Genomic DNA, 288,358 nt, shown 5'->3' on the forward strand with positions numbered 1-288,358 from the left:
CAGTTTAAACATGGTAACATAATATTTAAATCTACTTATTATAGCTCTTTCCGGGCAAGAATTCTGCATGCTTGCTTTAGAGAACACTTTATCTTATGATGGTAGTAATTAAAGGAAAGCTGGAACCACAGTTAAAAAAAAACCAACAAACCAAACAACCAAACCCCGAACAAACTTATATTGTGTGTTCTAACAACTAGTAAGAAATAACTCATGTTTGGTTCTGCTAGTTCAAGTACAGGATGTGTTTCCCTTATGCTAATGTCTATCCTTGCTCCTACTCTGATGTGGGAAGTGCAGTATAATAAAGCTTTCCAAGTTTGAGCCTTTATTAGTTCTAGATCTTAAAGGCAAATAACTTAATTTTCTGTTATTACTACTTCTCTTGCAAAGATTTATAGTTTGAGTGCTTGTATTCAAATTATTCAAAACACATAAATGCAGAAATATCTGGGAGAATATAATAACCTTAGGAGTCATACAGAACTTGAGAAATTACTGAATAGATGAGATTATTTTAAGTATCCATTACTTTTTTGTTTACTGTACATTTGATTACTTGATTTGTTTACTGTACATAGATATTTGTGCTGGTCTTGTATATTCCAGAATTCCCTTCACTGTTAAGGACAAAATTTAACAATGAAAGAAGATAAAATGGCCTGTGCAGAATCTTTTGCCTCTGGTAAGTGCAAAGCAAACATCTTTACTCTACTAGATCTCTTTGGTTTTCGTTACTACAGAAAAATTAAAATTATTTGTCTTTGCCTCAGGCCTTCAATTGCTCTGTTGGGTTATTAAACATACAGTGGAGAGCCAGTAATGAGTGGTATTGCTTATGTACCTTGTCTGTTTGTTCTTTACAAATAGAAGATTCATTACAATGTTTAAGAGACTTGGGATTTATTGACTTGTCTTTCTCAGAATCTCTTGTTCTCGTAATTGCTTTCAAGAGTATTTTCCTGCTTTTTTTCATGCTCTTTAATCACTGAATCATCTTTTTATCTACACTAATCAGTAGTAATTGAGAATGCTATCCTGTAAACTCGGTATTAGCAGTTGGTTTCTTCCAAATCATTAGGAGTATTGAGGGTGTTTACTGAAGTGAGAGAACCTAATGTATTGGTTAAGCAGAATTGTGTGCTTTGTCACCTTGAGGGTAATTTGAGTGTGGTGAAGGGTGAGCTAAACATTGTATCAGAAATATCTAGTGGTTAATATTTTATTATCTCCCATTTGTATTTAAAACTTTTTTTATTTTCAACTCCCCTCCTGTTTCTGCAAATAGCTTTTTAAATTTTTGCGTTGTTTGTGCTTTGCCAGTGGAACTGAAAAGAAGCTTAAGATCTGGTTTCTTGGGTTATTCACAAGCAAATGTAGCTATTAGAGACAAGTGTTATGAGCAAACTGAGTGTGATATTCGGGGGCAAACTAAACCTTCTCTTATAAAAGTTCCAGTTTATCCACATTCATTTGAGGTTAAGGAGATAATCCTGTGAGCTTTGAGTTTTCCTTGTAGTCTCTTACTTTCCAGGTGAAAAATAAGCAGCAATATAAACTCAGAAATTAACGTTATGCCGAAACTCTGAAATGCTGTGGTTTAATGATAAATACTTCTCCAATACAATTCTTGCTCCTAAATATACCTGGAAGGAAGACAGATGCAACTTTTCTGTAGGTGTTAATGTACTTTGAGGCTAATTATAAGATGTAAATAATAGGCTTATTTCTATATATAAATTAATAAAATAATGAAAGAAGATTTCAAACTTTCAAGATGTCTAGGAAATCTGTGTTTGGGAGAAGTTGTTGTTCAGAGAAGATGGTGTGATGTACATCCCTTAAGTACACTGGAAGCATTGGCAGCTCTTACCCTTCAGAAGGCGTGATTCGGATTCCAAAACAGCAAATTATTTTGAATTTTGAGGTGTGTGGGTCTTAAGTACCTATTAATCTGGTTTATTATAAGAACTCTTTTTTTTTTTTTTTTTTTAACAGAATTTGGCATAAATTTTATGAGTTTCTCCAGTATAAAACTATTACCATAAATTATGTGATGGCAATGGAGAGGCATACAAATATATCAAGTTCTTACTTTGTTTTTCCCTGAGCCTGGCTCTGTAAAACAGCTTAGTTTTTATAAGTCTGTTTTTATCTGGTATATGGTAGATTATCTTCAATAGCTACATAAGAGGGAACAAATTTACAATTCACAAATGATTGTTGTTGGTGTTGATCTATGAAACAGATGGAAAACAGATTTTTGTTAAGCTCATTCTGTAAAATGCAGTGTAGCAAAGGACTTTCAATGCCAAAATATACTTGGAGTTCCATGGTGACACAGAACCACATATTAGAGCATGTTGACATGTGACTTATTTGTGTATTTATAGTGGGGATTTACAGAGATGGTTACTGGAAACCACGGGAACAGAAGTCTTAAAGATAGTATCCTTTATATTGTTAGATTGAGATAGGTGCTATAAATACTCATTTTCAAAGCATGAATCTACTCAAAGCAAGGGATTTGATTTTCAAAGCTTTTCTCCCATTATAATTAATATTCAGTTTGTAACAGTGTGATCTCAAATAATGTAAAATCAGCTTATCTTTCAGGCTAATGCAGATCTGGAATCTTGTTTTGGTAAACAGTCTACAGACCTGAGCAATCACAGGGCTCATACATAAACTTTGAAATAAGGACATGTAAAAGTGAATGGATTTGACTGAGTTTTACTGTCAACAGATACATAGAGACTGACCATACAGGAAGATCAAACTAGATATGTTTCAGTATATCCATATGAATTAAGTTGTTCCATTTTCTCTTGGCTTCTCAGGTATAGGTGCTAAGATCTTTTTTTCATTACTTTTGCTGTTGGTAGCCTTTTAGATAAAGGATTATACTTAAATAGTTTGGAAACTTAAATGTTAATTCTTATCGATATAAGAATCTTCTTAGTTAAGGACTAAATTGATTTGAAAACAAGGCAAGCCTTTTTTCCTAATTTAGCAGATTTGCTGCTAATGCACAGAATTCTCTGTACCAAGTAAAAATCCAACAAAGTGTATTTTAAGGGCTTAAATTCTGTGAAGTGTTCACATGACAAGCACATTTTCTTGTAAGTCAATGGCAGCTCTTTTTGTAACCTGTCTTTGTATTGGTTTAGTAAAAGTAGACTGTAATTGTTATAATATGCCATTATGATTTGTACGCACACAGAGGGTCATCTCGTCTATAGCAGACGAGAATCTCGTGCATTTTAAGTACAGAGCAGTATTTCTGTGACCACTGAAACACTTCAGAGTCAGTAACAGTGTTAAGCCTGAGTTTCCTGTACCGCTGTTGTCATGATCTGTAAATGCAGATGTCTCCTTACAGAACTCTCCAGAATCATGGTTCTCTGTCACTTTTATTTTTGTGTTGGCTGTAGGTTTACCACTACAGCTTTTATCCACAGCAAATCCTTCATGTTAGACAGTTTGATGCCTAAGCTACTATAATAAAAGGTAAAAATGAGTTTTAAATACCAAGAAGTAGTTAATGCTGTTGGCCTCTTCCTGGTCAATGTGTGTCTAGGGAATGTATCTTTGCTTATGTGCATTCAGTGTTAACAGAGGTTATCAGAGATATAGGTACAATCGAGTACAAAATCAGGTTGCTCTTAGAAATGTATGGATTTTTGATGGAGACAATGGAAGCACACTAACAGTACTTAGATATTGCAACAATATGAAAAGTGGTGTTTTTCACTAATGCAAAAAAAAAAAAATGTTTAAAGAGACTACAAAACCAATACTAGATTCTGTTGCTGAAAATGTCGGCTTTCTGCACTGAGTGATACCAACCAGCCCATCCAGTTAGTTTTTCACTGTAGGGAAGGGAATTTGATTACAGTGGAAGTGGAATTATGGCTCTAATAGCTACCACTCATTTGTTAAAGCCCAGAGAAGTAACTAAACCCAACATTACAATGAGATGTATAGACCTATGTTTTTTTTTAAACACACCTCACCCAAGTTTTCCTTTCAGATTTCTAGGTTCAATGTTAATTTCACCTTGCTTGTAATTAAAAAAAAAAAAAACAACCCCAAACAAACAAAAAAAAAAACAAACCCCCCAAACCCACCACCAACAAAAAAAAGCACTGATATTTCATTTTCCTGCCATTGCTAGTTATTGCAGCCTAAAGAAATTATTATTCCTTTGGGTTTCTCTCTCAGATCTGTTCAAGTGTACAGCTATTGTCACAGTAAGGGTTGGGTCTGCTATTACAGAAATACTGAAAAACTCCCTCCAGGACAGTTTTTGCTTTGTATTGGGAATCAGGAGCAGGTGCTAACTAGGCAGGAGTATTTTGCCTTTATTTAGGGAAAGACAAAAAAACAGATTGGAAAACGAAGCTTGTAGAGCTGGGCTTGGGGATATTGGATCAAGTTACGCACATTAGACATGACTGGTTATGGGAGCCCACCTACATGCTCTGGGGTTGCCAAAAAGCAGCTGTGTTCTGACCGTGTAATCAAAAAGTTACAATTGAGACTCAAATATTATTCAGGCCATTTGGGAACTTCTTCAGTAGAGCTTTTTCTCCTTTCTCCACAGACTTGGGATTTGCAGGCTTGGCATTTGGTTTATTATTACAGGTTTACTATTCAAAGACAACATAACTTAGGAACGAATTGGGATCACATTATTTTTATCACATAGACAAATATACCTGGAAAAGAAAATTTAATTGTGCAAGCCTAGTACTTACAAGAGTTATTTGGACAAAAATAACCTGTGTAAAACTACATATTACTAGTTGAAAGAATCTGGAACTAATAGACTATCACAAATAACATTCTGTATCATATAGGTCACAGTGAGATATATATTACTGAAATCAATAAGGAGTAAATGAAATCTGTCAAGAAATGTTTTAATTAAATATTCAAACACTTTCAAGTCAAAATTAACTAGATCTTTTTATCACTTATCTGCTGCATGAAGTGCATCTAAAAATAATGCTCATTTTCATTCTTTCAAATTGAAATACATTCTGGGACCAGCACAAAAACTGGCACCAGGATACAGCCTTAGAGGTCTGATTTATGAGCTTCTGATTAAGTTCTTTCTAGACATCAGGGTTAATTTTGAAGTTGGGAAGTGTTGAAGATACACAATTCTTTTTGTTTTTTTTTTTTTTCTTCTTCTTACATTCTAGGCATTTGTAAAAAAAAAAAAAAAATTTCTTTTTCTTCATCATTCTAATGAAAATCTGTAATAACGTCTGTTCATCTTTTATTTAAAACAAAAGATTTTTCAGTTGGTAAGGTTGTAAATTTTTTTTTTTGTACTACAGTCAACACAAAACCCACTATGGTTTTACATACTTTTGTAAATAAAAAAGATGCCCAGTGCAAGCTGGTGGGTCATCTTTAGTGAAAGGTTTCCTGTAACCAAACCAGAATAAACCAAACAAACCAGGGAATAAAATGTAGGTTAATGTGGAAGTCATACTAATTATTCTTGGCAAACTGCAATGTATGCAGCAGCCACTGAGTGTTATTCAGAGCTGCTAATATGGACACTGAAACAAGCCTGCTGTACAGGTGTAGATTTTGATTTAATAAATACTCTGTACAGTATCAAACTATATAAAAAGTTTAAAAACCACAATGAGAATTATTTTATTTTAAAAAATTTTCTAAATTGTAAAAATTTTAAAATTAGGTCCAAACCACCATTAAAAAAGGTATGAAATGTGCAATTTTGCAAGTGGAAACAAGGGGCACAAGAAGGGTTCCATAAAGATTAGTAAGAGTTGCTTTGTGATTTCTGTTTCCAGTATCTTTGTATATCTGGTAATCACACAGACCTCAGAGCAGTTCTCTTCAGGCAAGTAGGACATGAGCTAAAAGTATCATCACTGATTTCAGCAGGGAAGATTGGTGGCAATAAGGAGTAAAAAGCTATTTTAAGAGACAAATGTACAGTACAGTCTATTTATGTAAATACTTGGAAAATGCAGGAACAAAGCTGTTTTCTACCTACAGAGTTGTGAAATCAGTGTGCCATATGGATCTATGATACATGGCAGAATAGTTTAAAATCCTAAACCTTCTTGAAAGAAAACTGTTGTAAAAGTCTACATCTAGAATAACATGAGTACTTACTTGTGTTTTAACCAAAAGCAGCAAAGATTATATATTTCCAAATGTACTAAAATTAATCTAACTCAATATTTTTAAAAGGCAGTAATCCTTTACACTTATTTCTCACAAAGCATAGAGTAAGGAACTGATAATTAAAGGCAATATAAATGATAGGCAAGATGAAACAGATGGCTGTAACGTAACTCTTGAGTCTTAACTGGCACTTAACACTAACTCTACTTTCAGTTTGACAAATACAGTAAGACACCTATGTTGACATACACGTGGTGCACTTAACTACTTTTATTTATGTAACTGAGGTATTAAAATTGTCTTGAAAAGCAGACGTCTAAAGAGAAAATTATATGAGGAAGAGAGTAATAGTCATTGTTTTCAGAGTTCAGTGATTAGTAGTTGTTGGGGTTTTTTTCTTCCAATATCTTATAATATAACTTATAATTTCCATGCAAAGTCTCTGTCTTATTCCTCCACTAAATAGGTAGCTTGGGAAGATGGGAGGAAATTCACCATTTTTCAGCAAGAATTAGTTATGAAGACTTTCACTTTTTTTAAAATTAAGTATAATAAGCTAAAAGTGTGTGTGCATCTCACACGCTGCATATAGTACACTGTTAATATATACACTGTCATTATACACAAGCATCTTATATATACACTGATACCACCTCCACTAGGAAACTAGAAGTCAATAGATAATGAACCTTGTGCTGTATCTTCTCTTCCTCTAACATAGATTTCACACGGAATCTCTTCCATCACTCTGTCTTCTATGACTTGCTCAGGGCAGTCATGCGCTTGTTTGAAAGTGTAACTACTTTTCTTGAATGTGCTATTAAATGTCTTCATTGGCTGAGGCTGCGCAAAATCATTGCGAAAGGGAAGTTCCATGGAGCTGAGGTTTGTCCTGCTTTGTTTTATATTAGAGGCCTGGGAGCCACAGTGGTGGTCATGAATGCATCTGGAAGCTGTTGAAGGGCGTCTCATTTTCTGATAGTTTTCAAGTTCTTCTGATAAATCTGCCAAATCTGCAGAAATTTCTTTGTCCCTTAGTGAAAATAGTTCATAATGTGGAGGATCAAATACTTCCTGGAAACCAGTTTTATTGAAAGCAGTCTTGCAAGCCATAACCTTTTTGCGAGGTTGCTTTACTTGTACTAGGATTGAAATGATGAGAAGAACTAAAACTATTCCAGATGTGATGCCAATGATTGTTCCATGAGTTTTGGTGATTTGTTCAAACAGTCCAGCTTTCTTCTTTTCTGCAACGTAAAGATGAGGATTATAAGGCTTTTATTTTCCACACTCTTGATCATGTATTAAAACACAGCAAGCTGTACTGTGATTGTCATATAAGTGCTGTATTAATTAAATGACTTAATGGCACTGGAGATGAGACCTGTTTGTCAATGGGATTTACCATACTAGGTCTGTGCATTTATTCAGCAAGTTTAATTCCCTGTCTGCATTAGTGGCTACCACCTGATAATTGAGTTGGCAGGTGGCTTGTGCATGTTGACTCAGCCGGGATGTGGCTTCAATCCTGAACCTATACTGACTGGTTCATATTCCAAAATCCACTGGTTAAACAGGAGTTTATACAGCTACAGATGATGCTTCTCTTACCATGGTTTGCTCCTGCTGGTAGTAATCACATTGATGCCAGTAGAAGGAAACCTAGATTTAAATTATCTTGTTCTTTAAAAGTGAAATATCATAGTCATGATGTAAGATTGACTGTACTATTTATTTTCACATCTCTTGGGAATTTAATGACTGTGTCTATTGTGTGAGTCTGTTCTATCTATTTCAACACAGGGAGCTTTAGCATAGATATATTCCACTTTTAACAGTCCAGTAATCAAGTCAGTTGGGGTAAAAAAAAAAGGGGGGGGGAGGGAGGAGGCAGCAAGGGGTAACCAACCAACCTAAATCGTATGGCACTTTTGGCTAGTACTTCATATGAAAACACACAAGATGGCAGCATCAGAACAAGATGGTTTTCCATACTTAAAATTCTTCTTTGAAGATTAAAATTTTCCAGTTGGATTTCTGTTCTGTAAATGTTCTTGTCCTAAGGGAACTTAGCTGGCAATATGGATCTAGTCTTTAGCTGTCTCTTAATTTCTGCTGTGCAAGTATTAAAGCAGAATTTAGATTGTATTCAACATAAAACCTGATAGGTTATTCAGCACCAGACACAACAATATTGAGAAAGACACTTTCTTCATGTTGCAATATGGTTTTAATGGAATTCATTTTAAAATACTGCAGTATGTGAGTGAAGTGTGGATTCTAGGCCAGATTCCAGAAGGCAGTTGGTAAAGATGGGAAAGAGATCTAGCAATTACACTTAAGAGGGAATATTGAATATTATCAAAGCTAAGGACTGTTTAGAGGAGCCTACTTTTACATTGAAAACTTGGGAATTATGGATCAGTTTTGTTAACTGGAAAGCTCCCATAATATATCTTGCATTAGAGTATTTATTAGTGGTGTGAATTTTTGTTTGCCCAAAATGCAATTTCAAAGAAGTTCTTTTAATATTTATTTACTAAAAAAATTAAGCTGGATTTCTGTGTTTTTAAAAAAAAAAAAAATTCTAGATTTTCTTTAGAGAAGGTTTTAACCCTTCCTGCAGGGTCAATTTCTCTTTGAAATGGAGCACCTATTTAAATTTTTCTGGAGTTCTGTGTTCAGACCTACTTGTGCCATTCCATTTGCCAAAAAAACCCCAAGTTCAAGTGTTTGGGGTTTTTTATTGTTTTCTTTTAGCAAGAAAAATTGTTGACCTTAAACTGGTTTTGGTCTAACTCTGAAAATTCAGTTATTGTTGAAGCACAGGTGAATATATTTGTGCTTCAGCAGAATAACAATTTTCCTAAGTCACTAGAATTTTTCCTACAAAACCTGATATTGAAACAAGTTTTTACTGTAGCTGTGATGGTTTAAACAATACTCCCCTGCCCCATGTTCTAGAAGCAGTGATTTACATGTGTCTGTTATCCATAAGCAATGGCTTCTTGCTTCCTAACCATTCCTCCTTCTTCCCACCGTTTCTCATACCATACGCAGCAGAGGCTTAGTCTGAAATAGCCTGTGATTAACAACTTAAAACAAATGTTTTAAAATTGTATTTGTCTTTGAAGATCGTTGCTTCTATTTCAGCCCTGAGAAAGGTTTTTCGTGCTTGAAGGCTTGTCTTTTTCCAGCTCTGTATTTTTTTCTCTAATAAAAGAGAACACCTGTCCCTACAATCCTTGCTTTGTTTAAAGTTTAGAAATGGATAGGATGCAACCTGGCAAATACTACATTCTATTTCTTATCAAGCTGTTTTAAAGTATATGCTGAAGAAGAATAAATTTAATTCTAAAGCAGTAAGATCAATATTCAGGATGCTTACGTGTCTCCTGAGTTTAAATAAAAAAATTGGAACACCTTCCTGAGATTAGCAGAATAGCTGTCTTCAGCATATTTCCAGGAAACAGGCATTTCATGACTTCCTTGAAAGGCAGACTGACCATCCTAGCTCAAAAAGGCTCTACTTTGCACTGTACTCACCTCTGCAGTGATTTTCATCCCAAGGGTATGCACAGTTTTGAATGCCATTGCAGACTAAAGAATTATTGATGCACATGTTGCTATGGCAGAAGTAAGTGTTGCCTGAGCAGGGAGCTGCAGGAGAGAAGAGAAAGAAAACAGTAGGAATTTTCAGTAATTGATGCATTGCAATAAAACTAGTAAATTCCTGTTATTTTTTTACCACGCATACTCATTCTTTAGCTCTGTTTCAAACACAATCACTTTTCCTGCATATCACTAATTATTGGATGATTTACTCTCTCTTCGTGTGGTTGCTTTCAGCTGTATTATCAATGCTAAAAAAAAAAATATTCTTGCTTAAAATGGGTAGCAGATACAGACAGTCACACAACACAGATAATGGAAGAAGGCTTTAATACTTGTCCTTAAAAGCTTAATACTTAAATCTCATGCTCACCATCAATTATATATTTATTCTATCTGCTGTGCATCTGCTATGTAGATGGTATAGCTGGTTGTGAAGCAGTTCCTGAACATCCGCCTTTTAGACCCCATTAATATCTTAAGGCAAATCAGATTTGAGTTTGTGGAGGACTGTTTCAGTAATTGCAAGAGACTTCAGTAACTGGAGGCATCTAAGTCATTCCTGCTTGTGAATCAAAGCTCTTAGATCCTCCTATTAGAGCTAATGCAGGGATTAAGACAGAGTACAGTTTAGCTTTTTATCTATCTGTCTATATATAGTTAGAAATTTTGAAGTAAATTAACTAGAAAGTTGCCCTAAAGATTTTGTTTCCATGAATATTATAGCTCCTTGACATTAGAAAAATATATTAAAAAATAGTAATAATTCTTTTCAGGATGTATAATATGCATAGAATACGAATTAAGGGCACTGGACAAGAAATTCATATTCCCTTTCTCTGTCTCAGTAATGTAGTATTTTTATGATAGAAATGTCTATTAGTGGAGTCAGTTATATATTAAACAGCAAAGATGTGCGATAGACATTCTCCTATTTGGTTTCATAGAAAGAATTTATTCCTGAGCAGTCTGGATTCTCTGAAAAATAATGTGAAACCCAAAGGGTACAGCAGAGGAGAATGACTAGTCCTGAATAGAGCCTGTTTCCTCACTTATTCCTTCTGCTAAGCTTCAGAGTCTCAGTGACAAAAAGGAGTTATACCCAAGAGAAAAGAAAACTCAAACCTTTAATTTTGAATTTGCATTCTCTAAGTCTAATATGCATTGTCTTCCTATTTCTTACTCCACTGAATTTTGGTAACCTATGCTCGTTGGTTTTAAGCTTTTGCATTAGCTTCCTGTTATTGCTTAACCCCTGCCAACCTGGCAAGAAATTCCATATAGGAAGATTGTATTTTAATTGTAGCGCAAGTGCTATAATACTTTAATGTAATACAGAATGTATTTAAAGTGTATTTTGGAAGTGTTTTATCTATGTAATTTCAGTGTTTAAAAATGTCACAGTAACTATCACATGAATCTTCCTCACTCAGCTGAGCTGAGAATATAATTGTTTGGAATTGTTTGAAGAATACTTCTTTAAAGTATGACCAATGCTTAGGGAGTCATAGATAATACCCGTTATATCAGCTACAAATGAAATGTCATGTTAGATGCAAGCGTGGTCAGGTGCCCTGGTAGGAATACAGACACGGTGAGCAGGCAGGGATGGAGCTGGGAAAAGTGACGCCTACCTGGATATGGTGAGGAACATGAAAAGCAACAAGGGCTTCTTCAAGTGTACCAGCAACAAAAGGAAGGCCAAGGAAAACATGGGCCTGCTACTGAAAGGGACAGATGGGAGCTTCCCTCCATGCCTGGGAAGGTGATAGAACAAATAATCCTGGAAGCCATTTCCAAACGCATTAGAGAGAAGAAGGTAATTGGGAGTAGTCAGCACGAATTTATGACGAGGAAATCATGCTTGACAAAACTGATTGCCTTCTATGATGAAATTACAGCTTGGATGGGGACAGAGAGGTGGATGTTGTATATCCTGACTTTAGCAAGGCTTTCAAAGCTGTATCCCATAATATCCTTGTAGAGAAACTGATGAAGTACAGGCTACATAGGAGGACACTGAAGTGAGCTGAAAACTGACTGAACTGCCAGGCTTAAAGGGTTATGGTCAGAGGCACAAAGTCCAGCTGGAGGCCATCACTAGTGGTGTACCCCAGGGGTCAATAATAAAGCCAACACCATTTAACCTGGATGTTGGTGTGGACTGCACCCTCAGCAAATTTGTAGATACTACAAAACTGTGAGGAGTGGCTGATAGACCAGGCAGTTGTGCTGCCATTTGAGACGGGCTGGAGAAGTGCGTTGACAGGAACCTCATAAAGTTCAATCAAGGGAAACACAAAGTCCTGCAGTTGCAGAGGAATAACTCCATATATATGTATAGGCTGAGAGCCAGCCAGCTGGAAAGCAGCTCTGTAGATGAACACCTGGAAGTCCTGGTGGAGAAAAAGTGGCACGTGAGGCAGTGATGCACCCTTGTAGCAAAAAAAAAGCCAATAGCATCCTGAGTTGCATTAGGAAGAGCATCGCCATCAGGTCAAGGGATGTGATTCTTCCCCTCTGCTCGGCACTCATGAGACCACATCTGGAATGCTATGTTCAGTGTTGGGGTCACCAGTACAAGAGAAATATGGGGGATCCAGGGAAATGGTATGAAGATAAGGACTTAGAGCATCTGACGTGACTGGTATGCATTGCCCTGAGTGGTTGCTGAGTCTCCATCCTTGGAGATTTTCAGCCACTGACTGCGTATGTTCCTGGGAAACCTGCTCTCCTTGATCCTCTCTGACCAGAGAGACTTCCTAGTTAGGCTCTTAAATCAACAGCCTTTTTTCAAGAATGGTTTATGCACACTTTGTTTCAAGGGCCAAACCGTTTTTCAGTGGGACATGATTCAGTGGGACTTTAAGTTCAACCATGCATTTTCCTGGTAAATGGAAGAATAAAATCAAACTTTCCTACATTTGGACTTAACTATGTCTTTAACTGTTTCACCAACTGCTACCATTTAGGGAAGAAAATATAAAAGAACCTGGTTGTTGCATTGTTGGTGTGCTGAATTATCACCTACAATGTATCAAGAGTAGATGGCTGAGACAATTCACATCATTGATAGTTTAAGGCACAATGTAAGCATTATTCGGTAAGCATCATGTGAAATCATGATGTAAGCATCATCCAAAATTATGCTGCAATTAAATTCCAAAGGGATTCATACCTTCTCCCTGAAGGACTAAATGATGATAAGCTAAACTTATGGAAGAGTGTCAATCTAAATATGAAAACAGGTATCCCAGACAACCTGAAGCAATTCATAGAAACAGGAAGATGTAGTCAACGTTTCTAACCATTTTATATATCTAAAACCAGGACAAAGACTAGTAGTTAAACCAGACATGTTTATGATGCAGACTACCAAATAAAAGGCTACTGGCCTTATTAGCACGTGGGGAGAAAAGACTTGGGTAGTTTTTCCTTCTGAATTTGGAAAGAAAGATTACACAAGCTTTTCTTTATAAATAAGATCAGCATTTAAACAGAATAGCTTAAAAAGGCTCCAATATCTACTAAAACATTTCTGACTGTGAAATAAAGGAGGCTCTATGAAATTTGTGTCCAGAGTGGTTGTCATGGATCCACGTGTATCTGCTGGTGTTTCAATATTCATCTGTATGGAGCTCTAGTTCTTTTGGAGGCACAGAGGAAGAATTATGATGTAAGGCACATTCTCTTTCTCATTTCCCTGAACAGGGGTCTTTTTTCACGTTTCTGTAGTTTTGGATTGTGCATTCTGCTGCTGCTTCTCTGTCCACCAGCACAGGCTCCATTTTACATTCCTGTGTAGTCTCTTTGACATTTTTGGGGGATAGCTTTTGTTCACAAGCTCATAAAGATGGGACAAATGGGCTTCCTTTTCCTTTTGTTTGTTATTTGGGGAGTCCAAAGTCTAAAAGTCACACTGATTGATCGGTTCCAGTCCAGGACTTCAAGGACATAGCTGGCTTCTTCTTATAACAGCTGCCTAAGACTGCTGCAATGTTCACAGTGTTCTTTATCTAGCATTATTCATGTATTGAATCAAGCCAGAAATCAAATACATTGATTTTTAACATAGCTGTTAGCTCAATTACTTAGTCAAATCTGCAAGCAGCACTAGGTGTGTGTTAGGTGATTGTCATGCACAATTAGTTCATTTATGTAAATCTTTTCAGAAATATTGATTGTTTTCATGGTTGGCTTCATATAATTACAAATCATTAGTAAGCTAGAAGAGAAAAATAGCTTAACGATCTGAAAATAAGATAAGCATGGATTCACTTTTTTCAGTTAGAAAAATTACTTATCATTAGGTTATTTAAAAATACATGAAACATTTTTCAGACAATACTTTTGAATTACTTTATCTAACACAGACAGTATCTCAGGTTAGAAGATAAATAAGAATAACTACGTACCTTTGCAGATTTTCTTCTGCCAATGACTTTTGAGTTGCTTTAAAATTGTAAGTTTGGAAAGTTATCTAGCTTTAGGAGTAGTTACTGTTTCAACCTCTTGCACTCAAAAACCCCCCCACATCCCCACCCCTGACCTCAACAAAAAAAACCCCAAACACTTCGATATTTATAATATAAATGGATAATCTCCCTGGCAAAGTTCATAGCATTTTCTAGATTGAAAGCTGGAATAATTTGTACTATCACTAATTGTATTGAAATAAAATCTAGTAGAAGGCAGTAACAAATTTTGCAAGCAAGTCATACTTAAAACTGGTACTTACTAAAATTCACAATATCTAAAGTTTATTAAATGCCTATTGTAGGTTAAACAATAGGCTAGTTTGAAACATGCAAGTGCTTCTTACTATCATGTACACAAAGTAAGCAATAAGCTATTTCTCTTGTAAGTCTCTGTTACTTTAGAAAGATCGTTTTACAGAAAGTAACTTTTCTCCTGTGTTAAATTTCACCGTTTTATGGAAGAGAATATAAAATCTGCTTGTTACTTGTAACCTGAACTTTTTTGCAAGGTGGTAACCAGGATCCCTTTCAGGACTGGCTATGGTGAGTTATGTCAAAAAAAGTTATTTTTTTGAAAGCACACCTGTACTACTTATTCTTCGAGCAGAACTTTTTGAAAACCTCTAGCACAAGCACAGGTCTCATTTCCTGAAGTGGCAGATATGTTTTATTCAGCTCTCCCCATGTATCTCAGATCTGCTCTGCAGTTCTAAACTTGGTCTGCTTTTGTGCTGAAGATGCCGCTTATTTTCAGGTTCTGCAATGCGGACAATGTCATCCCTTGTAAATGTGTGAGTCAACAAAATTCCATTAAGTTCAAAGAGAAAACACTTAGAAGAAAACTTCACGAAAAGTATGCTTTCAAGAAAGCACCTTAATTTACAATGAGAGTAAAGACTACCTCTAACCCGGGCTATGGAATCCAAACACAGAAATCCAGACTGTGTTTACAGCCCTGCTTTCAGTATAGCCTTCTTAAATAAATTTTAATTTAACTGCTTATCCACGGTTGTGCAACACAACTGGGCTTTTTTAAGGGAGTGTATGTGGGATCGTTTAGAGCCATATGCAGTTGAGAAGGAGTTAGCATCTTAGGTGCAGCTGGAGTGGGTGCATTTCCAGATCCAAAATTGAAGGTAGGGCTGTGGATAGGAAGAAGAGCCAGACTCTGCAGGGTCACACGTGTTTTCTAGTCTTCTGAACATCCCACGTGGGCTTGAGAAGTGCCTTGTTGTGGGGTCTGGCAGGGAACTGGAAGATGGAGGCTAGTGGGAGAGCACACTTCAGTTCCATTGCTGTCTTTTTAAGTAAGTCTGTGCTCATTTGTAGAACTCTTTGTGAGAAGGACAGAGCCTAGGACTGTATTATTACTGAATTCAAATGAAAACTAAAACTTTTAAGAATGGAGGAAAGCCTTTCTTCAGGAAGCATGCTTATAACTGTAATGAAGCAAGTATTTAATTTACCGACTAGTATGTGAAGGAAACAAATGACCTTTTTTCTGTGTTCCTGCTGCATAATATATAGCTGACGCTTTTCCTAAAATACCTGAAAGTACCCTTATTAGGAGAATAGGCTCTTTAAAATCTACTTACGATCCACAAATGAAGTGAACAGCATTCTGAATCTGCTTAGTCTACTGCCTTCATCTGCCCACATTCGTACCACACCTGTCCCAGTCTGCAGCATGACATCGTTTGCTACGGTGCTGCAAAACTTTGCCTTCAGGTTTTCAATAGAACTACTTCCATCATATACAGCAACAAAGTTTCTTTTGCATTCATTTGAATGCTCCATTTGATAGTCGAGAAATCGCAAATAAATCTGTTAGAAAAGAAAAATTAATGTCTCTAGGAAAAGTAATACAGAGAAGACAGTTTTCTTTCTTAGCAAATCTTGAACAAGATGTTTTGTCCCCTTACACATATGTGCAACTCCCAATTCACAACACTTAAACTTACATTTTCTCATTAAACATCAGTGTGAAATATTACTTCAAATCTGTCTGAAGTATCTGTTTCACTTCTCCCCCTCCCCAAAACAATCTTTATTTAACCATTTACTCTGATATATTTCCACTCCCCATGGAGAAAAAAAAGGAAAAAGGAACACACTTGCTGAAGAAACCTCTAAGCAGCTTTGCTAAATGTGCAGTCTATTACTCTAGAATAAAGATACAAGAAACACATAAACGTGCTGAAAGAATTTTAATGTTATTTTGACTGTTCACTTTTCTTTCTTTTTAATTCATGAAAACAGTGTTAAAATATAAGGGAAGGAGTCTAGTCGGAAGAGCTCTGAAGTAAAATAAGGAAATTAAAGTTTGCTGCTTCAGAATGAAAGCTAATTACTGAACCAGCACAGTGTTATGGAAGACATAAAGTCAGGAGTAATTTGAATAAAAATGGAAGCAGGAGAAAAGTAAGATGGCTATCCAGGAAGAATTAATAAATTTAAACCAATCTTAATTCCTCCAAAAGCAGAAGTCTAATCCAAGAGAAGGCATGTGGTAGAACATATGCAGCAAGGAAATTAGAAGACCAAGATAGCACTTGAAGAGTGAGCAAATAATTTATTTTACTGGAGCAGGAAACTTGTGCAAGTTTGTAATTCAGTTAGAATTACATTAAAAAAAAATGATCTTTTCATCTCTTGAATGGTTCTATTGGAATTCTCAAAATTCTAGTGAAAGTGGATGAGATACGCAACTAAGTCATCGAATGCTGCAAAGTCCATCTCTAAACTTTAAAAATTCCTCAGATGACCATTATTTTGACAAAGAACTAATCTATTCATATAGAGGCTGAGTTCTCCTGCTGTATGGGAGAAGAGGTGCTTCTCCTCTATCCATGAGGTCTTCAGTGTGTTCCTCAGATAAGCTTGGGTCTAGACTGTATTTTGAGTACAGTTTGCAATTACCTCTCTGGCTGATCCTATGGACACTAAAGACCTTTTTCTTGCACCTGCCTAATGACAAGAACCTCAAACTCCTGTTTAAATTCTTGTTTAGTTTGTGAACCAGAGAAGACAGAGTAGATGAGCACCACGCTTACTATTGCTTATTACCTATTTTCCTGCCCTTTTGCCGTATCTTGCTTTTAACCTCAGCTAGTGCAAAGCCTTTTAACACTGAATTTTAAAGAATTCACTAAACCAAACCATCTTGGCAGGGGAGATACCCCCCACATACACTAAACAGGCTCTATTGAAAACATGTTACAAGAACACAGTAAAAGATAGGTGACACTTGTACACCCTGGCTCTTTCTTTCCAGTGTTTTCCAGAGGCAGGTTGCCAGCACTGCCTCCCCCTGCACATTCTGTGCAAGGTGCAGCCTGTGCCATGTTATCTCATGCTGCATCTCACTGGTTTTTGTGATTTTCAGTATATATATCTTTTCTTTTCCTTTTTTTTTTTTTCTGCTGTCTTTGTTAGATTTACTGCTGGAAATTCTCAGCTACATTGAGAACCTGTCTTCCATTGATGTCTTATGTCACAAACATGGCTGTGAGCTCTAAGTGATAGTATTTGGGCTGAGAGATGGTATTTTCATTTAACGATTGACTTTATATGTCTGCTGTGAAATTACAATGGAAGCTAAAAATAAATTAGCACACTACTAGTAGAGCTATTTTGTGTATGAAAACAAAGGAATATTTCCATCAAAAGAGCCCAGCTCTGCAAATGCTCCTTCTGGTTAATGTGTTAGGCAAGTAAATATAAAGGGTTCTCACTCTTAGATTATATTGATTATTCTAGTAATTTTCTGAAATCTGGAGGTAATTTATTAAATATCTGTTATGCAGATTTTAAAAAATCCTTTAATTGCTGCAGTTGTGTCAGTTTTAAAAATTTATTTTTATTACAAGATCAAATTGAGGAAATGAAAAATGCCTATGTTTATTTTTCTCAAGAGACTGCACCATATCAGATCTATTGGATTTTATCATTCTTCCAGAATTGAAGCTTGAGAAACCAATGTCAGAATACTAAGAATTATTTTTCTATAATGTTTTAACTCAATAATTTAGGATGATGATCTAATCTCAGGACTGACCCAACTATAACTCTGCCTTCTAGAAACATTCAATCATTTATTAAAATACTTAAACATAAGACCTGGTGCATTCAAGTGGCAATGTAGAGTGAAAATGCTTTTATTATTGTTTCTGGAAGAACTGCTACTATTACTTAGACTAGTATAGAGCTCTTGGGAGTTGAGTCACTTCCTCAAAGGCTCAAATATATTAAGGGAGTTTTAGTTTCTTTCTTGTCTTATCATCTTATTACCATCTTTTAAGCTGCTGTTTTAGAACTAATTTGGAAGTTGGTGGACTGGTTAGTTAACTATTAGGAGTGTGTAAGAAGGCATAGAGTAGGCTTGTCATCTTGGTAGCTACTGCTTGAAAATACTTTTAACTTTTAGGTATATGCGAGCAGTGATATGTGCTTTAATACACATATAGAAGCAAAATTACAGATGCGTATGCTGTATGGAGGAAAAAGTATGTACTTTTCAGTGCAACTCACAAGCAATTAACAGGTATATGATTCTGAAACATATAACTGTTTGGTTTTGTTTTTTTTAAACAGGCTATAGCTATTGTATTTTGGAATTATGAATAGGATTTTATCCTTGATTTTATCCTTCTCTCTGTCCAACAATAAAGCTCAAGTTGTTTTTAATGAGCATAAGATCGTGATGTTTTCATAAGCAGTCTCTAGTTCTGCAGGCACAATCTGGTATGTAGGTAACTCATACTGATTTTTGGCTTGAGCAGCTAATATAGCCCTTTAGAGCTTGGGCTGAAAAGCTCTAGCAAATTTTATTGTGGCACTTTAAGAGGGTGTGATCCTGTAGCTAAGTCAGAAGACAGAGTGACAGTTCCTCAGCTGTTTCCAAGAAAAGCCTTTCATTTTAGCTCAGACTACTGATGAAAGTGGGTTTTAAGGTGCTGGATTGTGAATTAGACTGGGGAGGAGCAGGTATGTGTTCTGTTGACTTTGAACAGAACCAAATTCTCCAACAGAACCAGTGGGGGCAAAATTTAAAACCATGGCAACAAGATTTACTGGAATTTATCAAAGCTGTTAGCCAGCATTTTTGCCTACAGTCTTCCAGTAAAACCAGAATCCAAGTCAAATGCCCTTGAAAGTTGTTGCTTAAACAGTTTTCACAGTTATTTTGTATTTTAAGTTTCGAATAATAGGAAGACAACATTGTGGACTTGCTGTATAAGTTTAATTTCAGAAACAATCCTCTATCTGGATTTCCTAAGCCACTGATACACAATTCATTTCAGTGAAAGAGAGACGTTATGCAAATCACAGCTAGTGACTATTACCTGTTACTAATGACTTGGAAACCCATTATAAGCTGAACGATATGAATGAAACCCACCTTAGCATTTGGAGTAGCTTTAATTGTCCATATGCAGTCAACTGCTTGTCCTGGTTTTGTTTTTCCTTCTTGTTCTACTTGACTGGAACGTACTATTCCATCAGCTCCCGAGAGCTCAAACTGGCAGTCTAGGGAGAACATATACCTTGCTGTCAAATGCAATATGATATTAATTTAAAATTTAATGTATAAAGAAATTGTTACTGTAATACTAGACCTGGGATGGGATTTAAAATACCTCCTAGGTAAGTGAAGTCAGGATCTGTAATAGAAAGAAGTCATGAATCACAGGGGTTATCAATGCTTGAGAATCGCTTCAAGGTTTAGTATAATCTGAAGATTATGTCCATTTTTTCTTATGTCACAATAAAAATTGCCAGAAAGTTTACTGAATTGATTGGAGGGAATAGAGAATTTTTTTCAGATGATAACATTTTTCCGCAAAGATTGACCTTATCTGAATAAGGTAATTCTATACTAACAGCTCATATTTCCAGCATAACACCAAAAATTACTATTCACTGTTTTGTTCCTATATTACGTTAATTATGCCAGTTTTCACTGAAATCACTGGAGCTCCACAAGAGTACAGGGGATCTTTCTGTGAGCATCATTTTTATCAGATTGTTGTCTGTCTAGTTCTGAACAATTTGAAGTTTAGTAGAATATATATCAACGCTTTGAAATTGCTATTAGTGAAGAATATAAAGAAGGACAGTTCAATACTTAAGGTACTTTTTCCTTGGGTACCCATGTCTCTTCTATTAGGCCAGGTAGCACAGTACCAGATATCATTTATGAAGGCAGAAGTTCACCTCGATTGCTCCTCTATCTTCTCTCTTCTAAATGCGATGTATAGGTAGTGTATGTATCTGTATATATACTGTAGTAGTATGCTGTATGCATGCTACTAGCAAGTTAAGAATACACTTTTTGAATATGGTTAACTGATGGTACTTGACTTTACTGGGACTAGGGCTTGGCTAAAAATGAGGCTGTAATGGGCTGGGATATCCAAGGCTTACATTTCAGTGATCAAGCTAGTGTTTCCTCACAAATCCATACAGAAACTCACACGATGCACACATCTGCAGCTGTGGCATAGAAAATCACCACAGAAATCACCCACATCATAGTGGGTGTATGTGTGTGAAATGTGAGTTTCTGCAAAGAAAGCACTAGTTCATGCAAAAGTGCATGCATGTTTTATACAAAATTCTCCAAGTGAAGTTCCAGAATTTGGCTCTTTCTGGGTCCTATAAATGGTTTTCTGTGTAGGGAGTTTATCACTTCCCCTAAAATCCTCAGTCCTGAGCTTAAGACTCAGTACAGTTGAGAAAATGCCTTCTTTGCCTTCATCTGTTTTAGTTACCTATAGTGAAATCTATGATCACTATATGCAAAATTCTGCAAGAGATTTTTAACCTTCTTTATGAGCTGATTTTTTTTATGAAGTAGGGGCATGTGTGTGTGTCCCCTTCCATTTTCACAATTCCAAAGTATTTTACCACACACTATGTAAATGTAGAGGAAAGAAAAGGAAAGAAAAATACCAGTCCTTCAGTTGCTGTAATCTATTGTGAAAATAATATAAGCTTAAATGTATATTTAAAGTTCCAGCCTGGAACTAGGCTAAGTTAGTTTTGAAAGTGATGTTAATGAAATGGTTTTGGAAATGGACTTAGCAAAATGTGTAAGTACTTTCACTGTGAAAAGATTCTAGCACATTATTAGACTGGGCACTATGTTAATTTGAAGAGTTTCCAAGTCTAAATCCCTATCAAGGTACACAGTTCTCTAAGCAGTAATATGTAATCATGTATAGTGTTTTCATGTGCCGTAGGGGTAAAGACCAGTGGAGTAAAGATGACATTAAAAAGGTATGCCTGTGTATACATTTGTAGTAGTAACAGAGCTGACATTCATATACTGTTTTTTGTCCCAAACGACAATAAAATGCTGATAACTACACATTATTTTCTTGTAAAAAGAATGCCCTGCCAGTTTTAAGTGTCCCCACAGAGCAGATGTACTTTTTGTTTGTCTAAAGGCACTGTCAGCATGTTATCCTCTCCCTCATGCCCTGTAAACTACACCGTACTTTGAGCAAAGAACACTTCTGTTGTCTGAGCCTGTAGTTTGAGGCAACCTAGTTATACTGAGAGCTGATGTTTGGTCTGTATAGATATTTCCTCTGGCTTTTCAGAATGGAGATTTAAAATGTTTTGCATCTGGCTGGAAGTGCTATTGTAGATTTGCTTCAGGTGTTTTTGTCAGTGTCTTATATTCCTACAAGATAGGCTGTTGAAAATGCCAGCTATTTGTCTACATAAATGCTCTTTCCATTACTACTACCAGTGAAACCGGTACAAGTTAGAGTGACAAAGAGGGAAGTTACTAAAACCTTCAGCATGAACAAGATCAACTGACTTCTTCACTAGCAAACTATAGACCTGTAAGTCCCTTCAGTCAATTTTCCAAAGTGGTTTTAGTCGAGTATGCTGTAGGATTAGCAGGACTGAGACTGTAACTATCACACTGTCACTTTGCCTTCATAAGCACTTATGAAATACAGCTCTAGACTGCCAGCATAAACACATCCACAGAGTTCAATGGGAGCAGATGGTCATTAACTGGGTTAGAATTTTAGGCATCTTTACCTGGTATAAATGAGTACTTTGCTTGAAATCCCTTTCCTTCCAGCTCCTCATCAGAAGTAAACTTGATCCACATAAATCTCCCCGTTGATCTAATTAGTGCAGGACTTTTCAGACCACAGTAACGATTAATGAGAGGGGAGAAACCAAAAGGTCCATCTCGAACCTCCAGATGGTCAAACCGACATTCAAATGAGGGTTCTATGTAATAAGGTTCATCAAAGGTCAACTCAATTCTTTGTCGTGGAGCAGCTAGACATAAAAAATCGAGAAAAAGATTAAATGAAGACCTATATAAAAAACACACAAAGACATGAAATGATGAAGAGACAGGCCTCCAAACAGCAAGATACAGAAAAGACAGGAGACTTCTCAAAATACATCTGGCAGTCTGCTACAAAAACTCAGATACGCTGTAATAAAAATTTCAAAAATGATTATGTAGAAGATACTTTTTCACAGAATTCTGTTGCTTGCTGATCTTTATTGTTGAACATTCAGAAATGACATAAATTTAACACAGCACATGTAACAGATATTACCATATCTGCAAAGGTATTAAAACAAGGTTTAATATTAAGATATAAATTAAAACCAGTGTTTTGTGAAAGCAAAATATATAAAAAAGGACAAAACTTTGAGGGATGCAGAAGAAAATGGAAAAGAATAAGATATGAAGAACTACTCACTTGTATATTTCCTAAACATTAAGCCCAAATTTGCAGATCCTTTGGCAGGAGACATGTTTTATTAGAATATTCAGAGAAGTGCAAATGCTTCATATATATTATTAATATGCCGGTAACTACAGATGTTGGTAAGTCTGAACTAGTGACATCCTAACATCAGGATTTGGATCAGACCCCTAAATCCTGATGAGATGCAGCTATGGCTACTTTGTGACTGGACTTTCGCAGCTGTAGTTTGGAACTGCAACTTTATACTGTATGAATAGCTTTAGTGTTTCTTGTTCTTGTCATCTAATGAGCTACATGAACTTGCAGACACTAATTGGTATCTGGAGTGACAGCATTAACGAATTGCATGCTGTCTGCTTCTTCTGAATGCAAAAACCATTTACTTATGTCTTACACTCTGCTTAGACCTTACACCTTAACTTATACATAAGTTAAAAACATTCACAGCTGTTTGCACACATTGGCAGTGGTCTGCAGGAAGAAGCATATCTTAGCTAGAAATTGTGGAGGGCCTTTGTCTCACTCAGGTACACATAATGTTTCTGTGTAAGGATGGTGAGGACAGAGGCATGGAAACCAATTCCGTGCCCTGTGGAAACTGCCTCGTGCAAGGGAGATCCAGCAATGGATCTGGTATGTCTGAACTTTGAAGCTGGACAGGATATCTGCTTTCCAGTGCCTTCACTGGTAGGGAAAATGCACAACTTCAGATGTGCACGCATACAAGCAAAACCAAGGGTGTCTATGAACCAGTCCTATACTGTACAAATATAAACTCACTGAAACATATTACTTGAAATATTTCAATTAATTGATATGAATCTGATGATTAAGCTGAATAATGTTTTTAGCTAACTTCAGTGGGTTGAGGAAAAAATAATTAGTGTGTCCCAGGTCTTGCAGCCTTTATCCAAGATATTCTCATTGGAATGTGGTTTTATTCCAGTTAACAAAATTTTTTTTGTCCTTATCACATGATTTTAAATAGTGACCTCAGCAGTGCTAAGAAATCTCCATAGTTTTAGTACAGCGCTATGGCAGTCAGATGTGTCCTTTTTATTAATAAAGGACAGCATAAAGATTTTCTGCTCGTGAGATTGACAGAATATAGCCTTCAACCATCTTTTGCAGTTTATCAGCAATAGTGGAAGTGATATTAAGATAACAAGCTACAATTTTTATCCTAATAGCTCTGTGCCTTCATAGATTACAGTAGATCTGACGCTGCTTTTTCTGTCTGTAAGGTTATCTCTTATTCTGTATAGCTAATTCCTAAATGTTTGCATTTTCTATTTATTTGCTATTATTACTTCAGAGAGCAAAGTTAGCTTCTTGGTCAATCAAATGACTGCAGAATTGGTTATATTACTAGTATGGCTATACAATACTTGACAGTATAGCAAAATGACAGTTTTAAGAGTTCAAGATGATCCATTTAACAGTAAGATTACAACACAACAAAACAGAAATACTGCATGTACCTTCTAAGATATAGATGCACTCTTGGTTTGGTGGGTACATGTTAGGGTAGTTTGGTGAAGCAAAATGTCCTCCATTACTTGTCCGTACCCAATTGTCACACTGAGTAGGAGGAATGCGATTCACTCCAATGTTTTGCCCACCTTAAGTGGAAAAAAAAAAAAGTGATCAAATAAATTTCTCCTGCAAGCATGCAAATTTGATTTTGCAAAAGTAAAACACTGACATAATGCATATCCTATAAAAGAAGAGAATAATTTATTTTGGTTGAAAATCAAATATGCCACTTGTTAATAATTAGCTAGGAAAATCTTATGTTTAATTTAGTGATGTGGTATATCCTAAAGAGATCACAGTTTTTGAATATCAGATATGTCCAGTATTCCTTGGGAAAGGAAGAGAGGGAGTAACCTTTTTTACCCAAGTCAATTTAGATTTTTTGATGCTCTTTCTACGTCAAATAGTCACAGTGGCTGCCAATATAGCAGCATTATTTTATGGCTTACATCTTCTCCATTCCCATGCAAATATAATCCGAAATACTTGTTAGCTTTTACTATTTTGGCCCTGATTCCAGAGTATACTGAAGTACTTAGACTGAATATCTATTTACAATAATTTGTTGGAATACAGAATGAATTATAATACATAAATACACTAAAAACAGCAATGGTAATTAAAAAAATTACTAGCATAGATAGGTTGCACTGGTAGCTAAGGGTCTCATTTAAGATCAAAGGTCTTCTTCAGGGTGTACAGGAAAACATGATCCTTGATTGAGCTTATGCAGTTTACTAAGCTAGTGCACCACACTAGACCGTTCACAGGAGCTTTGTTAGTTCAGATTTCCTTATCCAAGAAGAAAGGAGTTGGGAATAGCATGATGTCTCTGACATTCTTCTTAAGTACCTTTGACCCTGCTCCTTGATATCAGCAGAACTGGAGAGAATAAGACACAGGGTATTGTAGTTTTTGCTAGGTTCTTCCTAAATCTTACAGGGTGCTGTCATAATCTTAGTTATATTTATGCAGGTTTTCTTTGCAGACCTTTGAGAGGGAGTCCGTGCTGATACAGGTCTTAGCTGCCTCCAGTAAATTACATCACCTTCAACTGGTATCTTGGCAGCTTTTTGATTTATGGGGGTGAAAACTTAGTCTCTCCTGCAGAAATTGTTCAAGGAAATTCTGTAGGTGTCAGTTCAAGGAATTCTTCTCTCCTATGTGTAGGTTAATCCCACATATGAGAAAATAAGGTTTGTGAAACTGATGCCTTCCCCACTCAGCAGGCTTCAAAAATGTTTGTGGGTGGACTATTTGAACAGCTTGTTGTCAGATACAGAAAAAAGGAATTTCCGTAGTGGTTTTTTTTCCACCTCTAAGGTCTAAAACCATAGAATTTTAACTGGGTAAGTGAACGTCCATGTTCTTTGTGATTGGATGGCTTTGTTCAGTTGAAAAAAATGCAGTAAATAGAGGGAAAATGGAAAATAATAGAATTCATATTGGTAATTCAAGAACTATTAATACCTGAACACAAATACCCTCTTTCACTTATATTGCTTAATTATAAAACTCTTACATTTTTTGAAAGAAAATAATCAAAACAAAATTGTACCTTGTGTCTTCTGTGCAATGGCAATCCCTTCCACTACAAGGATTGTTACTAGCAACACTGATGAGAGAAATTGGACAGGAAAAACATCAGTAATTCACCAAAATTATAGACCTTTTTCTGCAGTCTTGATTCATGCAAATCCTAGAATTACTAGCCAAAACAACTCAGAACATACAAAACCATGTAATTAATTTATGTGCTTTCTTAAAATTTCAACTTCAGAAAACGAGTGCAGTCTAAGTGCACTGTCAGTTCTTCTTCCAGGTTCCTTAAGAAACTGTATATGAGAATAGCAATTTATTGTTTGAGGGGACTTTCAGAATATTTTTCAGAATATTAGTAGAGTATCTACTAATTTGCAAGCATTTTATAAAATTAAATAGTATCTATCTTCTATATAACTTTTATATCCTGAAACAAGATGTTTCACTGCCATATAGAACCATATTTATCCTAAAACTCCATATGCATAATATGTACAAAAGACTTCTCCAGCTTCCAAAAAATTAATCAGGGCCACAAGAGACACTGCATGGTCTTATCCCCACACGGATTTCAGGAGCACTATAGAGCTGTGCTTGCAAGAGTGGTAGTTGTGATGTTGCCACAACACCATTGATTTCTGCAAATGGTGTGGCAGCAGAAAACGAGCAGATACAGGTTCTAGCAATGGAGAGACTTACTCTGAGCAGCGACAACCACTAGGATGTGGACACTGCTAGGATGTGCACTGCTGCAAGCACTCTGCTTTGCTGAAGTTTTGTGTTAGTCTCAGGTGTTGGTACATACTGGCATTTTCTAGATTTGAATTGACCAAATATTGGACCTGACAAAGATTTTGTTATGCTGTTTCCCCCAATCCTCTTTTTTCTTCCTGCCTTCCTTCCTTCCAGAAGCTGTCTAGATGGTTTTGCTTTTTGCCTTTCGCTTATGTTTGCACGTTCACTGCACCCAAGAAATGTCAGTCTGAACAGCATGTTAAAGATTCCATATTCCGCTATTCATCAGCAGTTTTAAAACAGGCTTAATGTCCAGATTTTCCTAAAATGCTTGGTCTCTTCAAATTGAAAGGGATTACCAGGAAGGGACAAGAGAATAAAATACAGTGTATCATTATGCCACTCTTGAAACCTTTCATTTGCTTCCATCTTGAGTATCTCTACAATTCTGGACACATATATTGGAGAACTAGCTAAATAGGCTAGGACTCTGCCCTGAACAGAAGCTGGCTGAGGGAAGATAGAATACAAGTTATAAAATCACGAGTGTTATTGAGACGGTGAATAGAGAGCGACTACTTGTATCTTCCAGTACAAGAACCAGGGGTTATCACACAAAGCTAGCACGTGGCAAGTTCAAAGTAAATCAAGTTTTTATTTTTTTTTTTAATGCAGATACTTCACAACAGATCCTTAAGGTAGAAAATTCTGTTTCAGAAATCCCTTAAGACATAAGTTGTTGGAAGTCTGGGATAATATTTGGGGCAAATATAATTTGCTCTACTTTTATACTCTTTCTGACACCCCTGCTTTTATATCTCTGTGAAAGAAGATAGCAGGCTAGATGGACCTTTGATTTGACCTGGTATCACCTTAATCTACTTGTTAATACTAAGTCAGACAGGCATAGATATATCATCTTGGGGAAAGACAAAAGGAATCAGTCTGCCCCTGAAAGTGTCCATCTAGCATTTGTGTTTTATTATGTATGTTTCTGCTGCCCTTTCTTCTCTCTACCCATGTTAAAACAGTTTGTATATCATTGAGACTTGCTTTACCAACAACCGCTTTCTCCCTTGTAAGTGAAGTTCTCAACTTGTGGGTGTTCTAAAACACCATATGGGTCTTGCAAACAAGTGTTATGTTCCTAGAAGGTTAGTTGATTTTTAGGGATGGATTATGAGATAGTAGGTTAAGACTTAGGTATTTTTGCAATTTCTATCTTTGCAATAATTCCTTATTTTCATCAGTATTAATATACTGAAAATATACCTCCCAACTGTCATTATTGCAATACAAAGTATCATTGCTGACTCACCCTAGTTAGAAAATTCATCCTTCAGAAGAAAGTATCTAGTACCTGTTACGGGTCTTCAAATTATGGATGTTCACTAGTCTTTCAAGTGATGCTCCCCAGGGCTCAGTATCGGGGTCAGTTCTGTTTAGTATCTTTATCAACGACCCAGACAAGGGGATCGAGTGCACCCTCAGTAAGTTTGCAAACAACACCAAGGTGGGCTGGAGTGTTGATCCACTTGAGGGTAGGATAGCTCTACAGAGGGACCTGGACAGGCTGGATTGATGGGCCAAGGCCAATGGTATGAGGTTCAACAAGGCAAAGTGCCGGGTCCTGCACTTGGGTCTCAACAACCCCATTAAATGCTACAGGCTTGGGGAAGTGTGGCTGGAAAGCTGCCTGGTGGAAAAAGACCTGGGGGTGCTGGTCAACAGCTGGCTGAATATGAGCCAGCAGTGGGCCCAGGTGGCCAAGAAGGCCCATAGCATCCTGGATTGTATGAGAAATAGTGTGGCCAGCAGGACTAGGGAAGTGATCATCCCCCTGTGCTCGGCACTGGTGAGGCTGCACCTTGAGTACTGTGTTCAGTTTTGGGCTCCTCACTACAAGAAAGACATTGAGGTGCTGAAGAGGGTCTAGAGAAGGACAACGAAGCTGGTGAGGGGTCTGGAGCACAAGTCCTCTGAGGAACAGCTGAGGGAACTGGGGTTGTTTAGACTGGCAAAAAGGAGGCTGAGGGGAGACTTTATCGCTCTCTACAACTACCTGAAAGGAGGTTGTAGCCAGGTGGGGGTCGCTCTCTTCTCCCAAGTAACAAGCAATAAGACAAGAGGAAATGGCCTGAAGTTGCACCAGGGGAGGTTTAGCTTGGATTATTAGGAAAAAAGTCTTCACTGAAAGGGTTATCAAGCACTGGAACAGACTGCCCAGGGAAGTAGTTGAGTCACCATGCCTGGAGGTATTTAAAGGACAGATGTGGCACTTAGGGACATGGTTCCGTGGCAGACCTGGCAGTGCTAGGTTGGACTCAATGATCTTAAAGGTCTTTTCCGACCTAAATGATTCTATGAGTCTATTCTATAAAGCAAATAAAATGAAGAAATATCCCATCTTTAACACATGATTCACATCAGTTTTCAGATTTTTTTAGTTTTTAATATTTCTTATATAGATGCTACTATTTCAAAATTATTTGCAGTTTATTTTTGCGGCTTCTGTGTTTACACTGTGCACTCAAAGATCTGAGTTTAAGTGCATGAACTTACAATGTATTTGTACTCCTGAGATAGCTTGTCCCTAACAGAGAACCTTGATAGTGGTTACAAAATTGTCTATGTATTTTCTTTGGGTTTTTTCTACGCTGGTTTTGGAGCAACACTTCAAAGTTGGCTTTTGTCATTAAAGTGAATGCAGTTTCCACAGTCATATACAAATCATGTGTTGGTATGTTCTTCTACCTAATTAACCTTTCTTAAAGATGGGCGATGCCCACCCTCTATTTAGCAAGAACATAGCAATCTCTTTATAACTTGTTGTGCTGCTTCTTAAAATGCGAAATAGGCTTTGTCTTTTTTTCTTAAAGCAAATAAACACAGAAATATGAGTAAGGTAAGTCCTCTCATGACTAACAAAATTAATGCAGGCAGTCACTTTCAAGTAACAGTGGGAAATCTGGGGTTTTATTTGTTTGATTTGGTGGGTTTTTTTTTAGTATAGCTATCTACTATGGGTAACACTGTTGCAGTATATCTTTTTTTTTTCCTTTTCACCTTGAAAATATCAATAAGCATCTCTGTTTATTTCAGTGATTGTGTTCTCTTGTACAGATAGAGACAACATGAGAATAGATGTTCAGTTACATTAACCAGTGATTTCCCTTCTTGAAATGATGTGGATACAGAAAGAAGCCTCCTAAAAGGAATTCAGAAAATCTGACTGGCTTTCACTAAAACCTGTGCCTTTTCTATAAATAGTCCAGAGTTTTGTATGTGTGTGCAAGTGCAAACGAACAGTGCATGTTTCCTGCAGAACAGCATGGATACGCAGGCAATTACAGAAGATAAATGGGATGAGTATTTGTCTTACTTTCTTCCTTCTGTCCTGTTATATGGATGAGTGGATATAGTAAATATGGGCCACCTTCTCTTTGTTCCCTGCCCTTTTCATCCTCTTCATTTTTAATCTCTTCCATCTCTTCCCTTTCCCTGGAAATGTCTATCCTTCTAATGGCCTCAACAACCCTTATGATGTATTCAAAGCAGCCTAGGTAGCAAATGTTTAAGGGCCTTCCTTTCATCCTGGGTGATAGTACGATAAAGAAAAGAGGTGTCTCTAGCTAATACTCTGTATGTGTGCTGTCCTTATCTCTGCAACATTGCAAAAAGGTGGAGAGAATATTCTTCCTGAGAATAGCGGACAGAGACTCTGGAGGTAGTATTGCCTTAAACTGTGTGCATTTACATGACCCAGTGTAATGTGAGATAGCAAACAGGAGGATTTTGACTGAAAACAAGGCCTATCCATGTTCAGGATGAAAGGGAAAGAAAGAAGGGGAAAAAAAATCAGTCACAATATTTTTAGACCTTGTAGACTGCTTCCATTAACCCATTTTTGCATGCATTTTAAAACAACAAAGCAATCACTTGGTGTCCTAAATCCATACTGCTGCCTGGAAAAAATATTTTTGAATCTGAAAGACTAATTTGGACCATACAAGTCAGTAAGAAGGAAGGAAGATGTCTAGAGAAGAGCCAGATCCTGTAGGATGGTGCAGTGGATAGCTAGTGCTGAACCAGTGTTCTGGTACTGCCCGTGGGGACACAGACACAACAATTAGAACAGACATGAGATACCAAACTACTTTTACTAAAAGTCTTGTAGCTCTTTCAGAAGGATAAAGAATGATCCTGTTATTTCTGTAAACTGAAATTTGAATAGTTATAATGCACCTGGACTTGCAATGGGACACAGTATTCCTCTGCTCCTTTTTTCCTCTTTTAAAGTCTATTACATATCACTGTGACATGACTGTTCTTCAGCGAGGATGAAAGATAACTCTAGACTTGGCTCTGTATTCTATCATGGTACAGGAAGCAGAAGTAGTAAGTATCTAAAAATGCCACTTGAACATGGTTTGCCAATGTAAGCAACAGCACAAACAGTGCAGGATTGCATGACTGCGTTGAGTATCAAAGGGATAGACAGGTGGGTTTGATCATTTTGTTTTTAATGGAGGAATGCGGTGAGAATTCTACTAGATGACACTAAAATATGGGAGACTGACCTTATAAACTTGGAGATATTTAGTTTGTAAATACAATAGAGGTTAGTGCTTCTGCACCTTATATTGTGCTTCTACTTCATGATATGTACATTATAGAAGAGGCTATCATGAAGCCAACATCAGCATAGCCACTGAGGCAGACAGATTAAGAGGGGCTTCTTTTATTCGTGAATCTGGTATTTGCTACAGACTTTTATTCCACGAATTATGGTGCATACTTTTGTACTACCATTTAATGATCTGATAGTTTTTACCTGTGTGAACATTAAGTAGAAATAAAGAAAAAGCAGCAAGCTTCTGTCCCTGTTTTTAAAAGAATCAATTTTTCATTTTTTTCACTTCTTTGCATGAAATATTTTAGATTGCATAGCCTGCAGACAGCTGTATAATTTTTTAAGAGTGAAGACACTAACCACATTTTGCAAATTCTTATTACTATTCTGATGTTGAAATAGGCTTATGGAATGATATAAAAGAATCCCCTCAACTGGTGTAATAAACTATGCATTGTTTGCAAGAGTCAAGATTTTCTTTGCTGGCATTTATTAAAATTCTCTAAAATGAATCTAAGCTGCAAAAAAAAGGTGTTAATTTGTGTATTGAGCTATATATAGAGAGATTCACAAATGAGTGGCTCCTATTTCTCTTTAAAAATAAGAACGATATAGTTAGTTTTATAGTAAATGGGTGCTCAACCCAATATTGAGAAATCAGTGTGTTGCTTAGAAAAACAAGTGCTTTAGGCTGCAAATCTGACATATGCTTGTACTTTCTGGCAAGATGCATTCTTCAGATTTCATGGGATACAGTACTGCTCTGAGCTCCCTATGGTATGTCCTTTCTCTGCTTTTTCTGCATGCTCTAGGGATCTTCGCATATAGAGAAAACAGACTAGATTTGCTGTGTGGCTCTGAGAGCAGTGTCTGTCTTCAGTGATGGCAGTAGGGGATCTATGCACGCAGGGCAAGCTAAATATCAAACTGGGGAGCAGTCATGCACAACTGAGAAATAGAGTGAAAAATTCCCCCAATTTTTTAAATAAAGACTTAATTATTTAGAGTATTACACTTTCTTAGTATAGTAGTAGTCAGAATCCTAGGGATAAAGATGACAGACATTGCTTAAAGCAGGATTCGCTGTTTTATCTCTGCGCTGTACTCCGTGGATTAGGCAGCACCTTGTATACATATAGTCCAAATAGACAGTAATTGGCAACACACAGGTCATGCATGTTAGAAAATCTTGCCAGGATGCCTGCTTCTTTCTGGCAGATACAGCCTAGAGTAACACATGCTTGATCTTAATTATATAGCGTGCTTTGCCTTATGGGAATGAATCCTTCTCTGTGTACTATTCTTAAACCTAGCTCCCAATTTGCCCCATGTGCTAAAATTAATGTTACTTTCAGTAACTGCTAATCACAGTATCCCAGCTTTTACATCCAATTTTTTCCCCACATAATTCTAAACATTAATGTTAGCTGTTAATGTGGTGGGGACACTTGTGATGTCATATCCTATCTTATTCTCTGGCCAAGATTATATATACAACAGAAATTACTTCCATGTGTTTTGGTTGCTTTTAAGGACTCTGATCAAATGTAGGGTTCCATGGTGTTAGATGCTGCACAAATTCAAAGTGATTGACCGGTCTTCTTGTAACGAACTTCTGCAATTTAGAAAGACAAGGTAAAGTGGGGGAAGGAAAAGACACGCTTGATTTTATGTAATTTTGTCCGGATGGTCACCTCTTTTTCTTTCAGAAACCTCATTAAGTGCATTTCTGATTCAAGCCATTTTTAGCTCAGAAACACAAACTTTAAATTCCAGGGAACGGGATTTTTCTCTCTCTTCCTAGCATTTGGTGACATTTGCTAATTGATAAAAGGAATACTGGGTTGCATCTGTCGCTGCTTTTTTAGACAAACAATTCTACTGCTAAGGATGAAAACACAGCGGTTTTCGAATCCCACATGCTATTGTTGTTCATAGTCTGTATATATTCCCTAATCTCTTGTGGTCTCAAGAGGACATTTGCAGATTGGTTAAAGGAGTATCAAAGAGCAGTTAGGGTGGGTGCCTATAACTTAGCCTATTAACAGCACTGATCATTTCCTCATATTGGAATATACTGCAGGATTGCCACAGAATAAAGTAACAGAGATGAAGGTGTGCATCAGGCAAGACAGATTTTAGCTGTTTGTAAGTCTTCCCAAGAGCATGCTAATGGTGCTGCCAACCCATTTTTAATCCTCCTCACAAAAGCTTGATAGCAGAAGTGGGCTTCACCAGCTATTAACAGTGACTCCAGCACCTTTCTAAGATCCAAATTTTGTTAGCCATTAGCGTGCCAGCAGGGTATCTGCACGCACTCAGGTCTATTCTCAGATATAACAGTTCCATCTCACTCCAGCTGTTTCCAGTAGGAATTCCTCTCTTTAAGACTGTCAAAGAAACAAATTGGGACCCCATATCTCTGCAGAGAAACCAGGTTAACTGATTCAGGAAGTAAATGCAGTTCTCCCACGTCCCTTTGATCAAAGTCATCTGCAGAACAATCCATGCTTGGATGGACTGACAGAGTCCCCTACAGGTTTGCTCAAAACATTTAACATTTCTGATCCCTTCCTCCATTAGAAACGTATAAGCAGCCGTGGGCTACTTCATTTTACCAGTTGCTCCTGTTACTTATAATCCATTCCCGGGTGTGTCTGCCAGCAAAACTTCTGCCGGAAGAACGGTATCTTTCATTTTTAAAATAGAAGCTTTCCTTTTAATATGGAAGATCCTTTTTCACCTCCAAGCTGTGTGTAGCAAGAGACTGATGAGAAGGCAGCATGTGCAAACCATGTTGATGAGGGGTTCCAAAAACCTTATTAAAATATATACACTCACTTACAGTTCAGATGATTTCCCTGTAGCTGACAGAACTGATCTTGGCGTACATAACGATTCTGAATACATCTTTCACAGAGATTACTTATTCCTACAATGCTTGGATAGTGATACTTTTTGACTTAAAAATAGATCAGATTGTACCACACTTCTTCATCTCTTTCTCTTTATTACCAATATAGTGTATTTTTCAGTGGAAATCTTTTCAGGAATGTCTATTATGAAATTAATATTGAAAGTTCTGAAAATTCTGCTGTCGTCTGTCATGTCTGACAACAATTTGTGTACAGAGTATAAATTAGTATTTTTTTTTGCAGCTCCTCACTGTCAGTCCCTTAAAAAGACACTTCTCTGTGTTTTATTGTATGCTAAAGAAGGAGTTTTTGTGAAATGTATTGTTCCCATATTGATAGTTCTTTCCTCCTGGATAGTGGGTCGGCTTTGTAATAACAGAAAATGGAGTTAAGCACAAAGATAAGCTAAAAGAAATGTGTGATCTTTTTCATGAAAAGTTACCTGCTGATTTTTTGTTGAAAAATTTACGCTCCCCTGCCCCAATCACTTGCAGTATTTGAGGTGGCAGTTGTCAGTCATATATCAATAGATGTAGCAAGCTATTTAAGTTGTCCAAGACTGTAAGAGCTTCATTAATTAAAAAACAAATTTGAGTATATAAGGCAGAAAAGCAGCAAGCTTGTTTGCAGGGCTAGAACCCCAACTGTATCCAAGACACTAATTCAGATTTTGCCTCAGTCCAGATAAGCATGTCCATCGCTATGCGTGTAACCTGTTTTGTATGTAAACAACATGTACAAGAGTATGCGCAATTGCTGGTATAATTGCAGTCGTTTATCAGCTGTCTTCACCATTCCTGCAATGAATTACATTGTGAACTTCTGACAGGTTCATAAATGATGAGTAATGTAAAGTTTCATTTTGGGGGTAATTTTTCTGTCTAATCTCTCTCCATGAATTAAACCTTAGGGAAGGTGCTGAAAATCTTAGCTTTTTCATTAGATAAGGATACATAATTTAATAGCTCCTTTAGCTTCAATACAGTGTTATTCTGTACTCTGGCTACACCTGATTTATATACTGAACTTTTCTATTAATATCAGTGTAATTATAACCAACTTGTTCTGTAAAAATTTTAGCGGTCATCATCAACTATGTCTTAGGAAAACTAGGGAGTTAATGGTTTTGAAGTTATGCTACTCTGGGAGTGGTGCGTTTTGGATATTAAGTTTGTATATGTACTAATAGCAAGGCGTAATGCATACCACCAAATACTTCCCTTGTTTATAACACAGCAGCTTTCTGAATCCTTACTTGAATTACTTCTGCTTAACTGCTTAGCGGTGCAAGCTGTTTGGTGCCTAGCTTTTTTTGAGTGCAGCAGAAAAGGTTGCAAGTAGATCCTGTTTTTCAGTAAAAAATTAAATTCTGACTTACACTTGATACTGCCTTCATTAGGGCCACTGTAGCCTCTACAGTCAGTACTTTGCTTTTGGTTTCAATGGACAAATAATGAAATCATTAACTGATTTTTAATTTATCTTTTTTTCTCTTATTGTTTTCAGCTTTTTGGGCCATTGTTACACCTCTTGATTTTGGAAACAGGAGGCCATAATTCCTAGCTTTTGTGGGGAAGGAAGCATTACTTCCTAACACTACTTGTTTGTGAGAAATTAGCTGTTAAAATCATGCCAAAATGCAAATGAGGGGGCTGAGCAGAATGGCAGGAAGTTAATCATAGTACTCCACATTCTTGCAACCTGCCAGAGTTGGAAATAGTTCTGTAGCTCATTGGAAGGCTGGGAATGTCGACTTTCCAGAAGTAGCAGTAATTTGTTCTAGCGTTGGCTGCTTGTTGAATTATCAGGACAGAAACTACAGTATTCCATTTTTGGCTTTTTAAGTTAATCCAATGTAAGAACTTAAATAGTCCAAAACTAATGTACATCAGGATTTAACTTAGGGTTCATGTTTGGTTGTTGGGTTTTTTTTTAACTAAATAATAGCATATAGAATTGAAAGAGGGAGCATATTTGAAGAATGGGAACATGCTCTTAGCAAACGCATTTTGAGGGAATAGCAAATACGAGGAAATTCTAGATATATTTACTTCCAAAGCATAACAGGAACATGGCTTTATGCAGAAAGCAGCTGCTTTTCTCTCTTGTGAAGCAGAGGGTTATAATGCTTTATTGTTGCAGAGCAGTTGCATTTTGCAAGCTGTGCTAGGATTAAAGAATGATTCTGGTGTGTTTAAAATCTCATTGAGAACTGAAGACGGGAGGAAAAAGCTTTGTCTTTCAACAACCAAAACGCAGCAACCACCTTGGCTTCCAATAGGTGACATACACCACTGAGAAAGCAGGTGGGCATTGGCTGGGCTCCACTTCAGCAAAACCTGCAGCTATTGCAACCTCAGTGCTGTCGTGGTCCACCATCGTTTCCACTCAGCACTACTGGCTGGTACATCTGGATGAGAGCAAGTTATCTAAGACAGATGATGGGGTTCAGGATGAGATTTTAAAAGTTCTGCTGAACACTATGGAAAGAGGCAGTAAGAATTATATTAAGATGTTTATTTAAATGGCCCTTATTATTGATAGCTAAGGAAGAACTATAGAGTACTTCTGAACAAGCATAACAGAAGAAATTTGAATTGCCACAAAGTGAGTGTGATGGGCTTTTGCTTCTGCCCTGAGGTATACAGCCAAAAAATATAACCTTTGTCTATGACAGAAATGTATATATGCATTCCATGTTAAGAGCAGAAAATTAAACTGTTTAAGTATTATTAAAAGCTATACGATTTTCCCAATATACTGAGCTTCATTGTACTTCATATATGTTTTAGCAGAACTCTCCCAGTTCTGCACACAAAGCTATTTGTATGGAGAGAAAAAAAATTACTGCCACTGTAGGTAGAGCTTCCACGCAGAATTTAAGATGCAACTTGTAAAATATGGAGGTTTACTTTGAATGTTATTCCCAATGGCTTCCTTTTGGGATTAAATCTATGTGCCTATTTATAGGAATGCTTTTTTTCTTTGTGATTAGATGTAATAATTGGACTATATGAAGACTTCCAGTGCAGAAGAGATAAAAGGGAGTGTATGATGCTCAGTAATGATAGGTTGTTTCTGTAGTCATGGCAAGTGATGCATTTAGAATACTAACAGCTTATTGACTAATGGCTTTGTGCAATTTATAGAATATGAATAATACAAAAAAATTCCCATAGAAGGACTTTTTACCTGTACGCTAGGGTGATTATAAAAGATTGGCCTGAGGTCTGTTCAGGAGGAAACCTGGATAGTCAAATCTGCAGCAATCACGTATTTCTGAAATGTAATTAGATCTGTGTATACAGAAAGTAATTAAGAAGTAGAAGTGTCAGTTGTATTTTATGGTTGCTTTATAGTGCTTTATGGTATTTAACTATGTTACTGAAAGAGGAAGTAAAAAAAAAAAAATCTAAATGCCTTTTCTCCCCCATGTAAGCCTTATGTTCCTATGTTATCTAAACTCAGTGGATGGTTAACACCTATATAGGCAGACAGGTAGTTATTGAGAGCAAGTATCTCAATTATTATGCTAACAAATGAAAAATATTTATTTAAACGCCTAAAACATCTGTCCTTCAGGCCAAGAACAAGGGATTTTATGAGTCGTGGAAACATTCTGGATTTAAAACAGACTTCTTTGTAACTTTCATACCGTAGGAGGACATCAGTGCATATCAGAAACAGAATGCCTTGTTGGCTTCAGTAACGCAAGCAGACGCTCCCGAATCTCCTAATGGAGTAATTTAATTGAAAAAAATATAATCCCTGATGGTTCAAGTCTGCTATTGCTAAAGAAGATACAGAATACTAGAAACAGTCTCTCTCGAGGTACAATGTTAACTGCCATATCTAGCTTTATTTTCGAACAGAAAATCCTTGCTCATTGTCGGGCTGTATAAATAATACCACAGACAAAGAAATGCTGGGATGAGGAGCCTTCCTCAGTTCTTTACCTCTGAACCTAAAGAAGTTAGAAACAAGATTTAAAAGCCTCAAGCGGAAGCAAAGTACAGGTGACCTGTCAGGCAGTAGCGTGTGACTCGGGTGACGGATTTGGTGAAAACCTTGCTGAAAACAGGTCTTTCTCCCGATAACAAGTAAAGATAACCTGATCACTGTTCGGCAGCTCGTTAGGAGAGTTCAGAAAGCAGGAATAGACTGGAGCGTGGGAAGCTCTCGGTGTGTCTGGGGAACACACGGGGCATTGGGGTAGGGTCGCTGCCACCGTGACCCACGTTTCTCCAGGCTGGGGACACCCCCCCACCCCCACCCCCCACCCGAGGTGCTCCCGCCGCCCGCCCGCGCCCAGCGGGGACGGGCACAGCCCGGGATGGCTGCGGGCTCACGGCCCGCCACGGCCCCGCGCTGGGCTCCCGGCAGCGCCCGACCCGCAGCCCCGACCCGCCGCCGGCACCGCCACCGCAGCGCTGGTTTTCGCGCGGAACGCAGCAGAGCGGGGCCGGGGACCCGCCGGCCGCCCCGCAGGGAAGCGGTGCGGTGGGGCGGCGTTGGGGGCCGGCAGCTGCCCGAGAGGGGCAGCGGCGGGGCTGCCACCCCCGCGCAGCTCCCGTGCCCCTTGTACCAAAGTTTCCGCTGGCGGTGGGAGGGCGGCCGCAGCAGAGCGGGGGCCGCACAGGGCAGCCGAGGGGGCGGGCGACCCCGGGGGTACGGCGATCTCCCCCCCGGCGGGGCGCGGACAGCTTCTCCCGCGGAGTGCGCCGTGCCCCCCGCGGCTCCTACCTTCCAGCACCGAGCAGAGTTTGCGCAAGGCCATTGTCTCCCGGCGGGCCGCGGCGGCGACTCCGCGGCGGCGACGGCGGCGATCACCGGCGCTCCATGGCCACGGCCGGGAGCGGCGACGGCCCCCCCGCGAGGGCGCTGTGGCCCGCGGCTACGGCTCGGCCGGCCCCCGCCCGCCCGCGGCCATGCCCGGCGCCCCCGCGCGGGGCGCGCTCAGCCGCCTCCGCCGCCCGAGCCCGGAGCCTCCGCCGCCGCCGTGCTCAGTCCCATCTAGTGCGAGGCGCGGCAGTCTCCGTCGGGGCTCGCCTGCCCCGGAGTGGGGGGCGGGGGGGGCTCCACGTCAGGCGGCCTGAGCGCAGCCCGGCAGCTCCCAGCTCGACTGAAGCGGCTGCCGGCAAATGAAGCTCATTTAAGATGTGAGGGGTGTTTGCCTGGATGAGCCGCTTGTACGCATGTGCCCGCCCCCCACGGAGCCCCGCAAGCAGCCACAGCCGCAGCCGGCGGGGCCGCTGCGCTCCTCTCGCACGGCCGGGCACCGAGCGGGGGCGGCGGCGGCTGTAGCGGCGAGGTGGCGGCCGTCCTCGCCCCGTCCCTACAGGGAGCCGGTAGTGGCCCTGTTGAGGCTACCCCGCCCCGGTCCCCTCCTTCCCGCCCGTCTGCCGGGATTTTCCCGTCAGCGGAGAGGGACCCGGCGGTTCTGGCTGCCAGGAGCGCGACTGGGGCGGAGCGGGCGAGCGCTGCAGCCCATCTCCGGGACGCGGTGGCTCGGTTGAGCCTGAATCCCGGCTGTCCGCCTTTGTTTGGGATATGAGTGGGGTCCCGGTGGGGTAAAAGGGAGCCGGTCCTCCCCTTCGTCGTCTTGTTCCTCCCCTTCTCCCCCTCACTAGTGGCAGAGAGCCCGTGCGGCCCCAGCCGTGCGGCGTGCCCAGCTGCCTGCCTGGCTGCAGCGTGCTGCCTGCAGCTCAGGCGCCGGGAAGAGCCCATCACACGCTATTGTGCGGCTGTTGTCTGACAAGAGTGACAGCTAAAATGGAGCTATTACTTTACAAGAAGTTAATAAAAAGGCGCACTTAGCCTGCTGCCTGCCCTGGCTCTCATCCCTCCGGTTATCCATCACATCGGGTTAGCTTGTGAGGGGAGATGTTACTTAGGGAAAGGGCCCGAGGTGGGGGCAGGTGGCGATGACGGGGGGAGGCATGACCATAACGCCCCGGGAGAAGGGCTTTCCGCCGGGCGAGGCGGGAAGGGAGAGCCCCCGGCCGGCAGATCCCGCCGCGGGGGCACCCCGTGGGGACCGGGGTTCCGCGTCCTCCCGGACACCTCGGCGCTTGCGGGGGAGGTGTGTGAGGGCGAGAGCCGCTGCCGTTCCGCAGAGCCGGGAGCATGGCCGCGAAATGTTGCCGTACGTGTAAAATTACAGCAACGCATGTAAGCCCATTAGAGATTTTTTCAAACCTCCCATAGGCAACGGGGCTTGAAGTATCTCAGGGTATTTCATATAGAATGTCTTTTCACTAGAACTGCCGATTAGGCGACGCTGACAGCTTTTGCTCAGCATCCCGAAGTATTGAAACAAGGAAAGGTTTAGATGCGTACGCGGAGCGTGTTGCAAAGCTTCGCGGAGCCTTCCCGGCCCGTCCACCGCGGGGGCTGCAGGGCCGGGCGCGGCGGCCGCGGGATTCCCGTGCCCGAGAGCGGGCTCCAGCCCCGCTCGCAGGATGCAGGAGGTCACGTTCTCCCCTTAACTCGCGTCTTCTCTTGTCCCCATCGCGGTCATGCACAACGATGCGAGTCTGAACCTCCAGGTACCCCATGCGGAACTCTGCTCTCCGAGCTCAGGCACTTTATAGAACCTATTTGGAACCCACTCGATAGACCCACTAGATTTTGCAAACTAAATTAGATTCATATTTGCAACTTGCGATTCTGTCTGCTTAAGGAGCAGGGCTGCTCACTACAGTCTCGAGCATGACTGTGAGAGGTAAAGCTCTGATTTCCTTGTGGTTTGGTGCTATGCGTTTGAATGTTACATTTTTTCTATTATGATCAAAGATCGGCGGATCCAGTCAGAAAAGGTCATTCTCTTGCTTCAGATTATCAGTGAAATATTTCAGGCTCTTCAGGTCAATATGATTGTCAGTTATGGCACACTGAGCAAGGAGGGAGGAGGGCAGCGCAGCGTGGGGCCCCACAGGGCCGTGGTGCGGGAGGCGGCACTCCTCCCGCGGGGCGCTGGGGACACCCGGCAAGGCCTTATAGTAAAGGTCCTGAGCTTTTCTGGGTATTAAAGATCAATTTCAGTGTTCTAAGAAGCTTGATGAAGTATTAAGCTTGATGCTCTGGCAAAATCCCAAGTTACATAATTATATTATTCCGCTTACTCGAATTGTCTGTTCAATTTTAAATAGAGATGATACAGTCCTTCTCAAAAGGTAGTTTTCTCATGAATTGTTAAAATGCTGATGCATTCCAGCAGCGGATAAAGCAATTTTTCTCTGTTCACCTCTTAACCATGTTTTTATAGTGGTGTGATGCGATGTAAAATTCTATGGTGAAAATGCCTATAGGTGGATCTACTTTGCATTTTTTTCTTTACGAACAAAAACGTTTACTGTAGTAACTCAAGAAAAATATGTAACAGACTAATAATTTCTACTGTATCTGTGCATCATCCAGGCTTTTTTATCCTCTCTGCATGTACGTAAGCACAAAATTAAAATCTGACTATGCTGTTGTGCATATTGTTAGGAGATAGGGCATTGCTTTTTTTTTGGAACGCACAGTGTGGCTGATGGGAAAAATTAGCTCAGATATTTTTATTACTAATGATGATATAAGAAATGAGAGAGCTACCCTGATTCTCAGATCTCAAGCTGAATTTGCATTCAAGAAAACTATTTGTGGTCAATTGTCTTACACCAAAGAAATAAGAGAAAACCCTAGTAATATCTTGTGCTCAATACAAGTTGATAGTAACTGCAAAGACCCAATCTGCTACAGTCAGTTTAACTGAAAAGTTGAACTTTAGCTTGTCCATTAGAACTGTGAGCTATTACACACTTGGAGAAGTGTAGTAGCCTTTCCATCCTGGTTTGTTTGTTTTTTTTTTTTTTGTTTTCCTTCCCCAGGGCTGCACCAAGCTGTCAGTGTGGGAGATGCAGGTAGTAGCATCAGCTCATAGATTTGGGGCATATTCTGCCATCATTTACTGCTGCTTTCAGAGAAATTTCTCACGTGGACATCCCTGTCGGTTTGTCTCACTAGAGTTCTTGTTATAGGTGGTGCTTTAAAATATTTTATAGTAAACTAGTGGCAGGTCTGAAGAAACTTTCACTTCCCATTTTCTGAGCCTGCAGAGTGCTACTTTCCAAGGAAGAAAATGGTGTGCCACTGGGTCAAGCTGGCAGTAAGCCTGAGTTAATTCAACTTAAGTTTGGGAGTTAAGAAAGGTTGAAGACAGCTTTTGGACAGCCAGCTGTGTATTATTCTGCTGTTCTATTGAGTCATCATTTTTATTTTTGAATGGAAGCAGTTCACAAAAGGCAATGGGACTGCTCATTTTGATGTAGGTAAATACCTGCCTGAATAGTTAACTGAGTGAGTTATGACAGGTGCTCTGCTGCAATAAAAGGCTTGCATTTCCATTATTAGAAAATGGTTTTGCCTCCTCCCAACAGTTCTTCCTTAAAGCTTCCTTTGGTTTGTTGTTCTGTTAGAAGTTTTAATTTTAATATTACCTAAAGTATTTGCTACTCTTGAGTAGCAGATTGTACATCACAAATACCCTTAGATCAGCAATTTTTTACTATGTTTGAGGCTATTTGGATATTGTTTTTAAAAGAGGTTGCAAAAATGCAGATGTCAACAGTGAATAATTATTAAAGGAAATTAGGAGTTACTTTTTAACTGTTCTGGTACCTGGGTTTGTCAATACGATTTAGGTGCATTTGCTAAATCTTATTACATACATTTTCTAATTAGAAAACGATGGACGGTGCAAGTACCTCTTAGTGTAGTAACATAATATATTCTCATACATAAATACGTATAATTGGCTTTGTTATCTACTGCAGAGTTAAGAACACTGCAAACTTTTGAATAGGCATGAAGAATACTGATAGTCTTTAGAAAGCTTACTGTGCACTTCTCTATCTGCTAGCCAGTATAATTAGATCTGAGTATTGGAATAGACCTACAAACTTTTCTAGCTTAAATTGGGAAATTCAGGAATTTCAAAATAAGGTTAGCATATATTTTATAACTTTTAAGGATTGTATCATAGATGGAATCACATTTTTCATTGAAGACAGAAACGAATTCTAAAAATAGTGCTGTGTGGCTGATTATTTTCAAAGTGACAGCTGAGGCTGATATTACTAGTGCCTCAATAAAAAGATCCTGTCACCAAAATGGGAAAAAAAAAACCAGAATGGATAATAGGGCTACTGAAACAGCATAGCAGTGTTTCAGATTTAACATCTCTATTGCTCTTGATTTCTTGACATACGTCTCAGTCTTCGATAAAAAAATTTGCTCATCCCTTCACAATTAGTACTATTTATTTGCAAAATTTGAGATTTTTAAAGCCTAATTTTATTTTCTGGATTTTAAAAAATAATTATTTTGGTTATCAAAACCTTCAGAACTAGCGCGGTTAATGCTTTTACATTGTTTTAACAAAACTAAACTGTGACGATTATAATAGGCTGGATGTGGCCTTGGGCAACCTGGTCTAGTGGGAGGTGTCCCTGCCTATGGCAGGGGGGGTTGGAACTCCATGATCTTCAAGGTCTTTTCCAACCTAAACCATTCTATGATTCTATGACTTCTCCTGCACTATTTAGGTGTCACTTATTTGAAAGGACTTATGAAAGTCCTGAATTGACTTGGTGCATTTATAGTGATTACTCTTCAATTAAGTGTCGCAAATGTTTTTAATACAGCTCTGTTAAGAAAGATATCCTCATCATAGGAGGAATATCACAGTATATAGAATATGCCTCTTAATCTGCAGCAGCAAAGTTGGTTCTTTTGTTGGGGGATTATAATGCATTAATGATAAATCTGGTAGGAAGATTCAATCTTAAAGCTTCTCATGGAAAATGAGAACAAAGAAAGATGGTATTTAAACAGCCATCTGTCAGTTGGCGTGTCAACGGTATTTTTATATAGGTGAGATTTCACACTGAAGAAGCCTTCCAATAGCTTTTCTCACCAGGGCTGTGTTATGGTGGATGCACTTTGAAAATTTATGTAGTTAGAACTATTTCTCACTTCTCAGTTACTGTGACAATCACCTGGAACTACACTTTCTAATTGATGTTGCTTTCTTAAACTTACTGGTAGAACGGTAATAACCTTAGCCAAACATATTTTTGATGCTTACAGAATAGAAAACCAAAGTACGACATGAAACCTTTGACAAGAGGTTTAACAGTATTTAATGCCTTAATTCAAAATAGTACGCATATACTGTTGTGAACCAAGCTATGAATAGTTAGAACCTGTGGTAAACTTCATTGGCATTTTAATAGCTTTCTTATAATAATGTATTGTATATAAAGTGATGCAATGATGCACTACTGAGCATGCAAAATACCTTAAAGCAAAAGATTCTGTGTTCATTGTTTTGTTAACTTGACAACAGCTTAAATGTCAGCATGAGGTTACTTCTTTCCTAATCATTTTCCCAAAAGACATAAGGAGGCTAATCTATGTATATTATATTGTGATAGAGGGCTACAGACAACTTTGCTGCCACAGTGGTGTTGTGTTTAGCCTTATTCTCCAACCAACTGAAAACACAGGAAAATAAATTGAGTTGTGTTTCCTCTTAATTATGAAATCCGTTATTACTTTTGCTGCTAGGAGCAAATTCTATCAAAGGGGGTTAAGAAGTCCAACAGCTTTAAATATTTATCTAAAAAGTCTTACCTTTTCATGCCACTCTAAGAGAAATGTTAAAGGTGTGCATTAAGGAAATATGCTATCCTGAATAACAACAGTAATGTAATATGAAAGTCTCCTCTGTTGGCAACTGATCAGTTCGTATTGGAAATATCTAGTAAAACTTCATAGCTTAGTAGACTGCTTATCAGTACTTTTCTGATTTTTGGCTTGATGCTGCTGTATGAACGGGTCGCTGTTCAGCACTGCCATGGTAACAAACTGTTTGACTGTGATTCAGGGTGGACGCAATCAGTTCAGCTTTGTACCTGCTCTGTCTTCTCTGTTCCTGTATTGACAAGCAATGGTAGTGTTGCAGGACAGCTGGTTACAGGGCAAGTGCCAGGCCAGAGGAGATACTTACTGCAGAGGTGATTGTCTGTAAGACCAACACGTTGGAGTTTGTTGAGAAAGTGTATTCTAGTTTATCAAACAGTATTTATTAGGAATGCAAATTGACAGATTTAAACGCACAGTTGATCATGTAAACTCATATCACTAAGGAATAATTAATCATTAAATAAAAGCATGAATATTTTTAGAGACTTTCAGGATCCACAGTGCACTGAGCAATTGTAACTTTATCACCTTTTTAAATATATAAAGTTGAGCTACTCATCTTATGCAATTATTACAGCTTTATGAAATTTGGGCATAGTAATGTATATAGATAACATACATGGCTTGTTCCGAGTGTCCTATTCTATTCTTAATTAATCTTTGTATATCTCATCCCTTAGCAATAAATGTTAGGCAGGCTATCCTCATTGTCCTTCCACTCTAAAATGGTTCTTTTAACTTCTTTAAAAAGAAAACCAAACATAAAAAGTCCCATACCTTTCTTATAAGTAAAAAAAAAAAGTTCATTTCATGACGACTTTAGGCCTTTCTAAAATAAATGTTGTTACAGTTTAATTATAAAAGTAGTTTATGTAATACTAATAAATTTTTATGATTCTAATTTTTGAATGCATTGACTTCTCTCTAGAACTAACACACATAAATACTGCATTTATCCCATGATGAGCTACTGAACTAGCAATAACATTGCAGGTTTCTTTTAGTTCCCCAGTTCTTAAATTCTTTAACTATTGCACATACGGATTTAAACAAAGAAAAATACAGAATACTTTAGGTTGAGTGCTATTTAGTACAACCAAAATAATTAATGATCACATAATCTGAGAAATTGCTCAAGCTTAATTTTCAGAAATGCAGGTTATTTTGTAGGAATGTATAAGTGACAAGACCAATTCACATGGTACAAAGTATTCTGCTCACTGAAATGATAGATTTTATTTACACAACTTGCTTTCTACCAAATATTACTAAAGAATTGGCGGTATGTAAACAATGGTACATGCAATATGATCCCTTTATGAAGAAAAATAAATTTACAGTTCTGTTAAATAAAGACCAAATGCTATTATATACAGTCTGTTAACTGAAAGGCCTTGTGAGACATTAAGATCTAATTTTAATACTTTCCAAATAAATACCAAATAATGCAACATTTACAAATAGCACACCAGCAGTATTTTCATGGTAATAATTTTACAAATCAGAATTTAGTATTTCAATTAAGCAAATGAGTGGTAGCTCCTTCATAAATATTAAGGCATGTCACATAGCATCAAAATGGAACCGATGAGCCTCCTGTCGCTTTTCTCTGTCATCTGCTTTCTGAAAAATAATAATAAAAAAACACTTTGTGGGATCTAGAGCAATACTATTACAGAAATGAGCTGTCAAATGTCAGAGAATGGTTGATTTTTTCCAAGTCACTCATTTGACAAAAGGCAAAAAGCTTAGTAAAAGCCCCAATAATTAGCTTTTAAATGATGTCAGTTTGAAATGGCAATAATCTACTCAGAATTGGCTTCTGCTGTTAATGCTCAGCTGTTTTAGTATTTATGACCCATTATTTTCTATTTTTCTAATAATGCTTTTTAAAAAGGAACATTTAAAAAAACAAAGAATGTTTCTTAGTATGCATTTATTTAGTCTGCATTATAAATACGAGATGAAATTACTCTGGATTAACTGTAAATGTCATCTACGTTACATTTAAAATGAGATTCTTTTTTAAAAGTGTCTGTTAAATACAAATTTAGACAAAGATAGCAGTTCAACCAACAATTAACAGCACCAAGTAGGCTACAAATGTTCCATGGTTTTGTTTGTATTATGAAAGTGTGAGGTGGGATCCATTTCCCTACTTATTTATGCAGAACACATTGATGTACTGAAAAAATAGTTTGGATGGTGCCTGTGAAAAAGAAGCCTATTTAAACTGTACCTACAAACCATGTAATATGTAAAAACATATCCTCTCCCCTAAGCTTCCTCTTGTGTTCTAAAGCAGAGTATGAAAGCACTTTAAAGGATTTCTGAACACATAGCGTGAACTTTTCTAGAAAAGTGTTTTTGTCATGACAGACAGATGTGTAAATCCTAGCTTAAGAGAATTTAGCAAAACAGATTGAAATGCTTTTTCGCTTGTTTATACCTAACTTTTGGGGTTTTTTTTAATGAGTAAAATGAAGAAAAGTCTTTACAGTATGCTGTTGTGTGGGCATTCAGATTTGTATGTCGGTTGACAAATATACACAACAATTTTGGGTAGAAATGTGTGCATATGTTCTGCCATGGAAGTTTGTCATCTGCTCTGGCTCCAGGCCAAAAACTTCCTCATCACACAGTATCTACGTACGATAGCAACGCCATTGGATTAACTATGGATTTTACTGCATTTTGTAGCAGCAGCAGAGCTGTCAGTGACATTTAAGATATATCAGTCTGGCTTTTTGGCAGGGACCTTATCAATGTCAGTAGTATTCTGAGTGTCAAAAACGGGGTGGGAACAAGGGAGTGGCATACTCTTTCCTACATTGAAATGCTTGTCACATTGCACAAAATTTTATACTTTCAATTATAAAGCAATTTTCACTCCATTTCTTGTGTGCTTCCTGAAAAAATTACTACTTCAAATTTGACAGTAACTGATACTCTGATGAATCTATCAAAACTTCTCTAGCAGTATTATCATCAGTGTAGTGTTCATATGACTAGCCTCAAGACCACAAAACAAGTTATAAAGAATCACAATACAAGAATATCAAGGTCCTTAGCTAATGGAGCAGACTGTATTGTTGTAAGATGAATAACGGTGTAAGTTCTTCCTCAATTTCTCTTTCATTTGAGGTTTTAAAACAAAAAACTAGTAACTGAGATTTAAAAGCTTTTCTTTTTTTTTTTTCCCCAACGGAGCCAAAATTTCTATGACATGACAGAGCAACATACTATCCCTAAATCCTGGAGTTATTTAAACAATGCAATACTTGGCTGGAAGATGTGGGTATAAGAACTATTGTTGACTGCAACTACTACTTATCTGCAGAGGTCAAAGTACACTGCTGAATAAAACACTGCAGCTAACAGACAGTTATGTCCTCTGGGGGAAAAGAAGAGATTGTAACTGCCAGTACAGTTCCTCTTCCTTTCTTTGCTATAGGTCTTCTATAGATCTGTAAGGGAAAATACCACTTAGGCAGAACAGTATTTTTATGAGAGGATTACTGGAAGAGCCAGTAAACCAAGAACAAGCTTAGAAACAAGAAACTTTGGAGTTTAACCCCCAGTCACGTCAGTGATGCATAATACAGCTTTGGTCAAGATTCTTACTTGTTCTGTACCTCAACTGTTTCTTCTAAACTTTGGGAAGGTAAAAATCAATAGGAGGGCCTCGGAAAATTATAGGAATTAACAAATGTTTATGCAGTAGTCTGAAAATACACACAATTTATCCAAATATTTGTGCCTATTTTGAGCAAGATGCAGCTGTTAGAAATGAGTTTATAATATAACCAATACACTACTTCTTTCACATATACCTAATGGGGTTTAAAAAGGCTCAGAAAGCACTCACTCTGGGCTGAGTGCTTCCCTACATTACAATACATGGATTATTATACAAAGAATTGTTTTAAACATTGACATTAAGTCTTAATTTCTCCAGATGGAATTGCACATATTTAATCCTTCTCCAACTCAAAGTCCCAGTATTTTCTCTACTTTCTTATTGCTTAAGATGTGTTGGAGACAGAATTAAACCCAGCCAGTGCATGGTCCTAGCTACCAGGTAGCAATGCTTTCTTGGTACAGTAGGACATGCTAAGGACAGTCATCATAAACTTTGTATTTCTTTGCTTTTGTGTTTTATTTAAATATGAAGCATGCGCAAAGCTTATCTGAATGTTTAACAAGGTCATTTTATTTCCACAAGCACAAAATAACAAACAGTTCTACCATGTCAAAATGTGCAGTAATTTTATTTGACAGTTAAGATTATGGTTTGGCTATGTAGTAGCATTTATTGGCAATCCTGCCAGTTGGATACGATTGTGAACTGAGCATAGTTAAGAAAAATGGGAACGCATTTCTTTTGTGACATGAAAGGCCCCTTTCAAAATGCTTCTTCAAATCAATGGATTTCTATACACTGCATGTATAATTCAGACACACAGAGCAAAGCAGCCAATATGCACACGATTGAGTCCATATACAGTCTTGAATGCTAATGTCAGTGCAATCAGCAAAGATAGATACAGAAAGAGACTTTTCCTTATTTTTAGATTACCAGCAGAACTCGAGATAAGTAAACTGAGTTTATGTTCCATTTTCCAAAATAGTACTCCTTAAAACTCTGCAAAATAGAAAGCTTAGATATGAAATAGAACTGTCTCATTTAGTTGGGAATAACAGCTTAATAGCAAAAGCTTATCCATGTCGCTCTTCATTTCATTTCCCTTTTGAAGTGTCTTAGAGCTTAAATAAAAACAATGCCAATTTTTAAGCTTGCAGTAAATACTGAATTAATAATAAACACCTTTTAGGAATTAATGCAGTCTGTGTCAGAAATTATACTGTAGAAAACTGCTCAAAGACCCCAATGTACAAGACTGTAAAATATTAGGAAGTGTTAAATAGTATAGAAAATATAGAAAAGAAACTAGTTAATTAAGCTTACCTTTTCTTGCCAGTGTAATATGCCAATTATCGCCAGGATGAAAACGCAGACCCCAATTAAGGCTATAGCTGTTAGCAGCACAATGTTACTCGGGGTCAGATACAGCTTGGCACTCCAGCTATACAAAAGAAGAAAATCCAAGGAAACATTAATACCCTTCATTAGGAAGCAGAAAACAGATTTAACTTATAAAGATGAAAAGAACCTGCTAGTGTATGACAGGTAACAACTTGGTCTACAGAAGCTAGTGGCTATACTTAGAGACTGAAGCTTAACGGTGTTTACTTGGAAATGTATGGCTTAATATAATTATTTTCAGGTAATGCCATGTCTAAATTCAGCTTCTGTTTAACTTTCCAGGATCCTCAGGGATATCCATCTTTCTCATAAGGAGATTTATCTCCTGCCTCTGCCCAGGGCAGAGTAAAGTGCATAGGAAAACCATCCACAAAACTGCCTGGGGTTTGGGGAGCTGGAGAAGCAGGATGAAATAAGCCTGTAAGATACAATTATTTCGTCCCCATGAGAAGCTCCTCTTGGACAGGCTCATGGGGTCCAGTTGGTTAAGCATCTCTCAGTCTGAAGCTTACCCAGGGACAACTACAATTGTAGGCAACAGAACCAGTTGATTATGGCAGGAGAATGCTGGAGCAACAAAATTAAGTACTTTAAGGGCTTCTGGAAGACATTCCTTGAATGTTGTGGGGTCCTGAGGCTCGGTTAACACCCTTTTTGTACTCCAAGCTTCCTATCACGGGAAAGCTATCAGCAGGAGGCTCTAGGCTGAGGCAGCACTGAGGCCTCTCAGGAAACAATATATCTATGCTAGAAAAAAAAAAATAGATTTAAGAAGTATTTATTATGAAATCTGATCTCTTCTGGGGATTCTATCCTCTGCTATTCTACAGTCTCCATAAACTTACTTTATAGGAAAGCAAAAATAGTTTAAGGATAAGATGACAGAAAAATTTTTGCATAACATGTGCCTTCAAATACCTCAAGACTATAACTAAATTTTCTTCATCTGGCAGGTGTTATTCCTGTGGTTGTTAATTAGCAACTCAAGTGGCACATCACTTCTCAACTGTTATTTGTCCTATAGTAAAATTAACTGCTGAAACTGATGTCAGAATCATTTCTGCATGATAAATGCAACTGACCTCACTAGTAGATCAAGCGGCAAAAAGCAGCTGGAATACGTGACTAATGTTTTCTCTAATAGCAATGAGAGAAACATGCTGTCTTTCTGGGATAAACATTTTAATTGCGAAGTGAATTCTGTGTTCAAGCTCTCGTGTAACCAACCCGTTCACCTTTACTTAAAGAAAAACATTCATACCTGTGGCAACAGATACTGCGTTCAGAAAGGCTAACCTAAAGCTTTTACAGGCAACTAGACAGAAATTGCATGTTTGCTGAAACAAAAATGCTTGCTTCAATCATTACCATGCTTGCAATTTGCCAAAAAGAACGTTGGTAAATCTAGCAAATATGTTATTTACAGGAGTTGAGCTGTTGATACTTTTTGATTGTTTGTATGAGCTGGTATTAGATTTTGATTGTTTATAGGCACTAAGAGCCTGTGTAAATACTTGAGAAGTATTCTGCCTAGTCACTGAGGCAACTACATCTACAGAACTGCCCCCCCCATTGTTCTTACACTTACTTTATATACAAGTGACTAATTTTAAACCTACACATAATGCCTAATTTAAACTCTGAATTAACATAATTTTGTGAAGGGCAAATCAAAGTGATGAAGTTACCTTCGAGGAACATTATGAGGATAGGGGATGACTATAAGCTGGGAGTTTGGTATGATAGCTGTCCATTCTTGTTTCCTTATGGACTGAAAGAAAAACAAAGGCTATGTCAATTACTAACAAACAAAAGTAAAGAAATTCTCTGTTGAAACATACAAAAGGGGAAAACAACATTTTTTTTTATTTTAAATATAAGTGATTATTCCCTTACATTCGTGTAAACCTTTTATTCTGAAAGCTCCAGAGTGCTTAAAAAAATAATCAAAAAAGTAAAATGCAAAATAACTACTGCTGACATGAAACATAGAATCTGCTTAAAAAGTACAAAGCAAAAACATAATAGGGAAAGAAGAAAAGAACCAATTCTACAAAGGAGGCAGGCAAAGTAATTATCCAAATGAGAATTTGGCCAGTACGCTACTTGGAAGGCCTCACATTTTAAAGTAGCACCATCAGACCTTTAAAGACTGCAAATGGTCAGGACCCCACTTTTTAATGTTTCACCTGAAAATTTAGATAATCATGGTGATCTCCACCTCCCATCGTCCTGACCATGGTTTCATCACTGAGGCAGAAAGGATTATGTGAGTTTACAGGCTGGGCAGACCAATGCCAGGAATCTTACAGCTGAGACCATAGTAATTGGACCATCAGATCTAATACACATTTACCATCTAAACAAGCACTATATAACTCTGCTAATATTTACAGACAACTTCAGTCATCTTTTGGTCTTAGTGTTAGCTACAGAGCTTATACACCCCCCAAAAAACAGGCATACAAGGTTCTTTTTGAGAAACTTTTCTGTATTCAAACATACTTCTTTGATATCTTTGCTTCTGAAAAAAAAAGAAAAAAAAAAACACACACACGTGTCCCTAGCAGTATTTCCATCCAAACTCTATTAGGAAAGGTAACACCATAAACATTAGCTTGACAATCTTAAAACTCAACTAACCTTTTCTCCCAAAGGGCGAGGAATGCCAACATACAAATGGTCGAGGAAATTAGCACTACGTCCCAAGCCAAGCACATTGTATGGCAACTGGAGAGCAAAATGTGCTGACTGGCTGAGCTGTCCAGCTGAAATAAAATTAGAAGAGAAGCCCAAGTAAGTATTTTGGAAAAAAACCCCAACCCCAAACCCACCAACTTGCTACACATTTCAGAGTCGGTAATAAAAATGTTTAAAAAGTTTTAACCAACTGCATCATTGTTTAATTCCTGAAGGCTCAATCCCATGTTTCCAAACTACTTGTGGGTACTCACTTGGAGAACAGCTTAAATGCTTTAGATTTCTAGGTAAGATGATTCTTTTGAGCACTATTTCTATGTTAAACCGAATCTCTACTATTTGTTACAAGTTGAGAAGAAATCAGCTATCCGTATTTATTTTGATATGAATAGTGCCAAGTCTTTTGCCCCATTGATTTACGAGCTCAGACTCAACACATGAAGGTTCACTTAATTCTTGTTACTGTTAATCAGTAACTTCCGATTTTTCTTATGTCACAAAATTTGCTAAGCAAGTTCTCATGAACAAATTCTCAAATGATAAATTGATTTAATGAAAACAGGATTACAGTGGTTGTAAGTCAGGCCCTAGTGAGAGCATGTAATTATAAATAATTCAAGGAGAGACTGTAGGGGAAAAATAACATTCTTTGTTTCCTGAAAAGACAGTAGGGAAACAGCAAGTGTTTCAGCTATCAACAGGTTCACTAACATCCCATTTCCAAAGTATTCAATTATTCCATTTAAATAAAAATCTTGTAATATTTTAATTTCTGCCAAACTGATTCAGATCCTATGTAGATTCTTTGTTCATTCTCTAGAAAGCCCCTTAGTAAGTGATCTGGTTACACAGCAGGAATGATATTGGCACCTCATAAGCACTGCAGTGAATTCAGCCCTCCACCAGATTAATAGAAATGAGTTCAAGGGATACTTGACAACCAAAAGTAGGTTCATATTATCAATAGAAAGAGTTTTTCACAGAGATATGATGTACAGTCAGTATTTTTTAAGTGTCAGGTTTTTCTCTGCTTTGACATCTGACAGATTATGCCTGAAATTTTATAAGTCAAGCGACAAAACGTAACAGAATGGGAATTAAAGAACATGAATTCACATTTGGTAATGAATTTACAGCCAACTCCTTTCTACCTCTCCACACTTTCTTCCAAGGCTCGATTCTGAAAGTTAGCATTTTGCTTCAGACAGCTGGCTGTTGCCCATACTAGTAGCACAGCATCTTGCACAGTTGCAGTGATCAGAGTGGGGAGAAAAATCCCGAGCAACAACCACAACTTCTTTGGCAAAGCCAGAAGTGGAAGGTGTCCCTGCCTATGGAAGGGGGTTGGAACTAGAAGATCTTTAAGGTCTCTTCCAACCTAAACCATCCTATGATTCTATGATCCTTTCAAGAAAAAAAAAAAAAACAGAAACAAACTCCCATTCTTGGCTCCTGGCGATAGCCCAGTAAGTGCAAGCATGCATTTGCTATCATACAACCGCAGTGATCCCAGCGGGAAGTCTCTGGAAATCCAGTCACTGTACAAGAGTATTACAAAAGCTCTTACACCAAGGGACTACCAAGTTATGACACTTACTTTCAGAAGCAGCTCTTCAGCTTTTGTATCCTCTTATGGAGGACAAACTACTCTGTGTATTGGATGATGATAATTTTGAACCCCATTCAGTACAATGATTACTTCATGGTTCTATTTTTCTGCATCTCCCCACTCTCCACCAGCTTTTTAGGAAGAAGCTTACCATATGCTGTCAGGCATGTTTTGAAACAGGCCTGTTTAATCATGAGTTAAATATTCTGTATTATTGTAGTTTTAGAGCTATGATAATTTTATTTAAAAGAGCAAGATAAATATCAACTAAATACACTTAGATGAGGTCTGAAAAATCAGCTTGATGCAGTTATCTTTTTATTAAGCTAAAATGCTATTAGCAAAAAGAAACAATAACAGTTTTCCTAAAGATTAGGCATATTTTAGATTTACTTTTTCCTCATGCAGAACCACATAATGAGCAAGTAGATGTGGAAATATTTCTAAATAGGATTTGTAGTTTCAGTCCCCTGTTGTGAGCATAACATGTACTGTGTACATTGTCAGGTGAATTCCTAGATTATGGAATGGTGGCAGACAGCATTAGCTGGGAAGCTTTTCTCTAAGAATGGGGATTTTTCCTAATAAGTTGAGATAACTGTATAGGACCTGAGTCTGTCCCTACTTTGTCACTGACCTCACTCACACGATCTCGGCTAAATTGCTCAAGCTCTAGGTCTCAATTTCCAAATCTCAAATTTGAGTAATTCTCAAATTAGAGTAAGCACATAATACCTGAATGCACTGGTTATCAATATGAAAGTACCAAGGTAGAAAGGTAGATTTATTAAATTTGACTTAGTTATAAAACCAAACAAGGTATGCATTACTTGATCATGCTATAACATAATAAAGCATTTTCTTTAAGGATTTGCTTTGCTAATGCCGAATTCTGAAGGACTTTTCCCAAAAGAACAAGGTGCTGCTCTAATATTTAACATTGAAAAGCTTTTAGAATGACTTTTAAGTGAAATATTTAGGATTATGAGGAGACTGCAACTGAGATCTTCCTTTCTTCTTTCATCATACTAATGAAATGAATGTCAACTAAATTAAAGGAAATAAAAGAAAATGTCATACACTGTGTGCAGTCAGCCTTGAAGAGGTTAGAGAGTCAGATACTGCAGCTAGAATTCTTAAAAGCGTTGACTAATTTCATGGCTACTAACACTGGTTCTTATGCCTACTAAGATATGGATAATGAAATCTTATGCTTCAAGATGTAAATAGATCATTTGCAAAGGTCAGAAAGGAATGTTTTCTTCTACATAGCAAGCAGAAAACGTGCACGTACCTTTTTTTTAATTTGTCTTTAAAATTGGGAGATATTAGCTAAGCAGGACTTGGGATGAGAACATATAGAAGGTTCTAGTTTACTTTAAAGCTGATGACAAATATGAGATCTTTGAGACTATTTCTTGCTTTACTCCAGCTCTAACTATCATAAATTCTGTAAGAATTTGATGGCTACTCAAATGTTCCACTTAGAATTGCAAACAAGTAATTAAGAATGACAAGTGTTCATCTGAGAAACATAAAAACCCTGAACAAAGATTAAAAATAAAAGAGAGAAATTACAGAGACTACTGTTAATAGTTTATTGTAATTTCTGAAGTTCTCAGTCACCAGCAATTAATTTACCTTATGGGCGTATTTGAAATTTAATTTAAATACCGACTCTAGCTATTTGCTCTCTTGTAATACTATTGCAAACAGCTTTCTGTTTGTTGCAAGAAGATTTGAAAATATTCCATCTTCAAGCAAGAAGGTGGGATTTATTTTTTATACTAAAATTGTTCTTAAATTTTTTGGATGTCTACGCAAACAAGATGGAGAAAGCAGCTGTTGCTTCATAGCTTGTTTTGCTTCATCAGTAGAACTGTTACTATAAACAAGAATTTATAAGCCTTCTTCTCTCCATGCTGTATGTTATTACTTTTTAATACTACTTTAAAGACTATTCAACATTATGTCTTTTGCCTTGTGCTTCTTGTTTCAAAAAAGTTATTTGGAAGCACCTGGATATCATGGGCTATGGTATTGGTATAGGTGTTGGTGTTTATATTTTAGTTTTAAATCATAAGTCACTAAGTTTATTGCTTAAAAAAATCTTGAGCAGGGTAAAATACGCCAAAATTTCAAGACATGGGTTTTGGTGGTTTCAGCCTGTCAGAGACCAAATTTTTACAAAGTAGCTAATGATGTTGGGCAGCCAAACTTTACAAAATTTTGCAGAGTTTGATATTCAGAAACCATTCTGAAGACCTCTGAATCAATCTCCTTATTTCTGAAGACTGGCATATAAAATTTGAAGCAATACATATCGTTAACCTTTTGAAAGTCTTGTCTGAAAAACAGAATGATGTGTCATCTATGACACATACAGTACTTGTTCTTTTATATCTGAATTAAGGCATTTCTCTTCTGTTTCCATTATACTGATGTAAACTTGCTGAAAGCTTAAGAGTGGCACAATATGCCCTGGGTTAAACTGCAATGTCCTTAACAGCTTATTTCAGGGTGACTAGACCTTAGCAGCGTAAGTGCTTAAATGAAGCCAATTTAACTTTATGAAGGGAAGGCGATTGCATTTATGTGTAGAAGCTATGCTTTCTATTGTTTCTTTAAACAGAACTGATAATGCGTGATACTGGATTTATGAACAGACTAGTTGAACCTACATAAATAGATTCACAAAACTGATATTGTTCAGTCAGTTTAAATTAACTTATTTTGTGGAATAATAGAGCAGAATGTACAAGATCACTACACAGAGTTGACAGACTAACGGAAACTGTGATTTCAAAACTGTGGGTCTCCTGAAGTGCCATTCTTTAAATTTTTTTTTATTATGCTTTTCTTGACAAAATATCATTTGCTTTTAAGTAGGCCATTAAAGCCATCCAGATTAATTCAAAACACAGTAATAGTATTTGGGCTTTCAGAAGTCCCCCAAATTCAATATATTAGAGGACTGAATAGCTAAATGTATTTTCATGAATAAAAATGTTTTGTCATTATTTCTTCCAGTTGCTCTATTTTCCTCTAATTTTTGAAGTGATGCATTTATCAGAAGCTTTAATACATTCACCAAAATAATAACTGAAGATATTTGTGAAATGTGAATCAACTTGTCAGAAAACCCCCAAAATCTAACACAGTTGGAAAATATAACAGAGTCACTTTGTTTCAGCCACACATTCTCTGTACCTGTTGACAATACAGGCAGCTTTTCTGCTAAAAAACCCCAGCTCATTGTGTAAAACATAGTATCCGATTTGCAGCCTGTAGTTTCAGACTTGCATTTAAATTCTTCCGTACCATCATCTACCTTAACATTGAGGTCAACACATGAATGACTGTTTTCTTCTAGATTAGACACACATATGCATCCTAGAAAAACAGAAAGTTATTCCAAGAAACTACATGCAGAAGTTGCACAAATTGCTACATAGCTGTGAACAACATGCATGGAACAGCTGGAATAAGACAAGCCCAGTTCAAGAGTTAGGTAAAATTTCACAGTGAACATGGATCGCTTAAAGCTGCATAGTTGAAACACCACAGCGATATCAACATTACAGCAATTATAAGTATTGTACTTCTTTGCACACCAAAGCGTTTCCCCATCTTTTGAAGCTGACAGCTGCTTATTTTATCTGAAAATATGCCAGAACCACTTATTGCAAAAGAAAGGGAAAATATAACTGATAATAATAAAATACCTGTGTAATATGCATAAGAATTTACAAAGCTTTCGGAAAAAAAAAAAAACAGAAAACAAACCAAAACCAACTACTCCAAACTTGAAAGCTTTTTAGAAAGTTGGAGAATTTGATTTCCCTGGCTTTAATTGAAAGCTTTAATTCAGTTCTCTTATTACTGTCTTTGCAGTTGTTGGAAAAAAACCCAACACAACGCAGTGGAGAAAGAGCTCTTTTTCTGCTTAAAATTATGCAATGGCAACTTCAGCTTTCTAAGGGCTAAGGATGTCTCCCTCTTCTGACTTAGCTGTTTGCCTCTTTTCATTGATCCACACAATAAGAAATTCTAGATTAATGCTGTACACAATTTCACCTCTCAACTTTTTCAGCAGTATCTTTTCCTGGAGTTCCAGAAATAGCTGGGGAAAGTGGATTGAAAATACACACTTGGCCCTTTGATACCTATTACTTGCAGTGCTGCTAACGCTTGTGATACTTCTGAAAGCCCAAACTCCAAATCTGATGCATTTATTTGAATAACTTTACACCATAAAATTACAGAAGTAAAACTAAAAACTCTTCAAAAACTCTTAAAAAACCCTAAAAAAACAATAAAATGATCATATTGCTGATATCCCAACCCTTTGTGCAGGGGTAAAGTTGTCTACTTTGTAATGCCTAAGTATTTGAAGCTTGCTAATATTGCATGCAGCATCACAAGTTCAACTAAGTTTTCTGAACAAAAGTTATATAGAAAAACATACTAGTAGAGTATCCCCACCTACAGCAACCAGAAAATCCCTCTTAGCAGAATCCAGCTTGCTCCATGAATACACTCTTCTAAAGAGTAGAATTCCACATAATAAATCCTGCAATGTCAAATGGCTATTGAAGTTAAGCTTATTTTGCAATTGTCTGGTACATATTGCAATGTGTATGTTTAAATTCATTACTATAATAGCTGCTAGACATTTGTGTTCACCTCACAATCCAATTTAGTTAAACAGCATGAGAACTCAATACAACAACAAGGAAGAGTAAGCAGATTTCAAAAAAAACAGAAGGACACAACTTAACAGCATGTGAAAGGTCATTCTGCCACGGAAGGTTTAAAAGAAAACCAAGCAAAACCCAAGAGCTGTGAAATGAGAACTGCAAAGGCTAGCAGTCCGTACAGCTTCAGTCATACAGATGCTTAAACAAATGACGACTTGATCCATAAGAGCAATTCAATTAATCTGATCATGTGATAATATTATGCCTATGTATGGATATTGATCTTTGAGTAAGCCTTATACATTGTTCTCTTGTTCCTGGCCCACAGCATTTGGTAGACACAATTTTTGGCAGACACAAACTGCAACTATGGGCCTATTTATTTCAAACTCCAAAATCCATTGGCATACTTAAGAGAGCAAATTAAGATGACCACAGCACAGGCTGAAACACAGAAGATATTCTCCCATTTTAAGTGGAAGTGAAAACATGAAAGAGTACATCAACCTGAAGCTCCAGCCAGGTTGGGCCTGGCTTGCAGGGTTCATCTGTTTTGAGGTACCACAAGACATATGAGGTACCTCAAAAAAAAATCTATTAAAAAAATATTTTGGGTATGCCACACACTGCACTCCCCACCATAGGTGTCCTTGTCACAGAAGTGGCAAGGGGGAGCTCTGAGCATTTTTGCCTCAGCTGTCTGGCCAGTCAACACACTAAGGAGTCAGCGAGTACTGCTGTGGTTATGGCAATGCACAGCTACCGGTCTTATCCGTGTTATCTGCCTGTCTGCAGACTGGCAGACTTCAAGGCCAGCAATTCCTACAAAGGAGAGAAAGAGAAGGTATCTGAGGATTCAGATGTTACGCAGAAGAGGGCAAAAGCAAGCAGGAAGACAGAAAAATTGGGTTGTGGTGAAAGGGGAAGGGGTATCACAAAGAAAAACAGTGTAAAAATTCTGATGGCCAAAGGCAGCCTGATGTTCAAAGTATGAAGGCTCTACAGGACTACCCAGTCATTTGACTTGCTCAGCCCTTGACCAGGCAACATTGCAATAACAAATTTAAAATGCCTGTCTTCTGATGGTGCTATAATAGGAAACCATCCCTGTGCAGTTTCTTAAGCATTTCAGTAAATTAACAGCTGCTCCATATTAAATTTAAAGTATCTGATCTTATTTATGTTGTTCTGGGTCCACAAGGACATTGGTTGTAAGAAAATCAGTTTGTGTTATTGGTAATAAAATAAACGAACTTAAATATATCAAGTAGGTAGCCTTCTCAAGAAAACACGAAGGATCATTATTGGGACCCACTTCAGCTTGCCAAATTGACATGCCTGCAGTTTTAGCCAAGGTCAGAACCGTTAACAAATAAAACCACATAGATGTAATCTGCAATAATCTAACTGGCAGTCGTTAAGCAAAATTCTATTCAAACCGTAAGAGATTTAGTAGGGCTACTATTTCATTAACAACAATGATTTTTTTTTTTTTTAGAATGCTGAAGTTTAAAAAAAAAAAAAAAACACAACAAAACAAACCACAACCACACAACAAAAAACCGACAAAGCCCAACATCTTGCATATGGTTAGCTTTACTGAATTCATGTTGTGTATCCTACCCCTCCCCACCCTAAGAACAGTTTTGATTTACTCTATGCTTAACTTTATATACTATAAACTACTTTATGCTATGCATTGTTGCTTACAGGATTCAGCTGAAAAACACTATGGCAGAATAATGTTAGAAATTTCCTAGAGGCCAATAAAAGCGTGGAAATGCAGAGGTAGAGCTGAAAATCCAGGATGACGTTCATACTTAACTGGGGGGGTCTCCTTAAAAATGACAACTCCAAAAGAAATTGGGAGTGGAGAAGGCAGATTGCAGGAAACTGAGCAGAAAGCATGACTTAAATTTGAGTTTGTGTACTTCTCCCAGATTTACACATGGACCTGATCTGATCTCAAGCATAAAATTCCTTCAATATTTGAAGAAGCTGTTGCAATTGAATTTCCTCTCAGAGAGAGAAGGTCTGTGGAGATATTAACCATAGATGCAAGACCCTGTACTTCTCAATTCCAATGCTCATTTTGGCAATTGCTATTCCTTGTAGCCAATTTAACAGTATTTCTTGTTGTAAGATTACAAGTGAATTGAGCAGTGTGAAAGTAAAAGCACAGAATGTGCGCTAATTATTATTCCACTATCTTTTAACAACATACTGGAATGTTAATAGGAGAGAGAATAATTCTAACAATGTTTTAAAAAAACCTCTTGTAATTATGCAAATTTCTTGTAGTTACAGCTTGGCAGATCAAAGAACCTTAAAATGAATTAGATAAGGACAGCCATATGTGCCTTTTTATTTTACTCTTTGCATGAATATTGCATACATGAAAGATACCATAATTCAGAACTAAAGACCTGCAGAATTAGGAAGATCAGAAGCAGAACGGTGGACGTTTCTTTGAGTACTGTATGATTTACTTTAGCCCAGGATTGGAAGGATAACTTTAGGTGACTGGATATTTTGGTTTCAGTGCTCCAGCCAGTAACTCTTACCCTGTTAAGACCAGTGGTAAAGATAACAAACAGCATCAGCTGACTCGGAAAAAAAAAGTTTTCATCATAAAAAGAACTATGTTGTATTCATGTTGCTTCTTGGGAAAGAGATGAATAGTTTGTAAACACATTTTTTTAAACAATCAGATTCTCTCATTATCGCTTTAATGTAACTAAAAGCTTCAGCTATGGATTGTTCCATGGTACTATATAAGGAATGCAAATAAGTTGGTAAAAATTAGTTTTAAAATAGTATATTGATGCCATACTTTTAAAAGCTTAATGTGGAAAAGACGTTTTGTAAGTTTATATATTGCCCCAAAATGCTCTGTGGGTTTTGGTATTGCCCACCGATACACTTATATAAAAGTGTTGCTTGAGGTATTGCTTGATAGTCAAATAGAACATGTTTCTGATGTAACAGGCTGTTTTTCAAGATAATAACCTGCAGGCCAATAATTCTAGTTAGAAGAACATTTACTGAATTTTATGAGTAGGACTTGTAAAAGAAGAAAGTTTAGCTACAAACTTAATATAATAGCATCAAAAAATGTGACTTTGAAAAGTTCTTGCAGGAATTATCCAGACTCAAAAAAAAAAAAAAAAAAAAAAATCTATTAACGTATTACAGTTGAGAAACTGATCAAAGACAGTATTATAAAAGTCCCTGTAGCAATACTGCTAGGGTCATAAATGCACTTGGAATTCATCACTGGTATTTCATAATGCCAAAACAGAAAAGGAAATTCATCATGATTGGACTCTGTTAGGTTTTTATTATTGTAAATATGGTAGTGGTGAAGATGAATGGTACTACAGCAGTATTAAATCATATTTAATAGCTGTTTCTTAGAGGAAATTGTAAAAACATTGCATTTCTAAAACCATTGCCCTCCCCCCCCCCCCCCCCCCCAAAAAAAAAAAAAACCCTGAAACAACCAAACCCTAAAGATAATGCTTAAGAAAAAAATTTGTTTTTGTTCTTGGAAGACAGAACCAGAAAAAAATAATTAAGAAAATGATACATGAAATAGATCCAAATTTTAAGCTAGCTTTATTCCCCACAGATAAAAGGAATTTGTAAGCTACGTGCATTCTTCCACGACACAGAGGTCTATAGTTGGAAGAACATCTCCATTTTGCCACTTGCTTATTTTATAAGCTTAAGTAGTAAGGACCAAAGGGTCAAACACACACAAACCAAACCCAGCTAAATTTGTAATTCCTCAAAGTGGGGTTTAGAATCAGTTTATACTGCTGTGAATCAACCTTTTAATAGATATTCTGCACTTGAGATCCCACAAACCCATTATTTTGCCACCTTCTTACTAAAATTATGTCAATTTATCAAAATCAATTTTAAAAAGCAGCATGTAATACATCATCCAGATATGCCAAGTTTCAGTCCCCTACAGTTACTATTTATGATATCCCAAATATAAAATACCTTCAAGAACCTAATAATATAGATTCTACTAGCTGTTAGACAGGATTTTTAAAGTGTATTGTATTGAGTTCACTTAAAAGATCAGATTTCTAAGGCTGAGACTGTGTAAATTACAAAAAAGTAGCAAGAGTTAAAAATCTTCTCTGACTACATGACCAATGAATCTGAGCATAACTAGATCTAAGCAAAGGTTATGTTGTAGTTTTTTTGATTTGTAGCCATTTTATAGCACTTTCCTAAAGAAAAAAAAACCAAGGTCAGTTTGATGGTTTTACCGATGCGTTTCTTTTCTTATGCAAAAAACATCTGTTTTGGTACTTAGGCAGAGTTATCATCAGTTCTCCTGATTATCTGATAATAAGATTATGTGTAGGTATCTATCCACAAGTCACACGGCCAACAGAACTATGGAGCTCTGTTTTTATTAAGTTAGTTTATATTCCCACGGGTGCACCAAATTTAGGCAGGCCTGCATTAAGTCTCAGTGAGCCCAAAGGAATAAATACATTACACTACTTTAAACCCACCGATTTCTTAATTTAGATACATGCTCAGCCAATGAAGGCACTCAACTAACTTTTAGTGGCAGGCTGGAAAGAAATTTTGTAATATAGACATTATAGTAATTTCCAGTAACTCTGACAGGATCTCTCCAGAAGCAGCTTTACCAATAGGCCCATATTCCAAGACGACAGCCCCCAAGAGTACGGAGCGGCAGTGATCATCAGCTGCAAGTAGTTTAGTTACTAGCATAAGGAGACATTAGTGAACTCCAATCTTTATTACACAAATTTGTAAAAGTAAAAGAGTTTTTCCTCTTTACTAAGATATGGAGTGCATTCCAAACTGTTTATGTTTTTGTTGTTTTGAAAAACAAGTACTCGTGTCTTTTAAAATAGGAGTAGGTACAACAAAATTGCTTGTATTTAACAGTATAGGTCTTACTGGTGTCCTATCAGAAACTGAACTCTGAAGCCAATATGAAACATGGGAGCAAAACCTGGACAAAACCCAAGATACCTGGTCATCAAGAAGAACAGAAGAGGCACTCCAATGTGGATTAAAGCGATACACGTAACACAGTAGGAATCTCTAGAAACCTGTTCTGAGACAAAATGCCTTCAAAAATGGCATAACAGCTGTGAAACTAAGGATGTCTGTATTTGTATGAATATGAACCCTGCGTGTCTTGGCAAGCAGCCCTACTTCCTGTACGGAACCGGCAACATCTTTGAGCCGTATCTTCTGTTTCTCCACAAATCCTCCACAGTACACACTAAGCTTTCTTCTGCTATGCTCCTTCGTTACTGCTTGGGCAAGAACATTTCAGGCTATGGCTAATTGCAACTGCATTTGTGCTGACCATACAGCCAGCCTGAGGACAAAACCAAACCTAATAACTGTTGATCTCTAACTAAAGTTTTTTCCTCATGTGGAATTTTGTCGTCTACCAAACTGCTGATTTTTACAGAACTGGTAGAGTATTATTTGAGGCGCGTGTGCTCCAGCTAAAATTGGCTTGAGTAAGCTAGTGAATTCAAATGTTATTAGGAACCACAAATAACCAAAGACAGCATACTGAAGTAAGCTTCCCATCCACAGGAATCCAGGCCTTTGAGGGATAAGGAGAAAGATCTTGTGTAGGCCTTTACCAGTATTTTCTGACATGGTTAACAAGATAGGCTGTACTGTGACTTGACTCTGACAAAGCTTGTGAGCCTTCATCTTGGTAATTGGCAATAACGAGATATGCCAGTCGTTACCCAACCAGAACTGGCTGCCTAAGGGCATGGGTCAGATAATCTAACAGAGCATAGTGTAACTAAAAATCTTTAAACCCATCATAGGGTTAAGTGTTTCTAAACGTGTAAGCTCTTTTTAAATTTAGCTTATGAAGAAAACCTTCAGAGCGATGAAGCTGTGTACAACTGGCAGGACAATTAGTTTGTTAAAATGAATTTGTGTAACAATTAGAAAAGATACTTTGCATTGTTAGAATTAATTATTAGTTTGTTTGAAAAACGTCGGCTAATACTTTCAAGCTTTCAAACCCATATTTAAGTATGTACGAATACAGAAGTGCTACAGAATATCAGGATATGTTTTTGCAGCTGTCTGGTTCTTTTTTCAGGACATTTTCTTTCTCTTTATTTTTTCTAGGGCAGAATTAATAGTCCTGAGCACAGTATTCAAGGTGAGAGGCATTATTATTGATTTAGGACAATGTGTCAGAATTTTTTCCCCTAAATTATTACTGCTATTTAAATTAGTGTTATACAGAGTACAGTTTTGCCCAGTGAACTATGAGAAACTTTTTTTTCTTTTAAATCTGAGTTTAATTTCAAATAAGACTCGAGTGACAGATGCAGACAACTGCCACCATTGGGAAAGAGTCAGAACAGCGCAACTTACAGACATGCACACTCTGATCATGTTTTGGCTTGCAAGTTTGGGATTTTTTTGCCTAAGCAAGAAGTGAGTCCATTATGGTCATAAGATTAACAATAGTAAGTTAGACTAATAGAACACTTAGTACGGTCACCTGTGTCTTCTAGGAGCCACTAGTACAGACCTAGGAAGGCAGCATAAACCCCAGGATATTCTAACATTAGGCCCTGCTTGGACCATGGTCTAGTGGAGAATTCTTTTTTTGTCTACTTTGTTTTTGGACTCATGCCACATTTTGATGTGGCATCTGCAACATCTCATGCGATTAAACCTCAAGTTAAGCTACAAGTTACACGAAGCACTGCTCCTCTGCATTTCTTTTGATCCTGTTACCTAATGATTCTTTAATACTTTGTCATTCCCTCTCTATGTTCCTCATGATACACATGATTTTATGGATGCCTGTTAGCCTGCCAGATGTAGTGAACAACTCTAGAAAAATACACCCTGTGCTTACTGAATATTATGTTGATCCTTTCTCATTTCTCCTTTGGGCCCCTCACTACAAGAAAGACATTGAGGTGTCAGAGCGTGTCCAGAGAAGGGCTACAAAGCTGGTGAGGGGTCTGGAGGACAAGTCTTATGAGGAACGACTGAGGGATCTGGGGTTGTTTACCCTGGCGAAGAGGAGGCTGAGGGGAGACCTTACCACTCTCTACAACTACCTGAAAGGAAGTTGTAGAGAGGTGGAGCCTGACCTCTTCTCCCTGGTGACAAGTGATAGGACGAGAGGAAATGGGTTCAAGTTATGTCAGACGAGGTATAGATTGGATACTAGGAAAATTGTTTTCACTGAAAGGGTTATTAAAACATTGGAATAGGCTGCCCAGGGAGGTGGTGGATTCGCCATCCCTAGAGATGTTTAAGAAAAGGGTAGATATGGTACTTAAGGACATGGTTTAGAAGTGGTTTTGTCAGGGTAGGTTAATGGTTGGACTTGATCATCTTAAAGGTCCCTTCCAACCTCAGCAATTCTATGATTCTATGTGGCTGCAAGATTCTATTTAGGTGTTTCAAGGCCACTGTTATGTCTTAATACGTAATTGTTAAGAAACTGGTAGGAAAAGTAAATCATCAGAATCTTATGCTATCTCAAATTGATGACATTGTACTCAACAATTTTTCAGATTGGGCAAGATGTGGCCAACTGTTCAAACCCAATTTGCATGGGACAGAAATAAAAAAAATATGCAGTTGCAGTGTTCATAATAAATATGCAATCTGTAAAGAAAGAGGAGAAAGTAGGAGGTTTTGGCCTTGTAAACTGAAGATGCTATTCAAAACCAGTCCCACTTCACTCCTGTAAACTTCTTACCAACTCTCTAGGTTGCTGAGAAGTATATACAGAAAGGCCCTGCCATGTGTATTCTCATTATGAGGCTATCTTACCTGACCCATTTTTCAGGTATCCATTTGCATCTACAGTAGTGTACATGATGTAAGGACCAGGCTGATTAACACCGAAAGGCTACAAGGAGGGGGAGGAAAAAACAGGCAAAATTTTAGGAACAGACAAAACTATAGTAATAAAACAGTAAACCGAAGAAAAACATTTCTAGATTAATGATTTCTTTTTGATATAGATAACTACAAAATCTTGCAACTGCTTTGTTCATAGCATTATGTGGAAATTGGTTTTCAAAATAAGGCTAATCAGTTGGCTAAGTAACATTTAGTGTCTCCTGAAGAAAGCAAAACTATTCAGTCCTCTGGCAAAAGGTTTAATGTTTCCCTGGAAGTTACAAGTAAAATAAAAACCCACCCAAATTAAAAAAAGTAACTGCATGTTCTGAAAAAGCAGAACTCATTTGCTATTGTCTGAGAGAATGCACTATCTTGATGATCTTTCTGAATTGAAAAATACTACACAAATTCATTACTTAGCAGTGTTTTATTTAATTCATGAAAGTGGTTGAATAGTTACTTGTCGAGTACCAATATCTATTTCAAGCAAACTCTTTTGATGGAGAAAACGTACTTAAACATCAAAGTACAGTTATGGGGAAAAAATAAATTAAAAAATTAAATTAAAAAAATCAAATCAAAGATAGTTGTGGATTACTGAGTGATGAACCATAACAAATCACCTAAGTAAGGGAAGGAAACAACTATCTGCTATGCTGGGGAAGGGACAAGAAGGGGACAACTGTAAGAACAGATTTAAAAGCAAGTTTTGCCCTTTTTTTTTTTTTAAAGCTGAATTCAAGCTGATATTGCGACATCAAATCCAGTAGAGATCTTTCAAATGAGTTACAGAAAGAACACTTAAAGAAGAGATGAAGACACGTTTCACACCATGCCTCAAAAACCAGTAAGTTCTAAACCGTAAGAATAAGTGATAATGATGAGATGGAATTAAAGCCTGAAAAATAAAAATTGATTAAAATGAAGAGAAAGAACACCACAAAGGTGACATTAATTAATGCAGATCTATGAAAGATGAGAAAATAAGATGAAAATTTGGTTTGTATGGTTTGGTTTTGGTCGTGGTGGTGTTTTTCCCCACCCCCCCGTTTGTACCAAGTAGATGTATACTGGCATAATGTACTTTGCTACTTTCTGACAGAGAACTTCTTTTACAGTGGAGGCAATAGTGTTTTGATGATCACGATAATGAAATGTTCACCAACATCTGTTGTGAAGATCTGCTTTTTAAACGCTCTCTCTAGTTTTGCAATTAAGCTATCAACCCCCCTTATTATTTTATATCAGAAATTAAACACTATGTCTTAAAATAGGCTTGAAGAAAAAGTTGGTCCCATTTGAAGCAGTTTTTGTATTTTCAAGTCAAAATTAAATTTCATATTTTTGCAGAGCTAAAGTGCTAACGCTAGCTTTGATTCCTTTAAGTTGCTCTTTTAGGCCAACTTTCACTGTGAGCATTGCTAAACAATTTGCTAATTCAAAGTTTGGTGGGTAAGTTGCAGGGTCTCTGGAGATGATTAAAATGATTGAAATAATAGAAATAGGCACATGTATATGTAGCTACCTGCAGAATCATCAGAACCAAGTATATTTCCTTTCCTTCTATCCTTCATTGTACCCACTTACTGTGTTTTAGTCCAGAAGTGGCTATATGGCTGAATCTGTCCCATGATCAATTTTGCGTGGCCTTTCTGACTACCCAGAACAAGACTTGGCACGCTGCACAGTTTGGGCATCCAGCCGTATTACACAAGTTTTTCTTGTATCTGGTGTATCCCAGCCCCCATGATGCTGGGTAACAAATCTCACTGCAGAACCAGTCAATTGGTTTCACCTCCGAGGCGGCAGCTGGTGAAAGGTATGCATCTCAAACGTGCAGACCTTGTCATGACCTGGCCAGTCATAATTTGGATTATATATTCTTCCAGTTAATAACTATCTAAATATTTGGGGAGTTTTTGGTATAATTAGACCTCAGCTTACTTGAAGCTAAATAATGCAAAGTTATAGTTACACTTACTGTTATTTTCCGAGGACAGTCATTAGAACAAAGGCCACTGAGAACTGCAAAAACAAAACGTGAGCTTGTAGTGTTTCTGTTAACAAGCCATCTTAAAAGCACAACCTCTGAAATCTATTAAAGTATAGCAATAGTGTCAGGTATCCATTAAAACACAAAGAAAATAAATTTCTTCTATATGACTTATGTTAATGTAGAAAAAAATTCCTCATTTGTTTCAAGTATACTTCTTTGCAGAAATTAATCAGCTAGTCACTGTTTTATCATACCTCATTGATTAACCAGCTTCAAAAGGAGAGATTTGCCAATTAAAAAAATTCCAAATGAAAACATTTTTAAAGTGTTATTTTTTATTAATTATTCTTCATTTGTAACCATTTAAAAATATTGGTAGAGATTCAGATTTACTGTTTTAACTGGTAAAAAGGTAAGTAACAGCTTTTCTATACAATGGATAATTTTATATCTTGATTTAAAGCAATTCACAAAAGCTGTAACAAACAAAAATCCCATTACCTATTTATTCTATGAATTCAAAAGTATAATAAGCAGATGTGTAAAATGCTACTTAATATCTAAAGCCTGTGACAGTTGTTCAATTACTTGTTTAAGGCTTATTAGTTTCAAAAAATCAGTTAAATTACAGAAATATCTGTTTAACACAATCAACTAAATGACAGACAGTGAAAGCCATCTGTTCTATAACCTAGAACATCCTGTCACATTGACTAGTATATCAGTACTAAAATGCCTTTAAAACAAACAACAAAAACCACATACACACAAAACCCTAAGGTGTCATTCTGATGCAAAATTTGGATTTCAAATGACAACAGTTTGGTTGAGCAGCAGCCCAGTAATGGCTCTGAGCAGGGAAGAGGATACATGCCAGGCAGTATTGAAGCTAAGTGAAAACATAACTTCTCCGTGAGTTATGGTACCCCAAAGCATGTGTGGCAGACTGAAAATTAAGATTTGGACTAGATTTGAGGGCAGGTCCTCCTACCCACTGGGATTTTTTTTCAAAGCATTTTTTGTCTACTTTAAGGCTCCATGGAGCTTCAGGTACAAAATGTTTGGGGACAGTGAAATACTTAAAAGTGTACTTGTTCATAGTGTAACAGTCTGATTAGAAATCATTCCCTACTGGAGTCAGAAATGGCACTCTTCTAGTGAAGGAACACTTCTAATATTTTGTGTGCAAATATTAACTGTCATGATTTTTAAGTTATCATTCTTTGTTTGCAAAATGTTGACATTTCCAAACATGGAAAAATCTATTATCTTTACACATTCCCCCCCCCCCCCCCCCAAATATCTGGACAGGTAAGATGAGGACGTGGCAAAGTAGAATTTTAAGGCTGTGTGTATCTACAAATAGACTTTTTAAGCTGCAAGCTTATTTTATATGTTATACATAAACGTGTATGCAAGTGGAACCAACTCTTCCTATTTTGATGCAAAACGGCACACTGCAATTTACTCTTCAGTTTCACTACTGGAACGAATAGTCTGACCAAGTACATCTGACATCACTTATAATCAGCAAAACTGTCTTCATTGTCTGTATGCCAAATAAGTGAACACAATGCATTTATTGATACACTAGCTCACACAAAGCATGTTTTGTTAGAAATATTCTCCCCTGTACCACAGTAAAAATATTTTAGACTACTCATTAATTCCCATTTCCTGGGGTTTCTATGCAAAAATACTCACACCCTAAGAGGGTGCTCAAAAAAGGCTTGCTCCGCTTTTAAAGATAGATTTACAAAGATTGAATCAAAAAGCATGTTGAAAATTACTCTTTTCCCCATTAAAATATCACACAATTATAATTCTAATATGGCTTTGTGAAGTGTAAGATTTTTCTAGAGGATTTTACGTGTGGTTGTGTGAATTACACTACCCATATACAGTATTATTTAAAAGGCTTCCATCAACATGACAAATCATTATAGGGTATTACGATGAGAATAAAGCTCAGGCTAAGGAGAGAGTAATAAATGCATCAGCCCCCAGTAGTAGCTGCAGTTCTGTTTATCTTATGGTGTGCAGAACGTGTGTTTTAGAAGGATTAGATGCATTTAAGTAACATGAAGGCAAATACAATTTTTGAAGGTGAACCTCTAGTTGTTCCTGTTTAGCTTTGTCCTCATAAGCTCACGTACAGCCTCATTTTTTAACTTGTTCTCAGAAACATCACGGTAGACAGACAAGCAGTGAGCTCAAAGCTCAAAGTTACACCTTTGTAACCTGGAAGAACACAGTAGGACATGCAATTGGAAAATCTAATTACTCTCAATTACAAATATCATCATCTAACTCTAGCCTATTAAACCAAGGCTCTAATTAGTTCACACACCCTTGCTATGTTTATTGCCATTCTACGCTTTTATGGTAAGATGTGTTTTGTGCCATGTAGTGCTTTTAGGCTGAAAACACCAAACCGACTCACACATGGAAACAAACTGGCTCTCAGAGTACATCCCGCAGCATAAGCAAAATATACACCATGCCAGTCGTCACTGAAATGAAACCAGCCCGTTTTGCACTAGACTCTGCATCATTTCCAGATGATACAGAAAACAACTCCAGTAAAGTAGGCTTGATATGACAGAGGAACAGCAAAAAAGACAGAAATCCCTGTTGGAAAGAAAATACTGCAACCACTCTAGGCACAGATAAAAACAAGTGCAGTTGGCTATTGTTTCTTGCCTTGGTTTCTGAAAATAGGTGAGATAAAAAGGCAGTCATTTTGGACAAACAAAGCATGTTCCTTCAAGTCAATATTGCTGTAATTTCTTCTGGTTCCTTTCTGTCTCACTATGGCATACGTATTTATATGAGCAAGCACAATTATATTTTTCCTCAAATTAGTGATTTATGAGCTAATCTTCTGCCAAATTTTAAATAGCATCACACGTTAAAAAAATATGAAAGTTGAATGATAGACATGTGTAAATGTAATGTCATTTTTATATTGACAACATTATTTTATGTGAGGAGGTAAGTGAAGGTATTGTACAAAACATTCACAGAAGGGGCCCCAAATTCAGCTAGTCCAACCCTATCCCTCAAAAAACAATTAAATATACTACATATTCTGTTAACCTAGTTGTCAGGACCTCCAATGTTGCTAGCACTGCAGCTTCTCCAGGAATTTACGTTAGTATTTCGCAAGCCATTATTTAGGAAATTATTCTTACTATTTACTCTCTGTAGTTTTTTACTCGATGTTGTATCCTGCGCGGACACACAGAACACTTTCCTTCCATAGTTATGCATCATTATGGATTGAAGACATGGATCTTCCTGACATTTCTCTTTTAGGCTGAATAAGTTGGTTCCATGTGCAGATCATATTTTTAGACACTTGATAATTCTTGTTTTTCCTTCAGAAGGCAGCTGAGAAATGAGTTTTTAAAGACATAGTATCTTATCTGTCTTTAGAATTTTGCTAGGATGCAGAAGGATAGGTCCAGGACGAACGGAAAGATTTAGCCCACCTCTAGTTTATGAGTGAAATAAGACATGCGTTCTTGTAAAATAAAAACCAAAAGCTACACTCGGGAGATAATGAACACTTATTTAAAGGTCATTGTGGTCAACCTTGATATTAAAAAACAGCTAAAGGGTAGAAAATAGTGGGCAGAATTACTTTGAATTTTAATAAGTACACTAAAATAAAAACAAGGAAAACCCCTTTGAAATGCAACAAACCAAACTTAAAGTTCAGATTCTGCAATGAGAGATTTCTGCAATCCTTGATATTTTCCACACTGTTTTTTCTTTTCTAGAATTATCATACACAAAGCATCACCATAATGTTATCATATACAGAGGCTCAAATATTCACATTCCTCTGAAGGTCCCATTTTAACTTGATTATACAGTGATAACTTACCAATAACTTTAACAAAATAGGCATCTGCTTCAAAGTTATTTTTTAATGTGTGGATAGTAAAGTCCTTGTTGGAGTAGCCTTTGCTTAGCACAACGATATCCAAGATTCCCTAAAGGAAAAAAAAAAAAATAAATTTACATTAGAATGCTGATTTACTCTACATAATACCTAAATTTAGCAAACAGATTCCCTTAGAGATACAAAGGAGAAAATAGAATGTGTGCAGCAAAGTTTACACCTTTGCTACTAATTTTCAAATCTTTCAAATATTTTTCAAATCTTATTAATCTATGGTAATTTAGGAGAGAGTGCTCCATCCACAGCTAAGCAGGACAATGCATGTGGTTCATGGAGCGGGCAGTTCAAATGGAGCATATGGAGGGTCAGCAAACTTTTAGCAGTGATGGCCTGCTGCTATCTGCTCACCTTTCAGGGAGCATCTCAAGACTGAACTTCCCAGGGTGAAGGCACTGTTGCCGTGCACCATAAAGCCAACGTTTCTACAAAGCAGCCTGCCAAGGGCACGCAGACAGATACAGCAACACAAAGAGAGATGCTGGTTGCTGTATTAAGGAGCTGAACTTACATCTTCGTATATGTCAAAGAAGGTTGCTACCACTGCATCCTTGATTTGATTTAGATCCGAGAGTTCCCAAAAAACTTTAAACATACGACGTACACTCTTGCAGCTTACATTATTGCATGGGACATTTTCGAGTAAAAACGCTTGTTGATTGCTGTAAAACATACATATATAAAACAACTTATTTGCTATAAACAGTCTAAATAATGGACATTACAAAAACGCTGTAATTAAATAATTTAAGTCTACTGAAGTTAAGTATTCTGTGATAATAAAACAAAGCTAGCAGCCACTGGATACTTTAAAATCCATACGCACTTAACGTTAAGTTTTACAGACAGAATTACAACCATTACATCATGCCCTACTTAAACCAACAGATACTCTAGATAAATGAGTCCAAATCAGCAGGAATCATTTCATTAACCATCCACTTGAAAGACTGAACATATTCTTACTTTATTCTGAAATAAGTACAAGTGCACTTATCTGCCATTTTCCTTAATCCCTCCAAGGTCCTTCAGCTTAAACACTACTTAAAGAGCATCAGTGCTTTTTTGTTATTTTATGACAATTTATTCCTACCCCAGCTCCATTAATAAATTTTCTTACACGTTGCATGATGTTTTAAACAAATTTAAGATTAAACCAAACCTCTAATGGTGTTTTTCCATTATTGCAAAGCAAAATAGAAAACACGAAACTACTTACTAGCACAGTAAAAATAGAACAGGACAAACCTAATTGGACGTTTGATGACACATAACAAATACAGACAGAAATATAGGCTGTAATACTGAAACAAGAAAACAAATGAACCAGAGTACCAGGTCTGGTATAGCAAAGCAACCCTTCTAAAGAATTTCTCTAATACATGCCCATCGGTCAGTGGGAGACACAAGGTTCATATGCGCATGCTGATGACTAATAGCATTACATGCTGTCTCTGATACTGCAGCATTGCCGCTCTCACTGGAACTGTGAAAGCCTTCTGACTTGGTACCAACTGGGAGTCCGACTCTTTGGCAGGTCTGCACCCTGGGAGCCCACTCAAATCCATCCCCGCCTTGGCAATGGGAACAGATGAAGCTCCCCCCTCTCTTTCTGGGGGCAGAGCCAGGAGACGGAGCAGAGAATGTTCTGTAAAGCTAGCTAAGTGCGTCAGAGCCCAGGGCAATAAGCAAACCCACTTCTTCTTTATGACCTTGAACATACTGGTGTTTCAGAGAGTGACAACAAGGGGTTTTTCTGTATCTCAACAGCATCCAGTGCCTCCAAGGATGCAGGCACACACATGCACACACAGGCATTTCTCCTTAGGAAAGTTTTTATTTTTCTTTGTTTCTATAGTATATTTCAGATAATTTGCTACTCATAAGAATGCTATTGCACAACATTCATATATCTGCTCCACCCATTTCAGAAAGAGAGAAAGGCAAAACATCTACCCTGAGAAAAAACATTTCTGACACCAAAGTCGGTTTCCTTGCCTGTTGCCAAGTTAACATTTCAGAACCTGCAAGAGGAAAAATGCAGGATTTTGTTCTCTGTAAGACGTGTCAAAAGTAAAATGGGATATTTAAACACTTCCCTCAAAACCTAATAATCACATTTCTTGAGCTTCTGTGAAAAATACACAAATTAGGCTTTTATTTTTCTGCCATATGGCTTCATTTGATTGAAGCTTAGTGTGAACAACCCACTTTTTACTGTTTCAGTTAAAAGCACGAGCATATTGAATTAATGTCCAGCCAAAATGAAATGAGGTGATCTGTAATATTTAAGACATTGTATTATCTGTATCTGAGAACTCATAATCATAAACTGAAATTGTTCAGCACTCACATTCACTTCATGTATAACATAAGTATCCTATCAAATTAACCAACTATAAGGCAAGGTGACAACCTGAGCTAAGCAAATTGTTTCAATTTCTCTTCATCATCTTGACATACACTTAAAAAAAAAAAAACAAACTGGAGGAAGTTTTACAAAGATACTTTTTTTACATTTTGTAAATCGCCAGTAATTATCAGATGGCATTTAAAAGACAAAAGATCGTCAAGCTTGCATTACACTCTACATACAGAGTATTGTTCAAATATAAACTAGAAGCCTTGTGAACATAGACACAAGTAGTTTATTTACTACAGGAACCTTTTTTTTTTTTTCCTCCTTTCCTTGGTAGCATGCATTTAATGACTTTCAAAACATCACAAACTGGACAAACAATAACATAACACCAACTGCACTGTGAGAAAAAGTTATTAAAAGTTATATTAATCAAAGTGGCACCGAGCAGGGAAACGCCCCCTTCCTTCACCCCTCCTTATTAACAGACAAACAACAGGAAGAAGAAAAAAATCCCAAACCCTAAACAGATGCTGAAGACTGAGAAGTGCACTACAGCAGAGCTATCTTGTACAGGGAAAAAAATGAATAAATTCATAGATGTAGCATCCCTTGTAGCAGATCCTCAAAGGTCTGGAGAATCCCTAATCAGAATATACCTGAAAGTCTACTAATGTTTATTTTAATAGGCAGCAGGAAATTTCATTTCATACTACTACTGATTTATATCCATACAATCCCTTTTGAAACACGAATACAAGCTTGCCTAGAAAAATTTAAAACTCAAAGATGTTACACATAAATGTTAAGCTACAGCAAATGTTAACTATACCTACAAGTACATACACATAGGTTTAGACTCCCTACTGTGATTCATATGAAGTTGAAATCTGACTTTTTTTTTTTTTTTTTTTTTTTTAAGAGTCAGTGTTATTGCTCTTATTGCTTACCATTAAAAAAAGAACTTGCAGGATAACAGACAAAAATAATTAAATTCTAAAGCTAATGAAAACTATTACTATTGGTGAGATAAAACAAGGTTTAAATGCAAACTGCCATATTATACTTCTTTTAAGTTTTAAGATTTTTTTAAAGTGGAATTTACAGAAATGCATCACTTTTTGCTGGAAGCATACAGATCTATTTTTCTTCCCCTGTTTACAAGCTAGCTATTATTAGCTTTATAATTAAAGCTAAGCCTTCTTTCCTGTCAATTTCCAAGGCAATTCCTTGGCATTTATTTTACTGATATAGAAGAAAAGCATTTTTGAAAAGCATGATGAGAAGAGTTAATAACTTATTACATATATGGCTTCTAAAGAAATGCTTTAACTTAAGAATATCACTCAGGTGTCTTCTACATCATTTTGTTTTCTCCTTTTTAAACAAATGGACATTTATAGTAAGGAACTAAGTTACAAAATCATCTTTAACTCTGAAATGATTCAATTTGATTCTTAACTTTCTTCACATTTCTGGGCAAAATTTTGAATAATATATCCTGCCGTTAGTATTTGAACAGCATTAGTCAACTAAAATACACTCTTGAAATATTATTAGTAGGAATTAGTAGAAATGATGTATACCACCTAGAAACAATTTCAAAATAACTACGTCTAAAAAAAAAAACCACATGCACTCACACAGCAACTTCTGAATAGAGGAAAAAAACCAAAAAGTGTCCATTTGGTGGTGGGGGGACAGTGTTCGGGTTTGCCCCAAAAATACAGGCAAAAAAAGCACAATGTACTTGCAGCCTTCCTCACATCTGTGTATATAAACAACCTTAGTGCTTTCCATCTAGTTTTCAAGGTGAGCTACGTTCAGAGTTCCACCGAAGGCTGCCTGTATTATAACTAGTTGTCTTTGCACACAAACTTTTTTTCACGCGCACAGTCAAGTGATTCCCACTTGACTCAATACAAGATAAAAATAAACACTGAAATAAAGCATTATTAAAAGATTTTAGAGTTTGATTACATAATAATGAACACTAATGGAAACCAGAAACTATATATATGTGTTTGTGTACATATAGAGCTATGTCTTCGTAATTGTTAGCCACATATCTTTCTTGATCCTTCTCAGTCCCAGTCCGCTCCCAGGGCTGTGCTGGTATGGGAACTCCCATGTGCTACATCTCAGCCTGGGAGAAGGAAATCTTAGTGCACGGGCCACTCTTTTGAAAGGCTGCAGCAACAGGGGCAGTTGCAGTGCCTTACTGTTTGCAGAGGAAAGAAATCAGCTGTTCACTGCATCCTCAGCTGTTCAATTCTTTCTTGGAAGAACTCCCAAGGCCTGAATTTGGCCTATGAGCTGCCAGATGAATCCTTATGTTATTTAGGGCTTTAATACACAAGCATCACTAGAATCACACTACCTACCTCCATGTTTTGTTTCTGCTACATTCTACAGCTACCAAGAACAAGTTTATGACCTTCCTATTATTTTGAACCAAATTTTGAAGATTCACGCTGTCAGAAAAAAAATCTCCCTGTAACAACGAAAGTCATCAGCATCCTTAAACTGACAAAACAACGTCCCTCAAAACCTATGGGAAAACACAAAGACAGACACTGCTACAGTGGTAAAACCTTAAAATCGATGCTAAAGTGCTACACAGATACATAACAGTCAATATTGAACAATTCAGCTTAAATACTGCAAAGAGGCTGAGCAAAAGAAGTCTGAACTAAGACTAGCATATCATCCTTACCGTGCTACTTGCAGCACTTTTAACATTCAGGTATTCACACCAATGTACACACAGTGGCACCTAACTTGTGTACTACCTGCAAAACTCTATTCCAAACAGCTTATTAATGATGCTCAATAAAGTATAGGGTTGTCTACAACTTGGAACTTTCTGACTGAAGGTTATCTATGCAGCAAAGCTAAATTTAATAAAGCTGAATTGCTATAAGCAAAGGTTGACAACAAAGAAGGACTGAAGACTTACCACAGTTTTATTTTAACATAGTACTTTGCAATTATAATTAAATATTTACTGCTCAATTTCATACATCTCATTCTGTCAGTTTTAGGCTAGTTCATTTACAGTTATACTGGTGACATCTAAATGACTAATAATATCTTACTCCAGACATTCAGAATAATTGGATTTGCCTCTGTTTTTTACATTTGCTCAATTATGGAATGCTCATCAATCCTACATTTAAAAGAAGTCCTTTACCCAACCTTACTTCTGACAAGTGACAACTAGCAATGATTTAGGGAGAAGATAATTTGGTCAGATAAGAGTCCTTTCAAGTAGACCCATACGTATACATTATTTTAAAACTGAGCGTAAATACTTGGAAAACTTTCTAGAAGTGTATTAAACTCAAAGTTTTTCATTCAACTGTCCATATCCAGTTGTTTATTATCTCCAAGTTTCAGTCTTTACTGTTATTTACCACCAATGTCAGAGAGAGATACTGTATTTCCAACCTTGGCATTACTTTACCAGTGAAAAAAATTCCCTGTGAATAAAAGCATCACTGAAAAAAAAAAGCTTCCTTAGATTACATATTTGCAATGCAAGATGCCAATTATTAGCACCTAATTTGGAAACACATGGTTAAGCAAAATCAGGTGGGAGAAAGATAGGTGTTTATAGATTCACATACGGTACTTACACTTTCAATGTTACCAGTGTCAACTTAAAACCAGCATGTGAAAAAATGAATACATTTAGATAAGACAAGAAGTAGAGGTGGACCAATGAATAACTGCTGATAAAATCCCTTTAACCTATTATTATTCTATATACATACACAATTTCTAATTCAGTCATAACTAGAGGGAAGAAAAAATCATGTATATATCTAGCCCGAAGAAAAATCGGTGGACAGGAATTCTGATGTGCAGGTTTTGACTCAAGTCAGAAGTTAAAAGAAAAATTCATATTGGACAGATAGATATCTAAGAATTGATCGTGAATTTAGCATCTTCCCCTGTTGGAATTTATTAAGTCTCTGGGTTTAAACCCCCACCATGCTTGCCAACCACAAGTCAGATTCTTTTTTGTTGTTGTTGTTAATAAGGAATGTCTCCATGCTGTCAGAGTATTACATGCTTTTATTTAAAATCAAAAGGATATGGCAGGCGATGAAACAGTGTGGTCTCACAGCAGTTCTGAGAATACTTGAAGCTATTAATCATTTTTCCTGATTTACTCACCTGGAAGGACAGTAAACCAAAGTTATTCCTCCCTATCGCGTCTTTACTTCAGTGTTTTGTATGTATTTTAAGGACATGATCTGAAAGTGCTTTCCAGAATTATGATGAAAGCATGTAATTGATTTTAATCATATTCTTCCATTATCACGTATCAGTATATTTTCAGATTAATAAAATGTTTTCTGCCTCCTTTAATTTCTTTAAGTTACAGCAACTAGAAGCTAGGCTTCCTAGACTATAGCACAGATTGAGGTCAAGAGTTTACAAAAACGCTTTTATCATTTAATCACAGTAATCAATCACTGAAATTAGATTTGTAGATGTAGCATGAAAGGCTTCAGAGAAAAAAACAAACAGCTTGATCCAAAAGTGTTTAAAATCAATTAAACAAGGTTTTCATTTTAATTTGCTCTAATTTAAGAGGGGATTTTAATTTAATTCCCACACTCAATTCTCTTCTCTCAATGACCCAGTTACACATTTTAAAAGGGAGTATTTGCTTAAGTCTTTCAGAAACGATGAATTAATAATCTGAAAGTGACATTTCATAATGGGTGGAAAAAATGTGACTTTTGTTCCCATCCCAAAGTACAGAGTCTGTTTCCATTACTTTTCTACAAATGCTGGAAATATACAGTGTTAACATGCAACGTATTTCTTAATTCCTAGTTTACTTGCTCTTTTTTTTGCCAGACTTCCTCAGCTCTCTGAACTTCCCTTTTAATAACCTGCCAAATTCATCTGCCAGTACCTTCAGTCCTTGTGCCTTACTGCGTCACTCAACTTTGAAGTCAAGTTTCAAAATAACTTTAAGATGCACTCAACTGAATAAACAAACAATTTCAGAAGCAAGGAGAATAAAGATAAAAGTATCACAGTCATTCATTGCAATGAGATATAGGTAACTTCCTGGGCTTTTACAGGAGTAACTATAAATTAGATAAATTTATAAACTATTTAAATATTTCACATGATATTACATAGCCATAATTACACATCAGCCAGAGGAAAGAGGCTCCTAAGAGTCTTAAAAGATAAAATAATTACAAATAAACTTCTGAACGCCATAAAGTTCCGTAAGTCCTTCTGAAGTGTACTAGCCATCAGGATACAACACCAGAAGGTAGCCAAGTACATAGTACAGCTCAAAGCACCAGATTTGTGGGGCTTCAGTAAAAACAAAGACAAGAACAACTTTACAGTTTAGATATCATGGTAGTACTATGGGAGAGGTAAGACTTTGGTCTGCTCTCCAGACTGTTTCAATCATTATTCAATGACTGCTCAACAGAAGATGCCAACTCCCAACTGAGCAAGGCTATGGAGTAAAAAAAACCTGACGTTCAGGGCCCGAGTGCTTTAACTTTGCCTATGCAAGTTCTGGGCAGTAACAGCATCGCCTCCTTCTCCTCTGCCATATCTGAATATAAACAGCTGCTGCGCTAGTTATTTTAAGGCTCAGAGGTAGAGAGACAGAGCTCAGCTGCTCACTGCCTTCTCTCTGAATCACATCACGTAGGCTCAGTACAAGCATGTAACTCTTCAAACTGGGTCATTTTTAGGTATGTGTCAGTATCTGAAGAACTCTGACACAAAAATGTCAGTGGGTGGCTCATGTTTAGGCAACCACTAGAGGATCTGAATTGACTTCTTTCACTTCAGCATCTAAATCCTGTCTATATACACTTTTAAGTAGCAAAGTGAGCTCCTCAGTTCTTTTCCTTACTGAGTATTGATTCAAACTACGAACCTGCACCCAAGCTCATCCAAAATACCATACAGAAGGAGATAATAAATACACCTGTAAGAGAGACTTATTTTGCCTTGTAATGCACTAGTGCAAGTATTTGTCATTCCCAGTAAGGAAGATGTTGAGACTCCATTAGGTATGGATTAGAATACCTTTTACAAGCAATGACATGAGGAAGAAAATGGGGATAGTATAGATAACCTTACGTCTCTTCATGCTGGAAAACCCAAGGTGTGCAGCATCAGACCGACCTCTAGCCAGGGCACAGCGTGCTGCACATATCTTGTCTGTAGTGAGGTTCACTGACATTATGGTCTCCAAGAGCTCTTTTAGGTTTTTCTTAGCAGTAAACAAGCCTATTCATCATTTCTACTGTCAAGCAAAAGGATGTTCACACGAAAACATGCTGCTTCACTTCAAGGTAAAGACAAGGACATGCCAGTGGTATCATCACCAGGTGCCAAGTGCGAGCTGCCTACAGGCTTCTCCGTTACGACTAGCTGGCTAAGTTTATCCTGCAGCCAAGTGATATGTGCAGAACAGCACAGGCATGCACCTACTCAGGTCACCTGTCATGTGGATCACTAACTCCTCAATGTACAATAGTCTCCCTCTAAGCATCACTACATGCCCTCTCCCACCTAACACCAGATGGTAGCAATACAAAGTATTAGGCAAGCAAGTAATGAAGGTAAAAAAAAAAAAAAAAAAAAAAAAAAAAGACAAGAAAGACTACACTAACAAATTTAATAGGAAAGGTTAGAAGCCTTTTTTTTTTTTTTTAAGAGGGGGGGATTTACTTATTTCTGTTAAATTTGGACAATATAAAAATCACTGGTAAGTTATTAGGTCTGCCTGAAATTCCTGGTTCTCAAAAGGGGCACAACACTTGTATTTTTCAGCAGAGTCACCAGTCAGTGTTCACTCCTTGGGCCAGCACAGAACAGGTTCCCCAACTCTCAGCTGCCTGGCGTTATTAGCCAACACTGAAAGCTGAAGTCAGGATTTTACAGAAGATTTGTGAAAGGAAAGGGAGAAATTATCAGCTCTCGTCATCTAAGAGGAGCACCTAAAATGGTACTTTGTATTCCACTCCCCTGTGCAATTCCCCACCAAGAGTCACAGTCTGAGCCTATACAATTATGCATTCTGAATATACCATGTAAATGCATACCTCTGTAAAAGGAAAACATCTAGCAGAGATCAAGTGTCTTGTTCACTTGATAAAATGAATGAGATGCACTAAAATGAATAATTTGTATGATTGATGACTGAACATGGATTTGATGATAGTCTTTATTTCTAGGTTTACATATACTCTACCTTCCAGATGTGTTCTTTAGTATAGCAAGAGCATCTGGGTAGCCATCCATATTGTAATCTCCAATATGAAGCGTAATTGGAAATGAAATTTCTGCTGAAGATTTGTCATTTTGATATGGTACAAAGCCCCAGAGTGTGTCTTTATTTCTGAAGTCTTGCAAGACTGGAATCCACTGCAAAACAAACAAACAAACAGAACAGCTAGCTAAAGAAATCCATTTTATTTATTTAACAATCTAATTCTATTTAAAACAGCTGACATTTCTTCACTGCATCAGGATTCTTAACCATTTACAAATTTCCAAAGAGGAAATAAGGATTATTTCCTAAGACTGTCACCAAATGAGAAAGTTAATTTGAAGTCTTTTCTGTGCACTAAATTACTCCAGAACAGAAAAAAATAGGTAAGGTTGTAAGTATTAAGGACTTGTGTTTTGGAATGTGTCCAGTGTATGGAGATATTCAGGAACAACTTCACTGAAATTCTGGCTTGCCTGGAATCTGTACAAATCCTTAAATGTAGGTAAGCTTAAACCATCAGGGCCTTGAGATCCCGAGTCTCTCTTGTTTTTCTTGAAATTGCAAGCAATAGGCAGCATTAAAGCTGGAGGAGGGATGAACCCTCATTAAATTTGTGAGCAACACCAAACTGGGGGATACAATCAATGTGCTTCAGGACAGGATGGCCATTCAGAGGGGACCTAGAAAGGCAGGAATGGGTAAAAAAGGACCTCAGAACAATCAGCAAAGAAAGTCCAGCACAGGGGAGTAAACCTCTGCAATGGTACAGGCTGGAGACTGACCAGCTGGGTAGCAGCTCTACCATAAAAAGATGAGTGGGTCCTGGTGGACAGTAAGCTAAAGCTGAGTATGGCAGCTATGACAGCAAAGAGCATACTGCACTCCAACTGCTGCCTATTCTGCTGATTGAGGCGAGTGATTATTTCCCTTTATTCAGCACTTGTTAGTCTGTATGTGGATCCTGTGCCTAGTTTCGTGCAAGACCAAGAAAGATTTGAGAATATTGAGTGTGTTTAAGAGAATAGTCACCAAGATAGTCAGGCATTGAATATTTACGCAAAGGACATGCTGAGGGCACAGAGCTTATTCAGCCTGCAGAACAGAAGATTTAGGGAGGATCTAATTGCGGCTAAGGAGATAACTGAGAAGATGAAGCCAGGCGCTCTACTGAGATACGTGGCAGAAGAACAAGAGACAATGGTCACAGACTCACACAAGGGAGGTTCCAACCAGAGAAACAGACAAAGAAAAATTCACTATGATAATTTAATTAAACTAGGAAAGCGGCCCAGAGAAGTTGCAGAATCTTTGTCCTTGGGACTTTTTAAAGTTTGACTCAACAAAGCTCTGAACAACATGGTCTGAATTCAGCGTTGACCCCGCTTAAAAGCAGGACGCTGGATCTCCTACGGTTCATTTTAGCTTGAATGATTCTATTATTCATGGATATTTAGAAGTTCAAGAGCTTCAATTCCCCTCCTATCTCCCCGGCAGTAGCAGATACTGAACTATTTGATAAGCAATTAAGATTACAGTATCAAATTGAATGTACAAAAGAAATGCAAAGTATAATTTCTCCAGGACAAGAAAAAGAACATAACTGCACTTACTTTCCAAAGTGCTGCAGAGGTGCTAAATAGGAATTTATCTTAATTAAAATCAAAGTAGTTTCACAAGTTGGACTGAAGCTGAAGTACCAGGGTTAACATTTCAATGCTACAGAAAAATTCAGTGCCATTTTTAAAGCCAGAAGTAATTTATATGTCAACTAAGTGACAATGCCTTCAAAAGGACAGAAGGGTGCCGTCTTAAAGAATCACTATCACCAACATCAAAAGCACTTTAACAGCATCTTAAGTGTCCCCCATCCAAGCCTGAATTTAACTATTTCAGGAACCAGAATGAGATCCCCGACAGCATCATTTCCTGCTGTGGAGAGACTCCCTCACTAACACAGTCCTGCGAGCACCAACATTCCTGCCACATGGCAATTGTGTGCAACACTTGGCCTGGTCCCTGGAGATTACAACCAACCACATACATATTAAAGAGACCCCCCAAATTATTAAAAAAGTGCACTGAGGTCAGCTTTGTTTGGATACCACAGACAGCTTAGAAGCCTGGAACAGTTCTGCCAGACACTGCATATACTTAAGTGCATGTCTGCCTGTGTAAGTGACAACATCTGAACTGCAACCACGGTCTACACCACTCTTGATGAAAACTCAAAGTTGAAATGAAACATACTTTGACCCCACTCCCCCCAACATATGAGTGCCTATTTAGTTACTGTTAGCTGCTGAACGTTTGGAAAAAATCTAAGAAACAGAAAATAAGAAAAAGACTTCCGGAGGGCAATTTTTCAAAGGGTTACATTTCTTAGCACTTATTTGTCATGCAGAAGACAGATGAAACAATGTTATTGCAAAACACTGTAATTTTGAAAACCACTGATTGAAGTCAGAACCATGAAATATAATGTAGTTTTTACTTTACACGGTATCATTCACAGAGTCATTGCAATGAAATCCAATTATACCCATCATATACTTTCTAAATGTTCCCATGTATAACAACACTATTTTAAAGAAACAAAATTACAAATGAATTTTTAGGCACAAATCCAAATTTGTAGTCTGCTTTTACTCTACTGAAAGAGTGATTCATAGAAAGCAATTTTACAATCATAAGGTCTACAATGAAATGCAGAGATATAAAACAATAGGTGAGCAAAACAGAAACCTCACCTATTGCTACCAAGCATCCTCACTGTGCATGCTACAGAGTAAGATTCATCTGTCCCACTGAACAAGTTGTGGGCCCTTTTATAACAGCAGTAACATTTCAAAAATATCAGTCTTGTTCAATGTGTAAGCAGAGCACATTCTAGCACCATACGTAACTTACTCTGACAGTTTAAATTCACAGTAATCCACATTTTTGATGAAACCCATTCTGTGTATTTCTATCATAAATGGTAGTATTCTGTAATGTAATGCAAGATTAATTGTGCATGTGCCTCAGGACCTACACTTTAGTACAGAAGGCAGAAAATGAAAAGAGGTTTGACAATAATATAAATCTCTTTCTTCTTTTGTATTTGATAATCCAGACAATTACTTTAAGCTTCATGTTTGCTCTTACTATTTTATTAGGAAAAAGACAAAAACGAATTCTTTTTCTTTTACTCTAAGATAGAAATAGGTGGTTATATTTGCAGTTTTCTGACCATATGATTTCTGTTACCTAGCTTAGATGAAAAAGCAGATTGAAAAATGGGATGAATGTATCTAAAAAGAGTTTAAATGAACAAATAATAATCAGAGAAATCAAAGGTTTACTTCTTCCCTTTCTGTTAAATTCCATTGCATAACACCACTAATATAATTATTTAAAACATTTATATACATATTTTTACTCTTTCAATTAATGATTTTGTAGGCTAAAATAAGAAAAATATCCTTATTTAAGTGCTTGAAAATTTGTTTTCAAACACTTCAAATATTTCCTTTTCAACAAGCAGAAGAGAATACTTCCTTGCCCCGTGAAAACAGCATCTTTTTCATTTTGAAAAAGATCTCGGGTACTTGAGAAAAATATAAAGCTAGTTGCACTCACCCCAACTCAAAAAAGGCTCATTTCTTCCAGAGTCCATATTCTTCTATATATTAGGTAAGGAAGTTCTCTTGCTCTAAAGGCTGTTAGCAGGTCTTTGAGCCAAACCCGTGGGATTAAAACATCTCAGTTTTTAAACTATGGCTACAAACCTATGAAGCACGAAAAACCCATCCAGTTAGCTGCCCACTTCCAGGCCACCTAACACAGGCAGGGAGCCAGATGTGAGTCAGAAAGCATTTGGAAATTGGTAGCCCATTCCTGGCCAATACCTTTTCTGGAAATGACAGGGTTTCTCCTCCTTTCTGTGACAAATGCTACCCCATCCTATAGAAAGATGAGTATCAAGCGTGGCCCGAAGGAACTGGCCACAGCAACAGAAGTCCTCTTCCCTGGGGGTTCCCCTTCTACCGTACATGTGCACTATAGTTCAGCTGCACATAAAAAAATACATCCGGTAATTTCAGGAGGCATTAGGCTTTCAGTGCATAGGAAGGTCAACTGAATTCCGTATACAGTTGAGTAGCCACTATTGCACATAAATGAATTAAGTAAATTACCTTTACATTACACCAACAACTTATGTTGTTCAAAGGCCAGAAGATGACAATCCCCCACACTGATTTAACAACAGAGAAAGGAGTAACCAAAGCAGTAAAAGTCACATTTTTCAATGATGGAATGTGGCTCACACAGCCCCGTAAGCTGCTTTGAGAAAGGCGAGCAACTTAGAGATGATGAGAGAATCTTATAGAATCTGAGATTTATGAATACTACAGCAGCTGCAATCCACCCCCCTTCCCCCTTTAAACTGTTACAGGAATGAGAAAAAACTAACAGTGACCAACTGTAGCTGATAATCAATGCTGTCTGATACCTCTCTTGTCTACAGAATGATGCCACAAAGACCTGTGGTTTGCTGTAGGATGCACTGCTGTGTTCTACTTCAAAGCTGCTAGATTTGCAAGAGGAATAAAGCTATAGCCTTTCCTTTGTACAGAGAAAGGTTATAAGAATCATCAAACCCACAAAGAAACTCTCAAATTAAGGGGCTGAAATAATACTGTTTGCCTCAGGAAACAAAAAATCATACTGAATCCTTGACAAAATTAAAGGCAAGATTAATCACCTCTAAGAATATTATAATATCTCAAGTTTCTACAATTAACAGTACTAGGGACTTTAAAACAAGTTTTGGGGAGTGCTCAGTCTGATTTTCAAAATCTAGATGAGAGATCTAAATCAGAGCAGATTTCACCTGTAATAGCTACAGACTATTTAAAGAAGTCTGAGGTGTCCTAACACCTGCCACAGTCTGAAATAGCACATAGGATTCTACTTCAGATCTGAAAGCAATTCTTCTGTTGCTATGGAAGCATTCACATTCTTTTAAAATTTTAGTAGGTCTGGATCTCCTTAAGTCACTCCTATGAATTTTTTGTTGGCCTTTACTTTTGCTCCATCATCGAAAAGAAGAAAATTTATCTGAGATAATCCTAATACTTATAAAGATTAAATCATTCAATAAATTAAAACCTATGGTGAAAGGCTATACTTGAAATAATTCTCCTAGATCTGCTTGGCTTTCTAGTAGCCATTCAGCTGTGCCAAAGACATAATGAGAAATATACTGTAGACTGACAGATATCAAACAAGATCTTAGCAGAACAAGTCCAAAGCCTGACATGCCATTGCATGCCTCTCCACAGCATAACTTTTAGAACCACAAATCCTACAGATGCATATTTCTGATTGCTATGCATTTCATCCCAAGGCATCATACACTGTCATCGAACTGTGGTAACTGTTTTTCATTTGATTTCATCAAATGTCACAACAAACGAGCAGGAAGGACAGAACCAGGTCCAGTTACCGTAGGCAAAGTATTGTTTGTAAGACAGTCATCTAATTTGTCATCTTTCAGATCTGAGATCAGTAACTTTCTTAAAAAAAAAAAAAAAAAAATATATATATATATATATAATTTGGGAAGCTATAATTCTTAGCAACACTCTCAACACTGAAAACCCCCACCTTAAAACCTACAGCAAAACCTGAACAGAAATAATGGATATATAGCATTTGGTACTTTTTGTAAAGTACTTCGCAAGTAGACTTGCAATCTCTCAGTTTTGCATAGATTCCCTATAATTACCTACCTGTTCCACAAGGGATACCATCCCCTTGTGGAAACACATTCTGTACCACAAGGACTCATTATTATTTCCCTCACATTGCAGAGTGATTAAATAAACAAGAGGAATTGATCCTAGTCTGTGGCCACAAAGTTTATGTTTAGCATTTCTCATGAAGATTAACTTACTTAGTCAAAGCTCAGAAGTTGGGGTCATCTGATCTCACAGTGACCAAATTCAATGAAATTAACACATTTCACTTCCAAATAAATATGGGAAGTAACGTGTTTGAAGAGATTTCTACCCGAAGGAAACATGCAACACATGGGAAAAACTGCAGACATGTGAATGAAGATAATGAAATTTTCCACTGTTTCAGACTGGAAAAGATAGAATGCTTTAGAAGAAAAAGCTCCATCACCTCTAGATGAGTCTAAGAGTGCAAAAAAAGAGTATTCTAGATATAAATCTTTAAAAAGGTTAGGCCAGAACAAGTCATTATTGCATACCATTTGATAGTCATTTTTAATTAAAAAGTAGTTCTAAAAATATGCAGGGAAATTTGCTTTAAAGTTTCTAGGTAGCTCTTCATACTTTCTAACCTGTTTTTCTAGCAGGATGAGAATTCATTGGATTCTTCACTTTTTAAAATAAAAAGCCAATATTTGGCTGCTAATTTTTAACTGAAATGTCATTATCTTGTAAGTTATTTTAAAATTGAAATTACACAGTGAAATTGCTAAATTAAGTAAAAAAAATAAACATTCTGATGAGTATTAAAAGTGGTATGTTAAAAATCTGATGTATTTGTAATTAAATATTTGACCTCTATCAAAAAAATGAAATAATGAAGGAACAGGAAAACTCTCTATGTGCAATGTTACTTCAGAGCAGGCTACAACAAAAACTCCAGAAAAATGCTGATATTATGCAAAGTGACCCACACCTTCCTCTGCCACTACTCCATCACTTCCTTCTAGAAACGTACCACAAAACAGATATATAACTTCTCTTTAGCACACTGCCCAGTCACCCGCTACTCTCAAGTAACAGCTTTGTATCTCTCAATAGTACATGCTGTTTGTGTGTGGTTGATTTTCTACACCGAAATTACTTTCATTGAGAATTTGTCTCAAATTTACTTGAGCAGAAAAACTCAAGTGTCTTTTACTACTATTATCAAGAGTAAGGAACGAAGTTTAGAGCTAAAGACCAGTTGTTTTTTGACATGAGTACACCAACTACTCAACAGTGAACTGTAAGCAGCTCATTACAGTGGTATAATCAGTGTAGTATGTTTATCAAAAGCCTGTTCTCCCCTTTGAGCAGAAAGCAATGCAAATATCATGAACTGAGCATCTACTTGCTTTATACCAAGGCTATGACCTGTAAATCAAACTCTGCTGTAACACTGTGTATCCTGCAACACTATAATCCATTGCCTCTATTTGGTTTTCACAGGGAATTAACGTTAAAAAACCCAGCAACAACAAAGTAACAAAACAACCCACAAAAATCCAAATGCAGCATGCACAGGAAAACATGCATTTCTAAGAAGAGAGATGCCAAGATCAGAAGGCTGAAAGAGATACATTACCAAATCTCGAGTTACTTACTCTTTCTTACACTGATGGTATATTCCATCCTGGTTATACTTTGACTACTAACCGCATGCTTTCCTTTCCACTACAGAGTAATTTTCTCACTAGTGGGAAAGCATGCCTATCTAGAAATTCTGATTCTTTAAATGAGAAAAATCTACGCTATGAACTTGGGATGGGCTGTAACAAGAAGCACCTTATCAAAATACGTACTGTTCCTTGAGCAAACAGTCCATTCACCTATAAATTCTGAAATATAGATCAGAGAGGGTACTACTTACACACAGAAAAAAGTACCTTTATTTTGTCAGTAAGGGAATAATTGATAATTCATAACCTGATTAGAAAACGTGTTTGACATACATTACAAATTTCCATAAGTACACTACAGTGGGGTTTGCTGTCAGCTACAAGTACCTTATAGGTCACCTTGGCCTTTAAGTTCACATTGCTAAATATGAATTTAGTAAAAACATTTATTAAGGCATCAAACAAACATTAATTTATTGTAAGTTGTAACTATTATAAAGCAGGGAACGGTTAAAACAGATTAGCATACATTCTAAAAGAAAAGAATACGTAGTAATCTATGACATGAATTATGACCATGTCTCTCAAAACAAGTAGTGTCATGAACAAAGAAAGCTGAAATAGTTAAATAGAAACCCAATCCTGAAGATATGTAGCCTAAGGAAGCTTTCATATACTATTTGGGAATTTACTTAATTAATAACAATCAAGGACACAGTAGAAATAAGGGGTAAGAGGTGTGGGCTGGTTCAACTTGATATGTGTGTGTGAGTGTATGTGCATACATATATATATATTTAACTATAAAATATATATTTAACTATAAAATAACTCCCTAACTTAAACTGAAGAAGCTTATTTGAATTAATTAGATCTGTTTCAAACTCTTAACAGAAACCTTGTTTGTCATGCCATGTTAGGGCAGTTATGGTACTTAAAATGCAGAGTTACGCAATCAGGAAAGTGACTCATCAGAAACATCTCTTCCACCAAATCCATATTTTTTTAGATAGCTAATAAATAAGTAAATAAATAAAAGTCTCTTATGTGCAATAATTACAGGTGAGGAAGTTTCATTTCCCTTTCCTGAAAAATCATGTTCCTATTTCACAAAGCGCAGTATGTTCCTTTGTTTTTGCAATTCCACACTCACAATACCTGATCCAATCCTAGCTTAGTTAAGTAGATGGCACTTTTTTGACATGTTGTATCTTCACAGACTGGTAATAAATGTTCACTTTGTCCATCCCCATCTGTCAAAGAAAAAAAAAAAAAAAAAAAAAGACTGTCAGCTTTGTATTTGCAAAATCAGAAACCCTGTCTGCAAGAGAATCAGCTGCAAATAATCTATTATTTTTTTAAATGTGAAAAATTACATAAAATAAACCAGACCTTTTCAAAATGCTTAACCTAATCATCTAATCTGGGTCTTTCATTTGAAGATTGTCTTTGTTGATGCATTTTCATCTTGACGCATAATATAGAGAAAGTTTTACTTCTTATCATGATGTGTTTACTTTTACTTCTGATACGATGTGATATATTTAGAAGAATAAATGCTTAGTAGTTTACTCAGTCCCTGTGTTTAGTTTGGAAAAAAATTACCTTTTATATAAATCTACCATCACGAATCTCCCATACAAACTTAATTGCCTAAACTAGTTTTAAACTCCTGTGCTGTCAGCAAGACTTTAGGAAGAGTCATGAGTTCCCATGTCATATTGAGAGATAAAAAAACAACATTGGAAAATTGACAAACACAATAGCTAATAAATTCCAGGCTTATAGAATTAGGCAAACCCGAGTAGTTTACAAGTTTTCAAAAATGTTCTTCAAGCACCGTTAATCCATGTGTTTCCAAAGCCTTTAGTAGAATAAGAACCCTTTAAGGTTTAAACAAGCAATGCCTATTTGTATCTAGAATTCGGACACGCAGTGCATATAACAGAGAGGAAAAGAAGAAAAAAAAAAAATTAATTTACGGCTCATTATCTACTCCAGGAGAAGTCCCTACGTTCATATTTTAACCTCGCAGCCCTGCCTGGCATATGCAGAAATACACTGCCCTCCTACTAAGAGCTGAGCCACCACAAGTTACCTTGCACGGGCTCAGAAGGAAGAACAGAGTAGTTGTTGAATGTAAGCAGCCAAAAAGCAGCAGCTAGAATTGCTGCATTAATGACTACTGCCTCAAGTCCTGATTATAACCAAACCTTACTTGCTACAGACATGGTATGCCTCAGACCAGGAAAATTTCTGGGAATCTGCTTTCCCAGCTATGAAATCAAAGCTCGTACTGCAATAAAAAAAATTTGTCTTTTCAAATTGCCCCTTAGCCCATACAGTTCTGAGGAGCTTGGTATTAATATTTTAAGTGGATTTTGTAAATTGCCTGACGAAATCTCTTTAGTTAATATGCAAAAACTAGATCACCTGCTAAAGTCACTGAATGCCTTATTCATTTCCCAATATACTACTGACCACAGCCTAAATGTTCTGTCATACTTTACCTGTCCTAGAAGAAATGCTTTCTCAGCCTGCCAAATTATATTTCTATGAAGCTGAACCTTCTTCAGTGTGTCTATATATATATATATATTTGTGCGGAGTTAAATTTTCTAGGTCCTACCCTTATTACATAAGGAAGTCGGGAGATGAGAAGTAAGGTTATAAGGGGGAGGAGGAGTGATGAGAATACCAAACTTCCCCAAATATCTCCAAGTGATAAAGCCAAGCAGTCACCTTTAGTGGCTTCCTACATCCCATCTGCCTCATGAATAATTTTACCTCACCACGAAACCCCTCCCAAATCACGGCAGCTCTGTTACCAAGGATAGACAATTTAGGATGCTGGGTAGCCTAGCTGATAGAAATCCAGTAAATTTGCATCCAAAGAGATAGGAAAGGAAATTACCACTGAATAGAGAAATTAACATAGCAACTATTGAATTTGACCAGTCTGAAATTAGCACCAACTTTTGAAGCTGTTTGTTTCCCTTCTGCATCATTCAAGAACAATTAAAACAAAACATGTTACTCACTTTAAGTTATGCTTACATGAACGAGAATAAAATACTGTTTAGACTGCAGGCTTTTCCTAAACTTTAAATGGGAGAAACCTGTTTAATTTGCAAAATATAAACTATGGAAATACTGAAGGGTTTGCTAGAACAGAATTAAGTTGCAGACATGTCAGTGTTGTGTGGAATGTAAAATTTAAATTAAGCCCTAATCTTTTAAACACATTTCTACAGGAGTTTCAGTCTGAAGTCATTTTAGAAGACTCTCAATAACACATGAGGGCAAAGAACTTTCAAATACTAACTCTTCTGGCTCTTTGTTAGAAAGGGACAAGGATGTTCTCATTTTAAATTATGCTATGGAGCAGAGGAGAATATAAAATATTTGATTCTACTTAAATTGCAAACATTCATCTTGTTATGCTGATAGCTCAGTTTGATAGTCTTGGTAAATAATGTGCAGTATATTGACAGGTACAACCTACGTAGCTTTGAAGAATCATGAAACTATGGGGCAGTAAGAACAATGGATTTTTCACATGATTGGATAACAAGCCACCACCTTACAGATGCAAGTATTCTAGATAAATTACAAGTTTAAGAGTAAGATTTGATTAAAATAATTCCGTACAATCAAAGAATGAACAGAATGTAAATATGCATTAAACACAACAATGTTGCCTCTGCAATTGAAAATAATACAATACAAATTCCATATGAGAAGGACACAGTTTCCCCAATTCCTTTGGCCAGAACCTACAGGTCCATTTATGCAACTTTTGCTATATATGTTATCAGTTGTAATTTCTCCTCAATTCTGTGTAACATATATTTAAGAATCCAATAGTTAAAAAATAAATTTGCAAGAGAAAAATCTGTTGGAAGTTTATAGCATAGTTTTAAGCAAAAAGGTGTTTTTTAAAATAAATTTTGTCAAGAAAAATCCTGAAGACTGAGGGGTCATTTTTAAGCTCACCTTAGTATAATTACATTTGTCTTCAGTATAGATGTCTGAAACTAAATTTTAAGCTAAGTTTGTGTGGTGTTGTAAATTTCCAATTCCTGAAATCAGTTAGTATTTTAAGAATTAGTATTTTCATAAAATCCATTTTATATGGCTGTACAAAACTATGGCTTTACAGTATGACACTTTTATTCTGAAGTGATATAGACTGTGGGGTTCAAGCGGAGGTGACCACATGGTGAGGTGATTGAGGATACTGAGCCATCTAAAAGCACTTCCATTTCCTTCCCTCAGAAGTGCATGCTAAATCAGCTGATTTAGCTCTAGAATGGCTCACTGGGGAATCAGGTAAGAATTAGGACCCACGTGTTGGAGAAAGTAGAAATACAGGAGCAGGGAAAGGAAAGGATAAGCTTGGACCACATAAGTGGACCATTCATAAGTGTTTATCATGTTGCAGAACTGCCTACGCAGTTGAGGCACAGAAAAACTACTAGCTTCAAAAGCAGGTATTGGAAAGCAGAATCTAAATAAAAGCCCCTCCTTTAAAATATCTTTGTGTGGCTCCTAAGTGTATAGTTTTGCATGCATTTTGTATTCACTTTTAAAAAAATTATTAAATTACTCATGTTGCTTTTCACGTGCTACCTGAATTACACAGAAATTACTGCCTGACGTTTATCTGTCATACTGGGTGCTTAAAGTACAGCTGAAAGTATTTTAACTATTATATGCTCAATACATAGAAAAAATTATTTTTGAAAATTAGGTATTTATTTAGACATAATTAAAAATTAATGTGTTTTATATACTGTGAGTGAGAATTGTGCCCATTGCTACTAATAGAATGGCCAAGAAGAATATAATGAAAGCCGGAACAGTTAAGGCATCTATCTTTCCAACAAACATTTGTAACATTTACAGTGCACATGACAATGGGCATAACTTTTGCATTTTTCATCTAAAAGAAAGGGTAGATATTCACGCTGTAGAACAGGCAAAAGACATTTTAAACTTAAAAGACATCAAGTGAAGCACCGACAATGAGAATGTAGCTGGAAATAGTACATCAATGAAACAAGTATATCTTCTGAGACATAGCAGAGTAGTTTAAGAAAACCCACAATTAGTTAAATACTGCATTACAGAAAAGTAGCAATCAAAAGAAGGAAAGCCTAACATTCTTCATCTCTATCATACTACTGCCTCCTAATTCTTCTCTAGTTTTTATTTCTAATACACATCTCACGATGTACAGATCCATCTTTTACTGTTGAGGTTATTTGATCCAAAGCAATTTTCTGAAGAAAAATCAGAGATTGTAAAAATGGTAACATTTTAGAAATCAGCTCCAGCAGTTATTGTTTTTGACACAAGTAAAGAGGAATAAAGATAAAATCCACTTAGAATATTGGCTAAAACTGTAGAATAATTTATTTAACTACAAATCTTGCGTCAATCTTTGTTCAAAAAGCCCAAGAAGGAAAAAACCCTCCCCAACAGAACAGCCCTAAGCACAAAGCCAAAGCAGAATCTGTTTCACTATCCCTTACCATTTTAAACTGTCCTCATTTTTAGTAACTAGAAATAGTGTTTCCTGTCTTTCTGAAGGTTCTTCAAAGGTACTATGTGAATGAAACCAACAAATTGATACAGCAGCTTTTTCAGTTTTGAAAGAAAATAATTTATTCCTAATCCTTCTGTGATTCCCACCTTGGGAATCCCACTGAAATGTAAGCCTTTGGCACAAATCTACTGATCCTGAAGGCCACACAAAAAAAACCCAGCAGTTGCTCACAGAAGAATTCAATCGCTCTAACAACAAGCTTACCTTGGACCTACAATGCTAGCTTCTCTCATCTTCATGCTCAGTTTCAATCTCAATTTAAATAAACATTCTTAAATTTTAGTGAATTCTGCCACAAAGGAGGAAGAAGCCAGAAAGTAAAGAGGAGTATCATTAGCACATTTCCTCTAGTGCAATTAGGTATTCATAGGTGACAAAACATGCATTGGTGACAATGGCTGGATGAACCCATCAGACCAGCTAAAATAAGTTGTGCTAGTTTCAGATTTGAAAAAAAAAAAAAATATCTTGCATGACATGTCTTTAATAATCTATTTCAGCCTAGGTCTACCTAGGAAATCTAGGTAGATCTAGAGATCCTCTGTAGTCTTCACTCAGCTCCTAGCATGTAATGTAATGTTGTAATTTCAACATAATTTGTAGCACTAGATGTGACAAGACATACTCTAGACTCCACAAGTCCTTTGCTAGCACTGCTCAACTGAAAGCATGTTTGACATACAAATAAAAACTCAACTGTTTAGCATGTTCTCAACACATGATTCTGGCTTGACTGTGATACTAAAGAACTACATGGTTAATAAAGATCAAGTTTTATAGGCAGTGGAAAAGGCTAGAAAAAGAACAATCCCACGTACTCATCAGCTGCAAATCTATACTTATGTCAAAATATGTAAAGACAAAATTAGCAGTCTTATGCCATCTAGGAATCATGTGAGAATCATTACTGACTGCCTGTTCACTGTATTTGCAAGAAAAGCCATGGACAGAAAGCCTTCCCACATTTTGTCCACGTCTGCAAAGTGCTAGCAATCCATCCAGAACAAGAGTAACCCCAGAGATACAGATTGTACAGATCACTGGGAGCATGCCTTATAAACAGAGATTGTATGAGGAAAAATTACTGGCAGCTGAAGCTTTAACATTGATTTTGAATGTTCTCACTTGCAATAAACATAGCTCAAACCTTTTCAATCTATTCTAAAAATAAATTTGAGTGGGAGAGCAGAAAAAAACCCTTCTAAATCAGATTAAGAGCAACAATGTTATTAAAAAGTGTTCTATGTTCAAAATGCAATCCTAATGTACACGTTTTAAAACAAATGCACAAATTCCAAAAGGTGTCTCAGTGGTTACTCCGAAAGATTCATTGACCCTGAAGTCCCAGCCTCTCATTGAATTGCACATCAACATGTAGATGTGCTGTCTGATAATTCTTAACGGTGACACTAGAGTTTGCGTAGTTTCAGCTCTGACAGTTAAGAAATTGCTGTAGCAGGTCTATTAGGTTTTAGCCAAACAATTGGATTATCACCTCACATTGGCATAGACCTTTTGTGATGGGGGGGAAGGAACTCAGTCAGTTCTGTCTGATAACTTATTACCTACATCTATCTATAATTAAAGAGAAAGATATATAAAGTAACTAGGCTGAATAGGCAGCAGGCCCTACAATAGAGAAAAGACAAAACATAACTCTCCACTACCAAATTGTTTGTTTGTTTGTTTTTTTTTTTAAGACTGCTAGTGTATTATGAAGTTCTTTTACACTTTAAGAAAAAAAAGTTACATACATAGTGAACTTCTTCCCAAACCAAAATGTATCAGTGATATGCTTTTACAGCAAACATGCAGATAATTTACTTAGTGTGAATAAACATAGGCAAAAAGTACTCGATCCAAATCTTCAAATTCCTTTAAAAACATAGAAAAATGTGTCAGAAAAGTGCTACTGTGCAACTAAGTTCAAGGGTTATTAAGATTCATTGCACATGCTTGTACAATGTACTTTCCAACATGGGCTTTGAAAGCAAAACAGAACCTGGGGAAATGACAAGTACCATGACCACTCAATTCAAAACTGGTTTGTACATAAGCAAGCTAAAGTAAACTATGATGAGCAAAACAGCTTTTGGTGGGTGTATGATCCAAATCTTTTTACTTTAAACATGTAGTTCTGCTCGGGGTAATCTTACTTCTGCTCCTTTAAAACCAAAAAAGGAATACTACTTTTTTTTTTTTTTTTTTTTTTTTTTTTTTTGAGATGACAGACTGATTATTATAACTTGTTACAATTGTGTTAAATAAAAAGTTGTTTTCTGGCAAATAAAAGTAAGCTAACTATGGAGGCTAAGACAGCAAGAACAGCCCAGCTTCCATAATTCTGAACCTGATGCTGTGTAAAAGCAAGACACTTGATATACCACAAAGTCCCATGCCTTGAGAACCTCCTGTTCTCTTGAGAATACACATTCTAAACTAGCCGTGGTCCCTGTATTATTACAGACCTTCGTCTGTGCAGTTTTCCCAGTTCCCTTCAAAAAGATAAGAAAAAAAAAAATGTCCTCAGTAAAGTACAATAAAAGCCAAGAAGTTTTTCCTCTGCTGTTGATTTAAAGTCCAAATAAGTATAAGGCATCTCTTGTTTAATACAATACATCCTAACAGAGCTTCATATGCTTTTTATTTCACCATACATACAGCTTGCTCACGTCTCTCCCTCATGGCTTTGCACAGTTCTCATTCTCCTGTGTCATGAGCCTTTCCTTTTAAGTTCTAAAGAATAGTAAGAAAATAAGGAGGGAAAAGCCCTGTTATGGTAGTGCTCAAAACCATACCCTTCTGGGGCAGGCAAGACGACTCCAACCAGTACAACCGAGTTTGATATTCAAACAAAAGAAAGGTTTGTTTGAAAGCCGATTATCTTAAATTTGTTTTCTGAGGTAATAAAATGATTAGAATTCTTTTGTCACACTCTGCCTTTAGGGGTTCAATGAGATGATCATGACAGAGACAATTATAAATTACTAAGACAACAACGCATTATTAAAAGAATCAATGTCAGCTGCTTTTAGAAAGTGTGAATCACAGCTTCGAAAGTCAGATGCAAAGAGCTTTTACAGATGATTGAAAGTTCGGTGGACATTAAAGAAACCCTTAGAACACTCTCCTCCACACTAAATCAATTCTGACTAAGTCTGTCTATATCCTTCCAAAGAATCCATACTCACACCTCCACTGCAAGAAAAGCATTTAAACACAGCGTGCCAGCAAACTGCACAAAGAGACTTCCAGGCTGCGTCTGATCCAACAGCGCGGTCTTCTATCTTAAATTGAAAGACTATATCAAATGTGCCAACTGGAATCCAAGCAGGAAAAAGAAATTAGATTAAATACAAAATGAGACACCCCCACCCCCACCCCCCCGCACACTAAACAAGAAGTAGCACTGAAATTCCTGTTGTAGCTTATGCTGAAAACTACAAGTTCCAACCATTTCATATTGTTAAAACAGAAACTACACAAGCCTGACTGCACAGCTTAGAATTATCTAATGTTACACATTTAGAAAGCTCGTATGGCATCAAATGTTCACATGCTAACAAATGAAGGGGATAACACTAATTAAAGCATGCCACTTGTGCGACTAAATTTTGGCTTGGGAGTTCTTGTTACATTAACCACGAACACTGTCAATTCAATCCTAAAGAGATTAAGTTGTTCAACAAAGAATGAATAAGCAAGTGGCATGCACACCACTCCTCTAATTTTATTATTGGAAAGAAAGCAAAGTAATTCTTAAGGTACAAGCCCATTTGACAAAAATTAAGATGAAGCAACATCAGTTTTTTTCTTTCAAGGAGATGTGAGCGCTTGTCAGCCATATGCGAAAGAACTTGGCAAAACCATGGGAAACAGTTTTCTTGTTGGGTTTTGCGTTTGGTGTGTGGGTTTTTTTTTTGTTTGTTTTTCTCTTAACTTAAAGGAACTGCAAAGGAGTAACACAGCTATAGCCTTAAACATCAAAATACAGGATCTTTTTGTAGAAAGAACTGTCAAAGTAGGACTAATACTAAAATGAAAAGGTATCACTGAACAGCATTGCTTGTTACCAATTAATAAATAAGACAGATTTAGCCTCTAAATATACTTGATGGACTCAAATACACAATTGCCAATTAACTTGGTATGTCTCTATGTGCTGCTGTTTCAGATGAACTGAAGTGCATCTGTTACCAAAACAACTTCTTCCTTATCTAAAGTCACTCAGAATTCCTTATTTCCATCAGCTTTTATATCCTTTTCGCCCAAACCGATCACAATAGGAACAGTTTTCCACGTATCCAGCGCATTTCAAACACAGAAGTAATGTCTTTCTGCGTCTTAAGGTTCTTAGAGAATCCTTTTATTGACTACAGGAGCACATTTTCACAATGCAGTGCTCAAAAGCCAATTGCTGCATAAAGGGGTTATTTACTGAAATGCACCATTAAAATTTTCCTTTGATATAGCTACTACATCTGAGGATGCAACATTCTGAAGAGAAGGAAAAAACTAAAGAAATCCAGACGCTAAAACAAAGTTGATACACAAAACTAAAAGCTACAAAATTGAAATACAACTGTAGGCAGGAGAGTAGTGCATTTAAGATATCATCAGCTGCAGGGTAATCAAAGTCTACTTTAAACAAATACGTTTCAGCAGAATGCACTTTACAGTACAATGAATGGCTCAAGAAAAACCCCAAACACTCAAAAGGTTAGGCTCTCTGTTATGCTGTTTAAACATAATTAACTGGCAATAATGAGCTATCATTTCCCACAAGAAAAAAGATAATTTCTACTACATGTCATCCAAGCAGTTAACATAAACGAAACAGTTCAATTACGTGGTGGGGAGAAGAACGGAGAAGATTGTCTCAGGATTATTAGTTGGACAACTGGATTTTAAACAGGAAAAAAAAAAATTGAGTTCAGGTCCCTGAAAGACTTGGATAGAACTTTAACAATACCAATCCATGCTTTGCCAAAAAGTAAGAAAGTTTGCGTAGAAGGAGTAAACACAGACTTCCTAAATTAGGGAAGATCACACAGGTAGACTCAACAGCAGCTAAGAAATGGTGAGTAAAAGATAAAGAACCAAGGTGGAGTTGGCTAAATGCTACCTTGAGAAAGCAAGAGTTATGTTGTATTTACATATGAGGATACTATCAACAGCACGATCTAGCTTGATTTTGAAAAGCTATTTTCTTATCCTCTTTACACACAGGCCGCAACAAATTTCTTTGCCTAAACTAAGCAAAATCAGTGACTGAATAATCAAACTTTTACATTCTTAGATCAGACAGACATCGCAAAGGACGATCTATCCATCTCCACTAAACCAACTGAACCAACCAGAGTTGAATAGCAGTTATAACATTAACTTCCTATAAAAATGAATTAATGGACTGTGTAAACAGCACAATATTCTATACTAATTGCTTCTGGGTCACTACTTTAAAGATATATTTCATTAATCTTCAATGTAGCAAGAAAATAGCAGGTTTGCGTGTCCAAAATATGGTTCATATTCATCTTGTTAGTAAAAAACTTAGTAATTTTCAGAACGTCCCACTGAAATCCTTAAATTTCTTTAACAAATACAAAATGCTCCACTTTTTTGAGCGGAAATTCTTAAAACTATAACTGCAATTATTTATCAAAATTCTAGCCAACATCTATGATTTCCTCTAAAGACAGTACAAGCAGACCTTATAAAAAGCCTCTGCTGGCATACAGATAACAACAGCAGAGGATTAATCATTTTTGCTATAGCAACCACGGCACTGCAATTACCATAGTGACATAAGAAGAATAGAAAAAGTAATAATGAAGAGCTCTTACTTGTTTGGAGCAATGTGTCAGCCAAATAAGCGCAGAATTCTCAAGTGCCCAGCTCTGCTCACCTTAATCAATTGAAATGCCATTTGTAATAAATATGTCACAAAGCATTTCTGATTTATTTATAAAAGGGCAATACAAATTTGTCAATTGTTCAATGTCCTTTGGTCAGGTTAATGTACAAATCATTGCTATCATGTAACACAGGGGAGTGCTACTTATTTTTAAGGTTCCAGTTTAGACAAAGTCTAAGGTCCACTACATTACCATAAATATATACACAGACCTGCTTTTGCATATTTTTTCATTAAAATACACACACACGTGTATATACAGAAATGTAACAGACCTTACAAATACATATATAAAGATGTATATAAACATACATTTGCATATCTTTTTCATTAAAAAAAAAAAACACTATTATTTGAGTACTTCAGGAAGACTTGGTGCTATGGTTACACTAACATCTGTGACAGTTTCTCATGAGTCACCTAATTGTTCATTTTTTTCCAGCTCCATTTATCTAAACAATTTCTACTTGATAGCTGTTGTTCAACCTGCCTAGTTTAAGAAAGGAAACCTTACCAAAAATTAGTTGCCTTTAGAGGGTCTCAGTCAGGATCTTATTCAAAGCTTTTTTTTTTTTTCCTCCCCTTTTTTCTTCAAATGACAGGTGGCTGGAAAGTGTATTTCAAATAAAACTTTTGGAAGCAGGAAGTAATGTTAGACAAAGTCACCTTTTGAAACAAACCATGTTTTGCTAAAATGTAGGTGTGGTCAGCGAATCAGAATCCTGGACTGCAGAAGTGTAACAGCATACAAACAGAAAGGTGGGAGTAAATGAGAGGGCGGCAGCACAAGCGACATACTCCCAAGCTCACGTCTGGACCCGACATCATTCCAGAGTCTAATATGCACAAGGTTAAGTAAACGAGAAGTGGCAGACAGCGAAAGCACAGAGAAACACAGAATCCCTTGAGACCTTTAGAGAACAGCAAGGCTGGCGCATCAGCTATGAGGGACAGAAAATGTCAAGAAAGGGGAAGAAAAGAGAGGCAGGCAACACAGAAATACGAATGTAACAAGCTTGTGACCGTATATTGACTGTGTTCCTAGTCACAGAAGCTGTATCCGAGTGCCAAGAGTGAAGATGCTTGCAGCACGCAGGCAGCAGGGTGACAGCACTACGGTACGCTCCGCTTAGTGGATCACATGCAGTTTGGCAAAAGCTACTTAGGTAGAAAGTACGGCAATCTCCTAATGCAACTCATTTTACCTTTTCATTGTACTATTTTGATTTGTTGCGGAATGAAATTTCTTTCAGGCCCCATTACAGATGGCCACATTACTATTTCAAACTGCAAACCATCATACCTTAATTTCCTTTGACTTATGACAATCATTATTTCATCACTTTTGAAACGGGGAAACTGAAAAAAAGGAGATGTTCAAGTCTGACAAACCATTTCTAGTAAGGCATTTTCTTTAACTTCAGCTCACTACAAGCAAAATCTGTATGATAAATGCCTACCTTTTGAAGGTATCTAAACAAATGCAGATATAGCACACTGGGTAAACATAGTTATTCTGATAAAGTCTTATTCTAGTAATGGGAGATTTTGCCTCTATTATTAGACTGGTGCAGAGCAAAAAAATACTGGAAGAAAAATGAATATGAGCAGAACTCAACTAGGATCGTCCTTGGCAATAAAAGTTTTTTTTCCTCCTACCAGTTACTGTATTGCCACTCCTACACAGAACTATATAGCTGTAGGTAGGATTTTTTTAACATTGTATTTGTCTGGTATTGTTTAGTTTCCTTCAGACTACATTTCATAAAGAACGCGCAGTTTAAAGTTACATTCCTTCATGACTTGCACACATCATTTTAGTACCATATGCACTTCAATATTCTCTAAAACTTTGTTCAATGAGAAAATAACTATTTGTTGTCTTGATTATTTTAAATTAATGTTGGGAAGATGAAAGAAAAAAAAAGATTCACTACTCTATTTCCTACCCACTGTTACCAACAGAAGAAAGATTAAAGTCGCAATAGTACTCAAATAGTAATTTTGAAATCATATTTATAAGTATTTCCATAGTTGTCAGAATAAACTTTGTTCCTCTATCAAAATACACATATACATTTCTAGCACTCCTTTCACTCACTTAGGAAATTAATGGGCATTTCCCATCCTTCACCCTGGATGAACTTGAGTGATCTGGAATGAAGATAAAGATGACAGCGTGTACGTAGCTGTTCAGGAAGAGGAAGCAAGACCCTCATACTGCAAGATCCGTGTGGGTGTTCTCTCTTGGAGATGAAATGGCTGAGATCTTTCAGAATAACCAGTTCCAAGAAGTCAGCTTCTGAAAAGCTAGCATCTCCTCCCATACGCGATACTTTGCCTCTCTATCCGCGTTGCCATATATGCTGTCCCTCTACATTTGTACGCATTTCTTAAGTCCCCACACGCGTTTTCTCCCATTATATTTGTTCTGACTAGAAAGATTGCTCCACTGTTGCCTCACACTAGTGCATTGCCTATGGATTTGACAATAATTAGCAGAGCAGGGTATCAAACAACTGGTGACGGAACTTCAAAACAGCAGACCTGGCGGCTGCACTGTCTGTCATAACCTTGGCTGTACCAAAACCACAGTGTACCGCACTGCGAGATCGCCAGACATTCAATTTATTCACATTTTCAAAACTTTAAACTTAAGCATTTCAACAGTTCCACTTCGCTTTGCAAAGATATCCCAGGGTTTATTAAAATTCCATTAATTATGATAAATTTCTAGAATGATGATATATCATTTGGGCTCATTAGCTACCTAACATAGAGATGAAATTATCCTACATAAAGATTGCTTTGCATGTTGCCATCATTAAAAAAAATCTGATTTCTACTTAGTACCTATTAAGACATATTATTCAGAACATCAGCTTGGAAAATGATTACACAAACACCCAACACACTTTTTTTAACTGCAAAAAATATTATTCTATTCTTTCCTTCAGATATTATATACACAAGTATATATGTTTGTAGATAAACAGTAGAAGATTTATAAAAAGTTTTACAAAGATTTTAGAAAATGTGTTACACGTTTCACAGAAGAACCTAGAGCATTGTTCTGCTTCTACCTTGTTTCATTTACTAGAGATCTGTAAACCCATTCACAGTTGCTAGATAAGGATCTAAGGATAATTAACTCTCCAGCAGAGGTGTCTTCTAGTTACACATCAGTAAACAGCTTTGCTAGAACTCTTCAGAACACTTGTAAGTGGCAACACAGTACAAGAGAATCGGACTCTGGGTCTAATAGGGAGTTTGACTTTTACCTTTAAAAATTGTCATTTTCTTCAAAACAGATTTTAAATCAAAAAGATGCAGCAAGGCTACCATTTGACAACTTTTTAAGACCAGCTCACAATTAACAAGCGTGTTGTATAAATATAGTAACTTAGTTCTTCAAGAAGTTGTTTACGTTCAATAGTGTCAGCAGAACGAGGCCTGTAGCGCTTTCCCTTGGCTTGCAAAATTCTTATTTTAGTGTACAGAAAAAAGGTATTTTTTGGACTACAAAACCAACATTTCCTGTTTGTAACGTGACACACACATTGATAAGACACAATTGACTGAAAAAGTACATTTTAATAGAAAAATACAGGCTTTCACTAACTCTTGCAAAAATGGATTTACATATAAATTAAGCTTTTGTTCTGTCCAAAAGCCTTCCAGAATTTTCAATTAGAACCATTAAGATTTTACCAAGTTTCATCAATCTTTATACGTATAAAGTCATGTTAATTCATTTACATTTTGGCTTTATTAGTTTGTACAAGTGAAGATTTTATGAACGTTTAGTCGAATAATATGTTCTGAATGAGATTAGGGACACAACAAAATCATGACAAAATGTATGTCTGATAAAAGTAAGTTTGGTGTTGTACCATGCCTCAAAGCAACAGGACGTGTCCTTAAGTGTGGCCCTCAAAAGCAGATACACGTGATGCAGAATGTATTGGGATAGCCGAAGTTGAATTTAAGTATAATTATTCCCAGATATTTCAAGATTCACAGCCAAATTGATATAACAGCTTAAAGGAAAAAAAGAAAAAAAAAAAGCCAAACTTTTAGTGCTAGACATCTTTATTTGTTCTTTGATTTAGAGTAGCTAACCAGAACATGAAAAAGAAAGAAACACTCAGGCTAGTTTAGAAGAATGAGACTCACCAAAATCTGCAAACACAGACTGTCCAACAACTTTCACACCGCTGGGCATTGTCTTATTTTTTCCAGTTTTGGAGAAGTTCCCATCCTGTCAAATAGGACAAAGATGAAGGAAAAACTGAATTGCAGACTAAGTGACAAGATTTGACTTTTGAACCAAAGAAACACCAATAAAAAAGCGCTTCAGTAGATAATAGAGAGACACCTCAACTGTGGAAAAAAAACGCACTCTGAAAACCGGGGCTGAGTTTTTGCATTTCTAGCCTTTCATGGAATCTTATGGAAATGCAGTAACGGTAATTTTCAGATACAATTGTCCATATATTTTGCTGTGTTATGAGGAAGAGATTGGGTTATTTCAGCAACACAATCTAAATAATAATTAAATGATTATGAATGTTAATGTGCATTTTTGTGTATTGACTTGTGATTTTATAGATATATGTAATATCCAAAACCACACCCGCACACCTGTTAAAAATAGCTTCTGATTTTCGTTCTAATTAGGAAATAACTTTATTTTACATTAAGTCTGGTTTAGGTCTTGTTTTAATCGCCTATTATTAAAACCTAGGGTAGCAGAAAAAGATATTCTAGTATTTGATCAGAAAGACAGAAGAGGAGTGCTGGATCTTTGTTTAGCATAGAACCAGATCACAACTGAAACAAAACCATTTAAAAGACATTAAATTTTGTAAGCAAGTAAGATGACCTAAGGCCCACTTTTCTCGCCGTTATCAGCTCATATCAAGTGAGCACACAAATATACATAAAGGCATTGAGACAAATGATACTGTTTTGTGGATTACATATAGTTATCCATATTGCTTACTCATATCATACTCAGTTTGCAGACTTCAATGCTGTTGAAGATGCAACTCTGGAGGCAGTTAGGATGTGGATCTTTGACCATATATCTTTACCTTGACATATAACTTATAATGACTCAGATGAGGGAAAAAAAAATTATGTAAGTCATCGCCACGCGGAAAAGACAACTAGGCCCTTTGCTCAGTTGGCCAGAAAAGCATGTATCATATAAGCAAGTATTTTAAAAGCATTTTATGGTGCATCAGTGAAGGGAATTACTTTGTTAAGGTTTGTAGAGCAACTTAACGTGTTTTAATGGATCAATTATAGTATTTTAAGATTGATACATATGCACATATATTTTAGATGTATGACATTTTACTGTGTTGATTGATTCCAAAGAACAGAATTCTTTCTTTCTACAGATAAGCAAATCTACGCATGCAAAATATATAACGCAGGATAATATTTAGAATACAAATTTTGGATTTTCCAAACTCATGTAAGAAAAACACCCCACACCTACAGGAGACAAGTCAAATGCCTTGTGTAGTCCTTACACTCAATCCCTCAAGAATGAAATTCGTCAAGTAAAAAAACCGTTCATTTTTAAGTCTATATAAAAGCTAGAAATATAAAATTCATCCTGCTGCTTTAAGAAAATAAAATACAGCTTTCATGACTTTTGTCTAAAAAGAGCATTTGGAGAATATCTGGCAGCTAGTAATTTATTTTTTTTTTTTTTTTTACATTTTCAGTTCAGCAGCTGGTTGAAGATAGCCACATTGTCAGACAAGACTACATACCCTGTTCTATAGTGACTCACTGGGTTCCAGGTAAATAAAGGCTCAAAAACGCATTCCTTAGCTATCAGCACATTAAGCACTTTCTATTATAACAAAAAAGTAAACTTTTAACATACACATGCTAAGACTCTTAACTATAGTGCTTTTGGATAACAGATTCAGTACCAAGGGCACACTTAGTTTCAAATCGATAAATTTCACTAATTGCAATTAACAATGAGGTTCTTCACTGACCTTGGCCAGGTTAAGCAATACAAAAGCAGAATTGCAATAAATAAATAAATAAATTAAAATAATCCATTGACCTATTTCTCCCCAATCTTGAATTGCATTTGTGATATTTGGTTAACATAAGACTCAGGATTTTCTCTACTGTAACTTGTGTACATATTGTAATGGTCAGAAGTGAGATTTTTGACCTCTGTCCTGCAAAATCTTAACCAAGACGTGAAGTCATAGATCGAAGAAAACTTAAAGAAATCAAATCCTTGAGACAGCTAGAATAAAAAAAAAAAAAAAAAAAAAAATCTCATCAGTCTTTTCCTCATAGGTCATCACACCAAGCATCAGTAACCTCCTAGAGCAGCTGATGACACATGAGGAGTCCTGCTAAGGTGTATAAAGGCAGGCTGATTGATTTACTTAGTAGTCATGTTAAAAAATCAGCAGAGGAACATAATGCTGAGTAAAAGATCTCCTCCAGTGATATTCTACAGTCTGAATGCAATAGTGCAGTTAGTGCCCCTTAGCATCCGTTCTACTCATTCCTGAAACAAGGACTACCAGATGACTTTTTAAAAAAAAAAAAAAAACAAACAAAAAACAACTTGTCTGTGTTTTAACAGAATGCTTATTTTATTCTTTCTCTTACCTTATTTACCCATGTCTCAAACTGAATGTTTTGTGAATCTGGTGATGTAGTAAGGAACAAATCTGCAAGGAAAAATATATGAGAAATAAAATATTTAACAGTAGACCATACACAAATATTTGGTCACTCAATAAGGATATATATAATATAACATTTAAAAATATATTACCTTTATTCTATACATTATAAATATATTTTATTCCAGTCATGTTTAGATGTATATATTAAGCAAGAAAGATTAAAAAACAAAACTCCCCCCCAAATATTTTCATCCCTTATACCCTTCTCTATAAATAGACGTTCTGCACTCAACTTCTACATTTGTATAGCTTAAACATAAATTAAGTTAGCCTCACAAGAGCTAGCAAGTGCTGGATGCTATATACACATACTGATGAATGTTTCTTGATAGTACAGACAGACATCAAAGCTAGAAAAAAGTATATGTAGTCATATTTTTAGTAAGTCAAAATTAGAAATAAAAACCTACCAACCATCCTTTTAATTTGGATATGTTGAATTGAGCAACAGATATACTGTTGACAGGAGGAGAAAAGGATATGGAGAAATATTTCAGCCTCCCTTTACACTAAAATTCTCTTAATCATCAAAACAGCGCAAAAGAGTGCTTCAGGGAATTTATCAATGCCTACTTAAAGAGGAGCTTATTCATTGCCACTTAGGAAAGCACCCAAATTAGGGGATGGGAAGAAAAAGCTTTACAAAGGAGGTTAAAAAGAAAAGGAAAAAAAAAAAAAAAAAAAAAAAGAGAGGCAGGGGTGTTTAAGAAAAAATAAATAAATTATGAAGCCCAGTATTAAGAAATCCACATTTTAAGAAAACTACTCTTTTAGATTTAAGCACTTGTTTTCTTTTTCATTGTCCTCCTTACTCCCTGCAATTTAAAATATCGGTGTTTCAGTTAGAACACAATGCTTACTTTGCGTGCAGAAAAAAAAAAGATCTATAAAAAGAAAACACTAATGTTTGGCCCTGAGGTGGTGTACTGAATAAGCAGGTAGACTGCTTTACAGAGAATTTCAAGTGGCACAATAAGGGGTATTGTCTTCCAGGAGAAAAAAAATCCAAAACAATAAACCATTAAACACCACACCAAACAAGCCCCCCCAAATCAAAAACAAACCAACAAACATTTTGCTCACAGATTTCACCACCACCCCCCCCCCCCGCTTGAAAGTTGTAATTTTATTCCCCTGAATACCTGAAATGGGCATTTCCTTTAGAGCATATACATGAAAAGCATGATAGTGTGCTTCATTGGAATGAATTATATTAATACTTAAGTATTTCTTGAAGGCAAGAGACACAAGTAATGGAAACAATCTGAAGACATCATAGATAGAATTTAGAAAACATACATAAACTTTCAAATCTTAACTTTGCGTATAGAAGGAAGTTTGTGCAATATGGTTGATTACTATCAAATATAAACCAGAAAAATATTTGAAAATCTAATACATTCACAGGGGAAAAAGAGAGAAACAAGGGACAACAGAAGCCTTAACTCACTTTCCTACAGGCCAAAATGCCACTAAATCTTTGAAAAGAGTCCTTGAGGTTCAAATAAGTATTTCAAGTAGGGTTGTAGGATATCCATGCTGCATTAGTGCTGCAATTTGCAACTGGTTATGGGCTATGTCAAATACAGATTATGCCACAACAGGCTCTTTAAGTGTTACATTTAAGTACAGAGCAAATGACTAGCATTTCATTGGCAAATATAACAGGTTACCTAACCTTCAGCAGACATTTTGGTGGGCACTATAACCCTTGTCCCACCACATCTCTGACGCAGTTTCCACATGCTACAGAGCTGGCCTCTCACCTTTAATTGCCAAGGCAATCCTCTCCCTGACCAGTCCTCTACGCAAGGAGAGATCTTGGGGAGCAGGAACTCAGCATTCCCACTGGTGATGCTATGTTTATACAGGTTGTGTGACTCTATCCCAGAATTAGATTGAATGGCGTAGCTGCCAACACAAGACGTCATTTACCCAGTATTATTATGCTAGAAATTCAGCTCTGAACAGTTTGTCATTACTAGGTTAAATAAACACATCAAGTTTTTATACAACACAGTTATGCTTCTAGGGTGGAAAAACCAAATACAAAAGGCAGATATGAGTTATGCTGGCAGTATTAGAGTCCTTAGCTCTAAATCATTTATTTAAAGTTAAAACAAAGTTCATTAAAAATAAAAATGGCAAAAATAAACCAGCACTGGTTCTTGGCTAATTTAACATGCGATGGAATTTCATTTGACAATTATTCTTAATTTTAAAACCTACCCCAATGCAGCATACTATGACAACTTCTCAGTAATAAGAAAAACCATAAATCTTTTCTTCAACAGGAAATTGCAGTACCACTTATAGTATCCTGACAATACAGCTTTTTGAATAAAGAGAAATGAATATCCTTAACATCTTAATGGGAAATCATATAAGCACTACTACAAATTGAAGTATCCATAAGTAGTAATATATCTTGTTTTCATTTGAGCTTTACAGAGTAAATATATCCGCTACAGCTCCTCAGAGTGCATAATGGCCATGTCTGACTCCAAAGACATTCCATATTATTCATCCCAGACAGAATTACGGCAGGCCACAAAGTCAGGCACTCAACATGACTAGGCAACAATGACAGCCAAGTAAATTGCAAAGTATACTAACACTGACTTTGAGACACAATCATTATAAACTCACACAAGTATTAGCGAATTCCTTGTAACAGAGTATATATGCTTACTGTGTGTTACACATAAACACCTATTTTGTAAAAGCATGTAACAGATTTGCAATGGATTTTTCTTATGTATTGAAAAAATCCATTTTTTTCCATTCTTAGTCTGAAGCATATTATACTAGTTCTTTTTCCCTCCTCATTTAATCTGATTTCATAATAAGTGTATAGAAACATTCAGAAATATGACTGCACAGGGAATTGAAATAATAGAGGAAGACAAGGAACAACAGGCATACGAAATCCCAGATGTTAGGGGCAGAATCAAAAGTAGCTTTAAAATAAACATTAAACTTTGTGAGGAAAAAAAAAAGGATGAGAGAACCACGGTGGGTGGGATGTCACACAACTTCATAAAATCAAAGAATACATTTAGCTATCTGCAACGTAGGAGGAATAAATCAAGATACGAAATGCAAGTCAAACTACAAAGAGCTAATAGAAAGATGATAATTTAAAGACATCTAAAATGTTTCCTATGTTAAATATGTGGAGGTGCTTACACATTTAAATGTCTTTGTTCAGCCACTGTACAAACCAAGTATTTTATGTGAATGCTTGTTCCCCATTTTGAGAGTAGGAAAATAGAGCTGTTTTCAGAGGAGGCAATCTACCATACATTTCTTCGGGCTGAATACGGCCCTCTACAGTAGCTTAAAGATGATCAAATTCAGAACATGCCTGTTTTGCACTGAACTCCCTCCCACCCCCAAAACACCTCCTCTTGAAAGTTAATAAATCACTTTTGCCCTTTGTTCCTCTTCTTGTGCTCCTCCGCCTCTCCTTTTTTCCTAACTCAAGGCATATAACATTATATACAACGAATTGAACCAATACACCCAAGCAGCTCCAAGGCTACTGTAATATTACACTGCACTGGTAAAGTGCAAAGGCAGGCAAAGATCGCAGATAGTCTTCCAGAAATAGTATAGAGGAGCTAGTGCCGTGCTGCTCCTAAATTAAAGCAACAAGCTGTGATTTCCCATAGGACAACTTCATACAGATACAGCACCACCACCTCTAGCTCTAGAGCCCAGTGGTATGGTATTGGCAATTGTCCCCCTTAAGCCTTCTTAGAAGCTATGTGTCTCGAATGCTCATGAATGCTTTTGTGATTAAACCCTCTTGCCCTGAAATCAAATTGAACGCTTAACATTTACAAGTAGTTTTCCATTTTGATCAAGAATGTCAGAGATTTCAAAGCAAGCAAAAAAAAACCAAACACAACTTTTCTTTGCAGTGCAATGCAAATTAGACAATACAATGCAATTTAGACAGTCCAAATAACTGTTTCCAGATTTGTATAATTCAGAATTACAAACATTTCCTCCAAGTTTGTAAGAAAGAAAACTACAAGAAAAAACAAGCCCTCCCTGTTACAATCTTTTTGACCAGATGACTTCCAAAGATTACTTACAACCTAACTTATTCTATGATTCTATCTGGCTTTATTATGTAAGTTTTTGTCCCTAAGAGCCAAAAGCATATGAGAGAGGAAACAATTAAGAATCTGTGCAATTTATATGTATCTTTTTCTATACAGCCATAGCAAAAACTCCTTGCAAGCATCTCCTTCCCAAAGGAACCGTGTCCATGGCTGACATCTCTCACCACTATTGCTATAGTCTTTCCATGTCTATTATTACTAAATTCGTTAAGAATTTAGGCTGCAGAAGAGATGGAGTCAACAAACGCATTAAGATTTGTATGTTCAGTACTTGGATTACACAACAATGAAGACATACACAACTCATCTCTACACTTTTTGCATTTTAATAAATTAATCATCTTGAAAACAACAACATTTTTGTTTTGCCTCTGGCTGTATCAAGAAAACTCAAGTCTTTCCTACAAGGAACACCTATCATATTACACATGCTCAGAAAAAAAACACTTGTCTAAAGATGGGCTGCCACATTGCTTTTGGAAGGCAGCTCTGGTTGCAATTTCAACTGTAGGAAATAAAATCATTTGCACACAGATCTCTAAGTTTAAAAAGCACACATGAAGTATTGAGGGCTGGATCATAATGCTCTGTCAAATGCTGATGAACCTCACAGCAGCACAATGTGAGATATTTACAACCTGAGGTTATAAAATCAAATCATCTGGAGCTCAATCTTAATTATTTACAGAATACAAAGGTGATGCTCTGGATACTTTTACTAGACAATAGGTACATAAAGGGATGCAAAAAACAATAGGCAAGGATGTACCTTTAATAACCTATATGCCAATTGTAGATTCTGGAGATATACAATGGAATAGGCAATGGGAACAGAAAAAAATTGGTCTGACCACTTTCCTATTGCCACTGCCACAGACAGAATATTGGGTTAGCTGGATGGACCACTAGACTAAGCCTGCAGGGCGTTTCTTAGGTTTTTAATTTGTAATGTAGTAAAGATAAGTAAAATCCTTGATAGCTGGGATGGTGGAAGATCTCCACTATAGATTCAGGCAGATTTCCTGAAACGTAACACCTACAGCTTAAGCGAATGGCTACAAGTAAAAAATAGCAATACTGCCTGACAGGAAATGTTTCTCTTGAACAAATGCAAAGTGAAGTGCATTCACATTTAAACATGTTTTCCTATTTTTGATTTCACAGGCAGTGATTAACATAAAAACAACATAAGCAATAGGAAAACTCATAAACGAAGTTCAACAGCCTGAGAATAGGCCGTTGAATCAAGGAGGTTACCCAGCATTTTAGATCCACAAGACTGAAAAACCACCTAAATACATACCACACACTCAATACAGAAGATATGTGACATGTGCTGCAACACAAAACCACACTGTATTAGGGAAAGTAAATTTGTGAGTAAAATGCTAAGTAGTGAGTTGGTAAGCAAATTTGGCTATTCTTTTATTTGTGTTAATTGGCTTAGTACTAAAATGCTGCTATCCAGGCTCTACTACATCTTATCAACAGTAAACAAATGTACTGAAAAGCACTGAATTCAGCATTCATTCTTACAAAAACGGATATGGAGATTATTAGAATTTATGTTTCAGCTTGAAAAAGGGAAGATATGAGAGTACAGTATTGCAAGCTCCAGTAACCTAAAGCTCATTACAGAGGAACCACAGCAGTTCCATCCATCTTTATTTGATGGGATCAGCTAATTTTGACGTTTTAGCAACATATGGCCCAATGAATACTGGAAAACGTCCCCAGAAGGCTATGTAAAACTTGTACAGCTAGACTACATTGAGTTTAGTGCCTTTAGATCAATCTTGTATCAATGCCAAAGTCATCCCAGATACATCTACAAACAGTGAAATAATAATTTGAACACAGCGCACCCATCTAGCATCTTGAGCTAGATCCATTCCTGATCATTTTAATGTAATATATCTAATGCAGTATTACACAATTCAGGCCCATCGTAGGCACCAAAAGCGCGGCATTCTTGCCACAGGGGCTCAGAAACCAGACACTTGCAATTAAGATGCCCAATAGCTTATCACCTACTGAGAGTCCAACATGTAATGGCAACAGGTTATCAGTCATGACAAAGGAATTCCATAGAAAAGATGGATTAAATGCCAGACAGCATTCAAACACCTTGAACATGAAAGCATTTCTACTCTTCTTGCAATCCCTAGCTTCTTACACCAAATATCTCACAATTTTTGCTGCAGATGCAGAAATAACCATATAGGGAGTTTCCAACCAAACAGCTCTACACCCAACAGCAGGTCCATCTCCAATCCCTGTCGCACAGTATTCTTCACATAGACAATCCTAGACTCCTCTCAGCCCAGTCTTATGCAACTATGTTTCACTTATTCTACACAGCACTAGGTTAGTCCTCCTCTAATAACTTCAGGCCTGTCTGTTAGCATCCTCTTCTTGCAGAAATTCATCCAGTGTTTGCTCCTCATCGTCTCCATCTAAATTCCCTGCATTAAGCCTAGATTTCTTCCCCACCTACCAACTTCTATTCCCGCTTCCCATGTGCCATCTCTGCCTTTTGCCCCCTGCTCCCAGTTAAGCATCCAAACGCTGGCAATAGTCCTGAGCTGCAATGGAATGGAAGGCATTGATAATCCCTGGCTACGGTACATTCACTACTGATGGCTGTTTTAGAAGGGCAGTAATAGCAATTGAGGAAAACAAAAACAACAAAAAACCCGCAGTTGATATTTGTAAAACCTGTTTCAAACTGCCTAAATTTGGACGGATCTTTTAATTAGAACAGCAAAAGCAAAGAGACCGTGCTATCTCTCAGGAAGAGTATTTCAAAAGCCAATTCTAGCTCACTAAGAAAAAACTGGCCCTAAGTTATCAAATACCAAACCGGCTCCACCCCAACTTCAGTTGGTGAAAGTGGCTAAGCAAGTGTAACTGAAGGTTAGAAAAAGTTCAACATGGAGACAGGTAGAGAGCTTAGAAGACTTCAGCCCAACTGGAAAACTGCAGATAATCTTATTTAATAAAGCAGAAGGTATTGCAAACCCTACTTCCAAACATTGCTTTTTTTTATTAGGACTACTAGGAAATTGCAATAAAAACTAACCATACAGAACCTGCTACAAGTTCGTTTCTGATTATCCTTGTTCTTTTCCTTCACTTTTGAGTGTTATAAAAAAAGGTACTATTTATAGATGGAGCATTCATTTCACTAATGACTGATTTGACCTTTCTGTTTAATGTCAGAGGGCTTTATTTTAGAATTAAACCCCTCAGCATCTACGGTTATCTTCAGAAGCCACCAGGGCATAAGCAACATTCTTCAGTTACAGCTTGATTTCACATTTACTTTTTTTTTTTTTTTTTTTACTATTTAAAAAAAAAGGGGGGGAAGCCTCGAGTTTTAAACACTATCAAAATTCACAAGGTATTACCCAATTAGAACACAGATAGGTATACTCCAAACATGCCTGAAAATTTTTTCATTTATGTAGAACAGGTGTGTCTGTGCATATTCTTTAACTAGAAATTACTTGTGGATATGAACACGCCTGCTTGTATGTATTGGTATGTGCAAATAATGTGCTGAACTAAAAATCTCTGCTTTGCAGTGTGTTGACAGAATGGGTAAGGTGACAACTATTAAAATCATTAAATGCCATAAAGCCTAAGGACAAGTAAAAGATAACTTTCCTCTATTTACATTACAGATTTCCTCTATTTACATCATAGATTGACCTACCAATAGGAAAAAAAAAGTATTTAGAAACAAAATTAAAAGTGTTACTTACAGTTTTTTTGTCTGTACTTATACAACAACTTCAGTTGTACAATAATTTTAATATGAACAAACCAAATTTTATACAAAAAACTTAGATATAGTCAGTTTTATTTGTTCACTACATGGAAATGGAAAACCAAACTTGACAAGTTTTATGCTTCTTTCTGTTCATAAGTTTTATATTCAGGTAGGGAAACCCTCTATCATTTGGTATTCAGATTGGTTTGCCAAGCAGGCGTTAGTACTATACTAGAGAAAATTGAATACATCTACTGCCTAGCTATAGCAATTTAACTTTTACAATATACATACGAGTACAAGTACCAACGCTAATGAGTTTGCAATTAACTCATCATGAACTGTTGGTGCTACTCACACGAAACAGTAAGTTAAGCAACCACTCCTTCCAGTGAGATGATAAACAACTATAAACAACATAATTAAGCACTAAAATTCCTTTCATTAATAAAAATTACTATAGAAAAAATCCATATGTATTAATTTAAAAGCATCACTTAAATAGAAAACTTTTAAATTAGATTTATGCTGAATAGTTATGCTTCTAAATATGCAGAGCAGTTGGGAATATTCCTCTGGTTTTTAGCCCTTCAAACACAAGTTTTCAGGCAGAAAACTCTATTTGTTTTCAGAATAAAAGCAACACTGTCGTTTCAAGCAATGACCACTTGCCACGACCACTCAGTGTTAAGAGTGCTTTCAGAACCCATTTTCACTTTCATGCTTTCTCAACAAAATGCTGTTTGGGGCAGAACCCATTTACTTCTCACCTATATTAAGTTATTGATTCCCATAAAAATATCCTATCAGTACCCCCCAGTGTATATAACTATATCAGTATATAATTAAAAATTTCAAAAGGAATAACTTTTGAGACACTTCATAATGGCAATTTTAATTTTAAAACTGCTAAGCAGATAGCACAGGTGATAGGTTCTTTTAGAAAGACTAGGAAAAACTTGTTAAAATAGCTGTTTCTTTTCTCTAAAGATCTCTACTCATTCTTTAATTCTCTTCATAAGGTAAGCTATGAGTAAGAAAAGTGGCATTGGCAAAAGTAGACCAATTGCAGCAGCAGGAGGAGATGCAGCTAATTTGAGCAACTCTGGTTTCATCTGAGGAGCAGGAACTTCCTGCGATATTGAACACTCCATGATTTGCCGTAAACTCTCGGGTAAGCTCTCTTATCAGAGCTTGAAACAGTTAAGAAACTAAAAAGTCTTCCTGTTCAAGGAATGAAACAGTGACATGTCATTACTGAATATTTGTTTTGGGAAAAAAAAACATAAGGAATGGAGCAAAACCAGAAAGAACAATTTGACTTAAAATACATACACCCACCCTCCCACCCTAGTTTTAAAATGCCACTCAAGATAAGTTTTTTAAGGACAGATAATTTGTTTGCAAACATGATGAGCCTGGTTATTTTAATACAGAATAAATGCAGATCTTTTGCGTAACGTAAGCTTTGATGATAATAATATATGCAGAGGCTACCAGTTTCCATCAAGAGGCAACTCACCAAAAATATAATCGTGTCTAACACCAAGCATTACCGTGTCTTCAGAATCAAGGTTTAAATGATTACAACAGAAAATCGCCTGTGATTTGATTGATTGGTTTTCAAGAAGAAAATTATCTACATTTATGCATTTAAACTAAGTGGGGATCAAAAAGAAAACACATTGTAAGTGTTTTGGTATTTCTTAGGTTTCTAGATTACCAAAGCAAAACAACATAAGAAAATTAACTATTAGAAATCAGTAAAGAAACTAGCGATTAGCTTATAGCAAGCTGTTTCTGACTAATGATTTTTCCACTTTAGTTTTCCCAAAATCAGAGTTATGATTTTTCCTTCATTTTATATAAACAGTTCCAGAAATATCTGCAATTATACACACCATGTGCTAGTGTTCAACACAACACAGATTGTAAAAGCAGTATTTCCAAACGTTGGAATCACATAGCCAAATAAGGCACAGAATATTTAATACATCAGCTATTTTTCAGAGCATTCAAGGATACATTGACAGATGTACAGTATGAAGTTACAGAAAGATTCAGAGTCCAAGGCGGTTTGTCTCATACATTTGAACATTTTAAAAATATTTTCAAGGCCATTGCCTGATTTCTTGGTAGAAGACTTGTAACTTCAAGTGCATACACATTTACTGTTTATTAATGACCCTTTTCTCCCCAGTAATTACCTACTAAAATTTTGGCTAAGAAAGAGAGCACCTAACTGAACATCTGACATTTTAAGATGTTTTAATTAGAAACAATCAAGTTAACTCATTAGAAAAAAAAAAAAGGAGACGTAGCAAAATAATTGCTATCATAAAAATCTCAACTCTCGATACGCCTATGAGAGCTTATGTTAAGACAGTCTAATCGGTGTTCACTTAGTGACTCATGCTAAATTTAAACTTCAGCTCACTCCGAAGTATTTATCTGAAAATGCTGACTGTGATGTAAATCAACAACGGCATAAACAAAATATGTTTGCCTATTGTCTAGCATTAAATAGACGAACTCCACATCATTTCTGGGTGTTTTTTATTAAGTCCTTTTGCCTATCTTGGCTTTGGTTTCCAGCTGTAACACTTTTTCTCCATGCTTTGGTTCATATATTTCAATTGTAAAATCTTCAGCGTAATGACTCTATTGGGAATAGTGTTTATTCAATTAGTATTATCTGCATCTCTTAACTAACATCTGAAACGCATTTCTGAGAAACAGTGAGTTCCTATTTATTTTTAATTGAGTGGATTAATGCAAAGAGAAGTTACTTTTTACCTCCTTCACTGTAAGAGTTAAATCCTGTTCAAATACTTCTTTTCTTAAGTCATGTGATGTAAGTTGTTCAGCTTGAAGATACGACGTTTTTAAAATGGGTCTCTTACTCGAGGAGCCTGCTTTGGAAACACTCACCTGAACTGTCGTGCTCTATAAAATAAACCTGAAGTTAATCTGTTCAGACAAGCCTATTATTATTAGCTTCAAGATTATTTTCTTAAGCTAGCTGCTAAAGACACACACTCACACTTGTCGTTAGGTATTACTGGACACCCAGTAGCCCTATTCTAACAAGGGTTACCACATTTTCTCCTCATCTTTCAGTCTATCTCAGCAGATGTACCAACAGTGACATTGAGGGTAGGCAGGCTGACTAGACCATTTCCAGACATCCCTTCCAACGGCAGCCATTCTGTGAACTACATACTCCTCCCAGAGGCAACACACACAATGCACATGCAGAAGACTCTTGGAAATTCTGTATTTACTTTATCCATAAAGCACATGCGGACCCTTTAGTTAAAGTTTTATACTGCAAATTTTTGCACAGATTATACAAAATTCCTGGCCTACCTCAAAATTACTGAATTAAAAATTGTAAGAACCTGAGATTTCTACGTGATGATGCTTTATTTAAAAACAGCAGCAGCATTACTATCTGAAACAGCGTAGCTTATATCTCACCAGGAGCGATTAGTATTATCTTTGTTCTGGTTAGTGGATTTTTGGATTATAAAATCCTTACACAGTTAGCCTTTCATGAAGCGTTGTTAGGGATTTAAAACATCTTTATGAACATGTTCTCATATAATGAAATCATAACAATTCAACTTCACTTACCCAGAGCATGAGAAGCGTGCCAATTAAAAGCTCTGTTTTGAGGGTTTAATATTGGCAGGTTGAAAACAGGTTAGGCAATAAACTAGCAAAAAGATTCTCAGCCTAGAGAGGATTTTTTCTTTTTTGTATGTCAAGCACACTTTAAGTTTCCCAAGCTGTTTATAATGATAGAGTTGCCAAAAATAGCTAAAAATCACTATTCACAATTGGCTGCATCTGTTACAGAATACAGAGCCCCAAAACATTGCGGAATATTAGAAAAACGTCTTAAAAACCATCAAAACCCAAGAAGTAAAGATGGTGCATTCTGGAGGTTTGTTTCTTATTTGTAGACAAAACTCAGTACATCCATTTTAGGTACAACTGTATCTTCATGTTCATGAATAGTAGCATTGCCTGTGAGTATTGTGATTTTTTCAGTAAAAAAGCACCACCACAGTAACGTCAAATGTCATGATTAAGTTTTTCAGACAACATGGTTTCACCATGCAGACTACTCTCCTGCATCCTTGTCAACGCCTCCCTCCAAAATAATGATTTTGATGTGTACCAGGAGCCATTCTTACTGAAGTTTTGTTCCAACTCGAGAACGGTAGTGCGGATGAATATTGAGTCACAAGAATCCTCTTGTCTCCTCTAGCTCCACCTGAACCAACCAATAAGTAATAGACTCCAGTGACTCCATTCAGCAGTAACAATATGAATGGTGCTCCTCTCTCTGCTGGTGCAGTTGAGGCTGCGCTGCCCCAGCTATGCTAACTTGGCACAGAGCTGAACAAACAGCAGAAGCGTTGAGCTGTCTTCTGCAAAGTCTGTCCAGACTGCACAGACCAGGCACAGGACCCGTTGTGTGCATACTACAATAATATCAGCACCTTCTTTTGGCCCTGTTTGGCAGAGCGTGCTTAGAATCTTACTATCGGTACTGCACAGACAGTTACCTACAGTTGGGGTTTTGTTTTGCCCCCTCCCCCCCCCCCCTTTTTTTTTAAATTATATCAGCTGACTACTTTTATGAGTCACTTGACCAACTCTGTACAGACTAACACAAATTAAAGGAGATGTGGTGAGAGCACTAAACTGGTATTTTTTGGAAGAGGCACAATGGGACTTGAGGTGCAATTTCATGCTTGGTTAAAGGCAGGCTGCAACTGCTGCTACTAAAATAGGAATCTACCTTCTCTCTATGCTTGCATTCGCTCTGGCAATCCTGAAGCTGCATGGCGAGTAGAATCAGCTTAATAACTCTAGTGAAAATGAATTGTGTTCCCCCTCAGCCCCAGTTCCTGAGGAGTTACCATAGCTGATGTGACGGAGCTGCCATAAATGTGCCGACAGGATCAGACGATGGGGTGGCTTTTCATTTTGGCAGCAGGCAGTCTTGGAATAACACGTCAGTCATGAAATATCAGATATCACCGATAAGGTATTATTTTTCAGCAACACATGCCTTGTTCACAGTTGGTCCAATTTTCATAGTGACAGCAAAAAAACAACTTACCAGTCCCAGCTTAAAAGCAAAAAATTATTTTAAAGAAAATAATCCTATGGTAATATTTTCTCCAGTTTTCTTCTCAGAATAAATTATTTTCCTTGAAATTTTCCTCAGGTTGCTGCAACATAACACATATTTCAGCCTGAGGTGTTATATCTTTGCTGTTACAAGCAAATAAAAGTCAGGATCTTTCTATGGGGAGTGCTTCATGGAAGCTTCTGTTCACATCTTGACATATGAATATAGATGACAATCTGTAAAAGCTCCCAGCACTCTCCACACAAAGATCCTGGCTTTCATTCCTATTTAATAAAGGAATTTACATATATCACTAGCACTAACTGGAACTTTCTGGACATGCTTTAGACTGTTAGCTGTCATAAAAACCTTTGTGTACTCTTGCAAAAATTGATCAATCTGTGATTGATCTACATAAGCAACTTAGACTTCCTATCTTTACCTACCTGCGAGTTTAGATGTCAATATATTCATCTTAAAATGCTACCTGGGATGCTCATCTATGCTGCCCATAACACTAAAACAAAATTCCAAAGGATTTATAGAACTAAGTGTGTTAGAATTGATTACTACGTGACACTGATTATGGTAAGCAACCGTATACTTAATTTTCCAGTTGGAATTTCCACTTGACAGTTTCATGCAGCAACGTGCCAGAACTGAATATTAAGGTTTGACTATGCGGTAAAGTAATTAACTTAATCCACAACATTTACAGGCATATTAATTAAATTTATGGAGTCTTTCCTCTCTCATTCCCATGCTACTAAATAGAAAAAAAGAATAAGCTCTCTTTCCAAAACACCATATATGAATTGATGTACATTGCACATCTAGCAAAAGATAAAGCATTTCAGAATTCATTTAGTGTGTGAAGAAATTAAGTTTAGCACAATATTTAAGTGTGCACAGAGGTATGAACCAGGTATATAAGTGATAGATAGATTCACTGTGGCAATCAAAGGCTAAATTGTATTGTGTATTTCACAAAAAAGCCCACCCAAAGACGCCACCACCACCAAAGGAAGACTACAGTTTATCTACCATAAGAAAAGCTATCTCCAGTACTTGTTTGTGAATGCTGAATTATACACAGGTTACAGGATTACTCATATAGTAATAGAAAAATAAAGTCTCGTGTGCTGTTTCCTCAAATCAGTCACAGAATTAACTACAACAAAATAGAATGAGGTCATATTGAAAGAAACACATTATAAGCCCAGTCTTGAAAACATTCTTTTGAATAAACTATTTTCAGACTCAAGATGAAGAAAATGCAGCACTGCTTCTGATTCAGTTGCGAACAGAATACTGGAGTACACCATGAAAAACAGGAAACAATGCTTTAATGGTGAACACAAAATTATTCCAAACAAGCATTAGTTCTGATCAAATTATCATCAAGGAGTAGAAAATGTTATTAGGTTACTCATTTTGGCAGCTATTTTTTTAAACCCAGAATTTTCAAATTGTAGATATTAAAGTAATTAAAAATAAAAAAAATCAGAAGTAGCGAAGTCATATAATTACTGAACACAACATTCCAGAACGGGCTCTTTACAACCATCAATGAAATTTATTGAAATATTAGAAGGAAATAGCAATACATTACATTGTATACGTAGTGATAAATATTTTTAGGAAGTTATTTAACACTTTTATGACTTACCAGCAGTGAAGTCTTTATTTAAATCTATAAACGCGTGAGAGTGCGGTATATACATTTTACTTTGAGTATCCAACGCAGCATGCCATGATAAGTTCCTACAGACAAGAATAAAAATCAGTACATTTCATCAATGATTAGAAACTGTTAATCATGATAATATAACTTTTCTTAAAAAACCCCACCTTGTGAAACAGAAAACACGTTCTCCTAATGCTAAGCTAAAATTACTACTTAGCTTACAATATACTAAGTAACCAGAGTAATTGCTTGAAAGGTTCTGCAAAGGATGATTCAGAGCAGAGGGGCTCCAGTTAGATTTTTATTCACTTTCTAAAGCAACGTTTTTTTGTACGCAAAGTATCACTACCCACAACATGAAATTTGGTGCCTGAACTTCAACTGTAAATCTTGAGACACTGATCACTGTCCTCCCTACTTTCTTCAAGCAGTTTTACTATCAGTACTTTTGAAATCTACTTTAGGTTTAATAAAGATGAGCAAAAATGGACATCATCACATACTGTTAAAGCGGCTCATGCCTGCTGCATATAAATGGACTTTATTTTCAGTCACTTACAAAACCAAACAACCAAACAGCACAAAAATTAACCTCACATTATGATAGACTACAGGCTAATTACATAATTTCCCAAGCAGGTGATACTTTTATTTATTCATCTAAATACATACACGCCCTGCTGGCTTCTGTTCTAAAAATGACTGAACTTCCAGTAAACTTCCCTATTAGCAGTGCATTTAATAGTAACAAAACCTTCAGAAGCCATAGCGGTTGAAACATCAACATCATGAGGGTTACTTTCAGAACCCTTAGCTAATACACTCAGAAAAATCTCCATGTGCACCATACATAAGACAGTGATATTACTACTCTCTGGAATGGCTTTGTTTATTCCAGTGACATTACATACATATTACTAAAGTCCTTGTCTTCTGTGACTCATTTTATGGTAAGAAAAAAAAAAAAATCAGCTTTCGATTACTTCCTAGGTATCAGAACTAAATCTCAGAAATACTAAAAAGAATCACTTAGAAAAACCTGTAGAAAATAATTAAATATTTAATTATGTATCCAGTTTTGAAGATAGCCAAGAAAGTTCATTAGACAGCCCTCGTATAAACATAAAAACATTTTAGATTAAAAATAGAAAAATGCTTTTCTAAGCAGATGACATAAAGCTGTTTTCCACGTACGAGACATTGCTTAGCTGTTACCAATAGCACTGAGTCTTGTTTTGAGCTATAATGAGTAAGTTTGTTTCATTTGTTGAAGAAATCCTTTCAGTAGTGTTAGAATACAAATAAAGCTCTCCCATTTTTCCATATCTTATATGTAATCAATACAAGGTGTTCAGAAACACCCTTGTGAGTCTGAAACCTCTGTTCCGTAAGCCATCAATTTAAATAAAGTAACGGGGATGCAATTCGAGTTGGGATTAATAACTAAACCCATATTGCCAAGAAGGGTATAGTTTCCATTTGCACATTTAAATGTTGTTTATTCCATATCACTTCTGAATCATCTCTGAGGAAAGGAAAATAGCCAGTTAGGAACAACACATATAGATTTGTTAAACTCACTGACGGGGTGTGGAGCTGAAAGCCTTATTTAAGCATTTCTTAAGGGCCATGGAGATGCACAATAGAAAGCTGATATATTGTTGCCATGGAGACAGAGTAATCATCTCATTGATTCCTCCAGTGGTAACAGACTTGAAACAATAGCTAAAGAAAGCCACATAGCAATGCAAAGACTTCCTAACACACTCTTAAGATAAACTTAAGTATTGATTGTATGTAAACCTAGAACAGATTTGACAGCAACATCTGGATCGCTCCTGAAACACACAGAGCTGCAAGTTTCTATGTTAATGTTACTAAAGAGCATTCAAGATAGTTCTATCAAGTTCCACTTAAAAGCTGCAACATAGCAAGTTAGAAGATGCAAATTTCTTCAAACCACTAATTCAAATGCCCAGACCTTTAAGAAAATACAAACCCAGTTCCTAATTCAATCAAAAAAAATAGTTAAAAAAAGAAGGTGTCAAGAGTGGTTTTCATACCATCAACAAAGCTAAGAACAATGTATTTATAATCCAGCTCGCATCCTAAAAATAATTTCTGCTATCTTCTTAGAACATTCTTTGACAATTGAGAGAAAAATCTCTAAATTGGGGAAAGAGTTCTAATTCAAATATCCTTCTTTTGAGGCTTCTTTCTTTTTCAAAGAATGCTCAAACCCAACAAACTATCTATAAAGTTCTCCCTTACAAAAGTCAAAGACTGAATGTATGTTAAATTCCATTTAGCAAAAGTCACAGGAAAAGGTGTACAGACCCATATTTTTAGGTTTTTTTTTTTTTTTTAAAAAGTCATCCTGTTCAATAATGAAACTTTCACTAACTCAGTCACACCAATTTGTGTCCTTGAATACACAATCCTAATCTCTCTCAAAAGCCAAAGCTTTCTTTTGCTTTATCAGATTATAAACATCAAAAGCATTATCAGGAAAACAGAATAGAACATGAACTGTCCTTCTCTAGGGTCCAGTAGTTTTCTTAACATATAACTTATAACTTATTTTCAAAAGACAGATTTGAAGTTCTTTGGCATCTTGCCCAGTATTAGAGACACAGCTACTTCTTATTTTCTTGTTTAGAGACTAGTTGTTCTGAGTCACTAGAGATCCGCTCTTATTATGCTTTGATTTCAGCATTCATACCCAAAACAGTTAAACAAAAAGAATCCTTTTCACAGTCCTTGCTAACCATTTAAATATGCCATTAAAATAATATTTTTTATCCCACTATTTGCTAGCCAGTCCCATTCTAGAAATTCCAGGGCCAGCAGAAACTTTAATAATGAAATGTAGTCCCCTTTACTGGAATCTCATCTCATAAGACTTCAGTCAACTTCTATTTGCTGAAGAGTGGCCTTAGTCACTCCCTAACACAACAGATGTGACACAGAGAGCATCACTTGCATGCACACATATATTGCTACTTAAAGGTACCTCTTTATGAAGCTCTTCCCCCAATAAGCATACCAAATATTTACCTTAATATATAGCTTAATACCCTTACACTTTGCACTCCCCATGCTTTTTATTTCCCATGTTGTCTAACCTTCCCATTACAATTACTTTCCTAGATAAACGACAGCTGAATTCTTTTTTAAGTTTACCCCAAGCTCCTGCACATTCTCCTTTTGCCATTCCTTATAACATAAGAGCTGTTCCAGTACTTCTCGCATCAACCTGTCACTTCATCTATTAGATGAATGCAGCTGCTACGTAAAAACTTTGGTTTGTATTTTTGTACAGCACAGAATTCCATAATACAGATAATAATAAATATCAAAGTGCACTAGACAAAGGAGACTAGAGCTGCTTCAAGAAACAATTATCCTGTTTCTCATGTCAAGTAACAGGGTTTTTGTTTTCTCAGTTCTCACAGAATGTCTACTTCCCCTATAAAATGACTACTGTGTCTATAGATGCACATTGTCATAGAATGTTTAAAGTTACAGATGGAAATGAGAGACGATTCACATTTACACAGTTCCAGTCAAACATGAGGTTTATGCCTCTTTAATAAGAACAAAAGTGGATGCGCAATGAATGAGTTATTGAAATTCATGCTAATAAACAAACCCTTGGCTTACCCGCCTATCAGTATCTGTGGCTTACTTGAATCACTTGTGACACCAAAGACATCAGGAATCAAGTCTCCATTAAAGCTGAAAACGCAAAACAATTTCAGTATTACCTTAGTCGTCAGAGGAGTTGAAATTAACTGTTCTTAAGTTCACCTGTATTGGGTTAACATTTGCCCACCAAGCAATGAAGAATTTTCACCTTGTGTAGTCTTTTCTGAATTTTGCCTCTTGTCCGACTTGCTAGTAGCAGTACACTTCTTTCAGTATGTTACACTATGCCATGCATTTGATTCTGCAGCTAAATTCCCTCCCCCTCCTGTTTTGTTCAGCATTTCACACAAAGGACAGTACACTGTGAAAGGGATATTTGCTCAGCCTCATAAGCCAGTAAGTTTTTTGTTTTACAAAATTCACCACAAAAATAAATGGCTGTTTTTCTGCATAAAACAGAGTACTGAAATTAAATAAATAAAAGCTTTTTTAGTTGCTATTGCCAGGATGATACAATATACAAGATTTGTAAAGATGACTGTTATGTTTCGTCATCTTTTATTAGACCAGTTGACATTACACAAACCATCCTGTTCTTAAAACAGAGCGCTTTTCAAATTTTAGCAGTAAAGTGTATTTAAATTGCTCTTAGTCACAGTTTTAAATGGTGTTTTCCAAAAAAAGTAGGTCATACTTACTCCATTACTAAAGGCTCATCATGAAAAGTCTTATTTAACATAGTTTTATGGTTAAGATCTGAAAACAGAAAATATTCATTTGATTCAGTTACAAATATGACATTTACATTTTTAACTTCGACATAGTTCTTCTATTAATACACAACCATCAATTTTATGATTAAAAAAAATAATCAGCCACCATTGAGCATAAACAACCAAATGGCTTCCTGAAATTATACAGAGAAGGTGAGTTACAGTTAAAATGCTGAAGCTTCTTCTCTCTCCCCTAGACTCTTCAACAAATTATTCTAAATAGACCTTAGCAAAACCTATTTCTGTGTATGACCGCAATCATAAAGACACACGAAACCTGAAACAGTTGGGATGAAGACAATCTAAAAATTTAACATGGTACATAAGACCTCTGTTTCATGTTTTATCACTGTAAAAAAACATTTTTAATCATATACACTGAATGTTTGAAGTAAAGATTAGAGGTAGACTGCCTAAATGGGAAGTGAGGATTTTAAGCCCTACACAGATTATCACCTCTCACACTTTTACTTGTAATCCAAACTCCTTGCCACATCATCCCTGTCTCCTTCATCTCTCCCCAATGTTTGTTTTCTTTCCAGTTTCCACATTCTATATGACAGTGCCCTCCTATTGACTTGTCACACTTCCATTACCCAAGTAGGCACCACATACCTTCCCAGTAGCCTCACTACATACCAACCATTGCCTGAATTTTTAACCTCCGACTCGTTTTGTAAGTCCAATATGCTCATTTGTGCCTCCCCCAATATTTGTTTATTCAGAAGCAAGACAGCATAAATTAATCCAAACCCTTTGTGTTCTTCCCAATACTACAGATACCTCCTATTCTCTCAATACTTGATCCAGTGCACTTTCCCAGGTTGCTTGTTTCACCTCTGATTAAAGCCAGAAGCAATGGTATCTAAGGTTATCACTTGCCTCATCTGTGACTATTTTATAACACAGTTGTTTATAATAGTGATTATTCTTCAGCAGTTTTTCTGGACTTAAGAGCATCTTCTTTTGCTTTTCTGTCCTTCCTCAAACCCCAAACTCTTCCCCAAACCCTCTCCTAGCAAAGTCAACAGAAAACAGTAGACTTCAAGAAGTCACATAGTCCATGACTCTACCCTAAGACAGAAGCAGAATACCTACAACACTGCTAAAAGATTCTTGAAAACTTGATTCTGAAGTTCTTGAAAACTTCCAGTCATAGAGACTAGAAACTTCCTTCCCAAAACCTACTTCAGTGTATCACTGTCTTTAAAGAATTCGGTATAACACGAATAAGGGTGTTATACTACTGTTGGAAGTTTAGGTATGATACTTTGAAAGTTTATGTACTAGACTTTATACCAGGTTCTCAGTGCACTTTAAATTCAAGGTAAATCTTTTGAGATAATCTTTGTGAAGCTGACATGCATACTGGGGAAGCCAGGAAAAGCAGATCTACAGTTAGTAGGTTACTGTTACACTGTAATATTGTTTGGTTATGTCTGTTGCATGATATTAAGCAAGAGTTTTAGCTTTGTTCTTTCATTAGTTACTGAGTACAGTTTAACAGCAAGATAGTATATGGGTATGAAGCCGAATAGCTGCTAATTCCTATTTTAGTTGAAAAAACAATCACTTGTTATAAATGAGTTATAACTTTCTGACAATACTTTGAATTATTAAAAAGTCTCACAGTCTTATTAATAAGCAGTCTCAGCAACTCACCTAATGTTTGGTTGTGCCCCCAGAAAATAAACACTGAGAGTTCATCTCTGCCATGATTTTGTGCCCGGGTAGTCAGAAGGGCATCCATTTGTGAATCACCATCATAATCTCCAGGAACTACGCTGGTTATGGTAACACCGAGAGATCTAGAATTAAAAACAAACAACTACTACTACATGCAAATAATTGTACAAATGTGTGCATGAAAATTGAAAATATTTGTGTGTTCAAAGGCTTGGCTTTTGGTCCCAATTGTTATTAGTTGGTTCAATACAGTTTTTTCCTTCAACAACTTTTTTTTTTTTTTTTTTTTTTTTTACAGTCCCTATCTATTGCAAAAGTAACTTCAAATCAAGCATTCTGCAATCTGTCTTCCTCCCAGAAAGGATGACATTTTTCACTCTAAACTTCAGCTAACAGGCATTCTTCAGCCATACCCTGTTTGTTAATGCTATGTAGACTTCATTAAATCCCTTAATTTATTGCAGAGCCAGCTCTCAAAAAATGCATTTCAGAGAGCAGGATCTTTTGGTTGCATTCCAAGGGCAAGACCATAAAGCAACAGGAGCAGTTTAAGCAGCCGGAGGCAGATAGCTAAATCTTCTTAAAGACAATGTCGTCTCCTCCCATCTTCTGCCACGTCTTACCACTCCTCCCACATTTGTTTGTTCTTTCTATCTTTTTTTACTTGGTTACCTACACAGAGACTCTGCTTTACACACGCAAACATGATCCTTCTGTTAAGAATTAAAAGCAGATAATTTCCAACGCACTAAACAAATTAGTTCCTTCCAAGATAAGAGGGAATAAGGAAAAAATACAAATACATAGAACAATAGAAGATGAAGCTGAGCTATAATAGCAGTTTAACTTTTAATAGAGATAATACTATCAGTAACCATTCTTCATAAGCAATAACATATCCTGCAATACTACTATGGTTAAAACTACATATATATATATATACACATACACATAAACACACAGCTTGTTTTACATTTATTAAAAAATGATGCTTTTCTTTAAAGCCACATTTAAACTTTAGAAAGGAACAGGTCTCTGTATAGAAATACTAGAGCACCATTCCTCATATCTCTTTCTGAAGCAGATGATATAGGCTGGATTCCATTAGTAACTACAACACCTAGAAGCATTTCCCTGAAACATGTCTTAGGACAGAGACAAATACTACCTACCAAAAAGACTTAACCTATGATACGGAATGACAGTTTGCTTTACTAGGAAATAAAGACCTGAAAAACTAAGTCAACCGCAAAAATATTCCAAGATACAGGCATTTTTAATACTAATTAGAGGACAAAAAACCCAAAGCCTAGAAATTCCATAAGGGGGGTGGGTGGGTGGGCGGGTGGGGAGAGAAGTCATGCCTATAGTTAACACCACGAATGACAAAACTCATCTCCCCAAATTCTGTCATCCAACCCACAAAGTCCAAACAAATCAAAACAAAAATGTATCAGGAAATTAATCAGGAAACTGGTCAAAGAACTGGAGCTCTAAGGGCAAGTTAGCAACACAGTCAGACAGACAGCAACAGCACAGACAATTCTAGTCATGTTCCCACTGACTGCAGAGATGCACTTTCAAGAAAAATGCCCACTTGCATTGTTTCACCATTGCACATCAATACTTACTTCATCGGTAACTTAACACGGGGCTTAAAGTAGGGTTCCTTTTGGTCAGCCAAAAAGATAATCAGCTCATTTCCTGCAAAAGCAAAGTAAGACCATGAATAATAGAGGAGGACTGTAAATGGTTTATATACGAAAGCAATACAGTAGCAACAACTGTGAAAGACTTCCCATATGACTTCCTCCTTCTCATTCAAAAGGAAGCAAAAGGAGCACTTCTCCAATACAACCTATAAATCGAACTGCATCTCAAAGGGATGCTAATATGAAGACTTTTCTTTGGGTCTCATCGTTAGACCTTTCTCTCGCTATTGTTATCACGCCACTTAAAACTTCCTATGATGAGTTAAGAAACGTTACATGTGGAAAAGTAGTCGGCATCAGTTCTGCACAAATAATTAAAGCTTAAAAGCTAACGCAAATATATTATTTTAATATTGTCTCTGATGTAGCAGGATCTGATATTGCTTCCCAAGTCGGCTGACAAAAACACCTTAAGTGAAACTCACAGAAGTAACCTGGTTCCATACAGCATTTCCTCATTTAGCCTCATAGAAGCCACTATCATTTAATTATTTCAGGACGATCTAAATAAATTCCCATATTTTATGTTGCACAAATAACTGCAATGTGGGGAAGAAAAAAATATAATAAATTAACCTGAACGATGAAATGTATTTTGTCAGTAAACCACAATACACACTCTTACTTCTACAAGTAAAATAATAGTTCACAGCTAAAGAAAAAAAATAATTTTTTACTCATCCTTTATTATTTTTGTTTTCTACATTCTCCAAGAAATTCACCCGTAGCATCCCAAACCGAAAGAACAAGGTTACCTAATCGAATTCTATGGTTCCAAACCTGAGCTACCATAGTATATTTCAAGAGCACCATTCTGTGGCAAATTTCACAGCTGTGAAATAGCAGAATATGAGCTTCCTGGCTATGAAAGAAAAGATAACTGCCATAAACGTATTTGCCAAGGAGAATATGCCAACAAACAAGTAAATGAAAACAAACCCTTTCAAAATGGATAGGGGCAACTAGTGCAGTCCCGTCTGGCAAGCTAATAAAGCCTGGGCTGCACTACACATTCACAGATGATTGAAAAAGTTGGCACACAGTCCAGTGAAGAAGCCTGCTGGCTGGTTAAACCTTTCATAATAAAGCTGTGGGTGACTGCTAAAACTTGTAATTCTGATTTCACACTATAGACTTTCACCTGCCTTTTTATCGTCTATGTGGTAAAGTAATGACGACGATAAAGCAGCAAATGTGTTTTTACACATACCAGGTTCCAAGTCAATTATACCATGCAGAAATGAGATTTTATGGTCGCTAAAGACAGATTTATGAAAATTGCAGCTCAGTGCTCATCAATAGCCAAAACAAACTGACTACTGGAAGTTATTAGATGAACAGAAAATAAAATCACTATGCCACCACATCAATCCACAGTGCACACGTCCTACATGCTGTTTGCTGTTCTTGTCCCCTCATCTCAAAAAGAATATGGAAAAAGGGAAAAGAGCACATAGGAGGGTGAAAAAAGGGAACAGTTTCCATACAGACAATTACATAGATTAGAAGTCTTCAGTCCGAGCATCTGAGGATACCACAAAAGTTTTCAAAATTCCCCAGTGAAATATAGAAGGTGAACAGGGGAACGATCACTCACCGTGGTGTACTATTAGAAGAGGCGTCAAACACAAGTAGAAGAAGAAACAAACAGCAGGAGCTTCCCCACTTATCCCTGTTTTGCAAATACACTTAGACAACGGGCAAGTGTATGCACAATTCCATTTATTTGTATATTTTAGTCTCAGAAATTGACTAAACCCAGGGTCCCTGGGTAATTTTGAATTGTTCTTGCAACAAGATACTTTTGCGTGTAGCTTACCTCTTAGTAAGCATTTGGCTAGTTTCCTTTCTTATAAAGCTCCGAGTACAAACTGATTTTTCTTTCCGGTATCGAGCATATGAAACATAACTGTCATTCAAATAAAGTAATTCAAGATCAGAACAGTAATATAAATCCAGCAAAAGGCCCAAGACGCCATCCCAATTTCCTTATGAGGGTTAGGACTAATAGGGCTTCTTTACCAGATCACTGTTCCTCAAAGTCTAGTATGATCTCCAACGCTCACTTCTTCAGCACTATTTAGAACTGACCACTGTTTATTCTACTACTTAGCACTCTACTGACGTTCATTTTAAATCTATTCTTTTAGGGCATTTTTTCAGTAGAGGAGACAGTGGAGCCCTTTGAAGAAGCCATGCATTTAAATATCTCAACTAGATGGGAAATTCACTCATGCTTTGCTGAAGCTACTTACAGAAACATTTCTAAGATTAAAGAAATAAAAAAGGTAAGCCCAAGAACAAATTTATTATCTTAATGTGTGGCTTCAAGCAAGTAAAATAATCCAAGATTACCGTTTGCAAGTAACACTGACCACTGACAACAAGCTCCGATTTGGTGCCTCCCCGTACCTGAAGCCCAAACAGAAACGCATGGCAGATGACAGCTGTATGGAACAAATCTATCTAGTCTTCCACTTCAACGTAAGGTTCAAGGTAGCATAATGCACAATTTATCCTCTTTACAACTGTGAAACGTTCATCCCCATTTCCCAAAATATTGTGAAAGCAGGAACGAAAAAACAATTTGTGACCACTCGCTATGTAGGACCGTCTATAGATTATTTCACAACCGTAAAGTCAACTTTGAAGAAAAATATTTCTTGCCCTATACGAAGCCACATTTTAGTGCAAGTTGCAAATACCTTTTCCCATAATACAGGAAATATTTCAGGAGCAAGGCGAATGCCAATTTTAATCTTGACCGTAACGTTATTGCTCGCCGCGGTGGCCCTCACAACGCTGCAGACCCGAAGGCTGCACACTGGGCTTGAGACGGGAGGGCGAGGAACAGCCCCAGGGCCAGCTCGACGGTCCCACGGGAAGGGACCCACGAGGACCACCGAGTCCCGCTCCCTGCTCCTCACAGAGCCATTCCCACCGGGAAAGCCTTTCCCTAGCAGGAAGCGCCTCTCGCACCGGCAGCCGGTGCCTCCCCGCCAGCACAGCCCCGGCCCGGAGGGCGGGAGGGAGCCCGCGGCAGGGCGGCCCCACGGAGGCCCGTTTCCCACCGGGGCGCGGCCCGCGGCCGTGGCTCGCTGCCGGCCTGCCCCGGTCCCCGCACACCTCGACAGGGAACCGGGAACGCGCCTCGGCCACCCGCGCTCCCGACGCCGGCAGGGAAACCCCCGCGGCAGCACCGGGCACCCCGCCGGCTGCACTCCCGCCCGCCTCTGGACCGACGCCGGTACGGACGGCGGCCCCCTCCCGCCCCCGCCGCGCTCACCGCCTCGCAGCACGAACAGGTCCGTCTGCTTATCCGAGTTGAAGTCGCCGAAGGCCGCCAGGGTGCCGTAGGCCTCCGCCCCGAAGAGCTGCGCCGTGACATTCTGCAGGGCCCAGCCGGTCCCCGCCAGGGCCAACAGCAGGCAGAGGCAGAGCCCACGGCGGCAGCCCACCATCCTGCACCGCCGCGGCCGCCCGCGCACGCATCACTTACGGCAGCGCAGGGGTGTGCCCGCCACAACCGCCGCCTCGCTTCCGGGACTGACCCTGCGGCTTTGCGACAACGGCGTGACGGCCTGTGCGAGGCTCTTTACGGCTGCCGTGGGTAACCAGGAGGAGATTGCTGCCCGGCTCTTCGGCTGTGGCGCCCGTGAGGTGGGAGTTGCTGTCCTGACTGGAGTAACGGGAGCGGCGGGTCCTCATCGCCATGGCGGCGGTAGCAGCGGCCCCTGCAGCGGCCCATATGGCTGACGTGAGCTGGAAGATGCTGGAGCTGCGAGCTCGTTCTAAACGTTCAGGTCTGACCTCTCGGCTTGCCCTGAGGGGAGCCCTGGCACTCCCTCAGCACTAACCGCCCCGTTCCCGCTCTCCTTCCCCTTGCTCCGCCGCCCTCCCCGGGGCTCTTCTCGTCCTTCCCCTCCCCGTCCCGGCAGCTTGGCGAGTCCCTCACCGCCGGCCTAGCCTTGGCGGGCCTTGCTCTGCCCCGTCCAGCTGCTGTGAGGGCAGCTCACGGCCTAAAGTCCCTCACGGCAGCTGAACGGGGCAGGCGGGATCCCCCGCTGGCGCAGGGCCCCGTGGCGGAGCTCCAAGCACGGCTGTCCCAGAGTTTCGGCGGGCTGAGGCGGTGTGGGGTGGCAGCCGGGTTGCGGAGGGAGCTGCGCCGCTGGTGTTGCTGCGGCTTGATACAGCTGTCGGGACAGGTGAAGTGTTTTCAAATCGCAGGCGCTTAGAGAAAAGTAATAGCTTTTGCCGGGTTTCCCTTGGATAAAGGTGATTTTTTTTTTTTTTTTTTAAAACGTGAGAATTTCTTGTTCTGAACTTGGACTGCGCGGCTGCTACATTCCGGCCTAAATGAAAGGAGGATGTTTACCGAGTTGGCTTGAATTTCCAAAGTTCAAAAACCCCGATTTTTAATTTATTTTTTAAAAATAAAATACAGCCTTGTTAGGGCTTTAATTGTTAGTGTTTTAATAGAAACAGTTTTCTAAATGATCCCTGGGGTGTTTATTTATATGTCGTATGTGCTCATAAAACTCAGTCGTTATTTCCTTATTTGCATATTTGATTGGTTCTGTTGTGGCAATGGCTGATCTGACAGTGTGAACAGAAGACGGGGCTTCATGAGGGCTCTTATACGGAGAATAGATGGATTAAAGACTGGTCTGATTTATATGGCTTTAAAAATTCTACTTATGTATAGTATTAATTTGCAAAATACCATTCTTAAGATTATTCAATAAATGAGTTGTTACTTTGTGGCTAATTCGGCTTACACAGTACTATTATCTGGAAGTTGCTTTATAAACATAGCCGTAGAGGCATAAAGTCTGGAACCTGCCTGTTAGCGGCATGCTAACTTTGGGATTCCCATGCAGACCCAGGCCCTGTGACTGAAGAAAGCATTTGAAAGATTTTAATTGCTTGAGATTTTGTAGCTGCTGCTGCCTTCTACTTAAACATATAAGAAAGTATCTTCTGTGATAATGACAGGTTGTTATTGAAGGTCGCTTCCTTCTTTTCCTGTTTGTAGAGACTTTTTTGTTTATATAGTAACCGAAGAAATTTATTTACTCAAGAAATAAAGATGATTTTAATTTAAATGTTTTTCTGATAAAAGAGTTGATTTAAAAATCAAATTTTATGTATAATCTTTCAGGTAACATTCTTACCTAAAAATGAAAATCGTGTTCTTGTTTATCAAACTTACTCCTGCATCTTTAGAAGTATGTTGAAATTTGTGTAACTTCCGGGCTTTTATACTTCCCTTATGGAACTGTCCGAAAGAGACATGGTTGGTGTAGTCATTGAAAGTGGCTGAAACTCTCCTATACTCTTCTGAATTGGCTGAGGACTATGCTCAAGAGTCCCAGTTTACAAACAGTACTGTTTGGTTTTGGTTTTGTGGGTTGTTTTTTTTTTTTTTAGCATGATGCTTGGAGTAAGATACAGTAAACATGGAATATAGACTCGTGCATGAATTGCATGAGTGATTCACATTTTATAGCTGCCAGCAAATTATCATTTAAGAACCTATCCTGTAGGAGGTAATACATATCTTCATGTTTATGTATATTAAATTATGAATTATGTCTTTGCCAGTAAAACCAAATTTTATTGAGAATTTTTCTTTCCATTCCTTGACCAATAAAATAGCGTTTCATTTATTGCTACTGTGATAATTAACAATTCGGAGCAAATTATAAAGATATGCAGTAGTTGGCCAATCTGCAACCCCTGAAATCTTGGTTACTTTAAAAAATATAAACGTCTTTAAAATTTGGAAAAAATGGTCATCATAGTTACAAACGGTATTTTCTATTTTTACATTCCAAACTGGAAGAAGTTCTACTTCAAATAAGTGAGATATTCATTACCATAAGCAATATAAATGACTGCAAGAAACATCCTAGTGTGAATTCCACATGGGATAAAAGCAGCACTATGCATAAGCAGAATTTTAGCTATCCGTGCCTACAATTACTTAACACTTTTTTATATGCACGAGTTAAATCACTATTTTTATTTAATCTTGAAATATATCAAATAGATCTTATTCAGCACGTTTTGATGTTAGTAGCAAATTTCCTACTGAATAACAAAGCTACTGTCTAATGTCCAAAAGATGGACTTTGTGTAGACTTTGTGATTTTACTCAGATAAGTTTTATGGAAGTAAAAGCAAAATAAAACTGATTTTTAGGGTAGAAGAGGCAAACGTAAAATGTAATGAACCTTCACTCCCTTTGTGCTGCGCACTCTGTCATGATAATAACTCCACTAACATTGCTTTCACTTAATTTAATGCTGGTTGCCTTTAACATTTACTAAACAGTTTTGAAAATTGCTGTAGCTTAGCCTGAGACGTTTGTGATTAGCTGCACCAATTTGAAATGGCCAATTTGGATGATGACAGAACCTCCTCTGCGTATGCTTTTTTAAAATTTGGTAAGTGTGCAGTTCTGTGTTTTGTTTTTGTTTGTGGCTATTTAACTCAACAAAGAATAATTGTGTGTTTTGTGTTTCATCCAGTGTTTTGTGCTAGCATTTTTTTAGCACTGTACAGTAGAATTTAAAAGTTTGAGCTCTTTCAGTGAATATTTCTGAAAATTGGAATAGACTTAGAGTGAAATCTACCGTTCAAATCTTCCTATTTTATTTGCGTTTTGTGTTCTCGTAAGTATCTCTCAGTGTAACAATTTCTGAACTGAAATTTCTCTTTTAAGATGATGTTCATGTGAAAGCTGCACTGAGAATTGTGTTTAAACTCCTAAGAAACCCCAATGTGACTGATTTAGAGAAAAGCAGTAAAATTTCCAATAAGTCATTGTTCCAGAGCTTGATTTCTGGAAGTTAAGTGGGAGCAAATTAAAGCCCCCTGGCACAGCTTCTCTTTAAAAGCTAGAGTATGTGAAGTTGTCAAGACCATTACTGTTTTAGCTCAATATATTTTGAAGAGTTTGACTGGAACAAATGTGTCCATATGTGAAGAAGCTAGCTGGTCTGGGGAGAGCTGTATAGGACTCTTGTTTAGTCTGTGCTGAAACACAAAAGCAGTGCAAGTGAGACTTACTGGTAAGAGGATTTCAGCTATCTCTCACCACCACTGAGTCGCTTGAATGACCCTGCCCTGCCTGTGGCATTTCTGTGTTGTCTCTCTTAATGTCAAAGGACATGTGAAGTGTTGACATTGTAATAAAAAAAATTACTCTTTCCTAATTGTTATATCGATAGTTGATGTTTCTGTTGTTATGATGCAAAATGAACATTTTTAGTAGTTTTAGGAGTTTTGTACTGTTTTGAGTTCTCAGAACTGGCAATGACTGCCTTGAATATCCTGCATGGTTTCCTGCCTTGCTTGTAGCATTGACAAGGCTTGTGTGGTAGAGTTTGCTGTTTTGGTGTATTTTGGTTATGTGAATCTCCTGTGTACTGGGATGATGGTCAATGTTTATTTCTTGTGTTCAGTAACTTCTGTGTGTTGGTAGTTACTGTAAATCCTGAAATCAGCCATTTCTATTAACTATAATATACTGTAGAGAGAAATAGAGAAAGGACAAAATAAAATTATATGTATTTATTCTTTTTCCATGAAATTCTAATTGAATTAGATGTACAGTCTAATACATGATTTTTTTTGATAAATGATAGTTGAAAAGTTTTGTCACTTTAAAACTATTTAAATGAAACTATTACAAGATTTTACTCATTTTTATCTGTGTTATTGTTATCACTCAACCTAGGTAACACTTTGTACCTTGTGTTTGCTCCTAATGTTTATTCAGTTAGAGAAATATCTTATTACCTTTTTCTTCTTGCTCCCCCACCCTTCTCCTGGGCTTTCCTTACCATGTTTTCATTGAATTGTAGAACAGTTCAGTTTGGAAGGGATGTTAGGAGGTCATGTACTCCAGCCTCTTGTTCAAAATAGGGTCAGCTATGAGATACCAGTTTCCTCCTGTATGCAGTGATTAAAAATCCCCATCATGATCAGCACAGGTGGTACATGTTAAGTTCACGGAATAAGAGTTCAGGTATTTACATATATGAGAAGTTAACTTTCCTGCTAGTGGAAGTGCTTCTGAAAATAATTTTCTGAGATGACCTTGCTCAACTACATGGGCTTGGACTTATAAGCAGATGTATTTCATGGCAGACAACTATTAGAATAAACTGTATTGTATCCAACAGTGTTTCTCTCCAGTACTGTGTTAAGTCTGAGCTCAGGAGAGATTGCAAGAAAAATCTCAAGGGAAAGGAAACCTGATGTTGGGAGGATATGGTATAATTTCTTAAACTTTGCTGTGTGAATAAATAAAATCCTCTTTGATCCCAGTGAGTTCTGTAACATGAAGATGTTATTGCCCATACTAATACTGGGTAATGAAAGTTACTGTGATCTGAGATCCAGAACTTGTTCATGTTTCAAGCATTGGATTACATCAAGAAGTAGTGTTGCATTAAAGGACTGTGGTCAGTTTTTATTCTCATCAAAACTGGAAAGGAATCTGGTATTCAAAGCTTTTTTTCCTTTTTTTTATTTTTTGGTCTGTGGTGATTTAATTATGCAAGTAAACTTTTTTTTTTTTTTTCTGGCATATGAAATGTTGGAAATAACATTCTTGCCGTGTTGCTTCCATGTGTTTCTGATTAAAGTTCAGGAGGGTATGTTTGGTTGTTTGTTTTTTTTTTTTTTTTTTAAATCCTGTACTTTGAAAAATTTGAATACTGCATCCTTGTTGAAAAATGCAAATCTTTATCCGTAGACTGGGTCCAGAATTCCATTCTGATGCCTGTTTTTCTTTAATATCTGCAATTGCTGCCATCTTCAAGGGGGGGCAAGTGTGTGTTCAAAGCTTCTGTATATACAAATTTGGGAGCAGGGTTTCAAAATGTTGGCCATAGCTTTTAAATTTAAACATCTAGGCAGTTTATAGCTCTTCCCTGAAGAGCAATTAATGCTAATCTCAAGTATAAGTGGAATAAAAATGAAGTGGATGGGAAAGTACTTTATCAGGATGACATAATATTCTCAGCCTCCAGAGGTAGTATATACATAAGTATTTACACTGCTAATAGTTTACCTCAGAGAACTTCCCTTAATTTCCTTCAGTTTTGTGTTCTTCTTAGAAGAGATAATGAAATTGTAAATTTTTCCTGGAATTGTTGTACATTTGAGTTTCATCTGCTGGATAATGTTTTCTTATAGTTTCTGTACCTTAGCTAAGTCAGAAATATCTTGTCTGTTTGTTACTGCAGTTCTACACTAGTAATTGATATCTCTGTTATCAGTTATTGGGCTGTTTCAGATTTCTTCCTGTTCTCTAACACTTTGAAAGGAAATTACTGTCCTTCTTAGTAGTTCTTCAACTTGAAGAATGGTGAAATCATATTACTCTGGAACCTGTAAGTGGTAGGAAATGAAAAGGGATTAATTTTTGATTCAAAATATGGATATAGTGTAGTCAGTGCCATATCTAAAGACAAACAGGGGTTTAATTTGAGTTGGGATAAGGATTTTGAGTTTTCTCTTATCAGATATTAAATCTATTAATGCAGGAGGCAATACTTGGATTTCCTAACTGTTTGAGTTTTTAGTGATTTTGAAGTAGTTACTGACTTGCAGCAATCCACTTCTGATGTAAGGAAATAACGGGCATACTTCGTTCTTTGTGGAAGAAAATCCAAACTACCATGTACACTACTTAAATTTTGCATAGGGTTGTTATACCAGTATACAGTTGAAGAAATACTAAATCAACAAAATATTTTTTTATATTCCTTCCTAGCATATCTATTTATTTACCTAAAATAAAACTCGCACTCTATGATTACAATGAAATGCCATGTTTATGAAAAATATTATTTGGAGTTAAAGTCCTCATTCTGTGTGTTCTGATTGCTAACATACAAACTGAGAACTCAAGGATACTATTTGTGCATGTCATTCTTTTATGTTTAAGTGTTGCGGAGTCTTGCTGCTGTCTTTTTTTTTTTTTTCAGTTTTAAAACCTAATTGAAATATGTAATTGAAACTAGCTTTCTATGGCAGGTTTTTTGTCTTGCTGAAATAAACTATCAAGTAGATTTTGGAAAAGTGTAGAGATGGGCTTTTTTTAGCTGTCTTAAAAATAGCTTCCACTAGGTTATGGTATCACTACAAAACCACACAGAAGGAGCAGCTAGCTTGATGTTTGTCCTACCTATTTCTTGGTTTTCATTAGATTGTGATACTAATGAAATATAACTTACCACAGGATTTCTCCAGGAGAACGTTGTAGACACCCAAGCAAAACCTAAACTGTATAGATGCTAATAAGGAATTAATGAAGAGCATGTGGAAAAGTTTGATTTTGAGTGTTCCTTTAAACAAGTTCTCCTGCTTGTAGTAGGACTACTTTTAAGGAATACTTTCAAGGCATAAAACTTTACATTTTGTCAGTTTTCTTAAACTTTGAATTCATTTCACCTTTTTCTTTCATCCAACAGTTGACTCTGGCTGTTTTAATTTATTTCTGATAGTAAAGTTTCAAACATCTAAAAGAATATCATTTGTAGATGGTGGTGCTTTGACATTTTCATGCTTTTTGTTCTGTTCAGTCATCTTTCTGCACAAAGTTGAAATCTTTGAATGCTCTGAAGTAGAAGGATATGCTTTTTGTTCATGATAACTTTATTTTGTTTCTCTGTTGGCCACAGAGGGTCACAGATTGTCTGGTAAGTATGTAAATTAGAACAATTTTATTTTAGAAACTTTGACTTGTGTGTATAAGTGTGTGTGCCTGTGAATACTCAACTGTTTTCCATGGTGCAGTGCTGGGGTTAACAGTCTGCAAGAAATAGACATTCTGAACCTTTTTCACACCCAAAGGACTGTATGATGTATGTGTTATACAGTTAACAAATCTAAGAGTAAGCATTTTTATTTTGCCTTTGAAAATCTAGTAAGTAAATATTTGTCATAAATTTACTACTTTTTATGCAATAAGTGACCTACTGAAGATTTTTTCCTATGCGTATTCTGTCCTACTTTTCCTGAAGCACCTTATAAAGCTGCAATTACTGCAGGTCACTGTATTGTGTGCTTTTGCAAGATAACTGAATATAACAATATAAATTAAGCATCTTCTAATGGACAGGAATTCCTAGGCAAAAAGAAGTAGAAAAATAAAATTGCTTTGAAAAATTGATTTAAATTGGGTTCAGAGTGTTGATTTTTAAAAAGAAGATGCAAAAGGTGTGCTATATTACAAGTTTTTATTTTCCATTACAGAACAACTTCATTTCTTTTAGCTCTGTCTTTTTAGGCAACTAAAATAAATTGGAGTCTCTGTGCTTCCCTCTTAGGCCTTTTCCCCCGCACGCACGTGTTGTTTGTAGCTTAACCTCTCCCAAAGCGGAAAGGAGGGGCTCTAGAAGCTCAGAGGTGGTGGTCAGCCCCCCCAGAGAATCCATGCACAGTTAGACCCACCAGAGTCTGCTCAAGAGGGGTGGATGTTTTTTTAACTACTATGACTGCAAAGCAAAAGTAATGCTAGTTTGGGGCTAATCTTGAGGGGCAAGAAACATTTTTCCAGTCTCCCCACCACAGGACTTGATTAATAAAGCCTTAGTCGCCACTCCACACACGTTCATTTCATTTGGATAAGAGTCATGTGTGTAGATAATCTCCTGTCTAGTGCCTGGATATGTGCTGGGAGTGCGAAAGAGGTAACTTGCATAAGTGCACTCTGCTGCATTGTGCCAGAACTGCTTGGCTGGCTAGGCTTCCCTGGCAGTTCAGTTCTCCGAGCTTTTCAGAAGGACAGCGTGCAGTCCGGAAAGGGGAAATACTCGTTCTTCCTGTTCTCAAGTGGCTCTGTGGGAGCTCTTGCCATCCAGAATGCTGAGTAAAGCCAAAGTGATTTGTGAAAGGAAAGCAGTATGTTACTCTTAAATTAGAAGTTGGAAATGGTTTACCCCAGTAATTTTTAAGAAATCTTGTCTTTCTGGTAGGTAGCTCATTTCAGCTATTAGGAAAATGGACTTTTCAGGTGCAAATAAGGAAGCAGTCAATATGTGGGACGCTGAGATGGAAAGATGTGGATTTGATAGCATTGTATTTCTCTGGAATGTAGGTAATTTGGGGGCTGTGTCTGTTGGATAGGTTGTTTAAGCCTTGGTAGTAGGTTAGAACAAGGTAACCCTTTTTTTGATTCAAGACATGAAATCAGCTAGGCTTATTGAGGTCGTGGGTGAAAACAAGGTTAGGATAGGGAAAACACCAATGGTGGTGTAGATGTTCACTGTTTTAGAAGCCAAGTAGGAAAGTAATAGTTAAATTTGGGCTACTTTTATCCCTCTTCCTTTTGTTTTTTTACATATCTGTCTGTAGCATACTTTTAAGAAAATATTACTAGAAAATTCTTAACATTTAATAGGCGATCTTCAATAATTAAACTATAAAGTCAGGTAGCATTAGCTGTAGCTGAATATCTAGAAGGCATTGGAGATCCAGATGCAGGTCTTGTGTGTGTGGACAGGTACCGTAGAAAAAACGCATATAGAAATCTATTTTCTGAGATTATAGAAATTACAACTCTTTTTGTTTGAACTGAAATTCAATAAATTGTGCTTTTATGTAACAAATATGAAAAAAATCATATTGCAGTAATTTGTAGCAATAGCAGAATTATGAAACTAATTCTGATCTTTATTTTGTTTTTTCTCTTCTTTTTTTCTAGGTTCAATTTATGAGCCACTTAAAAGTATTAACCTTCCAAAACCAGAGGGGGGAAGTCTGTGGGATAAACTAGATCATTATTACAGAATTGGTAAGTTAATAATTGTTCCTACCATGAAAGATTTTCAGTGTAACTTACTAAAATACTTACAGTTATGGTTATGACAGTAATTAGCTTTGTCTTAAAATAATATCTGCAGTCTTTATAAGGATTTTTATTTTCTGAGAGGTAAATGGTTCTGTCATTGCAACTCCCCGTAAGATTCGTGTGATAATATAAAGCATGTATTTGGATACTTCATACATTGCTTGAAATATTATGACCTGCAAATAGTCTTAAAAATTGTCATCTACGTTTGTCAAACTGTAGAACAGATTCGGAGTTGCACCTGATGGTCTTGGATGGGGAGGGGTAAAGGTAATCTGCTGACAGTTTTTAACGCTTGAGCTAACCCAGATATGAATTGGAATTGATATTTACATGTTAAATATCATTGCTACATTATTCCCACTTGACAACGGTTTCCTAAATTTCTGTTTGAAAGGTGCAAAAACTTGAGGGTTAAATTACATTTCTTCCTGAAAATGAAAATGCATATTGGAAATACAGTTGAGCTGTAAGACTGAATTTAGAATTATTTTGGATAAAGTGGTAGGTTAGTATTGTGGCATTAGCCAGATACAGCTGAGGAAACACTTAGATGGAAAAAAGCTTTCTTGTAGTGCTTATAACAGTTTTACAGCTGATCAATGATGTCGTGGTTTAACCCCAGACAGCAACTAGGACCTCAGAGCACAGAGCCTCTCACTCAACCCCCCCTTCCCTCCCCCAGAAGGGTAGGGAGAAGAGGGAGAAAAGGAGGGGAAAGGGGAAAAAACCTTGAGATAAAGACAGTTTAATAGAACAATAATGGAAAAGGAAAATAACAATAATAATAATGATAAAAGAACGTACAAAACAAGTCACTCTCACAACCCGGTGAATTGGTTGCCCACCCTGACCCACCAGAGCCCCCGGCCAACCCCCATTTATATACCAAGTATGATGTCTGTGGTACAGAATATTCCATTGTTCTGTCTGTGTTCCTTCTCATCTTCCATGGGAAGCTGAAAAAAGTCCTTGACTAGTATAAACATCACTTGGCAACAACTAAAACAATATGGATTATTGACATTCCTTTCATACCAAATCTGAAAGACAGCAATCACTAGAAAAAAATTTAACTCTGTCTCAGCTGAAAGCAGGACAAGTGAGAAGTTAATTTTTGTTACTAAGGGTGCCATAATGTATTTTTGTGCCAAGGTTTTATCTGGTAGGTAACTTATTTTAAGCCAATTTTCCTGTTTTTCTTTTTATTATGAGATCATTTTAAGCCAAAACCATACACATTAAAGAAGCAATGGTTAATTTTGATGATTTTGGGTCTTGGGGCGTTTGTGTTATAATGAAATCCTGGCTGTATTCCAAAATTAGGGTGTGTTTTTTTTTTTTTAATGGCTGTGCAATTGACTGTTTGAAATTTAAGTTTTAGTCAGACAAAGGTATAGGATAGTGAAGAATTTTTCCATCATTCTGAAAATGTGGGGTGAGACCCCCTTCATTCAAATAGCTTTTTGAAGTGGTCTGTGAGTTGTGCTTTGTCTACCTACAGACACCTTGCTCTTTGTAGATGCATTGCTTTTATCTTTCTTACGGAGGAGATGAGTGTTCAATTTACTTTTAATGCTTGACAACAGCAGATCTGTGGTGGTACTTGCTGTTTATCTGCCAGGCACTTATTTTGTGAGCGTCTGCCTCAGTAAAAATTTACTATTGAATATATACTTCATTGAAGAATAATTTATATTGACTTTTTCAGGTAACATTTTATCAAAGTTCTTGTTATAAGATATTAAGTCACTGAAGGATATAATACAAAAAGCCAAAAACCCCTGTAATTTTCATTTAAAATAATTAATTTCTAATGCATAGACAATGAAAAGGCTTTTTAAAAATTGATCCTTGATAAAATTCTGGAAAAAAACCCTGCTTTCTTGTCTTATAATGGACTGGTTATTGTTAGAAGGATCATGTTCAAGGACATTAAGCCCAGTTTCACTCTTGTAGCTCGCTGGTTGTTATACAGTTTTAGGAAAACAATTCCCAAAATGCAAAATATTAAAGTACAAAAAGAATGAAAGTAATTTTTTCTATTTCTTCTAATTCAGTTTTGAGAACAAGACATGAATTATCAAGTTGTATTTTTATGTCCAGGTACTGAGTTAAATAATTGTGGTCATCCTTTGTCCTTACTTACTTATTCCTTTTTTAAAAATATTGATACAGTCATCTGGCCTATGTTAAACAATTTTTATGAATGTAGAGTTCTGCAGAGTTTAATTATTTAAATTACTGGGGGGGGGCAGTTGACATACTATAGCCCCCCTTTTTTTTTTTTTTCATGAAAGGGAAATTACTGGGTTGTATTGTAGAGATTCTGTACAAAGTGGGTTGTACTAGAATAGAGCCATATAAATAGTGTTGAATACTGATGTTTTGTAAAAAGGTCTAATTTGACTGAAAAAACAAAGTGACAAATTTTTTGTGTGTCCTTCTCCTTACCTCTCTTTCTATTCTGTTTTATGTTGTGCATGCTCTAACAGGTTGTTCATTTCTTGATTTATTCCTGAAAATCTATGTAGAACCTGGAAGAAACATGTTGTTAATACTATTTTTTCTTTTTTGCTTTTTCCAGTTAAGTCAACGTTGTTGCTTCATCAAAGCCCAACGACAGGTCTATTTCCTACAAAGACATATGGTGATAACCGAAAGGCAAAAATACATGACAGTCTTTACTGTGCTGCATGTGCCTGGGCCTTAGCCCTTGCTTACAGGTGATTAACTTCTAAACTCATGTCTCTGCCATGTTACATTCTTTCTGTTATGCGGTTCCCTGGGAATGTTTTAAAAGATAAAGCTTTATCAAAAATAGTTTTGTAAACCCATAGAGTTGATGCATGTTTCCAAATCTCAATTAAAATATTTATGTAGCTCCTGTGTTAAAAAACGTCACTCTGCTTTGGTAAGTAAACATGTTTTTGTATAATTTAATTCATACCAATATTCTGAAACAGAGGAATTAATGTGTGCTATTGAAAATAAAGGTTATTGTTGCAAACTGTACTTAGGGAATACTGCTCATTTTAAGTGCAGTAGGAGAGTTCAGAGCAGAAGCAGGCTTGTTGCAGGTAGTAAGAATCCGGTACACACAGGAGACTGAATCCTTGAATGCTGGGAAATGTTTATTTGGGAAATAATAGTGACTATCGTCCATGCTAGGTACAGTGGTTGGGCAGTCTCGGTTGTTGGCTCTTGTTTTCTTTTTCTTCCATTTCCACTGTTGACTCATTACAGAAGTAGGTGAGGAATTTGTGTGGTGTAGTATGACCTTAAGAACTATGGGAGAGTTACCTCTCATAGGAATTTATTCATAATTTCCTCTCCTTTAGGTCAAATGGAAATTGCTTTCTAAGATTTAGTATTCCTTGTTTCCAACCTTGCTACCCCAGACACCCGGGAAAGCACAGGCAGAGGTGGTGAAAACTCAAATGCAGTGTTTTTAAGAAAGAAGATGGTATGCAGATATTGAATAATTTACTCTTTTTAGTAATCAACTCCTTGTATTGAGGTAGCGATCACATTCTTGGACAAATTTCTGGTATATCTTACAGAAGAAAGACCAGAAATAATATGAGGAGCTACTGTTGAAGTAAAGATGATCTACTTAGATAAAAAAGTTTTGAGTTTCTTTTTTGTCTCTATTTATTGCTTCAGAGTCTATACTTCTGACACCAATCTGAACAAAACATTAATAAAATTGTCTTCTATGAAGTGTTACAAAATGATGCAAAGATTTTATTTCTTTTACAGAGTGTTTACTTCTGGAGATGTCATGCTTGAAATCTAATGGGTTTCAAAATTTTGAGAAACTAGCAAAAGTTATAAGGAAATTAACATTCAGAATGTGTGATTATTACTTTCGTTTCTTATATTGAAATCTTTGCATCTTTTAATTCCTCTTTCTGTTGGTGAAATAAAAGCATTTGAAAAAAGTAGAAAAAATTTAGAAGGAAGAATGAAAGGGATGGTTGTGATTGTTTTGAATTTTCAGCAGCTCATAGAAGAGAGTAGCACGATAATGCCTGAGTTATTCAGTCTTTAATTTCCAGTATGTAGAATTGTAGAACATGATACATGAAATTTGTTGCAGGTTGAAGGAAGGTCAAAGTGGCAAGACAAATGGTTTGTGTTATTTCCAGTTATGCTCAGAACAAGGCCCTGAACTTCAGGTGCTGCACAATGAATTTTCTTTGATGGGGAAAGGTTAATGACGGAAATTAAATGAATGACTAAAATCTGAAATGAGCCAAGATACAAGATGTGTGGAAGGCTGCATATCTACCACATGCACATTACTGTGTTTGACTCACGCCAGTGCTCCTGTTCACTTTCTTAAAAGCTAAATTTCTTGAGAGCATGTTAGGAAAACAAACACTATTGTGAATAGAGAAAAAAATATTTTAACATGAAAACTTCAAAGCTTTTACATGTGCTTCTTATTGCTCTTTGGATTTAATAAATCCTGCTGCTTAAAAATTCTTAACCTAATTATTTTGCATTATCTGGTTTTATTCCTTGTGGGGTTGCTTTTCCCTCTTTGTTTCAACTTTGTAATTGAAAGCGAGTACATTTCTCGTATCCAAGATTATTATTTGAATAGCATGATTTCTGAATGTGCATAATTTTTGAAGTTATCACTACCTTCCTAATTATCCGTGTAGGTAGCAGAACCTCATCAGAAACTACTGACATATTAAGTATTGTGCAAAAGGATATGTCTTGTTTGCAGCGTAGTTATCCACTTGCCTGTAATCAAATTAGTAATAGCTATAAAGTGGACTGAGAAATAGCAGTGAGCATGTTATGCTGTTTTGCATATTTATATCAGAGACATGTTGTTGTAAGTTACAACTATGTAAGAAAACGTTATTTTCACCCTGAAAGGCTCAATCAAAAACTGAGAACTGGAAAAGACAGAATGCATGAATGCAATGATCGAGGTTCTTTACACAGAATACATTTCTTATAGTTAAAATAGCTTGGGATTTGGCATTGCTTTTAATACACATTTAGTAATATAGTAGTTGTGAGTGTTGTTTGATTTCACGGTATAAAAATACTAATGTATCATGAAACATATTCCTGGACACTTGGAGTACTGAACTTTCAGACTCTTGTATGCATAGCTGTGGTTTATCAGCATCTTCAGGAGAGTGACTGCTTGATTATGAAGGGCAGATATTTTGTAGAGTTAAAGAGAAATTGCCTTTGTGTATTGGATCTCTCGAGGAACACAGAACATTGGCTTGCAATGTTATAATATCAGCAAGGATTACCTTTTTTCTTTTTAAATTTTGAAACGGGAATGCAATGTTAATTGCAACATAAACTAAAAAAAAATATACATTTTTTTTTATTAAGAAAGGATGGGGAGGGCTACAAATATGTTGATAAGAGTGTGGGCACCACTGTACCAGTGTTAGTTAAATGCTTAATATTCGAAAGTGCTAATGTGTCCTTTTTTGCTCTTCCCCCCCTAATGCATTTCCAATTTGTTTTATGAGTTATCTCTCTTACCCAGGCGTATTGATGATGACAAGGGAAGGACTCATGAATTGGAGCATTCTGCTATAAAGTGTATGAGAGGAATTCTCTACTGCTACATGCGTCAGGCCGATAAGGTAAAACACTGTAGTGTGGACACAAGCACTCACTTAATTCTAAGGGATTAATTAAACTGTGAAAACTGACTTCTAAAAATAGATAAAATTCAAAAGGGAAATGCAGTATTACTGCGTGGCAGGCCCAGCTATGAACAGCTGCTTCCTTATTGTCAGCGTTGGTTTAGGGTATGGAAGACAGGACCATTTTGCAAAGTAAACAGCAGCATATACTTGACATTTCTTTGGGTTCCTTTTGCAGTTATTTATCCCGTTTAAACATTAGACCATCAGTAATTGGGGTTTTATGTCATTTTAGTGCTTAAATGGAAAGATGTGGAATTTCTTTTAGCTAAGGCTGGAGAGTTTCTTTGCGCTGTTTATTGCATTTGCAGTTGTTCTCCTTACCAAGGTGATGGTTTTGATTATTTTGCTTGGGTTCTTTAGCAGACACTTTCCAGTATTCTTGGACCTAATGGTGTAACTTCAGAAGGGCAGCAACCCAAAATGAATAAGGAAACAGAGTAATTTACTTATGTTATAATATGCTTGATTTATTCAGCCTGTAATCCTCTTGTGAGTATACCTGGAATATTCTTGAATATTCAGGGTTTCTCCTTATCGACATTTAGATGTGGTGAATTAATTTTGCATAGTGGTTAGCAGTAATTCTACAGGTAGTTAAATATTTAAATTCCCTGTGATTATTTTAAGTTTCATGTCACTGACTTTTAACTGTATTATTAAAAATAATGGCTTCCATCACTTCTAAGCATACAAACTGAAATGTAAAGTCCATAGGCATGTGACATCAGTAATAATAATAAGCAAACCAGGTGTATTGCCAGTCATATTTATGCTGACATGATATATTTTTCTTAGTTTTCTTAGTCTGTTTCTTTGTAGTCTCATACCTTTAAATAATCTTGACCTAAATTGATCTTGTTACATTTGAGCTGTTGTTTTTCTCTTTGAAATGGAGTGGTTTGTTTTGAGGATGATGAGTGCAGATATGAATAACGAGCATTAAATTAACACAGGTGTCATACTGCTGACATACTGGTTGTCAGTTTTTGCCTTGATTACCATAAATGCTTCTCTCTTCCTACAGAGTAGTAATAAACAGTCTCTGGTACCTAGCAGACATAAGTCAAACTGGACTTTTTTCTGAGAGACTCTGTATGTGCTGGCTAAATATGAATTATATATGCCCAAGGCATGACTTGAATAGATGATGCTACTTGTGACAAAAATTGCAGTTATATTGTATTGCTAATGAACACAGGAGTTATGGCCTAAAATGTATCAAATTTCTTCATGGACTAGACATGATAACTCCATGAAATAGTATTCACTTTCTTGGTTCTGGGACACATGCTATATGCTATGTATGATTTGTTGGTAGTGAAAAATATCCCATGAATGGAAGATTGGTGTTGAAAATGTTGGGAAATGTGGACCAGGTACTGGCAATGATGGTTAGAAAATTTGAAAACTGTTTGTTGGAAAGCATAGCATGACTTGAGGAATTAATGGAAAAGGATCTTATTTTGTTGCCTTCATTCTTTTCTCTGTGAACTTGATTTCCTTTCTCTGACCTATTGCCAACGCTTTGACAGTCCAGTTGTTTTCTCAAGTGATTTTGTAAGGTAGCAGACATTGTATTTCACGACAAAAATGGAGTCAAAGCTACTTTAAAGCTACTGTAGTTCTTATTTCACACCTTTGTTGTTACCCTGTTGTGTTAGTAATTCACCTTATTGCATTCCATCTCCATCTTAAGAGATTCTGTATCACTGAGGCTCATTCTGAGGTCCAATGGTAGTGTCCATGAATAAAAAGTCATTTTAATCTGGGGTACTATTCTACCTGTGTATGATCTCTATGTTTTCATTTTAAGCTCTGCCTTCTAATACCTGTAAACATTTCACTGTACATCTGAATGTCACAAACTGTGCTCACCAAAATAAATCTTTGTTTTCCCATGTACTCTATTATACTAGATATTCTTAGCTCTTGCAGCTTTTCATTTCTTACATGATTTCCATGTGGCAATTTCTGAATGCTTTTGTAGATCTATAACCCAAAAGGCTTAAAAAATATTAATAACAATAATAATTTATTTTCTGTTTTAAAATCTTTGCCACATTGTCAAATGGTACAACAATAATTATTAAATTTTATGGATCACAATTCATAAAAATTATTAAAGCTATTGTTCCCAACATAAGTTTTGGGCTCTTGCACTTCAGTAAGAGCTTTAAAGTAGGAACGGTGAGGGAGAGTGTTCAACAATCAGGTGAGGAAGTGGTGGATGAGGTAGGCAAGCAAAGGGCCTGGGGTGATGTGAACAGACGGCACATAGCATTAACTGAAGTGGAATTGTCCCAAGTGTATGTGTGGAAATAAGGAGGTTTCTATGGGACAACATTATTGAGAAGAAAGCTCTCATACCCTTTCTGGGAAATCAGCAAGCTTGGGCGCCTCTCAGACATGCCCGGAGATAATGCATGCAGCAGCGGGAGCAAGAAGGAAGAATTAGAAGGATGTGTGTAGTTCCAGGGCTATGATCTCATGGTATCACAGAGACGTGGTAGGATAGCTCAAGTGACTGGAACATGGATGGATGGATGGATACAGGCTCTTTAGGACATGCCAGGAAGGTGAGGAGGGGAGTTGCCCCATATGTGAGAGACTAGCTGGAGTTCATGGTACTCTGCTAGGGAAAGGTGGTGAGCCAGCCAAGAGCTTATGGGTCAGGATTCTATGTGTACGTTTCAGATCTGTGAATTAAGGTAGGCATGATATGTTTCCACCTGCTTTCTGCTAAGATTTCAGCTCTGGTAAAATGAGGTGGCGTTTCTTCAGAAGGTGAAAGTGACTAAGCATCTGTAGCTATCTATTACAATTTTTTTTTTTTTTCTACCAAATCCAAAGAGGTTAGATAGATGGGTTGGATACTTGTATTCTTTAAGTATACGTATACTTTAAGTGTGTATGAAATAGTTTCTGATAAGTTTCAGGAGCTGTTGTTTATAAGTTTTATATAGTGGTCATATTGAGAAATTTTTAAATACCTGAGTTATATAGTGAATTTGTGGTTGCCAAACGTACTGAAATTACTGACTTTGATATTATGTTTTACCTTTAATTCACCTTTAGGTTCAGCAATTTAAGCAAGACCCCAAACCATCTGCATGTCTTCATTCTGTTTTCAGTGCACACACTGGAGATGAGGTCTTCTCCCATAAGGAATATGGTCACCTTCAGGTAAAATATGCATGTATGTGTAAATGAAAGTTTGGATGATTTTAAATAACATTATTGTTGTCTCCAGTCTTTCATGATGCAGCTGTCTCAGTTCATTTAGACTTGTTAGATGTGTTGTACTTGATAAAATTGAGATTCCTTTTTCTTCTTTTGGTGAAAAAGACAGACTGTTTTGAAATATGTCAGTAGTATGTTTTGGTCAGAAGATACTGAAATAACTGTGGGATTTGTAGAGGTAGATGGTTGGTTGTTTATGAAGTTGCTTCTTTTTGAGACCAACAGATGGCTGCCAGTAAATAATCTTGGCATAAAAGATGTTGAAGTAGTCAGTAAAGTGAAAGATTTAGTGTAAGCTTACACTGAATGTTATATTTTTTTGTTAACGTTCCCAGCTTAATTTTCCATTAGTCTGAGCAATTTTCATTCATAGTAAAGATTTAATGTACACTGTCAACAGCTTTGTCCAGTGACAAATCGTTGTTTGCTATTTTGTGTAGTGGCTTCTAGTCAGATTCATTGCATAATTGATTGTTTTACTGTCTTTCATTTTCCAAAGTGTTGATTTACTTTTTTTTTTCTTTCTCTTTGCCTTCAGACCCTTTTTTGCATTCATGACCTTGTTCTTTTGCATTCCATAACTCTGCCTACTCTTTTTAGTTCAGAAATTGTTAGTGAAATTATTCAGAAGTAACAGTAAGTTGATAATTAGTTGGTGCTTTTCAGACTATGTTAAGAAACTGGATTCAGTAGACTTAAGTCTTTTGGAATTTTTAGAATTTGGACCTTATTCTTAATCTGCTATGTTTCAGATAAGGATCCAATTTTTTGTTCTAGATGGTTTCTCTAAATTTCATATACTGGGATTGTGGATTTATAGCTCATTGAAGCAAGTTATTGTGATAAACTTACTTTCTCTATTGAAGTTGTACAAATTCTTAATTATACTAGAATTCTGTGTAACAAAAGCAGTTTTCTTTGATTCATTGATAAATTGACTTTATGATGCTTATCTCTACAGCTGCTGAAGGTAATTACTGTTAATATAAATGCTATGTACAGCTACAAAGGAAAACAGTTTTTCCCAAATATAATCGTATCTGAACGTTGTAATTACAATTCTGTTAGTTGATAACGCTAAAATTATAGTGAGGGATAGAGAAATTTGCTTTTTAGATGTGCTATGTATTATTCAATATGCTACTTGCCTTCTTGGGGTTGTACTTGCTAATAAATTGTCATATATGTAAACAAGAAACAGCTTGTGACTAAAGTGAATGCCTGTGGGTCAAAACATGTCCTGGTTTGAGGTAAAACAGAATCAATTTTCTGTTCAGTAACTTTACTTTTTAGCTAAGCTTCTTTGCCTAGGCAAAAACATTTTAATATCATGGTTTCGAATAACTTAAAAAATTATAACTACAGCAGAAGTTATAGATGACAATGCTCGTTTGTGTCATTTCTTCCTGTTGTTTCCACATCATTACACCTAGGATATTAGTAGATTAGGATATTTTTGAAGAACCAAAACTGTGTTATAGTAGGACCATCTTTGTTAGTAATACCACGTTTAGCTTGTTTGTTTATGTGACTCCAATAAACATAAAATTAATTATAGTTTCCTTTCTGTCTTTAATTACTTCAGATAAATGCTGTGTCGTTATTTCTCCTCTATTTGGTTGAGATGATCTCTTCGGGGCTGCAGATTATCTACAACACAGATGAGGTACAAATCAATTTCTGATGTTAAAACATGTGCTTTATTAAGTTGTTTTTGGTTTTGTTTTTGTTTTTTTTTCTTGGTTTTATTTAATTATCAACTGTAAAATAATTGTTCTGGAAGCAGACTGCAGATATTCTCCACTTTTAATGGAAGTCAGGAAAGATAAATGGAATGAATGGATAGTGAAATAAATTAATAGCTAATGAAGTGTTATATGCAAAGAGTGAATGTAACTTGACACTGAAAATTTTTGTAGTTCCCTGCTATTTCTCAAAGGTACAAGGTCAAGAATTAAAAGGTCTGTTAGGATGGTTAACTTCTTGTTATGTTGTTTTCACCTCATTTCAAACTGTCAGTGCGTTCTGTCTGGCAGAATTTCAATATAATATATAATAGGGTTAATTTTCTGGAAAGCTGAAGGGCTTTCTTCAAATACATACCAACCTATAGGTGTTAAGAGGTTTTGCTGTATCTTGAAAATAAAACAATTTTATATCACGGTAAGAGATGTTTGTAGGATTGTTAACTGTAAATAAGATAATAATAGCCACCATGGCCTTCACTTGAGGACAAGTCGTGTCATGACAACCTGCTGTCCTGTTCTAAAATGAGGTTATGTTTTAAGACAGGAATGGAAAGCACAGATTTTTCTTTTTTTTCTTAAACTGGATTTGTTTATATTTACTTTGGTCTGTTTAATAGTTGTTGCTGTATTCCCTTAAAAAGTTTAAATGCACTTATAGTAGTACCATTTTTAAAAAGGGGAGATTTTTCCTGTTATAGTGTATTTGCATTATATTTCTAAAATGTACATCTTCGTTAAAGTTCTTTCTTTATATAATGAGAAAATTAAATGATGCAACTTATCTTCTTTCTCACTTAGTTAGATCATAGGTCTATATGACTTTCTCTGAATTGCCTTTATATCTGTGAGGAGGCAAATGTATATAATTATGTGTTTACTTAGCTTGACTTATAATTTATATTATCCTCCAGATGTTTGCATTTAATTACCGAATCTTCAGAAAAGTGCGTGCATATAGACTCTGCAGTCTATGGATATTCTCCACTTCAATGTCAAGACATAGTTTTCATTGCAACCGTACCCTAGGAATCTGTGGACTACAGAGATTTATACTAAGATTACTTTACCACAAACCTGTACATTCTATTAGTCTCTGTATAGCTTCAACAATTGCATACATTCTCATATCTTTTTAATGCCACATAATTCTGGTATTTCCAAGTTTTCTTGTGTGTCTAGATAATATTCAGCATCGTGGCATTGGCAGCACTGGGGATGCGGCAGTCTGCTACCCAAACATGTCAGATACTTCTCTCCAATGATATCATTGCATGATGTATTTAGTCTCTTTCCTTTCATAGAGAGAGGTTTTTGAACCAGTGCTAGCACAGTGGAAGGTGCTGGCAGATGGTTGATATTTGGCAAGCTGTCTGCATAAATGTGTTTGTACACAGGACTCTTGGCTTTGGAGGCAGTCGTATACTAGGCTGCTTGATGTCAGGCATGGCACCCTCTAGTTGCATCTGTTTGCACTTGAAAAATTAATTTCATCACATCTTTGCACCCATAGCAAAGAGAACAGTACATGATTGTGCAAGTGAATGAATTTGAGAGCAGTTATCTACACATAAAGCAGAGTAACACTGGTGTTTTGCAGTCATCCATGCTGCATTTGTATTCTTTATTACACCTTGCTGTCCACATGTTTGACTTCTAGATAAATAAGCTTAACACACACAATCCATAATTTCTGTGAATGCTTCAGCATTGACTTGGTTGTAGCATTTACATGCCCATGGTATGAATGATTGCTCTCTGAAGATTTTAGTTTGCAACCAGTTATCTGTTGCCCTTTTTTCTGCAAATCTGCTATTTGGAAACCCTTGGTTAATCTCATAAAATATATGTAATTGACCATTTTTTTTTGTGTGTGTTCTGAACATCACCACTGGTAAGGTTATATATTTCTGTGTGGTGCTCTTTGCTTCTTCAGTTAGCTGATGCATTTAAGTTTCAGTTAGTGATAGAGATAGGAGAAGCCACACTCTTAATCACTGGCTGTTCCAACTTCATTCAGAGAAAGTTCATTTCAATACAACCAAATGCTAAATTACAGGGATGATTAATTTGTGATAAAAAACTGTTTTTAAAGAGAGTATCTGAAGTTGGGAATGTCATTCTCTGGGGGCTGGGAAGTGGACAGAAGGTGCAATTTTGATGGCTGAGGAAAACCAACTTTGTCTTTTTGAAAAAATGAACAAAAGAAAATATGCTTTCATATTCCTTCAGTCACTTTCCTTTCTTTTTTTTTTTTTTCCTATAGGTGTCCTTCATTCAAAATCTTGTGTTTTGTGTGGAAAGAGCCTATCGTGTACCAGATTTTGGTGTCTGGGAAAGAGGAAGTAAATACAACAATGGCAGTCCGGAGCTGCATTCAAGGTAGGTGAGCGAATGTAGCTCTTTCAGTCAAAGCAAGTAAATGTGATATGAATAAAAAGAATTCATGGGGTGACTTGAAAATAATAATGCATTAAAATACTGTCTGAACTAAATTAAGCTTCTCTAAAGACTGAGAGATGTATTTTGGGAAATTGTGAGGCATAATTTCATCATCATATGCATGCTGAAATAACCACATAGATGCTTAGCTATTTGAGTATTCAAATTCCAATAATTACGTGCAGCTGCATGCATATAATTCTGAAAATTGTGTTTAGAACAGTTCAGACTCTTGAGGCATGTGCAGCAGATTGGATTCACAAATATGTTTAGGAATATCCTTATTTAAGAAGGTGTTGAATCATGAGTCTAGATTTTTCTCATCTCCACTGTGCTGGGAGGAAGATGCTGGACACTGTGGAGGATAGCCTAGTGCACAGGTTCTTTTCCAGGTTCTTCAGATGCTGTAGGCAACTGGATGTTCTGATCCCTGTCCCATGAGACAGTTAGGAATGTTCTTAACATTTTAATATTGGAGTGGTCCAGTTCACTTCAGTGGAATTGCTGGTGTGCTGTCTATCTTGAAGTATCAAATCTGTAATCTGATAACTTGCTTTTTCTAACGTTACTATTGTTTTTTTCACTTTTTGACTTCTAAGGTTTTATTGGATATTTTAGGATTTTTGAAGTATCATTGATCATCATAATTATTGTGGGCTTGCAAATAATACACATCTTTCTTCCAGACTTTATTGCCAAATGAATCTGTGTTCTTATTTCAGAATGAAATATTTTTTCTTAGTTCACATACAGGCCTGTATTTTAACCTATAGATATAATTATATGTCATTGCAGCAAAACACTTAATTTAGGGATTTTTTTTTCAGGGCTTTTGTAGAGCTTTAGTACCAGTACAGTATGAGAACTGAAAACTCCAAGTTGTTACTATATAATCTGTTTTATTAATTTGGGGTTTTTTCTTCCTCCTGTGTCTGTAAAATTGTCAAATGCCAGACTAGATGAGCGTTCACTTAGAGAATCATATACTTTCTTCCATATCTCACCTTGTACAAATTCACAAAAGGAACACAAAACCTCATGTGTCTCCTGTTTTTTGCAGTGTTCTGGTTATTCGGTATGTGAATTTTCTCTGGGGAAAACCGAACATCTTTTAACCAGGTGGAAATGGGCATGTTGTCTTGTCTTAGTCTAGATTGACATTTACAGGTTGGTTTTTCTAAGGGTGAATTTTTGAGATGGACTGAGCCAATCTAACAAACCATTGAGCTGGCACAAAAGGAACTACAGAGCTTGGTCCTAATTTAAGAAGTAAACTTTGGCCATCAGAAACAGGTATTGCCCCTATTTATCTTCCCTTGTGTGCATATTGATACTCTGCTTCACTGTAGGAAGCCAGTAGACAGTTTCCCTTGTTCTTATATATTGGTGAAAACGGAAGAGGAACATGCATCAAAAGATGTCTTTAGATATTATTGAGGAAAGCCCCGGGTACACTAAAATATCCTTTATACTTTGTTATGCTCCTATTGTAGTGTATCTACCTAAGAGAGCTCTAAAAAAAAAAAGAATTTTAAAAAATTCAAGAAGTTATTATAATCAGGGCTAGTCATGACTGATATACATATGTCTTCAGTGATTATGGACTCCAAAGCAGTCGCTTAATTTTCAGTTTTAAGTATGCTGTACTCCTGGCCCTTAAAACTCACACTGTAAGTCTACATACAGTTTTGTGTTTTTTCACAATTAGAAGTTAATTCTTGTCTCATCTTGAAAGAGGCTTTTTTTTTTAAAGAAGATATTATATTGTATGAAGTCCATGAATAGTAACTGCAAATTATGGCTTGTGATAGAAGATGCAGATATGTTAAGTCTTTCCACAGTCTTGGTATTCTGTCTTAGCGCAGTTCAAAACACTTAGAATAAATGATAAATAGCAAAATACTCTGTGGACCAGGTCTTCATTGATGTGTGCAAATTGATGCCTTTTATTGGTTCAAAGGCAAGATTTGTAACAGCTTTTTTTATAGTGCAATCCCCTCCTCATATGGCTGAACTGAAAAATTAATTTGTCCTGTAACCATTTGATCAAGCTGTTCTTCAGGCATCTGCTCAGTACCTCTGCAAAATGTCTTTGACATCTCCCATATGTACTGTGAGAATAATGAAGTCACCGAAGTGCAGTATCTGCATATTCCAAATCTAAGACTGTAGGCCCTTGATCTTGCTCTTCTCTGTAGCGTAGGTATTATATTGCTATAGTGCTGTTCTTGTTCTATTTAGTTTTGTCTAGTTATGAAATTATTATTATTGTCGTGGGATTGCTTTTTGGTTTGTTGTTTGTTTTGCCTTTTTTAACATCCATTGTGGTGGTTGATGTTCCAGTTGAACTGCACTGTTCTTGGATGGAGGCAAGAAACTGTGAATGGGAGAAGGATTAAGGATTTATATGCTTCACCGTATGTTTTGATTAGCATTTGCTAAGAATATGCAAATGTTCACGTTTGCCCTCGGGTATTTTACTGAGAGGGTAAATCTAACAAAAGTTACTGGGAATTATGAAAGATGTTTAAGTGAGTTTACTAGTGCTTTTTTAGCAAGCTGGAAGTATAATTTCTCTAGGTTAGCCTCAGCTTCCCCTGCCCCAAATGTGAATCAAGGTCAACTGTTAACCATGGAATTACGATTGCAAGACTGCTCTTGATAATCCATGACAAATCACAATAATCGGCAGCTACAGTGTAAGGTCTACAGATTCCACCTGGGGCAGTTCAGTATGGAAGAAAGGTTCTAATGGGGGTTCTAATTGACAAGCAGCTGAATATGAGCCGGCAGTGTGCCCAGGTGGCCAAGAAAGCCAACGGCATCCTGGTTTGTATTAGAAATAGCGTGGCCAGCAGAAGTAGGGAGATGATTGTGCCCCTGTACTCAGCACTGGTGAGGCCACACCTCGAGTATTGTGTCCAGTTTTGGGCACCTCAATACAAGAGAGATATCGAGGTGCTGGAGCGAGTGCAGAGGAGGGCAACGAAGCTGGTGAGGGGCCTAGCAAGCAAATCATCTGAAGAGCGGTTGAAGGAGCTGGGACTGTTTAGTTTGAGGAGGAGGAGGCTGAGGGGAGATCTCATCACTCTCTAGAACTATTTGAAAGGACACTGTAGAGAGGTTGGTGCTGGTCTCTTCTCACAGGTAATTAATGACAGAACAAGAGGGAATGGCTTCAAGCTCCAACAGGGTAGATTTAGACTGAACATTAGGAAAGAATTTTTCACAGGAAGAGTGGTCGGGCATTGGAATAGACTGCCCAGGGAGGTGTTTGAGTCACCATCCCTGGATGTGTTTAAGAGATGTGGTGTTGGGGGATATGGTGTAGGGGAGATCTTTGTAGAGTAGGGTAGATAGTTGGACTCGATGATCCCAAGAGTCTCTTCCAACCTAGACAATTCTATGATTCTATTAAGAAGAAACCTTTCCGCTTGAAGTGCAGTGAAGCACCAGAGCTGGATACTCAAAAGAAGTTATGGAACCTCCATCCCTGGAGGTTTTGGAGACTTGTCTAGAGGAGGCTGTGATTTACTAGTACTGGTCTTGGTTAACATACCTAGCTTCAAATGAGATTCCATGTTGGACTAGATGAGTTCCATATGTCCCTTTCAATGGATTACTTTGTGATCCTGTGAAATTTTTGTAGGAATATTTAAAGAGGGTTTGGGTTAGGCTTTTTTGGGGGGCCATCTCCAAGTAAACATCTTTTCCTCTGGGAATAGAGTCCAGCAAGTTAACTCAGCATGTTCATAGTGGGTTGTTGAGTGGTGGAAGGAACGTATTTATTAAAATATGTTTTGCTTTTAATGAATACTGTTTTAACAGTCCATTTTTTCCATAATTAAATTGTAGAGTATGAAGAGTGTATTTTCTATAGAATGACATGAGCATAATGTTCGTTATAAAACCTCTTTTCTAATTTGCCCAACAGGAAGGCATTAATTAGTAGGAATGAAACAAGTGTCTGAAGTGTGATCGTAGTTCTGAAGTATGTTGTGGTGTGTGATTGTTCAGTCTTTTGAAGGCATGCTCAGCCTTTTTTTTTTTTTTTTTTTTTTTTAAGTAACTTGCTCTCATCAGTTATCCATGAAAGTTCTAGTAATCTAAGTAGTACTTGTTTGTATGATGAAGAGAATGCTTGATATACCATTGTAATGTGAAGAAATACTATGTGACGGGGGAAAGAAAGCAGTATTTTAATGTTGAGACGTATATTTTCATTTGCTAGTAATATTTGTGAGAGTACTGAAGTCTCCAGGGGCTTTGAATAACTAGAGGTGGAAAAATACTGATCAATTACAAGTAAGTATTATTCTTATTGTAGAATAATGACTGAGTATGTCAAATAGGAATGATTTCATGGAAGGAATCCATATTTGTTTTCAATTTTTTTCAAGCAGTATCATCCTATTTTGTAGGTAGAGCGAGTAGTTTTACATCACCTGAATACCAGGAGTTGTTGCTGTTGAACAACTATTACTTCTCTACCTTTTGTCAGTAAATTTTTCCCCCACTCTGAAAATATCTGACTATTGGTATTAGAAGTGTTATATGTAAGGAAAAAGAATATGAGATTTTAACGTGTGATATGGATTGCAGTGTGTGGAATTCCACTGATTTTCATTTTCTATGTATGCAGTTTGATAATAATACTAAACTCCTATGAAAAGTTCTGTTCTGAGTCATCACACCAATTTGATCAATTGCTAGGTGATAATTAAAATAGAGTGATTGTTAGAACAATTACATTTCTGTTTAGGTATTTGAAACAAAGCCAGAAAAATAATTATATTCACAGCCCTCCGGAGTTCAGTTTATTCCTTCATCCCATTTGCCAGTACCAAAAGCTTTCATCAGCAGAAGATACCGAAACTGAGGGATTTCACCACTGTTTGATGGCAGCTGCTCAGAGCAGAACTTAGTTAACCTAACCAGCTTTCTCTTGTTGAACCAATTAGAATTAAATCCCATGAGTACTATTTCTGGCAATGTTTCAGAAAGAAGGATGGAGGTTTATAAACCTGTTGGTAATAGTTAAAAAGAATGATAGAGTCTGAAATCAGCGTCTAAAGTACTTATAATATTAAAACCAACCCAGGTAAGACAGTACTTAAAAAAATTCTGTAACTCTGCATTATTTTCTGTGTAACCATAACCAGCTCCCATCTTTAAAATATGGATTAGTTAGTAAACATCAGAAATTTTGTATGAATAAACAGTACAAAAGAGTTTATTTACAGTAAGGTAAAAAGTTTGCTCTGATTCCAAAACGCTGCATGGAGTAGTGAAGAATTAAGGTTAAAGCACAGTCCCTGTTGCAGTTTTCTGACAATTTGGTTGCTATAAGTTTTTTGGGCGGAAATTGCAGTTGCTTGTCAATATTATCACAACTCCTCTTACTCAGAAATTTGGGTTTGTTAGTGATTATTTTTGAATATTTTTCTAACTCGGTGTTGCTTCATTAATTATTTTTATAAACAAAATATCTAGGGCTGTCTTGGTCAGAAAGTACATATTCATCACCGTTGTTAATTTTGCTATTTCCCTGCAAGTGGAGTGTAGGCCTCAGACTCTTAAGGATGCTTTAGTTTTTCACAGTCATGACTATCACTGTGCCAACGTTGTTCTCAAGTTATCTGGATCCTCTGACAAACTATTTTTTTTTTGTTGTTCCTTGTTTGGCAGTGCTGCATAACTTCTATCCCAAAGGAAAGATGTCAATAAAAAGAAAAGTGTGGTTAGCTAGTGGATAATCAATTTTAGAGAAAGAAAAAGATATAAACTTTTAACTCCTTTCTTGTCCTTTTTTTTTTTTAAAAAAAAAAGAGAATATTTCAAGTAATTACTGTGCTAATAAGTAAACTGTTAAATTAATTGGTATATTGTGTTTTTCCCCGACTTTCCCAGTTCTTAAAACTTCAGCCTTTTCAAGCTTCTGTATATGGAAGTGTAGATGTTTATAAGAGTTCTTTTTCTGTTCTGTTTTTTGTTTTGTGTGTGTGTTTAGTTTGTTTGTTTGTTTGTTTTTTTTCAAATTTGTGTATTGTGCCCAATTGGAAGAAACATGGTAGCTGCATCTAAACGCTTGTTAGCTGAAGACAGTATCAACAACTCCCTCTCCCTTATAGGGAAGGGCTTTATGGAAAGATGAACCTTTCAGTTCTTCTTTCCATTGATTTCTATCTTGCTACGGTTGGAGGCTTTCTTCCTGTAGTGTTGATCTATGGCCTTGTGCTATGTTCTGTCACTTTTGTTTACCCTTACAGCCTTTTTTCAACTCTAAATCTTTTGTCATGTCAGCCTGATTGATTCTGCTTTTTTCTTTTTCAATCTTTTGCTATACGTCTTCAGATTTGTTAACTTTTAAAGATAACAAGGTAGACATCTATACTTTCCTGTTATTCCGCTGTCTTCCTTTTCTATTGTCTCATTTATTGTCTTTTTTTGACTAAAAATATTTCAAATTGATTGCAATCTACTTGGAAAGCAGAGCTCCTACCTAAAGGAATGGGAAGTTAGGGAGAAAGATGAAACTTGATTCTGAAGGAGGAGCTTCAAAACGAGGAGTGTCATTTAAGGATAGCACATGGGGTGTCACTGAAGTCAATAAATCACTGTTGCAGTTTATATAGAAGTGAAGCAGAGACAGATAAAGGCGCGTTGGTCAGAGACACTATAGTGCTTTGGAGACAAAGGCATAATTTAAATGTTTAGTTTTATGAATAAAGTTGAGAGAACTCCACTAGGCTTTGTTTTACTGGATGCTTTTAATTTGTTTTACCAGATCACCTAAGAGAGCGTAAAAGGTGTTTGGTTTATTAGCTAGACTTCTGTAGTATTTCTAGTTCCTATACTGTCATGTCACCACTTTGTAAGCAGTGCAAAGTCCTTTCCCTACTTTGAATGCTTGTATTTGACAGTAGAACTGTCATAAATCTGGTAGCATTATATATTACATTTTAAAACTCTAGCACTGTTGGGATCTAGCTCATTTAATGTTTTACTTTTTGATGCCCTGTTACCTGAACATCTAGAATTTTGGAATTTTGCAGTGTGCAAAAGTTTAGCATTTATGTGTATGTTACTGTTTTAGCTCTGTATTGTAGTTGAATGCACGTGTGAAGTTGGCCTACCTATAGTTGTGTTCTCTAAAACGGTATTTGAAAACTCTGCCCTCTGTCACAATTCAAATTTCATATAAACCTGTCGACTGGACTTAGAGTTCTTTTAGCCTATCATGAGCTTTTCTTTAAAAAAAAAAAAAATCATCAAAAGTGTATGTGTGCATTGAGAGAGAATGCTGCTTATCTTTTTTTTTTTTTTTAAATACTCACAAGGAAAGACTAAGACTAAATTTTTTTTTTATAAATTGGCCTTGTGTTTGTGTGTGTATTTTTATATGTACTGTATAATTTTCATAATCAGTAATAAATTACATTTTAGTACATAATTTGATTCTAAAATTACCATAGATATCATTATATTTCTATACATCATATTGATTATATACATATGTTATTATTATTAGTGATTTTAGTAGATATGAGTAGTGCTTAATGGCTTTAAACATGAACTTGCCAACTTCAGAGCTTGCTGGTAGTATTTCTGGGTCTTGTTTTCTTCATGATGGATACTAGTCATGGAGCATGAGAAATAAAATATGTTTCACTATATGGTTGACATCAGAAAATCCTCCTTTTCTGAATCCAGATTGATGAGTTCTTTTACTAGTCAGAAATCAGTCTTAAAGTTTAATGCTTGAGAGCTGTGTTGAAAAATTGTGCTGAAGTAAATCCTCTGTTAATACACTATTAGCAAGACCTTGAAATACATAGCGCCAGATGTCTAGTAGCAAGGTGAGAGCAGAAGTGCTTTTTTCAGATGGTCTCTAACATTTGAAGACAAATAAAAATGCTGAAAAGTATTTTTCAAAAAATAAAAACCCAAAACAACCCACCACTAAACAACCCTGAATTTCCTGCTTCATCATTTTATTAACATAAAGGTTAAGCACAAAATTCAAATAAAGAAAAGCTCATAGCTCTGAAAGCTGTCAAACATGCTAAATTTTGGTCTGTGCTTGAATTATGATACCTCTTGGTTTTTTCTTGTTTTGTTTTCTCCTCAGCTCTGTGGGACTGGCAAAAGCAGCTTTAGAAGCAATTAATGGTTTCAATCTCTTTGGAAATCAGGTAATAAAAATGTTTGGTTTCTCTCCTTTTTTATTTTAGCAGCAATGATTTACATTGTGGATCAGAGGATATTTAGGATACTTAGAATTATCTAGCAAAGTTTGTTAGATTCCAGATTTTAAAAAAGTTAGTTTGCAAACTGATTGCTCCTGTTTCAGATACAGAATTCGTCTGAGAAAAACATTAGTGCCCTTACTATCAGCAATTACTTTTTTCCTTAAAAAAAAAAAAAATAATCAGAAATTATTGCAGCTTATTCTAAAAAAGGATTTGGTTGCCAAAAAGGGTTTTCTTTCAGAATTGTAACTGTTGATCATAATACAGTATACCTCTACCTACAAGCATTACCTGCCTTCTGTCTTGTTCCTTCATGTGGCTTGTGATCAAGACTTTAAACAAGCTACTTGTACATAATCCCACTGTTCAATTTGGTTTTAATTTCAGCATGTTGCATAGTGGTAAAATCTTTTCTCATCCTTTTGCGTGGCTTGGACCAATGAAGAAAGCAGGCCTTTTCTTAGATTTTTATTTCTGACTTGTATTCCCCTTCTAAGTGCTTTTTTTTTTTTTTTTCGGTGTTATACCTAAGTAGTCTATAGCTAAAATAAAAGAATACTCTTCCAAATTAATGACCTAGAAAATTTACAAATGGAAGAGATACGTCATTGTCAAGCTATTGGTGTTTATTACGAAATGGAAATAAAGGGTAGGAGTGCAGCTAAAAAGAAAGCTGGATAGCATCAAGTGTGCGAAGAGATAGTTACAAAACTTGCTGGTGAGTGTTGTCTGTAAATTGTGTGGAAGGGAGGATAGGCTGGTCTCTGAGTGATGAGCTCAGGACACTAAGTAATGCCTTCCATATAGCACAGTTTTCTTGGAATCTCATTCTTTTTGACTTGTAACTGATAGACCTTGCTCACACGCCCGAATATCTGTATTTCATACAAGGTAAACCTTAAGTGATGAAACATGCTTTACTCCTTAGGGTCGAGCAACACTTGAAACTTATTTTAAAAAATGACACTGGTTTACCCAAATAGGTTATTTTCATACTTATTTTTTTCTGCAGTTATGCAGTATATGATCCTTTTGAGTTTTAATAATTTTATAATTGTTGTGACCTTGACTTGAATACTGTTTTTGGTTTTTTTGAGAAAAGTTTCTGTATATTCTTGCTGGCTTCAAGATAGGATTCTTTTTCTCCTCTTTATTTAATATCTGTGCTCGCCTGTTTGTTTTATAAGCCAAATGGAGCTGACTTTGATTGTGGTACTTATCTGTGTCAAATATTCAACTTTAAGAGACTTGGTTAAATGCACTGGTTTGCCATAAAGAAAATAGTACAAAGGAGAGACGATACAGATGGTAAAATAGTAAATGGTGAATAAGGGGAATTCTCAGGTGCTCTTCGTATGAGCTAGTGAGTATAAGCTAGGTCAACTGTAAAAGTGTGACTGGGAGACAGTCCAAATTACATTCAAAGTTCCTTTCTGTACTGCTTGATTTATTCAAACATTCTTAGTTATTTGTGTCTCCATTCTTCTGTTGGTAAAATGGAAGATATGGATTGCAACAGTCATAGAAAATAATTATTAGCACTATTAGACAAAAAGTTCTTCCTTATAGTTTATTCACATAAAAACAATGTTAAACTAAAACTTCTTAGAGCTGCTCAGATGCCTGTGATGAAAAATATGTTACAATTTGTTTTAAAGCATATAGTTTTAAAGTCACAAATAGTGAGCAATTGACGTAGAAGTACAATCTATTAAGCAATCTTATCCATTGATGAAAAGCTGTACCACTTACTATTATTAGACCCTTCTTTGTCTTATGACATAAAACAGGAGATACTGGGTTTTGGAGGAGTTTTATTTGGTTTTGTTTGTTTGTGTGTTTTTTGCATCTGTATATTTGTACTAGTACTGTAGTACAGTAGACTTGTTCTTTTTAGAATCCACTCCTTAGAAATACTGATGGCTGTTTGCTGATGAGTGGAGAAGTATGAAAGTGCCCTTTATAAATACACAGATACACCGTTTCAGAAAGACTTAGCCATTTGGGCTACTTTTAGTTTACGTACATTTTAAAAGCTGCTGTTATGGGTTAAGAACTAGGAGCTAGTAAGGACCTTAAATAATGATCAGACGCTATACACACATTGTCAGTATTTCAGACAAAAACCATTTATCTACAGTCTTTATCTTCCCGACAGTCTCAAGCACCAATAAATGTGTCAGCAGTTTTGGGATTTTTTTTTTTTTACTCAATTCTGAAATGGATGTATAAATTGCTGAAGCAAAACAAGTTTAAATGCTTTGAGAGTTTATTTCCAAGATATTTAGCACAAAGAGAAACCATTTTGACCTTCAGTCTGCAGCAGAGTTTGCCTTTGTGCTTAGCTCCAGCTGTGTTCCGATAGCTTTGAGAAATCCTGCTGAGCCCCTCAAGAGGAACTTGTTTGCACCTGCAACTACACTAGTGCAACCTGCATAAATCATTGCTGGGCACAACAGCCTGCTCAGCCTTTCCATGCAGATTTTTCCATTCACGCTGTGGATGCTGGAAGAGACTAATAAATACAAATCTCTAGTGTTGTAGCTGTGCTCTCACACATGCACGTGTGTTACGTATCTTTCAGCGTATCATGATAGGGCAGTTTCCCTGTGCATTCATGGATGCATCCAGAGAAGACAAAGTAAAGGTCACTTATTGTTGATAGTCACATTAAATTGTCCCTTCCCTCCCTCCCCAAATTCTGGAAAACTCTTAAAAAGAATGTATTTCTGTAAGAAATCATTCTAGTTTTTGTTCTGTAACAAAGCACTGCTTAACTGATGTTCAAATAATTTCAATGCCTCCTTTGCTATACTTTCTAATTTCTACTTTTCTAGAAGAATTTCTACTTTCTTTGCTATACTTTTCAATAAAGAACATTTATCAGTTGAAAAACTAATTGGCTTTTCGTTTAATCTGAATTTTACATGCTTTAATGTTAAAAACCATGATTGAACTCCTTTTTAATGCTGTTCATTTTCATCTCCATCATACCAGAAGTGTTTCATAAAAGGAGGGATTTATAAGCATAAATATACAGTCTAAATATAAGTCTGTAAGCATAAAAATACAGTCAAGCTGTAATCCTAACGTTCCCTCAGTAATAAGATTTATTCGCACATTGAAAAGTGAATTTTTAATATAACAGATAAGTTATTTAGTTCCTCATTATTTTCCTTTATAGCCTATGCTAAATTTCTTAAATTTATTCCCAATGTATTGTATGTCTCTGAAACAATAGCTTTAAATCTATATGAAGTAGTTAATATGTATGACATTGGCATAAGAATTCTGTTATAATCCTTAACTGTGCATTGATTGTAGCCAGATCCTGAAATCACTGTATTGTCCTTCTGCTGAAGTTTGTATGGAAGACCTGTAAAAGTGGGCCTGATATTTATTTCTTTATTTATTACATTTAGGATGCAGTGTGAACTGATCACATTTCAGTTTATGTTTTTACTGAATCACTTTAGAATCATCACTACTAAAAGTACTGTAACTTATTTTATCTTATTGTGGGCTTGATATGGTTATCCCAAGCCTCTGGTTTCAGAGTATCACAGAGTATAATTAGCTTAGAATTTGTATCATTAATGTAAGAATTCCATTTTAGCTACAATACCTTTTAGAGAAAAATACATATAATCCAAAAACCTACATAAGATCATATGCATTTACTAGTAATGAGAGTTAATTCATTAAGTGCATAGTGCATGCACGTATGCACTAAAATGGGACTGTTGGCGACAAGATGAACATCGTTTCAAGTCTGACCTAGTCATACTATAATCAGTTGTTTGTAATGAGCTACGTGCCCTATATTAGTTTGTAGAAAAAAATGTATGTTAAAAAAACCATCAAGCCCTTGTAAGTTGTCTTTACTACAGAACTTTACAATCTTCAGAGAAATGAAAAATAGTTCATTTGTAAAACAAGATGCTTGTGGCTTTATGAAATGCAAATTAGTCTGCTTTTGAATCCCCAAAGAATCCTTTACTGATGCACAGATTTTGAAACTGCACGTTCACACGTATTGACAGATTGTGTTCATAGTTTGTAGATGAATTTAGAGATTTGTGAATAATCAGAATCTGGATTAAGAAGAAAGTAGGAGAATAACAAATCATCAAAGCAAATGGGATTATTTATGTACATACTTATCTCAGCACTATTCAGTATATCTTGCTAGAATGATTAAGAGAACAGAGAGATTATTTTCTGTGAGGACAGTGGAGAAATATGTTTTGTTTAGCCTAGCAAAAGGAAAAGCTGAGTATTTGTATGATAGCTATGTATAATTAGAGTGGGGGTAAAACGTAAGTAAGAAAAAACCTCCGTTGTTTGGAAAGCAGAATGAATGGTTGCTAGTACTGGCACAAAAAGAACGGTGGTTAGCTAGTTATGTAGAAACTTAGTTGGAAATTAAAGGTTTTAATAATTAGAGAGGGTGGGTTCTGGAACTGTCTTCCGAAGAGAATAGTGTACCAAAGAAACTGACTGATTTTTAGGAGAAATTTGATGAATTTATGAAAATTTATGGTATGGTATTTATGACAGTAATGGAGTGAGTTCAGTGTTGAATGTGTCTTCCAATGAGATAGTGATATTGAGATTCATTGACAGTGACAACATACATGTAGATGTCCGTTCATTAACAAACTGCATTGAGTTTCCAAGCCATAGCCTATTGATAATACTTTTAAATGCTGTTGATTCTATTTAAACAGTATCTCAGCTATGGGATTTTTATTATTTTTTTTTAGTGTTTCAGGAAATATCAAAGAGCTGACAGAGAGATATAGTATAAAATTACAGAATTTTACTAGGAAAAGGGTTTTGCTAAGGAGTAGATGTTGATAACGATGACCTTACAATAGCTGAAAAGCAGGACATTTTTATTTCCTATGGAAGCCCTTTTCCAGTGCAGTAACCTCAGGTGAATATTCAATTATTTGTGTTTTAACCGACTTGCAATGAAATATCCTACATCACTATTTGGAACACTTCCTGCAGTCACAGGGAGGGACAACTACTTTTCTGTTTGTCCTTAATATAGTCCTTTTTTTTTTTTCAAGAATTAATGAAAGAGTTTATAGCTTGAATGGATCATATAAATCATAATCACTAGTAGATGAAACCATGTAATTTTGGCTATATTTAAATACATTTGAAAATTCAAAATGTTTTCAACTTGATGTTGTGGTACATTTTCAGATTAAAATTACCAGCTACCAGACTGTTACAACATAACCTAAATAAAACAAAGAACCAGTTAGTTTCACCAGGATATAGTAAGCTTTCTTCCTTTCCCCTTAAATAAATGTCATGTTCTGTTTACAGGGCTGTTCTTGGTCTGTTATATTTGTGGATTTTGATGCTCATAACCGTAACAGACAGACTCTCTGTTCACTGCTACCTCGAGAGTCAAGGTCTCATGTAAGTAATTAAATGAAATTCACCTCAACAGGGTGTGAAGAAAATAAATGGATATTAATATAATTTTAAGTTCTATTGATGGCCATTATGTTCTGCTTAATAAAGATAGGAATTTGCTGGGAAGGTACTAAATTTTTTGCTTCTTAAATGTCACTGTGATTTAGTTGTTTTTCTGAAGTGGAATTATGATGGCATTCTTTATTTTCTGAATATTTAGGTTAAAATGGTACCCTGCTGGTAGGTTTCTAAACAATTTAAAAATAAAATTTAAGGTAATAATCATCTGCAGTAACTTAAGCCGGGTTTGCAGTCTTGGTGATTGTTTTTCTTTTGGCCTACTTTCCACTATACACTCAGTGCCTGCATTTTTGACACACTTTAGCTTTAATTCATTCTTTTGTCTAGAAAAGAAGCCTTTAACGTTGACTTTTCATAAATTGCTGAATATGGAGGATTTATCGTTATTTTAAGCTACTGTTACAAATACGTCCTCAGTGAGTAAATCCAAGTGACATAAGTATAGATGAACTTAAAAAAATCTATTTCAGTACTAGCATCAAAGGTAAATTTTGGCTTTGAAAATCAGTAATTTAAAATGAGTGATAATAGAGTTCTGCTGCTTTTTTGTGCATTCTGGGATATAATAGCATTTTTAGTCATGAAACAGACTATTAATCTTCAACATTAATAGTTAACTCATTGTGTAGAATTATAGCAGAGTTGTAATACTGGATAATTAAAATAAAAGGCACTGTCAGCTACTTTTTTATAGCCTAGAGGTCTTTTAGAACTCTTTTGCTGTTTATTATTTGTTGGAGACTTGTAATATTCCACCAGAAGGTGGTTTTGTAAATTACTTATGCTACAGAAGTGATCCTCATGTCCTTTTTTTTTCCTTTTTTGTATTCACATCAACGATATTAGAATTTAAAAATAGTTTTTTGTGTTTCTGTAAGCTCACGTGTAGTGGTGATGCGCTATTTAGTAATTTTTCTTGTGTTTTTAATTTTTTTATAGTAGCATATGGTTCTTGAGAAATGCTACTCATATTTTTTCCTGAAATTATTCCCTTATCACCTTAATTGCAAATCAGATAGTCTTGTTTCTTACAGCACTTGAAGAATATTCCTGAAAAAGCTTTTCAGAAATGGTGATTTAATCATAGTTACTTCTCAGCATTGCGCCTTTATAAAATGTTTGTGATTCTTTTTGAGCGTAGGGTACCCAAACGTTTGTTTGTGTTTCTTCCAGGAATAACCTGGAGGATGTTTTTTTGTTTCTAAAGCCACAAAGTTCTAGAATGTATTCACTTACCCCTGCAGATTATCAACTGTAAAGTATGTCAGATTTTGAGTTCTCTTTGAGTTCTCTTTTAATGAGTTCTCTTTTAAATCATATATGTGAATATTGGGTTTGCAGTTTATCCTTATACATATTTAGAAGTCTTATTTTGCACACTATTTTAATATATTAGTACTATGATTTTGATAAAGATAAGATTACATTCCAAATGTGTGTTTCAATTAGTAAGTTAAACAGTCTTTGTTTGTGCATCAAATAATTGTCAGAGATCTGATTAAATTTGTAATGTGCTGTTCCTTTCACTCCTATAGAATACTGATGCAGCTCTTTTGCCCTGTCTCAGTTATCCTGCATTTGCTTTGGATGATGAGGTTTTGTTCAGTCAAACACTAGATAAAATTATTAGAAAACTGAAAGGAAAATACGGGTTTAAAAGATTTCTGAGAGATGGGTACAGAACAGCACTGGAGGACAAAACACGACGTTACTATAAACCAGCAGAAATTAAGGTAAAGGAATACCTGGCCTATATAAGAACAAATTTTGGTTTTCTGAAATGTTTAGGCAGTAATTGAGAAAAAAAAAAAAAAACAACAAACAACAACAACAAAAAACCAACAAAACAACACCAAAACCCAAAACAGAGTCTGCCCCCCAAAAAAAAACCAAAAGGAAAGAAACCAAAAGCAGACACCCCACCCCTGGTATTTGCAATTCGAATTTCACAATGATTCCTGATTGCTTCAAGTGAAGGAGATGCATTTTGTAATTTGGCATGTGCAGTTTTGAGAGACTGCTAAGTCAGCAAGTTAGTCATTGATTTGTTTTGTAATGAATGTGCTTCCATTTACATATAGGGTACAGTTGATTTCACATAACAAATAAGGAAGTTATTTATCATTTTATTTAATTTCACAGCTGACTACAGTCTGAGCGTATGGAAAACAATTTTGCTTTTGACCACAGTGTTTATCAGTAAAGGTTATCTAAATGAAAATTTACTCTTTTTTTACTCCTCGATGGTTTCTCTGTGGAAAATAAAACATAGATTATATAAATATTCTGCTTGAGAATGAGACGTAGCATATGTAAAAGCACAGTTAAAGTCCCCATAGAATTAAGAAGCTGTAAACTAAATGAAAAACTGATCTACTAAAATGTTTTTGCATTCATGTTTGTCTTTTGTTGCTTCAAAATTATTCAATAGGATATTCAAATACATTTTCTTAAATCAAAATGATGAAATGTCTGATTAATTTTTCTTCTTTTCAGCTTTTTGATGGCATTGAGTGTGAATTCCCTCTGTTTTTTATTTTCATGATAATTGATGGTACGTACAGCTTTACATTCCTGTTCTTTAAAGGCATTAGATGAGACCTTAGAGGAAGGATAGGAAATTATTTTCCTGTCCTGCCAAAATAAACCATAATGCAGTGACACTAAATATCTCATTTAGAGTTCTGCCTCATGGGTTAAAAACCCCCAAGCACCCAATCCCCCACATTTCAGCATTTTTAATGGGAACTGGTTTTAGAATATAACTCAATATGGGTTTTTTAAAAGCTTTTATCTGTGACATTCAGTCCTGCATTGCCTTTTAAACCTTAAAAACTTTCAGTGTATCAGAACTTCACAGCAGCACATGAGAGAAAAGGAAGTAGAAGAGAGAACACATTGACAAACTGAATGTTGCAGCAGGTCTTTTCAAGTTGGATCTTCTGTGGCAATTGAAACAGAATTCAGAAGAGAAGAAAGCAAACCAGAAAAGGCCTAGTTTCTCTTTGAAATGCCTGTGGTTCCTGGCCGTGTTTTTCCATGTAGCTGGTTAGTCTGATTTTAAAAAACAAAACAAAACACCCCAACCAAAAAAAAAACCCACCCCAAACCGCAACCAAAAACCCAACAAAACAAAAGATACCACTACCTAGACCTTGTCTTGAGGATAAAAGACATACCAAAACAGTTCACGGGATGATTTCAGGGTGGAAGCTAAAACTCACATCGAACAAAAGTCTGAATAAGAAAATGAGTAAGAGTTACAGCCAGGAAAAAGACTTGTAAATGGATGAAAATCTGGCCATCTGTTTTTTTCCCTTTAGAGTGTGGAATAGTTTAATAGTTTTGAAATAAAGATGGTGAGGTGCATAGAAATCGGCTATCTGCTTAGATTCCTCTGTGGCCACTCACAGATTAAAGTATTTTGTTTGAAGCTGTAATAAGGTTTCACAATTGATTTTTCTAAAGGAATGCTTGATGTTTTTCAAAGAGTGCTGCCCAAAACTGAGAAGAAAGGCACTGTCATTTAATGCTGCCTACTTGCAGTTTTGGAAGAACAGGAAAGATAATCATCCTTAACTGAAGTCAGCGGAATAATAAAGCAAGCATTTTACTCTTCTTGTCTTCCAAAGAAAAAGTACAAAATAGATATTGTGCACATACTGTCCTTGTCTTTTTTCCTGTACCATGATTTCATCAAATAGAACAATTCTGTTAGTAGATTTTGTGCACATATCTCCAAATCCACAAGCTTCCATAATGCAAAATTTGAAGTGTATACCGAGCGACTGCACAAAGACAATGAAGTGGGAGGAGTAGTAGATTACAGTTGCATGTCTTTATAATAAAAACACTGAAAAAAGCCTCAAGCTGCTACATTGTGCACACTGGTTCAGCTGAGAGCCTGTTTGCCCATCCAACACACTTGCAGAGTACAAAGGAAAGCCTTTCCAGCAAAGTGTATTAAGCTGCTGAGTATCTAGGCAACTCCTGATAGCTGGATTTTGTTACCTCTGTAACAGTGGCACAGTGCTCCATTCAGTAAGGGGGGGATAGAGTCCTGTAAATCACAGAATGGTTTGGGTTGGAAGGGATCTCCAGAGATCATCCTGTTCCAACCCCCGTGCCATGCCAGAGACATCATAGTCCAGAATCCCTCAATTTTGCGGACATCAGCAAAATTTCATTCATTGCTTCCTTTTTGAAAGATTAGCAGAACGTATTCAAGTAACTATATATTTATTATATAGTTACTTATATTTTCTCTTATAAGACAAACTAATTAGCTCATCAACTTTTCTGTTTTGTCAATGACAGCTTTTTAGGAATTTTAAGATACGTTAAGTTAAAATGGTTCTGGCGAGTAGATACTACTGAATTTTCTAATAGTTTTAAGAATACTGTTTTATTCCTCACGGATGATGATCCTTATTACCCAACTGTTATCTTCACTAGATGATTCTTAATATAAAAGCAATTGTATTTTCACATAAATACATCTTTTTATTCTCTACAGCGTCTGCCAATAAGACTATATTACAAGTAGTCAGAATATCATATTGCTCTTATGTCATGACTGTGCTCAAGTGTTTTGAAATAGTTCAGAGTGTCACTTAAGCATACCCTTTTTTTTGTGTGCAAACTTGCGTTGCATTTGTTTCTCTTGGCAAGTGATTTCATTTCGTGTATATATACTTGGGAATATTTATATATACTTGGGAATATTTGAACCTGTAAAGAACAACACTTGTCAAGCTTTGGTTTTGGATAGAGCTTTGGAGAGCCACGGAAAGAAAATAATCTCGATACAGTAGTCAGACTCCAGCTTTCTACTGCACTCTGGCTTTTCAGTAGAATAATTTGTTGGATATTCTTAAAATAACATAAAATATAAGTTTTTGTGACTTTTTAAAATATACGTATATTACCTAACAAAAAACATATTTAAACTTGTTCTAATAAGGATGTTCTGGTGTATTTGGTCTCAGTGGATGAGTTTGTGGTTTTCTTTTGTCTTATTTTTGGCTTTCAGAATTCACCTTTCTTAAGAATACAAAAAGGCTGCTTTAGTACTAATTTCCTTTTAGGATTTTTCTGAAAAGGAAATTGATTAGGACTCTCTGGGTAGTAGATATGGAACTATAGCTGTAGGAAAGGATTGAACTAAATAAATCAATATGACTATTTTTTTGGATAAGACATATTTGAGTAGCATTTTTGAAAGCTTTTTCACATTTCTAGTTCAATGTGAGGGATTGTGGTAATTTTCTAGGATAAGGTAAGGTGGGAAACATTACAGCTATTTTTCATATATGGAAGAATATGGTAACTGAAAAGGAAGACTGTGGACAAAAATAAGTGAAAGATTTACAATGAAAAATTTTCATCTAACTTGTTGCACTTTTAAAAAATGTTCCATTTTAAAAAGTCAGTGTGACTTGTCAAGTTCATCCTTGATGAACAGAAATGCTTTTGGTATTTTTGATACATCTTTTCATGTAAGAACTTCTGATGAACTGAACGCTGGTCATATTCATCAGATTCATTTTGGGATGACTAAGTTCTGCTAGAAAAACACTTAAGGTACTGGTACTCCCAAACTTACCAATTTCTCCCCTAAAGCAGCATCATAAGGAGTTGACTGTTCTGCTTAATATCTCGAGGTGTGTCAGCAGTTCTGAACCTCTATAATATGAAGATATAACCTATATAACTTATCAATGTAAACATTCCATCTAAAAATCTTTGGAGGGGAATTTTTCAATTTACTATTCCAAATTTCCTTTTGTATTTATTTGTTGGGGTTTCTAGGCAACTCGCTTCTAGATCAGTTTGTAACTCTGTCCTAAAGATTTAGAACCCGCTTGTTTGTCTCCACGCTGGTACACAATCTCTGCTTCTTCATTCTGCTGAAATTAAGGAAGCTGTTTACAGCTAGCTGGGCTGGTTGTCTGTGTCCAGTTCCTCAGCCTCTCTAAGTTCACAGCTTTACTGTCCCGTGTAGCTTGCCATCGCTTTCAGTTTAAGCTAATAAGAGAGTGGCTGATTCGTGATCCCTGTGAGATTTAGCTGTAGCAGTAAGTGAGGATCTACAGTTTAGTCTTTTACTTTTCATGAACTATTTAGTGTGTAGGCACTACCCTGCTGAAAAATAAACGTTAGATTTTTTTTCTTCTTTTATGAACATTAAGCTCACAGAAAAGTTATTTCTTCCATTAAATCAATTACTGTTTGGTTACTTTTAGGGGTTTTTAGAGGAAATCCTGCACAAGTAAAGGAATATCAGGATCTTCTGGATCCTTTGCTTCAACATACATCTGAAGGTATTGTCTGATACTCATTCATCTAAAACGCTGTAGCTTTTTATTGGTCTGAAGGTATTAAAATATTGACATCCCTATTAATGGATATTGCAGTCAGAGCAAAGGAGAAGTAATAATATCACTATGTTTCCTGATGGCAAAATATTAAACCAATCTCTTTCATGTAGATACCATTACTTTTATCATCACACTTTACGATGCTATATCTGCAAAAATGCTACTCATATAAATGTAAGATTTACACTGTACCCAGTCATTCTTCCCCTCCTTCGCTTCCTTATTTACAGAGTTCACTTTGACTTTGCAGGAACATGTTAACTACCAACACTCAGTCTGTTTCCAATGTTCCACCTGGATACAGTCAAGAATTACTTGTGTCATTTACTGTCTTGTGAAGTTTCACAAGATTTTAAAAAATAATTTGGTATATGCATATGAAATTGTTTTTAGCATAGAGCAGTGAAAGTGGCAACATGTAAATTTTAATATAAATGTTCTCTTACTTGAATTGTGCACTCCACAATTTTGGTGGAACTGCAGACAAGACTATTGATGGCCTACAGGCACATCCATCCAAAATTCAGTTTAAAAAAAAAAAAAAAAAGACCATAAGTTTGAGTAGGAGGAAAAAAAAATGGCCTGAGAACAGAACAAGCTTCAGTATACTGACAGTCCAATTTTAAAATTCAGCATCTTTAGTCACCTGTTCCCTGTTCTTGACATCTGTGGTACAGTTACACAAGTAGATGCAGAATATTTTATTCTGACTTGTTCTTTAAACTTAGAATACTTGTTGAAGTGAACTAGTTTCTGTAAGAAATATGAATGATTCCTTACCAAATTTTCATTAGATTTCAAATTTTCTGACCTTGCTGATCATTGCTTTTTTCTCATTATTAATGAGGATGTGAAATTCCATGGGCACTAAATTAATCTTGTGGTTCCTCTTGCTGAATGTCATCATGAATGTCTCACCTTAAAATCTCTGGGTGTGTTTTGATACCTCACTCATTTGAATATTCTCTCTGTCGTAACTCCCACTTTTCAATTTTTCTCAGCTTCCTGCCAGCAATTTTTTTTTTCTAAGCAAACAGTCAGACACTGCAGCTTTGTTCTGTTTATCACCTGTTTTTTATCCAAACAAATTCAAAATTAAAGTAATACTAAGGTGAAATTTAATTTTGCAGAAAGCATACTAATTTGCTTTTGTATTGCATATAATTAGGTCAGTCACTTGTAATTAGGCTTCTAAATTCCTGACTCTTGTCCACTTAAAAAGTGTTGAAAAAAAGGTTGTTCATCTACAATGATCAGTAATACCTGTGGCATAATTCTAGATACAAGATATGCTATATTCCAATGAAGAAGTTATGCCATTTTGTTTCAAAATGAAAATACTGTTTTTAACTTGGTTTTATTTACTTGCAAAAAAAATATAATTTTCATTTAATTAAATGATTAACTACTTTTGGCTTAGAAAAAGTTGTCTGCTATTGACCTGGTGTTAAATGCAGGGAAAAACACTCCAAGTGTTTCACTCTGCTGCAGCTTTCATTTCTTTTGGTTACGGTTTGTTGTCTGCACTGCATTTTGCTTTAGGTGAAAAATACTATTTTTTTTTTATTTTTGCGCACTAAGTTGCTACACAGACAATGTGTGTGTTCTGGGAAGAAAGTCTGTGGAAATGTGTGGTGAAAACAAAGGTTTTAGTTTAATATTGCCCTGGGTTTCCTACCTTGATTGTGGTTTTGAGAGATAACAATGAATGACAAGTCTTCCTGTTCAATTAAATTGTTGCTAGGGTATCGGGTATCATTTCTCCTGTTTTGAATCCACTTCAGCTTTATTAGGGGACTACAATGAAATAATAAGGGAAGTGGAATTTATTTACTTACTGCACTTATTTTAAAACTCTGCAGGGTGTCCTGTTGTACCCAAGTATTACTATGTGCCAGCTGATTTTGTTGAACTGGAAAAGAAGAACCCTGGCAGTCAGAAACGGTTTCCTAGTAACAACGGACGCGATGGAAAGTTTTTCTTGTGGGGACAGGCGGTTTACATCATTGCAAAACTCCTGGGTAAGAGGCTGAGGAAATTCTGTTAGGTTTTGACTCGTCTGAAGTGAAGGATATTTATTTTGTTAATGTTCTTCTTGAAACTGAACAAACATTTGCTTGAGTTCTGAATGGACTATGGGTGGCATGTGTGTCCTCTGCTTTTGTACATACGCGAAAAATTGCTTTTTATTCTTTACGTTAAAACTTTATGCTGCATTCAGCATACTACGAAGCTTACTGGAATATTTTATAGAATACTGAAAATCCTCTAAACATGATAGGTTTCTCTTTTGCTGTTTCCTTTCCTGGCTTTCTGTCTTAATTCCTTTTCTTCATGACAAAATATGTTAACGTGACACTTCCTGGATTAACTCTATCAGCTGCATCTGTTCAAATGATGTTTGGAAGTGATCTATAGGATTTAATTCAAATTATTTACTGCTTTAAGCAAGACAAGCTTAGACTTTGAATAGTTGCGGTCTCAGATGAAGTTAATATCATCTTCAGTCTGTGTTATTTTTACCCTTTAAAATAGAAGAGACTAGAACATTTGAAAGTGCACTTCAAAGTTTGGCCATTGAAGGTTGTTATGGTGGATTTCAGTCACAAATGAATTCTTGGTCTAACTTGAGATGATTCAAAAGCTAATGCAAAACCAGTTGTTAGGCCAGAAAAGTCTTCACAGTTAAGATTTTTTTTCTTAATGTTTTTTTTAGGAGAAAGATATATTACTTCATTCTAACATGCTCAGCATTTACCCAGTAATCAGTAGATTGAGTTCTGAAAACTTTTTTGCTGTGAAGACTGTAAATGGAAACAGGCTGTTGGTAGTAAAAATGAGAAACGTTCAAGGGGAGTTTAAAAATTCAAGACTTGGCAGGAACAGTGGATGTATCTTTAGGTATGGAAGAACAGGGTCCGTCTGGTGCTCCACCTGTTTGGTTTCAGTGTATTCCTTCCACAATTCCTTTTTTAGCCAACACTAAAGTAAATGCAGGCAATCTCACCTTTAAAGAAAAAATTAATTTAACCTCTTAGTATTAGCCAAGTAATCCTCTAATGTGTGTGCAGGAATACTGTAGTAATATTTGTGTACTTCTATGCCTGCAGAATGCTACTTAAATAAACTGTATTTATTGTTTGCTAGGTGCTGTTTGACTAATGTAACTTTCTTTTGTTTTGCTTCAGTTCTTTCCTTTTGCTGACATTCTTACACACTATTTCTTTTAATAATTGTGCTAAATCTCTCTTTGAAATGTTATCATTAGTAACTGTTTCCTTTATTGTTTTAAAATTTCTCTCCACTGTATTCACTGCTTTTCATTCCTCTCTCCCTTTTTTCAAAACTTTTTTTTTTTTTCCTTTTCTCTCATAGTCTTTGCAAATAGGGTCTGGAAATCTAATTGCGAAGCTAAATCGATTCACCGGTGATTATTATATCATGAACTCCGTTTATTCATACTGATTTACAATTGGTGCATTTAATTTTGCTCCTTTCTGTGTGAAAACCTACCTGAATAACATTCTTGTCCTTGGTGAAAGTCTTTGTGTGTGTGTTACTTTGCTTGTTGGTCATTGCTAATTATGTGGAAGGCAGACGCATAGAATCCTGGAATGGTTTGGGTTGGAAGGGACCTTAAAGATCATTGAGTTCCAACCCCTCTGCCCTGGGCAGGGACACCTCCCACTAGACCGGGTTGCTCAAAGCCCCGTCCTGTTCAAGCCCCCCCGGCCTTGAACACCTCCAGGGATGGGGCTCCAAACACTGTGATTTCTGGGAAGGTAGTGATTTCCCGTTTCATCATCCATTCCAGAAGTTGTTGTGTGGCCTCAAGGGTAGCAATTAATTTGTATTTGCTCAGCCTCCTTGCTTCTGTCGTGCAGGCATGGATACCTTTTTTAGATTCTGCTCCTGTCAGTGGGCCTAGTGGCTGCCTGTTGCGGTCCAAATTTTTCTAAATGCAGCAACGCGAAACTGAGTCAATTCTTGTACATCTTCCTGCCTCCCACAGAGGGGCAAACAGAAGTAGCGAAGTCAGAATTTTGACCCTGCTTATAAAGGCTCTGAACAGAGGCAATGACAGTGCCTGCCTTTGGCTGTTGGAAGTCACCACATGCCTACGCAACTGAAAAAATTATTTATTAAGAAAAAAAGCATGCGTTTTGCAGACAGTGATGCAATCTTTCATAGAATTTCTTTCTTGCTCTGGTTGAGGAGGTTTGTAAAGCCTTTATGATCAGGTCCCCCCATTTTAGAGCACAGAAGAGGCATGCCGGATATTAAGCTGGGTTGTGCAACTGGAAACTCACTTGGTTTAGTCTTTCATTTAGTAGCTCTCTTATGTTTCCTGTGCTTTTCCTTGTCATTTTTATGTCTTGTTCTGTGGATTCAGTGCTGCCTAGACCCAAGTTAAGAGTTTTTAGCAATATTTTTTAAAGTATAGACCAAATGGGTTACAGTAGTCAGCTGTTGCTGATGGAAATAATGATCTAACAAAGAAGACTCTGCTTTTGCATTCCGATATACTTGTGTTTGTGATAATAGTGATGAATATTCACTGAGATTCCTCTTTTAAATAAAATTGTAAACACTGAAAGTTAGCTTAAATTTTGTATTAGTCTATTGGTATAGTTGGTTGAAATATTAAATTATTCAGAGCATATATTTTAATTACTGAGCAGTGTAAGTCAGTGTAAAAAACAGTGGAAATAGAACACATATTCTAGAAACTGCTCTTGCTTATAAGAACTATGAGGCAGAGCGTGTTGATCTTGCAGTCATTTGTTGAATCAATTTGATAGAATCAGCAGTACTACAAATAATTTAAGTAACTTCTGTGCCTTTAGCCAGCCATAAGAAGTCTGACTGTGTCGCCTGGTGCTTAGGTGACTGTTTTCCTTAAAATGTATTTTACTAACACACGTGTCAGTATATTAATAAATTGTCCATGGTGATTTTTCATAATCTAGTTTTGCTTTTTTGATCCACCTGTACCTGGATCATGACTTGTCGGGAGTAGTGCAGAGCGGAGGGACAGGACTCTGGCAGGAGTCCAGCAGCATTCTCCCAGCAGAAGGCTGAGGACAGGAGATGGTCGCAGCGTCTTGTAGCTGAGAGGCGCTGGCGTCGCTCCCGGCAGCAGCAGGCTCCTTCACCGCTTGCTCGGGGAACTGCCCAGCCAGCGTCCGTCATTGGCTGCCCATGTGTTTTCTTTCCACTGCACCATTTATTCTGCTGTCTTTTTCTAACACTTTGAAGCTTGAGCCGGGACATATTTTGAGCTTATAAACTGCTGTCTTAATTTACTACACGCTGTAGCATTCAGAAATATTTTTCGTATCAAGACAGCATTGGTTTTCTGTTGTAGCTGAATTAAGCTAATCAAGTCATGAGTTATTTCTCTTTTAGATTCATAGCTGACTTCCTAGGGTAGAGCTTTTTAACAATATTTGCAAAATCGTTGACTTATATTTAGGAGAAATGAAAATGCGCTGTGATATCCTCTGTAGCACAAATTAAATAAAGATTGGGCAGTTTCATGTCAAAATGAGATTTTGATAGGAAAATGCTTATTTGAAGGGCATAATAGTCCACAGTAGATTGTGAACCTTTATTCAAGGCACTTGTTGAAACTTTTTAATAGTATACTTTTATTGGAGTACTTAATTTTTTTTCAGGAGAAGGTTAAAATAATGGAATTTTAGGTTTGGGGTTTTTTTTTCCCCCATGTAAAAAAACTCCATGTAGAAATTGCTAGGTTTCAAATATATTTGATTGTGTTTTTTTTACAATTTCTTCTTGAGGTATTGTATTGAGAGATATCTTTGATATCCCTTGCCCCTTTCAGCATTATAGTTGTGTGATTACCTTGAGATAAAGGCTGTCTGCTTTTCTTCAAAGCTAAACAATTTTTGATGGTAACCATTGAGTTTCTAGTTAAAACTCTAGAATAATCCTGTGGTTGTGGATTGAGGGATTTTTATGTGCCTTGTGGAGTCTGTTGTCTGCATATATTCTTTTAACAAATCTCAGTGAAGAAATAAAGGATTGTTTTTATATACTACAGTATTGTAACTAGCTATAGCAAGAATGATGCTTGAGTCATTAGTTTTAAAGTTAATACAGTTTTTCAGAATGTAATTTTGATCTGTAAATCATTGATCTAAACCAAAGATTATAGCAGCAGAACTGACTATGTGAAATATGTTTGCATGCCTCCTTCACAAAAGCTGCGGAAAGTACTCAAGTCATTCTGTGTTTTTATTATCGTTTACTTTCAGCTGACAAGTTAGTAAGTCCTAAAGATATTGACCCTATTGGACGTTATGTACCTCCACAAGATCAGCGGAATGTTAGCATGAGATTTTCAAATCAGGTAAGCATAAGCTCAGTATTAAAATATTTTTATTGAAAAATTGTCATGTACGTGTTATATACAGTTGTCTAATATTACAGTTAAAGTGCTAGGAAAATATTAAATGTACATACATTTTCTTAGTCGATGGAGGATTCCTTTTAAGAGGAAGATTATAACATCTGCAGTTTTGGGGACGTGGTGTACATTTGCCTTCAAATTAAGTGGTGCAATCCAAATGATACAGAAAATATGTTTAAATAGTTGCTAATAGATAGGTGTGTTTCTTTGAGTTACAGGATATGTCAGGAAGGCAAGAATGAGCCTGCGTTTTTATTCCTTCAAATTGATTACCACTTCAGTGTATTCATATTTTTTTATTTAGAGCTTCTAATAGCTACAAGGATGAGGTTCTTTTTTTGGTATGTACGGTATAGAAATGTGCTCCTGTATTTGGCCTAAATACACAGCAGGAATGAGAGCCCAGGGATGGGGAATGCTTCAAACATAATTCAAATCTGCATTAGATAGGATAACAAGACAGAAACATGCCCTATATGTAGGGGACTTCTTTTATTAAAGAGGGAAGAACTGTATGTATGGAAATGTGTAGCTAAGAGATGTTTTTCAGCCTTTTTATTTCTTGGTATAAGGAAGATGTATTTGGAAGGCTCCTTGTTCAGCATTGTGAATTTGTTATTGAAGCATAAAATACAAAGTATTTATCTTAAGATTTATTCCAAGATAAGTGAACAAGTTTTTTTTTGTTCTGTCCAAATGCTGCTTAAGACCTCTGTTTCTTACTGTTTCCTGTAACCAAGGCAATCCAAGTCCCCGGGAGTTGTCTCATTCCTAACGAGACTCTCATTGTTCACAGTGAAGCTCTTCTGCCACTTTCATATGAGATAATGAAAGCTCAGTGACTTCCATTGTTCCCAGTTTCTTTGTTTGTTCTTACATCATGGGATTATGAATGCTACAGAAATTGTGAGCTGCCGATAGCACGTGCCCTTTTAGGAACGCTATTAGAAGCAACCTGCATCGAGTCAGTGTTGGGCACAACCCATCGAAATTTTTTTTTTCTTTGATTCTTGAAACCAGAAACCAGTAACTTTAAATATGACACAGATGAACACTTTGAAGAGGATGATGGTTTGTTCTAAAGATGCTGCGTGACTCATCTGGAAATGTTTTGGTAGAAAAGCATTTTTACTATTTTTTGGGGTACCTGTTATATGACAGGGAATTTTCAGATCTTTAGAGAGAAATAGCCTCTGCCCTGGGAGCTTTCCAAAAGAGATAAATAATGCAATAACAATTTCTTTTCTAATAACTTACTCCTTGGTGGTCACTTTGTGGGTCAATAAGAACATATTTAGTAAAATGCAGTTACTCGATGAAATTCAGCAATACAATAGGGACTCTAAAAGCTCAACAGTGTTGAAAGAATTGAAAAGAACTTAACTACATTTTGATATTTTGCTTCATCTGCAAATGATGCAAAAGAAAAAAAGCTTTGTCACAGTTAGAAGGGAGATCAGACTAGATGGTTTGTCATTATCAAGTGTTTATACAGTCCCCGTGTTCTTTCAGCACTCAACAGTTGTCTACACTGGAATTATTTGAAAGACCAACTGTGCTCTTCTAGGACAACTTGGTGGAGCTGATGCTTGTTAATCTTTCCTTTTATAGGCTGTCTTTAGCTGCTTAAATTTCCTAAAACTTTGGCAGAAATTTTCCATTGAGATCAGTAATGTTTTTGTTGTTGTCAGGATAAGAGAAAGAGAAGACATTCCCAGGGTGATCCTTGAGCATATTCTGATGAACAAGACTGATGTTATATCTGAAAGCTAAAAGTCAAGAGAGGATAAAATTACTTTTTTTTTTCTTAAACCTAAAAATCTTTATAGAAATCTGCCTTAGATTAATGTGTTCAGCAATTCCTGTAGTCGCGTGTGTCCTTTTTCATGCAAGAGGTTGTGAGATGGATTGTCTGTTGTTTAGTGGTGTGTAGGTGGAATGGTAAATAACTGAAGAAAGCGAGCAGCTCTGGGATTGCCTAGGTCTGCTTATACCTCTATTCTTCCCAGCGATGGTGGTACTTTGCTGCAGATGACTGTGCATGCACTTCTTTGCTATGTCACCAATAAAACTGTCCAGGTTACTGCATGCGCTTCTCAAGGTGGGTTAGAAGAAAGAGAGACGCTTGTGAATTAGTGGGGATTCTAGACAACTGTGGCATCAGACCTTTGGTGTTGTAGCCTCTGAGGAACAATGTACAAATTGTGACCGGAAGGGTTGGTGTCCCTGCAGCGCGAACTACTAGGTGGTTGTGGAATTTCATTGGGATTGTTTGTACTGAAACAGGTGCTGCTGTACTTTGTGTGGGTTTACAGGTCAGTTAGTATCAAGGGGAAAAATGTTTGTTGATACAGATGTTGGTTCAAATTGGTCATCATTAAGAGAAGGTTAAAGAACGAAAGGCAGATGCGTTGAAGTATCAGTGTGAGCGAGGCGTGCTTTGTCAGCAAAGGGCTTGTAGGTAAAATCAGCAAACTCCCAAGTTCCAGCTGAGTGTCGACCTTGACTTTTTAATCCACATTTTAAATTTGCGTAAACAGTTTGTCTGAATATTTGATTATGCCATTTTATCTAATTGAGCTAATTTATGCAAAATCAGTATTTAGTATTTGCCTTAAAGTGCTAGGAAAATTACTAGCTATACAAAATGAGAACACAACACATCTTAATGATGTCTTTGGAAATCAAAAGCAGTTTCTTCTTTTTAATGATGTCTTCTCTTCTGTATATAGCTAAAGAACTATTCAATTACATTGAACAGAAAAGTATTTCCACTTTTATTGAATTTCATTACTGTGAGGAATAAACACGGATATGTAAAAAAAATCAGATGCCTGTGTATATAAATTTGGTTGAGGTGTAGTGTTTTGGAAGGTGATGTACCTAAAAAAAGGCTTTTTAAATTTTTATTTAAAGCCATGTGCCGAGGAAATATTTCTTAGGGAAATGCATTTTCCACGTAGGCATATTTTCATATTTTGATTGCATTGACAAAAATCTCTATAAACGCTTGCCATTGAAAAATGTGATTAATTTAGTTTATTTGTGGCTTTGTTGCCATGACAAAAATATGTCTGATGCCCACATAATTGTGTAGATTTAAGCAAGTAACGAAAAGTATTTAAAATATTCCAACCTTAGTTTTATAGGTTTGAAGCACTAGTGAAGGATATTCTAGAATTAAAGTAAGGTAATACAGACCTGCAAAGGCAAAATTGCTATGAAAACTATAGATATGTAACTATGTAACTTACAGCTGTGAATGCATCACTCAATGGAGGAAATCTGATAAACGAGGACAATCTCATTTGTTGTAGAAAACTGTGGAATCACATGAGCAGTATTGTAAAATCTTAATGGCCACCAATACTAAAATATTAATTTTGTCTGTTTATAGTTAAACGGAAATGTTTTCTCTCCTAATTTAATGCGCCCAAACCCTTGTTTTTCGCTTTCGGGAAGAGGTCTCCATATGTTCCCTCTTGGGGAAACGCCAGTGTGGCACTGGAGCAGTATTCTCCTTGCTAGTTTTAGTCGGTGTTGCAAACCACAAGGAAGTGTAACAGCAGTCAGAGCAGTTCTCCTTTGCACTATTAATTTGCTTTGTAGTGCTCAATGGTCAGTAGTGTTTCAGGTTAAATCCTATTCACAAATTAAAAAGCAAGTGGAATCATCCATGCACCGTTTACTTTAGTGAAAGAAGATAATGCAGGGCACTGTTTCAGTGGGGATAACTCTTTAGAACTGGATTCCTTAGAAGAGCTTATTTTATTATTCCTTTTCACTGTCTCCATGCCCAGGAGAGATTATATTCTATTATAACGCAGTTTTGGTCATTGCAGTCTGTTTTGGGAGAACTTAGTGTGTGAGAAGGCCTGTACAGTAACAATAACATTTGAGAAATGAGGTGGGGTGGGGATTTTCTGGTTCTGTTTTGTATTTTACTGGAGTATACGAAAGCTGATTTATTGCTGTCTTATATTTAATTTAGCATTTAAAAAAAATTACAATCTTACTAAATTGTGAAAGTAAGACTAATTTATCTTCTGGGTTAATGTGAAATACACAGGGTTGCAATTAATTAATTAAATTCTCTGACTGCATGTGATGGCTGTATTCTTTTAATGTTTTGCTTTGTAGACTTAGTAATCATTTGTGAGGCCTTCATTAATGTTACTGAAAATTAAGCATAATGCCCATTGGCGAGGTTGGGAAGAGAACAGTCAAAATGATAGGCTGCTTATGTTTTTATTTTCAGGGAAGTAGATAACATGTAAAGAAGGAACTAAAATGACTAAGTGTAGGTAGACTGAGATATATTAAGATTTTTCAGCTACCTAAATTATGTTTCGGATTTATTAGGGCGTGTTCAATTTTGACGGTTTAGAGACCGTCTATGGGATGATTTGGTTTGTAATGTTAATTATAAGCATATTCTTGCTTTCATTTCTCTTAATGCAATTGTCTACCACAGTTAACACAGAATTGCAAAATGTTATTTTAGAATTTAAGGCACCTGTGTGTCCATATTCTATTTCATGTAAAAAGTCTGGTGTGTTAGTGGCATTGACCGGAAACCGTTCAGCAGAACTGAGATGCTTCCAGAAGCAGATGTGTTTTGGAACAATTCAATTGTAGTTCTGTAGCAGCGAGGTGGATTAGTTGGGTTACGTACAGTTTCTTCCGCTGCACGCTATTTCTGTTTCCCTCATCTCACTCCATATGCTTAGAAAGCCCAGTAGGTACCTTTTAATCGGTGTTCTGGAATATTGTGCCCATTCTCACATGTTCAAAATGAATGGACTTTTTACAGAGTTCTGAGATCTCCTGGGAATGTGTGCACAAAGGCATATAGGGATAGCATCTGTCTAGTGAGAGCACAGCAAAAGACTGATACTGAGCTGCTTTCTCTGCTTCTGCCAGGAATGGAGTCGGGGTTTCTTCCCTTTATCCTGCCTCCAACAGTTTATAACCTTGTTAAAAACAGTGATTAGGTTTTTTTTGGTTTTGTTTTGTTTTGTTTTTCTTTGAGAGGAGGAACAACTAATCTGTCTTTATCTCGGTCTTCTGAAAACACTGGGGTATATGTATCATTTGCACAGCATGCAGAAGATAGTTGAAACAGACCCTTCTGCCCACTCTTGACTGTGAAAATGCAAGGCAGAAGGGTGAACCGAGGGTGGGGGGGTTTGTTGCAGTATCTTGGGGAGACGGTGATTGATGTTGTGTGAACAACACCTTAGCTTGCATTATTAGACAAATGTGAAATCAAACACATTAAAATGGAACTTTTAACAACAAGTTCTATTTAGTGGAATATTTAGGAGTTTAATGCTTTTCCACATCTGTTTGGTTTTTTTTTTAATATATATAGCAAATGCTGTATATCATGATCATTATTGAAAAGTGACACACTTTATGAGTATTATAGCTGTTATTTTGATCTGTGTTTTTCTAGAGCACTATTGGTGAGCCTCCAGGCCTTGACGTGTTAAATGACAATAAAAGTAACTTTATGTTTGATGTTACAGCAATCCTGTAGCTGTACAGCAATTATAGTTATATTTTTCCACAGTACTTTTAGAAGTCTAGCTATTTTTCACCTAGATTTTGTGTTGTGTCAGTTGTGCTGTAAATTCACTTGCATAGTCATGGCCCACGTTAGAACCACCACGTACTGGCTGCTAGAAATGAATCCTGGCGTTGGGTATGTCTGTGTATGAGAGGCATTAGTACTGGTATCAGAGCAGGGCGTACCTCAGTGGGGATGCAGAACACACAGATTTATGTACAGCTTACGGTCTGTGGTTACACAGTCCCACTCACCGTGTCATTAATACAATAATAATTAAGTTGAGCATTAACTTGAAGCCCTCTCCCCAAGTTAGATCACAGGCTGTCTATAAATCAGTACAGTCGTGGAGGGGATGCTCTTGTTTTTGGGGAGGGTCTTTGCTTTTTGTTTTATAAACATAATGGACTGATTATGGTAGAGAATTGGTTTGAATTTTCCTACTGTTTGTATACCTGCAATTGATAGCATGAGAAACTTAATCTGAGGAGGAAAATCTTTTAATGGTACTTGAACTTCTGATGACATCATCTGGTCTCCTTGTGCATGTTCTTTCATCACAACCTTATTTCATATGACAAAAGACCAAAATTTTTAGTGGAAATATAGTGCTGATAGACTGTGGGAAAATGTCATCAATAATTTCTTCTGCAAATCCATAAGATCTAACTTGATATCAAGGCTTACAGGCGCCTGAACAAGCAAGCATTCACGCTGAACTTCTTGTTCTAAATCAGTATGTCTATCCACCTATCTTCACAGAAAATGATGTATTTTTATATAATCAATTGATAGAAGATGTATTTAACTTTTGTCATTCATGTTCTGGTAGTTTCTAGACAAAAGTAGACAAAAAGCATTTTAGGTATGAAAGTGTGTGCTGCTTTTAGTTTTGTTGATTTTACAGTCATTGAATGCCAGAGAAGAAGTGAACGAGGAATAACTCGGCCACCTCATTTTCTAGCTAGTAATACCTGCTGCCAGTGAGGAGAAAAGAAAGGTGAATTGCCTTTTCAAGACCCAGGGAGTCGGGTCAATGATTTCACCCAATGCATTGAACGCATTCCTATTTGCATGGTTTCCCGATGTAAAATGCTAGTGTTTCCTTCAAACATGAAGTGTCTGTGTGATAAAGAATGCAAGGAAATGATGTTATCTCCTGTGAAATGTCGTATCTCTTTCATATAACTGTGAAGAGTAGCTGTCTGATCAAAACAATTCAGAGTAAAGGGTTGAAATCATCAGTTCGTTATTTTAAAGTGGATATTTTCTGTTATCCAAATAGCCGAGTTATTTCAATCTTCACAAAAATGTGTATCAAAACATTATGTCGTATCAGGCAGAAAGGAAATACAGATTGTGTAAATTCTCAATTTTTGTATGAAGCAAAATGTTTTTCTCAAGTGTTTTTACATTAAAAAAACAAACAAACAAACAAACAACGCCAACAAACCAAACAGTGGAAATGATTAGCAGAAACCTATTTATTATTAATTCTCAAAAATGCATCTTGCAAAGTATTGATAGGGCAGTTTTCCCATAGTTTTGACGTTTACAAGTTTTAGTCCTGAAGCGTTCTTTCAATTTGTTTACACAGTGTGAAAAACCAACGCCGAGAGTGATGTCTGTCATACTTGTGAATTGTCCCTATTCATGCTATTTCTAACAAAATGTTCAGTTAGTAAATACTAATATTTTTCCCTTATTTTCTAGGGTCCTTTAGAAAATGATTTGGTAGTACATGTGGCCCTGATAGCAGAAAGTCAGCGGTATGTATTTGCTTTTCTTAAGACTGTATGTATTAGGGAAGTGTTGAACAACTGACATCTTAAATTTGCCAAAGGTATTTAAGGAAGTGTAGAATATAATGCTGCTACTTGTGTATCTGCTGCCAAGATAATTGTTAAAACTAAGACTATTCTGTGATTTCTCATGAAATTTGTCATGATTTTGTTCCTAGCCTACAAGTTTTTCTGAACACGTATGGAATCCAAACTCAGACCCCCCAGCAGGTGGAACCAATTCAGATATGGGCTCAAAAAGAACTTGTCAAAGTAAGGAATTTTGTATCTCAAATTATTTATCTAGCTATACATTTCTTTTTTAACTCTAGGAATTTGTATGAAGCTATTAGACTTGTATCTCCTTAAGGTTGCTGTCTACCTTTTTGTGTTACTCTAATTCAACTGCAAGATATGCTGACGCTGGTGAGTTACATGTGCCTAGGTTGTGCTTGCAGTGAAATGCTGAAGACCAGATACTCTGTATTACCTGATTAGGCTTATTACCTGAGCCACTTTCAAAGCATAATGAACGAATAATAAACTTCTAATAATAATAATAACAGCACAGTAGACTAAGTGAAACTTGATGGAGAAACAAGCAAATGAGCAATAGTCAAAGAAATGGATTAAGGCAGTAGGAATAAACCATCCTATCGTTTCATAGTGTAGCCCCTAAAACAGGTGTTACACGGTCTTCTGTAACTGTTTTCTTAGAAGTCCCTGGAGTTGACTATATCCAGGAAGTTTGGTGTTTAAACCCTTTTTAGTTTACCCCTTTAACTTGGCACATTTAAAAATCTATGGTCAAAAATTACTGGCGAGAAGGATGTCTTCAGAATCCCCTTCATCTTCTGCGAAGACTTCAGGTTTTCCTTTTTCTGTACAGGCAAGTAGTCTCCTAGCGGAGTACCACCGCTTTTAGCCCTTACCTGTACTCAGCCTCCCTGCTGATGCCAGCTTAGATGCATCTGTGCAGGTAGCTGTCAACGCCCCGTGAAGCCAGCCGTTGAAGATGAATGGCATCTGCAGGCCATACCAGTCCATTTCAGCAACTCTTTGCACTACCATGGCCTCTTTCCTGTTCAGTCATTTTTAGTATTTTATATATAGCACTTTCACTACATTGAATATGCGCTGCAAGTTGTGCGGTGCTGTTTGTCCTGGAAATACAGTTCAATATAAGAGACTCTGAGAATTGCTGCTCTGAATGATAAATGCGTTGATCAGCAATAGTAGCTAAACTTGTCAAAACTTCTAATAAGAACCCGTATGATTACTGCTACCTGTTTACCCCTATCTCTGATACACCTGGACCCTTCCTCTGATAAAACCTTGAAAATAGTCCCCACTGTACATAAATGAGCTACAGGAAACTGTCAGACAAGTATGCTGATCCAGAACCACAGATGCGCACTCGATGTATTTCATACTTCACCACCTAAAGTTTGATTGTGGATCAGGTCAGCCCTGAGGTGGTCAGGCAGCTGGACGAGGTGATCGTTGTAGGTCCCTTCCAACTGAAATGGTCTTTTCTATTATATTCTAATGGGGCACAGAAAGCGCTTGTTTAACTTTGAATGACGCAAATTGTCTCAAACAAGAGTGAGGAATTCTGAATGTCTGGGAGAAGTACAATGAACATATTTAGTTTGTCAACCCTGAAGTTCCAGCTGTGGAACAAATCACTATGCGAGTCTCTCCCTCTGAAATCAGGACCACGTGGCTGATGCCAGTAAAACCAAAAATAGAGCATAGCAAGATATTTCAGGCTTCATAAGTCTGTGAGGATTACTGACGTACCAAAACCTTGCTAGCTTATTCACAAAAATGCTTACCCCAAATAATGACTGCCACTAACACCTGAGAAATATTTAAACAGAGAGAAAAGAGATATCTCTGTTTACAGTCAGCCTTCTTCATTTCTCAGCCTGTTTTTGCTCACTAGTTTTCTTGATAATATATTTCAAAATGGATTCTCTCTGACTGTATTTGTCCTGAAATTCTGTACCTGAAATAGATACTCCATACATTTACTATAGAAGTATATATTGTCTCTCAGTCGTCCATGATTTCTTTGTGTCCCTGACAAAAAGATGAGACCTTCATTAAGTTTTATTATTATCAATTAAATTCCTAGCTATGACAAGTTTTGTGTTAGGATTTATTTTTCAAAAGCTGGTGAGACATCTGGCAATTCTGACATTTTCTTTATACTCGTGATGGGTAGGTAACATCTGCCTCATCATCATTTACTTTTAAAAAGAATGTCATGAAAATATTAAATCGCCTGATGCAAAACCTCTTCTTGGTGGGCTTCCAGAAAAGGCTACGCTATAGCTGTAAAACTGAAGCAATGGAAGTGTTTGGGGCATTACGAGAACTGAGATTTGATCTCCAGGCTTATACAAAAAAACTAATACAAACCAAACAGCAAACAAACAAACAAAAAAACCCTGGTAGCATTTGTCATCCTTTGTGGGCAGGGAAAGCTAATGCTGCAGGAATTATCTGTATTTTGGGGAAAAGAGGGTTGATCCATAAGAACACGGATCTTGGTATTTGTTATCGTGATGCTATCAATTCTCAGTAGTGCTTAATTAGAAATTTTTGAACTGGCCTAGTGGCACATGGTAACAGTTTAAACCTCTGGACGCATAAACAGGCGTGTGTCCAAAACAGCAGTGTAAAAAGAAACAAGTAGATGAGGGGAAGACATCAATCCAGGAAAATTAGGGATTGAAAGTAGGAAAGAGGACATGTTATCAGATCCACAAAGTCTAGGGGGGGAGTGAAAAGAGGAAAATGAAAAAATGGGAAAAAGAATATACGTAGTGGAAGCGTAGTACAGGAGAGTAGCGGAGTACTCCATAGGCACAGACTGATAGCAGATAAAAGAACAGAGAAACAGATGGTGTGAAAGACCACTCTAGTGCGGTTCACCCTCATCAATCAACCCAACAGTCCAGTCTGCTTTCACAGCCGTTTCTTGCTATTAGCAGCTTTAATAGTCCAGAATTGAAGGGCATTTTAATCCAAATAAACCTGCTTGAAGCAGCTGGACTTGCATGAAAATGTACTTTTGTTCCGTTCCTCTGGTGCTGATTTGACCCGACGTTTTGATTGTAACAGATCGAGATGGAAAGCTGTTAGTAGAAGATGAAACTACTTTGGCAGGCTGTAGAATAACATAAGGCCTCAGGCTAAAGAAAGAGTCTTCAAGGAAACAGACAATATTACAATAGTACTGGCGTTCTGGTTTTGTTAAGAAAATATTTTGGTTTGTGTTCTAGCAAAATGAAGGTCCTTTTAGTGTTAAATTATAATGGAGACTACGAGAACGGCAGCAGACGTTATTTACTACAAAAAAGGGTGTCAACAGTCTTTTGGGTTTGTTATGTATAGATGGGTTATTTAAAGCTGTTAGTGTTTTGCTGTCTTTGATTCCTTTCCTGCTTGAGTCTGGATGAACAGGTGATGTAGGTAATTTCAGTGTTTTTCTTTTTTAAATAGTTCTTGGTATTAATGCAGAAACATAGGTGATATCAGGAAGGCCCCAAGCTGACAGCAGTACAAAGCTATTAAGTGTAATGTTTGTTCCAATGTTCAATTTCATTCACTTCTGAATTATCTTCCTATAACATAAAGAAAGGTTGAGCTTAGGAAGATGTTCTGAATTCTGAATGTTCTGAAGTTTTAATAATAGTAGGTTCCCTACCTAAACCAGCCCAAATAAGAAAAAAATTACAGCTTTCAGTCTGGTTTAACTGATACATTTCTAATGTCTTGCTCACAGCTTAGTTGGTTTTTCATGTTTTTATGCTCATACACTGTAATAAATGAAGATTATTTCTTTAACATGCAAGTCTTACAAAATTCTATCAGTTGAAGTAACACTAGACATACATAATTTAAATAAGAATCAAGCAATGAATAATGAGATAATTCCCTCTTGCTTGTGTTGTTGATGCATTATTTTTGCAGGCCTTTACTAAAATTAGAATAAAGATCTCTAAAGAGTTCTTATATTACTGGTTTACCTTTGTGTCCACATTGGTGGAGCACTACAGAAGGCAAAACTGGCCACACAATGGATGCAAATGATCCTTTCAAAAATGATCCTTTAAAAAAAATTATTTCAGTGAGCAATTCGAAGATTTAAAAAAAAGTCAATTACATAGACTAGAAAAATAATAGGAGTGAGAAGGTAAAAATAAGACCTAATATAGGAAACAACAAGTTTTACTTGAAATTTGAAATTATGCACATAGGCAGGACTTTGTCCATCTGCACCCATGTGTCCTCATCACAGCATCAGGATGTGCCCAGCACTCTTCCTTACCCTGAATGAAGACATCCTTCTTTTCATGTAAACCAGTATTGACTGTATTTTCACCTTCATAAGTAAGGTGAAAGTCCTTCATCCTCCCAAAATTATTATTAGGAGGAGGGAAGGGGAGCTGTTACCTGTACGTACAGCAGAGTACTGGTCTGCCAGAAGTGCCGCGAGTTCTGTGGGGAGAAGGGGTGACTGTTAGGGAGCGGGCTGCTTGCATCCTGTGTTTCTCACTTCAATTACATATTTGATTTCTCTTTGCTGTAAAGATACCTGGTGTTATCAAAACAATTAAATTTGGTCTTTGAACTGTAAATTTACCAAATCTAGTGTTCTCTCACTTGACTCATAGTTGTTACACAGATGTATTTAAAAAAAAAAAAAAAAGAAAAAAAAGAAAAAAAAAAACCAACAGAAATAATGACCACGTTATAAATCTTGCTTTCTAATTAAAGCAGAATGCACACAGCTTTCTGTGTGAGAGCCAGTAGGAGCATAAGAAAGGCTTCAATGCAGGTTTCCCTCAATTTTCATGATTCTTTCTCACAGGCTTACTTCCATTTGGGAGTCAATGACAAACTGGGATTATCTGGAAGACCGGACAGGCCTGTAGGATGCCTTGGAACATCAAAGGTCATTGTAAAAAAAAAAATTATATTATTGTTATTAATGGATATTTCAGATAAACATTGAATTAGTCTCTGAATGATTTTAAATAGACTTGAAATGTAATTTTATTTTAAAGTCCTTGTAATGTATTTTGCTATTATGAATGCGCATGCTCTCTCTTATTATTGAACCGTCATATGTTTCTTAGACATCCAATTACAGTAATACTTGGCCAAACCAGGCTGAATGGTGATGTGCTGCTTTAACTGAAATAGAATCTAGAGTTGCACACCTAATAAAAAACAGAGTACCTAAAATTAGATGTGTAGGTTTTATCTTAAATATTTTTTAATTCAACTGTTCCATATTGATTATTACTTTGATAATTTCAAAATACCCTTTTTCCCCTTTCAGCCACTTCAGTGCTTCAAATATTTTAAAGAAAAGATTAATGGAAGCTTTCTCTCTCAACAGATTTATCGAATACTAGGAAAGACTGTGGTTTGCTACTCGATCATTTTTGATCTAAGTGATTTCTACATGTCTCAGGATGTTATGATGTTGATTGATGACATTAAGGTATTTGTAACTTTTCCTTTGAGAAACTGACAAAGATAGAATCTGCAGGTGAATAAACTGCAAAGTTTGATAAAATAGAAGATTGAAAGGGGGGAACACTGTGTAGTGCGTATTCTTCTAATATAAAAATAAACTTGCAGTATGTGCTGGGAAGTGTATTGAGATGAATATCCTGTCAGCCCCGTACAAGTTCTAGTGAGTATCTCTGTCTGACAAAAACCCCTCACACACCAGTGATTGGGAAAGCTGTAGTGCAACAACAAAATTATCGTTTGTTTCTTTGGGAAAACAAATGTTCTTGGCTGAAAAGAGGAACGAGAGCGGTCTGTTTACGGGAAATACGAATGCCTCACCTGGAGAAAGTATTACTCAACTTTACAGAATATTAAAAAATGCCTTCCTTACCTGCAGCAGGCAGCAGTGCAAAGCTTACCTGGCAGGTCCTCTGTGCTTGAGCAGCTCCTTGCAGTGCATGGAAGGTGGCAGTGGTTATTCCATGCCGGGGGCTGTGATTCACGCCCTGGATCCCCACGCGCACTCACTAGGTCATCGCATGCAGTTCAGCACACCGCACTCTGTCTAGTGGTTTAGCCTGTGATCAATAGATATGGTAGGAGTATTATTTTCAGAAAACTTGTGAAACAGCAGTGCTTGAAAGCAGTTTATATTTGTTGAAGAAATCTGTTAGTGGTTTATTAGCTAAGTTTTTTTTTAATCTGTTGGGTGTTTCAGTGCTGTTATTTTAATATAGCTCTTCTAATATCTTGTACTGTGTATTCTGGTTTGTTGTGCTGGTGTATTATTTTTTCTGTTTGTTTTTGATGAACATATTATTTCTTACCTAGAATGCACTGCAGTTCATTAAGCAGTACTGGAAAATGCATGGTCGTCCACTGTTCGTTGTACTTATCCGTGAAGACAATATAAGGTAGAGAGAGATAAAAGCATCATTTGCGGTGTGGTATCTGCCTTATTGGAAGATTAATGGAGCTCTGTTTCAAATTTCAGAGGGAGCAGATTCAATCCAATACTGGATATGTTGGCAGCCTTTAGAAAGGGAATTGTTGGAGGAGTGAAAGTTCATGTTGACAGAGTACAGGTACGATGTTTTTCCTGAATGGTGTGTTCTTACCTAGTATTGGTACATGGTACTTACTACTTTTGTTTTTCATGTGACATCTAAGTATTTCATTTAGTATCATAAAATTAAGGAGTCAAGACCCAAGATATTTGGTAGTTTTTGTTTTATCTTGAAACAAGTGTTTATTTTAATTCCTTTTGGCTAGTCTTTTGAAAGTGATAATCTTCATAGAGGATTTTCAGAAGGGAGAAGATTTTTTTTTTTTTTTTTTTTTTTTTAATGTTCAGCAATCTTGTGAAATCGCCACCAAAGGATAAATCCACAATGTCAAGTGTTGAGGGATTTCTTTTGATTAGATAATCAACGGGGTGGGGGGAAAGGTGCTTCACATATATTAAAATTCTTACAAGAACTAAGATCTAGTTTTAGCATCTTTGCTGTTTGAAGTAATCTTAAAGCAGGAAAGTTGCTTCATTAAAATGTGAAAATTATGGAGTTACGTGCTGCTTTTGGATACTTACGCGTGCCAGTTAATCTTAGTTTACTCCTACTGAAGAACGCTTCTTTTTGTAAGACAGAAGACCAAAGACACAGTTATGATTTCTTGTTCCCTAGAAAATAATGAATTTTTAGAAGAGCTGGGTCATTTGTAAATGAAATACTCATAGCTGTAATGCTTTAAGATATCCTTGTAATTTTTCAAGTATTTGTGTATTTCTACTGGTCACATGTAGGTCATGCAGTTGCTCCTGTTACCATTGACTTTTCCTGTAGCAAGTGCCATTACTGTCCATGGAAAAACTGTGACAGTATTTGTTGTCATGTGGTTTGTTTTGTTTTGTTGTTTGTTTGGGGTTTTTAATTTAACTGCAATAACTCTCTTGCTTTGCATTTGCTTAAACTGACGTATTAACAGGTGAGAAATTTCTCAATCTACATAATGTGTCCTTATTAAGCACTACACTGTTACATTTGTCAGGGAGTGAACTTCCCCTTCCATACTCATTGACATTCTGGAAAGATTCTTATTTTTAAAAACAAAAAGTAATTAGTAGTTTTGCAGTGTTTAAGATGTAGATAGTCATTGGTCTCTGCTTCATTTGCCATCCATTAAAAAGAGTACATGGTAAAACTACAAACTAATGTTTATTTGGCTTTAAGGTCAATGGTAGATGTTGGTGATCAGTGCATTTACTGGTGGAATGTGGTATGCTTTCTCCATCTGTTTAGCTAAAATCTCTCAGTCTTACTGAACAGTTGTCACATTTTGCAGACAGCCTTGTTTCATTATGGTGGAGGATTTGGGACAAGGGACATGGCTAATTAGTGGCGTTTTCCTAAATAATTAATCTATTCCAACAAAATACATATTGCATCTTTGTGAACTGCATTCAGCTGCTTCATTTAGATGCCCATGTGTACACATGCCTAGAGATAGAATGTGTGTCTCTAATTGGGTGAATGCTCTTTTTTCTTGTAAAGCACACAAAATCTAATTTCATTTAAAAATTTGTATGCTTAGAAGACTTGTAGCTCTTTTCCAATTTTCACCTTCATTGTCGTCATGTGTTCAAGCAGATATGCAAGTCAAAGAACAAATGACGCTATGAGCAATAAAACCAAAGCAGGTTTTTTATATTCAGTCATCTCGCAGTGTAACAGATCAATATTTTATGCAACTTGTGTACAATGAAAATGGAATTCAAAAGTTTACAATACACAGTTCTGTTTAGCTAATGAGAACCATCAGAAAGTGGCCTTAAAAACGCTGTAGTACAATAGGTTTCCTCTGGCAGTACACAAATAGGAAATTCCTATAAATTTAGAGTGAATGAATTGTAACGACTACATCAGATAAATGCAACATTGGGTTTCAGGTATGTAATGTTCCGAGACAGGAGTATTTGTAAGCTGCACTTGATGTGCAAACTGAGGGCAGACATGTTCAGATCAAGGAAGAACTAGAGTAGGAAATGCTATTATATTGTGTTTTCCTGAAACATCACTGAGACTGACAGGAAAACTACCCATCCTTCAGGGATCCCTGAAACAATGAGTATTGTGATCCAGACCATGGGTATCACGCGGGACTCTGAGGAATGCAAATCCTTGATCTCGGGTGTTTTCATCTGACCTGTTTTTTGGGTTTTTTTGGGGCATTGATTGATTAAGCTGTACATTGCAGGCAGAACACCAGCAAAAAAGAGACAGCAGCCCTGAGAGACTTCCGCTGTCTTGAGCGAGATCTTAAGAAAGATGAAAAAAGCTGTAAAAGCGTAGAGATATTTGGAACTGTAGATAAAGAAACTGCTTCCTCAATGGAAATCACCAGCAACACACTGAGATTGAAAGATAACTGTATAGTTATATACATTTCTGCACATTTTTTAATTTTTTTAATTTTTTATTTCAGACATTAATATCTGGAGCAGTTGTTGAACAACTTGACTTCCTAAGAATCACTGAAACAGAAGAGTAAGTCTATGTGTAAATAATAACGATGAAGTACTTGATAATTAAAATATTTTCTGAACTATGAAGGAATGAAATATTTTTTTCAGGGCTCCCGTATTTAAGAGTTTGGAGGAGTTGGATCTTCCAAAACATTCAAAAGTTAAGAGACAGTCTAGTACTCCAAATGCTTCTGAACTTGAGCAGCAACCCGATGTAAACATCAATGACTGGAAAAACAAGTCAACATATGAGATCCTGCAGAAACTTAATGTAAGAAAACTTGATAAAAATGCAGCGTAACTTCATTCTCACAAAATAAGAAATTACATACTGGTATTGTTTTTAGGAGCAGCCTACTTAGATCAACATGATTAGTGTCATGGTTCAATGTTAATAATACAGCTAGTAACATAGAATGTCTGACTCTGTGATCGTCAAGGTCTTTTTCAACCTAAATGATTCTGTGTTCCTGTTCATGCTCGGGGAATCTTCTTCTTGACAGTCCTTTATCTTAATCTAGAGAACTTTCTGGCCCTTCATGCTGTAACTGTTGGTTTCCTTTTCTCCCAGCTACCCAAATCGTTTTCTGATATTAAACGACCATCTAAAAGTATGAATAGATATTTTATTGCTAGACTAAAATTCAAAAGGCTTCAACAGTCGGTAATTGCTCTGACAAACTAGTAACTTCTAATGATGCCAAGGGAAACTTCCAATCTGGTGTTTTTCCTGTATCTAGAAGAAAACAACCAGTGACTGCTTCTAGATCAATAGGAACACACGAAGTATTCCACTTGGTTCCCTACGTCATTACAAGCGTTTCTGCTGTAAATGACAGGACCCGAGAACAGAAAATCGGGAAGTATTTCTGAGGCCAAATTATTACAACGTAATTTGAACCATGGAGAAGCCTCTGCAAGCAGAGTGACAAGGATACAGCTTGCATAGGGTATGAAATAGTTGTGAAGACCCCTTAAAAATGGCATTTCTAGACTTTTTTTTTTAATTAAAAAAAAAAGGACCTTTGCTAGGTCTTCTGGTTTTGCTTCACTGAAAATCTGAAGGCTATTAGTGGTTATGTTTTTGCCGTTTTGTTTTGTTTGTTTTGTTTTTTTTTTTTTTTTTTAAGGACTGCAATTGCCTAGCTAGTCAAGCATTACTCTCAGGTATATTGCTTAAAAGGGAAGGACCGAATTTTATCACCAAGGAAGGTAAGAGCTTCTTTCACTTGGCTATTCCGAGTATTTCAGGAAGCAGCTGTATGTTTAGTTGTAATGAACATGAATAATGGCCATGCATGCCAGCAGTTGTGTAGCTATTTTCTTTTCCATTTAAAGCAATTTCTGCATTAAATGGGACATGCACATTCATAGCATGGTGGGGAATGAGCTGCTAAATATGTGAACTCTTCTAGATTGTTTGTAGGCAGGTGCTGTATTGGGTTGTAATTTTGAACACATAGATGTAAAAACCAGGGGATTTGACCTCGTATTGAAAACTGAAACTAAAGACAAGTTTGTGTGTCTGAAACATTTAGTGTCAAATGTGTGAAGCTTTATGCTGAATTTTTATTTTACTTTCATGTAATTAGACTAATTCAATATATCTGTGAATCATACTCTACTCTAATTTTCTATTATGGCTTTGTATTAGAGTACAGGATTGAAATTCATGTAAAATAATTCAGAAGAGGCTACCAAGGCTTGTGGCTTTTGTGCTGCAAGGTTTGGTGTTTTTTTTTCCCCCCAAAGACTGCTCATTTGCTGCCTTTGTTTCTGTTCCTCAGATAAAGAGGAACATTGAGATCAAATAACATTCTTTTAGTTATTCATCAAGCAGTGTAACTTCCCACCTCGTCATAATTTTGCTACAGGACAGCTGGTTCTTGTGATGAAGAGTTGCCGTTTTGCCATAAATATACATTATATCAGTATTGCTATATTTAAAATGTAATGGAAAGCACTGTAAAGTGGAATAAAATTTATTGGCTGATACACAGTGCATAGCTGAAATACAATGTGAATCCAAAGTCCCGGTCAGAATCTGCACGTTAGGCACGTATAGCCTCTGAAGCAGGCTTTTTCGCCACTGTTACCTGTACTGTTGTCAAGTTTTGAGAGCCTCAGGATCCTTCTTTAGTCCTTTGTAGGTCATGTCCTTCCTTGCTCTGTAAACAACTTGAGGCAGACTTCGTAACCTCTGTAAGAAACCAGCACAACCACTTTTGACCATTAGATAGTGATGATGAACTTAAAAACTCTCTTGAAACCATTTAGGTCAAAAAAAGCACTGTTGTCCCCCTGACTGTTCAGAGGTAACTTGAATCAACCTTTTTGTGCCATCCAGTATGAAATAGTAGATGATGATAACCTTTTTAATATGCACCTTGCATTAAACAGTCTGAGTCACTGACTAAAAGTTCCTGTCCTCCTGTGACTGGAGATGAGTGAGACTGACATTAAATAATCACATAATCAATAAAACCTAAATCTAAAAATAAAAGCTGAAGAACCTTGGGTGTTTCAGCTGACAGGCTCGGCTATGATTTTGTGAATCAACTTCCACTGGTCGTGTTGTTATAGATGAACTTAAAGCGCCTGGCATGAAAAACACTGCCATTCTGAGAATTTAAAATCTGGAAGCTAAACGAAGTCTAAATAACGAACATTTGTCACCATTCTTACCTTTAACATAATCGTCCCCACTTGACCCGTGCCCAGTTGAAGAGACGTCAGTATAGCAAGCTGATGCACTATGATCAACTATGGGCTGAAAAAAGAATGGTATCTGTTGTTCTGATTAATGTAAATAATATAGCTCATGCCTTCTCTGAATCCTGGACTACCTACTTTGACTTAGAAGCAGTGCTCTTCCCATTTCCTGCCCTCTTAATTTTAGGTCATGTCTGTACAGCACGATGCTACTTTATTACATAACACTTCACAAAACGTTCTCTTTGGTTTTGACACACAGAAAATTAGCTTGGAGAAGGAGAGTAGTAAATCAGTAATACAATGGCTTTTATATCTGTCCAGTATCCCCTGTTGTACTTTGCAACAGTGATAATGAGCTTCACTAGAGTAGTGCTGTAATGCACCCCATTTCCAAAGCTGGCTCGTGGAGTCGCTTAGGTGGGCACCTCATTGTGGTTATTCAGGGTAGAGCAACAAAACTGTGAAAGAACTTCTCTTTCACGCTCTCCCAGCTTCCTGTAAAATGAGTGTCTCATGTCCCATGTGATTAGCCAGGTGATCTATTGTTCATATACAAAGTTGAAAACAACTGGTGTGTTGGATATCAGCTATTACAAACTTTGTCCAAACATAACCACTTCAGTGACCCTCACTGTCAAGCACAAGACTTCCCTGTTGCTTCCTGTAGGTTCAGCTCAACAAAGAGGTGAGAGAGTGGATAGTGTCTACATCCTGTATCCAAAACATAATCTGTAGTTAGAGGATGTAGCTTATGATGGGGCTGTGCCTTTGTAGGCTAAATCTGTACGTAGATTAATTTTCCCCAGTATATTGCAAGAATAGGCGATATCATAGGTCTCTTTAGAGCATGAGCAGCAAATTTAGCTGAAATGTGGTTTGGCTTCTTGCATAACGGCGTACCACTAGATGATAGGGGACTTGATTGCACCTAAATTTTAGATGTTAAGCACAATAGGTAAGCGCTTTACTAAAGCTGATTCAGAATTAACTGATCTCATAAAATTTCCCTTATTAGTATTAAATGAAAACCTGTGCATCTTTTTTGTTTGTGTTTTGTTTTTTCCTTTTAATGCATTTAGGTACTGTTGCTGAGCATATTGAAAGAATCTATAGACGGGCTGGCAGCAAAAAACTCTGGTTTGTATACATATATCATGTTCCTTTGGTTTTACACCAGGTTTGTGTTTTCTCTAATGTGTTTACAGAGAGAATGGATCCTTACAGAATTAAATGGAGTGAAAGAAATGGACAGCTTTACTGACAAAATTGTATTGGTTCATTGCAGCTGAAGATCTGGTCCATAATGCTTTAAAAAATATTAAAAAGTATTTTCTTACTGTTATCTTTTAAAATATAGGAGGAATAAGCTGGTTTTGCTATGAGTGCTATTGCCAATGGTCAGTTCTTGTTAAATTCAGATAATGGGAAATGAATACTAATATTTCATACAGGGCATGATAAAATATTATCAAAAATTTTCTATAGCAAGACTGGTGATCAAATACAAATCAGTTAAACTGATGCACAGTTTACTACCCTGAAATAATTTGCTTTGAGCCTGACTTTGTTGCAATAACTTTAAAAGGTTTCAGCAAGTAGGCTGGTATTTAAATATTGTTTATTAACTTCTTTGCCTTGAAGCTCAGTAGAAATTTAATTTCTTTTTATCAAAGAAATGAGTTGAGCCTGTCCTGAATTCTGTTCTCTCACTCTGTAACTGTTCCTAACAGATGAGTCTGTAAATGTAAAAACTGTTTTTCATTTTTCATTTTAGTCCGTTCATGCAGTTAAATGGGCCTTTACCAATATTAAGGTAGAACCAAAATACCTCAGTGGTATTTTTCTGTAAAGAATAAAAATCAAAAGTATTTTCAGAAACAAGATATGTAAACTGTTTTTCATTTCTCTTCCATGATTGCCATGTGACATACATATAGGTTGGTGTTGCGCTACAGTGCTGCATTTGCACAGAAATTTTCTTCTTCTATTACCCCACATATTACTACTTTACTGGTACATGGGAAACAGGTAAAGTGCCCAGAAGTCTGAAACAGAGCTCTGTGAGATTTACTTTTTTTGCTTCTTTGCATTTTGATAGTATCAGCTAATGCATTTTTGAAATGCTTTGCTCTTGATCTGAAGAAGTGCGTAGCAGTTTTCACAGGAATCAACATCAACTGTTTGAATTTTTTACTAACACTATAGAATATTACAACTCATTCATTATCTCTGTGGATACATGATTCTTAGTAGCCTCATAGCCTATGCGAGAAAAGCTCCAATGTGGGTCTATTAGGTTTGTATTTTGTCAGGAAATTATTATTAAAAGTATTTATATCTTTAACCACCAGCTGGATATATGAAAAAAAATTATTTTTTTAGAAGTTACAGCTAGGTTTTAACTTACCAGTTTAAACAAGTCTCTTCTTTTTGTGCTACCTCAGCATGGAAAACAAAATAAAGCCTTGGTGTTGCTTGTTGTACTTTCTCTTGCAAAATCTTTCTAACTTTTCCTTCAATAGGCTAAAAAATTACCAAGGTTATCTTGCAAAGTGATGAAAATGTCTCAAAAGAGAAGCTGGCATCTCTTACCCCATCTGTTTTTCAAGATGATGCTGAGAAAAGAACAACAAGCTTTTTATGGAGCTGGTAGTTTAATGAGTTCTAACTACATTTATTTTTGATCCATTAACATATATCTAGATGAAAAAAAATGAAAAATCCATAGATTACATAAAAACTGATCCAAATTCTGCTTTTTAAATAATGTATTTACTGAGTTAGTTCTGAGGTCTCTGCTGTGGCAGACTTCAAACTTATATATGAATTCATTAAACTAGCTTTTGATATGTAGTGGGATTGCTCTGTTTTCTGCCCTCAGGTCTGTTGTGCGCTTCGCAGCAAGTCTTTTAGGTAAACTAGTGGACAGCCTTGCACCATCTATTACTAATGTTTTAGTTCAGGGCAAGCAGGTAAGTCTTTACTGCTCAGAAACGTATTAAGGAACAATAACAGAGAAACTAAATAAACGAGCTTCTTAATTTTGAAGGCCTCTGATACTTCTTTTTAAAGTACCCAATGGCTTAAAAAATCCTTACTGACAAGAAAAATCCAGACGAAAAAAAGATGTATTTAATACTTGCATATATTATGGGCTACTAAATTTATTTAATGACAGAACAATTCTGAAAAGACAGTTCACTGTCTAGACAAGAAGGGAAGAGGCATGATTTACATAACTCCTTACATCTTATATATATATGCCCTCTTATTTCACAAAAGTAGATGGAGTCAAGTGATAAAGCTTCTTTCTAAGACTTAATGAAGATGTAGCCACTCTCTCTGTAACTGAGCATAAGACAACAGATGGGTGGCAGCAAAAAGTCTTTCACGATTTTAGTTTTCTGTTCCAAACAAAGTTTAATCATCAGTGTTCCTTTCTTTCCTAAGGAGGAACTTTTTTTTCTCCCAGCACAACAATTTTAATTAAGTTCAAGAACAGCTGTTTCCAAATAATAGTAATTTAATATATATTTTCACATTAAAATATGTAGATGTGTATACCTACCTGCATGCAATGCTATTATGACAGATTTGTCTTTGTTTTACTCCAGACTGAGGTCTGGGTATGTACTTCTGGCGCTACACAGCTATAGAGGAAGCTGCACCTGCATGCAGCATGATTTCTAGCTGTTTATTTTCAACTCTAACCTCACTTGCCTTCATTGATCCCTTTATAATACTTATCTTTTTATAGGAGAAAAATTAGCATTGCCGTGTTTTACTAACAGTAGATTAAAAGCAAATCAGAATTTTAACAGAATTCCTTTTTTTTGCGATTAAACATTCCAGTACCAGCAATGTATTTTCTTAAAATAAAGGTTATAACTTTAAGGATGCTATTAGAAATAAGAAAAAAACACTATGAATTTAATTCTGAATTTTAAGTGAGCTCCGCAGCTGAAATGTCAGAAATGAAAGACTATCTAAACCTAGTGTACAGTTGTGATTATACAGCCAGTTTTGAAACAAAAGCAGTGGTCTTGTACTTATATTTTCATTTGGAAAATATATTCCATATTTACTGTGGTCTTCAGTGAATTTTGTCATTTTAATAGCATCCAACTAACAGTTCTAATAAGCGTCAGTCATTGACATGAAATTAGTTTCGTACTGTGAAATTTTAACAAGAAAAGCAGAATTCATGAAGTTTCATTTCTGAATTGCTTCTACAGTGCTTTTATTCCTGTCCATATCTTCTGAATTGTTTTCAATATACCGTAGGTGACACTTGGAGCTTTTGGCCAAGAGGAAGAAGTTATTTCTAATCCCTTATCCCCAGGAGTGATTAAGAACATCATCTATGAAAAATGTCATTTACAAGATGAAAGAGAGGCTGTAGTTCAGCAGGAACTTGTCATACATATTGGTTGGATCATCTCAAATTCACCTGAACTTTTCAGTGGCATGCTGAAGATACGAGTTGGGTCAGTAATTATCTACTGTTGTTCTTACTACTACTGTTGCAGGGGAGCAAAAATGGTTTACGTAAGGTGATGCAGCAAAACTTGTATACTTCAGTTTTACATTTCAAGGAAGCCTGCTTTAAATTAGCATACCAAAACCGGGTACACAACTAATCCCCGATTTGCCAGTCAACAGCATGAAGTGGAGGAGGGGTAGTCCTTGTAATAGCCCACTAGAAGCTTTCCTACAGCTAACACCATGAACTATAGGATTTTTCAAAGCTTGATCCCTATCGTGTTAGGGCTTAAAACCAAAAACAGTCTAGTGGGGTTAGATGCATTCTGTCCAGCAAACACGCAGGGGTGAGTGTGCTGCCTCCAGGTCACCCTGTCCTGCCTGCACCTGACAGGCAGAATGTTTTGCCTGGCTCACCTAGGGGCCAAGGAGGCAGTGACCAGCTGGCTAACCAGACTCGGCAGCTCTGGCATAGACACACTGAGTGAGTATTAGCAATGCAGTGGGTTGAAGGGGTTCTGTTAGAGATTGCAACTGGCTTCGTATCCAAACCTGACATAATGAAGTATGCACTCACGTGTCTTAGTGGTGCTTTTGAGACAGGTTCCTACCTGGCAGCAGACATACAGCACGCTGGGTGCCATCCAGAGTTTCCCAGTTGCGGAGTGGATACAAAGTCTGCTCACGGTTTGCCCTCTGTGCGTGGGCAGCAAGGCAATCTCTACAGAAGTCTTTTTATCATGTACTAGGTACAGGTGTGCCGCACATGTGTAAGGCTGGTAACCAGCACAAATTTCATTACTAGTAAACATGTGATGTGGACATAGATTCCTAGAAGCATAATGGATCACACCAAACCGAACACTGGATCTTCCTTTACAGTGCCCCACAGGTAATGAGGATGCACCCAGGGTGTGCTGCTGCCCGCCCGCCCACCAACCAGGCAGGTTAGAGGGACGTAGCTGGAGGCCAGGGATGTACTATACTGGCAGGGAGGGAAGAATCAAGAGGCAGAGAAGACAGTAAGAGCTTTTACTGTGAGAGACTTTCAGGACTTGAGGAAGAAGGAGGGCAAAGTGCACCCTAGGATTAAGGTTCCTAGATGAGGCCTTTAAGAGCTTTTTGCTCACTTGAGCAGTTGCATACGTCATCTGTGTTTGGGGCAAATGGGTAAAGGGTAGAGACTGCATAAATGCAATAATCTAGGAAGGATGCAGCGTGAATTTGATTCCCTTCCGAAACCACATGGTTCTTTTCCAGGTCAACATATGCTTCTAGTTGCATTCTCTAGTTTCTAGTAAGCGTTCAGCTCATAATACAGACTTGTCTAAATCAGTCTTAAAAGTCTGGCAACCATGAGCAACAAATCTCTTGGAAACAGTGTTTTGAGGTACTTAAATTATTTCTTTTCAGAGTTTCAGCACAATAATCTGCCTAAAAAGATAGCTGGTTCTTTTAGAGTGTTGTCTGTAATGGGCTTCAGGTAGAAAAAGCCTTCTGCAGTTCAAATGTATTTACCATCACAGCTTTTCCTAAAGTATTTTGAGACACCAAGGTATACTTCTGATACTCAGTGAATCTGAACATCTGATATCTGGCATAACAAAGACATCGTTCAAGAGCAGTTCTCTACACAAAAATATTTCACTGCCAAGGTAAAGGAAAACTCGTCTTATAAGGTTGCAAAAGATGTCTTATTTTTCTTCAAAAAAAACCCCAAACAACCCCCCAACTCAATAGTATCCCTGTTACAGACACACACAACACTTCTTGACTGCTCATCAGCTACATAATTGTCCAATTCTACACTAAATAGGCTAGGCTAAGCTATACAGAGCTTAGGAACCACAAACCTGAATCAAGTTTAAAACATCATTTACCTACTGGATTGTTCTATTTAATTCTTTGATACAGTGACCTACAAATAGTCTGTGCTGGAATGTTATCGTATTCTGTGGTATCTGCATTTATTTTGCCATCTACAGAAATCGATTATTTTTTCACATTTAGGAAGAAACAGATGCATTTGAATAAGCACTTCTTTGAAGAGGCCAGGTGCTACTGACTGGGATTTACAGAATTAGTGAGCATGCTTTAAAATTAGAACTTACGTGTTCCATCTTGCATATTTTTTTTCATAGAGAAAATACAGCATTTCATCACTGGAGGTGGATACCAGCAGTCTTTTTTCTAGCACACAAGATTCATGCTTCCACTTTAGCAGGACATTCCAGTCATCATAAAAACAAAAGCTTGTCAAATCACCTGTATTACATTTAACTGCAAGTACATCTGTGCTTTTGCACTCAAATAACTTTTCTGTACCCCTACAGGTCCATGTTACTCCTCTTTCCTCCCCTTCCTCATTCTCCGTAGCTAATCCTTTTTGCATTTTTTTTTCTTTCTTCCATGGTTAATGCTAGAAATTCAATTTCCTTTATTTCAGTGCTCACCCCAGTGAGCAAAATTAACCTTCTCACAGAAACACCACTCCAGTTTGATAGTGATTTGATTTAGTGTCTCGTTATTGATTTGTTTTCAGGGTTTCATGTTGAATAGATCAAGTTCATGACAGCCCCATTACTGTAAAAACCTCCAACAAACTGACTTCTACCCACCTTTGTCAGTGAAGCGGTCCACTCTTGACTTTGCTATGTTTTGTAGGCCACTGCAAAGAGAAAATACCAGTCAATGACTTCCACATGGATACATTTGAGTCATCAGTGAAAAAAGAACTGATTCCTAAGCCAGTTGTGTTGGTTAATCTTAGTAACAAGAGAATGACAGTATTCAGCCACTAAAATAAATAAAAGTAGTGTGTTCTGGATAATGTAGTATGTTTGCAGTGCCTAATATTCTCTTGTATCTTGCACCTTCAATGACTGGTCCTAGAAACTTCAAATTTAAAGAACGGTTGAATCAGTTGGCCTGACATCTCAGAATTCTGTGTCATTACTAAGAATCCTTCAGATAAGATTGTGACTTGACTTAAATAAACAAAAACATTCTGTACCTTGTAGGCTAAATAATTAAATGCCTGTGGAATGTGGCTCTTAGGAACACTCTGCATTTTCTAATAAACAGTGTAAGGCTCTTTGACGTAACGCAGACTTGATCAGCTGTTATACGATGGACTGTTTGAAGAAAAACTATTTAAGTTTCTTTTCCCTTTTAATAGTAATACCTACTTGAACTGAAGCGATGTAGATGGTAAGAGACTGAGCTCCGTGCAGTTATCTTGCTTCAGATGTATCTATACATTATTTAATCTTTGATATGCTATTTGAGGCTATAGCACTGTTTTTATATAGTATGCAGAATAAGATTCAGTATTTTCCTTCAATAATTTGCAAAGTTATGCCTCTCTGATACCTAAGGCTGAAAAATGTTCACTGTTGCCATATTTTTATTTAATCAAATCTTTTCAAAAGGGAGTAGCAGAAGAAAGAAAAGCGCGATAGACTGCAAAAAGGAATTTCAAAGGCTAAAACTATGAATAAGCCCTGAAGTCTTTTTAAATGTAAAATCATTTAATTATTATAATTTTTTTAAACTCATCAGCAAAATGCATATACTGTCAGAGCATAGATTTGAGTAGGAATTTTAACTTCAAAAGGCAGGCAAGTGTTTGTCTTAATGAACATGGGACATAAAGGAATATGTGGTCAAATATATCTTCCCTATGAAAAACATGCTTCACAACCCATTTCTTAAAATCTATGCATTATCCCTTTCAGTTTATATCATATTGCAAATAAACACAAAACCTGAGTAAATTCCACAATGCAGTAAAAAGTAGTAGACTATTTATGTGATATTTTGTGCGTGTCCTGACAGCCAAATAGTAGGATCATGTGGAATTCTTACGAGCTATTTTATTAGACTAATTTTTTATCTTTGGAAACTTCGTATTTAATTAATAAATGTATTCCTCCCTTTACTTCAGATGGATTATCCATGCTATGAAGTATGAATTGAAAATCCGTGCTGGGGATATGCCAGCCAAGGACTTATACCAGATGTCCCCTAGTGAAGTGAAGCAGCTTCTGCTGGATATTCTTCAACCACAGCAGCAGGGGAGGTAATGAGATATGTGGGTTTGTGGCACCTGTTTTCATTCATAATAGGCTTTTCATGCAATTTTCGTTTCTGAAATACTTTGTATACATCTGAAATCACCAGATAGCTGCAATCAGTAATATACTTACTTAAGACAAGGTAGCAAAAATGCACTTTTTTCATTCTTTCACCTGTGTCCAGGTTCTGCGATTGTTTCTTTTATATTGCATCTTCCCTTTTTAGCTCTATCTTTGTGTAAGTCTTACTTTGTAATAGTAATCTCTATACTTTGGCAGTAACGTGAGGCATTACGTTCTTTGAGGTGGGGAAAGGAGCCAAAAATTACTCGATACCGTCTACTTAAGTAACTTGTAAGAACAGTTTGTCTGCTGTCCAGTACCCTCTTTCTTTTAGCTCATTATTTGAATTAAGAACAGATTCTTTAGAATTCTCAAGAGAGAGTGGTGCTGCCTGAAACTTGTAATCTTTTCTCCAAGCTGTAAATAGCTGCCAAAGCCAGCAGTCATTGTGATACAAAGCGTGCAAGACAAAAGGTAAAGTTACAGTATTTCCACTTAACAATATTGATAAGAGTATAAAGTCAAGAGTCCTCCGTAGGTTTTACTTCTAGCTAAGTCAGATTAAGCTTTGGTACATAATACTGCTGATAATTTCTGTAGTCCTTGACTGAATGGATAATGGCCTTTTCTCTCCACAAAGAAATATACCACGCATCATACTACTTAATTCAAAACACATTCTGGTTTTTCCCTAATCTATAATGGCTGAGAACCAAGCTCCTTAAATCGGTGTCTATTCTCTTATCTAATTTGTGTCATGTAGAATCTCTCAGTCCAAGTGACTATGCGCTCTGCATCTCCCACATGCTTTTTAGTGTCTTGATTGTGGTTATTAATGCTTGCTGCTTAGTTATGGTCTCTACTCATGTTGATGTTGACATTATTCCTCTAAAACCTTAGCAGAACAACCCTAGGTTTCTCTTTGCAGCATTTTCCATTAAATATTAGGTTATTTAGGAAACAATTTGGTAAATCACAGCAAGCAATTCAAGCGCCATCCTTCATTAGAGATCTTACCTGAGTTGTCACAGTGCCTTCTGCTTTTCATTCCTTTAACATACGATAGCTGGGTCAGCAAAGAGCGCTCTGTTCATTTGCTGAGGATCAAGATTCTTTTTTGGGGGTTATCTGAGTTCAAAAGCTAGCCAGCATATCCTTCAAGACTTCCTATCTTTTAAATTCTTCCTGTACAGTATTACTAGCTCATTTTTTTCCTTACCCATTAGTGACTTGTTTTTAAAAGTTCTCTTTCTGCCAGGAAATACAGAACAATGTCTCCTTGCATTTTTCTTTCTGTGACAGTTTTTCCTACTGTTGTGATTTTTAGAAAAAATCTCTGCTACTGTGATACCATGTATCACTACCAATTAATTTGTCATACATGAAAGGACTAGTGTTATATTTACCTCCCTAACAGTCTCTCCACAGCTAACCTCTCTCCAAGTTTTCATGGAGGGTAAAAATTTTGCTATTTTTGTACCTCTTACACTGGGCTGCAGGATATGATACCCTATAGATATAGTTAGTGACAACAGAATGCAGACTTCCATAGATATTCTTTTTGACCTATTTATGTAGGTCACAAAACTGTGAGTAGCCTTTTTATAATGGAGCATTGTCCTTTTAATGGTCCAAACAGTTATAAAACTCATTTTGCTCATATGTTTACAGGACCCTCTTCCTTACTATAGTAATTTAGATAGGTCAGAGTATTTTTGACATCTTCAAATGCTTCTTTCTTTGTATTAAGAAAACCACCTTTTATTTATATCTTCAACTTGTCTTTCTGTTTTTATGAATGTTTTCTTGTTCTCTGTATAGCTTTGTCCTTGGACTAGGACAAGATGGGCAGTTAAGTGTTTTATTGAGAAGTGATTTATGAGACTTTTGTTTTTCAATTTGTCATGTTAATCCAATACAGTTGTACAGGAGGAAATAAAAACCACTGCATGTTGGCTTGTAATTAGAAGTCAATAGTCAGTCAGTGACAGCTGTAGTATCACAAGTTCTTTAAAGCCTTAACTTTAAATATCTCTTTTGCTCTCATAAAGCATATACCAATTACCTAGAGCTCAAACCTATTCAGAAGATGCGCCGCTTAGTGATATGTTTTTTTCCTCTTTCTTAAAAAAAAAACCAAACCCAAAACAAAACCCAACCCACAACACACTGTTTGTTTGGTATTCTACTGTAGTTGGGAGCTACACTAAAAAACTTAGGAAAAGCGTAAGAACACAGATGGAGTTAGTTGTCTGAATTAGAGTTCTCTTTTCTGGTCACATCTCAGAAGGAATTCTCACCCTTTTTTCCAGTATTTAAGATGGAGGTTTTTCAATGTAAAATCTTTTTGTTATTTCATCAGGCACACTGGCGTCTGCATAAACAAGTAATTTTACTGACAAGTCATTTTATTCTGAGGAAAACCTAAACCCCCTAAAATATTAGTGCTGAATTTAATTTGAGATAGGCTACAAAGTTCTGCAGAACAACAAAGTTGAGCAGGCATTTCCCTCCCTTTCTTCTCAAACAGCCTACCAGAACCAGGTCTTTGAAACACGGAAAGCCATGTTGCCAAGCAGTAATTTAAATGTAGTTTTGCTAAAAAAAATCCCAAACAAACCACAATGGTAAACAATGTGTAATAATAATGTGCTGATTCCTGTGCTGCAAATATCCAAATACTTACGTGTAGAAACTTTCCACCTTTCCTGGATGAGATGCTTCCTGATTTGTTCCCTCTTATTAAGATTATAAAAGAGCTGTTTGTGACCTAAGAAGACATGGAACTTTTTTTTAAAAAAAAAAAAAACCACAAACCTTTTGCAGGAATATTAAACTTGAGACACAAAAGTATTAGTTGCTTTTCATCAGAGCTTTGCTTCGGAGGGGAGCTCTCACTAATATCTCACCATATAAAAATATTTTATATTTAAAAACCAACTAAGGACAGTAACTTTTAGGAAAACTCTTTGTCAAATCTGTGCAGTACTGCTACACGAGACTTAATTGTATATTGTGACTCCACCAATTAAAGACATACCCATGGCTGCCACTTCTTAAAGTCCCATTGCTGGTGTCTCAAACATATTGGCTAAAGCTCCATTGCTGTAGTAATACTGAGAAGGAAAAATACAAAATATAAATTCCAGACTTCATGGTTATAAGGGGACTTCTGAAGGCAAACAGAATTTATGATTTATGGAGAATGTAACTCAGTTTGTTCAAAGTATAACAAAACCATTCTGTTGATTCTTCTAAATTTAGAGGCCACTTGTTTTTCTACACACCATCATAAAAAAACTTCCTTCAGCAATCTTGCTGGAATGCATTTTTCTAACCTGGTATTTAAATTAGAATGATAGGTGTTTCTAATCCATTATCTATTACATTTTGTATTTTATAGATGCAGAACTTCATTGAGCTGTAATTATATAATGAATTCTTTTCCCTACTGCAGTATGATAAAACAGACTTTAATATTATAGTTAATACTGGTTTTTTAAGTTTGTATAAATTTGGCTGTCATGGGTAGCACACAGTGACTTCTGTTTTATTTACATTCTAGTTTATGGTGACTTAAAGTGATTAGACATGATGAATTCAGCCTACAATTGTTACTGTCCCGCACTGTATAGATTTCACAGTTAATTCTTTTCCTCCAGTTACATAAAGCGCACACACACATAAGAATAACATTCTAACCTGTATATGCTGAGCATCTTGATTAATCTTGATTTTGTTTGCTTTAGAGTGTAACTTACCAGAAAGCGTAACATATACTGCATATGCATCATTAATATGTATTTGTCAACACCGGCCTTACTGGCTTACGCCACAGAACATAGCTTAGTTCTGTATCCGTAACAATTTTTTACTTCAAATTCTCAACTTTCTTTGTCCACAGAAGCTGGCTAAACAGAAGACAGATAGATGGTTCTCTCAATCGAACTCCTGCTGGATTCTATGATCGGGTGTGGCAAATCTTGGAGAGAACTCCTAATGGTTTAATAGTGGCAGGGAAATTTTTACCACAGGTAAAACTGGCAAAGATGCTCAGTTATTTATGCTGTACCTTTCTATTATCGGGGAATTATTTTATCGTTAATGTCTATTTTATGCCATAATGTATTACCTAGGGCAGTTTGTTGCTGTTACAAATTTTAAAAAAAAAAAGTATTTTCAAGTTTTTTGTTTGGTTCTGAGCAAAATACAATTAGAATAGAATGGAAGTCAGTTATTTCTATTAAAACCCATTTACAAAATTAAGTCTAGAAGACCCTTTCCAAGTCATGGACTCGGAAGTCTTATCCCTTTTTGATTCTACAGTGGTCATATTTCTTAGTTGCGTATTATTTATTCAAGAAGCAAATAGGCTCTACCTGGAGGTGTTTTTGATTTAATGCAAATGGCCTTTGACTAAAAGTATTATTTGTTTTTCAGCAACCAACCTTATCGGATATGACAATGTATGAAATGAACTTTTCCCTTCTAGTTGAAGATATGCTGCAAAATATCGACCAGCCGGAATATAGGCAAATTATTGTAGAGGTCTGTGGCCTACAATGAATTAAATTTTATAATGTACATGAGTATGTTACAGCTTAAAAGAAAAAAAAGTAACCGAGGTTCAAATATTTGAAGAAATAGCATTCTAAATATAAACACTTGCTTCAGTGGTTTTCCCATAGATTTTGTATGATTAAACAGGCTCCTGTTAACGTGTTCAGAATATACTAAGTTCTTGATGTTCTTCCCCTTTAGCAACTAGATAAATATTAATGACAGTACCAATTCAATTAAGTCAAAGGAGGTGAAAACTAATAAGAATAACTCCAACGTGGCTTTCCTTCAAGTTCCTAGCCTATGCCTTTTCCTAACAGTTTTCTAGGTCCAGGGAGGAGCTGCTCTAAAAGTCAGTTTGCCCTGTGATAGATTCTTTCTCATTTTGCTGAAGCTGTCTAGTAAGTTGCTTTATGCTGCTGAATCAACTAACTTCCACCTTCCTTACATTCCCATACCTAACAGTAAAGCAAGAGGCTATTTAAACTCCTTCTCTAGCACTGCACATAACGTATACTTTTTTGAACAGATCAAGAGCATCTGTACCCTTGGTAACTGTCAGCAGCATTCACTGTTAGTTCGCAAGTGTATGTCTCTGATGGTTGTGAGTATTCCTCCACAGTAAAATCAAATCCATCTCAGTTCTGGCTAACAGCTAACATGCTGCTAGCTGGAACATCCCCAGTTTTTGCTAAAAGATAACATGATTATCAAAACGCAAGATGACCAATATAGACCCTACTGCCCACTTGTACTTATTATGACAGGTCACTCATCATGTTCACCTTCCTATTTTAAACCTTTTAGATATAAGGAATGCAAATTCTCTTGAACTGAGACTTTTTATTGGTGTAAATTGACTGTGTTTTTTATAAGCTTTATCATAATACAGTTATACCATACATGATCATGTCTCAAAACATCAAATGCGTTCAGCGTTTGTTGCCTTTCACCCTCTCCGTTGTCTGAGTACCCGCATTTTTGCAGCCACGCTGTGAACTGAATAAACTGAAAAATAGCTTCCCTGGCTCCCAGCAAAGTTAGATGTTAGTGTCAATCATTTACACAGTGCCCCTAACTAGGTAGTCACCTAAAATTGTAACTTTTCATAAAAGCTATCTTTTTCAGTGATTCTTTTATGAAAGTCAGAATTCTATTATCTGTGCACTATTACCTCTGCCATTATTAAATGGCTTCCTGCTTGAAAGAGGCGTATGCAATTATTAACTGTGCTTGTCTGTAACCTGCATTTTTAAAAATAAAATTTGAAGTCTTACAGTCTTTTTCTGCCTTCTAGTTGTTGATGGTTATATCTGTTATTCTGGAGAGAAATCCTGAGCTAGAGTTCCAGGACAAAGTGGACTTGGACAAAGTGGTGCAAGAAGCATTTCATGCCTTTCAGAAAGATCACAGCAGTCCAAGGGGAGCTGAAAAACAAGTGAGTAAGATATTACTGACTTATAGAATTTACCATTCTTATTGAAGTTAGTTATAAATGTTAATTTTGTATGGTTCAGAGTAAAAAGCAATTGGTAGGAGTTCAGAATGGAACACAAATAAGAAATTAATATACCCAAGTTCTGCATAAACCTGCAAAGAGCCTATAAGCAGAGACAAAAGATATGCACTTATTTTATTGCAGAATTTTGAATTCAAACTGGTACGGTAAAGAAAACACTCACAATGTTACATAGCTCTGAAATGAGAGTCCGGGTAAAGCTGAAGTAGTTATAATACCCATTAAAGGGGAAAGAATTAATCGAGGGAGACACTAAAACAGAGGAGTTAAAAATAACAAAAAAAAAGAAAAAAAATGAAGCTCAGCAAGGAAGCGTGAATTTAGGATCTTGTGAACACAGATACTAAGAAAAATTTAGTAACTGAAGAACTCATGTTGATAATACTAAGGTAAGAACTTGAAATGCAAAACTGTCCTTAGCTACTGATTTTTGGGCTAGAGTTGTGTTCATGGCCTAGCAAGCTTTTACTCTCTAAGTCTTAAAATCCAAATAAATTAAACTTGCTCATAAAATAGCTTTTAAGATTTACTTTACTAGGATTTTAGCTTTTATGCTTTAAAGACCTCTGAATAGTCTTGCTACAAGTTTTGACGCCTCAAAGCTCTGAAATTCTGTAGTAAAGCCGGGTTCGTTGAACTGGTTGAAGGAGGAAATATGAGTAAAGCAGTGTTGTGGACAAGTCCCTGTGCTACTGTAGATGATCTTCCTTGCTCCATCTGGCATTTTATTGTGCACAATATATTCGGAGAATCTGTGCTAGCTCTGAATAATCTATCGATTCATGACATATTGATAAGCAACAGCGCATCCTGTTGCTGAATTTAGCTCCTTTAAAAGATGAGGAAGTGTGTGCTGTGTGCTCCTTAAGAATTCTTTCAAAAGTTTCAAGCCACTACTTCTTTGTAAAAAGATTTGAAAGCAAGCCAGATATCCAGCCCTAGCAACATATCACTTGCATAATACCTTTGTTTTTAAAAGGACATAATTTTCTTGAAATTATCATTGTTTTGGCCTGCCTATTTTGGAGGTTAATGACTCTGTGGTTGCAGCCATAGCAAAATCAGACTTATCCACACAAACAGCTATTAAGTGCCAGCTCGGCACAGTATCTTGAATATGCTACTGACTTCTGTGACAAGCTGGAAATCCCCAATGGCTAGAAACAGAAAGAAAAATCCCAACTTTTACTGGTGCTGCCCTAGCCTCCATTGAAGTGGTGGATTTTTTTCCAAGCCCAGATCTACTTAGAATGATGCCTTTTTGTCTCTTAGAAAGAAATTCCAATTTACAATTGTGAATAGTAACTTTAAGATTATTGTTGGAAACCTCAACTCCTTACATTCAAATTTTATGGAACCCGACTGTTCCATATCCCCAGGTATTCCCAATGGCAGTTAACTGTAGCCTATTTAGGATTGTTCTGATGCTACTCTGTCTCAAGTTTCCCTAACAAACACTGCTAAGAGAACTCCAAATTTGTCTGAACTATGCTCTTCTATTAAACTGACTTGCAAATATTTGGAACTTTGTTAATTCCCTGTTAACAGGTAATAAATGTCAGAAGTATTTACTCCAGTAATTTCAAACACACCCTAAAACTACTGAAGTCTACTCTTTGGACCACACAATCTCTGCCCTCGATTTAATAAAAGTAACCAAATTCCTGAATTAAAGCATTGAACCTTTATTACAGCAGCCAATATATAATTTGAGAATAAGCAGATGTTTTAACATCATTAACTGCAAAACAGGTGTTCAGTGAAGGAAACCTATTTTGTTGATCTGATTAATGAATTAGTTCATGTGCTACCTGTGGTTTGGTTCTTGGATGTAAAAATTTTTTTCTTCTTCCAAATAAATCTTTAGTCAGTATCTGTACATCCGGCTCACAATCATACTGTGGCAGCACAGTAAGTAAACCACATAGGAATCATCTAGCTGCATGTTACAATAGAGTGGTGGTTCTCTGACACCTATTACATTTAAAAAAATATTAAGGTGGTGTTATCTGTACAGGACTGGAAAATTCAGTAAAGAAATATATGCAATGCATTTTAGTAATCTGTTTTCCACGTGTCCAGGTAAGTATATGTTGGAGACTTCTGGAAATTGAGCAAAATTATTCTATAGCTTTAGAGTCTGAAAAACACATTTGCATTTCTAATGTATTTGTGATGTTCCTCCGGTTTGCCTGTGTTTGGCTGCTTTCCATAATCAACACTAATGGAAACATCTTTTCCCTCCCCTGCAGGATGACATGATGGCATTCTACAACACTCACCCAATGGGAAAAAAGGGAACATGCAGCTACTTGAGTAAGGCTGTGATCACTCTATTGCTGGAAGGGGAAATGAAACCAAGCAATGATGATCCTTGTACCATTAGCTAAAGCTTGAAACACAACATAGGAATTGTTGGTTTATTTAGCATTCTATGTATTTTTCATGCATATATTAAAAGTGCTGTTTTAAAGAGTAGCCCTGGCTAGTAATATAAATGCATACTGTTCTTTGCTGAAAGAAGTGCCATTAAAGATACTAAGTGCCACATAATTTTTTTCCTTTCTCAACTATGCAGCATGAAACTCTGAGCACATGAAGTTAGTCCTATGATATGATATTTAAGTTGAATGGGATTGTATTTATGATCTTAAATTATGCATTTAAGATAGTTGGTAACTTGAAGAGAAATGCACTATGAGATTTTGTCTTTATACCTCTATTTATTTCTAATTACAAAGAAGTTTATTGTAAATTCTAATGAAATTTAGAAAATACCAGAATTAACATGCATACCAATCAGTGTGGAAATAGGATAATTGGATTATTTTTTTATTATTCTGCACACAAATTGGTGGTTAAAATTAAATAGTTGTTGTTATTTAAAGTTACATTTAGGGTGTTTGTTTTTTTTAATTTACCAGTTGATAATTTCATCCTAATAGAGCAACTTTTCGTCTCTAGCAATAAATATCACTGCGGTTTCCCGCTTGTTGTTTAAACATCTATAAGTTAACATGGGAAACATGGTAACAAGATAAAAGTTTGTTTTAAAAAACAGGTAAACAAGCTGTACTTCAAATTAACATAAATTAAGAGAAACTTTGTATTACATAAGCTATCAATGCATTAAAGAATTCAAGATACACTTATTTATCTCCTAAATGTGTGAAAACACTGTATGCTGTATGCTTTATTTTGGTGAAAGTAATAAAAAGCAAATGCTTGTAAAAAATCCTGTCAATAAAAATACTTTAAGTTACATGCAAAGACTGGTGTTGACTTGAGTAGCAACCTTTAATGTGCTACTGAAACCACCTTGAATAGATCATTTAAGTGCCTCTTTTAGCAGCACAAAATATACTAAAGCTTTAGAACTGGTCCTCAAACATTTTGATAATTAAATTAATAGTTACCAGCTACAACTCAACTGTCAATAAATTGTTACCATGTTGATAGTAAAGGCAGGTATTTTAACTTACTTAGAGGGCAAAACTAATGGCAAAAGTGATGGAGTGAATCTGGGCACAAGAGGAGTAATTAATTATTTGAACAGACTTAGGGAGTGGTTCGTACTTCCCAGATTTGCAGAACTTCCCCAGAAATCACAGAATCAATCCTTCTCAAACCATAGTGCTAGAAGAATTTGATGAGGAATGACACTAAACTGTTAAAAAATCTCTTGTCAAATGATATGGAGAATGATTAAGGTTGTAAAAGCTAATTTTGTGCTAATAGATTAGTGGTCCTACTGCTCTTCCCTGGTGTAATACATTTATCATTCAAAGACTAGTGGGGGAGGACTGGAGGGATGGGGAAGGAAAATCCAGAAGAAACACTCACTAGTTACTCACTGTTGGGTACATTATTGTAGCGTGTTAGTACATTTAATAGTAGACTGTCATCTGAGGGGCTGCAGCATTGCTCTAACTCCAGCAAGAAGGCTACAATTAAACAGCAGGCTCAGTGGGCAGCAGTTCTAAATACTGAATAAGCCAGCAGTTTAAACAGCAATCCATCATATCCTCAATTTTTTTTTTGCTTCATTACTGTCTTAGGAGTTATCAACTGCAATAAATAATAAATTCCACTCGCCTTTTTCTTTTTTTTAAAATTAGCGCTTGCAGATCTACAGCTGGTCATGGATCAGTGATTACATAGTAGCAAGCTTGTCTATTTCTAGTGTTTTTAAAAATACTCCTCCAAACTGATGTATCTCTTACCATACAAACACAGAACATAACTCCTCTACAAACTAAATCCTACTGAAAGAAAACAATCCTTTAAATACAAAAATCTACAGATTACTTCAGGAGCACTGGCACTTTGCTAGCCAGTAGCACTGTTCTTTGGTTTTGCAATTGCTTGTCACTTAAAAATGTAACTGCACATTAATTCTTCAAATAGCAGGATAGCAGTTTTGCATTTTTTACATCACTTACCACTTCTTACTGCTTCTCGTCTGTTCTTACTCCTTTAGTACCTCCAGTTACAAGTAAGCCTCGAGTTCTCTGATCTTGGTCTGAATGGTGTAACTGCAAATGAATGAAAACCCCAGTGACTACTTTTCTTTATACAAACTTCGAATGAAAATCCATGCAAACTGTTTCTGTTTTCCTTTATAGCCTTGAACACATGGCTTATGAAATGTGATTGTGGTAATTTTTCAACATCTACAAAATAAGGATAAGTGTATCTTCTAGATTAGAAGATGAAGATACGAAAATCCACCAGAGTCCACACTCTGAACAAGGTTCGCATGTCTGGAAGGATGATACCATTAATTTTTCTCTTCTCTTCCTGAAGCAGAGACAAGAAAAGAGCTTGATACAAATGGCTCTCACATAGCATGCCTACTAAATTATAGTTTTAAAGACAACACAAGACAATTGGAAAAGCAATTAAAATTTCTACTAAAGTAAACACTTTTCTTACATTATAAAACGTTTGAAGTCACAGAGGAAAGGGAAACCTTGGTGCGAATAAAGAGAGCAGCAGAAAATAAATGGTAAACCAGATGACAGTTTTTAAACAGCAGTATCTCAAGTACCGCATGGTTAAATATTAACAAACTTGGTCCTGATTTCTTCAAAAACATTCTGCCTCAAGAGGACAAGGGAACAGATGCATTTGCGGTTGCAGATTAATAACCAGAAGTGCAACAATCAATACAGTCCCCTGTGTACTTACAAGAGTTGCTGTAGCCATTGAAGAAGTAAACCATTCAGTTAGTTCCCTTATTATACACCTTCTCAGTGCTCCAGAACTTGAAAAACTGTTTCGCTTACCAGGGGAAGTAGGATCCATTCAAACAATGGGAAAACAATAGTTCAAGCAGTTTAAAGTAAAGCTATTGAGCACAAGCAGGTTGTTTATAAACACCATTTTTTTCCAGATACTCTTTTCTTTTATCAGATACTCTTGAGAATAAGATCAAATTAATTCAGCTAAGCAAACCACAGCAAAAAAAAAAAATAAAAATCCATTTGTCTCTGCTGTTCGATAGAGGGGAATTACCAACTTGCAGTGGCAACTCCTGATGTAAATATACACAACCCATCCCTCTCTCCAATCCCAAACTCAATCATCTTTGATTTTGCCAAAACCATTGTCTTCACACTGTGGATTACTATAACAGTTAATAGGTGTCATGTTCACAGTACATCAGACATTTCAAACTGCTCTATTCCTCGAGAGAATTCAGAAGGTAAGAAAGAAGTTGATGCAACTCAAAGATGACTTTCTTGGCATCTTTGCTGTTATCTTTGCTTTCCTCCATAAGAATTTTCATCCTTCATAAGAATTTTCAGTCTTATTTTGCCTACCTATCCATTTGTGCAACTGATACAGAACTGATACAGAAAAGAAATAGCCAGATTAATAATAAATCAATCTATCCCTTGAGAAATCCTCTTCATTACTTGCTAATCCACCGCAGCAGAAAATGTAATAAGAGATCCTGATTTGAAAGGGCTTTTGTTGGAGCAATCCTGCAGCATGTAATGTGTTACTATCAAAGCACTAACGGTTGGGGCATTTTTTCTGAAGAACGTTTTGCCATCGAAATGTGTCAGCATTCAGTACATTTGATAACAGCAAGTTTAGGATTAGTATGATCATACCATTAGATAGCTACCATTCTGCTTCTGGAATTTAGAACTAGCGTATTTCTTGTTTTCACTGCTATTTAAAATACTTTGGTATACCTTATACATGGAGGGCATGCCATGAAAATTCCTCAAGAAATTGTCAGCATTTGTGATCAGTGTCATTTTATATTTATATATCTCCTACAGTTTTCAAGAAAGTCTGTCTGCTTGACTAACAGCATTTTTGAGACTTAAAATTATCCTTCTGTAAAAACGCTTTTCAGCTACGTGGGTATTACAGTACTAATACCACTGGAAGACATATATTTAACAACAACAAAAAAATCAATACAGTCAGAGCACTTACCTAGAAGAGTCTTTGTATGCTAGTTTGTAAGAGGAAAAATAATTGTACCAAAAGAAGTGGGAGTGGTGGGGCAGTCAGAAGCCTAAAATATAAATTAAGAACATACAGAGGTGCAGTTAGCTCCACTGAAGCCTGTGTATCTCATCCCCAAATCAATCAAGAAAATGGCTTGATTGGATTTTTAGATAATTATGAACCACAAAACCCCTGCCAAACATATTCTCTTCTCCAGAAGCGTGACAGTCTTTTAAACTAATGAACTAAGTCTTGCAGCATGGGAAGAGAAAATTAAATAAGCAAGAAAGACAGTCTATGCTCTGCCATAAACACAAAATGTAACAGCGTTGTGAAAAACTGCTGAGAGCTCAAAGGAAATGTGCTGGACTACATACACTGTTCATACCTACTTCTGCTCCTTTCACACTCAAATAGGAGAGAAGACATGGGTTGTGTGTGTGAATATGGGGAGAAAGTAAGAGGGAAACACAGCTGGGGTCTTAACTAGAGAGAACATAAAGGATTTCCCCTTGGTGGTGGTGTCTTGTGAGCATTTGTTTTGTGGGAGTGGAAAAAGGAAGTTATATTCTTTTCAATTACCTATGAAGCACTCGGACATTAGGAACTATAAATGATAGGTACGTTTACCACCTGAGGATGCTTTTCCCTTCGTACAGTATCAAGAGCTGAAACAAAAACAAATGTAGAAACACCAGATATAAGGAATGTAATAAATCTACTTGTGGTGGGTCTTTCCTGAATCAGAAAGACTCTCCTAAAAGGTTTACAAGAGTTCTTTATGTAAGCATTCTGTAAAAGAGCATGCTTCTCACAAGGGAAGGGGAAGAGGCACAAAACAACTTCCCTTATCTTCACCCAAATATATACAGGATAATTTTTGACCTGATCTGGAAAAAAGGAGCAATTAAGTCTCTTATTTCATAAAATAACAACTCTTTAAGACAAAAGAGATACTACTTGAAATGTTTCCTGCTAGTGCCAGACAGTGAGGATTGAACTCACCTATGCCTAAGCCCTATGGGCAAGTGGCATCAAGCTTAGACAACACTTTCAGCATGCCACTAGCTAGTGTTTTTAGTGATGAAGTTGAGGGGAAAAAAGGATATCACACATATGAAAAAAGAATAAAATACGTAGGAACCATTTCTTACTCAACTGTCGAATTAGTAAAACAAAAGAAAGAGGCCTGGAGGCTCTATGCCTAGGCACATCAAGAGATCCATTCAGATTGCAAGAAATCCACTCAGGTACAAGTGCGTATAGCAAGAGAGGACATCATATTGTTTCACATCTGTACAAGGCCACAGACCTAAAATTTGCATATCACTCCATCCATCCAGGTAGGAAACACCTAACTTACTAAAAAACAACTCCTAAGAAAATTACTCATAAAAACACCCCCAAAATCATCTTTCTACCACATCACTAGACCGATAAATAATGCATGTGTGTCCCCTCTGGGTTATGTTCCAGAAATTAAAACATATAATCTAATTTGACTTTGACCTGGGATGGGACTACTATAGAATTTTATTTTATTTTTTATTTTACTTTGTTGCCTAAGGTGGGCGCAAGCTTCTCAAGCACCTGGTTTGCTTATTGAAGGCTCCTATATCACTAAGTAGTCTCTGCAACAGGGCTGTCAGTTAGCCATGGCTTTAGAACCTGAAATTACTGGTATTGCTCATGTATGAGTCATCTGGCTGAACTTCAGACTCTCATAGAAGATGACTAATCCAACTCATAGGCAAGCAAACCCAACAATTTTCTGTGTTCCAGTGACAGACAGTATGTATTTAGTTAGGTATGCTACACAGTTGAACTTGCAATTTCCTCAAGATAAATCATGCTGCAAAATTTATAAAGGAAACCTTAACAACATGCTTAGAGAAGATTTTAGCACATTCTCTTAACATGCATCTGTTCTATAATCTATGATAATTAATAAAAACAAACTAGAAAGAAAATAGATTCCAATATACTTGGAGGGTATATAACATTGTTGGCTAGGACACAAAAGCATGCAAGTAAGAAAACAAAACTGTCTTTCAACAATGCACAAAAAAGGATCCTTAAGGTCTTCATGCAATGCTTCCAGATCGACCTAGCGAACTAAATCCAAAATGCTTTTTTTTGTGAACAAATGTCTTTCCCCATTACATTGTTTTCTTCTCAGTAGTAGGAACCTCAGGGGTTTAAATACAAATGAAACAATTAAGTACTTGCTGTGTTTTAGTCTTACTTTTGGTGATTCCCCCTTCTCAAAGGGCATATAAGATCTGAGCGTAAAACAAGAGAAAAGAGATGGATAGAGAGTGCCAGGCAAAAGAACACAAGAAAGGTATATTGTTATATGGCTGAGTGTGACTGCTGTAATCCCTGCAAGCGCTAGGCACAGGAAAATCAATTTTAAAAACTGCTTCCTCGCCTCCTTACTATCTTGGAGCACATCTAGAAGATACGATGGTAAAAATATCAATGAACAGTCTCACCTCATCATCATTTGTGCTCCCACCACTGTTATCAGCCAGCATAACTGCACTGGAGGTCTTTGGCTGACAAAGGCCTAAATGGGTAGCAGCATTATCTCAAAAATAACATAAAAATCTTCTAATGTTGGAGCCTGGAAGATAATATAGACCTGTCTTTTTATCTTAATACTATTATGACAAATGACTAGTGTGCTTCTAGGAACAAATGGCCTTTTATCTCCACAGTCTTTTGTCTTTTTTTTTAAGCTTACTAAATTTAAGGGTTTTATTTTATAAAAATACTTCAGCCTTATGCCTGTTCTTTTTGCTATCAGTACTACAGCTTCTGCTGAAATCAATTACAGCACAGTACAAGTTCTGTGGGATTTATTCAGATTCCCAGAGCCACATCCATGAACAACATTAAACTTAACCAATCTAATGAGAGCTATACAAAACATCAGTAATGAGGATTCACACTGGGCAGACAGAATAAAGGTTTCGTGGCAAAAAGTCAGTGAATCACTAACAGAACAATTGGCTCTTGTATTCCAGAGACAGACAAAATAAGGGATTTACTAAAACTAGTAATTTTCATCTCAAAGATCTCATCACAAAATTAATGAAACCACAGCTGTTAAGAAAAACTATTCTAAAAATCAACATGTTTCAAGAGCACGAGACAAACCTTCAATTCTACCTGGGAATGCTCTACAGTAAATATTTGAGTCTTGGTTCATAAATTCTTAATCTCAACATCACAGTGGTCATTCAAAAAGATGAATTATGCATTATTTGTTTATGAAGTGTTAAAAACACACAACAAATAGCTGTTAAAGCTTCTCTTAGCTCAACTGTCCTTGTAAAACCTCAAACACTTGGTGGAAAGATGAAATTAGAGATGTGTTTGTATGCGAAAGTACTGAATTACCTAGACTTTCCCCAAGGTAAGTACTCATCTTTTTTGTGACTTAATTGCTTCCATAGTGCTTTCTTATCTCTAGGTCACATTGTATTAATATACAAGTAGAGATACATTATTACATTTGACTGTATAAATAGTCTAAATTATATACATTAAAGACTCAAATTTTATTTTTACAAATTTATTTTTAATTTGGTGATGTTCACTGGTCTGCTCCATGTTCTACTCCAGATTTGCTTTGGAATAGTACTTATTTCCTAACACCGGCAGTGTCAACACAACTGATGTTTTTGCTGGTCCCTACTCTCCACAATCCCTTTAGAATACATACACTAGACATTTCTGTATCAATGATAAATGAAGACAATCCTCAGAAATAGGAATAACAAAAATTAGTAATGAATGTGTTATTTTTGCTTTTTCGTTGACTTTCTTGGAAGGGAAATTATTAAATGATCAAAATAATCTTCTACTTAGCATTGGACTTACTATTACTGAAACCCATCTTAAATTCCATGTGCCTCCTGCACATGAAAAATTAAGAGCATTTCTAGGAATACTTCCAATGTCACTTTCCAGGGGAAATATACATGTTTCACATGAACCCAATGCCATTCATGGGAATCATTTAAATTTTATGGCTTTTATATGAGGTATTGAAGTAAGAGTCAGAGAAAATTACACTATTTTCAAGGAAACAATGTTGATATTTCTCCACGTTCTCCTGTATCTAAGTTTGCTTAGCAAAAGCAAAATTTCAGCTGAGTAGTTTCAGAGTTTACAGGTATTTTACATTAATGAATTCATTTTTTCATTCTACAGGCAGACAGGAGGCAGAGCCATCATAATTATGGACAAGATTGACTATTAGAAGAAAGTCCTCTAGAGCAATTGAATAGCACACTACTCTCTATATCAAATGAGCAGCTATTAACATCAGTTGTATACAGTTTATAATGCAGTGTTACTGCTGCCTTGCCAAATTCCCTAGGAGTTAGATAAGAATTTCTACTTACCTTGTTAACTAATTTTACAAAGGCAAATGTTCTTAAAATATGAAGCCTTTAGTCACAATGCAGAGGAAAAAAAAAGGAAAGATAAATTTAGGGGAGAACAAGATATAAATGACAGCCTTTTTATCATGCAAAACAAATGTCAATACCTATACCCAAAAAATGATCATTCAAAAATACTTTAACACTACACTTGGGTGGAAGTTTGGCTATGAAAAACTGAAGATAACATGCAAATGCAAAACATGTCTTTAGCTAGATTTAATGTAGTCATTTTTAGATAAGTACATTTTTGCTTACATAGAAGTTTTCTGACTTCATTTGGCATTTAAGTGAGGAATGAGTAAACATAAAGAAAGAAAATTAGTATCTTGGCACAAACGAGGAAGAAAAAACTTACAAGCATCTATAGCATGTGCAATAACCATTGACTACTAGTGCTGTTACATGAATAGTTTTTTTGTTGTCATTCAGAGGCAGGTGCATTAAAAAAACATTTCACATTTAGATGTTCACTGCAAACAGAATCAGCTCAGTACAACACACAGAATTCCAGCTTCACAGTCAGAGGTCTAAATGAAGTGATGTCATTACAAAGTAGAAAAAAATGATGTATTTAAGGGCTCTAATCTCCATTACCTCTCAAATGGCTACACTGAACTTCTAGGACCCTCAAACTGTTAGATCACATTTAACATACAATACACAACGGTTTTTTTTTTTTTTCCTTTTTTTCTTTGGAAGCAGAGGGATAGTAGTGGTAAATTCTATTCCTTGACACCATTTGATATCTATGTGAAAGTAGTGAATTGTACAGATTTCACACTTGAAGGAAGACAAAGCAATAGCCGAATGCATGATAAACTGGATAAAAAAAAAAAAGTTATTACTTTAGTATCTATAGAGTAGTATCCTTTTGCAATAAGTTAAAATCCTTGTCTTTACAAGTCCTCCTTTCTGCCCTCAATATTCCTAATTTTCCTGTTCCATGTTTTCTGTTGCTTTCTTCTTGTGGTTCCATGATCCAGGATAGCAGGTCTGTAAACCACTGTATTAATCACCAACAAGTTTAATACTCACCAAGGTTACCACCGTGAAGTTGAATTAGGATCGAGCATATGTATACAACCACATTTATATTTTACGGACCTGAGTAAACACTACAGAGCTTATATTTACCTTACATTCGCTGTGGGACAAGAGTTAACATGTAATCTGACAAAAATGGCATAGATAGTACTTTATATAACATGGAGGCCACAAGTACAAAACTAATGCAAGACAAACATTAACAGTTATGAAACAGAGAAACAGGGATATTATCTAGGACTACTTTTATGCTGTTTTACACACAGCGACATTACTCTTCAGTCCCACTGCTTCATATAGTCTCAGAGCCCAAATACTCTTATATGGCACTTCTAATAAGTAGTGAGACTGATACTCCGAGTGCTGTTTTCAGAATTATTTTTCCTCCAACATGCCTGAAGACTGGACAAAAATATCATTTGAGGCTGATTTAAAAATAAAAAAAATATCCTAAATTACCCCTGAAGACTGCTCAAGTAGTCAAGTACGTATCTCATTCTAGTTTCAAGCTATGGCATAACTTCTTCAAAAATCATCAACCCTCCAGGTCAGTTCAGAATAAAATACGTCTTGCTATGACAGGTGTTAGCAACAGAGCATGGATTACACTCAGCAGATAGCTACAGAGCTTTGGCAACAAACTTTTTGGCCACTACTGACCCTGCCTAAACCTCTGATTATTTCCTTAAATTCTCACAAAAGTGTTTGTTTAGAAGAACAATATCAGATAAAAATATTGAAGACTAGCATGCTCATTCTGTAGTTAGCAATTTATCTGCAACTAAAAATGTAAACAGAAAGAAAGACCTGGTTTGTGTCAGCTATTAAATCCAAATCTTACATAGCATGATATAGCACACACTTGGAAAAAGTTTACTTTTTTTTCCCATATGGTCAGCACTCGAGGTTAAAACAAGGAAAAATACCCTACACCATCATCAGAAAAAACACCCCGATAATTCTTCCAAATAGAAAATTCTCTTCAGTGTGCGAGAAACTAGAGTATGTTCCAAATCATGTTCTTCAAACAATTCTATCACTTACAACTAAATCATTAGTTAATCTCAGAATTGAACATATATAAAAGAAATGCTAAGTTAGTGTGGAGAAAAACTGATTTCTGTTTCAATTCATTTTTCAGATGCAACCTTCCCCCTCCCTCAGTTGTAACCAACCATGTTTAATACTTACTGTGTGTCACCTTCCTACGGTTTACAAATAGCGGTTGTGATAACTACAGAAACCTGTCACTGCATAGATGCTGAATGGCTCCTTGTGGTCTGCGCCATGCTGTCTCTCCCCACAAGAGAGATTTAACATCAGTGACGTGTCCCACTGATGCTTCCTGTTGGTTTGTAGGCTGAAAGATTTCTGGAAGAATCAGAGGATACTTTGTAAACTTGTCTGATTTTTTGATCTCTGCTGGAGAGAACCTAACCTACCGCTAGAATTTTTTCTTCTCCCCACAAGAAGCAACTGACAAGTAACTACACCCACAGCACCTAGTAAAAGAAGTTGTATTTCCAGCTGTAATAAATAATCTCTTTCTTCAAAGCACAGACATTTTACAGAAAAGATGCAAGAGACTTTTGGTCCACAACCCTGGTAGGTTACTGTGACTCTTGTTAATGACTAGGAAGACATCTTTTTAGCTAGCATGCTAGGGAGGCTAGAATCCCTCCTAATATATATTTTCCATTTAAATTTATCATGTTGCATATAAACAAACATTATTGGAATAATTTTATGTATATATATATTTCACAAATGCAAATACATTGTGAGACATTAGCCTTGAAAGTTATTTTTTCCAGAAAACTGTACTTACATTAAAAACATTGATAATGACATATAGAACATGAAAGTATGTAATTGTATTTGGATCTCATTTCTCTTTGAAATTGTTTCTGAAACCCTCTTATTATGCAGACTTAAGTCATGTTGACCTTCTCATATTTTGATGGTGTTGGCCAAGACAAAGAGAGAAAGCTCACTAACTCATGTAACATTAAGCTTTCTTCACAATGCAGGTTTTCAGATTCAGTCCTGTCAGCCTCTCTATCAGTTTCATGATTCACATGAGCTTTGGGTCAAGCCTCAAGTGACAGAATGAATTTAGTGCTTCTGGATATGTTTTTCTTTCCTTATCACTATCTGCCCCCCAGTACCAGAGTATTCATTACCTTAGATCAGGATAATAGCATCCTTGTGAGAACCCATTTTCTATCTTGAAGCCTTTATATTAAACACCCCATTGCCTAAATTGGCTAAAAAAATTATGTACCTGATTACAATTCCAAGTCCTGTATTGGAGCTGACTCTCTAATTTGCTTTAAACGCCTTTAATACAGAACGCTTTACTTGTCATGCAAAAGTACATTGTACATTACTGCATATAAATAATGGAGGTTAAGAGACAGCCGGAGTAAGTATTATGTGGTAAATTGACATATCCCCTCTCATGCAAAGTGCAGTGTCACTGCCCTAACTACAGTGCAATTTGCCAATAGAAATGGCTAAACCTTAAAAGACAGCAGCAGTTTATTAATTTTAATGTAACCTACCCAAAAATGCATAAAGCATAGGTAAATATTTATATATGGGATGTCAGCTGTCTCTTTTAGTCCATCATGATCCATTATTATTTACTTTCTATCTAAATGACCTGTCAGACTGGAATACACTTCTGAATCAAGCTTCAGCAACAGAAATTACAGCTTTAAAAAATATTTTGCAGTTCCTTGCAACGCAAGGATGCAAGATGCTAATATGTTACATAAGAGAGAAGACAGAGGACAAGGACAAATAAAGAATTAGTTACCTAACTTCGCTATTGTACAGGCAATAGTGTTTCTTCCTTTCAAATAATTTTAAGGTTTTCATTGCTGTCATTGCTTTGAAATAAAATCAGTTATGCCTTAACTGACAACCAAACAATCACTAAGTGGTTGAAATCAATGTCAAGAGACTGAAGCAGCCTAAATTTAATTCACTCAGAAAAACAGAAAACACCTGATCTGCATTCCTGCATGCCCTTAAGCTGACTTTTAGGTATTTCAGGTTTATACATACATCAGTTTTTGAGCTCGCAAATTTCATACACATCATTCTTACATGCCAATACTTAAGTCAAATATCAAAACATTTGGCTTCCTACAGAGACAGGCACAGACAAAACCTAAATGCCTTTGTCTCTTACTAGTGGAAACCCTGTTACATGACCAAGGGAATTCTCACCTGAGCTGGCACTAGTCTTTGTCTAGCCCAACCTCAAAGCCGTATCTTTATTAAACTGTATTATTTCACCAAATCATCACAACATGACATTACAGACATACAAAATCCCATGTAGTCAGCATCAGACTTGCTCACTGATCCCACTTCTACACTACTCTGCACCTTCATCTTACACATCTGCATTGCAGTACAGTATAGCAGGATAGGCTGGAGGATGCAAGATGCAGCTAGCCTGAACAAGGCATCCTCCTTAGGATTTGTCTAGGCATCACATGCTGATTTTATCTAGTGGATGAAAAGAAAGTCTAAGGCTGGCAAGAGTTAATAGCAGTGGCTAGCTTTTACTAAGCATAGGCCATGTTGGCTCATCTTGCAAAGACTTCTCCACCAAACCGTGATGTTAAAAAGAGACCTACTGTTTTTGTGTCACATACTCCTATGTAACATGGTATCTGACATCTGAGCAGGGTCTATGCATGTACAGAGAAAGGCTATGCCGGGCTTATTGCAAAATCAGACTGTGTGTGAACAGACTACTATCTTAAGGCATATCATATGCCCACGTTATCATCAAATGAGTTGGAGAGATTTTAGAGAACTTCCTCTAGTGCCATGGTGTGTCAATTTTTATTTCAAAGCTCACACAAGCCATACGGACTTTAATTTAATCTTTTAAGATTCATTCAGAAGATATTTTTAATCTAAGTGGAGAATAATATGTTCACTGCATGTCTACTTTTATTTCTAAGCCGCTAGTTTTCAAACTAATGCTTTACAATAATTGATGCTCTCGCAGAAGATGGAATGCCATCTCCATGAAGAGAAAATACCACTTTGGTATAATGTAAGAAATCTTCCCCTTTCATTGCATTCATAAGCAAGTTATACTGTAGATAAACCACAGGTGAGACTTAAGAGAGTGTATGCTGCAAACCCTGCTGTAGGCTTCAACCAAAAGCCAAAAGTCCATCCCTAACCCTCTCCTGAAAAGAGATTTCGCAGACAATATCCCCACCAGTGTGAAGGGCTCTACTGAAGACAGGCTCAGTGGAAGACAAGAAGCAAAAAAACCCACAAAGATATCATTGCAGGACTTGAGTCTTCCTTCATTTGTTGTACAACACTGCCACACTTACTGTAGAGGAAATTATTTGTATCCTATGCATATAGGACTTTTATAATTCCAGAATCAGTGCTTCAAATTCTACCGCAATTTTAGGAAATTGATTCTTCTGTTCATTTCACTGACAAAGTGTGGTACATTTCATTTGCATCTCAGTCAGGGATCTATTAAGGCAGTAAGATTATTTTATTCAGAGCTTCTTACCAGATGAATTTTAATCAATTTTAGATTGCTGAAAAACAGCCTTGTAGATAAAGAAGCCTCTTCATACTGTGTCAGTGACAAATCACTTTCAATGTAAAATTTCAAGACACTTAAATATTCAAAACTTCCACTGAAATCAACAGTACTTTTGATCACTCAGAGTCAAATAACCAATACAAACCTTACAAAGCTTGGCCCTCAGAACCTACATATTTCTGGGGATAGGAAAAGGTTGCTGTTGATGCAGTTGATCCTCCCTTTATAGGAGCCCTTATGCACATAGTTCATGTTAGACTGGTAACACAGACTTAATTAGGACTACTCGTGAATAATGCCATGCCTGTATTAAAGTACTAGCAGGATCCAGGCCTTTCTGAAAGAACTACCCTTTAATGCAGAAGTCCACTACAAACTGTTCATTATAATATTTTAAAATGTCATGTTTTACATATTTCTGTCAAAAAACTGTCACAAAATTATAATCAATACACAAGCTTTACTACAGTGCTACTAAACTAGTTTTATTAAAAATGCACACTGGCACCACGCCAGCAAGTGACAATATTTTTGCACAGGATTTTCAAATATATTCAGTTGAACTGCTTGATGCTGCTCTCTGTTATACCAATGGTAAAGTTTCCATCAGCTTCTGCATGAATAACAGGGAACAATTCCCTGAGTATTACCTAATTTTTTTTTTCCTGTGGCTGCAACTGACCTCCCCTGTGACACAAGCCACTTCTCTCTGTACCTTGTTCTATCCAGCTGTTAAAAGGGTTATAGAATTATGTGTTTGAGGCTGTTGGCTCAAATGTATAGTTTGTTAAATAACAGTCTACAGGGAGATATGAAATACAAAATTACTTTTGAAGATTTACCATGTCCTTTACATAATCTTACAGAAAATCTCAAATACCTAAGCCCACAGACTGGGAAATGGCCTGTGAAGTTTTGTACTGACAAACCTAGATAAAATTTTACAAGAGAAAATTCTAACAACTCTGCAGCTGTCTGGCATTACCCCTCCAGTTTCCATGGATACAACCATTAGATCAGCACAAACAAAGCAGCTGAAATTTTGAAATGAGTATTATTTTAAATCACTCTCTATCACAAAAATCCTGGTGACAGCAGACGTGTTTGAAATACTTAAGTTCTTTGGTTGAAAGCCCACCCACAGTTGCAACGTTGCTAAAAGACAAGAAAATAAATCCAACATTCTTCCTTTTTGTTTTAGATTAGACAGACTACAAGCAGGAGGAAAGATTAGTAATATTTACAGGAAAAAAAATGTTTTCAAGTTACATATTTTGGTTTGCAACACCAGCAAAATTTAGAAAGAAGCTAGCCTTCCTTGTGGGGAGAAAAGAAAACCACACCAAAATCAACCAAAACCACAAAACCAATAGAGAAGGTATAGTTGTCTTTAGGACAACCACAAAAGATGCTTTGCACATATATCCAGCTTTGCTTGTTTGTGGTGACCCCAAAATATGGTACTCCCAGACATAAATTCTGAATCAAGCTAGTACATTTTATTAAACAAAGAATATTGGCCAAAAAAATAGGGGGTAGGGAGAACAGAGACATCACACACTGCCTTTATCACAAGCATGGGGGGCAAACTTTATAAGTCGTATGACTACATGACTCAATGGCAATACTTAATACACCGAAGCAAGTAATAGGATAAGTAAGAATGACTGCAAGCAGGTAACTTTTAAAGACAGAAGGCTGAAAGAAAGTCTCAGAAGAGGAGTACTCTTGGGTAATCAAAATTTTATTACAAGCTTTGTTGGGTTTTATTTATTTTGATGTGTACTAGGAAGTCTCATTTTAAACATCTCATTATGCTTTCTGTATCACTGTGTAAGAAAATCTAATGCCTTCTGTTTCTGATGAAGAAACAAGCTATATAGTTCAGCCTTCTCAACGATGTAGGAAAACGTGACTAAACATAAGGAAGCAAAGTTTGGATTCCCTTCTCATCAGACGTTATTTTCACAGAGATTAAATAAATGCTGCAAGGTTTGCCAGGAGAAATTTCTGTGCTAATTTCTTCTACAATTTATTTTGAACTACAATTTCCTCTTACAAATTTGATATTAATGATTAAATTATCTGGGAAGAGCTGATATGCTAAGATCCTTTATGATAAGGTTGTTACTAATTCTTTCATGATTTAAAAAAGCTTGTAACTCAGAAATTCAAAGCCTATATTCAGTAACCAGCCAAAAGCAAGGCTCTAATGAACTCTTTAAGTCAAACGCATAATATATTGTGAATCTTAAAATCTTAGTTGAATTTTGTTCTTACTACATTAAATGACTAATTTTTTATACTAGTGGTTTCAGATTTTCTCAGTTGAATGGTTAGGGTTTCCTTCATGTTCTACCCTCAGACACTTTGTAAGAATTCCACAAAAAACTCTCTTGATGCTTTGATGGGCAAACAGGCAATATAAACTACACTTGAGAGCACACAGTAGACTGACTGGCAGAACTGAGTTTTAACTTACATGAAACAAAAACAATCCCCCTGCTCCACGCTTCAAAGAAAGCCACAAAAATAGAGTTAGAAGAACTGATACATACATTGTAACAACTAGGAAGGAAGTAGGGAAATGCGAAATCCTAATTCTGTAATGACAAAATGGTTCAAACACAATTTGTTTTTAGAGAATAAGGGCTGTTCTGGTTTCCCTCCAAAATAGCTTTCCATATATTCATGAGTAATGAGAGTCAGCAAGTACCAGCAGAAGGAGAAAAGGCATAGAGGGCTATGAGAAACTGAAAAACCCAAGGGAAAATGACATGGCTTTGTTAGCACAGATGTATTTTCTTTTCCCGTCCATGCAGCTTAACCAAGAGAGTATACACCTCTCCTTTTCTTTTTATAAAAAAGAGGTAGGCCATAGAAAGAGGAAAAATATATATAATGTACTACAAAAATTAGTCTAATAACAGAACTACTTAATTTTCAAGGCTTTCCTTACAGCTTACTGATAGTTTTCTAGCGTCTAACTACAGAGCCAGAGGGAGAGGGATATATACACATATTCATTAGAAGTCTGCATGGCAAGGTTTAAAAAACCAAGACATTAATGTGGAGAGTGTCAACAATTCAAGACAGGAACTATTTAACTTGAATGATTTAAAGACTGAAATAGCAAGAAGCTATTCTGGTGAAGCAGAATTTATTTCTGTAACCCGGATACCTTTTCCTGTATAATCCTGCCACACACTATGTTACTAGCTTGCTGTCACTATAAAGCTTACTATTACAGATTGCTGGGGATACCTAGAAGCACATAAGGATAATTTATCTATCATGGCATGCTGTATCAGTAAATATCCAGGCTACATCAGTTAGATAAATGGGAGATTCAAAGTTTAAGTAATGAAAAATTTGCTTGTTTACTACTTCTTCCAGAGAGGTTTTTTTTCATATTGCATAACATAAAAAGTTATAGAAGAAAATGAAAGCTAGGCAGCGATTGCATTTCTTTACAAAACACATTGCATGTGAACACAGACATGGTGCTTCTCTGAGGCAACGTAACCCAGGAGTGAAAAGGGTTTCCACTACTTCCAAAAAATCAGCTTGATAGCATGCATTGCATCTGTTCTTTTTTCAGTGACTAAACAGGCAAGAATTGGTTTAATACCTTATGAGTCATATTAGCTGGGTTTTTTTCCATATAATGTGCTAATTGTTTTAAGACTAAAAATTCTAAGTCATATGTGAAAAGAGGCCATCATGTTATACAAAAGAATCCCCCATGTTTATTTCAGATTCATTGCTGATCAACGGCATCCCATTCTCGTATAATTATTTGTAAAACATAGCAAAACGAAAGCCTTTCAAATTGAACAACCAAATTTAATCTACATATTGACCTGGACATTTTATAGCCCTTCTCCAATTCCCAGTTCTCAATTAAACATGAGAGCCAAGTCAGTGTATGATTTCTAGAAATCATCTCACAGAACCTCCAGAAACAGGAAAATGCTAACAGCCAAAGACATTAGTATCCTAACGCATAAACTGCAAAAGCACATCCTCCACCTCAGGCTTCAGTTATTCACCCTGTGTTGCGATCCATACACATGTGTATACATCTCTATATACCTGTACATACGTGTATGCATGCACAGGGTTAAACACTGTTTACCATGTACACATAAAAGCCTCTAGTGAAGTATTTGTGCATGTTTTTCAGTCTACAGAACCAGTCTTCAGGCAAATTGCACAATATGAATTTCAAATGATTACGTACTATACACACCTTTCCAAGTAATTCTGTAAAGCTTTGCTCAATCCACTTGCCTTCTCTGTGCCTCTGTTTAGGCATCTGGAAAATTTAGAGAACAGTTCATGTTTCCCCTAGTGTATTATAAGGTGGCATACTGAGAAGGCGCTTCAAGTTAAGCAAGCACGGTTCTGTCAAAACAAACCAGAAAGCCTCAGTAATTTGTTCTTCACTCATACAATGAGTAACTAATGGTCAGCAGAAGTCTGACCTCTTTCCCAAACACAACTGGCCTCTCCAGGAGGTAAGTATTTACCCTTTCATTTCCTGAACTGAGGCAATCACAGCATTTCCTGTTTTAGTAAAATATACTCTGCAGACCAACAAATCTATCCTCAGCCTCAAATTTGACACATTCTATATCTAAAAATACTCCGGCTACCCTTGGAGGTTTCTATTTTCATTTGGTCATTCAGTGACAATGGGAACAATTGCAGGGTAATTAGTAAGGGATTAAGATTCTTTCTTTTCTTTATTTCATTGCTTTCTTTGCAGTATCAGAGGCAAACCCTTACACCAATACTGCTCTATGACTTTGGTGACTAATGTTTTATGAAGATCACATTAAACACTCACATGCATGGGGGATGATGAGGTGCAATTATCCTGAAAAGATTTTCTTGATCTGAGGTACTTAAGGAACTTGAGTTCATTTATGCCTTCAGTAAGCTCTTTCCCCTGTATCTCATGCCAAAATGTCGCTCCTAGATATATGTTAAAACAGAATAATTTTCAAAGACACACACTACTTCCAAAAGCTTTATCGTAGCCTGTTCCCAAAGCACAAACTTTGGGAACTTTCTGGCAAACTGTCAAGACTTCAGAACAGAAAATATGACATTGATATAAAAATCATATGACAAAATGAATGGTCTTCTACCCTTCAAGAGCAACAGCAAAACCCCAAATCCTCTATGCCCTGGAACACAAAAATCATGAAAGCTCGGAAATTAATTTCTCAGGCCAACATAATAGAATAAAATGTTCTATGAAGGTACACTAATCTGGGTTCATGTCCATCTTATTTATATTTTTTCCATTATGTCACAATAATTTCTCTTGAACTGGGATGCTAAGGCCATTATTGCTTTAATAAAGGTTCTTTGAGCGAGCACTACATCTGTGTTCTATGGAGTTTTGTGAGATAACATTTACATTTATATTTTGTTTATTTTATTTTCCTCTTTCTTCTCAAATTTGCTTTGTGACATTTCCACAATACAGTTATTTCAATGTAAAAAAAAATAGTTAATTTCATGCATATTCTCAGTAAATTGCACTGAAAATTTATATTATTGTGTTACTGTGAAAATATCATTAGTTATAATCGTTGCTTTCAGTGGAAGCACAGTCAGGTATCCAATAAAAGCGTTTATAAAAATCTACTAGGAATACCTAGGCCAACATATGTCATAAGTAAATTGAAAAAGCATTTTCGCAAAAAATAAAAAAGAGCACTTTTAAAAGTTTTTGTATATAAAAGGTATCTGGTGACAAAGAGATACAGGGTATAAATTAATTTAAACTTATTTTTATTTTCACCATTGATAAAGACGACATACAGAGCCAAAAGAAACTACCTGTTTTACCAGCGTCAGTTAGCAATGGAAATATTAAGTAGCTTGAATAGGCTGTTTGGTTACCTATTCATTCTTCTGTGTAAGCCAATGAGCTAATGCAAATTAAGAGATCTGAAACACAGAGACTGGAAACACATCAGGTTTTGCATCATTACAGAGGAAGTAGTAATGGAGAATGAAATAGGTATTATCGCAAAATATGGAGGCATAGAAGTATTTTTCACTAGTAACTGGGCATAACAATGAGTGAAAAGGTACATATTGTGAGGAAACACACAAGAAAAAAACCTGCCACGCTGAACCTAACAAGTTTAAGAGATAAACCCCCATAAACAAGAGCTATCATTCACTCAGTAAAGTTATTTTTAGCTTTAAGAAGACCATCAGAAACCTCTTTCCTTAATTAAGTTTATATAACCAATAACACAGAGAAAATAAAAAGTTGATGAAATCAAGTGAAGACTGGAGACCAGAGTAACAGGTTAATTCTCCAAAGTGGAAAAAAAGGGGTGAGAAGGGAGAGACACCATGCAACAGCAAAGAATGAACAATAACTGGGGGGGGGGGGGGGGGGGGGGGGGGAATGGCACAAGTGATGCATTGCATGCAGACAGCACACTCTGTATCTTTGTTACATAATCAACTTTCTATTCTCATTTAAACAGACATCTTTAATAGTTCAGTAGGGTGACAGAAAATTCCTGAAGATTGACAGAGACAATATCAATGCTAAACACAACCACAATAAAAAGATAGTAATAATTCAAATCCATAAATATGCAGGTTTGATCTCTCAAAGACCAAAGGATTTCAAAAACTTCTTAAGCATGTAGTGAAAGAACAGCTGGAAACTGCAGTTTGATTTAAGAATAGCAATGTGGATTAAACCAAAATACAGCACTTAAAATTAACATGCGGCAGCAGTGAACCATGTCTCAACCTCCAAATCTGCCCATACGTGATGGCAAAGATTGAAAAAGGCCCAAACTGTAGCACCTGTTATGCTGCATATTAAATCACAACGGTCAAGTTATGATTTTCAAACACAGAAAGAGCATATTTTCAAAAGCAACCCATTTTTGTGATCTGCAATTTGCAGTACCCACTACTCCCAAGTCAACCACTACATACACACTGCAACCAGACTTACTTGGCTTACACTGAGATGATGTCTGCACAAAAAGTCGTTATATTATTGTGATGCAATGTACAACAAAAGTCCGAAATAGCCAAAATGTTTAACATTCAAGGAAAGGAAAAAGGTAGGACAAGAGAGCTGCCATGACTGCCCTGCACAGGCATATACACATTCCTACTCTAAAAACTAATACAAGTGCCACATTTGCAATATGGTCAAAGACTTCCAATTAATGTAAAGCTTAAGCATAATGTAGACTGGGAACACTTTCCGTGCAGTTGCATTTTTGCCTGCCTTCTGAGACTAATTACGACATGACTGGAGCTGCTTCATGCCCCTAACTGGTCTGTCTGTCCCTCGCCCTAAGTCTAGAATTAACCTTGAAAGGAGACTGGCATCGTACCTCCAGGAAAGAATTCCACATAAAGGAGAATCAGAGGGATCAATTAAATGTTCAAAGATGAGGCAGATGCACAAAACCCCCATGTGCCTTGGAATTACAGGTTCATACCCTCCCTCCTGAAGCAAACTCCTGAAAACGTCATCCAGAAGCACAGGAAAACTGTTCAACACTCCTTGTAGGATATACCAAGTCAGGTAATCCACACGGAAGGACCCAGCATTGACTAGAAAATTAGGTGGACCAAACGAGAATTTCTCAGACTGAGAAGGAATTGTTTTAGTACGTGACATACCAGCTTTAGGACAACCTCAGTTCATAAATAAGTGCAACAAAAACGTATAGCCTACATCAAACCTTAATATTGTGTTTTTCTAGGCTATGTGCAATATCTACAGGAGTGATTCTGGAAAAAAAAAAAAGAAATTTAAGTGTCCCAATAGATTTAGAATTGAGAACACAAAGACAGAACAACACAATAAGATTTAAAAGGTTTGCATTACATTAAAACATTAAGATTTCAAAAATCTTTATTGAACAAAAACTAGGAAACGTGGTATCTGACATGCCGTAGACTCTGAATGGCTAATGGGATGTATACGGAAACAAAAAGAAACCGACAAAGGACAAAGAACAAAATGAACAACTAAGTTGTTTCTATGTCTGCATTTGTTAGTACAAAACCACCTTGGAATGAAAATGAAATTGTAGCATAGGAAAATAAAAGCAGGTTAGGAGAATTATCTAAGCGCAAAGTAAAGATTCTTGGGGTTGTTTAAATTCTAAACTAACAAGAGTTAAAAGGTCAAATAACAGTAAGAAAGGAAAAGATAATTTTGAGACCAAATTTTTTAAAAGTGACTTGTTGATAGAGATGCTATATACAGCATCATCCTGAAAAAGCTGTGCCACTTGGCAGGATAAATTATTGTGTAATATACAAAACAGAACCATAGTAGTTTGTTTTGATTTTAAATCTATTCCTAACCAAAATATGTTTACTGAAAATACTGCCCTAAAGACATAAATAAGAGGCAAAAAGAAACTCTCGTTAGTACCACTGGAGCAGAATTATTTGCATTGAGTAGTACTTGATGTACAGAACAGAAAAGCAGTTCCAAGGACACCAGCAAAGTTATTTCTGTTTAAGAGTCTTCTCTGCATCATTATTTTATAAATATCAAAATGCTTCATTCTACTCCAGGTGTGAAGAAACTTTAGATTTTATTTCCCATCCGCAGCATATTATCAGTTTGTATCATTCATGTCCTGTTCTGTAACTGAGCTGGACTGACACAATCCAGCCTAACCTGACCAAATCTGAGGTGTCACCTCTGAAATCTGAAAAAGCACTTTTCTAATGCTGCAGTGACAGGGAACATTTTTTTTTTTAACGTCAGCTTATTTTTTAAAACTTCAGGCAAAAAATCCACTATCAAATAAAATACTTCATTGACACTTGAGCTCTCTAAATTCAGAAACAAAGAGAATATTTTGTTGTGCAACTGCTTTACTGTCATGGTTATTCTCATGCATAAGGCTACATAAATTTTCTACCAGTTTAGTTGACATTTTTGCTCCATGTGTTAGTGCATGTATAATCCAGGGCTGAATACCTATGAATATACACCACCAACAGCATCAATCACAGACGTAAAGGTTAGTTAAGAAATTACTTCCACCCTTTTTACTCTATTGTAACCAAGTATTTAGACATCATCAATGTCATACTGAATAGAATATAAAAAGCTCATTAAAGCAAAACAAACCAATATTTACTACCAAGACTTGTATATTTGCATTTTCAGCTAATGTGATTACATTCACGAAACTCATACAGATGAAACTAAAACCTTACTCAAGATGCAAAGCATGCATCCAACATTTTGACACATATGGTCTCTGTATGTTGCCAGAGTATCCTTAAGTCTGTCATCTACACCTCTTGGGATGGTGAAGCTGATAATGTCAGTAAATTGATGTGAACCTGCACTAGTACTGAAGACAAAGTACCACACGATTTCCATTATAAAAATAAGAAGATTCAGCAAGACATTTCTTCATAGATTCATTACATTTCTTTAAGATTCTGGTGGACAAATTTAATGAGCTAAAGTAGCTCCTGATGACGTCTGCTAAAGCCAATCCAAGTACGAGGTACTACTCTTCCTGGTAGCAAACCACTATAAAAATACTGTTTTCAAAATTTTGGAAGTTAACTAGGCAGAAATCCTTAAGGAAAAAAATCCAACAGGAATTATGTGTAGAAGTACCATTTCCAACAGCAATTCAGACTTCTACTACCTAGATCCTTACAGATATCTAGTTTGTCACACTAAGCGATTTTGAAAATGTTATGCATTATCAGTGTCTTCTAAATGTCTATGAAAGCAGCAAAGAATGTTTGTCTTATATTCAGTGTATATTTTTGGCAGCATCCAAAATGACTTTGTAGGAGACGTATGTAGAATCATAGAATCATAGAATCAGTGAGGTTGGAAGGGACCTTTAAGATCATCAAGTCCAACCATTAACCTACCCTGATAAAAACACCACCACTTCTAAACCATGTCCCTAAGCACCTCATCTACCCTTTTCTTAAACACCTCCAGGGATGGTGAATCCACCACCTCTCTGGGCAGCTTATTCCAATGTTTAATAACCCTTTCAGTGAAAAAATGCTTCCTAATATCCAATCTAAACCTGCCCTGACATAACTTGAACCCGTTTCCTCTTATCCTATCACTTGTCGCCAGGGAGAAGAGGTCAGCTCCCATCTCTCTAAAACCTCCTTTCAGGTAGTTCATGTAGTAGCAGAGTGACCAGTAAGTGGGTAAAAACTGGCCCAGATATATTCTGCTTCCCCTGAAACTATCCTACTGATAGAGGGTAGAAACACACTGCAAGAAAGAACTAGTTAGTGAAGGCTAGCATTAGCCCCTCTCTAACCTATGAAAAAGGTACTTTTCCTGAAGTTATTTTTCACCTTAGTAATAGGTGCAACCCTCACAGCATACTGCAATCATGCTTCATAAGAAGGGGAAATTCTATACAGTCCAGCTAGGCTCTTATAAATGTTCCCTAATCCAAGACACACAAGATAAACAGAATTGACACCAATATACTCAGCTGGTAAAATACTAATTTACAGTCATTTTACCAGATTTTATTAATCCCAATACATATCTTACCCCAGCACATCATCACATAATTCTAGGATCAGCTGGGAAGATAGAAGCTTAGCAAATAGTAACGTACCAAAAACACTACCACACATTCAGAGTCCTTTCCTATCACCAATATGCTGATTCTTAAAACAATGTATTCTCCTTTGTGCTCATTCTGTTTCTTGGTATGTGGAACTTTTAAGTGCTACTTTACTGATGTACTATGTTACACAATACTGCATATATATTACAGATCAATTAAGGTGCAAAAGACACAATGTGTAATACTGATCTAGATTCACAAGTCATGTCTTCAAACCCAAAATAGATTTCTGTTTATTATTCCTTTTCACAGACCTCTGCATTCTGGTATTTATCAAGTTATCATATTTACAGACCAAAATAAAGGGATGCTGCCAAACAACTTAAATGTATATTTCCCCTTAACAATCACCCAGTTTGGCATACTCAAGAGCTCCAACAGCATCAGCTATTGACCAGAATTTTTAGGTAACTTCTTAAACTGCACTCATTGCAGCAATTTTATGTGATGTAAACATTCTCATATGAAGTAATTTCACTACTTTCCTTGGGCAACGGGAAATGGGTTAAAAAAAAGTTTTTAAGTCTGCAGATTATTACTTTGAGAAACAGCATAACACAACTACTGAATATTATGTTTTTAGAAGGAACACTCAAAACAATTACCATTCCCGAACATAGTGCCTACCCTCTTCCTTCATCTTACTGTCTCAGCTTAACACATAGCTCTCATTTGACAAAACTCAAGGAGGTACTAAGGGACAGAATACCATCATGATACTATTATGGATAGAATTTAAGTGCATGACACAGATCAGAAAAGCTAAAACTAAAGGTCAAAAACGCAATACAGATTACAGTGTAGGAATGCTTAAATGACATAATGTTACTTCTCAGAACATGATCATTTTCTCAGACATTCGTTTCACAATTTTATCTTTGTATTCCAAATATTACTTCAAATTAAAGAAATCAAATCCTTAGCTTGTGTGGCAAACAAACAAATCTGAAATAACAGTACTGGATTTTATTAATCAGTTAAAACTTATACTACACACATTAGGATAATTTACTGATATCTTCATGTATCACTTCAGCTGCTCTACTACTAGCATTTGCATGAAATCTGACTAATGTTATATACAAAATGGGTCTATCAGTAAACTTTGGAGTTAATGGGAGGGTTTTTCCTGACCAAAATGGGCTTTGAGTCACATCCACTATTTCTTAGCAGATATAGACATATCACATCTGAATGTAGAGAACTTGGAGGGGCTTGCTAAAAATAATAGGTTTCTCTTGTAAACATGTCACAATATAAGAACTTTAAAATACTCCTTTAAAAGATGCTGCTTTATTTCCTCCCTTATTTTTGAAACTTAGAAAGGTAAAAGAAACAGTCAAATAACCTACTAGATGAATGGAAATACCATGGCTGAAATACAAAACAGTATCAGTAACACCCTTTAGGTTGAAATCAAATAATTTTCAGAATTAATTTGATCTTCATTTTACTGCACCACATTGATCCTTCACCTTAAAAGTTCTGAAATCAGGATATTTATTACCAAGTAACATCCTTGTCAGACAACCATTTCTCCTGACTGTGTACACATGCATGCAAAGGAAAACAGACATTTTCTTCCCACAGTACAGAGGCTATGGATTTTATTTTAAATCTTCTAAAGAGAACTCATTACACAGAGGGACCAAGAGCTGGCATACATATCCCAAAACCCATCTGAAGGGAAAGGTGTAATCTTCAATAATAATATGTTTCCAGACAGCCAAACAGATATTTTTGTTTTTTACAGTATAAGTTTATTCCCTTGTAAAAAGCTTAAATTATTTGAAGTAAATTTGTTCATACTTCCAGGTTTTTTGTTTGGTTTGCTTTGGAAGGACAATACACAATGTCAACTGCTCAACAGCTTATTGATCAGCACTAGTTCATGTGTTAACATTTCTACTATATCAATTTACAGAAAATTTAATGCTTCATGGATTCTGCACATGAAGAAGAGTTCAAAAGCACGCTCAGCAGATTTTGAAAGCTTTAGTTAGAATACAAGGGGGTCAAGTGCCTTTGACATAATGACTGGGAAGTGGTATCACTGAGACTTGCACAGAGTTTTCATTAAAAAGGCAGCTCATTATTAGCCATTGCTCCTTAAATTCTCGTAATTCTGGTATTGCATAGCCAGAGGAGACACAAGTTTAGAAATTGATTCTTATGCTGTAATCTGGCTAGCAATTGTTTCAAATGTGACAGAACAGAAGCATTATTCATTTTTCTGGAGTAGAAAAAAATATAGGTTATACCAATATCAGAAAGGCAACTCCAGCCTGGAGGAGTTATAACTAAAAGTAAGAGAATAGAGTTCGAACAAATGTGAATCACTTGTATCTCAACTTGGAGTAAAACCAAAACAGTGAGTGGCAGCACGCAGGAGAAACAGGGCTTAGAAATGCCGAACTCCACTAAGATCACTGAAGTCACTTTGGACAGCTGCATTTTGCTATATATTTAGACCTGGTAAACTGGAAGGGAAGAGGAAGTTATCCCGTTAGAAATTCCTTCAACTATCTCACTTTCCAACAGAAAAGATGCTGTAAAAATTTGTACTGACATTTATAGCTCACACAAAATTAATAAAAGCATCAGGAAATAAAACTAAAAAATTAGTCCTGGAAAAGCCACAGGTGCCAAAATGCTGTTTACAGACTGAAGGGATGTAATATTTTAAAATTAAAGATTGCCATGCATCATCTATGAGGACACAAGAGGAGAAACACACAGCTAAGTCAAAGAAAACAATACTCAAACATCAGCAAAAAGATAACTACAACCTAGATTATGATAGTTCTGTTAACGTTTTCATGGCATTTCAATAGAGAGAACATACCACTAGCAGAATCCCCCAAACCTAGGAAGCTAAAAGCTTTTGTTAAGTTATCATGGTCTCTCCCCCATTTAATTTCCTTAATTTTGTCTACAACATTACTTCTAGATGCTTCTTAAAAATTTGTGCAGTATTTTAGAACAATATCTCTACCTCTATCAGTCAAAGGGATAGCAGAAATGTCAGCCAAAGAAACTCCTGTAGTGTGCTTGTTTTGTTCCTTTCCTCTCTCTGCAGCAGGCTTTCAATGTAATAACTTAATTTGGTTTAATGAGATCACCCCAAGCCTTCTGTGCAAAACCGCAAAGTAGATGCAAACTTTATGCAATCTTACATAAGCCAAACATTATTTTAAGATTTAGATATTTGGGGTTTGGTGTTTTTTTGTTTGTGTTTTAAACTAGGATTTCCTCAGAGAAATCTGAATCATCAAACAAAAAATGAAATTTAAACATTCATCTGACAGTGAAGGTCTGCCCTCTACACAAGTGCTGTGTACAAAATTTAATATAAGATGCCTCTGCTATCTTTGAATAAGAAGGCTTCTGGGTTTTGTGTACAAACTACTCCTGGTGGCATGACTTCAGTGTGCTTTACAACACTTACTGATCATGTATGTCAGATTTAGGTAGAGAAACAGCTAGTTTAAGGATATTTATCAAGTCAAGGAGTGAGATAAGCATCAAATGGTCCTTAATGCAAAAAGCAGCTCTACACATGCTCAGAAGCAGAGCTTTTGAGTTGCATATCAAACGTCATACTTACTCTTACACTTCAGCGCTTTCATTCTGTCTAAAGCTCATTTTCTACCTGCATCTCTTCTTTGTGTCTCTAAGTCAAGCACTTACGGTTGTAAAAACTAATGCTCATCACAGAAATATAGATAAGAAAACCAATGGAATGAAGAGAACCGGAATAAGCATTGTGTCTTGGAGAAAGAACAAAATATTCCCTCAAAAATTAAACAAGTGCTGTGAATGGATTTGGAAGAAAATAAAATTGTATTAACTTTTTATGTTCTACATAATGGTCTACAGCCATTACAGCCTTGTTTAATACTCCATTTTCTTATTTTTTTTCTGTGTTGCTCATTATTTTTGCTATTTATACTATCTATATTGCCAACAACTCTATTTAATATATATAAAAATCTTCACTAATAAGATGGCAAAGGAGAGTAGGAGAACTTAATATCCCTATCAAACAAAATTCTTTAGGATGTCAGCAAGTGTTGCCAGTCATTTATTTAGGACAAAGTACACATTCTGGACAAAATGTTACTACTTTATTTTCAGGTCATACTGAATTTCCATGCTTAATTCCTAACGCCAGTTACTCTATTAAGATTGCTTAAGTGGAAAAATAAACTGTTTATAAGTAAGTAAAATACTTAATATTCAATAAACTCACAGATGGGTTTCCATAGAATAACTTCGCACAAGTATTTTCATTAGAACTCTTACCTCATTCCTTGTTTCTATGTTCTAGAGAATGCTCATATTTTTCCTTAAAGATTTCAGTTACAACAACCGCTATATTACTCATTTGTATACCATCTAACTACCAAACATGGAATCTCTCCGACAGTTCAAAAGGCTAAACATTTCAGTTGGTCTCTTCAAAATACCATTTCAGAATTTTATACAAATGAGTTCTTCCTGGACTATTTGGCGAGCACTGTCAAATAATACTAAATTATTTTTTGCTTTCACTATTCACAAATTCTTGATGTGAGAATCGTATGAACTTTATAGCCTGAAATAACTTTCACAACTTTGAATTGCTAATTATTTAAATGAAATTTATCTGGAACAGGTTGGTTTCATTATCTTAAGTTGAGACATGCATCACAGGTTGTGAGTGGTAAGTCTTGAATTTAAAACCTCTTCGTAAATTGAAGAGTTCCTCCACTGTAATCTAAAGCACAGCAGGCATACTTTTTAATCCAAATGACTTGAATCACCATGGGAAAACGTAATGAAGGTTTCCTCACATGAATTAGAGATTTGAAGTTTAGCAAATTCAGAACAAGCATTCCTCGACTTTCTAGGCTTGAGAGCCAGTAGCATTCTCTACTACTACAACTGCTCGCCTACACAAAAACCAGATTCACAACCCACTCTTTTGAACTCATTCAATTCCTCTCTGTCCAAAAGCACTCATCCAGGAATTGTCAGAAAAAGCTTTATGCCTTTTTAAAATACAAGATTTCACAAAAAAAAAGGACAGTACATAAGATAAGGAGTCCAGAAAACCAACTCAGAAACAATAAATCAAATTGCAAGGAAAAGGTAAGGACCTGCAAATGGAAGATAGATAAGATACTCAGGTTTTTCCCTGAAAGTATACTCGACAAAGAAATAAATTACTAATGCTGAAAAAGGAAAAGCTATTTACTTTGAAGAATGTTCTTTTTCAAGGTTTGCATCTTATCAGCAATTAATCAAGATATCTGCTTATTCTACAGAATTAAAGTAACTAGCTGGAAAAAAGTAGTATTCATAAGCGAGGGAATTAGACTTTCTCCCTTTATTTAAGAGAGAGACAATAGGTTCAATAGTTCCAAACTCTAGACTTCCACTTACAGTTTATCTCATGTTCTTAGTAGTAATTTGGATTACCAAACACTACTATTAGAAGTACTTAGGAATAAAAGCTAGAATATTCTGTATATTTTTCCTTACTGTATGAATAAGGATTATATAAAATATAATTTGAGGAAAGCGTAGTTTTCCATAATGGCTATTCTATACTGGATTTACTAAAGCTTACTTAACTCCTTGGAATGGGAAACAAACCAACCAACCAACCTCAGCAAGATTATCATCCACAAAAGCAATCAACTTCTAATACTCAAACTAATTTGAAAAGAACTACCACTGATCTTTCTACAACTCCTTTCTATCTCATGACTACTAGTAGCAGCATGTTTTAGTTAAGGTTTAGCCCTCTTGTAAAACTTGTTGGTTTGGGAGGAGGGGGGTTGCAGACTCTTGACTTTTTCCTTCTGCTCTCCAAAGACAGATGTACTTCTCACCCTTCCCTTTCTATAGGCAATATACATGCATCCTGACCACCAGCTGTTACTGCATAAAGATTTTCAGATTATTACGGGCAATATCTGACCAGAATTCAGCTCAAAATGAAAAGGCCACATTCCCTATCTACAACATGAAAAGTCAAGGGTGTAAGAACAGTACTTTCAGAAGCCATCAAGCTGAGCAGATGTCTCCTACGTGAGCCAGTGCTGCTAGTATAGACAATATAGTTGTGTTTGTGTAATTGCAGACAATTATGTCATTATGAGATGTGTGCCACACTACTTAATGGTTGCTAGTGAATCAGTATGCTGACAATGCCAAGCACATATAGCACTGATGTCCCATAACGTTTTTATCTTACCAGTCTCTTGGAAGGTATAATTTAAGAAGTGAAAGAATATTCAAAATTAAACACTTTGCTATAGCCTCTAGGGGACCCAGGTTAGTTTTTGCCTATTTAGTGATTCTATAGGACTGTGAAAGCCATGGGAATGCATTGTTCCTGTCTTTTTCCCACGGAAGGAATGCACATTCACAAGGTTTTTATCTGAACCAAGTACAAACAAAAAAATAAATGTAAATATTTGTATCATGCTACATTTTGTTTACAGTTATGATTTTGTCAGCCCAGAAATTTTGCTCAACATACAAAAAGGGGGGAAAAGCTAAGATTTTTAACTATTTGGGTGATTATGTTGCTGCCAGAATCACTGATCAAACTAAAGGGGGCAATAGTTATTGCAACACAAAAAGAATCCAAACCAAACAAGTAACTCTCTTCCCTTCTACTAGCTGGAATAATTTTCATTTTATTGTACCTAAAATATTACTACCAAAATCCACAGCTTTCTATACAACACCTTATGCAAACCATCTACTGAGATTTACACATTTATACATCTAAAAAAAAAAATAATCAGCTTATCATAAGGACAGTAAAATACCGTGTGTATACAGTAATGAGAATACAAGAACCATACCCAGGGAACCTCAGCAACTGAAGCAGTAGCTGGGCTCTTCCTGGGCTTAGGAAAAATGGAGGTGCTTGGAGGTGCAGGATATTGGCTCAGACAAGTGATGAGTCAGTCTGCGCACTGGACTGCCCACGTGGGCGGGTAGCAGGAGGCTGACAGGGCTGGAGCAACCACTGGAAGGGCCTGAATGTCTGAGAAACTGTAAAGTTAGTGGTTGCAGATGGTCCTAGTGCAGCAAACTGCAGGGGCACAGGCAGGAGATCAGTGACAAAGCAGTGGCCTCACCTCCTTAGAGTCGCATGTCACCACAGGCATGGTGTGGGCTCAACAGCTGCCCCGTCAGGGAAGAGAGGGGCTGCGATGGGTGAAAAGCCCAACTGCGACTTCTGCCCCATGCTCGCAATCAGGCTACAGTGCAGGCGGGCGGCAGGTAAGCTGCCTTTGGCAGCACTGCTAAAACTGTTTCAGATTTATTCAGGAGGCTCAAATCCATTTTTCCGCTACATCAGTTTTCAGCTTTTGACATTTCCATCCCTAGCCATCCCAATGTGCAATCAAACACTCCATTTGCACATACACCCTATTCAATTAAAACACAAACAGCCCCCCATGTACATAATTGGTCATTTCTGTGTTCAGCTATCTGACTGACATCAGGCGCACAACAGGACAACGCTCATACGCATGCAGATCCTGTAAGATATTTCTTTAAGACTGCGCTTTCCAAAGTCATTGCAATTGCTTCAGCTGGGCAAGCAGAAACACCACGCCATGGAGGAGACCGAGTTCCAAACATGGTCTAACTTGTTCACCTTGTCAAACAACAGAAGAGCAGAACACAACCAGAGAGAGGAAAAGCCCCACCAGACCTATTCCTGTGCTTATTTTTAAAGAAAAGAAGTGGTAAGATAGGATCCTTTCAAGAAAGGACCGACTAACGGGAGCTGGTGCGTCCCTCCCTTACCAGTCACCAGGGCCCCACCCGCGATAGGCGGGAAAACGTGAGGAGCGGCTGGGTCTCGCGTTGGCCGTCCTCCATTTTGGGAAGCGTGGCTTCGGCGAGCCTGAAACATGTACCTGAAAGGGCGGAGTTCCTCCGGTTGGCGCTGGGCTGTGCCGACGCTCCCAGCAGCTCCCTCGAAAAGCCACTTTGGCGGCCGCGGTGAGAGGGAAAGGTCGCCGCTCCTGCCGTTCCCGCCTGAGGTGAAGACCCGTCCTCACAGCTGCTCCCGCCTGAGGGGCGAGGGAGGCGCCTCCCTTCCGCTCGCTCCCGCCTGAGCGGGGGAGGGGCCGCCCCTTCTCAGCGCGCCCCTCAGGGGAGAGGAGGCAAGCGGGGCCTGGGCGGTGTTGAGGAAGTGGTATGGCAAACTCCCGCTTTCTTGAGGGTGTCTCTTTGTATCGGCTGCCATATATTCACTCCTTTTTTTAGGGGCTGCAGTCCCTTTTTAGGTGCTGCTGTGGTAAAAGTTTGAGGTGAGGACATATTTTACCTCATTGAGTGTGAGGCAAGGGAACAGGAACAGCCCTGTGGTTTGGGGTGGTCTTACTTCTGTTTGCTTTTTTAGGAACTCCTGGTTTAGAAGAAGATGAGGAGTCACTGAAGGTATTCTGAGGAGGAATTCCTGTTTTTCCCCACTCAGCTGAGGAAGCACCCTGAGGAGAGGAAAGGCAAAGGATGGAGGTGAGTGCTGAGCAGGTGAAGAAGGGGACAGTTATAAACAGGGATGGTGCACAGGCTGAGGGGCTGCCTGTCTTCAGGGAGGAGAAGGGAGAAAGCATCACAGGGCTGTAAGGCCCCACATTACCTTTCTCAGGAGTGTAGGGATTGGGGACCTGTGGCACACGTATGGTGGGGAAAGTAAAAATTTCATAAGGTAGAATATATGCACGTGGTTTATGTGGAGAGAAATAAGTAGAGCAAAAGAACAAAATGGAGGAACACTGATGGTTTACAACAAAAAGTCACTTTTTAGGCTTCAGGAAAGTGCTTAATATGTTTTATTTAAGGGATGTAAACATCTAACTGAAAGAGTATTTGAGTTAAGTATCAGTTTCGGTGATGTTCTTTATCAGCATAACTTTTTTCAAAATCAGTTATTACACCTTCAGACTGTATTACCAGCTTTTTGTGAATGCCCGCAACAGATTTCACTAAACCTAAAATGTCTTTATAGTTCTTTAACATCATCTGCCGTACATCATCTGCCGTATATATAACATAGAATAAGGTGAAGATTGCAAAACTGCAAAGCAGTAGAAGAGAGCAAATGGGAAACAATTACATCAGATTATTCGGGACTGTATTCAAGCCATAGTAAGGGTGACTTGTAATTTTGGATCAAGAATGGGGTAGCTTGATCTCTGATAGTTTTAATGATCTATAGAAATCTATAATTTAAACCATTTAAACTTACTTGAGCATGTTATCATTCAACAGCAGAGAAATTATGCTAATAGGATTATTATTATATTTAAAATGCTGCTTCTAAGCATTAAAATGAGGCTTCTAAGAATACAGATGTGCAGCTCAAATGTTGCATTCTCATTAGTCATGCAGTAGAACATGACATAAAGTAGGTATTTTTTCATTGTTAGAAACAAAATGGCTTGAGTGAACAATAGATTGCACATCTTTTCATTAGGGGAGGGGACATACTTGTCAGCAAAACAAAGCGGCTCATAGGAAGATATTAGTGAATAAAAGTAATAAGGGAAAGCTGTTGCCCATGGAAGGAAAGGGGAAGAATGTGACTTTCAGCTGTATTGTTATTTGCTGGAAACGAAAACCATAATGCTACCTGCTATGCAAAAAAGCTTGATTTTAATGGGTTACATCCACTAGTGCAGAAGTAATGCAAGCAAACTGTTTGTCATCTCAAAGATGAATTGATTGATTTCCATCTCCAAAAAATAATGTGATTGTGTTTGAAGGAATAAGAAAGAAACTGCAGCTATTAAGTCTATAGTGAAAAAGGTTCTGGAGATCTGCTGCAGAAACCAGTAGCTCGAAATGACATGACCACATTTGGTTACTGATACCTGGAAAATAGCTTATTTTTGGGGGGTCATTTAAAAAAAAGTTTCTTGTTTTGTGGGGAATAATTTAGAATCAAGAAATGAGCCACAAAGTAATGTTCACTTTGTGTTCATCAGTATTCTAGCAGAACCTTTCATAAATCTGTTTTGATTTATAACGCAATAGAACAGTTTGAGAAATGTGTATGCACTAAATATTTTCACAAAATTGTAACCAAGCTAAGCAGATTTCACATTAGTTCTGTTCCAGGCTACTGATACTTAGTGTTTATTCTTGAATAAGCAATGTATTTTAATGAACTCTTACTGCACCAATATTAGCATTGTTTTTCACGAATGAGTTGAAGGGGGTGTGCTGGTGTAGCTACTACAGCCTGTCCTTACCTATCCTGTCACTGGGCAAGCATGCCTGAGAATTAGGGTATCCACAGAGTTCACTTGGAGTGCCAGTTCTTACAACTTTAAAGTGTTACTTTTAACACTGAATAGCCAGGTTATCTTTGAGGAAGTAAGTAAAGGAAGAGAAAATGCAAGTATCCCTTGTTCGTGGATGAGTTGTCTGTCTAATTTTCTTGGTACTCTTTCCTCCGTGAAACTTTTTTCCCCATGATGAAGTTTCATATGGACAAATGCCATTTGGAATACTTAATAACTGGAGAAAGGATATTATAATGTTTTGTATTCTAATTTAGCTATGGATGAGTTTTTAATTCTTCTACAATAAGATGCATTGAGAAAATACGCAGTATAATTAAAAAGTACAAAATGGCTTTTGAACTTCTGAAAAAGTGGAAGCATGCTTTTATTTTGTATTTAAGGCCAATTTTCTATATATGCACAGTGAAGGCCTGGATAAATGTAATGTTTGCCATTTTGAAAGCAAATGAATAATGGAGTACACTGAAAACACTTGATGCATCTGCGGTACTAAATGATAGATTTTTACCGTATGGGTGCAGCTGTGTTAACTTGCATTTCTTGATGAGTCTCCATTTTGGTAGGATGCTGCTGGCCATTAATCCTTGAGCTGCATTTTTTAATTCCTATTTAATTTCCCTCAGGCAGAATTAGTATTCTGGTGGACATTTGAGGATATCACTTACATTTTGTAGAAATTCAGATCTGAATTTCCTTGATCAAGGAGGCTGTTGAGTTAAAATTTTTGCTATCCTATGTGAACTATGTGATCTTCCAAAGACCTCCATTAGCTATCCGCTTTCCTGGATGGAAAATAGTTTTGATGGGGAAGCTCTTGCTCATGGTACTGTGCTGCTGTTTTCCTTGTTACTCTTGATTCTAAGAATAAAGCTGTGTCTCTGTTACTCATGAGATATCAGGTTTAAGTAAGGAAAACGAGCACAAACAGAAAACAAGAGATGAAATACACTCGCCTTTATTTTCATACCAAATCTCTTTTTAAATTGATATTTCAAGACTTTTCTTTTCCTTTGGCTGCTATTTTAGGTGAATTATCTAGTAGTTTTTGCACAGACATAGATCAGTTCAGCATAATAATCTCAGCTCTTTCATGTGTTACAGCAAGCTAGTTGCTGTTCTTGGATAGTCTTGAAAGAAACAGAATATACTTTGTAGGTTATTCTAGGAAGGATATTTTTATCATTTAATTAAGTACAGTCATTCTTTCATATTTGTTATCTGGACATCTTGAACTTGATATTTTCTCCAAACGTTGTCACTAGTATACTTACTGACCTGTGAGCTTTGTTGAAGTGTTAGTATAAACAGATGTCACCTGTTAGTCTCCATTTAGAATCATTTTGGTGCTGAAATTGATTTCACTTGTGAATATTGATGGCTTTCTCCCTGACAGTTGGGATAGATAAGATCTCCTTCATTTAAATAGTTTGAATAAAATTTTTTGGCTATCTCGCTGGCAAATATGAGAGAACTATGCTACAATCTATAATTTCTTCATATTTTGTATACAATAAAATATACAACCCTTCACCTCCAAATTACTGAAATACATTATAAAAATTGGTTCAAATTAACAAAGATTACTGCAGTTAAACTAAATATTAACTCAAAACTGTTGCAATAACAGCGTATGCTCTGGTTTATAGGATTGTTGTTACCCTTGAGGTTATGGGACCAGCTTGCACCCAGGAGCTCATTTTAAATTAATTTACTCAAAAAGTTTTGTTGTTTTCCTGTGATGTGGCTTACATAGCTTGTGAGTTTTCAGTGAGGATCTCTTTGTTTTGGTGTGTGTTTCTAAAACTGAATAAATATCTTTATTTTGAATATTCTGGAAGTGATGTTGCTGCTGGGGTAAAATAAGAGAATACTTGGCATACCTTTTTATTATTGTTACTCTGTTCTGAAATGATCTTTTAGATGGGTGCAGTTTTCACTTTAATGCAAGTCCTGCTGTGTCCTGTTTAATCTGGGAAATTTATGAGAAGTGAGAAAGAATGAAGATCTTTGCCAAGACATTTGTACAGGGATCTGTACTGGTAGCAGCACCCTTGTGATCCAGTTAGTCTATGTCAGCCTGTTGCTCAAGAGTGACCCAGTGCTGTTCGCTTTGCTATTGAATTCAGCCAGTTCCAAAATCTTCAGAAACGGTTTCCTTTCTGAAAAACAGGCTGTTTTACTGCTTATATTTAGTGCTTAAAGAACAAAAATTAATGAAAATTTAGTAACTTTGCGTGTTATCTTGTATAGCTTAGACTCAGAAATATCATCTGCAGGAGAAGGCTTATTTTGAGCATCTCTTGATAAAGATGAGTGTTACTGCTCTCTGTACATGAGGCACTGTGAGAGCACATTAAAATAATGCAATACTTGCAGTATCAAGTGGATTTCTGGTCCAAGTTCATTAGTGCCTAGATCATTTAAAGTATATAGTGTTTAGGCTATGTGGTGATACCTATTTAAAAAAATATTTCAGGCATAGCTGTTTTAGCTAATTTATTTCCCAGAGGACTTTTTTTTTTTTTAAAGAGGTAACTGTTTTGTGTGTGCTTGCATGTACGTGCAGCTAAATAATACAGTGCAAAAGTTTTGCTTGCATAACTGTACAGTCTTACTGTGTTTATATTTTAATCTCGCATGATGCATGATATTGTCAAATCGAAGTTTTTCTCTGACAGTCACTGTATGAATATACTGCATCACTATAAATGTATTATACGAATTATTATCTCCCATATTGTGGAAAATTATTTTATGGAAAGCAGGAAATGTTTTTAACACTTGTACTAATCCTTTTGTTTAGAATTACCTTTAACTTGTATGGTTGGCTTACATCTATTATACAGTTCTTGATTCCTGCAGGGTGATGAGTAGACACACTTGATCTCAATTGTGTGCTGAGAATGGCGAACATCTGCTAGGCATGAACATGGTGCATGAAAAGATCCCAAGTGACAGTAAAACCACAATTATTTTATCAGAAATAGTTTTAAATTGTAGCATGTACTAATACAATAAAGATAAATACTTGTGACTCTGGAATTCTGTTGGAAAAGTGGTTAGCAACAATATTGGGAAATTCTGTTTGCCCTTCACTGAAGAAAAAGGTTTTAGACTCTGTAATCCCAAATTATGTTAAGATGTGAATCTTTTGGCTCCAGGAAGGCTTGTTTTACAGCAGGTTTGTCAAAGGATATTTTTATTTTGCAAAATAAAAATCAGATCTGGGCATCCTGTTTTGCTGTGGGAGGTAGGCATGGAATCATAGCTAACATCTGCATGAAAACAGAATTTAAAACTGTTGTTTGTGCAGAAGGCTATTTTGGGTACTGTGAATGGAAAAACAATTCACTGAAAAGCAAATCTTAGTGTCACATGAGCAACTACTGATTGATATAATTTCAAGTACAGTTCAGAGATTAAGGACTCCAAACTGAGATTGTTCTCAGTCTCTATTGAATCCTGTGATACAGCTTGAATCTTCAGACAGTGGGTAATTTGACAAGCTCTGAAAACCTAGTATCTAGGGTGGATACAATGAATTGAAAGTGTCGACCTTAATTATGAATTTTCTTGCTTTTGTGAATGTAATTTTTGTAGTTTAATGTGATCACTGCTACTCTTACATCTGTAATGATAACTGTATAGATTAGAGATGTAAGTACTGAGGAAAAGGGCATTTAGCACAATTTATAATTGTCTTATTCAATTTTTTTTTTTTGAAGGCATTCTGTCAGAACAGCTAGAAAGCTGAACAAAGAATGCATCTGAGCTGAATTGATGTAGTGTGCATGTTGATTACAATTAGAAAACTTTGTGGCTAGCATATATTAATTAGAACTTCTGCTGAAAATGATTTAATGTGAACTGTTTTTGTCAGTAACAATATACTTGAATTCTGTTGAGCTGTTTCCTTGATGTATGAAGACTGGCATTCTTGCTGTGTTAAGCCATATGGAGCACATTATTGTGAGAGGATAAAGTGCTTTTAGTATGTTTGTTTTGTATTGGTTTTTTGTGAGTTGTTTTTGTTGTTGTTTTTTTTTTTTGTGGAAGTAGACCTTCTAATCACTTAGTTGCAACTACTTCTTCATTTACAGCTTTTATTGTTGGAGAATTTGCACAGGGCGTTAGTGGAATAGCATATTTAATGCCTGGCAGTAAAGCTGAAGTCTGAATTGTCAAAGGTGAAGCTTTTAATGTCAGGGTGACTGCCAAAACAGGATTACGGAGAAGCTGGATGGTCTGGCTAGGTGTCCAAAACAAGCCTCCACAAACACAGCTATGGCATATGAGGTATAATTTGTGTCTAACATAACTGTGCTGACAAAAGCTGCCTGCTCTGCACTTGTACTACCAAAAATAGGGTTGTGATGATGTTGCTAATTACAGCCCTCTTATATCTGTGATAAGTGATCATCATACAGAGCAAGATGAGATATTATAACATGATCAAGGCCCAAGAATCTGAATACCAGAAACCATATTATTAACTGTCTTATGTTAATAGCTTTGAAATATGTTCTTGGGTTTGGGGTTTTTTTGATACTGAGGTATATGTGGTTTAGGTATTCCTACTATTCTATGTGTAGTAATACTACTGCAATCAGAGAATCATAGGGTTGGAAGGGACCTCTGGAGGTCATCTAGTCCAACCCCCCTGCCAGAGCAGGGACACCTTAGAGCAGGTTGCACAGGAATGCGTCCAGGCGGGTTTTGAACGTCTCCAGAGATGGAGACTCCACCACCTCCCTGGGCAGCCTGTTCCAGTGCTCTACCACCCTCAAGGTAAAGAAGTTCCTCCTCATGTTTAGGTGGAACTTCCTATACTCAAGTTTGTGCCCGTTACCTCTTGTCCTGTCACTGGGCACCACCGAAAAGAGCCTGGCCCCATCCTCCTGGCACCCACCCTTTAACTATTTATAAGCATGGATCAGGTCCCCCCTCAACCGTCTTTTTTTCAGACTAAAGAGACCCAATTCCCTCAGTCTTTCTTCGTAAGAGAGGTGTTCCAGTCCCCTAATCATCTTGGTAGCCCTATGCTGCACCCTCTCCAGCAGTTCCCTGTCCTTCTTGAGCTGGGGAGCCCAGAACTGGACACAGCAAATGCAATGATAAAAAGGGAGAAAAAATTCTAGATGGGACCAGATTGCCTCTGTTTTGGCTTGATGTTGATCATTGATAATGGTGCAAGTTCTGTGTAACTCCTGTGATGCTCAGTGCAAAGCCAGATTAAGAAGATGTGGTTACCGTTCTATCTTTAGCTTTCATTAAATTAATTTAAATTATCTTTAACAATTAATTCTAAAGTACATTATTAGAGGGAGCTTGGGAATCCCAGAAAGTGTTACCTTTCTAATCCAGCAATAGCCAAATTAGATGTAAAATGCAGATGTAGTAGTATTCTAGCTCCTTATAGTTGAAATGCTAGAGGAAGTAAGCTCCTGGTTCTTGCCTTAACTCTTATGCCTGAACATTAGGGTTTCCACGTTGTGGAGGAGATGTGTATAATTTATTATTGTTTATTTTCTACATCCTCTCACCTCCATGACAGTGATATAGTGAGGATGATCAGGTAATTGGAGAAAAAGATCTAGTTTTCTTGAACCTCCTAGAATGACTCTGCTGCTACGGTCAGCAAGCCTACTTCAAATAAGTCTAAGGCAGTTTCAGATCATACCTCCAAAGTGATCTTGTGACAGATTAATTTTCCCATGGTATCTCTTCTAAACTCTACTCAGGTCATCCCTGATCATGAAAATTATTCAGAACCTTGGAGCTTGTCAGCACGGATAATTTTGAGTGCACTAAACTAGAATATGACATGCAGTGTCCTAGTTACTCTGCCAGCTGTCTTTGCCACATAATTTCAGTCTGCAGCAAGGAATCTTGCAGGTAAGCATTCTTGGGTGTGCTAGGAGAATGTATGTAGGGTTGGTACAAAGTAGCTTGCGTGCTGTCAAGGAGTGCAGTAGTTCACAGCACTGACTGTTCCATGTTAGATAAATCCTTACTAAATAACAAGGGCATTATCAAATAAAAAGTCTTGACTTACTGAGCGTATTTCACAATTGACATTAAGCTCACTAAAATGTTATATTTAAAGAATACACTGTTCCTTAAAAAGAAAAACGAAGAGGGGGGGGGGGGGGGAAAACACAGGCGTTTTTGTGGGTTTTGTGGTTTTTTTTTTAATCATAATGTTTTTGTTTTCCATCCCATTAGATATTTTAATGTAGATACTTTAAAGGAGCTGCACTGTAGCATATTGTGATGGAAACAAACTGTGGTGGTTCTTTTTGTTATTAAGACTTTACTAGGCTTGCTGGTAAAGAGACTATGTTGTTCAGCTCATGAAGCACCCTCAGATTAGTACAGCTCATATAAGAACTGACCTGCAGATTGCTCTGACCTGTGCAGAAGGACAGATTGAAAATTTAAGGAAGGATTAGGGAGATAATATTGTAGCCTAAATAAACCTTGTGTAGAAGAGATGTAACACAAATTTTGCAGTTGTTCCTGTTTGGAGAAAGATAGGGGGTTTCATTCCTGAGTTTGGGTGAATTTGTATTTCCCAGGCCTGTATAGGACCAAACATCTGACTGCATGCTAGTTAAAGGTATTGACCCATTTTTTTCTTAGCAAAGTTCATATAAGTAACACTGAGATTTGAAGTTTGCAATAATATTTGTTTAAAATAATACTTTTAATAAATATTTGTGTAGATTTTTTGACTGGTTTTGTTGCTATTTTTCCAGGGTATTTGCTACTTATTTTACTATGTGCCTGGCTATTCTGTCTTTTTGAATCTCTGTACAGATTGACAAACTGAACAGTGCTAAAGAAATCATTTAAGAGGAGTACCTCAACATAAAAGAGACTAAAGATATAAATCTTATACATGTTTAGACTCTTAACATATTTTCTTGTTATCCACTAAGGCTTGCCATGTAGGTGGGAACCTTCCTTTGAAGTACTAGTGTTCCTTTCTGATTGAGAGAATTGATCCAGACTTCTTAGTTGTCTAGCTAACATCGTAGGAATTAGTCGAAAGAAAATTGAATGCCAAGTGCTGTAGTTGTGTATGTGTGGGTAAGTAGGAAAGGTTGAGTGGGTTGTTCTTTGTACAATTAATTTCACTCAATGAAGAGAGACTTCACGTGGTCTCTCACGTATATTCTGATTAAGGCATAAAAGTGCATGGTTTTATCAATGAGTGTTCCAAATAATGTTTTTTTAAAAAATTATGATGCAGCAGGCAGAGTTGAACAGAAGGGCTGTTACACTAAGCCAGTGTATTCAAAGCATATTTTTTCCCACTTTCTCATCTGAACCTCTGCATCTTTAAAGAGATATTAGGTATTTATTATTAGAGAATCTAAGTCTAAACTCAGCCTGTCAGGCTTTGACAATGAAATCTTAGTTGGATTTTCCCCATTTTTTGCTCTCCTCAAGTCCTCTGTACCATGTACTCCCACATACACAATTAATACAGGCAAAAATGTAACAGCAGAAAAGGTTCTTCCTCCAAATTGCTTCTCCTTTGTAGCACTGAACAGACATGAACTTCTGTGGTAAGAGCTTCTTGAAGTGAAAACTGGTAGTGTAAAAGGGAAAAATGGGATTTATAGAAGGAGCAGAAGCAATAGTGTGGCAAAAAAGGATAAGCGTTTGGGTGCATATGAGTGAATGAGTCTGAAAAAATGGAAGAGAAGTTGGTAAGACTAGAAGACAAAATAACAGAGAGGGGAAGAAAGCCGTTAGAGCTATTTAATGAGAAAATAGTTGGAATAAAGACTATAATAGGAAAAAGTTAGTTGTATCAGTAGCTGTGTTCTAAAACCATAATTGCACTGCTTAGCTGGGGAGGCAAAGAAATGAACTGATTTCATTGTCTTAATGATAAATTTAGCAGATGGGCAAAATTAATACGTAATAAACTGTGCTTCATTTCTTACATAGACAGCAGTTTCATGAAATATAACAATGTTCTGCATTTTCTCCATCTGTTTCTACAAAAATAAATTTATTTCTTCTGCTTTCCTCACTTCTTCAAAACATTATTTAATTTGAATATTATCTAAACTTGAAGGAAATGGTCCTTGCCATAAGATGTCTCAATCAAAACCTTGTTATCAAAGGAAGGATGTGCCAGTGTGAAATTGTACCCCAAAAGTTTATACAGATACAGTTGCAGAATTTGAATTGTCAAAACACACTATATAATTGGTTGGCATGTTTGGGTTTGGCTGGTTTGAGTTTCATTTAGGAGAGTAAGCTTTGGTGGCATATGTGATCAAGCTCAGGAGCGATGCATCCTAACAATGAGGAAGTCAGGCAAAAAAGCCAGGAGGCCTGCCTGGATGAACAAGGAGCTCCTGGACACACTCCAAAGCAAAAAGGAGGGTGGAAGCAAGGGACAGATTGCCTGGGAGGAACACAGACAAACTGTCCAAGCAGCCAGGAAGGTTAGGAAAGCTAAAGGCAGATTAGAATATAATCTGGCCAGGGACATCAAGGACAACAAGAAAAAGTTCTGTAAGTATGTCAGTGATAAAAGGAAGACTAGAGAAGATGTGGGCCCTCTCTGGAAGGAAACCGGAGGCCTGGTCACGCAGGATATGGATATCCATGACTCCTGGATATGGAGAAGGCTGAGGTACTTAATGACTTTTTTGCTGCAATCTTCACCAGCAAGGGCTCTAACCACACTGCCCAAGTTGCAGAAGGCAAAGGCAGGGACTGTGAGAATGAAAAACCACACGTTGTAGGTGAAGAGCAAGTACAGACCATCTAAGGAACCTGAAGGTACACAAGTCTGTGGGTCCTGAGGGAACTGGCAGATGGAGTTGCTAAGCCACTTTCCATTATATTTGAAAAGTCGTGGCAGTCTGGTGAAGTTCCCACTGACTGGAAAAGGGGAAACAAAACCCCCATTTTCAAAAAGGGAAAGAAAGGAAGACCTGGGGAACTACAGGCCAGTCAGTTTCACCTCTGTGCCTGGCAAGATCATGGAGCAGATCCTTCTAGAAACTCTGCTAAGACGTGGAAAATGAGGAGGTAATTGGTAGCAGCCAACATGGGTTCACCAAGGGCAAGTCATTCCTGACAAATTTGATAGCCTTCTATGATGGGGTTACAACATTGGTGGATAAGGGGAGAGCAACAGATATCATCTACCTGGACTTATGCAAGGCATTTGACACCATCCTGCATGACATCCTGGTCTCTAAATTGAAGAGACGTGGATTTGATGGATGGACCGCTTGGTGGATAGGGAACTGGCTGGATGGCTGCACTCAGAGTTGTGGTCAATGGCTTAACGTCCAAGTGGAAATCAGTAACAAGTGATGTTCCTCAGGGGTCTGTACTGGGATTGGTGCTGTTCAACATCTTTGTCAGCCACATGAACAGTGGGATGGAATGCACCCTCAGCAAGTTTGCTGACAGTGCCAAGCTGTGTGGCATGGTTGACATGCTGGAGGGGAGGGGTGCCATCCAGAGGGACCCGGACAGGATTGAGAAGTGGGCTCATGCCAACTTCATGAAGTTCAACAAGGCCAAGTACAAGGTCCAGCACGTGGGTCAGGGCAATCCCAAGCACAAATGCAGGCTGGGCGGAGAATGGGTTGAGAGCAGCCTTGAGGAGGACTTGGGGGTGTTGTTTGAGAAGCTCAACATGAGCCAGCAATGTGCGCTTGCAGCCCAGAAGGCCAACTGTATCCTGGGCTGCATCAAAAGAAGCATGGCCAGCAGGGCAAGGGAGGTGATTTTCCCCCTCTACTCCACTCTATTGAGACCCCACCTGGAATACTGTGTCCAGCTTGAGTCTTCAGGACAAGAAGGATGTGGACCTGTTGGAGTGGGTCCAGAGGAGGGCTGCGAAGATGACCAGAGGGCTGGAACACTTCTTTTATGAAGACAGGCTGAGAGAGTAGGGGTTATTCAGCCTGGAGAAGAGAAGGCTCTGGGGAGACCTTAGTGCCCTTCCAGTATCTGAAGAGGGCGTACAAAAAAGATGGAGTGTGACTTTTCACAAAGGCATGTAGCGATAAGACAAGGGATAATCACTTCAAATTAGAAAATGGTAGATTTAGATATCAGGAAGAAATTTTTCCCTATGTGGGTGGTGAGACACTGGAACAGGTTGTCCAGAGAAGTTGTGCGTGCCCCATCCCTGGAAGTGTTCAAGGCCAGGTTGGATGGGGCTTTGAGCAACCTGGTCTACTGGGATGTGCCCCTGCCCATGGCAGGGGGGTTGGAACTAGATGATCTTTAAGGTTCCTTCCAACACAAACCATTCTATAAATCTATCTTTCTCAAAAGTAATGTTTTGTCTAAAGCATGCACAGCAGGATTTGTAGCTTTATTCACATAACTAAATTTTTGATGTAATTGATGTCAGTCATTTGTAGGAGCACACCTGATATCTGATAAATGTTCATAGAAATAAAGTTTTCCTTTTTGCTATATTTACATGTTGAAGGATAGCAATACAATTTGTGTTTTTTAAAAAAGCTACATATTTTGAGATCATATTTGGTTTCCTTTCGCATCTATCTCTTTATATAACTCTCTAACCCATCCTTCTGCACTAATTTGATATAAAAAAAAAAAACAAACCTGGTTCAGACCTTAGGTGCATTGATAGCAATATTATGTGTAATTAGTATTCTGCTGCTGCACTTTTTGTTTAATTAAGGCCACACCTGGAGGCATGTTCAGAGTCAGGTTTGTTCTTTTGTTTGCTCCAAGTATGCATGTTTTTGCTAAAAGTCCCTGGAAATTTCCAGAAAATCTTTTGTAATCAGTTCACAGTGAGGACAGGCTAGGTGAGACTTATGCAAATGATGTATGAAATTCAAGTAGTTGACTGCATGAATTATTGTACCAAAGCCAAGTTGTGGTCCTAATCCCAGTTTTCTTCAGTGGCTAACCTTGGGTTCACCAGCAATGAAAGGTGCAGAAGCCATTCACTCAACATGTGTGAGAGAATCCTTGTGGACATGTTAAAAAAAAATCATCTTTTGTATATAAGAGAAGATATATTGGATGTTGTTATAAGGAAAGGTTTTATGATTATATAAACAGCTCAGGTGGTTTGTGGTTGTTTTTTTTTTTTGTTTTAAAAGGCATTTAGTCAATAAAACTTGCATTTCACAGGTAGGTTGTAAAGACAGGCTGATCTTAATTTCTTGCTGTATTTTATACATGTGGGACAAATTTTTAATCTTTTTTATTTTTAGTTTATTGTGAACAAGAGTAATGCTACCCAGTAATCCAAAAAATATCCCATGCAAAACCTCTATAAAGAACTATACTGTGCTGTCTAAAAGCGATTCTGAATGGGTTTTGTGCTTAGCTACATCTAACTTTTAATAAAGAATCCTTAATATCAAATATTCAGCCTTGCAATTTAAGAGGCTCAAGAAAATGTATACAAAGGATCAAAGACATTTTATTCAACAGTGTTGCTTTGTTGCTATGCTGATGAAAATAAGTCTCACTGAAATTTTGTCTGTGTCATTTTCATTTTAGAGTGTTAATTCATCTATAAGTTGAATGTGTCTATCCCTATGAACCATTTGTCTTTTAAAAAGACATTGAAAATGCTTATAACCACATGCATTAGACCATATGTAAAATCTTTAACTTCTCATCAAGAACAATACATTATAGCCTTTGACAATGTGACTTTTCAAGTGAACTTGCATAATATTTGTGTTCACAGAATCACAGAATGGTCAGGGTTGGAAGGGACCTCTGGAGATCTAGTCCACCCCCCCTGCCAGAGCAGGGTCATCTACAGCAGATTGCACAGGACGACGTCCAGGCGGGTTTTGAAGGTCTCCAGAGACAGAGTGGGAGACTCCACAACCTCCCTGGGCAGCCTGCTCCAGTGCTCTGCCACCCTCAAAGTAAAGAAGTTCCTCCTCATGTTAAGATGGAACTTCCTATGTTCAAGTTTGTGCCCATTACCTCTTGTCCTATCACTGGGCAATACTGAAAAAAGACTGTTCCCATCTACCTGGTGCTCTCCCTTTAACTATTCATAAGTATTGATAAGATTCCCCCCTCAGTCATCTTTTCTCTAGACTAAAAAGGCGCAAGTCCCTCAAAGTGTTCTAGATGTGGCACTCCTATGGCCTACATTTGTTGCATAAGTGTCTTTAATTCTCTATTTAGGTGCACAGTACCCCTATATGGAAGGAAATAACCATCATTTCCGTTTTACAGAGAGCAAAGCAGATAAATAATTTTTCCAATATTGTTCATGGATGGTTTCACAAATGCACTCACTACTAGGTTACTTTTCTAATTATTTAATCATACTGGAGTGATACTGCTCCAGTTACATAAAGTATTTTGAACCTCAGATTCAGTAGCATCTGTCAACTGAGAAAAATACTGTAACTTTTTTCAAAATCAGTATTGTAGTTGTAGCTTCTTTAACACTTGAACCATATTTCTAGAAATTTATCTGTAAAGTGACTCCTGTTAATACACTAAGACATACCAGTGATTTCAGTAGGACTTGTCAAATGCTAATTAGACTTCTGAACTGGTTCTCCTCAGGCTACTTAATGCAGCCTAAGAAAGTTTCTGGGTTCTCCATGCTTGGCATAAGCTATATAGCAGGAATTTTGCAGACAATTGGGGGCTTAATGTATCAATGAACAGGGTTCTCTTATGGTTTCACTGCTATATACCATTTAATAGCACAGTTCAGATGTGTACCAAAATGATTTATTAGAAGTGAAAACTGTATGATGAAGGAAATGAAAGATCATGAGAGGAGCAATAAGCACAGTAGTAACTGATTTTGTGCTTGTAAAAGAACCAAGTTAAAAACACAGGAAAAAAATATAGTTTAGGGGTGTAGGTTTTATATCACAAGTGGAGGGAAGAAAGTTTATAAGGTTATAAGTGCAGTGACCCCAAATGGCAAAGAATTACCTAGTGCCCATCATTGCTTACAAAAGATTTTGTCATCTCCAAAAGAAGTGCAAGGTGCACTAAGAGATCTAATGTTCAGATTCACACATTCCTGACCTGTGTCCTGCAAGTATATATAGCTGTTTCCCTGTCTCTTCAGATTCCCCGTACTGTGTACTGCTGATTTCAAAGGAAGGATTTAACTGCCATTCATATTGTAACATATGTAACTCTTAGCTTCAAGCATCCTTTTACTGCAAGTTTAATTTATATGGATTTGATTTATAGGAATCTAGTAAAAAAAAAAAAATGCCTTTTGCAAAGAAAAAAGCCTTAAAAGGTCACTTGACAAAACCTTCCTATTCAAAGCATTGAAGATTAAAAGTATTTAAACTTGGAAAGAAATTGAGATGTAATAAGAACATTTTATAACAGAAAACAAGAAATATTTTTTTTTCCTGAATTAAATGAAAATTTACCTGTTGTCTTTCTCCATTCTTTGATTGAGTTCAGTGAATTTGTAACGAGGTCAGAGGTTTGGCTGGTGCTTTATTAAGCACGGTATATGGCCCTGCCTCATGGAATTCAAGAATTGTAAAAAAAAAAAAAAAAAAAAAAAAAAAATCATATGGTAAGTCTATTAAATGTTTTAGTTCTATTTTAATAAGCCCATAAGGAACCCAGAACGAAAATCAGACCTCACATTTTGATTAATTGTGTGGTAAATCAAAGGAGAAGGTAAAAAATGACCTTCACTGAATGTGCTTTGCTTCTCCTGTGGGAAAGAGAGGAATCAAACCATGATTTTTTTTTTTCCCCTCCCTCTAAGTGGAAAGAAGAACATTCATGCAGAGAAGAGTTTTTTGTTGCTTCTGAGAAGTAATTGTGCCTTCTTGTAGAAGTACTCTTTAGACTGGAATGTTTTATACTAGACAAGAGGCTTTTTGTTCCAGATTGAGCAGTTTTATATAGAGGATGAGGATCACCGAACAACTGGGGAACCAGTTTGGTAGCTTTCCTTAAGTACCCAAAAATGACCCTTGTGTCTTCACTGCTTGTGCCAAGAAGGAAGAGGGGAAGAACAGAACTATAACATTCACATTTGGTTAATTTTGGTTACTTTTTATTTCTGTCATTGATCTGGGAAGTAAAACAGCCCCCGAGATACTGTGGGGCCACAGTACACCCTGTATTTCAATATGATCAATGCGGTGGATATTTCAAATAGTGCAAGATAGCCCAGGGTTTGAGGGTTTTGGTTGGTTTTTTTTTTGTTTTGTATTTTTAATAATATTTAAAACCAATATGAATATCGTCTTTGACTTTTAATCCATTTTCATTCTTAGTAATATTTACAGTACTGGGACATCATTGTAACAGTGGTAATGATAATAGGTCACATGACAGTATGGAGAAAGCAAAATACTTAAGATAATCAGACTGCCTATTTACCTCAATACACAATTCTGTTTGGCTTAACTGTTGCATCTGCATTTCACGTGAAGGGCTATCAGGGTCACTGCTGGGTTGCGCATCACTCTGCACCATTTATTTTTGGACTGTAGAATTGATAACCATTTCTGGATTTGCCTTGGGATTTGGATATCATTCTAGATTTCCAAATAGCTGGCTGTTCATGTGATGATCACACACACTAACTGCTTATTTCAGAAATTCCACATTCAGCTTGAACTGATTGATACATTGATAACCCGAAAAGTTGATGAAATAAGTTTACTTGACTCTATTCAGTTGTAATTCTTAAAAGACAGAGTATATCTTTCGTAGAACTGTGTTTGTAAGAGCTATCTATGTAAGCAATATCATACTTGTATTCATTGGTGTTTTGGTGCATAACAGCTCCATTTGTATGTCAAATTTTGTTATACTTCATAAGTATCAGTAGCAGTCAAACGGTGCTGATGAAACTGTTCATTATCAGTTAGTATAAACCAAGGAAATGGTGCTTTCAAACAGATTCATAACGATTATAGCTCCAGGATGTTGTGGTCAGTCACATGAGGAGGAGGTCTGTCCAAGTCAGAAACAATCACGTGAGAGAGAAACAAATTCCATAAAAGAGCAAGACTAGTTATGGTGGTTCTTCTCACTATTTCAGTATGGCATCTGCTCAAGTTTGAGAAGTCCTACTGCAGGATTTTGATGATCCAAACAAGAGCCTGCCTATGTAACCACAGAGGTTCCTTAGGACTTCTCCAAAAAGTAAAGCATCAGTGAGAAGGATATGGTGCTGGAACTTTGTTTTCTTTTGTTCTCTTTGATTTACAGTATCTTAGACATAAATATGTAGCTCAGTTCTCAGTTTTATGTTACTTGTCGCATGCTCCTAAAGAGAGAAGCTGTGAGCCATGCTGTCGATTAAGGATAGTCCTCTTGGAAGCATGCTTAGAAAGGTAGCATGATTGAACTGTTTTCTCAAACAGTAATTTTTGAAGCCTCATAGGCATTGCTGGCTGTACATACACAAGTGAAGCTCAGTCAAGGCTTTGAAACTGTGATCAGGATCTTAAAAAGTCCCTGTCCATTACTTTAGCCACAAGATAAAACTCTTTCTGTTATTTCATCTTTATTTTATGTCAAATATTTGCAGTACTAAAATTATACAGAAAAATCAAATATCCTAAAGATATTAATTCCCTTAACAAAAGTACAATGTAAATACATATTATGTTTGGGTTTTTTTTTTAAATACAGAAGTCAAAAAAGGTGACACTAGAAATTTAAAAGGCCTAACTAAATTTTTCTAATCTGCTCTACTAGTGAGCAATTGCTTAACGTCACTGTGTATTGTTTATTGATCTGAGGTTTCTTAAGAAATCAGGCTTTCAGCGTTCCTTTCTAGAAAGCCTCTGTATTTTTGTAGATTTCAAGGATGGGAAGATTTGTGAGGCTAATTTTTTTTTCTGTTCTGATTTATCCCATTGCAGCAAACTGCAATGAATTCTTTTTCCTGTGATTCACCTGGGGTCATATTGATAATGGTCCTCTAAGAACAACAGAAATTACTTAAGAAGTCACAATTTCAGTATTCTCATTTTTACACACCTTAAAACTTTATTTATAACTGAATTCTAGCTAATTCAACTTATATATCTTTTTTTTTTTTTTTTTTTTTTCCCACAAATCTATGCTTTTCTCTGGACTGCCTATAGTGCGTTTTCTTCGCAGAAGATTTTCGAGAACTGTGCAGTGTTCTAGTCTGGTTCCACATGATGGAAGTGAAAGGTGAGTGAAGGGTATTACTAAATATGTGTATAATTTTGAGTATTTCCTTTCTGCACTTTATTTTCTTTCACATTTTTTAGAAAGTGCAGTTTAGTTCTGGTGTAAGGAACACATAAAATATTATGTATTTTTCTGACTTTCAAGCAAGATCTTTCTATAAACTGGCATGAATCAGGTTATTAGAAATACCTTGATTTGTTCCAGCTAGGTCAACTTTTTTATTCCTAGAAGTACTAGACACCTTATTGAAAAATGTGGATAAGGATTAACTCTGAAGCACTTGCTACTTCTAGAGAAGCTAATAAAAAATGAAATGAGCTTCTCATCAGAAAACAAGATCTTCTTTTATTAGAAAGGAAATATTGCAATATACGTGTGTGTGTTGAGTGCAACAGAAATACTATATGATGATTTTTTGGAGATAACCAGTGGAGTACTTTTTCATACCTGTGCAGGAAGAAACATGATTGAGTATCCCAGAATGTTATTGAGCTTTTCTGTGTGAGTCTATTGAGAAAGTATTTATGTTTCTTTACAGATTGTATTTGAATGTATTTGTATAGATCTGAAATATTTTAAGAAATTACAAAAGTAATGCTATACCTGTACTTTGTAAATGAAACAGCTTTGTTGATTGTACTGCTTTTCATCAGTCAAAAAGGGCAATGTTTTAATGTGCACAGAATGAATTTTACCGTGCATGAAATAGGTCTTGGTTGCCAACTTTCAAAGACTTTTTTTTTTTTTTTTTTGTAGAAAATGAATGTTTTCATTCGGTGCATATTACTATCAGAAATCATGATATCATTCACTGGATACTCATTTTTTGAAACTTTTGTTTTCAGATGGCCTGTATAGTGTATTATTTAAATGAAAAATTCAAGATGCCATGGCACAGACGAATATCACTTATGCAGCTGATGTCATATGTTAGAGGTAACTGAAACAAATTACTTTAAACTGCATTGTAACTGGCCTGTCTTTTCATTTCCAAAAGAGCAAAGTGTACTGTAAAAGCCAGCTTTTTGTTGCTTCAATCTCTTGATAATGATTCTAATTAGTGTTGTGATAATTAGATACAGATGGTTTGCAGGTGGGGAATGCCAGGCTTCATCTTTTCTAAATTGCTCAACGTGTCACCTGTTTCACAAAGTAAAGAATCTCTGTAGGGCCCTGACCAAAAGCCTCTTTGTATAACTGAAAGACTCCATGTGATTTCATGGGCATTTAGAATAGACCATAAATTCCAGTTTTTTAATAGTAATGCCTAATTTGTAGAGCAACTTGTGTAATAGTGGATATTCAGAACCATGTGAAAACATCATCTCAAGGAGAAATGCTGTTCTAGATGAGTTATGTTTATGTAATCTTCCTCTAATTGTACCCTTTCTCCTCTGCTGCTCAGTCCTGGGAAAAACCTTGCCCCCTGCTCATTCTCATCTTTTCACAAGTTAGTAAATTACTTTGTCCAAAATGCACGAAGGATTGCATGAAAATCATCTTAGCATAGTTTCCCATGGAAATAGTTGTGTATGCTATGTGTCTTTTAGATACTCAAATCAGTGACTTTATTTTACTAATTGGGCTATTTTGTGTAAAGGTGGTGAGAGAATAGCAATGAGATGATTTCCACTGTGTCTGGCAGGGGGAGACAAAGCTATTGTAAATAAGTCATTACCTCATTTCTGAAGACAAAATGTTTTGCAGTTTAGGTCTGTTTAGTGCAAAGAGAGTGTGTTTAGATATGTTGTTCATCAGATGTTAATTTGTGAACAAGGTAAAGTGTGAGGAAAGGACTGCTATCTCGGAGACGGCTGCTTTTCTGATATTCTTGCTTGAAAGCACTTCAGTGATCTAGAAAATTTGAACCTAGCCCTTGGGTACATCCAAGTTTCTATTCAGGGCACTTTTCAGATATACTGGAAAAAGTTTGCAGTTATAAAATGGCATTAAAAAAGCTAATTTGATTTTCTAAAAATTAACCCGATTAAGCTTTGCAATATTGATTTATATGGCTTGTTTTGTAATTTTTTTTGTATCTGAAATTGCTATTGCCTGGAAGGTCGCATTTTGCAGAATTCATTGTTGTAAGGGCTATTGATTTAGCATGGCCTTTAAGCTTCAGTGATTGCATTGTTCCTTGCTAGTGTGTGCTGGCAGGACGCAGCCCTTTGTCAGTGAAATGACTCCATGGAACCAGCAAAGAACACTTAAATAAATAAATCATACTTTAAATGATTGCTAAATACTGGTGACATGATTAAGTCCTTCCAGCATCCTATAAAGACAGACATAGAATATGGAAGATCTGTTTCCTTGCTCTTGCCCTTAGGAACTGCAGTATAGAGCAATCCAAAACCATCCTTACCAGTACTTAAATGCTAAGAATGCAATTCAAGAAATGTATCTCAGTACATCTACTGTGGCTATACATCTATATCTATATATGTGTATATATATATTAGCACACCATGCTTTGATACTTACAGATGAGCATTTGATGAACAGTTTGCAATTATAATTGATTTATGGCCAATTCTAGTGTTGAGTAATATTTATCTCTGCTAAGCTATTTCTTTGTCTTCCCAACTTGTATCTGAAATATTGAAAACGCACAAACAGGGGTACTACTCCTCCTTTTATTGTTTCTTAAAGACCACTTGTTATTTTCTGTTCTTAACTACACAAGCATGTTGAGGAGTGAATTTGGGATGAGTTTGTCTGAACTGAAACTGCATTGGTTTTGATGCTTTGGGCTTTTTAAATTGCAGAGCCCTTTTGTCCTTGTTTGTGGTTTTATATGGGAGATAATAATTCTGTCTTTATTACACACTTGAAATGGCAAAATACTCTTGTCACAGGGTAGTTAGATCCAAGGAGGGTCTAGCCCCAAGGTAGTATTTCTGCCACAAGGCAGTATCTTAACGGATGGACTTCTCATTAGATATTCATGTCACATCCACTAGGACTTTCACCTTTGGATTGAGAGTGAAATTCAATTCTGGCTACAGATAATTACTTCCTCACCAGGCACAAACACGAGATCAAAGTTCAGAAGTTGAAACTTGTCAGATACTTTTCCTTTTGTGTCATTATTTCTCCCCCCTTGGCTGTTGGAAATACCAAGAAATTATGCAAATTAAGTTGCATTTATACAACTTCATATAAATCAAACGTATTAAGAATTTCAAAAGTTTAAATAATGCCAGGTATTATCACAATCTAAACGATAGGGATTAGTCTCAGCATTGGAAACCTTTATCTTGTTCCTCACTTTACTAAGAACTTTGCTTCACTTGCATGAGACTTTCTCTTTTGTTCATCCTGTCAAAATATAAATTTTTCATGCCTGGACTCTCTCTTGTATATCTATGAAGGAGACATTGCTGTCACCACAATGTAATGGAGCTCTGGCCAGGCTAGCTAGCTTGTGGGTGTGTATATCTTATCTGTCTGTCCCTCTGTCTGTGTCGCTGTAAGTATTGCAGCCAAAAACTTGCTGTGAGCTATTTGAGTATTTATTCTGCTTCTTAATAGATTGTGCAGCTTGCGCTGAGTTGACTGATCCTGTGGCTAGTTTGCTACTGGTGTCTAAGCAAACCAGTTTAGAGCTAGCTCAGGTAGACTGGTGCTGTAGAGTAGTCACAGAAGATAGAGTTGTAATTAAATGTTTCATTTATCAAAGCTCTTGATTTGTCAATGTGTTAAGTCCAAACCTTACTTATTGTTGCGTACTTAATAAATAGGAGTGATATCCCAGGCTTAGATGGATTGAAGGTTTGGGCCTTTATTAAAGGTTCAGTAGTCCCTCTTGTAGAGCAACTGTTGAGTCACATTGTGGATTTCTTTGCAACAGCTATGAAACCACAACTTCTTCAGTCCTAGATACAGACAAAACTAATATAAGCCCCTAGTTGGGGATGTATTTATTATTTGAAATGCAAATATTGCTTGTTTTTCTATACATTTTATCAATAGGCTTTTATGAAGTTTTTTCTTGTTCCTCCTCTATTTAGATTATCATCCATTCTTTTTCATTTACTCCCCCTTGCTACACTACAAAAGATATCTCATCTCATTCGTTAAACAGAAGTTTTTCAAGGTTAAAAAAAAAAAAAGTTTAAAATAACTTTGAGAGCGTTCTATGCTATGTTGCAAGATGGTCCAGGGAGACACTGTTATCTGTGCAAAATGTAGAAGCTTAAAAATAAGCATTAATTTGGTAGGAGTTATAACCTAACTTATTTTATCCTGTACTAAATTTCATTGTGCAGCTGGTTGATCAGCTATGGCCTGATGGTGCCTAAGAGGCACAGTGCTGTACAATGGACCATATTTCCATCTTTTCCTTGCCTCGTCTCTTCTAGAATGCTTTGCTCCCGAGAGACAGAGAAAGGGCTGTTCTTTTGTTTTGGAGTGAACGTGCTTGTCCTTGGACTCCCATGCAAGAACTAGACACTAGAGGATCTAACACAGTGGTGTCAAGAAACCTGTAAACCTCCTAATTAGACATGTCTTAAGTGTGAAACAATCAAACTTGAGGTTCTGCCCACCTCTGGGGAGCAGGCAGATAGAGAAGCTGCTGTTTTGCCACTTCATTATCACCCAGTGCACTGAATAGGAAAACTTTGATGTCTCCCAGTTACTATAGCAACACCATCCTTGCTTATCTCTGTTTCTCTGGCAACAATCCCTTACTTTCTGCTATATTCACACTCTCTTTGTTACTATAAAATTCCTTCATCATGGTTTATATATTCACAGCTCATGTCAGGTCACTTCTTAGATTCAGACTCAGTGTCTTCCTTATACAGAGGATTACTGGACATTTCACATTAATTTTGGTAGGCTTTGAAACTGGAAAACCAAACCACTTAGGAGGCTATAGAGAGGTGTGGTAATAAAGTTGTTAGAAATAAAAATTGATTTTATAGGGTGTAGGATTCATTTAAGTCTGTAGGGTCTGGATTTTATTTGGGAATTACCCTGGTTTGAAGTTAAGAGGCCTGAGAGTCCTTGGGAGAGTTTAATGCCTGGGTTCCAACTGACTGCTGTCCCTCAGAAGTTGATAAAACTTAGAGTCTGAAACCCCAAGGTGCTCAAGGAAAGCAGCCAGAAGTGATACCTATGCGCTGGGATTCTCTGAAGAGTTTCAATGTGTGTAGAATCAATTAAGACATAAGAATTTGTTGTGGTTCAGGCTGGACTGGCCACTGAAATGAACGACAGGTGCTCTCTGACCTCTCTTTCATCAGAGAAGGGAGAGCATCTCCCTTCAGGGAGAGGAGGAAGAGAGAGAAAGAGACGAGTTCAGAAAAGAAACCAAACTGCTTTAATGAACATATTAATAAAATAATGAAGAGGATATAATGAAATACAAAACGGTATCAAGCTCCCAGGATTATGATCCCACCATCAGGCACTGGGGAAGTCCCATACTGGATGGATGGGAACTGGATTCCGAATCAGGGTTCAGGAATGCGCAGATTGGGATCAAAGGCAGATGAACAGAGTCCTCCTTGGATGCTGGCCATTGAAGAAAGAGAGGGCTGACCCTTTGATCCCTCATCTTTTTTACTGAGCCTGATGCAGATGGGATGGAATACCCTGTTGGTCAGTTTTGGGTCACCTGTCCTGTCTGTTTCTCCCTGTGGGTGTGACCCCTCTACCCTTTTCTGCTTCTGCCCCTCCAATGGAGCAAATAACAAAGTTACCTGACCTTGTTTGTTATAGCAATAAGTATAAGCAGGAGCTTCTCTGTGTACCATTCCTTGGCATAAATTAGAAACCATCATATCTTAACCAGTCTCTGGAAGTGAAAAGTGTCTGGACAGTATGCCGTTAATTTCGGAGAGAAGACCTTGATAAAGTTTAGATATACAACAACCACTGCCCTTGTTCACAGCACCTGTCACCTCATCATGCTAAGCAATCAATTTGATCAGATATGATTAATGTGATTAAGGGCCTTAGCTACTGAGGACAAACAACATGACTGAGAACCAGGAAAAGGCAAAGCTAGGATCACTTTACTTATTTCTCTCCCCTTCTCTGTTTACTTCTTGGTGACATTAGAGGATCTGGTTCAAGCACTTAGGGTAAGCATAGAAGGAAAAAAAAAAAACCAACACCAAAACAGAAAACGAGTCATTGTTTTGAGTATAACTAGAGTTAATACCAACCTAGACTTTTCAGTACAAGGTGAAGATTTTTCTTTCTATGGCTGACAAATTGATAACAGTACTCCATAATTGATTATTCATATTCATTATGAGTTATTGATAGTAATTAATTGATTTAGTAGCTGAAGACAAAGTAAAGAATCTTGATGATGTTGATAGCATCTACTTTGGTCATCCCTTCCCAAAGATCCATTTGATCACAGACTTACAGAAAAAGGGCTCTTGCTAACATTCATGTGTAAGTGTTCCTGTTCATTTCAGTGAAAATTTGTCACTTGGTATTCTACAAGGAGAATTACAATCTGCGTTGCATTGTGTATCTGCAGAGACAGACATGTTTATGTTCATGCAATACAGCACAATATTAATCATTGGAGATGTAAAAGGACTATTCCTAAAACTCTTATTCAGAGCTTTTACATTAGCTCTTTTCAGATTTATGGATTGATGGAAACTGCATATTTATGTATTGTGTCAGCACTGGAGCAGTTTATGATTTAACACTTATCTCACTGAAAAGTAATATGCTTTCTCCATATTAGGTAATTTTTGAAACCCTTGTAAATCATAAAATGTGTACACCATAAATTTACAAAGACAAATTTGAATGAGCTTCAAATTGATTACTTCCTTTTCGGCAAAGGTAACTGCTTTGTCTTTTCTATTATTATTGTTGTCTAATGCGTCAGTATTCTGTCATTGTCTGTATGATCATTGTGCCCTGTATGATGGTATAAAGGAGGTATGGAAGGAATCAACAAAAGGCAGTTTCATTTTTTTGATAGAATAGATGCTTGCTATCAGTGTATTTCTAAGTGACTTGTATCAGGGAATTTAATTACACTAGAACTCGTTTTTAAATTTAAATAGCGAAGTAGCAATTAAGGTTCCATATAAATACAGGAAACAAACAGTATCTTAACGTGATATTCTTTACACTCTTTGTCTATAAAGTCATAACGAGCATCTGAGCTCATTCAGCTGCTAATTGGTGCGATCAATATCATCTTTCCTTTAAGTTCCTCTTTGTGTCATGAGAAGAAACAGACTGTATTTTTCCAACTTTCATTATGGAATTAGAGACTAGTTAAGAAACTAGTTAAGTGCGGGCTGGATATTTCTTGCTGATAAGCTAGTTTGTTGTTTCATTTTTTTAGATATTGCCATGTTCATGCCTATTTCTGTCTTACTGTTTTGCATCACTGGTACTGGATTACATGTTAAGCATACGTTTGTATGCAGTTGCAAAAGCTATTTCATGTAATATTTCAATGAGTAGCCTGGAGCCCATCTCAAGGCAATTTCTGTTATTGTGCTTTAAATGTTGTTCTGTTCAGGAAGGGTGCTTATCATAGGACTAAACGAATACTAGTGAGAAAACATTGGGACTATCACCCTAGTATTTTCCTACACACCTTTTCCCAGTGATTTTCACCCCCTACTCCCTCCAAGTATTTAACAGAGGAGGCAGGGTGGCTGAAGCCTGTCAAGTTGAGCATTCAAAGTTGAGTGTCTACCAAAGAAAATAGGCTGTCACCTATGTGACAAGGAGCCTAGAGAGGAACAGAGAAGATATTATGTGGTCTGAAACATTAATTGAAGATTTGTTTTAAAAAACAAACAAACAAACAAAAAGCCCTAAGGTTAGGCCAGGGAGACTGGTCTCTGGCATCCAGGGTTTGTCTTTTTAAAACATAATTAAAAAAAAAAAAATCTGACTCATGCTTATTGCATTTTATGACCCTTGTGTGTTAGTCATTGTTCTTGAGATGGGAACGGAAATAATAGTTGAGAAGCAATCATAATTTATAGTTTAAAATAGAAGTCTTGACAGTTTCTCAATAAAAAGTAATTCAACAAATTGCCAACACTTTTCCTGATCAGAGTACTATTCATAATGCAACAGTTAAGTGACATCAGGCTCAGCAGGCTAGCAATCAGCATCCAACACATATCTTTGTAATCTGTTATGCATTTGCTCTGTCACATTGGCAATTGGTAGTCAGCCCATGTCTGTTTTGTTCCTTGCCCTGCTGCAAGGTTTTTTGGATGTAAAGAGCGCCTTACAGGAAAACTAAATGAACCAATCACTATTTTACCACCTCTGTTATTGCCATGTGGGATTAAAAGTTGTAGATGAAAATTTAAATTATAGCTTAAACCTTACATTTATATTTGTATGTTTTAGTGAATTATATTTGCCATCAGAAACTTCTGTATTATTTATTCAAGCAATGAATTTTGTGTTTTACTGCTCTGAGTAGTCAAAGAAGAGTAAGTTCTTGCTACTTGAACTCCATCGCTTGGTTTTCCCCACTCTTTTCTCATACATGACAAAAGATTTCCTAGCAATATAGCATTGCGTTAGCAAGATTTTACTTTATGGTATGTTTTTGGTTTGGGGGTGGTTTTTTTTGGAGGTCAGTTAAAGGCAGTGCGATCTTCTTGTGCTGAAGGAGCATTTAACAGAGACCATGGAATCAGGACTGAATCTGCTGATATTGGTAGATTAATTATAACAACAGAAATCATATTTCTTCAGTTAGTACAGTTGGGGTTGCATTTCTGTAGCTATAAGTAAATAATAACGAATTACTTAGTTGTTGTAGTGTTATGCTGCTTTTAATTTCCGTGTGCCTCTTGGTTTATCAGGACATCAAATACAAGGTGTTCAGGACGTGTCTAGATTTGTAATACTAAAGCGAATTTATCATCATACATGTATAAGTTCTTTTGTTCTTCAGTATTCCTGCTGTTTTGCGTGGCATCTGAGCATATTTTCATGCACCATCTGTCTATATTCAAATACTAGCACTTGAGGTGGTGGTTGCTCTTTATGTAGAAAATCTTGGTTGAACATTTTGGAAAGTACTTCTACCATCTAGCTGTTTGCTTTTAAGTTAGCCAGGTAGTTTTCATAGATTTGCTTTATAGCCAGTGTAGAAGACAGAGGATCTGAATGGCGATTAAGAATTTGATTCAGGCTTGCCCTCTAGATGATCCTCTGTTTCCATGAATACTGCAGGAGTCTAGGGAGACTGCCTAGCCAAATGAAGTGCCTAAATAGCATAATGGGAATATTTTCCTCTTATATTGTGTATGAGGCCTGAAAGCATCTTAAAACCTTGCTTTAGCTGTACAGATGGTCTCACAGCTGCAGATCAGCTCTCTCTAGTGAAAAGAAACAGAGGTGTGAAATATGATGGCTGTCCAGGGTTATAGCCAGTGGTGAATGATTTGTGTGACTTTATCTGATTTTTCCTGACATAATTATGACTGTTCATCTTAATTCTTATTCTGGTTGTCTAGACTTGAGGACTGTGTTCCTCAATGTGAGGAGTTGCATTCCACATCTTCTTACTCCTATTTTTCATGTATTTTTTCCAACTGTTGGCTTGAGACAGATCAATTTTTAGTTATTCTTTGTATAAGTACACTCAAATTACAATGTCTGAAAATGCTGTAGTAAGTTATCAAGATGGCACTTTGTAGCTACTGTGTATTTTAGACTGCATCATGCTATTCCTGTTACTTTAGCCTGTAGTTAAAAAAGCAAAATGACAACATAACTGTAGAGAGAAAATGCAATATATAATGCCACTTTTGTTTTGCAACACTGGAAGTCAAGACAGTTAAGTTCTGGCACCTTATTTACAGAGTTTGAGTATCTGCTTTTTAAAATACTTGAGTGAAACTGGGTATAGAAAGCATTGTTATATGCTTTAAATCTAGGAAAAGAGAAAACTTAAAAAGCAGAAAAAGGAAAGCTACTGTTGATAAATTGATAGAGATGGCCAAGAAATGGATCGAATAAATAAGATTTACTGGTGAAAAGATGTGTTTATTTAGATAGTAAGAATAGCTAGAATGTAAAGCAAGTTATAAATACATTAAAAAGTAACAGGACTAGATCATTAATAATTTGAAGTGGGTAGAAGATACTCGTTGAAGTTTGTAAACATAAGCATGTATTTTTTCATCAATATGATCATTCTAAAAAATACTTCTTATTAATGAGACCTTAAAATTACAGTCTTGATTCTTATTTACGTTGCACTTCTACACTATTCAATTAGAATGAATACCAATACTATGGAAAGGAGGGAAGAAAGGAAGGATAGGAAGTAGGAAATCCTATTGCTGATTCAGCACATGGCACTCAGATGTGACAAATTCACTGTGGTTTTCACTTTCTAGGTCAGATTGAATCACTTGGCTGGGTTTTGTTTGCACATCTTGTTGGGGACCTGCTGCTTCCATTTAGCACATACTCTAGAATGCTCTTTAAAAAATATAGCAGTTTTCCATCTGCTCTTCTCACAACAGACTTTGTAGACCTGTAATCTACTTATATCTTCTAGAGAAAAGTAGTTGCCTGCAAGTTTTCCTACTGTCAGCGCTGTCAGAAGTATCTGCTTGAGTTTCTTCTTCTGTCCTGTAAGAAATGGGCAACACAAACATTGCGAAATCATCTCCTCTTTTGTGCCTATTGCTATTTTGAGGTCTATTTACTGATCAAGAAAATGTAATGTTAAATGCTTTTTGTTACTAAATAGATCCTGGTAATTCCTATTGTGGAAAAATAATCTGCATGTTTAAATATGGAATGCTTTTATAAGGAAAAAGGTGACCCTTCTTTGTCAGTATACACAACCCATAAATGTCTTAGCTTGCTGATTTTACCATCTTTTGCTCCTTTAAGTCTACTTATGTAATGTTTACACACAACACCCATTTTGTATTATTCCAATATTTTTATCAGTTTCTACATAATCTTTTAATGACATTGATTTATACAAATGTCAATCACGAATTCTTTGTAGCACAACAAATGTTAAACTGATTCAATTTTAACTCTTCACATTTCTGAAGAATTATTATAACCTACTTGTTTAGGAAAGAAATTTTTATTTTAAATAGCTTGACAAACTTGGTCTTAATCTCTGGTGGTTCAGTGTAACAGCAACCATGTGGAACTGTAATTTCAAAGTCCCAAAGATCTCATTTAGTTTTATGCTGTGTTGAATTACATGTCAAAATTGTCTTCCTGCCATCTGTAATAGTTCTTGCATTCTGAATTGTTTCGTTGTAGATTTAATATAGTTGTTATCTAGAGATTCATTTTTTAGATCAGTTACCAACATTTGCTTTCTTAAAGGTCCTATACAGCTTAATTTTTCCCATATCGTGTCTCGTAGGTCAGGCTCTACAAATTTCCTGAAAAAAATCAAAGTGACTCTAAATATGAGGTAACATACATGTAAGTGAATGTGGTAGAAAGCAGGAATTTATCTGCTTTAGCTTCAGCACTTGAGAGTGCTGTTTTGCTTGCTTACCTTTCTGTCTTGCTGTAGTACACCAAGATCCCTTCCTTTCAAGTGTAATTGCTTGGCCTCTACCACTGAAAATATCTCACACGGACACTTATACATACTGTCATGAATGTTATTTTTGGGTACCAAAAGAGAAAGCTTTTCAGAGCCAAATAGGTAGCAGCTATTTCTTTCGTAGCCCTCAGTTTTTCCTTATTAGCACAGTCCTTTTTTCTTTCACACCAATGCCCCTGGTCACCCATTGGAGTGCCTGACTGACTTTGCAACCTGTCCCTGTTTGTGTGTGCAAACTTATTACTGAGGTCAGATTGGGTAAGAGTTTTCAGACTGAGTCTTGCCTGTGGAACTGCCACAGGCTATGCAATCATTTTAGAATACTTTGGAAGGGGGAAAGTGAGAAAATCAAAACAAAATCTCAAGGGGCTGTTTAACAGATGTTTTAATTCTTGATTCATGGTCAAGCTTTTTTGTCCTCTTTTTCTTTGCTTGCCTTTGCTTCAAATGAATGTCACTGTCCTTTTGGTGAGTCAAAACTCCATTGAAAAAAATTAAGCACATCAGCATACTTAGCAGTAAATTGAAGCAGTAACATGACAATTGGAGTCCTTTCTCGTCCTTTAGCTTACGTTATATTCTTTTTTTTTTTTTCTCCTTCTGCCTGTTTTTTCCATTTGGATTGTTAAAACAAATTCATAAAGGGGCTGCGTCTTACCTCATGCTTTTACAGCAATTGATACTGTGGGTCTCATGTCAATTGCTGCCCTTAGATGCAGTTATAACATTGTCCTGGTTTGAGGATAAAATAAAACTTACTATTTGGCCTTTATGCTATTTTCATCTTTTTTTTTTTTTTTTAATGAATTTCTTTTTCAAGGAAGCCGTTAAGACCACAGTTCAAATATAAGCAAAAAGATTCATTATAAAATAGTATTTTCTAATATTTTAGAATATTTGAATATTAGAATATTATTAGAATATTTCTAATATTCTAATAATTTTCTAATATGTTTGCATACGTATTACCTTACTGGGATATCTTGTCTGGTAAAGTTTTAACAGTTCTCTCCATTTTTGCTGATAGGTCTACCATACATTTTTAGTCTATCAGGCCTCAAGAATACTGTTAAGACCATCTCTTCCAGTATTCATGTTTTGGGGTTTTGTTTCTTTATGGGGTGGTTTATTTGCTTAAAACTGCAGGCACTATTTTAAGTTACAGCTGTAAGACAAATAGCAACTTGTGGTTCTGGGTAACTTATTTTTCTATTGCAGCATGTACAAAGTGTTGGCTGCTGTAGGGATTCAGTCAGAATCTCTTGCTGTTTGACATCTTCACGCTACCTTTAGAAAAGTGAATTTTTAGAGGTAATATGTAGCTGTAATTTTAGGTCCTGAAATAGAAAATAAACAGTTTTAATGATTTGTACATCAATAAAACAAAATAGTCTATGATTTCCACAAAGAGAGCCTACTTGTCTACTGCCAGAATTACATAAGACTACTGATACAAGTGTATAGCTAGTAAAACTACATGCATTAAAGATTTGACAAATGGAGGCACCTAAGCCTGTGTAGTCTAAGAATCAATAACCTCTCTCTTGGGTTCTTTCTGAGAAGAAACTTTGTTCTAGAAGTGGATGAGGGATATCTTGTCATTAAAATTTAAGCCTATACATTACATGTGCAAGTGATGTAAGCAGTAGAAGTTTCTTTTCTGGGTGATATGAAAAGTCGGGTGACTCAAACTACAATGCACTCTGGTGAAGTTTTGTTTGTTCCACCGTACTGGAGTCTTGTGTCAGCTGTACCTTTAGCATGGCTTTTGTGAAAGCTTTCATTTTTTAGTAACTTGCTGTGTTTTGGGGAGGTTAGACTAACAAAACAGACAATGAGGAGGTCGGACAGAAAGAGTAATAAGGTCACTTACAGAATTTGTACAAAAAATGTTTTTTTATATAGATAAGTCTTGTAATACTTAAAGACATAAAACTTTCTGTGTTTAATCCTGTCTTTGTTTTGGTAAATGTGAGAAACCAAACTTTTCATGGCCAGTTTCACTCTGAAATGAATATATCCAAATAAGTGGATATGGGTACTGGTTTTGTTCTTTAGGTAGACAAAATACAAGATCCTGCTGCACAAAAGGAATGAATATATGGGATATTTTAAACACTCTTGGGGTACTGAGGATGGATCCAGTTTTATTAGACTGATAATATTTGAAGAATGGTAATGAAGTCACTTGACTGTCATTTGATAGTTGCACTTGACTGCAATTAGATAGTTGATGTGCTCTTACCATAGCTTATTATGTTCATCATCAGTGCTTCTCAGTATCTATTCTGCGTTATTTCCCATTTTATTTAAGACTGAATTTAGAACAATCCTTAGGGTTATCCTTTCTGTACTGTTGTTTCAGCTACAGTTATAATAGATGTTTCATCTGCAATTGCAGGCTTTAAGCACTATCTCCAAGTAATAGTATTTATTAAGAACAAACTTGGTTTTAAAAATCAACGCTTTGTTAGAAATATGAACTTAAAAATGCTTTACAAATGTTTACTGTATTTAGTTATGAGTTCATAGATATGACACGTATATATTTCTGCCTCACTGAAATAGCTTATCTCCTTTGTTTTGACAACTTGTTGATGGGATACTATCTTTTTTCCTTTAACATTAGCAACGAAGATGATAAAATGTTGTCTCCCTCTGCCCAATAGAATTTTTATATTTTAGTGAGAGAAGATGAATTTTTAATCTGATTCTTTGTGCTACAGGGTCACTGTATCACCCAGGACTACTTTTTCCAGATAAATGAAAAGGTATATTTGAGGAACTCAACAGATTTCTTGAGAAATCTTGACCTATATGTGTCTATAGAACCAAATGGGATGTGTCTGAGTGTGCTGAGAGAACTGGTAGATGTCATTGTGAGGCTGTTCTCTGGTAGATTTGTCGAAGTGTGGCTATTGAGAAGGTTGGAGACTGGGGGAGGTGGGAACATGTTGCACAGAGAGGTGGTAGAATTGCTGTCTTGGGAATTTTTCTGACCCAGCTACACACAGACCTAAGCAACCTGGTCAGAATTCTGTGCTTATCCTGTTTCAAGGAGGATATTGGAATAAGATATGCTGTCACAGATTTCTGGGATTTATAAAACCCATATGTATACAGGGATATCTAAATGCAGATTAGGTACAAAACAAGCTTTGAAAGAACAAGAGAAGAGAATGAATATATACCTGTGGATTTGATAAAGTACCCTTTTCACATTACAAGACAGTGCTGAGAGATAATCTATCAGCAATCTTCTGTTAAAAGAATTATGAAAACTGCAGTCTTGATGATTTTAATGTTATACTGTGCTATAAGACACACTACCATATTTGCTGACTTTTAGAACAAAAACCTAAAGATATTTTGAGTTGCAGAAGCCACACACTAGCTAGGGATATAACAGGTTCCTACCATATGTGTGTAAAAAGTGCAATAAATGCATATACTCTGCAGTTCTGATAATCAATTGAAATTTGCCTGGTGTGATGTATAAGCTATAAAGGTTTCACTCATAAGTTACTGGAAGAAGGAAAAAGTCCTGGGGGTCAGGAGGGAGTAAAGAGAACCTGTGTTTCAGAAAGTGTGAATTCTAGGATCTTGACTGAGTAACATGCCTTCTGCTAAATTTGAGAGCCTTGTTAATGTTTCCCTTTCACTGGCCTTGGATTGGATAGCTATTTCTAAGATCTTCAAACTATTGATTAAAAATACCTTCACTTCATATGCCTGCATTATGCTGGTGGCTAAACGCATTACAGATTCATAGCTGTCATCACTGTTCACTCTTATTTCCTCCTGCGATGCAGACAGTTCCCATGGCTGCGTTATAATGTGTGACCTCAGGGGTTCCCTGCCTTTTTGCATTTCATAAGGTTTCATTTCTTTTTTTTGTGTGTATTTTCTTTGCTCTAAAAACTGTATTTACAGTATCTTTAAATCTTGTTTTGCTTCCTTTTGGAGGATTATTATCGGTGTTGCTGTCTAAAATCTTACCTGAAGCTGTATTTTTATATCTGTTTACTAAGCTCTTGTAGTACTTCATATTTCTGCCCTCTGAACAGACACTTTATGCTCATTGCAGAACCAAGGAACTAACCTATACATTGATCAATTTGAAAAAGAAATGCCTGAGGCAGCGCAAAAAGTATTTCATGAGGTTGAAAGCCAGTTATGCAAAGGAGTTTGTTATAGTTTACTATGTAATATTTCTGCACCATGACACAGTGTAAAAGGCATTAAAGGACAAAAGATAAATATTTCAAAGTGAATCTGCAATATATTTCAAATCATATTAGGAAATGGAGAAAATTCTGTTATGTGTATGAATATTGGAGCATAGAAAAATACCCATTGCTTTTTTTTTTAATTAAATGCTCAGTTTAAGTTTTACATTCATCTTGTCAGCTGCATAAATGTTGAATCTTTTATTACTGTTGTGTGGAAAACTCAATGAAATTACTGAAGGTTCAATGTATTGAAAGGGTGATTTTTAAGTAATAATCTGAAAAGCTATTGAGGAAAGGGAATATTCATTAAGCTGTTGCAGAGTTGCCATTTATAGTAGAGCGCTGAGGTAATACAGTGTGACTATATATTTATGCATTGTGTATCCCTGAATATATATCTTCTTGCTCCCTGGGGAGTCGCTAAATATCTTCAGGATACTTGCAACTTCCCCCAAGGCTTTCTTCTTTCCCTTTTTTCTGTCCTGTCATGCTGCATTAGCCACTTGCCCATGGATCTATGGCTAAATAGTTGGAAGAGCAAAGAAAAGCTTGGAGATCTGTTCCATATATGCCTCTACTTCTGATTATTTTGCCAAAATTTTCTTTTTTTTTAACTTTTTGCTGCCAGAATCCTGATGAGTGCTTCTAAAAATATAGAGAAAAAGGAACTTTCTGCAGCAAATTTTGAAGAATTAAACCTAGATGTTTTTAATGTAGAAAGGTAAATATCAATGTGCTGACAATGAGTAGTTGCTTTCATCTCATGTACATTGAAGAAGTGCAGATTGGTCTCCTTTCACACTGCTTCAAAACCCATACCCCCTTTTATAAAGTACATATGAGTTTTCTAATGGTTTAAAGACATATACTTTGATCAAATGCTGTCTGCTGTACTATGCAGTAAAGGTGGTTAAAACACATTGTTCACGAAGGGCAGCCAGCACTGCTTTTGAGTTACCAAGCGCTGCTGTGTGTCAATTCCTTGTGCCATTCAAAGAGTGTGTAGTTCACTGGCTAAAACAGAAAAGAAATGGCTGGTTGAGTCATAGCTGTTGATATCCTTTAACTAGACCACCTTATCAAGAACTATTTCTGATAGTCCACAGGTTATTACAGCAGCTGTACCAGATGAATTCTAGGAGAATGCCCTCTGTAAAACTAGTTTTGTATCTGGTATTACTGCTGGCTTTCTGATTGTCAGCAGTTTTATAGCTTTCATAAGAAAGAACTTGCATATTACTGATGTAACTGTTCTGCAACTTTGGCAACAGCTGTCGTGATACAGAGTTTCTAAGAATTCTGTGAATTATTAAAGTAGCATAACTTTCTCCTCAGCATTTTCTTTTCCTTTTGGAGGCCTAGACTTGAGCTTTCTGTGGGAGTAGGGACTCCCTCAGCTCTCAGCCCTGACAGAGAAAAACTCTGAATCAAAAAAAGCAGCAGTCACAACATTCCTGATTCTCACTAGACATTTGCAATCC

The 288,358-nt window shown here is 36.5% G+C and overlaps 3 protein-coding genes across 8 annotated transcripts; 1 reads left to right on the forward strand and 2 right to left on the reverse strand.

Moving 5' to 3' along the window:
- Positions 1 to 6,840: 6,840 nt before the first annotated feature.
- Positions 6,841 to 39,158, reverse strand: NETO2 (neuropilin and tolloid like 2; the record flags this gene model as incomplete). Of its 2 annotated transcripts, none has more annotated exons than XM_082489544.1 (9): positions 6,841 to 7,421; positions 9,721 to 9,834; positions 15,860 to 16,088; positions 19,666 to 19,793; positions 19,904 to 19,927; positions 22,326 to 22,574; positions 24,502 to 24,642; positions 26,115 to 26,171; positions 39,125 to 39,158. In XM_082489544.1, the coding sequence occupies 9 exons, from the start codon at positions 39,156 to 39,158 to the stop codon at positions 6,841 to 6,843; spliced, it is 1,557 nt and encodes a 518-aa protein (XP_082345670.1). The 2 variants fall into 2 exon arrangements, with proteins under 2 accessions (XP_082345670.1, XP_082345669.1); XM_082489543.1 differs by having other exon boundaries at positions 19,883 to 19,927.
- A 6,225-nt stretch (positions 39,159 to 45,383) lies between these two features.
- ITFG1 (integrin alpha FG-GAP repeat containing 1) lies at positions 45,384 to 134,380 on the reverse strand (the record flags this gene model as incomplete). The annotated part of the gene is made up of 18 exons (XM_082489605.1): positions 45,384 to 46,753; positions 50,100 to 50,217; positions 51,866 to 51,948; positions 52,821 to 52,945; positions 67,035 to 67,113; positions 69,091 to 69,134; positions 72,998 to 73,106; positions 73,584 to 73,734; positions 82,687 to 82,859; positions 91,247 to 91,341; positions 105,793 to 105,877; positions 108,277 to 108,338; positions 123,083 to 123,177; positions 126,764 to 126,838; positions 127,447 to 127,504; positions 129,184 to 129,329; positions 130,839 to 130,911; positions 134,206 to 134,380. 18 exons carry the CDS (start codon positions 134,378 to 134,380, stop codon positions 46,694 to 46,696), a joined length of 1,806 nt encoding a protein of 601 aa, XP_082345731.1. The 3' UTR covers positions 45,384 to 46,693.
- A 162-nt stretch (positions 134,381 to 134,542) lies between these two features.
- PHKB (phosphorylase kinase regulatory subunit beta) lies at positions 134,543 to 220,589 on the forward strand. 5 transcript variants are annotated; one of them, XM_082489181.1, is made up of 31 exons: positions 134,543 to 134,722; positions 143,644 to 143,733; positions 146,378 to 146,516; positions 149,324 to 149,423; positions 152,565 to 152,672; positions 154,315 to 154,395; positions 156,741 to 156,856; positions 165,048 to 165,111; positions 170,512 to 170,607; positions 172,221 to 172,418; positions 173,182 to 173,239; positions 176,931 to 177,008; positions 178,928 to 179,086; positions 183,347 to 183,441; positions 190,787 to 190,842; positions 191,034 to 191,127; positions 195,740 to 195,823; positions 196,274 to 196,378; positions 197,224 to 197,306; positions 197,387 to 197,477; positions 199,873 to 199,934; positions 200,021 to 200,183; positions 201,043 to 201,124; positions 203,707 to 203,764; positions 204,565 to 204,655; positions 206,912 to 207,114; positions 211,056 to 211,190; positions 215,153 to 215,282; positions 215,689 to 215,796; positions 217,106 to 217,246; positions 219,580 to 220,589. In XM_082489181.1, exons 1-31 carry the CDS (start codon positions 134,632 to 134,634, stop codon positions 219,715 to 219,717), a joined length of 3,297 nt encoding a protein of 1,098 aa, XP_082345307.1. In that variant the 5' UTR covers positions 134,543 to 134,631; the 3' UTR covers positions 219,718 to 220,589. The 5 variants fall into 5 exon arrangements, with proteins under 5 accessions (XP_082345307.1, XP_082345308.1, XP_082345306.1 ...); XM_082489182.1 differs by lacking the exon at positions 204,565 to 204,655 and adding an exon at positions 205,509 to 205,599; XM_082489180.1 differs by lacking the exon at positions 201,043 to 201,124 and adding an exon at positions 205,509 to 205,599.
- The last annotated feature ends 67,769 nt before the right edge of the window (positions 220,590 to 288,358 follow it).

This window comes from Vanellus vanellus (genome assembly GCF_965231255.1).
Source record: "Vanellus vanellus genome assembly, chromosome: 12".
Lineage (NCBI taxonomy): Eukaryota > Metazoa > Chordata > Aves > Charadriiformes > Charadriidae > Vanellus > Vanellus vanellus.

Bases quoted from the DNA above. Each gene is read 5' to 3' on its own strand.
- PHKB (XM_082489180.1), top strand. From the start codon at position 134,632: ATGGCGGCGGTAGCAGCGGCCCCTGCAGCGGCCCATATGGCTGACGTG. The intron at 204,656-205,508 runs GTAAAGTGCCCA...TTCTGCCCTCAG, and splicing joins TACTGGTACATGGGAAACAG to GTCTGTTGTGCGCTTCGCAG. The intron at 215,797-217,105 runs GTCTGTGGCCTA...TCTGCCTTCTAG, and splicing joins ATAGGCAAATTATTGTAGAG to TTGTTGATGGTTATATCTGT.